The sequence below is a fragment of the Leopardus geoffroyi genome, chromosome C2 (genome assembly GCF_018350155.1).
Source record: "Leopardus geoffroyi isolate Oge1 chromosome C2, O.geoffroyi_Oge1_pat1.0, whole genome shotgun sequence".
NCBI lineage: Eukaryota > Metazoa > Chordata > Mammalia > Carnivora > Felidae > Leopardus > Leopardus geoffroyi.
In genome coordinates, this window is record NC_059333.1 from 12,672,727 (window position 1) to 12,956,479 (window position 283,753).

At 49.2% G+C, this 283,753-nt stretch overlaps 4 protein-coding genes, 3 long non-coding RNA genes and 1 pseudogene across 22 annotated transcripts; 3 read left to right on the plus strand and 5 right to left on the minus strand.

Moving 5' to 3' along the window:
• Positions 1-21,764: 21,764 nt before the first annotated feature.
• On the minus strand, positions 21,765-100,125 carry EVA1C (eva-1 homolog C). Of its 6 annotated transcripts, XM_045436854.1 has the most exons (9): positions 98,785-99,721; positions 85,677-85,784; positions 62,593-62,789; positions 59,579-59,702; positions 50,579-50,731; positions 39,151-39,294; positions 32,336-32,416; positions 30,886-30,975; positions 21,765-22,333 (listed from the first exon to the last, which is right to left on the minus strand). In XM_045436854.1, exons 1-9 carry the CDS (start codon positions 98,942-98,944, stop codon positions 21,957-21,959), a joined length of 1,434 nt encoding a protein of 477 aa, XP_045292810.1. In that variant the 5' UTR covers positions 98,945-99,721; the 3' UTR covers positions 21,765-21,956. The 6 variants fall into 6 exon arrangements, with proteins under 6 accessions (XP_045292810.1, XP_045292811.1, XP_045292813.1 ...); XM_045436855.1 differs by lacking the exon at positions 32,336-32,416 and having other exon boundaries at positions 98,785-100,107; XM_045436857.1 differs by lacking the exon at positions 85,677-85,784 and having other exon boundaries at positions 98,785-99,418.
• On the plus strand, positions 87,480-89,766 carry LOC123575896. Its single transcript, XR_006701067.1, has 3 exons — positions 87,480-88,086; positions 88,195-88,251; positions 88,470-89,766. It is a non-coding gene; the product is annotated as an uncharacterized LOC123575896 (long non-coding RNA).
• A 7,182-nt stretch (positions 100,126-107,307) lies between the features above and the next one.
• Positions 107,308-111,599, minus strand: LOC123576045 (annotated as a pseudogene).
• Positions 111,600-115,314: 3,715 nt separating this feature from the next.
• URB1 (URB1 ribosome biogenesis homolog) lies at positions 115,315-201,903 on the plus strand. Of its 4 annotated transcripts, XR_006701068.1 has the most exons (43): positions 115,350-115,605; positions 118,584-118,723; positions 119,568-119,719; positions 120,684-120,816; positions 125,872-125,968; positions 128,196-128,281; positions 129,659-129,784; positions 134,058-134,182; positions 138,431-138,626; positions 139,909-140,046; positions 142,060-142,233; positions 142,846-142,975; positions 143,537-143,653; positions 144,745-144,857; positions 146,920-147,039; positions 148,497-148,613; positions 149,086-149,224; positions 150,006-150,176; positions 151,198-151,391; positions 153,196-153,414; positions 154,193-154,372; positions 156,030-156,885; positions 157,692-157,893; positions 158,571-158,757; positions 161,275-161,333; positions 163,630-163,823; positions 164,835-164,945; positions 165,347-165,410; positions 169,160-169,331; positions 169,830-169,932; positions 179,776-179,936; positions 180,487-180,598; positions 181,526-181,632; positions 182,383-182,526; positions 183,547-183,656; positions 184,045-184,242; positions 185,422-185,663; positions 186,090-186,686; positions 187,732-187,954; positions 191,051-191,188; positions 197,414-197,530; positions 199,518-200,341; positions 200,598-201,903. XR_006701068.1 is itself a non-coding variant. In XM_045436861.1 (40 exons), exons 1-39 carry the CDS (start codon positions 115,464-115,466, stop codon positions 187,911-187,913), a joined length of 6,810 nt encoding a protein of 2,269 aa, XP_045292817.1. In that variant the 5' UTR covers positions 115,350-115,463; the 3' UTR covers positions 187,914-187,954; positions 188,032-188,520. The 4 variants fall into 4 exon arrangements, 3 of the variants coding, with proteins under 3 accessions (XP_045292818.1, XP_045292817.1, XP_045292819.1); XM_045436861.1 differs by lacking the exons at positions 191,051-191,188; positions 197,414-197,530; positions 199,518-200,341; positions 200,598-201,903 and adding an exon at positions 188,032-188,520; XM_045436862.1 differs by lacking the exons at positions 191,051-191,188; positions 197,414-197,530; positions 199,518-200,341; positions 200,598-201,903 and having other exon boundaries at positions 115,315-115,605; positions 187,732-188,520.
• On the minus strand, positions 169,897-172,117 carry LOC123575901. The gene is made up of 4 exons (XR_006701069.1): positions 172,012-172,117; positions 171,574-171,703; positions 170,611-170,811; positions 169,897-169,980 (listed from the first exon to the last, which is right to left on the minus strand). It is a non-coding gene; the product is annotated as an uncharacterized LOC123575901 (long non-coding RNA).
• On the minus strand, positions 189,357-214,000 carry LOC123575898 (melanocortin 2 receptor accessory protein). The gene is given in 4 exon segments (XM_045436864.1): positions 189,357-190,015; positions 190,018-190,085; positions 192,429-192,528; positions 213,331-214,000. Coding segments are annotated over 4 exon segments (579 nt in total). The 5' UTR covers positions 213,437-214,000; the 3' UTR covers positions 189,357-189,710.
• Positions 214,001-224,097: 10,097 nt separating this feature from the next.
• LOC123575902 lies at positions 224,098-231,506 on the minus strand. Its single transcript, XR_006701070.1, has 4 exons — positions 231,354-231,506; positions 225,134-225,290; positions 224,636-224,841; positions 224,098-224,225 (listed from the first exon to the last, which is right to left on the minus strand). It is a non-coding gene; the product is annotated as an uncharacterized LOC123575902 (long non-coding RNA).
• Positions 231,507-231,578: 72 nt separating this feature from the next.
• MIS18A (MIS18 kinetochore protein A) lies at positions 231,579-276,777 on the plus strand. Of its 8 annotated transcripts, XR_006701072.1 has the most exons (9): positions 231,580-231,971; positions 234,690-234,756; positions 239,367-239,552; positions 241,759-241,863; positions 242,293-242,389; positions 243,174-243,291; positions 257,407-257,571; positions 272,067-272,151; positions 276,387-276,777. XR_006701072.1 is itself a non-coding variant. In XM_045436866.1 (7 exons), the coding sequence occupies exons 1-6, from the start codon at positions 231,629-231,631 to the stop codon at positions 243,252-243,254; spliced, it is 879 nt and encodes a 292-aa protein (XP_045292822.1). In that variant the 5' UTR covers positions 231,580-231,628; the 3' UTR covers positions 243,255-243,291; positions 243,569-246,360. The 8 variants fall into 8 exon arrangements, 7 of the variants coding, with proteins under 7 accessions (XP_045292825.1, XP_045292827.1, XP_045292824.1 ...); XM_045436866.1 differs by lacking the exons at positions 257,407-257,571; positions 272,067-272,151; positions 276,387-276,777 and adding an exon at positions 243,569-246,360; XM_045436869.1 differs by lacking the exons at positions 241,759-241,863; positions 257,407-257,571; positions 272,067-272,151; positions 276,387-276,777 and adding an exon at positions 243,569-246,360 and having other exon boundaries at positions 231,579-231,971.
• The last annotated feature ends 6,976 nt before the right edge of the window (positions 276,778-283,753 follow it).

Genomic DNA, 283,753 nt, shown 5'->3' on the forward strand with positions numbered 1-283,753 from the left:
ACTTGGGTCAGGTTAGGTGTCTTCGGTCCTCTCTTGTGATGGTGGCAGGCAGGGGAGCGCGGGTGAAGACCAGAGGCTCGTGTTCAAATCCTGACACAACCACCTGGCAACTGTGAAATCCGAGGGAGTTCATTTATCCTTGTGTGCCTCAGTTTCCTCATCTGCAAAATGGGCATGATGATAGTACTTTATTTCACAACGTTGTTGTGTGGTGGATGAAGTGAAATACGCCTTAGGTAGCGTGGCCCAGAGAAAGAGTTCCAGAAGGTCTGGTTATTATTCACAGCTTCCGGAGACCTGATTTGAGGATAGTAAAACCCTCTGGAGGCCAAGTGACAACTGAGTTTTCCTGGATTGGGCATATCATGGCCTCAGTCTCAAGTCCTGGGTCTGGCTGGGGTCTCAGCGTACCTGCCACAAGGTCAAATTTCAATAGAAAGTTGTCGAGGGGCGCCTGGGTGGCTCAGTCGGTTGGGCGTCTGACTTCCGCTCAGGTCATGATCTCATGGTTCACGAGTTCGAGCCCCAGGCAGGGCTCTGTGCTGACAACTCAGAGCCTGGAGCCTGCTTCGGGTTCCTTGCCTCCCTCTCTCTCTGCCCCTCCCCTGCTCACACTCTGTCTCTGTCTCTCTCAAAAATAAATGCACATTAAAAAAAATTTTTTTTAATAAAAAATAAAATAAAAACAACATTCCAGCTTAGCACAGTGGGGTGAACCCCAGCCTCAAGGTCACGGGGCGAGGGCTGGACGCCCCTGGTGCCTGAGTTTTTCCCTCGAACACCAATGTCAAGCCTCCTCTCGCCGGGTCTCCAGTCCTCCCCCCACGCTGCCCGCTTCCGAGCTCAGAGCTCACCGAGAAAGCAGAAGATCCTCTGGGCCCAGAGATGCTGCGTGAGCTGCCCCCCTCTCCCTTCCCCCTCCCTCCCCCCCCTCCCCCGTTTCAGGGAAAAGCCACCCAGGCTCCAGCCAAGGCCGTTCACATGATTCTGTCCCCTGCAAGGACACAGCTCTGGCATTTCCAGCCTTCCCCTTCCACAGCATCACTTTTCTTATGGTGTCGTCCCATTCATAAATACACATGCAGTAGTAGCCGCCGTCGTTTCACATTTATTTTATTAAAACTTGTTAATGTTTATTTTTGAGAGAGACAGAGACAGAGACAGAGTGCATGCAGGGGAGGAGCAGAGAGAGGGAGGGAGACACAGAATCCGAAACAGGCTCCAGGCTCTGAGCTGTCAGCACAGAGCCCGATGCGGGGCTCGAACCGATGAACCGTGAGACCTTGACCTGAGCCGAAGTCGGACGCTTAACCGACTGAATCACGCAACGTGCCCCAGTAGTCCCCATCTTTTTTTTTTTTTTTTAATTTTTTTTTCAATGTTTATTTATTTTTGGGACAGAGAGAGACAGAGCATGAACAGGGGAGGGTCAGAGAGAGAGGGAGACACAGAATCGGAAACAGGCTCCAGGCTCTGAGCCATCAGCCCAGAGCCCGACGCGGGGCTCGAACTCACGGACCGCGAGATCGTGACCTGGCTGAAGTCGGACGCTTAACCGACTGCACCACCCAGGCGCCCCCAGTAGTCCCCATCTTAAAACAAATCCTCTCCATCCACATAACCCGGTTCTCATCAGGATTTATTTATTTATTTATTTATTTTTCCTTCCTCAACTGAAATTGAAAGTTTAAAATTGACAAATCATGTTTAAAGAACTCGCCAATCTATGATTTTGTTCTGATCATTCCTTTGCATCCAACAGCCTATAAACAATACCGTATCCAAGGACACAGGGTTTTTAGGAACATGCGGCTCTTTCGACCTTAGGAGAGATATTAACGTGACACAGTGCCTTGGTAGTTCAAAGGGAAAAAAGCTTATTATTTCCACAAATACTACAATGGTGTTTTACAAATCAATACCCATTCTTCTTTTTTAAATTTTTTAAAGTTTATTTATTTTGAGAAAGAGAGAGAGTGCAAGCAGGGGAGGGGCAGAGAGAGAGAGGGAGAGAGAGAGAGAGAGAGAGAGAGGATCCCAAGCAGGCTCCACACCGTCAGTCCAAAGCCCCACGTAGGGCTGGATCCTACAAACTGTGAGCTGAGCTGAAGCCAAGAGTCGGATGCTTAACTGACGGAGCCCCCCCAGGCTCGGTCCCCCCCCTTGATGCCTATTCTCGGTAAAAGAAACAAAAACGGCTCTTGGTAACCCATGAAACGAGGGATATTTTCTCAACATGGTAAAGAATAGAGAGCAGCTAATGTCATGCTTAACACTGTATATGTGAACAACACTCCCCAAAGCGTGTCCTCAGAAAAATGGATCTGGTGCTTCATACAGAAAGTAATATCACGCCTCACTTCCGTTCACACTCTGCAGGCCTGAGCTAGGCTTAGGAGGTCGCTTGTCCGCAGAATTTCGCGCGAGACCCCCGGGGAGGAAGACGGGCAATCCTGTTCGTAGTGGCAGGAGGGCATGTTAGGACCCCCGGGGTGGGGGACGTCCTGCTAAAAATCTCCCACATTTTAAAATATGGCATATCCTTTGACCTCCTAAACTCACTTGTAGCGATTTGCACCGCAGTTATGTTCGCGAACGTGTAGATTTACACGGTAAGGATGGATGCATCTCACGACGACGTCCCGTGGCCGCTGATTCGAATGACCGCGAACTTGCCGACTTCAACAACAGAAATGTATGATCTCGACGTTCTGGAGGCCAGAAGGCCAAAATCAGCACCACCGGGCTCGAATCAAGATGTCGGCGGGGCCGTGCTCCCTCTGAAGGCTCTGGAGAGATTCCTTCCTTGCCTCCTCCAGCCTCTGGCGGCTGCGGGGACGCCCCCGGCCCCACCTTCAGCTTCACACTCTGGTCTCCACGTGCGTCTTCTCTTCTACATGTGTCGGACCGCCCTCTGCCTCTCTAAGCACATTTTTTTTTTTTTTTTCAACGTTTATTTATTTTTGGGACAGAGAGAGACAGAGCATGAACGGGGGAGGGGCAGAGAGAGAGGGAGACACAGAATCGGAAACAGGCTCCAGGCTCCGAGCCATCAGCCCAGAGCCCGACGCGGGGCTCGAACTCACGGACCGCGAGATTGTGACCTGGCTGAAGTCGGACGCTTAACCGACTGCGCCACCCAGGCGCCCCTCTAAGCACATTTGTAATCTTCTCAGATTAGCTTCTTTCACTTAGTCATGCGTATTAGCGTTGCCTCCGTGTTTTTTCATGACTGGACGGCTCATTTCCTTTTAACCCCCAATAACATTCCACTGTCTGGATGCACCACAGTCCATTTCTCCACTTACCTACCGAAGGGCAATGTGTTTGCTTCCCCGTTTTGGTAATTATGCAGAAAGCGGCACACATCCGTGTGAACGTTCGCCCATGGAGGTGAATTTTCAACCCATTTGGGTAAATACCAAGAAGCCCGATTGCTGGATCGTGTGGTAAGATCGTCTGGGCCAATTCCTACCTACCACGTTGATCCTCCCAATGCCTCCCCGTGTCCCTACACAACCAGCACCCCGGCGCCCCTGTGATTAGTCTGTTTCTCACCGGTGCTCATGCATGTGGCACGCTCCCACCATGTCTCCACACAGGGTGGGAAGGGGCACAGCCTCCATTCCAGCAGGACAGACTCAGGCAGTGAAATGCGGGGCTGAGGGCAGCTGGGGGGCCCGAGTCAACCTCTGGCAGACACACCCCAGTGTTTGGTTTCTGAATTGTGGAAGGATGAATTCTGTAAGTAGTTTTTGAGTTGGGGTAAAATACACATAACGTAAAACTTACCATCTTAACCATTTCTTTTTTATTGTTTTTTTTTTTTTTAAGTGTTTTTACTTATTTTTGAGACAGAGAGAGACAGAGCATGAGCAGGGGAGAGGCAGGGAGGGAGCGAGACACAGAATCCGAAGCAGGCTCCAGGCTCCGAGCTGTCGGCACAGATGCCCGACGCAGGGTTCAAACTCACGGAGGGGGAGATCATGACGTGAGCCGAAGTCGGACGCTTAACCGACTGAGCCAACCAGGCGCCCCGATCTTCACCATTTCTAAGCGCACACTTCAGCCCTGTTAAGTGTATTGAGATTGACAATGGAATCACTTGTCTTCTGTGACTGGGCTATTTCACTCAGCATAATGTCCTCAAGGGTCATCCGTGTTGCAGCACGTGTCAGGATTCCCTTCCTTTTTAGGGCCGAATCATATTCCATCCTGGCGTGTACCACATTTTGTTCATCCATTCGCCTGTCGATGGGCACCTGGGTTACTGCCAGCCTTTGGCTGTTGTGAATCATGCTACTAAGTCAATATTTATATTTTTGTACGTAAGAATTACACATCCCAGCACGTCCTATTAGATGCTTTCCTCTATGCACAAATATGTTACTTTCACTGTTTTTTAGATGACCTTACAATACAGGATTTGATTTTATTTATTTTTAATTTTTTAATGCTTATTTATTTTTGAGAGAGAGACAGAGCACAAGCAGGGGAGGGGCAGAGAGAGAGAGGGAGACACAGAATCAGAAGCAGGTTCCAGGCTCTGAGCTGTCAGCACAGAGCCCGATGTGGGGCTCGAACTCGTGAACCAGGAGGTCATGACCCGAGCCAAAGTCGGACACGTAACCCACTGAGCCGCCCAGGTGCCCAGAATATAGGATTTTAAAAATACTGGGGCGCCTGGGTGGCGCAGTCGGTTAAGCGTCCGACTTCAGCCAGGTCACGATCTCGCGGTCCGTGAGTTGGAGCCCCGCGTCGGGCTCTGGGCTGATGGCTCAGAGCCTGGAGCCTGTTTCCGATTCTGTGTCTCCCTCTCTCTCTGCCCCTCCCCCGTTCATGCTCTGTCTCTCTCTGTCCCAAAAATAAATAAACGTTGAAAAAAAAATACATTATCTGTGATCTCCTCTATGTCAGGTCTCTCTTCCTTGCCCCTGGGGGGCTATGCAGAGCGGGGGGTGATGGGGTGTGGCCTCGGGGATGGGGGGCAGGCTCTGGCACTGACCATGAGGGAACCACTCTGGGGGCACAAGGTGAGATGAGCTGGGTTTTGTTCAGGGAAACACCCAGGTGGCAGGGAGGGCACATGAGCGAGGGTCTGGCCAGGATGCAAGTCAAGGTTCCCTTCCATCTTCTGCCTCCCGCTCTGTTTTCCTTTGTGTCAAAGAAGACAAATTTCTCGGGGCGCCTGGGGGGGCTCCGTCAGGCGTCCAACTTCGGCTCAGGTCATGATCTCGCGGTTCATGAGTTCAAGCCCCGCGTCGTGCTCTGTGCTGACAGCTCAGAGCCTGGCGCCTGCTTCGGATTCTGTCTCCCTCTCTCTCTGCCCCTCCCCAGCTCATACACTGTCCCTCTCTCTCTCAAAAATAAATTAAAAATTTTTTTAATTAAAAAAAAAAAGACAGACAAATTTCCTTTGAACTCCGTGTGCACGGACCACCTGTCTGGTGAACAGAAAGAGTGAGCAGAGAAAGGAAAACATTCCATCTTTTCCACCAAAGAAGCCAGACTTTTCAACAAGCAGGGAGGGGGGCGGGCAGGGGTGCATCTGTCGGGGCTGAAACGGCCCTCAGGTAACGCTGGGGCTGGCTACCGTTTGCTGAACACTATGACATCTGGGCCCGTGAGCTCAGATGAGCACCTCTGCCTTCCCGACCTCATTCACTTCTTGCCACGGCCCTTCTGCAGTGCTCCCACGGTGATGGCCACCTTCTGGAAGCCCAGAGGTGACACCCAATGTTCATACAGCTACCAAGCGGCAGAGACGGGATTTGCACCCCGGGGTCACCCGAAGCCAGCACTCACCCCCCCCCCAGCTGAGCGAGAAGAGCCACGAGGGATCAAATGGAACCCCAGTTTGGCTGCCCAGCCTGTGACGTCCTCAACAGACCCCGAGGAGCCCCCTGGCTCTAGGACCACCACCTTCTTCTTTTTTCTGGGGTCACATTCCTGGGAGCAGTGAATATGTCAAGCTGACATTTGGTGGTTCAGCCATCCAAGAGGAGAAAAGGGCATTATCTGAGACTCAAAAGGTGTATTTTATACTCACACGCTTGACTTTCAAGACCCTGAATGAATTTTGCTGAAATAAATAGTCACCTTTGGGCGTAAGCCAAGTATGTGAAGTTCTAGGCCCCAGAGCCTTTTTCTCTTTCTTTCTTTTAAAAAGAATATTAAAAGTGACTGAAAAGAGGGATTTAGAAATGAATGGCTATTTTTCAACATGTCTTATAAAATGAAAAGGAGCAAATGCTATAATATGTCTCGGGGACACGGATTGAGGGAGAGCGAGATTTAGAGCCCGGTGGCTGTTTAGTGCAACGTGGGATTTCTATCCTCGCCGGCCTCGGTGTTCAATGCTGCGCAGTCATAAGAGGTGGAAACTCAGGTGACCCCCCCCCCCATCCCGGTTGCCAGCCGGCACCCCGATTCTAGCACCGAGGGTCCTGCCTGGCGGAAAACGCCTCGGTCCTTAGCAAGGAAGTGGGGTGGTAGGTCTCCCTCATATCTGCAGTAAAGAGATAGGAGAGGTGCTCCTACAACCCGGCCCAGGTGACCCGATGTCCCTGTCAATTTGATGTCACAGTGCATAGGCATCAAGGACGGTACGTAACACGGGTCGCAGGGATTTTAGAAGGCTCCGGAAATAACGCCTTATGTCCCGGTCTGGTTCTAGCTAACTGAGAATCACCTGTCACCTTCAGGACTGATAGAGCAGAGAGTGGGGACCGGGACAGAGCTGCGTGACAACAAAGGTTTAGATCAACCCCAGAGCTAGACACAGGTGGCCGTGGACAGCCACAGGCCTCTCACTAGACTGTAAACTGCTGGAAGGCAGGGGCTCTGCCTTCGTCATGTTAATATGCCTAGTGCTGGCCTGCTTCCTGATACAACGAGCCCCTAACTGGGGACAACTGTCACGGGGACAGTTGTACTGGGGACAACTGTCATGGTGGAGATGTGCGTGTGCACGCCTGGGGGGAGAAAGAGAGAGAGATGTCAGGAGGCGAGGCCCGGGCTCGACACAATCAGCCTTCACTGTACTCCCCACCCCCCCAACCCCTCCCCCCCACCCTGTCTGCAATGACAACAAACGCCTTGGTGGAATCCTTCCCCAGGGGACAGCTACCTTGGAGACCGCCCAACCCCCACCTTCCCCCGCCCCCCTGTGCCAGCTCCAGGGACCCGTGGATCAGTGGGGGTCCCGAGAGCTCACAGACACAAGCTGATGTGGCTGGGTAGCTACCAGAACATTCTTCACTGACTCTGCTGCCCTGGTCTAGTTGAGAGCTGAATTCCGAGATCCCTCTGTGGACCTCACTTCCTCCGGGCGGCTCCGCAGCCATCAGAGGTGGAGGTCCTCCCGGGAAATCTTCCCAAGAGTCCACTGGAGCCAGATCACCACGTGACAAGCCCCACGAGGTGGTGGCTGCGTTCACGGAGCCTGTCTCCTCCGCTGTCGGACGCCCTCCAGACAGTTCCGCGCCAGCTTAAACATTCAGGGATTTTGTAAACCGGTTGTTAAACACGGCCACTGCAAAACATCAAATCATAGGAGCTATTAGATAGATTATCTTAGACACAAAGGTAGTGACTTCTCAAAACTGATCACTTCCTGATTATTTCACTTCCTGTTACTATTACCCATGAAGTCATTTACACCTGCTGAGCCTGGGAGGCGGGACACTATAATGGGGTGTTATGGGGTGTCTCTTCCCAGATCCGAGGCACTGATATCACGCTGGCCGCTTGCGTTGGCCATAGAAGGAGTATTCACACCACAGAAATCGACAAATACTATGTTTATTTTTGAGAGAGAGACAAGAGCGTGAGAGGGGGAGGGGCAGAGAGAGAGGGAGTCACAGAATCCGAAGCAGGCTCCAGGCTCCGAGCTGTCAGCACCTAGCCTGACGCGGGGCTCGAACTCACAAACCGCAAGATCATGACCTGAGCCAAAGTCGGACGCTTACCCGACGGAGCCACCCAGGCGCCCCCATGAGTACTATGAATCAGGACTTTTTCTCCCCCGATTACTGGTAGTTCATATTTACCAGCACCACCGTCCCCCCCCCCCCCGCCACACCCCCACCACCAGCCCAGCGTGGTGGCTGACACAGAACAGGGCTCAACTGTTCACCCGTGGTGAGTAAACTGCCTGGCATGATCCCACGTGGCACATGCCGCCTGCTTCCTGCCGGGATTCTTGGGACTGGTCGATGCCTCGGCTCCTTCGGTTCCCGGGAGCTGCTGTGGAATCAATCTGTATCAGCCTCCCGCGCTGCTATAACAAATGAACACAAACTGGATGGCTTGACACAGCAGAAATTCCTTCTGCCACTGTCCTAGGGGCCAGAAGTCCCAAATCAGGTGCTGGCCGGGCCATGCTCCCTCCGAAGTCTGACGGGGTGGACCCTTCCTTGCCTCTTGGCTGTTTCTTGGCTCGTAACTGCAGCGTTCAATGTCTGCCTCTGTCTTCATGTGGCCTTTGTCCCTCTGAGTGCTTCTGTGTGCCTTCTCCTCTTCTTAGACGGACGCCAATCCCTGGATTTAGAGCCCACCCTCATCCAGCACGACCGCACCTCAACTGATTGTATCCGCAAGGCCCCCATTTCCAAATGAGGTCACGTTCTGAGGTTCCGGGGGGCCTTTTCTCCCACCCCCACCCAGGTACACTCTCTCTTCCAGTAAGCATTCTCTGAGCACACTCACACCTTCTAGGGATGGCCTGTTCCGTGTGGCCTCCCAGGAGCTAGAGTTCAGCCTTCTCCCAACAACTACAGCCACAGCCCAGTGCTCCCTTACGTGCCGGACCAGCCTCAGGGCTCGCTCTAAGAGGCGTTCCACAAACACCGCGGACACAGAAAGACACACGTTAACTTCTCCCAACCTGCTGCAATCACAACATCTCATCGCTGTGGAGCATTTCGCACATGTCACGGCCGTTGTCTGGGCCGAAAGATGCCATTTCTATGCTCTCCTTCGGTCCTTATTTCAACCAAGCTGACGAGAAAGTCAGAAAGATGCACGCTCTCCTATCCACTAACTTTTGCTTGGAGTTTCAGTGGTTTGTGGACTTCTAGAAGAACATCACTGGTCTCCTAAGAGTTCAGAAACCCCAGGATAAGAAGTTCAGGAAAGGAACACATCCCATTAAGCTGGTGGCACGAACACGCAGCCACAGATGGCTGGAGACACAGATGCTTGGGACGGGGCCTCAAGAGATCCAGGCATCACATAGATGAGCCTGTCAGTCTGCAGGAACTGGGGGGAGGGCCGTGGGCAGGCAGGACAGAGAGGGAAAACAAGGCTAAGGCCAGGGTAAGACCCAGGGTGCAGAATTTAAGGAGCTGTTCACTCCCTCTGAGGGTAACCCCCCTCCTGGTCTTGAAGGAGGATCCCAGCAAAACCCTAGTAGTGCAAAGTGGGCGCCGGGCAGGGATGGGTCCCCAGGCACTGTGACAGTGGGGCCCCCACAGGAAGCTGATGGCATAGTCACTTTGGGACACTTCAGAAGGGCTTATTTACAAAGGAGTGAAGAGCAGAGAGGGGACCTCGGGGCACAGCGTGCTGCCTGGGCTTTACCAACGGGAGCCGGTACCGGGCCTGACAGATGAACATGACTGATGGGCCCAGAAGGAAAGTGAGGCTCAGAGGCGGCTGCCTTGACCGGGGCAGGGACCCGTGGTTGGGGGCCACGGTCAGTCAAGGTGACCTGGTGGGGAGAATTAACACCTGACCTCCCTCTCCTTCCCCTCCCCCATCTTCTGTTGGGGGCCCCCACTCCCTGAGCCCAACAGGAAGTCAGAGGGCAGGGGAGACGGCTGATGACGGCCTGGGTACACGGCAGGGTAGGGGAGCCTGGAGGAGAACAGAGAACAATGGGTTGGGGCAAAACGAAGCGATCCCGTACAGAGCAAACCCAAACCAGATGTGGGAGCTGGGTTCGGAGAGATGAGCAGGTGGTTGATGGGGCCCAGGAAGCCCAGGCCGAGCGAGCCCCAGGCCCTCAGCCACCTGCCAGAGGAAGCTCTTGTAAAGAATGCAGATTCCTCGGGGTGCCTGGGTGGCTCAGTCAGTTAAGCGTCCGACTTTAGCTCAGGTGGTGATCTCATCGTTCGTGAGTTCGAGCCCCGCGTCGGGTTCTGTGCTGACGGCTCGGAGCCTGGAGCCTGCTTCGGATTCTGTGTCTCCCTCTCTCTCTGTCCCACCCCTGCTCACGCTTTCTCTCTTTCTCTCTCAAAAGTAAATAAACGTTAAAAAAAAAAAAATTTTTTTTTTAAAGAATGTGAATTCCTGGGCCCTGAACCCTGATTCGGATTCAGTGACTCGTGGAGTGATGGAATCTGTCCTGCTAGACCCCTTGAACCGGCATCGTTGAGCCTTGAGCAGGGGCTACAGATGGCCTCTGCCGAGGGCCAGGCCTGGTCCCTGGGCTCTGGGGGGTCCTTGGCCTGGGAAAGGCAGGGGGTGGGAAGCCAAAGAGATACTGATGGCTCAGCCTCACACCTCCGGAGACCCCAGACCCTCCCCCAAGCCTTTATCTCCTTCCCCTCTTCCCTGTCACCCTCGAGGGGCTGTGCATGCAAGGTGACCCACAGTGGGTGGCCTCGGGGCCTGCACACCGGACTGGGGAGAAGCTGAGGTGGGGTATGGGTGGAGGGTGCTGCGGATGGGGAGGCCACACTGGGGAGCCACTTCTGAGTGGCTGTGCACAGGAGTATTTGGGGGACACAAGGACCCTGCCTGTCTCCATTCCCGGGCTGGCATCTGGTCCACTGCCCAGGGCTGGCTCGCCTGGCCCATGACAGCCTTCCACAGTCCTATCCCCTGGCTCCGCTATGACCTTCGCAGCCCGTGGGGGACCCGAGGCCACTCCTTCCCTTCTGGGTGTGTCTCTGCGGGACAGCTTATGGGGAGCGAGCCCCCAGATGGGCCAACGGGATCCGGGACCAGCTGACCCTGGGCCAGCTCTCCTCTGGAAGAAGGGCATGGCTTTGAGGTCTCAGCCACTCCTGGCTTGAACCCGCACCGGAGCCCAACTCAGGGCTGGCCACGGAAGTGCCAGGCTGCCCTCGAATGCACCAGGGGTAGACGGCCAACCCGCAACCCCTTCCTAAGTTGACCTGATGAGAAACAAAGCCAAGCGCTGCGAGTGAGGGGACCACCTCCCCGGATGACATCCCGAGGCCCCAGTGTGAAAAGACCCTGGGCCACTCGGCTTGCTGGGCTGCTGGCAGAGCTGGGGTCCCACCTCCACTCCCCAGGCCGCCTCCCCTGGCTGCGGGCGAATCTCCAGCTCTAATCCCACTGTACTGCCGGCCCCGGCCCCGTCCTGCCAGGATCGGGAGTAATTAGTGCTGTCGTGCTGGGCTTGTAGAAGGGCGGGCTGTCCCCAGGGGCACCTGCGGCAAGAGTGTGGACTCCGTGACACGACAGCCACCTTCTTTGGGAGGAAATCCCCCCCCCCCCCGGACCAGAACCTCAGGACTCTGACCTCTGTACGAGCCGGGCCTTCCCTCCTGCGGAAGGGTGGAGGGTCAGAGCGGGTGGTGGGCCAGGCTCCCTTAACCAACGCCCAGGGCTTTCCACGGTGCCCCGCACAAAGTGCCACTCCCTGGAGATTTGTAGAACGAATTGACAGAAGGCTGGACGGACACAGCCTCAGACAAAGGAAGAAGGAAAGAAAGAGGCCACCCCTGTCCCGGGTCTGGGAGAGCAGAGGGAACAAACAACACCTGCTGTGGAGCGGGGAGGTGGTCACGGAATCTGGGAAGGCGGGTGCTTCCCGATCCAAGGTTGGTCATGACGAAACCTCTTGTTGGCATAAACTGACGCGAAGCGCCCTTCGATCCCAAGGCCGAGAGGTGAGAGGTGGTCATGGAGGGGATACAGAGGTGGGGTGCAGGGGGATGATTTATCCACACCAGTCAGGGGCACACCACTTCTCTACCACCGAGACCCTTCCTATTACTTTCCCCTCTTGTCTGCCGACCCCCATGTCTTGAAGGTGTTGGTTTGTCAAACAGGGTTAGGAATGATCTATTTATTTGCAGTTTTCTTTTTTTTTTATTCATTGAAGACATCCGTAACTCTTTGATCGCCTTTCTTACCAATATGAGATAATGAAGCCACTTCCCGCCCAAAGCCAAGTCACGTGATATCTTCATTAACCATTGTGGCCGGATGGTGGGTCCATGTATGGTTTCCATGACACTATCTGGAAATGGTTCCAGATCATCCACGGACAACTCCCTTCCGAGCAAGCAGCCGTATTCTTGGTCTTTTCCGTCTCTCTCTTTGCTAGGCTCCTCAGGACTCACTATGTGAGAAACACTGTAAATGCTTCGTCATCTTACTGTTGGCAAGAACTCCCCGTTTAAAAACTTCCCACTCACCCTCTATCCCTTTTGTCTTTGACCATGGCCTTTGCTTCTTTGAAGACCCACTTTCCTTCCCTGACTTCTGCTGAATTTCACCAGCTCCCCACTGACAGCTACTTCCCGATCACCCTAAGAGGCATGCGTATGCAGTGTCTCCACTTTACAGATGGGGAAACTGAGGGCCGGCGAGGTCAATAAATTGCCCAAGGTCCATAGCTGCTGAGTGGCGGTGGTGGGATTTGAACTCTGGGTTCTGCTTCCCGACTGGCAGACTTTGAGGAGCTTCGGCGGTGATACAACCGACCTCTGCCTTGGATTTTCCTTCTGGTTCTATTTGCTCCCCCTCTTTGGGGAAAGAATAAGCCAAGTGTGAGACAATTTAAGATGATTACAAGTTGGTTTGATTGTGTAAAAGGAAGATGATGAACCACCTTTCCTGGACACAACACCGCTTCCAAGGCCGGCACGGCTATCTCACAAGGTCTGTCCTTGAGGCTGGTGCGTGCATCCCTGGTCCCATGCCACGTCAAGGAGGTGGTGGCTGTTTGGGGGGATCGACGGGATGGAGTACGGATACATGAACTGTGTCGTCCACTGTGAGTATGTGAGGCCCCTCACAGAGAAGGACAGACGCGGGGTCTGAAGAGAACGGTGGGCCAGGGGCTGTGCCCTCCCCCCACCTCACCCCACACTACGCAGCCGCATGTCTGCACCCACAGAAAAAGTTTTATTTTGAGTCTTTTTCTTTCACCTGAACGGAATCACGACGCACATATTATTTTCTGATTTGCACCTCTCCCTTCATAACAGGACTTCCAGAATTTTTCAGGTCAGTACATGGAGATCTATCGACTTCACTTGAAAACACGATACAAGGCGTCTCTATTATTATTACTATTATTTTTTCCAGAACAGCTGGAATTCTTCCCAAGACATCTTCGATAAGAACAGAAGTTTGCCTCGTGCGCGAACGGAGGGGTGTGGGCAAGACGGATGTCACCGGAGGCTCCGTGGAGACAAGCCTGGCCTGTTCCTAAGACGCCCCCCTCCACTGACAGCACATGCCTCGCTCTCCCAGGGTCCGGAGGCTTTCCAGCCAGAGGTCAGGTTCTAAGGAAGGAAGTTCGGAGGCTCAGAGCTGGGAGGCTGCTCACTGGGTCTGCACATTCTTCACAGATTAGTAACACATTCTCTTCCAGTTCATTGTTAGCCAATTGGGAGCGCTTTCCTTTTGCTCCCTTAGTGAGGTAATGTCACGATTTTACACATGCCTTTAATTGCAGCTCCCTCCCTTCCTCAGAAACTAATCGAGCATTTTCCAGGTCAGGTTGCTGTTTAGTCATCTGGACACGAGGCCCTTTCCTCTTGCCTTAATCTTTCCCAGGCTGGAGTCTGTCTTTGAAACAATAGGAAATGACAAGGTCTATTTTTCTTTTCTTGAAAGGACTCAATCCATGGAGTCATGAGTTGGAACGGAGAAAGTAGGGGGAATGAATATGTACCCCCCAATCGGAAGTGACCAGCTTTCCTCTCTTTGTTCTGCCCGGTGCTGCGGGCTCAGCTCACGATATCCCAGAGAGTTTGCTTAAAAGCAGGAAGGCGGCATTTTCACCTCAAGATAAATTCCCAGTTGGATTTTCTGTTGGCCCAGTCTGAAATGCAATCAGGCTGTGAGCAAATCTCGAAGCAAAGGCTGGGAACCTTTCAAAGACAGGCTTTGCCAGAATAACTTGTGGGGCCCTGGATGAGATTGATTACAGCTTAAAGCGCCCACGTGAGTGAGTCGCTAGAATAGCTTCCTGAGCGTGATGATTTTAATTTCTCCAACAGAATTAAGCTGTAATCTGGTACTTTCCAAGATACTAAGTAATTGGATAGTGAGCGGTAAAATCGGGAGCGATTACTATTCCAAGAGTCGGAAGGCCAAGGTTTGAGGCCAGGCCCTGCTGGCCGAGGGTAGAAGACGTGAGTCCCTTACTTGCTCTGGGGGGTGGAAGGATGTTGCCCAGAGAGGGTGATTCCATACTTTACTGCCAGGTGCCAGACAAGTCCCATGGCCCGGAGCACTGACCCGCCTCCTGGTGTCCTGCGCCATTGTCCCGTTTTCCCGTGGTGCACCCCACCCCGCCTCTGGCTCTTCCCCATCCCTAAACACGCCCTTCCCACTCCCGCCTCCTGGTCTATCACTGCTACTCATTTCTGCACGTCAGGTTTCCACACCTTGATTCACCTTTTAAAATTCTGCTCATTCTGGGCCGCCTGGGTGGCTCAGTCGGTTGAGTGTCTGACTTCAGCTCGGGTCATGATCTCAGCGTTCATGAGTTCGAGTCCCACGTGGGGCTGGCTGCTGTCAGCACAAAGCCTGCTTCAGATCCTCTGTCTCCCTCTCGGCCGGCCCCTCCCCTGCTCTCTCTCTCTCTCTAAAATAAATAAACATTAAAAAAAAAAAAAATACTGTCAGGGGCGCCTGGGTGGCTCAGTCGGTTGAGCATCGACTTTCAACTCAGGTCATGATCTCGAGCTTTGTCGGTTTGGGCCCCGCGTCGGGCTCTGTGCTGACAGCTGGGAGCCTGGAGCCTGCTTCGCATTCTGTGTCTCCTTCTCTCTCTCTCTCTCCTCCCGTGCTCTCTCTCTCTCTCTCAAAAATAAACAAACATTGAAAACAAAACTTTAAAAATTAAAATTTTATTAAATAAATAAATAAATAAATACAGTTCTGCTCATTCCTTGAGGACCAGGCTGAACGCCTCCCCCCTTCTTTCTGTGCTCCGGGCCACCTGGTTTGACCACATACTGTCATTCTCACAGCCTGCCTTGTGAAATCAGAATAAAAGGGAAGGGCCGGCTCTGCGCCCGGGTTCAGGGGCCATGTGAGATACTGAAGGAGAAGAGGGGGAGGAGGGAGGGAAGGGGGCTCGGTCGTGGTGACCCAGCAGAGCGGCCTGGGGACGGGGGACAGGCTCCCGGGGTGCGAAAGGCCTGGCCCGAGGTTCTCTGGACTGTTCCCGGGGGTGCCGACTGTCTCTGGATCAGGAGGAAGGATACGTGGCCAGGGCAGGGCAGGTAGATAGGGCTCCCATGGCTCTGCAGCGGGTCGGAGCCCACGAAAGTTGGGGTGCAGCTGTGGCTGTGGGCCCGTGCACCCACCGAGGCGCACCAGGGCGACAGAGGCCTCGGGACTGGAGAGCAGGGACGCTTGGGGGCATCCCCTTGAAGGTGAGCCGAGGTGGGGTACGTGGTACCTGGGTCCCACATTTCTGTGCCTGGGATTTCACCTGATCGCACCCCTGGTTGGCGAGGCCCCGGGGTGGATACCCGCTCCATTCACTGCAGTGAGTTGGGCTCACGCCTGTGCGTCTAAAATTTTTTTAATTTAGTGTTTGAGAGAGAGACAGACCACGAGCAGGGGAGGAGCCGAGAGAGAGGGAGACGCGGAATCCGAAGCAGGCTCCAGGCCCTGAGCAGTCAGTACCTCATGAGCCGTGAGATCATGACCTGAGCCGAAGTCGGACACTCGACCGACGGAGCCACGCAGGTGCCCCTACGTGTCTGATTTAACCCACTAGCCCAGCGTCGCTCAGCAGAAACGTCCACACTAGGAGAGTAGCCACCGGCCACGTGGCTGGTGAACCCTTGCCATGTGACCGGTGTGACTGAAATCTGACGTTGAAATTGCGTCAACTGATTTAAATTTAGGTTTAGATAACCACGTGTGGCACTGGACAGCACAGCCTTGGGTTGTCCACGTCGGCGATTAGACGTCGTCTCATTCATTCCCCGGGGAGCCCGCACAGCACCCCACAGGGGGGGTGCCCGTGGATTTGAAATTCCTAAAAAGGAGGTAGTGACCTCGGGTTATTAACCAGCTTCCTGAGTTCTCCCTTATGTGGTTGGTGTTATCATGGCCCTTTCTTGCCTTATTTCCAGCTATAGGCCAGCATGGCTCCCAGTTGACAAGGCATTTGGAATGAGTATTTGTTTAGGATTTAATCTCCCGGGCTCCCGTCCAGTCTTGGGATGGACTTTGGCCAGCTCTGGTCAGGCTTACAATGGGCTTCTTAAAAAAAAAAAAAAAAAAAAGACCACAGTTCCGGGTTCGTAACTACCCCCCCCCCCCCGCCCAGAACTGGGCATAGCCTTTTAAGTCCATGCGGGGGAGACTCCACAATGGACTTGGCTGAAGAATCCAAGGAACGTCCAACCTTGACACTTTCCCCTGAGCCCTGCAGACAGTTGCCCGTCCTCTACGAAGTCTTCGGGGCAGCAGGGCAGAAACGGGGCTGCCTCGTCCCCTCCCTCAGCTTGTTCTTGCTTTGCCCTTGAATTCTGTCAGATCTCCTGTAGAAGGGACACGGCCTTGGCCATGCTGGATGCTGCCCCTCAGGGGGGAGGAATAACTGATGATAAAACTTGCCTTCCCTGTTGTTCGTACTGGATGTGAAGCACCACGACCCTCAACACCACCAGGAAGGATGTATTGTTATTATGCCCCTCTTACAGATGGGGAAACGGAGACGCAGGGAGATCAACCCGAGATCAAACTGGGACCGAGTCAGAGTAGAAGCTGGGAGGCAACAGGGCAGTGAAGGGAGCCTGAGTCGGGGACAGAACCACGCTCACTGTGGTTGGCCTCCGTGTTTCAGCGTCTGGGGTGGGGGCAGGGAGCGGGGTGAACCAGACACGAGGCTGACTCTTTCCTGGCACCACTCGACGGTGGGAGGGGTACCTGATGATCCTTTGGGTCTGGCCTCCACTGAGGTTTCGAGCGACGTTGTGCCAGCAGTGTGGGCCGACAGGGACCGGCACACGCCCCCCCCCCCCCCCCACCAGGTCCACAGCCCCTCACCCCGGGGGGCAGGTCAGTTTCCTGAGATGGGGACCCTTGCATGAGTGATTTCCTGAAGGAGTGCTCTCAGGAGGAATTCGTGTAAGAAAATGGCTCCGTTCAGAATGATCGTGTCCCCCCTCCCCCAAGATTCACGTGCGGAAATCCTAACCCTCAGATACCCTGGTATTAGGAGGTGAGGCGTCTGGGTGGTGATCGGGCCATGAGGACAGAGCTCCCGTAAGTGGGACTAGCGCCCTTATGAAAGAGGCTGCATAGAGCCCTGTCCCGTCCCTTCTACCACATGAGAAGGCGCGGGCAGGGAACCGGGACGAGGGCCCTCCCCCGACATTGCTGACTCCCAGAGCCTGGGCCGCAGCCTCTAGAACTTCGAGAAATAGGTTCGTGTTGTTTACAAGCTGCCCAGTCTGGGGCCCTTTGTGGTAGCAGTCTGGGAAGACCAAGACAAAGAGGATGGGAGCCGGTTCTCTGCAGAAAAGGGCAGCCGGGGGCCGTCGGGAGGCACCCCCTCCCCTCCCCCGGTCCGGGGATCCGGGCATCACCCGCTCCACATCTGTGGAAGCTTCTGGGTCCCCGGGGGTGTGCCGCTCCTCCCCGAGGCGGCCCCGGACGCTCGGCGTCTACGAGGCCCCAGCGGCCCCCGCCAACGTCCAGCCCCGGGGCTGCAGAAGGGCCGACTTTTCCAGCGGGCAGCTCGCGTCTGGCGAGGCGGTGTTTGCAGCAGGGGCCTGAGGTGCTGACCGGGGCAAACCTCCCACCGAGGGCTGGCTTCTTCTCGCAGGGCTTCCGGGACCCCACCGCTCGGAAACAGAGGGGTGTCTGTTGCCCAGAGACGCACAAAGCGGAGGAGCAGCCGCGTGGGCCCCGCGCTCCCCGGGGAGCCTTCCACCCGGGAGCTTTCTCCGGCCGCCACGCTCCAGCGGCAGCCCTTCATCCGAATCTGGTTCGGTCCTCTCCCTCCTGGGCTTCGTGCCCGTGCAAACACATTCTCAGCAGGACCCCTCGGGCTCTGTGCATGAGAAGAACGTGGCATTCTTCTTTGAGGCTCAGAAAATGCAAATAAACAGCTCACTACGTTCGCAGGGGCCAAACAAGGGCCCTCGCCCGTGGCGGGCCTGTCCTCCGTGTGGCCTCCTCGGGGGTCCTGGGAGGGGTGTGCACATGCGTGGGGCTTGGGGGTTGGGGACGGCTCAGAGAAGGGAAGACCCGTTGGGACACTCCACAAAAGCTTTACGACGGAGGTCCACGTGGGCCGGACTCTTTCTCCAACTGGTAAAGGGAAGACCTCCAGCTGCCATGTTCCCTTCAGCCCCACGAAGACAGCAGAGGGACAGTATTTATGCTCGTGGATGTGCCGCTTGGGAGCTAGATATGGAGACAATGGGGACAGGCGGCTCCAGGAGCTGGGACAATACCCAAGTGCTCCTTGCTGGGCTCCCAGAAATGAAAGGACAAGCCTTCTCTTTGATTAGAACGGAATCCTCCGGAGAAAGACAATGGAGCTGTGTGTTCATGTCACTGTCTGCCATGACCCAGAAGAAATTTCTCTCTCATGACAGGTTTAAAACATGGCATCTCCAGCCCCGCCAACCTCTCCCAGGACCCTGCATTACGGAGGACTCAGTTACCTGGAGGTCCTGAGGCGTTTCAGCCTCTGCCCAAACCACCCCAACCAAGCTTGTCCATATAGACACCTCTCTCGACCGATCCCTACCCTCCCACCATCTCAGGGGTCAGAGTAAGGGAAGTTCATTCTGAAATTGGCAGGAGGACGGGGTGAAAGAGGGGATGTCACTCTGACTCATCTTCAGCGCCCCCCCCCCTTCCCTCTGTTGAGTGGAAAACATAAAATTTCTCAACAAACCTGCAGTCGCCATTTTGGGCGACGGCACTGTTGTTAAAATACCGCACACGAATGTTTACAGCAGCATAACTCACAGTAGCCAAAGGTGGAAACAACCCGGGTGTCCACCAACAGACGAATGAGTGAGCAGAATGTGTTCTACCCATGCAATGGGATAGTATTCGTCCACAAAAAAGGAACGAAGTCCTAACACGTGTTACCACACGGTGGAACCAGAAGACGTTACGCTAAGCGAAAGAAGCCAGGCACGAAAAGACTACCCACGGTGTGATTCCATTTATAGGAACCGTCCAGATGGCACCTTGATCTTGGACTCCAACCCTCCCAAGCTGTGAGAAATAAATTTTGACTGTTCCTAAGCCACTCAGTCTGTGGCATTTTTGTTGTAGCAGCTCAAATGAACTAAGACAAATGGAATGACACAAAAACAAACAAACGGGACTGCAGACCCCTTCTCAAGGCAGGATGCTGGGCCGGTTGATGAGAGACTCCACACCCACCCTTTCCTGCATGCCTCGGATGGGCCCTTCACTCTTAGGTCCTGGGTGGGGGGTGGGGGTGGGGGGGACTGAGAGAAAAATGCCTTCTCTGTATCCAGCATCGTTTGAGTCCCTGAGGGAACAGCTAGTTATTCCCGATCACCTCACAACTAAGTCCCCTCCATCCCGTTCTGCCATGTGAATTGGGCCCCCATACTTAACCTGTCAGCCTTCCGCTTCCTCAACTACATGTGCCTGCTTGCCGGGTTGGTGGCAGAAAGCTTGTCCATCCACAGCAGACATACGAGATGGATATCACACCATCATTTTTGTACTCTAAGTACCACTGGAACAAAAAAAAAAAATGGGGGGCGCCTGGGTGGTTGAGTCAGTTGAGCATCCTATTCTTGACTTTGGCTCGGGTCATGACCCTAGGGGAAGTGGGATCGAACCCTGCCTCGGGCTCCATGCTGGGTGTGGAGCCTGCTTGGGATCCTTGCTCTCTCTCCTTCTGCTCCTCTCCCCCGTTCACACACACACACACTCTCTCTCTCAAATAAGTAATAAATAAATAAATAAATAAATAATAACATCTTATTCTACCCCATAGCTATAAGCCTCCTGTCCAGCAGGGGGAGCTGTCTAAAGGAACCTCTCACCAGTTCTCCCATTAGGAATCGGTTTCCTTACCTTTTTTTTTTTCCTCCGCTCCCCTGCAATGATTTGAAAGGTAACTCCCCGCCTTGATCCTTGCCCAAAGGACTGTTGGGTAATCTGGATGATCCCTTTTACCACTGGAAGCTTTGCACTTTTACATTCTGAATCAGGAGTGGGCAAACTTTTTCTCTAAAGGGCAGGAGAGAGCAGGGGCGCCTGGGTGGCTCAGTCGGTTAAGCGTCAGACTTTGGCTCGGGTCATGATCTGGCGGTCCATGGGTTCTGAGCCCCACGTGGGGACTCTGTGCTGACAGCTCAGAGCCTGGAGCCTGCCTGGGATTCTGTTGTTTTCCTCTCTCTCTGTGTCCCTCCACCGTTCATTCTCTCTCTCTCTCTCTCTCTCCCCCCGCGTCTCTCAAAAATAAATAAACATCAAAACAAAATAAAGGGCAAGAGAGTAAATATTTTAGGTCTTGTGGCCCACACATTATTTACAAAATCAGGTAAATGCTTGCTGTTTTTGTACACCTGTGAGCTAAGAAAGGTTTTTACATTTTAAAGTGATAAAAAAAAAAAAAGAATAATATGTGACATGTGAAAATGAAATCAAATTCAAAATTTCAGCGTCTGTAAATAAAGTTTTATTGGGACACAGCTACATTCACTCATTACGTATTAGCTATGTATAGCTACCTGTGAGCTACAATGGCAGAGTTGAGCAGTCATGGCATGACCCACATGCCTAAAATATTATCTTGCCCTTTAAGAAAACCTTTGCTGAGGGGCACCTGGGTGGCTCAGTCGGTTGAGTGTCTGACTTCGGCTCAGGTCACGATCTCGCGGTCCATGGGTTCGAGCCCCATGCCGGGTTCTGTGCTGACAGCTCAGAGCCTGGAACCTGCTTCGGATTCTGTGTCTCCACCCCCCCCCCCCCCCGCCCCTCTCTGCACCTTCCCTGCTTGCACTCTCAGAAATAAGTAAACATTTAAAATTAAAAAAAAAAAAAGAAAAAAAATGTTGCTGATCTCTGTTCTAAACAAATAATTTTAGTGATTAAAATCCGCCACATAGTGGATGGATTCAAGCTTGCTGTCCTGTATATCAGTACAATTTTTTTTTTTTTTTGGATACAAGGAATCTCCTGTTTACTCATTTGTAAAAGGGATGATAGCCCTACCTCATGAGGTTGTTGTGAGGAATTAATGACTTAACATAAGAAAAGCAGCTACCACAGAGCCTGGAATTATAAGCATGCAATAAATGTGCATTCTATGTTAATGTATAAAATGAATTTAAGGGGCACCTGGGTGGCTCAGTCGGTGAGCGTCCAACTTCAGCTCAGGTCACGATCTCACGGTTCATGAGTTCGAGCCCCGCGTCGGGCTCTGTGCTGACAGCTCAGAGCCTGGAGCCTCCTTTGGATCCTGTATCTCCCGCCCTCTCTGCCCCTCCCCTGCTCATGCTCTCTCTCTGTGTCTCAAAAATAAATAAACATTAAAAAAATTTTTTTCAAGAATTTAAATAAATAAAGAAAACAAAGACTTCCCTCCTAATTTATTTTGAATGTGCTGTAAACAGTTTGAAAGGTCCCTTTAACAGCTTCTGGCTTCACCGGTATTGGATGACATAACAAATACTCCTTCATGGAAGGTACGAGTGAAATAGAACCGGAGGGGCATTCTGGATCCTTCCCTCTTCAGAAAGTGTGATCGCATAAGACGTGTCTCTTTTTCAGTAGAACTGGCTCATATTTCTCGGGAGTGAGGTGTCCAAACCACTGTTCATCCATATTTCCTGGATGATTTGCTCCCTGCGCTCAATCCTTTCGGCCAGCTCTGCAGCTTCTATGGAACTGTAGACAGGATACGCAGTCCTACAAAACCCAGACAGTTCCCCTGGGAAATCAGAGTCTGAAGAGTCCTCCTCCCCCTCTTCATCCTCACTGTCTTCCTCAGCCTTGTCACTTCCTGGCACGAGGTGCTCCTTCACCAGCTGCAGCTCCCGGAAGTCCTTGGTGCAGGACACCCTGATGACCAGGGCGCACAATGTGAGTGCAAGACCGATGCAGACACTGGACACGAACAGCAGGGCTGCTCTCTCTGGGTGGGCTGTGGGGGGGAAAGGACAAGTCAGGAGCTGGCCGGGACTGTCAGCCTTCACCAATCCACAGAAACAGACGTCTGCCCAAACCAACAGCTCATGCAGGACGCCAATGCTGAACAGCATCTTTTTCTTTAAATATTTTTTTTAATGTTTATTGATGTTTGAGAGGGGGAGAAACAGAGCACGAGCGGGGTAAGGGCAGAGAGAGAGAGAGGCAGGCACAGAATCCGAAGCAGGCTCCAGGCTCCGAGCTGTCATCAAAGAGCCCGACGCGGGGCTCGAACTCCCGAACCACGAGCTCACGACCTGAGCCGGAGTCAGAGGCTTAAGCGACTGAGCCACCCAGGTGCCCCTTGAACAGCATCTTTGAAACCAGCCTCACCTAACTGGTCGTACACTCCCGTTGGTTTAAAACAAGAAAAGGTTTTGAGCCTGCATGGTCAATCCATATAGGTACACGAGAGGACACACAGCAGAGCGACTCAGAAGCTGGGCCCCCCCCCTCCCCCGAGTGCAAACTATGATCTGCTACTTATTAGCTGCGTGACTGTTGGCTGGTTACATAACCCCTCTGTGCCTCAGTTTCCTCATATGTAAAATGGGGCTAATAGCACCTTCCTGCCAAAGAGTGCATTCCTGTAACACTCTCGGAACATTCGCTGACACATAGTAAGCGCTCGAGAAAGTGTTCACTAGTATTAGTGGTAGCAGCAAATTATGAAAAATTAATTTATATATAAAGTATACGTACATGAATGTACTACGAATACAGTAGATGCTAGCAAAGCTTGATGTCTTTTAGATTAAAAAATAAATGTACGCAGAAGTTTCTAGTACTTCCCACATCCAAATGATTGTGTACGAATAACAGAAACAATGCTAATTTGTACCACGTATTCTGGCCTAAGTCCCGACATAAGATGAATCCTTACCTTACCCCTGCGCGGAAAGGGCCATTATTGTCCCCATTTTGTAGTTATGTATCCCTTGAGGTCCTAGCACTCCCGCTTTGGGAAATAACGATGCAGCAAACTCCCTCAAAACAGAAATCAGACGCTGGCAGACTTTCTCCTTCAAGGGCAGATAGTGAGGATCTCAGCCTTTGTGGGCCGTGAGTCTGTGCTGCCTTTGTGCACAAAGGCAGCCCCAGACCTACAGGCGTGGCTACTAAAACTGGATTTACAAAACCGGCCCGAGGGCCACAGTTTGCTGACCCCTGAAACAAAGGCTCAAGCTGAGCCAGCAAAGGGAAGCCACCGCCTGTGGATGACTGGCCTCTGTAAGGCTTAGCCAGACCTGGATTCGGGATCTCGGGCTGTGAGCTCCTTGTGGGGTGGGCACTTGGAACCCCTGGCATTGGCTCAGTGTATCTCAGTGATCCTTCTCTAGGCACAGGCGACCCCCCCCCCACCGCCGCCGCCCCCCATTTAACACACGGAAGTATCATGAATAATGACTATTGCCTTTGCTGCCTCTGTCCTTCCCCAGAGGTCCAGACTGGTGTCAAAACTCCAGGGTTGTTAAGTTTCCTATATCATCAAGGGATCTAGCCCACTGTGGTCTGATGGGAAGAGATCTAACTAAGCAGGACGCATCCCCTGGAAACTCGAAACCTCTCCGTTCGGCTTCCTTCACTTGCAGCTCAAGTCGCGGGTGCAGCTCCTAGACCCAGATATGTTGTTCTTTGTTGCCATCACCCCTACTAGTAAAATCTGATCGCTCTCCTTATGACACGGAAGTCTTAACGCCAATTGATCCAGCTCAGGGAAGGACAGCTGGGTGTGTTCTTAAGTGCTATTAACAGTAATATATTTTTCCTGAGGGTCAAGGCATTTTGAAGATTTGATCAAACACAGCCATGCATCCTTTGCAAGAAAAGAAAAGGCTATTTTCATTTCTGGGAGTGGAGGTAGAATGGGGATTGGGCTGCCATTTGGGACAAAGTCATTAAACAACAACAGACAGAATGATGGAAAGACCAGAGGCTCTAAGACAACAGGGCAGATGTTTCTTTCTCCCTCCCGCACATCACAGCCTCTGCTGAGAGCTGACTCCTCACCCCTGACTCCTCTCCCCTCCTGTCCCTTTGAATGTCCCTTTCCTCTCCCTGCTGCCCTCACCCCACTCCACCCCACCCGCCCCAAACCTCCCAGCCAATGTCCCCTCCAACCCCCCCATTCTCGGGGCACCCCGATGTGGGCTTTGGATGCAGCCACTACCCATCTCCTCCTTCCCTCAGCATAAACCGTGAGTCCCGCTGGCGGCCACGCCTGTCGCCATCACCCCCGTGGCACCTGTAAGGACTGTGGGTGGGGCAACGGAGTCCCGCCTGTTCCTTTTCCAGCCACCCACAGGTCAGGACAGGGCCACTTCCAGGGAGAAAGAGTCCCATGATGGTCGCGCTTCCAGGAAACCACGATCACCGGTTTCTCTCCTCTCCTCTGAGAGGTCAGTCATTCCCAGCAGTGGTGTGGTGGGCGAACCTGGGCCTCACCCTCCCTGGACAGAGTTTGAGATCTGGCTCTGCCCCAGGCAGGCAGGTTAACTCTGGGCTAGTTACCATACCTTTTTCTCCCCCCTCCTCTCCCTTCTTCCCTTCCTTTCTTTTTTTTTTTTTTTTAATTTTTTTTTTTTTAATGTTTTATTCATTTTTGAGACAGAGAGAGACAGAGCATGAACGGGGCAGGGGCAGAGAGAGAGGGAGACACAGAATCGGAAACAGGCTCCAGGCTCCGAGCCATCAGCCCAGAGCCCGACGCGGGGCTCGAACTCACGGACCGCGAGATCGTGACCTGGCTGAAGTCGGACGCTTAACCGACTGCGCCACCCAGGCGCCCCCCCCTTCCTTTCTTTTTAAGGAGCCCAGGTGGACAGAATTAAATTAGGAATTAAATTAGGCTAGGACACATTCTCTTTGCTGGTCAGGGCACGGCCCTCCTTGATGTTTATTCATTTCATTCCTTTTATTTTTTTAAGTTTATTTATTTGAGAGAGACAGAAAGAGAGAGCATGCGCAAGGGAGGAGCAGAGAGAGAGAGAGAGAGAGAGAGAGAGAGAGAGATTGAGAATCCCAGGCAGGCTCCGCACTGTCAGCACAGAGCCCGATGTGGGGCTCAAACTCACGAACCGCGAGATCATGACCTGAGCAGAAATCAAGAGTCAAATGCCTAACAGACTGAGCCACCCTGGGAGTTTTTAACTGAATATTATGCTGCCTCCTACTGCTCCGTTATCTTGACTACACGGTGGCTTATTCACGCTCTCTCCTGCTGGTCGCTGTCTCCGTCAGGCTCTTGCCACGTGGGCGCTGTAGCCTCAAACAGTCCTGTAAATGTCCCTGATGTCCACGTGCAAGTGTTCCTCTTGGGGACGGACCTATGAGGGAGCTGATACATGTATGCAGTTTCTATATATTCTTGGTAATAACCATTTGACAGTATATGTTGTGACTATCTCTTGGTGAGTGGCTGGGACTTCCACTTTCATTAAGGCGTCTTTTGATCTAGTGAATTTATCTGAAAACCAGGAACACCACCGCCCTTCTCCGTCTTCCTCTCTCTTCTCTTGCCCTGTCACCCACCTTCCCACTGTGGCCACTGCAAGCTTTTTAAAATTACACACGGGATCACATCACTGCCCTACTTAGCACCGGTAAACAGTTTCCCTCTTCTCACTAAGTTGGAAATCAAATCCTGACCATAGCCTGCGAAGCCTTGGCCTTGCTAGGCCTTGGCCCCAGCTACCCTCCCCAAGTTCAGCTCCAAGGACTCATTCATGCCTCAGTTTCTGTTTTCTTGCCGCATTGGCCTCCTTCCATTCCCACGGGGCTGGGGCGAGGGGCAGATGGCCTCACACCTTGGTGCTTTTGCACGGAATGTTCTTTCCTCCTCCTTCATCTAGACCTTTCTGCCCCCACCCCCACCCCCAGGCTGGGCCAGGTCCCCCCCCCCCCCGCTGAAGGTGTTTTATCCTGTCTCACCCCAGAGAACACAAGCTCCATGAGGGCAGGGGCCGAACTCTCTTGTTCTTCACGAATCCCCGTGGCCAGGGCAGAGCAGGGATTACGCAAACACCTGCTGAGTCCGTGAGAAGAGGGGTGCCCTGTGGGCGGGGCTCCATTACGTAGCTGCCTCTCTTCCTCTCTCCCTCTGCTTCTGGGAGGTGACGGTCAACTGCAAGGAGAGCTTCTCACTTATCAGGCCCTACGTGCCTCCTGCCCAGTGGTCACTCTTTAGGCCATGTCTATACCAAGTCTGCTGAGATCCCGTGATCAAAGTTGGTGAACACAGCAAAGCCTCATGGGAGCCAGGCTTCCTCATCATCTACGCTGACTGGTTTGAGGTCACAGAATCACCAGGTGTTAGTTAGAGGGGACCTGGAGGTGGGCCGGCCCAAGTCCTCCTGAGGCAGCCTCCTCCATTGTCCACAGCCACCGCGTGGCTGGGACCCCGAGCTCCGGCCAGGCTCTCTCTCCACAGGACTTTACATTGAGGGCACATCGTCAGTTTTCAACTGGACCACTCGCAGCTTTTACGACCCCTTTCCTATTATGTGTTCCAGAAAGATAAAGGCATTAGTCTCCCTGCAGTTAAAGAGAATCTTCACATCGTGTTATTGTTCTCAGTTCAGCGTCAGTTCGTCACAGGCTTACGTGAAGGGCTTTAATGTCATCGGCTGCGGTAAGCCCGCAGGAATCTCACAACGGTGGCCTGTGGCCTTTAAGGCCCCCCGACCCTTAGATCTCTGGTCTGGAGCCAACACGAGCTCCAGTTCCAACCTATTGTGTCCCAGTAAGACGCCGAGAAGCCGGGGCCAGGGTCCCGCCTCCTGGGCCCTGCTACTGGTGGGTGAAGGCACAGAGCTTCCTGAGCCCTTGGTCTGACAGCACTTACGGATGCGATAATAACCTTGTCACGGAACCGAAGATTAGAGACCGTGGGAACACATCGGAAGCCACACCTCAGTGGCAAGGTGGCGCCGATCCCCAATCGTCCTCCCTCTCATGTAACTCTGACTTTGGAATGTGTTATCATACTTCTATTTCAATGCGAGGCCGTCTCGTAGCCTAGAATTCCTTTCATATAAAACACGATGCCTCCGCATCTCAGGACAAGCTCTGCTTTCTGACCGTGACCCCCAGCTACCCGAGTTACCCCAGGTACCCCGGGCGCCCGGACCGTCCACAGCATGCTCTGCCAGAGGGCTGGAGGCCCAAGCAGAGGCAAGTGACAGAAATATTAGGACACGAGAGGCATGCCTGTGGGTATATGTGGGGGAAACACACCAAGCTGCTGTCACGAAACTTACATAGGTGGAGCGGGTGGGGCGTCTGGGTGGCTCAGTTGGTTAAACGTCCGACTTTGACTCAGGTCACGATCTCGCAGGTCACAAGTTCAAGCCCCACATCAGGCTCTCTGCTGTCACGCAGATCCTGTCTCCCTCTCTCTCTGCCCCTCCCCCACTGACGTACATGCACGCGCACGCACCCCCTCTCTCTTTCTCTCTCTCAAAAATAAAATAAACATTAACAAAAAATAGGTGCAGGGGGAGAGTCAGGTTCTGAGCAAGACTGTCCAAATAAGGCTCCTTGGGTACAGTCTGCTGGGGTCTGATGGCTGAGCCAGCAAATAAACCGCTTTCCAAAAACCACACACACACACACACACACACCTCTCCATTCCTCTGATTTCAGACTTTTTCCACAGGCTTCTTCAAACTGATGATCTGGTTCTAGAATGAATTAGGTGTGCACAGTTAAGGGTACGTTCGAACGTACTAAATGTACTAAACGTACTAAAATGATGCCTCACTGTTGGGGAAAGCTTCACAGGTCACTTACATGGCCCAAAGAGAAACTGTTCATCGGGGACCCCTGGACATTCTCACGTCCGTTCTGCCGACCCCTGTGTTGCAGTATCCCAGGACATGCCCCTCAGTTTTGGCTTCCAGTCGACTTGTCCCCTGTGTGTATGTGACTGCACCAATGTGTCAAAACCACGTGCAGCCTGACCTGGGGAAACGTCCTTTGGGATCCACCCAATCTCCAGAGCATACGAAGCTGATTTTTCCAGAAGCTGACCCGGCTCACTCTCAGCTCCGGCTGCTCCTGCTGGTGGTTCCCCCACCCTCTCAGACAGGCCTCCTCCCCACGGCTTTCGGGGACAGAGGCGCCCAAGCAACCCTCAATAAAACCAAGTCACCGGGCATGAAGTCCTTACATTTCTTCAAAACGGACTACCTATAAATAGCAAATACACGGTGACAGGAAGGTGCAGGACAGCTCATGACGCCAGATGAAGATTCATCATCTGCTCATTGGTTAACCACTTACCGAGCATCTGTCCCATGCCAGCCTGTCCTGGTCCCTGGGCCGTGACAACAACTAAGAGAGCAACCACTGGTCCTCAAGTCAGGCAATGTGTAGCAGTGAGATGGGTGCTAATGGGAAAATCTCTCATTTGATTTCTGGGAGGCACGTGTGTGTAAAAGGACAGACACGGAGGGAGGGAGTAATTCGGGTACATCCACCCCTCAAACTTCTGAAGGGCACACTTGATGCTCAGAGGAAACCAGAGCACAGGTTTTCTATCTGCTGAGTCTGAATCGTGGCCCTGGTGATGTCCCTGCTGTGGCCTCAGGCAAATGGCTCAACTCCTCCGACCCTGAGCTTCCCTATGTGCAGAATGGGGGATCAGAATCCTCTCTCTCTCGGGGTCTTCGCTATGGACTAAATTGTGCCCCCCCCAAATTCGTGTGTCGAAGGGTTAATCCCCAATGCGGCTGTATTTGGAGACAGGACCTATAAGGAGGTAATTAAGGTTAAATGAAGTCATTAAGGGTGGGGCCCAAATCCAAGAGGATCAGGGTCCTTACAAGAAGAGATGCCAGGGAGCATTCTCTCTCTCTCTTTCTTTCTCTGCCTTCCTCCTCCTCTCTTTCTCTCTCCCCATCTCCTGTGAGAGCACAGTGAGAAGGCATCCATCTCCAAGCCAGAAAGGGAACTCTCACTCGAAACGGACTCTGTGGGCGCCTTGATCTTGGACTTCCAGCCTCCAGAACGTGAATTTCTGCCGTGGAAGCCGCCAGCCTACAGTGTCTTGTCACGGCGGCCCAAGGCGACCAACACAGTTATCGAGAGGCACTGACAAGGCTCAGCACGGCCACAGCTCCGTGAGCAGAGTCATCGTGGCTCCTGGTTGCTCGTTATTCCCTGAGAGATTTTTCATGACACCTTTCCTCCAGGGGGCTCTCCACGGACTCTGAAAACGTGGGGATATTTCTGACAAAAATCCTTGTGGCGCTTAACTTTGACAAGGGTGACACAGGGCTCTGGGGCCTCCCCTGCTGGGGGATCGGGATATTCATGGGAGCCCTGTTAGAAAGAACAGCAGGGCTGGGAGATCCAAAGCCTGGTGGAGAGCTGGCCGTGGGGGGGAGGGGGGGGGATGGGAACCAGAAGAACACAGAACGTTAACACTCGTTCTCTCCAAGCTTTGAGAGTCGGGGCGAGTCCTAGTTCTTGGTGGGCTCCCGTGTTTGCCACATCAAACATCCTCTACTTTTATGCAGAAGGGGAGCAAAGGCCTCATAAATGTTATCAGAAACAGCAAGAAATGGAAGTCGAAGCATTGTCTGAAGAGAGAAGATTCTCAGAAGAAACCAACAACCCCACAGCACATACTCAGGAGGAATATGGACGCCGGAAGACGATGGAACAGTAGAAGGTCCCAAGACCATCCTTTCCACCTCCTGTGTGGAGCTGTTTCCTTAACACTTTTCTTTTCCTCTGAGGAAGGCTTCCCCCCAAAGAGCCTCAGCCCCGGCCGGCCTTGAGCGGCCATGCCACAACGCTCTGCGGTCACAAGAATTGTACAGAAGGCCTCAGAGGCTTTGGCCTCCCTGAACGGAGTCAGGCAGACATCGCCGAAACCTGCGGAGCTCACATGACAAAATACGGTCTACCCTGAGGTGAGCGGACAGGGTGGTGACGAACGAAGGCAAGGCACGCACCGTCCCCTCACTGATGCCGACGAGCAGCTTTGGCTCCGCCGGGTAGGGAGGGCTGAGTCTGATGGATCCTCGAGGGGAAGATCATCAAGGGGACCCTTGGCAACCGTGGGAGGTAACACTGGTGAGTCAGGAAGAGACTCAGCCTTCCCAGGGCATGGCCTGTTCTGTTCACGAAGGGGACCTTTTAGCTCCATTTTCTCCCAGCCCAGGGTGGGATTTAAGAACCCGGTGTCCTTCCCAAATTTGAGTACTGGGAAATGTACTCCTCGGGTTCCTACTTCTCTCAGAGGAAACTACTCATGGAACCCAACTCCTAAGCAGTGTGACTTGATCTGTTTGCCTCCTCCCCATGTCGCTCTCTGGTGGGTGTTAACCCAGCTGGAGCGGCCCCTGAATTTAGGCCCCTGTGTTTCCAGATCTTAGGAGACAGCACGTGCTGAGTCATACTTCCAGTCGTTTCTCGTTAGCCAAGTGTTGTAATTAAACATCGCAGCTGGCAGTAAGGGTTCGGTAAAGCATTCTGGGAAGCTTCGATTCATCGACCTACCTCTGATGTAGGCAAAGGCAGCCAGAGAGTTGCTAACGATAACTCCGTCTTTCCTCAGAACCCTCGTTTCGCTTGGGTCAAAGTTTATACCTGTTTCATAAAAAAGAAATTCGAGGGCGATGAGTCACGGCCGTTCACGGGATGCCTTCTGTTCCCAACCCAGGACTGCCATAATAAATCAAAAGTCACAGAAATCCAATAAATGGGCCTCTGACTGAATTACAGAAGACTACAAGCCAGCAAGAGCACTGAGTAAATAGTCTCTGAAAATATTAAGCCACAAGAGGGATTTAGAAACCCTAAAATGGGTGGGTTCCAACTTTAGATGCCACTCACCCACCGCACTGCGGCAGGGAACGAGCGGATTTTCCCGTCCTACAGGCAACGGCATTCATCATGCCTCTGGGAGGCTTACTCACGGCATACGTACCTAACCACAGAGCTGCTGTCTGCACAGAGAAGAAGGGAGGGAGATTATGGAGGGAGATTGTGCGGGGCCACTTTTTTGGAAATGATAGCAAAATGCAGGGCAGGTCTGATTGCAAATGCCTGGTTACACTTCTGTGATAGAGCTCAGTGAGCTCGCGATGGGCAGCCTGAGAGATCTGGGGACCCCTGGGGATGATAGACAGGGCAGAAGCCTCCGGGGAGGGCGGGGGGGATCGGGATATTCATGGGCTCAGGGTAGGAACCGTGTCAGAAGCAGCAGTGGGGCTGGGAGATGCAAAGCCCGGCGGAGAGCTGGCGCGGGGGTGGAACTCAAACACGGAACGTTAACATTAGTTCTCTCTAAGCTTTGAGAGTAGGGGCGAGTTCTAGTCCTTGGTGCTTTCCCGTTTTCCGCGTCAAGCATACTTCACTTTTCGATTTAGGGACAGAAGACCTCATAAATGTAATAAGAGTAATATAAAACTTTCAACACACAACGTGCAACATCTTCGATGCTCTACAGAAACGTTGTGGTTCCCATCAGGAGTCCCAAAGGGCTGAATTCCATTCTCGATCGGATAAGAAAACTAAAATGTTCACCCCCACCCTCCTATTTACAAGAGCCCAGTGAAAACCGGAGGGAGGAAGGGGGGCTTCTGGAAGTCCTCAGGCCCAGCCTCGGTCTGGCCCACCTGCATTCCCGATGGGTCCTCTTTCCAGGAGGCCCATCATCCAGGAACCCCAAATTTGTTTCCGAGCAGATCTCTTTTGCCAGGTGGTTCTTTGTTTGGGAAATAAGCAGGGAAGGGAAAGAGGTTTTATCCCACTTATAATTTGAAGAACAAAATAAAACGCCAGCCACCGTTTGCAACCGATCGCCACAGCACTGCCATCACCAGAGCTGGTAACTCCAATGACCTCCTGACATCCCCTGTCCAACCAATATCACCCGACTGCAGTCACATGGGGGCTGTTTACCCTTACTTAAAGAAAAATGCTGGTAGTAAGCCAGAAAAATTACCATATTCACCGTCTTTCTGCTTCAAAGAAGGTTTCAGATTAGCAATGGCTGGATCGATCGCTGTGAGTATGTTCTTGGGAACTAAAAACCAAAAAGAAATATCTTAATTCAGGGATGCTTGGGTCGTCAGTTGGCTAAGCATCCGACTTCAGCTCGGGTCATGATCTCACAGTTTATGAGTTCGAGCCCCGCGTCGGGCTCTGTGCTGACAGCTCAGAGCCTGAAGCCTGCTTCCGATTCTGTGTCTCCCTCTCTCTCTGCCTCTCCCCTGCTCGTGCTCTCTCTCTCTCTCTCTCTCTCTCTCAAAAATAAACGAAACATTTTTTTAAAAAGTTTAAAAAAACTGCAGTTTGGTGCTGGTTGCGCATTTCTGTAAATTTCCTAGAACGCACTGAACTGTTTTTACTTAAAACGGGTGAACCTTAAGATATGTAAATGACACCTCAATAACTAACGCTGTTAACTCTGAACGCGAACTTCTCGGAGATTCAGTGAAACAAGATGACTGTAATCAGCCCGGAATCCACCACAGAGCTCTCCCAGCTCCTCGTCTGCTTTTCATCCACGGCTCTCAGTCCTCACTCGCTTCCTTAATAAGCCTGAAAGAGAATTCTAAGACCGCATGCTAGAATGATCCTCTAAGTACTATAAGGACAATAGACAAATGAGAGGGGGCAGCAAAACAGACTGTTTTGGAAGTGGATTAAAGATTCTGCAGAACTGACCCTAAGAATAAACCATCCGATCTCAAGATGCCCTGGGGCAAAGCAGACAGGACTGTAGCGTGAGCGAAAGCAGAGGGCAGAGCAGCCAGCTAGGAGAAGGGAGAGGAAACCAAATATTTTTCCTGCAGAAAATTGCTTATTTTTGTTTGTTCGTTAGCCCAGCTGGTATCTGGGAGAAGTGGCAACAGGAAACAGGAGTGAGCCAACGTAAACCGTCCAAGTTCAACTGCACTGATTTTTAAAAAAGAGCTGGGAAGGCATCTTCAGCAGCAAGAAAAGCTCATTTCCTTTCTCAAAGTGCTTAACTAAATTCTTTTAGGGATGTCCCAGGACCAACAACCAGAAAACATTCCTAAATTGTGGATTTTCCGTGCGCAGGAGACCCTGGTGTCTTCGCGCCCATCGGCAGTGACGGTCACATCTAGGTGACGATGACAGGAGGCGGCGGAAGCCGTCCAGGGCCCCCCAGGAATGCCCTTCGGCTGACCACGGCCATACCGCTGACCCAGGGACCAGGGCAGCGCCCCAGAGAACCGAACCGGGTTGCCACAAAATGCTTTCGGACGAAACAGCCTCTGCAGCCTGAGAAGGACGCCCCTGATTCCCTGGCAGGATTAAGTCCTCCCTGCCAGGAATGACACTTCTTTTACATCTGTCTCTCACCTTGTTCTCAAGATACGGACTGAGCAGGGCTGGGCTTACTGCAAATGCCAGAGGCTTTGCAGTTGGAGACAGATGAAGAGCTCAGGGAGGAAGGACAGTCCAGATGAGCTTTGCAGAATAACCCGGCCCTCCAGACATTAAACTGCTGTGCGTGATACAGGCTCAGGTCAGGAAACTTGCCCACTTACTACATGACGACGGCCCCGCGAGTGGGTTAGGAACCTGAAAATAACAACAGGAGCTGGGATGCGATTTACTACCACCCCGCAAGCCTGGCTCTCTCCATTTTAGATGCATTTGTAAGACCACGAGCAAACTATTATTCGTGGAGCTCCTGATACGCGCTGGACCCCGGGCTCAGCGATCCAACGGTGCATCCCGGGCAGTCTTCACGGAGTGAAGACGCGTCTCATCCCCTTTCCCGCAGATGGGACAACTGAGGCTCAGAGATGCACCGTTCGCCTGCGGAGAGGTAGCGCCTCCGCTCCTGGTCTTGGGCACACATGCCCTCGATCCTTCCGTGATGCTGCGCTGTCCGTGGCACGCTCAGCCTTTGGCAACTGGATAAAGGATTATAAAGACAGCAAGGTGATTCCCATAGTCCCTGTGAGTCTGTCTAGGTGAAACCAGAGAAGACGATTCGCTAAACTTGGGCAGGGCAACCACCTTGAGTTCTTTTTCCCCCTGAATAAATCTTCTGTGTCAAGCTTCGGTCCGTGCAGACCTTAAGAAAGAAGTCTCTCCCCCCCCCCCCCAAAAAAGAAGGAAAGAAGTCTCTCCAGGTTGAACTTAGAGTGCGAAAGGATTCTTCATGTTGGAGAAAAAATGGTATCTCTGCTTAATTTCTCCTTCTAGGTAGGAGCCTAGACTACATGAGCACCTACAAATCCTTGCACTGAATCCTTCCTGTTCCGCAATCCTGGTAACCCCCCTTCCTGCTGCCCTTAAATCCTAGCACTCATTCCTCTTGTCCCCAAATCCTGGCCCCTGTTTCCCTCGCCCCCAAATCCTGGTACCACCATCCCTCCTGTCCCCAAATCCGGGCACCCTCAGCTCCCAGAGCAGAGACAATAACTGCTCACCGCAATTCCCTACCCACCCCCCAACCAAGAAGTGCAATCGTGGTCGCTGTGGGTGAGGCACCTTGTCCCCCTGCCTGAGTCACAGCAGTGATGAGCGGCATGTGTTTCTATAGAAATGAGGGCCCTCAGCTTGACATTCAGTACTTGTCCCTAAAGCACCCCCCCCACAGGGTGGGGTGCCCTGTCTCCTGTGTGGGCACAGCAAGACTGCTGGGTAGAATCCCAAATCTGGATCAGACGCTGCAGTTAGAAGCAGGGTATTGGTGGGTCTTCTCTGGTCCTCTTATGTAAGAGCATCTTTTTTTTTTTTTTTTTTTTAATGTTTATTTTTGAGCGAGCACGAGTGGGCGAGGGGCAGAGAGAGAAGGAGACACAGAATCCGAAGCAGGCTCCGGGCACAGAGCCTGATGCGGGGCTCAAACTCATGAACTGTGAGATCATGACCCAAGCTGAAGTCAGACGCTCAACCAACTGAGCCACCCAGGCGCCCCAGGAGCATCTTGACTTGGGTAGAGTTTGGCTGGGCCCTTCTCTCCAGGCAGCCATGTTTATAATCACATCACATGGCCTCTGGTCAGGGCTGATCAAAGGAGGGAGGCTACCTGACCCCAGCCCAGCCAATTACATATCTTTCTGTTAGAAATTTGGGGGGCACCTGGGTGGCTCAGTCGGTTAAGTGTCCAACTCTTGGTTTCAGCTCAGGTCACGATCTCATGGCTCGTGAGTCTGAGCCCCGCATCCGGCTCTGTGCTGATGGCGTGGAGCCTCCTTGAGATTCTATCTCTCCCTCTTTCTCTGCCCTGCCTGTGTGTCTCTCTCTCCCTCAAAATAAATAAATAAACTTAAAAAAAAAATTTGGAATTACTCCATATTGCTAGAAATGGGACATGAAAACGATTCAGGCGGTGGCGATGGCCATATACGATCCAGCTCAGCTCACAGGCAGGCTGTGTGTGTGCGAGAGAGAGAGAGAGAGAGAGAGAGAGAGAGAGAACAAGGAAGCAGAAGTGCCGTGAGAAGCAGAGAAGAGAGATGCCAGAGATGTTTGCCATGACCTTGGAGCTTCAGCCCCTCCTGAGGCCTTGCTTCCCAGCCCTGTCTTCTGAAGATGGGCTTCTAGCCACATGATGCCCACCTGCCTCAACCCTCTTTTTGGCTTAAACCCGCTCACGTTCGTTCCTTCACTCACACCCGAAGGGTCCTAACTAAGACAGATTCAATTAGAAATCAATGATTGACAATCCTCGGTCTTTGTATCCACGGCCACATCCATTGGGAGAAAATGTTTAAAAATGGAAAACTTTTCATTCCCATTCGGTGACCTATAAAATATTCAGACATTGCAAATCATTTCTTAATGATTCTGGTTGCACAGAGAAGAGCCATCTGGCCGAGGGTGGAGAGGGGGTATTTTTTAAATGCCAGCCACTTAGAAGGTGATGAGAAGGTGTCTTAGGAAGTGTCTGCTTGGTGGGGGATGGGCATTAGCTTGCCTCCCAGCAAGGCAGCCCCTCCCTTTGGAATACATCCTGGGACCGCACTGGCAGACAAGGGGGCATGTCCTAGGGAGACGGAAAGGACACGGTCAACATCCCATTACCTCCGCTGCCCCAGATCTAACACCAAGCTGCAAACCCCGTCTCTGACCTCAGCCTCCGTCCCTCAAGTGGCTCCCTCTGTAGCTCTCAACCTCGTCCAGACCCCTCCACTGACCCTACCTTCCTTTCTTCCTGAAGCCCCCTCCTGTCTGCAGCTGGGATCCCACTACCCACTGCTGTGATCACTCACTTGGGATCACCCCAACTCTCTCCCTCTTTGTCTTTGACCAGTGAGCCTGGTCTCACGTCTGGTCTCAAGCAACTGGTCCCACTGGAAGGAACCATGCCCCCAGGCAGACCAGTGTCTCCCCCGAGAAGTCTGACACGAGCCTCACTTTATACCTTCCCCCATCTTTTCAAACCGTCTTCCCTCCCGTCCTCACAGCCGATGACCTTATACTCAGAGAAGACCGAGGCCGTGCGACAGAACAGCAAGCCCCCCCTCTGCTCCCCGAGCCTCCTGTCCCGTTGTGACATTGACGCCCGTGTAAGGCCACACCCCATCCCTCTGCCTTCTCCAGGCGCCAATCCTTCCACCAGGCAGGCGTCCTCAGCGTCTCTCTCGCCTTCGCACTTTCCAAACCCTTCTCAAATCCACCTGATTTTTTATTTTTGCCATGGCGACCAGGCCTGCTCAGCCCAAGTGGCTCCTGTTCTAGCTGGTTGCCCGCCCCCAGCCCGTTCCCTGGAGCTGCCTGATGCCACCTTGACCTCTGTAGCTCCTTGCCTCCCTCCTACTTGGTGCTTCGCATGAGCCTGGCAGATTCACCTGCTTATTTGCTTAGTTAAGTGCCCCTCTCTCTCCCTCAACCGATAATCCCCAGCACAAGGACCGTGCCTTTTTTTTTTTAAACTACAGAATCCTGGCACCAAAACCACCTTGACCCAGGGAACGTGCCCACGATGCGCTGAATGAACGAACGAGGGACAAGAAGCTCGAGCTGAAGCATGATGTCCAGGCCCTGAAAGCCCACCTTCTCTCAGCTAAGAGCCCCAGCCCGAGGACCTGCGCTCACCTCCTTCTCGAAGGCACACCGGGAGATGCCCCACATCCGCAGGCTAACGTCCCGCAACACTCAGCTGCAGAGGTCCGACGTTACGAGAACCTCAGAGTGATCTGTGTGGCTTCTTGGGGAACCCCAGCCAGAGGGGGTTCAACGCTACAGCATGGGAGCAGGAGTAAAGCTTGAGGGGGGAAGTAAAACCGCGCTTTCCGCAGCGCAAGCGTGGGTGCTATTATTTCGGGAATGCGCTGATGCAGCCACTTCGTTGGACCCATGACGGCTTTGGCGCGGCAGAGGCCAACGTTTTGAGCTCAGGATACAAGAGGCAGGGGACGCATCAGAATAGCACGAGGCCACAAAAAGGAAGGGCGTACTTTCACGTGCTACAACGTGGATGAACCTTGGCGACACGCTACGCAAAGGAGCCGACACAAAGGAAGAACCGCACATTGCATGATTCCATTTATACGGGCCGTCGAAGAGGCAAGTCCATAAAGACAGAAAATAGATGGGTGGTTGTCTGGGGCGGGGCGGTGGGGGTGTATTGGAGGTCGCGGCTAAAGGTGCAGGGTTTCCTTCGGGGACGACGAGAAGGTTCTTAAGTTAATTGTGCTAAGGGTTGCGCGATTCCGTGCCTAGACCAAAACCAACTGCTTCGTGTGCCTTAACGGGTGACCTGGGTGATCTGTGAGTCACCCCTGAATATGCTACAAAGAGAAAAAGGGAGGACTGGCTAGCAGGAGAAGGGGTTGCCACGAGCACAGGGACTGGGCTCCTCAGATGCGGGACTCTGTGCTCTCCCTTTGCTCCTATGAATCATTTCGGGATGAACAGTCCACACGTCAGGATTACAAACCAGAAACCCGCGGCACCCGCAGAGAGTTAATTAGTGCCGGTTCACTTTGAGGTAGCTTTACAAAGTTGGAATCTAATGAACCAAGCATTTCATTTTCTTGCTCGAAGACACTGGAAAAACCGAGACATGCTGCCTTGTAACATTTTTAATGGCTTTAGGGTGAGGATTTGCTCTGTTGACTCACTGCTGTGGGTTTGCAGATAGAATGGCAGCAGAGAGAGTTAGAGCCGAACGCCGAGACGGGGAGGTTAACCAGGACCCAAACAATACTTCCGGGAGCCTGCATGACATATCCATACATTTTAGAGCCTCCTAAGCACTCAGATTAAAATCACTATTCTCAACGACATCAGGTTTACCCCATTCACTTGTTCTTTTCCTATTCTCCCCGTTTGTGGCCAATCTGATTGCTGAAAAGGCTTTTAAAATTGTTTTTTTTTTTAATGTTTATTTCTTTGAGAGAGAGAGAGAGAGGGAGAGAGAGAGTGAACGGGGGAGGGGCAGGGGGCAAGAAGGAGACACAGGATCCGAGGCAGGCTCTAGGCTCCGAGCTGTCAGCACAGAGCCCGATGTGGGGCTCGAACTCACGAACCGCGAGATCGTGACCTGAGCCGAAGCCCAATGCTTAACCAACTGAACCACCCAGGCTCACCCTGAAAATACTCTTAAATTCTGACCCAAGAACTTGGACGGCTCTTCTAACATGAACAGCATTTACAAGAATAAAGGATAGAAAAAGAGACTCTTGAATATCGGGGAAGATAACACACTTCCAGGCGTAGCCTCAGTTTGGCGTGCTGCTGGAAAATGCCTTTCGTTCCCATGATCACCTCCTCCCAAAGAGGCAGGGTCTTCCGCGGAGAAGTTTGTTGAGGGTGCGTTCTTACCACAGGCATAGGTGACGGAGAGGTATTTTTGCACTCCTGGCAGACACGGGCTCCCGAAATGGTGATTGTTGGCGATGATTTTGCATCTCTGCTTCCCGTAGCATCTCCTGGATAACACTTGCAAAGCTGAGTAAGACAGACAGTCTGAAAGGCAGGGAACAACGGGAACGTTACGGTACATTCCGTATCTGGCCACCACGTGGCTCTTGTTATTTTCTGTAAGGAAATACACGGAGCTGACTTTCAAATCTCACGGAGATGGTCTCTCTGATTATTTTCCGTGTCATCAATGCTTTACCCTATAATCGTACGGGCTAAGTACCTTATAGGCAGAGCTGGCCTCCTGACATGTGCTAGAAGGGTCCGGTGCTTACTGTAACGCCCTGCAGTCACCACCTTGAAATTCTTACGTGGTTTTTGAACAGGGGGTCACATATCCTCCTTTTTGCGTCAAGCCCCGCAAATTATGTAACGGGCCCTGCATACAGAACAGGCAAAATATGTAGAAAGTTGAACGAAGGTCCTTATTTCTCTTATGCCCTTTGCCACTCCTTAAAACATTTTATTTGCCTATGAGAAACTTAACAGAAGACCACGGGGGAAGGGAAGGGGGAAAAATAGTTGCAACCAGAGAGGGGGGGCAAACCCGTGAGAGACTCTTAAATACAGAGACCAAACCGAGGATTGATGGGGGGGTTGGGGGATGGGGAAAATGGGGGATGGGCACGGAGGAGGGCACTTGTTGGGAGGAGCACCGGGTGTTGTATGTAAGCGACGAACCCCGGGAATCCACCCCCGAAACCAAGAGCACACTGTATACGCTGCATGTTAGTCAACTTGACGATGAATTATATTTAAAAAAAAAATAAAAATGAAATGTGTAACTCCGAAATATATATTTTATTTGTCTAGTTTGAGAATCCGTCTCCCCTACGTGAACATAAGCTCCACGAGGACAGGGACTCTTCCTGTCTTGCTCGTCCTTGAACTCCAACACGCTGATGAATGAACGAAACGTACTAATAAACGCGAGGCCATGTTTCTCAGCACCTGGCACAACGCCATCGCGATCAGTAAACATTAATTTAACATGCACACAGGATGGGGTGCAGCGACGCTATGTGCCATCAGGAAGACAAGTCGGAAGACATCTACTTTTCACTCACAGGATGGGGTGCAGCTGGAGAGACTAACCCCCTCCCCACCCCCCACCGGGCCCGCCCCGTGAGACCTGATGTCTTAACAATGGAAAACAGAGAGTGAGCGTCAGCAGTGAGTGACCAGGACAAGAGGTGCCGGGGTCAGAGATGGGAGAGATCAGTGTGAACCAGAGTGTGGTCATGACAGGCTGTGTGGAGTAGAGGGGCTTGGTCACGGGAGAAAGAGCATGAATTAGGCAGAGGCAAGTAAGAAAGAAAGGCATGAACGCCAAGGCAAGTGGGCTAGCATCACTCGGGGAGGCTAGGGGGCTCACTGGGAGCTGGAACAGTGGATGCGGGCAGGGAGGCCATACAGAATGATCAGGAAAAGGAAACTGGAGACGGACAAAGGTTGCCTTCGAACGCCTGGCCAGAGACAGACGTTACTCTCCAAGCAACATGGAGCCTAAAGAAGTGGACGGCCTGATGTTATTGTCCTTTAGCGACAGTGTATGGGAGCCCCCGGGAGAGAAATAGAACCAAGCTTGGGGAGACCAGTTCGGAAGCGATTTCAATAACACACACTGGGAGGAATTAAGAGCTTGAAGAGGAGAGAACAGAGGCGAGAATTTTGGAGACCTTACAAAGTTCGGTCCACTTATAACAACAGCTAACATTACGACAAACTCTAAAAACTGAGAAGACTGACAATCCCAAAGATTGAACAAGACACGGATCCGTGGAAACTCCTGAGCACGGCCCGTGGGGGCGTAGACCGTTCCTGGACCATACATCGCCATCTTTCACATTGGCACATTTCACACCCTCAGACTCCATGGATTTACTCTCAAGGGGTCCCATCTGCTGTCCCCAAACCCTGCAGGATTTGCAGTCAAGAGGTCTGAGGATGCGATGTACGGTCTCTGCTTTGGGAAGAAGTCGCTAGCTGTCTGAATTACGAAATTCCTAGAAGTCTGATGTAACTGTTGTTGTTTTTTCTGTCACAAAGGAAATGCCTGTTTGTAGTCGAAAACTAGAAGAGCTCAGAGAAGCCCAAACTAGGAAACCAGAAATTCCCAGCGAATCCAACCATCGAGGAAAAGAACTAGTAACCTTTAAGGAACCTCCTTCTGGTCTCTTCTATGTGTGACCGTCCTTCTCCCTCAATGGTGGCATATACCTATTACTCTGCATGCTCTTTCTTCCTCGTTTGTTAATGTGTCTGTGAAAATTTTAACACGAACATCACTGCGAAGAATTGCACGGTTTTTCATCTTACGGATGCGCCGGCTCTATGTTCAATACTCAATACAATCATCATTCCGATGGTTTCTGGCGTGGAACCTTAGAAGCAGTTGCGTGTGGGGCGCCTGGGTGGCTCAGTCGGCTGAGCGTCTGACTCTTGATTTCTGCTCAGGTCGCGACCTCGTGGTGTGGGACGGAGCTCTGAGTTGGGCTCCGCACTGACAGCGTGGAGTCTGCTTGGGGTTCTCTCTCTCCCTCTCTCTCTGCCCCTCCTCCTCCCTCAAAATACATAAATAAACTTAAAAAAAAAAAAAAAGCAGCAGTCCTGTGTGGGACATCCGTTGAACTAAATATTTGCACACGAGCACGACGCTTGCCGTGGGAATTCTTGGAAGTAGATTGTTTTGTCAAAGGCTATTCAAAATATTAAGGCTTTTGATACTCACCGCCGAACTGTCATCCGGAAAAGTTCTACCCATCCACGCTCCCGCCAGAATGGAACGAGGACCCTAGAAACCTTATATTTTCTTAGGACTTGTGACGAGCGTGATTTACAGAGGCAGGCGTCTGCACCCTTAAATTACCCTGGGACTAAAAGAATTTATCTTGGTCGGAGTGAAACCCACAGTGTGTTTTCAGGAAGCGGCCCAAGGTAATTCAGGTCTGACTCAGGTCTGACCATATCCTTGTTGACACTGAGCTCTGAACTGTTTGCGGGATTTTTTTTCCCAGCGATTATCTCCCTCTCAGGCTGATTTTGTTTGCGCCCTCTCTTCCTGGCAGACTGTCCTCCACCCCCAATGCATCTGATAACACGATATTCAACCATTTAATTCAATTTTTTTTCTCGCGATTGTTTAGCACTGAAACTGAAGGCAATTAATCCTCACAACGTGTGTTTATTTTGATAATTAGGCCGCTCTCAAGTGACTCTGTCTTGGCAGCGGGGGCCCCTGGCACCTTAATCTTTGGCTGGAAAGTTCGAGGCCCACCCACACTTGGCCTTGGGATGGCCTTAGCCCAGCCTCTGAGGCCCACTGGGTGGTTTTTCTCGTTCTCTTATTAAGGAAACAGCAGGATCCCTGGAGCCCACCCAGAAAATGTAACTGCAGCAGGAAATGACATGTCACAGTGGACGCCCAGCCAAGGGAACTTTCTGAAGTTCATGCCCAGGTCTGTGGGAAGGCTCACTCCCTTCTGTGATGAGATGCAGTTTCACTGGTGTTCACTTGGGGCCGACGGTGGTCAAACACTTTCACGCCTTCCCTTCCCTTCTCCTCAGTAAGACCTACAGGTCCTGATGGATTGGACTTGCCCGAAGACCTTTCAGAAGTGACTTCCAAGGGTCAACACCCTCAAGATAAGACACCAGATTAGCTTTGGTTGAACCAGTATGCAGCGGGATCTTCCTTTCGGAAGACGGTCTCACAGCTGGCTTAGTTAGTCACCAGCCTTCTGTGTCTTCCCTTTTATTTCACAGTTTACTTTCATTTCAAAGTATTACTTTGTTAGGACTGCTATAACAAGTACCACAGCTGGGAGCTTGCACAACAGAAATCTATCTCCTCTCAGTTCTGGAGGCTGGGAGTCCAAGATGGCGGCAGGGTCGATTCCTTCCAAGCCCTCTCTCGTTGGCTTGCAGATGGCCGTCTTCTCCTTTTGTCCACACACACGGTCTTCCTCGGTGTGTGTCTGTGTCCTAACTTCCTCATCTTATAAGGACACAAGTTATATTGGGTTAACACCCACAGGACCTTAATTTAACTTCAACATTTCTTTAAAAACCCTCTCTTCGGGGTGACTCGGTCGGTTAAGCTTCTGATTCTTGATTTTGGATCCTGTCATTGTCTCATGGTTCCTGGGAGCCCCTTGTCAGGTTCTGCGCTGACAATGCGGAGCCTGTTTGGGGATTGTGTCTCTCCCTCTCTTTGCCTCCCTCTGTCTCTCTCTCTCAAAAATAAATAAATAAAAGTAAAAAAAAAAAAAAAAAAAAAAAAAAAAGACTCTCTCTTCAAATCTGGTTGCATTCTGAGGTACTGAGGGTTAGGACTCCAGCATATGAATTTTAGGGGCACACAATTCAGCCCACGACAGCCTTCACAATGGCCTCTAGTCATCTTCACCTCCTGGGACTCACACTCCTTTGTGTTCTCTCCTCTCGCAATGAATCAGAGGTGGTTTGTGGGGCCCATATGGTACGGCGGAGGCGACAGTGTGTGGCTTCCATTTGCTTCTCTGTATCACTTGCTCTGGGAGAAGCCACCTGACACATCACAGGACACTCAAGAGACCCACGGGAGGAGAATGAAGGCCTCCCACCCACAACCGCACCAACCCGCCCGCCATGCAAGTAATCCACGTTGGAAGCCCAGCCTTCAGGTCACCGCAGCCCCAGCAGGCCACCCATCTGCCACCTCACCAGAACCCAGGAGACCCTAAGCAACAGCCACCCAACCTAACTACCCCAGAATTCCTGCCCCACAGAAACTTTAACAAAAATAAATGTTTGTTTTTATTTCAAGCCATTAAATTTGGGGGGTATTCTGCTGCACTGAAACAGAAAACTAACACAGTTTTGATACTTAAAAGGGGGTTGCTGGGGTAATAAGAAATTCCTAAAAACGTGGGCGTGGCTTTGGAACTGGACTTTGGGCATAAATTGGGAAGACATCGAGGAAAGTGTTGATGAAGGTCTAAGGTCTTGAAGAGCCTTCCAGCATCTGTAACCTTTGCACCCTGAGGCCAAGTGCATCTCAGAGTAGAGTAGAATTTCCCAACTTCAGAAGTGAATGGGCACAGGTGTGCTGGATATTTCCCTTGGGACCCCAGGCTGCCCCCCAGCCATTGATTTTGGCATTGGGTACTGCCTCCCTTCACCCTACTGTGCCATACAAATAGAATTTTCTATGTCACTGTGGAGAAAAGGCTGGGGAGACCTGTTCAAGGCCAGGGTGTGGTGTGTGACCAATGACTCTCTATGGCCTGGCCTGCCTGATACATTCCAGATGGGGGACCAACTTAGGGCACTGAACACAGAACGGAGGCTTTGTTTGACTTCCCCCAGGCATGGGCTCAGAGGCTTTGCTGAGCCCAGGCATGAGCATCTTTATGTCCTTGGGAACATCCAGTATGAGCTCAGGTCCCACTAGAGCATCCCCTGAAGATGCTCATGGGAGCGTGATGGCGTCACGACATGGGGTCGGAGGTCATGTGCAGACGCCCTGACTTCCACCAGGGGTGTCCTCCTCCCCGCCGCCATGAAGCCCCTTCCTTCTGAACCTATCTGACGTGTAACGTTCACAGAATCGAAAAAGCAACCAGCTGCGCATAACAAACCCAAACTCAAGTCCAGAAAAAAAATATACCGTGGGGTGGGACAGCAGAAAAGCATGTAAAGGATCCACATCTCTACTCTGTTACGTAAAAGTTTATGAAAAAAAATGAAGGGTCCCACCACCAAAAAGAAAAAAAGAAAGAAGAAAAGAATAAAGGCGAGAGAGACAGTGGGCAAAGTGCAAATACAAGAATCACAAAAACATGGGAAACTTTCAAAGTCATTAATATTCAAAGAAAGGCAGACCCAAAGGACCATTTTATAGCCATTAAATTGGAACCACGAAGAACTGTCACACACACCTCTGCCAGAGTCATAAGCAAACCCGGAGTTACACATTGCTGTTTAGGCATTTAAATTGATACAAAAAGGTTTTGGAAAAGAGTTCTGGTGATACGTATAAAGCATTGTCAACATACCCACGCCCCCTTTCAGTATAAAACTTCTGGGAATTCATCCCAAGGAAACAATCCAGAGGAAAGAGAAAGCTACAAGCCCAAGGTTGTTATACATCACTCACAATATTCGAAAATCAGAAGCAGTAAAATAATCCAGCCCCTAGGGAATGGTTAATCAATGATCTGTATCCCTTTTAGAAGATATGAGGAAAGGACTGGCATTGTTAGGATTTTGGTGGCCGCATGGAAGAACACCCATGATGTGAAGTGAAATTTCAGAGCAGAATCAAATGCGTCTGTTCTAGAATCGCCAATACGTAAAAACTGTCCCGTGCTCCCACACCAGGACTTGGAAGAGACCCTGCAAAGGAAAAAGCTGCTCATTTGATGGGTAACATCTGTGGCTGAACTGTTTTCTTATTTCTCTCTCCCTCTCTCTCTCTCAGAGAGAGAGAGGGAGAGAGAGGGAGTGTGTGAGCTGGGGAAAGGGACCGAGGGAGAGAGAGAATCTTAAGCAGGCTCCACACACCTAGTGTGGAGCCCCACGTAGGGCTCGATCTCACAGCTGTGAGCTCAAGACCTGAGCTGAAATCAACAGTCGGGCGCTCAACCCACTGAGCCACCCAGGCGCCCCCGAACCATTTTCTTATTTCTGTTAAATGTAACTTATGGCACTGGTGCAACACAGTAACAATGATCGTAGCAGCCATCTTCCAGAAGGACCTGGAAATGCCCTCCCTCGGTATTTAAGTGCCACATCAGCTGCGTTTCCTGACGTCACTGAGGTCCCGCTGGCCTCCACCACGCATGCTCTGGGAGGCCCCGAGGCCGGAGCTTACGGGGTTCCACAAGAGGAAAGGTGGGCACATCACCTTCCAGAGGCCGCAGGGAGGCCTGACCACCCGGGCCTAGACCTGTCATCCTGCAGAGCTCACGCCAGGCCCCAGAGTTGAGAAGAAACGGCCCTTTCCCCTTCTTCAAAGCCATGTTGCTGAGCTCCAAGTACTAACTGGGAACTTAGAACACAGATCCCTCTGGCAGCCTGTGGACCGGATGTGGCCTGTAGGCATGTTTTCTTTGGCTCAATCACTGTTTGAAAAGTTGGAACATTTCACATTACAAAAAAAAAAAAAAAAGGCCGTATTTCCAGCAACTCATGAGGGTTTGGAAGCCGTGACGACACTAGACCCGCCTTCTGGGCCGGCAACCATGAACCTGCGGGAGCTCCGGGTGGGTGCCTCACTTAGGACAGGCTCGGATTCATTCATGCATGCCAAGAGCCACCTGGGCACCTGCTCCGTGCCAGGCACTGCTCTAGCTGCTGGGAATCCTGCAGGAAGCAGACAGACACCATCTCTACGGTGCTTCCCTTCCCCAGGGAAACAGGCCATAGACCTGTATGCGATGGTTCCCACATTATGAAGACAAACACGGGACCGCGCAGACAAGAGGCCATGCTGGTGGGGAGCCCCAGGAGACCTGTCTCAGAAGGATATTTGACTTGATCCCTGAAGGATGAGACAGGGCCAGCTACACAAAGATGTGGGGTGAGAACGTTCCAGGCCAAAGGAAGAGCTTGTGCACAGGCCCCAGCCTATGAATGAGTGTGCCGAATGGCCCACAGTTCATTCGTTCATTCATCCATTCTCCCCACAGCTGGGGGAATGGATTTATTCTAATTACAGTGGACAAAGCGCTGGGCTTTAAGGGGTGGGAGGGTATGGTGATCTGATTTATTTTAATGATATCTCTCCGGCTGCAAAGTGAAGAAAGGGCCAAGGGAGGGGAGGGAATCAGGGAGGAGAGGGGGCCGAGACACCAGTCAGGAGGTGGTCCGGATGGTCCAGGCGAGAGATGCCCAGAAGCAGGGAGCAAAGTGGCCGGATGAGAGACCCTCACTGCAGGAGAGCCGAGGACGTGTGGACGGAGTCAGTGGGAGGCAGGGCGTCAAAAGGTGTGCTTTCTTTCTTTCTTTTTTTTTTTTTTTCAACGTTTATTTATTTTTGGGACAGAGAGAGACAGAGCATGAACGGGGGAGGGGCAGAGAGAGAGGGAGACACAGAATCGGAAACAGGCTCCAGGCTCTGAGCCATCAGCCCAGAGCCCGACGCGGGGCTCGAACTCACGGACCGTGAGATCGTGACCTGGCTGAAGCCGGACGCTTAATCGACTGCGCCACCCAGGCGCCCCAAAAGGTGTGCTTTCAAAAGTGGGTGATATCGGGCGGGCCTGGGCAGCTCGGTTGGTTCAGCATCTGACTTCGGCTCGGGTCATGATCTCACGGTTCATGAGTTTGAGCCCCGAGTCGGGCTCTGTGCTGACGGTGCGGAGCCTGCTTGGGATTTTCTCTCTCCGCCCCTCCTCCCCTTGGGCGCGCTCTCCCTCCTCCCTCTCAAAGTAAATAAATAAACTTAAAAAAAAAATAAAGTGGGTGATATCAAGGCGTTTACACAAGAGGGATAAATGGATGGTCTGGTGGAGGGGGGATCGTGCCAAGTGCAGTTTATAAGCCTCCCGTGTGGCTTTCCTGGGCCAAGAGGTGAACAGCTTCTCAGCGTTCAGCTAAAGGGAGAAAACACGTCGGCACGGGCAGCCAGTGGTTTGTACCCGCGCACACCAGGGTCTGCCCTTTAGCGCTGACCTGACGGGAGGGAACAGTCCAGGTCTCCATGGGAGCCCTCACGGGGCCTTTCGTGTCCCCTGGGAGCCTCTTCCCACCGCAGAGCATAGGCCCAGACGGTCTCCGGGGCTCGGCAGTGGTTCACGAACGCGGCGAACAGTCTGATCTTCAACCTCACGTGTAGTCAACGGGCAAGGGACAGAAGCCCTTGCCCGTGAGGGGTGGGAGGGCACAGGGGAAGGATGAGCCCGTGGCTTTTGCACGTGTGACTTTGCCAGGGCTCAAACCTTCTCACACGGAACCGCTAAGCGAGGGGCCCGGTCTTGCATTCACGGACCTTTCCTGTATCAACAAGGGTTATTCATGGCATTAGGACAGCTGGTTGACCTGAGGATTCCTCGACGTCTCTATGGAAACCTGTCTTTTAGCCATGATGTCTGCTAACATTCTCTTTGGCTGATTACTTGATGAAGAAGGATGAGGGTCCCTTTGGTGCAGGAGTAGGTCAGATCACCAAGGCTCCCGTATCCAGCCAAGGAGACCGGATCACTTCAGGATGTTCAGAAGAACAGCCGTCAGACTGGCCTTTGGGAAGGATGCCTCTGGCCATCTGGGCAGAAAAGCAGGCTGGGAGTAGGGAGATGGCACAATGACCAGCGCCCAGACCGGACACAGTAGCGGGGGCCAGGGCAGAGGGGCTGGAGACGTTCTGAACGCATGCGGGTGTTGTACGAGAGGGACGCTGGAGTGTCAGGAACTCACAGGTCGCTCACTGGGGGGTGGGGTGGGCCGAGGGGCGTGCAGTGACATACGAGGGGAAGCCACCCTCACAAAGACCTCTCTGCCCCACTTGGCAGCCAAGCCTGTTAAACGGGAGTCCCCTCCCCCAGACCTGGTCAAGAGCAGCTAGATGCCAGCTCTGCCCCTTCAAGAGACCCTCTGCCGTCCTCAACAGAAGGGCCTTCCTTCCCAGAACACCAGGCTGGGGGGCTTTGGTGGCCCGTGTCCCTCCTGAACGGCTTCTTTGCTCTCTCTTCTCGTCTTGCCCGAGAACCTGCCTGCGCGCTGGAGTCACGTCACGCTCTCTCTTTTCAGATCCAAGATAATTGGTTTGGTATGAATTTCTTTTTAAAATTAACGTTTCGGGGCGCCTGGGTGGCTCAGTCGGTTGAGCGGCCGACTTCGGCTCAGGTCATGATCTCACAGTCTGTGAGTTCGAGCCCCGGATCGGACTCCGTGCTGACAGCTCAGAGCCTGGAGCCTGTTTCGGATTCTGTGTCTCCCTCTCTCTCTGACCCTCCCCTGTTCATGCTCTGTCTCTCTCTGTCTCAAAAATAAATAAACGTTAAAAAAAAAATTTAAAAAAAAAATTAACGTTTCATTTCACATGTGATCCATGAAGAAGTCGTAGCGATTTAATACATTTCAGAGCTCATTTTACTTTTGATGAATAAAGTGCAACTCTCTGCGCCGGTTCCCAGTGGGGCCCATTCTCTCTGGTAACATGGCGGGTAAAGATCAGGCCGCTTCCCCCCCACAGACTGGCATGCGTGAGGGTTAATTCTGTGTCTCAACTTGACTAGGCCATGGTGCCCTGCTGTTTGGTCAAACACCGGGGTAGACTGCTGTGAAGACACTTTTAAGATAGGACTGACATTGAACTTAGTGGATTTTGTGTAAAGCAGATTACCCTTCCTCATGTGGGTGGGCCTCAACCAATCAGTTGAAGGCCTGCTTTTCCTCCGGGCTGCAACATAGAAAATCTGCCCGTTTCCAGCCTGCCGTCCTGCAAAATTCAGACTCAAGATTGAACACCAACTCTTATCTGAGTTCCCAGACTGCCGACCTGCCCTGCAGGTGTCAGACTGACCATATTCCACCACTGTGTGAGCCGATTCCTTAAAATCAATCTCTCTTTCCAGATACAGGTCTATATGTCCCGTTAGTTCTGGAGAGCACGGACTAATCATAACCTCAGGTGACTCTGATGGCTCCCCAGGTTCACTCCCTCACCTCCTTCAAGTCTCTGCTCAGCACGACCCTGTGAGACCATGCCTGTCTGTGGTACACCCCAGCCTTCCCTGTCACCCCCACCCCCCGCCCGCCGAATGTGCCCTTCCCCTCAGCACTTGTGTGCACCTGAAATACAACACACGTCGTTCGTTCTCTCATTACCTCTTGGTCCACTGCTGGAAGGTCAGTGCCACGTGAACCCTGTGTTGGTCACCGATGGCTCCCCCACACCTAGAACGGGGCCCTGCATACAGTCGGCGCTCAGTACCTACTCGGTGTGAAGCAACTATACAACGGACAGATTTGGGAATGTGGGTCAGAAGGAGGTGGGACCACGTGGGCGCTTCCTCCCTGCCCTTGACTTTCCCTCTAATCCAGGGACCAGCCCCTGCCAGGCTTCCTTCCTTGGGGAGTCAGGGCCCTAATCCACTCAGCACCCTAACGATAGCCACACGGTAACACATACCAGGGGCGCCTGGGTGGCTCATCGGTTAAGCGTCAGACTCTTGGTTTGGGCTCAGGTCATGATCTCACGGTTCATGGGTTTGAGCCCTCCACTGGGCTCTGTGCTGGCAGCTGTGAGCCTGCTTGGGATTCTCTCTCTCTCTCTCTCTCTCTCTCTCTGCCCCTCCCCACCTCAAAATAAATAAATAAACTTAAAAAAACCACACACACGTACCAAAAGGGGGGAGCCGCTCTGCTTCTGAGAAGCAGATGTCTGGCTCCTGGGTCCTCCTGCCGTAGCTCGCAGAGTAGATGTTGAGAAACTTCGATGGGTGACAGTGCAGCTTCAGCTCTTGGTTTTCACACACGGTTTTGTTTTTTAGTTCATCTGAAGCAGAAACAAAGATCAGCGACACCATCAGCTTCCCCCAGAAGGACTCAGGGAGCCTTACGCGAGCCCTCAGGGGCTGTATGCTGAGAAGGACAGTGGGAACAGCCCCTCCAGCCCATGGCATCTATGACCCTGAGAAACAGCGCCCTCTGCAGGAAGAGAGTGGGAATGACAGTCAGGTGCACAAGGAGGACATTGGGGGGCGGGGGTAGTGTGGGCAGTCAGGGAAGGCAGGACTTCCTGGCTTGGGTTTGCGGATGGGGGCCTGGCCAGAAAGGATGTTTCTCTCCCTCTCTCTCCACCTGAGGTCACATATTCCTTAACTGAAGGGAGCCTTTCCTCAAATGCGGGCTTGGAGCTGCACAGGTAAAGACCAGGGATCGCCTGATTGAGGATTAAACCTCTGGAGAGAGCCCGCTGACACCTCACCACCGGACCTCCTGATGTTCTAGCACACACCCCCATTTATATATTTAAAAAGAAAAATGATACAAAAGCGAGTTATTTCCTTGGGTAGAATACAGGAAAAAACAGGGCATGTGAAGAGTCCCTCTTCAGGGCAGTATGAAGATCTCGGTCCAGGAGCACCTGCGGCTCGGGCCGCGGTTGCGTGCTACCTTCCGACTCCCCGCACCAGGTCACAAATTCCCAAAGAATTTAGGAAAAGGTCTGTGTGTTTGTTTAATCCGCATGCCACTGTAAAATTTCCCTCTGCAATGTCACACAGCGTTGACACTGTAAATGCATTGCTGATGAAAATATAGTTTATTGTTTTTTCTTAAAGAATGTACTGGAGGGGTGCCTGGGTGGCTCAGTCGGTTGAGTGTCCGACTTCAGCGCAGGTCATGATCTTGAGGTCCGTGGGTTCGAGCCCCGCATCCGGGTCTGTGCTGACAGCTCAGAGCCTGGAGCCTGCTTTAGATTCTGTGTCTCCCTCTCTCTCTGCCCCTCCCCTGCTCATGCTCTGTCTATCTCTGTCTCTCAAAAATGAATAAACATTTAAAAAAAAAAAAGGTACTGGAAAAGCATTCAATTAATAAAAAAAAAAAAGAGTTTCATAATGATTTGATTTTTTTTTTAATTTTTTTTTAACGTTTATTTATTTTTGGGACAGAGAGAGACAGAGCATGAATGGGGGAGGGGCAGAGAGAGAGGGAGACACAGAATCGGAAACAGGCTCCAGGCTCTGAGCCATCAGCCCAGAGCCCGACGCGGGGCTCGAACTCACGGACCGCGAGATCGTGACCTGGCTGAAGTCGGACGCTTAACCGACTGCGCCACCCAGGCGCCCCATGATTTGATTTTTAAAAGCAGTAACCGTTAACCCGCCAGACACAAAGAACCACATAGTGTATGATTCTATTTTTTTGAGATATCCAAAAAAGGCAAAGCGAAGAGACAGAATGTGGGTTAGCGGTTCCCTGAGGCTGAGGATCGGGGACAAAGGGAAATGACAATACACGGACACAGGACATTTTTTGAGATGATGGAAATGTTCTAGAGCTGGGTTATGGTGACGGTTACATGACTCAGTACAGTTACTGAAAATCACTGAATTGCACTTAAAACGGATGACATTTATGCTACGCAAATTATATTTCAATAAAGATATTTCAAAAATAATAATAGCCAAATTTATTGAGCACTTCCTTGAATTAAGCCCTGTTCTAAGATCTTTAAATGTATCGGTGAATTTTTTTTTAAGTAGGCTTCATGCCCAGTGCACAGCCCCATGTGGGCTTGAACTCAATGATCCTGAGATCAAGACTTAAGCTGAGATCAGTCATGAGATCAAGACCTAAGCTGAGATCAAGAGTTAGATGCTTAACTGACTGAGCCACCCAGATGTCCCTAAATGGATCAATCAAGTTCATACTCAAAATAGCCCTTCTGGGAACCACCTCTTCATATCCTTGGCATGTTGTGTTTTGGATTTTTAGACACTGTAGCAGTGATTCATATAGTCTGGATGCTAACCTTCCTCTTTTACGTGTTATAAATATCTTTTCCTAGCCTGCCACTTATCTTAAACTTTGCAAAAGCAAAGCAAAGCAAAACATAAAGGGGACTACGGCCATTTATTTGCACATGTGGTTCTCTTCTCCCTACCTCCCCAATGTTTCCTAAAGAAAAAAATCATTCTATTACCCTCGTTCTAGATCTGTTTTTACTTTGAAATGTCAACTGCAGCGCAAACAGGAACATTTTTCAGCCAAACAAGCCAAGAGGAGCTAAATTACAGGAGCTAATGAAGGCTGTTTGGGGCGGGGAGGAAGAACATACCGAGAAGAAGGAAAACTAGCCCCCCACGATGACCCCCCATGACCACCCCTCCTATGACCATCTCCCAAGACCATCTGTGGCCATCCGCCCATGACCACTACCACTGTGACCATTCCCCATAACCATTCCCCATGATTGCCCCCCCATGACCATCCTCCATGGCCATTCCCCATGACCACCTTCCACAACCACCCCCATGACCACCCCCCGCGACCATCCCCCCCAGCTCCCACGTTCACTTCTCTGACTCAGTCATGTTTTTGGATTGGAGGTGCAGGCCATGCCCAGATCCCTCATAGATCTCAAGTTAAAGTTTTCCAAACTGTGACTTAAGGCCTATTCTATTCATGAAATCAATTTAGCAAATTGTGACCAGCAATTTAAAAAAAAAAACAAAGAGTTTAGAAAACATCAAAGCACCTCACTGCAAAAAAGGATAAACACTGTTTTATAATTTTTAAAAATCCTTTCAGTTGTGTGTATGTTATGCCGGGCCAAAATGTAAGATGTTTTCCTTACCCTGCATTGTAATCAAACCAATCTGAAAGCCCCCACTGAAGCCTTACGGGAAGGCGTAAGTGGTAAACACGAGGGCAATGGTGGCCCATGGGACCTTTGAATCCTGGAGTCCCCGATGCTTAAGCTCCAAACTTACAAGATGAAAGAAAATAATTTCCAAATATACATTCCGCCTTTCCATAACTTAGAAATTCCCGTGCCTTTCTATACCAGAGAAGCAGCAGTGAGGAAAGCTTCAGGATCTCAAGATACCATCAGCTCTGGTGCTGCTTAAACCTGACACTGGTCTTTTTTTTTTTTTTTTTTTAATGTTTATTTATTTTTGAGAGAGAGACAGACAAACAGAGCATGAGCCGGGGAGGGGCAGAAAGGGAGACAGAATCGGAAGCACGTTCCAGGCTCTGAGCTGTCAGCACAGAGCCTGATGTGGGGCTCGAACCCACAAACCATGAGATCATGACCTGAGCTGAAGTTGGACATTGATCGACCGAGCCACCCAGGCGCCCCGGCCTTATGCTGTTCTTTAATCCGTGCTGAGGGGAACGCTCAAGATGAGTGAAAGGCGTGAAGCAGAAACCAGGTTACAGATGCTCACCAAATCCCCGTACGGCCTAGTAACACACAAGGAACTATCAGAGGAGGGAAGGTTCTGGGGTGACCAAGCAGTATGTAGAATGCCCTTCATCCACTCATTGGAATCTTAATACAACAAGTTTGAACCTAAAGCCAAGAAGCTTTGTTTTCTTTTTCTGAACAAAAAGAACACGGAGTCTGACCCTGACATCGAGGGTTTGATTTTGGTGAGTCACATCCGCACTGGTATGAGTTTTTCAGTGCTTTTTATGAGTAAACGCTAAATCCCACCAACACCGAAATACTGCCTGACTTCAAAGGCCCGGAGTGAACGATGGCCTTTGATGCAGAACAGGGGGCATATGGGTAGACGCACCAAAAAGAGCTCAAGCAAGCACCCTTCCAACGGGGAGAAGGCTGAAAAATGTCAAGAATGCCTTCCAGTGGCAGAGCTCGCCAGAAAGGATGAAAACCAAGCCTGATCTCAGCAAACTGGAAGCTTTTCTTTTGAACAGGACTGGCTCCTTTCTTCCTTCCTTTCTTTCTTTCATTTTCTTTTCTTTCTTTTCTTTTCTCTTTCTCTTTTTTTCTTTCTTCCTTTTTTTTCTTTCTTTCTCTTTCTCCTTTCTTTCTCTTTCTCTTTCTTTCTCTCTTTTTCTTTCTTTATCAGAATTTTTAAAAATTAGAAAAGACTTTTTAAGGCCTGTCAAGAAGTGCATTTATTAGCCACCATCTTTCTGATGTATTAAGGCCCATTCATTAAAGGAGGCCTCGATGCCGGCCAAACTCACGCAGAGTAAAACAACACCTCCATGTAAGGCCTCCAGTGATCCTGTCCTCAGATTATGGGCAAACCATCTCTCGGAACGGAGAGGCCTGTGAGTGTCACCTTACATACATGGGGTTACTGCTGTGTGATGATGTGTCACTTGGTTCCTTAAGAATGTACTAATTCGCTGTCGCCTAAGAGTGACATTTCTGGGCCCTAAACACAGTGGGGCCACTAACAAAATCGCTACTTTTCTTAGAGAGAGAGAATTTGTTTTAAAGCTGGGTGACACTGCTCAGTGGTCTCAGATTAGAAAAGGCATACACAGCCTTCCCAGTGGGTTTGGACAGGGAGGGTGACAGGAGCCCGGGGAAGTGGGAAAACCAGGACGACAGTAACAAAGTCCCCTTCCTGATTCTGCAAACTAGGGGGCTCTATGTGTCCTCTTTAAAAAAAAAAAATGTTTACTTATTTTTGAGAGAGAGAGAGAGAGAGAGAGAGAGAGACTGCAAGCAGGGGAAGGGCACAGAGAGAGGGAGACACAGAATTTGAAGCAGGCTCCAGGCTCTGAGCTGTCAGTACAGAGCCCGACGCAGGGCTTGAACTCACGAGCCACGAGATCATGACCTGAGCTAAAGTCGGACGCTTAACCGACTGAGCCACCCAGGTGCCCCTCTGTGAGTCCTCTTTAATAACACAGATACACATGTGCATATCAGCAGTGGCCTTCCACAGAAGGGCAGAGAGGGTGATCTGCCAGGATGAGAATGTGTTACTACTGATGTTAGTTACAAGGGCCACGCGGGCGATATTGACATGCAGACAGATACTTACTCACTTTTACTGTGTTTTTAAAATTCTCTATGGTATACCCTGCTCATGCCTGCACCCAGGGAAGACTCCCCTCAGCCTCCCAACATCTGGGTATCACTGCCTTTCGGTCAGTCACATCTTCAGCAAGAATGACCTTAATCTGCCTCCTGGAATAATAGCTACCAATTACTGAGCACAAGTGCACAGCACCGTACTTTTACACACTCTGCCACAGCGTGGAAGGTGCACTGTCTTCCCTCTACCGTTGGGTCACGGAGCCGACCCTGGGAGTTTCCCTATGCTATCCAAGGTCACGCAGCAGCCACACAGCAAACAGGGTTATGAACCCAGAACTGCCAAAATCCAAAGCCTCACGGAAACCAAGATTCTCTGCAAGGATGAGATTTAAGGAGGTGAAGCGGGGTGTCTGCTTGAGAAAAGAAGGCTCTTTCTAGCGAGGTTTGCTGGTAAAATAGTTCTCCCACCATCCACAGGCAAGCCCTGATTTACAGCGTTTGCCCATCTCCCTGGTGTAAATACTCCCGTTGTGGCAGCTTTCACTGCACTCAGGCAGAGCTGGGAAGAAATGCCCACAGTCGGCTCTCACGATGAGGGCTGGCTCCCCGGGCCCCTGGCTGCAGCAGTGGGGGTGCCTTCTGAGGATCAGTGTCAGTGTCATGCTTGGGCTGGCATCAGAAACAGAGAAGAGCCACCGGGGTGAGAGGGCTGCAGAAACAGAGGCTGGAGGGGATAGGAACGACCTCTCTTCTGCCTTCCTCTCACAGTGGTGACAGGGACCGCCTCCCAGCCTGCAGGGCCTCAGGTCACCAATGTCTACATTACCGAGGCGCTCTGGTCTGAAGGATCATGTCCCTGTTAAATTCGGGTTGAAATTCTGATGCCCAACTTGATGGTACTAGGGGGTGGGCCTTTGGAGGGGCTTAGATCATGAGGGTGGAGTCCCCATGCATGGGATTAGGGCCCTGAACGAAAGAGACCCTAGAGAGATTCCTCGCCCCTTCTGCCAAGTGTGGATACAGCAAAAAGACAGCCATTTGTGAAGCAGCGGGCCCTCGGCAGGTGCCAAAGCTGCCATCCCCTTGATCTCGGTCTTCCCAGCCTCCAGAACTACGAGAAATAAACTCCTGTTGACTATAAGCCACCCAGTTGATGGCATTTTGTTAGAGCAGCTCAAACAGCCTAAGATACAGGGCTGTGCCCCGCATCTGTTATACATGGGGCAACCAGAGGGGACGTGAAAACCCCAGCCACGCATCCTCCCTGCTTAATGCCCCTCACAGAAAGAGTCCACCCCCTTCCTTGCCCATCAGGTCCCGGGGATCCTGCTCCAACTCCCCATCCGGTGCTCCTGCTGGCTCCCCAGAGCCCCCTGCTCCCTCCGGCCACAGCCTTGCATATGAAGTGCTCCTTCTGTGCCCGACCCCTAATCTGCAGTCCCCAGCCCCATCACTAGCCAGGAAAGCCTTCCTTGCACCCCTGCCGGGCTCAATTCCCCCGGAGCTCCTGGCACAGTACCAAGAGAGTAGGGTTCTCCTGAGATGTATTCTGGACAGATACGATCTTTCTGGAGAAAGCTGATATTTGCTAGAACCTAAAAGGCAAGAAGGAAGCAGCTATGCGAGGTGAATGCTCGCTGGATGAAAGAACGTGGAAGCTCTCCAAGCTGGAGCCGCCATCCAAGAAAGTTCTGCAGAACAGGAGTTGTCTTCATACGCCAACACCTGGCCCCACACCTGTGCACGGTAGGTGCTTCAGCAGTGTTTTGCTGAAATGACATGAGCAATCAGACCTCATCACTGGCCACAGTAATAAGGCTGTGGCCTGGCACTGACATAGTCGAGGTTCAGCCACTTCCACAGGGGCCTTTTTATGTCTTTTACAGGTTGGTCTTTTGCAACTTCGCATTATGAAAAATTTCCAAGAATATCACAAGAGACAGGCATATTCTCACTGCGCAGATCCTTCAACCGTTAACATTTTGAACACGCTTTAAAATGGGCTGTCTTTGGGGCACCTGGGTGGCTCCGTCAGTTGAGTGTCTGACTCTTGATTTCGGCTCAGGTCACGATCCCGGGGTCGTGAGATCGAGCCCTACATCAGGCTTTATGCTGGCAGCTCAGAGCCTGCTTGGGATTCTCTGTCTCCCTCTCTCTCCGCCCCTCCCCTACTCATGCTCTCTCTCTCTCTCTCAAAATATATAACTTAAAAAAAAAAAGTTTGTCTTTTCCACCATGGAAGGAGGACAGCATTTTTTAAGATTTAGCCATGGGAAGGACACTACTAAGAACACAGAGATGTAGACGGGATCTTCCTGAGTGAGACAGGAGGTGACGAGGATTCCTGGGGAGGGTTTGGCTGGTCTGCAAAGTTCGGGCCTGTGTGTGGGTGTTTGCGATCATGTGCACGTGTGAGTATGTGTGTGACAGTGCATGTGTGTGTGATAGCACGTACGGGGGGGGGGATTGTATGCATGTACGAGTGACTATGTGCAATGTGAGCGTGCAATCGTGGGTATGCGTGCAAATGAGTGTGTGCATGTGAGTGTGAATGTGTGTTTGAACACACAGCATGGGGGGAAGAGCCATAGGGGCCGTTCTGAGGCATCTGGGCCCCAGCAAGGAAAGGGTTTAAGACAGAAGGCTGGGTATTTGCTGGAAGGTTCCAGTGCTTTCTCTGCAAATGTGCACTTGAAACTACTACACACGTATGAGCTAAAGCTTCACCCGCCTCCGGCACCTAGTCTGCCACTGTCTTGGGGGGGGATGCTGGGAACCAGAGGCAGAAACCAAGAGAGAACAAAATTCAGAAAATAAAACCAACGCGTTGGGGTGGCAGTGCAGAATTTTTAAAGTGATCATGCCTTCCTATAATCGTTTGGTTAAATATTGTTGCTATAACTTTGCTTTCTTTTCAACAGGTTATTTCAGGGTCGCCAGAAGCCTCTAAGGCTGCAGTTACCCATGGCTTCTCTCAGGCAGGCTCTCCACACCTGCACGTGTGACCTCCTCGCTGAAAGGCAGTTACTTGTGGTCTTTAACGGGTGAATCACAAAACTGATGTGCGTTACACATGGCACAAGTCAACAGAGAAAAGTGAGAGAATCTGAATAGGAAAGGCTGCTCCAGCCAGAATCTCCTCCTCTTTCTTTCCCCTTAGGGAAAGACACTGTGTGCGGAGCCCCTGCTGTAGGTGAAAGCGGAAGAAGCAAGTTCAGAAAGATCTAGAACCGGGGGCTCCAGCGGCAAATGTGCCCCCCGGCCCTCTCGAGAGAACAACAGCCCAGCGGCTGATGGTGAGCTTCCTTTGAGTAAGGAAAACCCAGTTCCCCATTTTGGGGAAAGGCAACTTTAGCCTCTTGCCACCCCTGATACCTTTAGCATGGGTACAACTGGGTTGTACATATTACGAAGGATTTAAAAAAAAATTTTTTTTAATGTTTATTTATTTTTGAGAGACAGACACACAGAGCACAAGCAGGGGAGGGGCAGAGAGAGAGGGAGACACAGAATCGGAAGCAGGCTCCAGGCTCTGAGCTGTTAGCACAGAGCCTCACATGGGGCTCAAACCCGTGGACCACGAGATCATGACCTGAGCTGAAGTCGGACGCTTAACTGACTGAGCCCCCCAGGCGCCCCTACGAAGGATGTTTTGAATTCAAGGATTTGAAGAATGCACATGGGTATATGGCTGCACACACACGTGCACACACACACCACAAAAGAATAGGTAGGACATCTCTATTAACAAGTTTCCAAGTTGGACAAACACCCGCTGGCGGAGAATTTCCATCAGGGGTGTGAATAAAACAGGAAATGCACACCCCAAACACACTGTCCCCCCGCCCCCCCGCCCCAGAAGTTACTTACTAGGCTGGCATTTAAAGGAGACCAGGAGGTATTTACTGCTTCCTGGACAAAGGTCAGGTCCAAAAACACGGCTATTGACCAGGAGATGGCAGGCACGCTGGTTCTGGCATTCATCCAGCACCTTCTAAAATGAGGGGGGTAGAAAAGGGATAGGCTTGAAAACCACACACGATATCTGTGAGACCCCACACCCGGGCCGCTCTGGGCTCTGACAAGGAAAGGACACCTGTCTGCTTGGCCTGGGGGCCACACAAAGAACCTTCGAGCTGCTATGAGCTGGGTCTGAGACTGCACACCTGTGCATTGACCAGGTCAGCTGCCTGTCTCCCTGTCTGTCCCAGAGCAAGAAACCCGACCCTACGGCGCCAGGCTCCCACCAGAAGCCCAGCCTCAGTCTTCCTCGAGTGGAAGTGTTGCCAATGGTTTTGACCGAAGTGCTGCATCATGGAGGCTTTGGGAAACACGAGCGAGACCCGAGGACCTCAGAGCGTGGGCCAGACGGGACGCGGAGGTCCCTTCCGGGAGGCATCCCCCTGGCTGCAGAGCTGAGAGAGCCCTGTGAGGACCAGGAATCACGGCCGTCGCTCTGCATCCTTAGAAACGGCCCAGCACAGACCACAGAGAGCTCAGCATTTGGGGGAGGCCTTGGGAGACCCAACCCAAAACAGGCCAACCAATAAACATTAGAAAGCTGATTCTTCCCACCCTTGCCAACCTGGAGGGCACAGGGCCTACTTGTTCCCCAGGGGGCAATTTTCCTCGTTGGAAAACTCAGGCCTTCTGTTGCGCATTTGGCTCCAAAGTTCTCCTTCAAATCTCTCTTTCCCTCATTTTTTTCCCAGGCAGTGCACACTCCCTTGTGAATGAATCTGTTCCGTGCAAAAGCCCATGAATCGCCCTGTGGAGGGTCACAAAGGGGCCTCACTGCCGTGCTTCCTGTCTCCAAACACAACAGGCGCTGCCCGTAACACACAGGTCTTACACTTAGCGTCCGCTAACAGGATACCCAGCACACTATACGCTTCCCAAGAATCTACTCACTACTGTTGGACTCAATTTACCTCAGCTTCACGAGCCTGTCCGAATCGCCATGCTCTCATAGTAGATTATGGAATAACTCCATGAAGGCTGCTGGCCTTACCAGGCATCCCTTGTCACCTCAGGGGCCCAGCAGAGGTGGTATGAAATCTGGAAAAACACCCAGGGACCCCCCTCCCCCCCCGAGAGGACGGGACACATCCTCATGGCTGAGGGTCACCGTGCAATGACTCAGCCCTTGTGTGGCTCCACGTGATACAACCACAGAGTGGGACCCGAGGCGGGGCTGTTCCCAAAGGGGGTTAACAGCTGAGAGATGCGTGGGGCGGGGGGACTTCCTGTCGGCATTCAGTCACGGGCCAGACCAGCTGAGGTGCCCCTGGGTGGACATCGACACCTGTTCTCTCCAGCCTTAGGCGACCTCACTCTGCGGAGGGGGAAGCACTTTGCCTCAGTTCCCAAACGCTGCCCAAAAGACACAAAATAAAGGATCTCTTGCCCTCTGGATGAAAGAGCAGTGCACGGGGGATGTTTCTGGCAAACAAACCTTCTGAACAACAATTGGAGTCGTGTTCACAAATGCTAACTTGTCTGCCTGGCTCTGGAAACGCCCGCTTCCCTCAGGCCTGCCTGGCAGAGCCAGGCACCATATTGGAGAGCGAGGGTGGTGCCCATTCTTTGCAGCTCCAAGGTGCCAGGGGTTCATATTTCCACAAAGCAGGGCACCCGTCCTATGGCACCGGCCCGTGTTCTTTTTATGCACCTAGGAGAGCGGCAGCCGGCCTGGGGGGCGGGGAAGGGTGGGCAGGGCAGTTGGGGCAAGGACTGGGGGCAGGCCAACCGGGATACAGCTCCTGGAGTGGCACCCCAGGGACAGGACTGGGGGCTGGGTGGGGCACCCACAGGAAGTAGCTGCTGGTCTCCAGAAGCAACAGGTGGCCTCTCCTCGGGGGTGTGGAAGCCACGTCCAGGGATTTCACTCAAACACATCCTTTTGGCTACTCAGCTGGCATCTCTACCTATCACATGGCCATTCTAGATACTAAGACGCTTGGAATGGAAGCAGTAAGTGGTGTAAGAAATAGAAAAATCCTTATATTATCACATGAGTTTGGCTTCTCCGCTTTGGACCTCAGAGAGAGCTACACGGCATGAACAACAATTTCATCAGTCCTTGGTCTTCCTAGAAAGTTTATCTTTCCCCCCATTTCCTGCGGCTGAAAAACAGTCGAAGAGCCATGAGTAGTCTAAAATCACCACTGAAATACTAGTCCTGACCTCTTCCTATACCAAATCTTTTGCTAATCCCAACCCTCCCCCCCAAAAGAAAGTCTTAGCTGCCCCCCTCCCCAAATTCCTGGTACTATCTGACAGAAAAGCAAATCAGCAGAGGCCGCCCAAAGAAGCTCCAAAGAAGAATAATGTCATTATCTACAACTGGAGAAGAAAACCATTTTTTTTTTTTTTTTTAAAAAAAGACCATGATTGCTATTTCCCTTCCGCGAGAGCATTCTCTGAGAAGTTGGTCAAGATCTCGACTGTCTGCCTCACACAGCCCCCCGTGGTTTCCACTAAAGGAGTCACGTTCCCTCTCTACTGGGGTATCGACGGGACAGGTGGTCCTGGAGGGTGAAGGCCAGCACGACTGTACTTTGCCTTACGGCAGTGAGGGGTACGTCTCTGAATAAATTCGTAAGGCCAGCGTATTAAGGGAGCTCCCCAGCAGGCAGGAATCCCATTTAGTCTTTGGTGAAGACAGCAGGCAGGAATCCCATTTAGTCTTTGGTGAAGAACCTTTTCCAGAAGCAAATAATAGCTCACTTGTGAAACCGGTGATTTGTAGAAGTTGGGGTTTTCGTGGATCAGGTTTGCTTTGAGCAAACTATATAATCACAAGCATATATACAGAGAGAGAGAGAAGGAGAGAGAGAGAGAGGACCATTTTATCATCCTAAAACATCTACAAAAGATAATACCTGCAGTGTTGTGGGTGCCACGCAGGTTAAGCTGTCTTCCCTCTGGGAGGCAGGCGGCTGGGTGCTACACATTTGGTAATCTTGCCCATAGAAGGCCGACTGGACACTTATCGTAGAATGCCGAGGGCACTGTAGATTCAAATGGTCCCCATCGCAGGCATAGGCGGTGTGGTTCTGCAGGAGTTTGGTTAGGTAACCTGGAAAATATTCAGCTGGGTTACAAGAGGCCCAGGAACTCACCACTCCTTCACAGATGTCCAAGCAAGAGGACCTCAGCTCCCCAGGGGAAGGGTTGGTCGGTCCGGAAGACGCCGGGTGGAGCTTCCCTAGCAGCTGCCACGGAGAAGACCCCAAACGAGGCTGGTAGCTGAGACTAATGGAGCCAGGTGCCAGTTTTCCCATCTGGGTTGTAAACTTTGGTCTGGAGTGGCCCATGGGAAGGCTGGGAGGGCTCTTTCCCTTTGGGATTGGCCAAGGGCCAAGAAATCCTGAAGCATCTCCATAAAACGGGAAAAAATTCCAAGTGGGGGTCCCTTGGGCATGTAGTTGCCTGTCCCTGGAGAGATTCGGGCTCTGTGATCTCCCACTTGCTAGGCCAGGCCTTCCTGGAGTGAGGGGATGCCATTTTACTTCGGGGTAACCACTCCTGGGCCCTGGACAGGAAAGCAGGGCAGCCTATGTGGGGTAAGGGCCTGCTCTGGGGCCAGGGGAAAGGGAGGGATGGTGGGGCTCTGTTGCAGGTTGAACGATGTCCCACCTCAAATTCATGTTCACCAGGAACCTCAGATGTCACTTAATTGGAGACAGGCTCCTCGAAGATGTAATTAGTTAAGATAAGGCCATACTGGAGGAGGCTGGCCCTCGATCGGTGTGACCGATGTCCTTATAAGAAGAGACAGAGGGAAGACAGCCTTGTAGAGACTGGAGTGATACATCCACAAATCAAGGAACCCCCAAGGATTGCCTGCAACCACCACAAGCTGGAAGAGGCAAGGAAAAGATTCTGCCTTAGAACCTTCAGAGGCACCAATGGCCCCATGACACCTTGGCCTCCGCCTTCCAGCCTCCAGAGGGAATGAATCTCTGCCATTTTCAGCCACCTCAGCCTCCGGTCCTTTGTTACAGCAGCCCCAACAAACTCATACAGGCTCCGGGTCCCAGCCTCCCTGGCTCCTTCTCCAAGCAGACTGGACGAGCCACGGGGCCCCGGGCTCTGAGGAGCTGTGTGCGTGACCTGGCAGGCACGGGCGGCCTGGACCACTTCTCAGAAAGGAGGAAGGAAGCTTCATCTGAAATGTAGATTCCTTTCCTCCTTCTCACACCTCATGAGGTCAGTCGCAAGGCAGCTGGGAGGGAAGCCAGGGACTTTCTGGTGAGGTGTGTGGGAGACGGCTTTGGCAGGCCTCAGCCTCGGAGGGGGCGGAGGGGGTGTGGAGGAAGGCAGTTTCAGAACTCCCCAATTCCCACGCAGATGGCCCGTGCTTAAGTTATTCCTGTTTAAGTTTCATAATCCTCTCAGGCCACAGTTCTCTGCAAAGGGCACCCACTCCAGCTCCCCGGCCTTCCCTGAAAGTCACAGTGAAAAGGGACCCTGACATCTGCCACAGGATGGTCACACTCACCAACCGGAAGGTGAAGAGGGGGACTGTTCGACATGTAACCCAGACCTGAGGCCTCTCACCGCCATCCCCTTTTTCCTTCCCACCCTTGAAAGCGGCCATAAATAGGCCAAGAAGTCCACTTGGAGAAGCAGACCCTAGCTTGAGCCGCAAAACTGACATCAGGCACGGGGAGGGGGTGAAGGGGGGGGTGGAGTCAGGGTCCTGCTGGTTAGAACAATGTCATCACTCTCACTGCGCTCCCCTCCAGGCACGGAGAGAGGAGAGGCAGAGACCCCCTCGGTGGTCCCACGGCCACAAGTTGGCCTCTTCCTGCGGGACACAGGTGGGCCGTGGTAAAGCCATGACTTGGGAAAGTTCCAGCCCCTCTGTGGGATCTCAGCTCCCCATGATGAGCCACACCAGGGAACTCAGAGTCGCCCTCATGCTGCCCCAGGCTAGCACCCACCCCGAAGCTCCCCAGGCTGCTACGCCCTCCCTTGTGTCTCTTGAAACTCATCATTAAAACTTCCTTGCCCATCACCACGCCATTCCCCAGGACCACACTGGATGACCAGCTGACTAAAATGTTACATCAATCCTGGGAGCAAGACTTCGGCTTAATGGTTTGTCCCAACCGTCCATGTGTGACTCTAGCTAGATGAAGGAAACGACAGGTCCATGGGGGTGTTGGAGGCACAGGCCAGAAGGGGCCTGGGTCCCAGATTCATGGAGAAGATTCATGGAGGCTTCTCCACAAACGGTTACATGAGTGGGAAAGAAACTTCCGCTGTTTGGACCATTCTTCTATTTGTCATGCAGTCTGTCCCCAGTAAACAGAACTTGATCTCCGTGGGAGCATTTACATCAAAACATGACGTGAGTGGGGTGTGGTGGCCAGAGCCCCCACGCATGCCATATTTGTATTCTGACGGTGCTCTGGAGGCAGAAGCTCAAGGCAGAGGATGGCCTCTCAAGGCCTTCCGGGCCCTTCTGCACTTTGAGCGGGGAGAGGAATGTGTCAGTCCTAACAGCATGAGATACATAGAAGACACTTCAGCAGTAACATCTGCCCTATGCTCAGTCCAGTTCCTTCTTCAAAAACCTATGCCTGTGTCCGCCCATGATTCGGCACTAAAATGAAGTGAGCGAGGAAACTGCAAACAGACACGGAGGGAACTTAAATGCACATGAGTAGCGAGAGAAGCCAGGCTGAGGAGGCTACAGGCTGTATGATGCCAACGACATGACGTTCTGGAAAAGGTACAACTGCAGAGATGGTAAAAAGATCGGTGGTTATCAGAGGCTTGGGCGAGGGAGGGCTGAACGGGGGGAGCTCAGAGGATTTCAGGGAGATAGAGCTACCCTGCAGGACACGAGCATGATGGACATTTGTCAAAACCTCCAGAACACTTGTCATTATACACAGTCAAAACCTACAGCACACAACACCCAGAGTGAACCCAGAGGTAAACTATGGACTGTGGTCCATACTGTGATGTGTCAATGTGGGTTCGTCAATTGTAACACATGTGCCACCCTGATGGGGAACATGGACAGTGCGGGGGGGGGGGGGGGTGGCGCGCAGGGCGTTGTCTGTGTGGGCACAAGAGGTATCTGGGAACTCTCTGTAGCTTCCACTCAACTTTGTCCTGAACCCGAAACTGTTCTACAAATAAATGTCTATTTAGGGGCGCCTGGGTAGCTCAGGAGAGTAAGCATCCAACTCTAGGTATCAGCTCGGGTCGTGATCTCACGGGACCGTGAGTTTGAGCCCTGCCTCAGGCTCTGTGCTAACAGTTCAGCGTCTGCTTGAGAATCTCTCTCTCCCTCCCTCTCTCTGCTCCTCTGTGCTTGTGCTCCTCTCTGTCTCTCTCTTTCTCTCTCTCAAAAATAAAAAAGTAAACATTAAAAAAGAAGAAAGTCTACTTAAAAGAAAATAATTAAAACCACTTGGGCTTCCCCAGAATAGTGTTACCTTTGGGAGACGAGGGGTTGGGAACAGGGAGGGGTCATGAGGGTGAGCTGGCCAAGCTCTTTTCTGGATCTGAAAGGTGGATACATGTTTTACTTTGTGAAAGGTCACCCAGCTATGCACTAGGGATAGGTGCATTTTTTTGTAGGTAGGTAAATAAAACTGCTTAAAAAAACCTCTCTCTGACCAATGCTTTTAAGTAAATGAAGGACATCTAGACTCCATGGAGCCTACGGAGGATCAACAGGACAAGGGCAGTGGAGAGATACCATGTTCTACAGCCAACCACAACCACACCAGATGCTACTCGAGAGTGACGGCAGGAGATGCCCCCGAGGACAGACCACTGGCCCTCAAACCTTGGGGTCAGGATCCCTCCACATTTGCATCCCACACCTCCTTCTGACTGGCCCACTGTGTCAGAAGAGGTCAGGAAGAAGGACAAGTTACAAGTATCTAGTGTTTTCAGCAACAAAGAGGACATCACGGACCTTCTTGAGAGGCATTTGGGATGGTGGGTGGGGACAGAAGCCACTGAGCGGCAAGTTGAGGAAAGTTGAGGAAATCCAAGATGGTTCATGTGGTAGGAAGCATAGTGGCCTCCCAATGATGTTCACAGGTCCCCTCCTGGGAGCCTATGAACATGTATGGAAAAAGGACTTTGAGGTTGTGATTAACTTAGAAATCTGGAGATAGGGAGGTGATCCTGCAGGACCTGAGAGGCCCAATAGAATCGCCAAGGTCCTTATAAGACGGCCAAAGTGGATAAAAGATGTGGCAATGGAACCAGATTTTGAAGTGATGGAGTCATGAGCCGAAGAATATAGGTGGTTTCTAGAAACTGGAAAAGGCAAGAAAACAGACCGTGCCCTGAAGCCTCTGGAAGAATGCAGCACTGTTCACACCTTGATTTTAGACCTCCAATTTCCAGAACTGTAAGAAAATACATCCGTGCTGTTTTCAGCCACCAAGTGTGTGACGATTTGTTATAACAGCCATAGGGAACAACACAGTTTATACGGATGACTCTTGCAACAACTTGGTAAAGGGGAGGAGAGACACAGGGCTAAAGTTATAAGAACTGATGTCCGGGGACAGATTTTTAAACAACTGTGACTGAGTTAAAGCTGGGAGAGACCTCTGCACGTACGTGTGTGTGTGTGTGTGTGTGTGTGTGTGTGTGTGTGTAAATACATATGTAGACGAGCCCTAGGTCATGTGCAAATTATATTTCTCGCTGTGGGTTGAGGTGGAACACATTTGAAAGTGGGTACTAGCAGGAGGGCGCTTGAAATGTTGGAGCGTGGGCTCCAAGCTAAATATAGGGCAGGAAATGAGCACAGGAGAGGCCCGAGGGAATAGAGGTCTGCTCAGATCCAGCAAGCTCAAGGTGGGTGCAACCACACCAGCAGGCTGCAGAGGCAGGAGGTTGTGCCCCATGTGATTTTGAGGCGGCGCGCTTGGAGACCATGGCGATGTCCAAGAAGTGGCCATGGAAGAGGGTGTGAGAAGCGGGTGGAGGGGAAGGTTGCTAGAAACGAGGATGCCCCCTGGACCAGGCATCTCCCAGGATACAAGTAGGAACTGGTGACGGAGCAAGAGCCTGCTGCCAAGGTTGCTCTTAAACCAAGGGCAGATGACAGATGACCCACTCCCAGTCCAATGCCCCTTCCAGTGTGCTGTCCAGCTTCCCCAGTGAGCACGTGCACTCTTTCCATTGCGTTGGGCAGAGTCAACACATTGGTGTTTCGGTCCATTCGGGCCTGCTATGAAAAAACACCACAGATGGGGTGGCTTATAAACAACACAAATTCATTTCTCCCAGGTCTGGAGGCTGGAAAGCCCCAAATCAAGGCACCAGCATGATTGCATTCTAGTTAGGTCCCCCTTCCTGGTTCAGAGCGAGCCCCATCTTGCTGTGCCTTCACATGGTGGAAGGGGCCATGGAACTCGGCGGCATCTCTTTTATAAGACATTAATGGGGTTAGGGAATCTCATTCATAAAGACTCTACCCTAATGACCTAATCACCTTCCAAAGGCCCTACCTCCTAATACCATCACCTTCGGGGGCTAGGATTTCAACATATGAGTTTTGGAGGGACACACACATTCAGACCATAGCACTTCGCTTCTCTATACCTTGGTTTCTTGGCTGGTTCAAATGAGATCCCTTTTAAAGAATGACTACTGGGGCACCTGGGTGGCTCAGTCAGTTAAGCGTCCTACTTCGGCTCAGGTCATGATCTCACAGTTCCTGAGTTCGAGCCCTGCTTCGGGCTCTGTGCCGACAGCTCAGAGCCTGGAGCCTGCTTCAGATTCTGTGTCTCCCTCTCTCTCTGCCTCCCCCCTGCTCGCACTCTGTCTCTCTCTCCAAAATAATAAATAAACATTAAAAAATTAAAAAAAAAAAAAAGAATGACTACTAACGCAACTTTTTGTTGGCAGTTCTCTCTGAGTTGAATGCCCCATCATTCCGGATCAATCAAAAATGCTTTATTTCTTAATACGCTCACCCAGAGCTCTTGGTCTAGCTCTATGTGTGTGGGCAAATATTTACTATCCTGAAAGAAAGCAGAAGAGCAAACTGTTAGGAAATCAGTCTTTGGAGCCTGGCCCGGCCTGGAAATACTCTGTTGTTCCTTGTTCATTTCACATAGTTCAGGGGCCAAGGTACAGCTTCTGTTTAACTCCAAGATCCTCTCCTGATGAATCTTTCCACTGTGTCACCAGCAGAAGCTTCCACAGCCATGGCCTTGGCTAGAACTTTCCTTAAGGGATCATCTTGCAAGGCCTGGCTGGGTTGGGCAAATCTTAGAGTAGTTTAGATAAAGGCTTTTATGTGTTCCTTATTTTAAAGGCAGATGGATAATTCACAGGGAAGGAACCCCCAAAGAGTGCCAGGAGCTCTCCTCTGTCTTCAGAAAGACAAGGGGAAGTCACTCCTGAAGATTCTCATTCCCGTCACTTTTACGAGGAAAAGCCATTTCCACAGAAAAACTCCAGTGACCAGAGAATGACCAGAATGCAAATGACCAATTTTCAAGGAATCGTGGGTGTGCCCCAAAGTGTCCCGTGAGAGGAACAAACATTACGCGGGGGAGAAAGGAGGTTAAGTTATAGCAAAATGAGGCTGGGATGTACGGGTTAAAACAAGGCAAACACAGGTCTTGCCCTGAAGCATTTCCCAGGGCCACAGACAGGCCCATGTGCACTGCAACTGGCAAGCATCGGAAAGAGGAGATAGAATCCCTCGCACACAATTGACCAGCCCTCCATTTTTTTTTTTTTTTTTTTTTATATTAAGCATCTGAAGGTTATTGTTAAACGCATCACTCTAAAGGAAACGGTTAGAGTTCCGTAAAACACAGTGCAGATGGCTACATCTAACTTGGATGATTTCAGAAGGTAGTTCAGAATCCCATACGCCTGCGGAAACCTCCATGCGGCATCTGTGGGTGGGGAGGAGGAGCCGGAGCCGAGGGTTAAAAGCCTGAGAGCAGGGTTCAAAGCGGAATTAAGCTGCGTGACTGTGGCCATCACCTCTCAGCCTCGGTGTCCTCGTGTTTTGCGGTGAGGATCAGATGAGGTGAAGGGCATAGCATCTTTATCGGCCATAATCCACGGCACCTGTCCGGGGTATCACTATTGGATTGTCAACCTTGAAGAACACGAATTTACACAGAGCTCTTTGGCGGCTTGCAAATCAAACCGCACTTCCGCAAGCCCCGTCTGCTCTGAGCGCCGATGGTAGGACGGTCAACTCACAGACAAGCGCATAGCCCAGTAGCCACCCTCATGGTCCAGAAATGTCACTGCTGTGCTTGAAGGGAAAGGGAAATTTTCCTTCTTTCCTGCCTGCCTTCCTTTCCATCTTTCCTTCATCCCTCCCTCCCTTCTTTCTCTCTTCTCTCTCTCTCTCTTTCCTTTTTTTTTTTTTTTTTTTTAATAATTAAGGTTTACAGCATTACAATATTTAGAACGGGCCAAACGAGCTGCAAATCCTTCCTCCTTTCTTTTCTGAAGTCAGAGCCCTCCGCAAGAGTCCAGGTTTCCCAAGGGCTAATGGCTGCCTGAGTCACTCTAAGCACAGGATATAAGTACATTAGTTGCCGGCCCCACATCCGTGTGCTAAAGTCCCCCAATCACCAGGGGCCAATTTCCCAATCTTCCTTCTGGGAAGAGAGTAGAATTCAATTATATTGCCCTTGCTATCCCCCCCCCCCCGCCCTTCCCCACTTATTTAATAAAGCAGCACCTTCCAATCCATTAATGCCTTAGATAAGCGACTACACCCTTTTATTCACAAATACTCAAAGGTGTTTCTACATGCTTGAAGTTCTTTTCCAGAAAAGGGTTTTTTTTTTTTTTTTTTCTTTTGTGTTTGTGAGTGTGTTTGGAGAATTGGCAAAAGCAGGAGCAGGGGGCAGTCCACGTGGCTTTAGGGCAATGAGTCAGTGTTTCTAAGAGCGCAGGAAAGGCCCCACAACAGATAAAGGGCTCATGACTGGGCCCCACACACCCCAGAGCATTATGGTCAAAAAGTAAAGTCAGTTTCAGTGATTTCTCTAGGCCTGGGTCTGGCACGAGAAAGTTGAACCTGGAGGTTTATGATGAAGAGAACGACAGCCTTCAGTATATATCTTCGATGTTTGAGGAGGAATCACAAAGGTGAGGGACCACCAAGGGTGGCCCTCTGATCTAACGGTGAGCTCAGATCCTGGCCCCAAAACAGACCAGGGGAGGACAGAAGGGGAACTGAGGGTCTACATGGGGTAGCAACCATACATTTTCTTCTGAGCATATGAGAAGAGCACATTTCCCAGTCCTGCTGTGTGGGCCAGTGGAAAGCTCTGGCCAATGGAAACAGGGCAGAAGGGATGTCGGCCACTTGCAGATATGGCCCTTGAGACTCCATGTGACCCTCCACTCCCTCTCTCTCCCCACTGCTGTCACATGTGGAAGACAGAAGGGACAGGGACAGCTCTGAGGACCCAGAAGATGGGGGAGGCACAAGACGGAAGGAATCTGGGTCCCTGAATGACCGCATGAACACAACCTCCCCCCTTTTCTAATTACACTGGATCACAGCATGAGCAAGCACTAATCCTTTATTCTGTCATTCCCCTGGGGTTTGGGAGTTGTGCGTTTCAGCAGCTAGCCCTACCCTGTCTAGTACTCCAGCATTCTGTCAACTGGTACCTGTGTTAAGTAGAAAGCTGGCAGGACTTTGAGTAGTACCGAAAACTTTCGCCAAACACACCCCCCGTTGGTTTGTGACGGTGGTGCTGACACCATTTCACATGACCTTCAATTTCACCAGAGGAGTCACTTCTTTGAGTCAAGACCTTGCAACCGAAAATCTACAGTTGAAGTGAGTTAAATTACTAAGGAGTTCAAAGGGATTAGCAGCCTCATTAATCAGTCACCGCTCTTCCTAATAAGACCGACTTTTAAAAAGTGCATTAGCAAAAGTGGAAAGCAGAGGCCAGTGGGCTTCGATGGAATGCTCCCGAGGCAGGCGTTATGGCCATGTACTTGTTTCTACACACTGACGGATGTGAGAGAGGGCGTGGGGCCATGACCATGCTGGGCGATGCCCTTGCATCCGAAGTGCCACAGCACAGAGGTGGCGGCCATGGCCTATGAATACGGGGAATTCATGCTCTGGGCCCTCTCAGATCAGATGCGTCTTTGGGCATACTGAGAACAACCTCTTTAGACCTCTGTTTCATCATCCGTAAAACCAAAGACTTATGCCTGCTTTATACTGCTGATGGGCAAGGGATAAGAAATAGTAGGGCACCTTATAGGGTGGCTGGCACGTCATTTTTTCTTCCCTGAGGAGAGCATGAGTGTACCAGAAGGAAACTAGATTGGCAGTCCAATCTCTGGAAGAGGGAGCCCCAAAGAAGGCAAGGATGAAGAACATGCCAAATCCACATCTTCCCAGCTTAATCTTGGTTTGGTCGTGGGACAAAGACTTCTGTAAAAACGTAGATGATGTTTGCTTTCATATTTTATGAACTTGTCCCCCAAACAGGGGCTCATCTCCATGATGGGGGGATTATGCCATTAATCATTTACCCTCAGGTTTCAGGGGCTGTGGAAGCATTTTTCATAGAAAGAGCACAATGTTCCCTAAAAAGAACCAGCTAAGTGCTAATTTGGGTAAGTTTGCTGGCCTCTGATAAGCCACTTTTCAGCCTACAAATTCCTGAAGTCCAGTTTTTGACCACTTTTTCTCAAGACTCACCTATTCTCTTTGAGAACAAAACTGCTTGGTTTTCCTAAAGCCAAATAAAAATACTACTTCCAAAGGCATAAACCCTACAAACTTTCCATGTTTGCTTGTGCTTCCAAGAGCATTTAAAGGAATCCCAAAGTGGATTGATTAAAATACTCTCCAATTTCTAATCAGACATGGAGTAAATAACCCTGGAAATTGACTGCTGACCTTTCTCGAGGAAAGTGACAAGCCGATCCCTGCCCCACCACCACAGGCTCTCTCTGTGACTTTTCTGCCTTGAGAAATAAACATCCTGGGGTGCCTGGGTGGCTCAGCCAGTTAAGCATCCGACTTCGGCTCAGGTCACGATCTCACGGTTTGTGGGTTCGAGCCTGGCGTTGGGCGCTGTGCTGACAGCTCAGAGCCTGGAGCCTGCTTCGGATTCTGTGTCTCCCTCTCTCTTTGCCCCTTCCCCACTCATGTTCTCTCTCTCTCTCTCTCTCTCTCTCTCTCAAAAATAAAATAAAAACATCAAAAAAAATGAAATGAACATCCTGTATCTTTCAAGAGTGCCACACGGCACCCCATCACCCTTTTCCAGGCACACAGAGACTTTCCCATTGTCCCTGGACTTTGAATCCTTGTAGCCAACGCTAGGTTCTGAGAGTCACTTACCCAGTTCTCTTTTACCTTGTTACTTTTTCTCCCAACACCTCCCTGTTTTCTCTTCCTACACACCCACCTTCTGATTCATCAAGCCCCACACTTTCCCCTTTAGAATAGAATTATGTATGTTCTTAAGTGGATTTTTCTGTGTGGCTGCCCACGTGTAAATTCACGTGTATGGATTTCAGATCCCCGGGCCTGGCTAAGCACTTGTCTACACATGTCAATCCACTGTATGACTTTCCAACTCACCCAAACAAAAAAAATCTAAAGTCCTTATGTGACTGGGCGCCCTTCTACCGTTGTGACCTCCGTTGTGGTTGTGACCGTTCTCCCGTAGGCTCTGGCCGCAGTGGTCTTGTTTCTTAAAAACGCCACCCAAGCTCCCACCTCAGGATTTTGCTTTGGCTGCTCTTTTTGCCTGAAACCGTCTTCCCTCCAAATATATGCTCCCCCCGCCCCCCCGCCCATCCCACCCTTTGTTCAGATGTAACCTTGGGAGATAGGCCTTCCCCAGCTGCTGTGCAAAACAGCACACCCCCTGCCCCATCATCACCCCTGATTCTGCTTATGTCACAGCACAGACACCTGTCGTGGTGTCTCCCCTTTCAACCCGTAAGTCGGGATTTTGTTTCATTTATTGCTCTGTCTCTAGCACCCGGAAGGAATCTGACATATAGCAGGAGGGCGAGGAATCGCGTTTTTAAACGAGTGAGCGAGTGAGGGAGACCAGCAGAGCAAAAGGCCAGAGGAGCATGAGAGAGTAGCAGATTCTGATGAACCCTTACAGCACCCGGCATGGCCCAGGACTTACACGTCTCCCTGTGCAGCTTCAAAGTCGCCCATCACTAAAACTTCTATCTTTCTGATGCCTCGACATCCCACAAACCGTGCGCAGTGACCAGGGTCATAAGGCTGGCCCCCGTTACCAGTTCCCCTGCCTGACCATGAGCTAGTCACATTCAATAAAACCCCTCATGCCTTTGCTTGTATACTCCATCTAACCTCCCCAAAGGCGTATTTGCCTATCCGTCCGCTCTCTCTCTGCTCCCCACCTGGTTCAGCTGCTCCCTGGGCACTCCTCCCATGTGGCCCCCTGCATGGCCTCTGTGCCTCTGTCCTCTAGGACCTGTGTGTTTCATAACGTCTTTAATTTCATGTGCCTCGCAGGTATAGTTTCCATGGCCAAGATGGAGTGATCCTTAAAGACTCTACAAGAACTTACTCCCCAATTTGCAACACAGTAAAATACTATATTACATATATATGTATGTATTTATAATAATATGCTACTTATAGTAACATACTATACCATATATATTTACATATATAACATGTATACAATTATACTTAAATTTATATATGAATATACAGAGGAGGAAGGGTACCCATCAACTGATTAAAAATTACTCCAAGCATGCTCTGTTGGCCTTGAATTACAATCTTATGATTACACGCACTATTTTATTTTGAACAAATCTGGTAGGAGCTCCTTCGTGCTTTTCAACCAAAGATTTCCAATCCTATCGAAATGAACACGGGGCGCCTGGGAGGCTCAGTCGGTTGAGCATCCGGCTTCAGCTCAGGTCATGATCTCACGGTTTGTGAGTTCGAGCCCCGTGTCGGGCTCTGTGCTGACAGCTCAGAGCCTGGAGCCTGTTTCCGATTCTGTGCCTCCCTCTCTCTCTGCTCCTCCCCTGCTCATGCTCTCTCTCTCTCTCTCTCAAAAATAAACATTAAAAAAAATTAAAAAAAAAGAAATGAATACCTTGTTCAGTAACCAGGTACTAAACCCAGAAAGTTATTCAGTGGACACCATCTGGACTAGATTAGCGTAAAAGTAACTGGATCAATCCCCATTTGCCTCAAGCACCTAAACGGAACACTTTTCCTTTTCTTTGGAATGCCGAGTAACCCCCAAACTACAGGGCCACTTGGCGATGAAGGCGGGGGACTGCAGTGCATTTGATAACTTAATGCAACTTTTTACCAGCACTTGAAACTCACATATGAAATCTACACTTGATCTTTTTCTGTTCGGAATTGGCCAAATTAGCAGCTCTATCCCCATGGACAACAAAAGGCTCTCAGAAATACTCAGGGAAGCTGACCAACCAGAAGGCCCAACGCAGCCCAGCGCACGGACGTGGGGGCAGACAGGTGCCGCCTTCCCCCCCCCCCCGCCCTGTAAACAGCCTTTCAACTTCAGATTGCTTATTTCACGTCTGCCTGCTGCCGAAATGTGTAGGATGATCAAGGTACGTGGGATATGTTCAAGGTCCAAATGAAGACTTCAGGGCACATATTCAGTTAATTGGGAAATTATATAGTGATTTCACTGCTCATTATAATGAAACTTTTTTTTTTTTTTTTTTTTTTACTTTAGAAATGATACTGTTTGGTGAGTAGCACCAAAACCTCATAAGGCTATTTGGAAGGTTACAACGACTAGATTTAGGGGCAGGACAGGTTTGCTGTACTTTCAATGGAACATGTTTCGTTCCTCCAAGCGGTGAACAAAATCAGAGCAGGGGAAGTTTCTAAAAGTTGAAACCAACCTAAACAGCCTATCCAAACGGCTGCATTTGGGAACAGGCTGGGTGACCCCTTGTATCTATTACAGCCACCTCACTGGGTCAGTGGAGGATTTCGGACAGGCCCTTTGGCTTTCCCCTTCTTTGGTTTCGCCTTAGACTTAGGGGAAGTAACAGTATTTCTCCCTTTGTATTTCACAGACACAGGGGCAGCCGGACAAATGTAAAGAAATACGGGCGCCCACACAGTAATTGGGCTGGCCCCACCTCGCCCTTTATATTCATCCTTAATTGAGTCCCTGGCACGCTCCCCCCAGGGCTGGGTTTAAAACTTCCCGAGCAGGTCCCGGGGGGCCCCTACTTCCTTAATTCTCCTAGAAGCTGCTTAGTTACTCTTCTGTATCCTTCCTTTGTGGACAGTGGTTTTTTCTGACTGTCCTCACTCTTCATGATCGATCACCTTATTTTACATTCAACAGCTTAGGTCCAGCTGAGTGATTACACCTCTCACTTTTGAGCCCTGTTTGGTCTACTTTATTCTCCACCACCCCGGAGTTTTCCAGTTATTGGCTCCCGGCCATCTTCTGGATGGCTAAGTTGGGGAAAAGTCTGACCCTGGTCATTGGTATACACAGCCCACCCTCATTATTCACAGATTCCGTATTTGCAAATTCGCCTACTCGCGAACGTTGATTCGTAACTCCCGGGTCAAGAGTTGCAGGGCTTGCTAAGCTCAAAAAATTCTCATTGGCAATGTGCACGGCCCCAGCGGAGGTGGTGCAGGGCAACAGATGCTCTGCCTTCTTGATCCAGCTCTCCTACCGAAAACAAGTGTCCTTTCCACGGTCTATTTAATGCCAGTGTTTTTCACGCTCTTGTGAAGTGTTGGTGACTTCGAGGTGTAAAATGGGTCCAAGCACAGTGCTGAAGGACCATCAGGTATTCCTAAGTGCAAGAAGGCTGGGTGAGGCCTTGGGAGGAATATGCGTGTGCCAGACAAGTTTCCTCCAGGCATCAGTTACAGTGCTGTTGACCATGAGTTCAATATTAACAAGGGGTCATGAAACAGAAACACGCATAAAACGAGGTCACGTATTCCCCTACGGATGACTGTTCAGTATTTGCTAATTCAGTGTTGTAAAGCAATGGTCTTATAGGCTATAAGTACCTCAAATAACAAAAATCAAGTGTATTTGTATATGAGATAGAGTAGGATTTATGTAGCCACGTGATCACTAGCCTTCCGATTGGACACCTTTCTTATATAACTCAAACGTCAGAACTGCTGTCTGGGATTGCCTTCAGAACAAGGTTCAGTGTGGCAGAACTTTGCCTTTGATTTTTAAAAAAAATACAATTATTCATTCCTACTGTTTTTATAAAATCTTCAACCTTTAAAAAAAATCCTTGCCAGGGCGCCTGAGTGTTTCAGTCAGTTCGGTGTCCGACCTCGGCTCAGGTCATGATCTCACGGTTAGTGAGTTCGAGCCCCACGTTGGGCTCTCCACTGTCAGCACAGAGCCGGCTTCAGATCCTCTGTCGCCCAATCTCTCTGTCCCTCCCCCACTCGTTCTCTCTTTTTCTTTCTCAAATAAATAAATACTTTAAAAAATCCTTGCCATCTCCCTGCTCATTATGAAGCTCACAACAGCTACCAGTGATGCCAAGGAAGTCTTTCACTCTGGGCTGCACGGAAGGTGGCACAGCCAGCTCGTGACGGGGACAGGACAAGGCCCCGCTCTGGCTTCTGGTCTGGAGTCTCTCCTCCAGGTTCAAGGGGCTCCTCATGAACCTTGAATCCAGGGCTCCGAATGGAGGACGAACTGCTCACCACTTCTCCTTCTACACTTTGTTACAAGGCTATTGCTATATATATATATTATATATAATATTGGGGTGGCCTTAAATACTATGGTAGAGGAAGCACAGGGAGTGTTCAAAACACGGTGGAGGAGGGGAGGGAAAGGCCAATAAAACAAGCATGTGACACACCCAAGAGGCCAGGAGGGCTTCCAAGTGGGAGGTAACTCCTGAAGAAAGAGCAGGAGCCAACCAAATGAAAATAAGCCTCGGGCATCAGGGACAGAAGTGCCAAGGCTCAGCGGGTGTGGGGAGACAGTCAGCCTGGCCAGCATGTAGGGTAGGAGGTCAGGTGCAAAGGCTGAAGTAAGCTGTACCTTGCTAAGGAGTCTGGATTTCCTCCTAAAGGCAGAGGGGAGCTACTGCAGGTTTGTTGGGGGCAGGCGATACTGGTCAGATTTACATTTCAGAGAAATCCTTCTACTGGTCTGCGTTGGATGGACTGGAGAAACCCGTAATGAAATGAGGGTGGTTGCAATCCTGCCGGGGAGGCTGGCTGCAGGGGATGGGGTAGGAGGGGCTGAGACCAGAGTCAACAGCACGAGTGTATGACCTGAGCATTGCACACAGCCCCACACTCAGAAGGGCCCCCGCGCTTGGTTTAACGCTCTGCTCTCACCATCTTGGAAGTTCTTCATAATTTAAACCCTGAACTCCTGTTTTGTAAGTGAAGCCCGCCAGGACGATTGCCTGCGTGGGCACAGGAGGCACCCGTAGTATGAGTCACTGCTGTTCCTTGTCACCCCATTCCCATGATGCATTCCAGATGCCCTGAGCATAGAATTCTGGCCGACCCACAAGGGCAACGCGTCCTGGAAAACTCAAAGGGAGCACGAGAAAGGCGGGTTCTGTCCAGGACCGAGGAAACAGAGATGCTGACAGCGAGCCCCGGGCAGCCACAGCTTCCGTTAGAATCAGAATTGGTTTGGGGAGGAGCGAGGCCATAGCAGTGTGAGAAAGAGGGACGATCAAGGAGCCCCATCACATCCTTCCTTACCAGTGTCTCTTCGGGATGAGCCGCCACTTGTCCGAAAATGAGGACACAGAAGGAACAGGAAGGAAGGGGGAGCTTTCGGTCCCTCCTCACACGTCAGGAAGCCAAAGGCAGAGAGCGGTGACAGAGTGTGTGGTGCACGCGGGAAATAGGCGTTGTGCCACTTCTGTAATTCCCTATATGTGTTAGATGCCCTCATAGTCGCACTGAAAACTGGCATCGCCCAACGTGAAGAGGAACAGTGAAATCCATGCTGGTAACTCACAATGCTCATTTGCTCATCGTCTTTGCTCAGAATGACACGGAGAGCAAATACAAGCACCATACCAGGTTGGGAGAGAGGCCACAGGAGGAAAGGGGAAACGTTGTATTTTACTGCCTTTAACAGCACGTTGCCCCTGATTTCTGAACAAGGGGCTCCCATTTTCACCTTGCACCAGGCCCTGCAAATTATGCACTGGGTCCAGACTCAAATTACAGAGATTTGTCTCCAGGATCAGTGGGGACAGGGGACAGGGGCGGGGGGGGGGGGGAGGAGAAGAACGTGGCAGGAGGGACAAGGGAAGACACAGTCATGACTCCAGGTTTTGAACCGGTGGCACGTCCACTTGGGAAGTCTGGCATCCCACTGAGCGCCCTGGGTCAGAAGCTCCAAGAGAGGCCCTGGAGGAGGACCAGCAAGTGGTGGCTGAGGTCAGGGGTGGCTGGGGGCAGGACTGTGGGCAGGTCTGCAGAGATGTAGACGGTCCAGAAACGGGGCAACAAAGAAGGTCCCAGAAGGGAGCCTAGAGGGAGGGCCACAGGAGCAAGGGAAGGGCGTGGGGTGGCTGTGGAGGAGAGGCGGGAAATAAGATGGCGGGCAGAGGCGGATGTGAGAGAGTTGACCAAAGAGAGGTGTGGTTAGCTCGAGTGGCCTTGAGCCAAGTGTCCTGTCTCCCCGTGGGTCATCTATCTGTAAGATGAGGGTACTGATAACACCGTTTGCCACAAGGGGTTGCTGTGGCCTTCCACAGTTCTCAAGGCCGGAAGGCACAGACCAAGGTGCCCACAGGACCACGCTCCCTCCGAAGTCTCTAGGAAGGCTCTGTTCCAGGCCTCTCTCTCAGCTTCCGGCAGCTCCTTGGCTTGGGGCAACGTCACCGTGACCTTCACATGGCAATCTCCCCGTGCGTGCCTCTGCGCCCAAATTTCCTCTTTTCGGAGACACCAGTCATCCTGGGCCGGGGGCCACCCAGATAACCTCGTCTTAACTTGATTACTGCCATAAAGACGCTCTCTACGAGGGAGGTCCCATTCTGAGGTAGCAGGGGCTAGGACTCCAACCTGTGGTTCTGGCATCGGGGGCAGCGGGACGCGATTCAACCCATAACTGCTCTGCCCAGAGTCAAGCTGCTATATAAACATTCTTCTTCACCTTGACTCCCTCCATTTATTCTTGTTTTCTTCAAAGGTATGAGGAAGAGGCCAGCAAGAGCTTGAGTTTGGGGAACCCAAACATGTTGTGGTCACAATCTCCATGGCAACGTGACGCTTCTCCAGCCGCGCTCAGCTGCCCAGGTGAAGGTAAATACGTGGAGGAAGCAGAGGGAACAAAGAAAAGGGAATGGCACGTTCTGATAAGAAGCCAAAGCCAGCCACGGGCAGAAATACCGACAGCGAGGCAGAGAGGGAAGGCGGCTCGCTGCCCCGTCTCCCCGCGGCGGCCCCAGAGCCCACGGGGGACCTGGGATACAGGCGGACAGAAATCAACGGCAACCCCTTCTCGACCTCAGCCAACACACTGTTCCCTACACGCGTGCAGAAGGAAAAGCAAGTTTGGATGATCTGTGAAGACGACAGATTTCACCTGTGGAGCAGAAAGGCCTTCTGAGCCCGCGGCAAAGTGGAGGCCTTCGACGAACTGAACTTCTGATGTTCTTTGAAGTGGTGAGAATCGCACCTGATCCGGAGATAAGCAACAGGTGGGAAACTGGGTGAGTTACCGGAAGGGTCAAGCCGGGCATCGCCTTAACTGAAAGTATTTCTGGGGCTAATTTGGAAGGCATCAACCCCCAAGGAAAAAAACAGACGGAGCTGGGAGGGGGGTCAGAGCCTAGACAGCGAGAGGCGCTCCGATGGGGTCTTATCTGCACCTCTCTCCTTAATCCACAGCCCCTCCTGCGCTCATGCTCTCCTCTCTTCATCCCAACACCAGGACTAACACTGATGGTGCCTTCTCTGGAGCAGTTCCCCTTGCCAAAGCTCCAGGTCCCAGAACCTTTCCCTCCCCACTCTCTCCCGCTCTAAGGCCTGCTTATCCTGAGTAGAAGACCCTCCCAGCTTTGCTAGACACATTACCAACTAAAAGGCTCAATGCATCTATGTGAGCATGGTGGGCAAGGGCACCTGCAATCTAAGAGGCCCGCACCCACCTTCACCGAACATCAAAGCTCACTTCGGAACCGCGAGTGACGGAACACCACATTCCTCCCCGTGTGACGCACAGAGAACGCAAGGTCGCTGCTGTGACGGTCCTGCCCAAATGCATGGGGATATAATCACGACACATGAGATGGATCCAAACTCAGGGACATCCTCTAACATAACCGTCCTGTAATCTTCACAAACGCCAGCGTCATGAAAGATAAAGGCTGGGGGACTGTCCCAGGCCACAAGGACACTAAAGAGACGTGAAACCTGAAAAATCCCAGTGAGTAGGGGTTTTCTTTTGCTCTAAAGTAGATTATGGGGACAACTAGTGAAATCTGAATGAGGGCTGTAGATTAGAAAACAGTACCACGGCAGGTTAATTCTGATCATTGTTCTTGGTTCTGTGATTCCCCATTCTTGAGAACACGCAGAAGCATTTAGGAGTAAAGACATCTTGCCTGTGACTTGGAAAAGAATGAAGCAAATGTGATACAATGGTAACATTTGGGGAATCTGAGCAAAAGGTATAAAGGAAGTCTCTATATTAGTCTTGCAAATTTTCCGAGTCTGGAAAAATAATAGTAATTTTTTAACATTTAATAAACATACAGATGAATGGCACAAAAACAGACACTCGGATCAGTGGAACAGAATAGAGAACCCAGAAACGGACCCACAAACGTATGGCCAACTAATCTTTGACAAAGCGGGAAAGAATATCCAATGGAATAAAGACAGTCTCTTCAGCAAATGGTGCTGGGAAAACTGGACAGCGACATGCAGAAGAATGAACCTGGGCCACTTTCCTACCCCATACACAAAAATAAACACAAAATGGATGAAAGACCTAAATGTAAGACAGGAAGCCATCAAAATCCTCAAGGAGAAAGCAGGCAAGAGCCTCTTGGACCTTGGCCTCAGCAACTTCTTACTCAACATGTCTCCAGAGGCAAGGAAAGCAAAAGCAAAAATGAACAATTGGGACCTCATCAAAATAAAAAGCTTCTGGGGGCACCTGGGTGGCTCAGTTGGTTAAGCGACCGACTTCGGCTCAGGTCATGATCTCGCAGTTTGTAAGTTTGAGCCCCGCGTCAGGCTCTGTGCTGACAGCTCAGAGCCTGGAGCCTGCTTCAGATTCTGTGTCTCCCTCTCTCTCTGCCCCTCCCCTGCTCACACTCTGTGTCTCTCTGTCTCTCAATAATAAATAAATGTTAAAAAAAAATTTTTTTTAATAAAATTAAAAAAACCAAAAAGCTTCTGCACAGCAAAGGAAACAATCAGCAAAACTAAAAGGCAACCGATGGAATGAGAGAAGATATTTGCAAACGACATGTCAGATAAAGGGTTAGTATCCAAAATCTATAAAGAACTTACCAAACTCAACACCCAAAAAACAAATAATCCAGTGAAGAAATGGGCAAAAGACATGAATAGACACTTCTCCAAAGAAGACATCCAGCTGGCTAACAGACACATGAAAAAATGCTCAACATCACTCATCATCAGGGAAATACAAATCAAAACCACACTGAGATACCACCTCACGCCTGTCAGAATGGCTCACATGAACAACTCGGGCAACAACAGATGTCGGCGAGGATGCGGAGAAAGAGGATCTCTTTTGCATTGTGGGTGGCAATGCAAGCTGGTGCAGCCACTCTGGAAAACAGTATGAAGGTTCCTCAAAAAACTAAAAATAGAACTACCCTACGACCCAGCAATTGCACCACTAGGCATTTATCCACGGGATACCGGTGTGCTGTTTCAAAGGGACACATGTACCCCCATGTTTATAGCAGCACTATCGACAATAGCCAAAGTATGGAAAGCGCCCAACGATCTGGCTGCAACATCTGTCACCCCATTGATCGCCAGGGTTGATTCGGCTGATCTGGCTGGATAGGCGGGTGTCCCCTTCCTCCCTCACCGCTCCATGTGCGTCCCTCCCGAAGCTGCGCGCTTGGTCGAAGGGGATGACCTTCCCCGATAGAGGAGGACCGTTCTTCGGTCAAGGGTATACGAGTAGCTGCACTCCCCTGCTAGAACCTCCAAACAAGCTCTCAAGGAAAGCGCCCAAATGTCCATGGATGGATGAATGGATAAAAAAGATGTGGTATATATATATATATATATATATATATATATATATATATATATATATACACACACACAATGGAGTATTACTTGGCAATCCAAAAGGACGAAATCTTGCCGTTTGCAACTACGTGGATGGAACTGGAGGGGATTATGCTAAGTGAAATTAGTCAGTCAGAGAAAGACAAATATCATATGACTTCACTCATATGAGGACTTTTAAGAGACCAAACAGATGAACGTAAGGGAAGGGAAGCAAAAATAATATAAAAACAAGGAGGGGAACGAAACAGAAGAGACTCTTAAATGCAGAGAACCAACTGAGGGTTGGTGGGGGGGGGGGTTGTATGTGGGGGAGGGATGGGATAAATGGGCAAGGAGCATTAAGGAAGACACGTGCTGGGATGAGCAATGGGTGTTATAACCTAGGGATGAATCACGGGAATCTACTCCTGAAATCATTATTGCACTGTATGCTAACTAATTTGGATGTACATAAATAAATAAATAAATAAATAAATAAATGAAATGAAATGGAATGAAAAACTCATTTCCTCATGGTATAGTGTTTTTTTTTAAACCTTTTGGGGGCCACGGACACCTATCTGGCACTGTGTTGATGTTTACGAACCCTTCTCACAACGACGTTTTTTTTTTTTTTTTTTAATTTTTTTTTTTTTCAACGTTTATTTATTTTTGGGACAGAGAGAGACAGAGCATGAACGGGGGAGGGGCAGAGAGAGAGGGAGACACAGAATCGGAAACAGGCTCCAGGCTCCGAGCCATCAGCCCAGAGCCTGACGCGGGGCTCGAACCCACGGACCGCGAGATCGTGACCTGGCTGAAGTTGGACGCTTAACCGACTGCGCCACCCAGGCGCCCCCACAACGACGTTTTTAATGCACAAATAAAATACATGAGGCTAAAAGAAAAAGAAAAAGAAAAAAATAAACATACAGATGGATTACAAGCGTGCAGTGCTTTCCAGTAGGGTCCCAACTTTGGCACCACAGAGTCACCTCAGGGGATTTATTATTATTATTATTTTTTTTTTTTTTTAATTTTTTTTTTCCAACGTTTATTTTATTTTTGGGACAGAGAGAGACAGAGCATGAACGGGGGAGGGGCAGAGAGAGAGGGAGACACAGAATCAGAAACAGGCTCCAGGCTCCGAGCCATCAGCCCAGAGCCCGACGCGGGGCTCGAACTCACGGACCGCGAGATCGTGACCTGGCTGAAGTCGGACGCTTAACCGACTGCGCCACCCAGGCGCCCCACCTCAGGGGATTTAAAAAACGCCAATGCCCAGGCCCCAGCCCAGAGATACAGATTCACTCAGCCTGGGGTGAAGCTTCAGACATCACTACATTGGAAAAGCAGCCCCCCACCCCCGCCCCGAGGCGATTCTAGCATAAAACCCAGAGGAATGACAAACAGCCTGGGGTATTGTGAAGTGAGGGGGGAGCTCTGAGCCGGGGATCTTTCTGAGCCCCTCAGCTCTGCTTCCTGTGAGGGCTGATCCTGGGAGCAACACAGTGACTCAAGCCAGGCGCCGAGTCCCGGGTCCAGTCTTGGTCCCGCCACCATTAAGCTGGGAAACGTCCTGGTCAGTCCCTTCCCTGTGCCCAGCCTGGGTTCTCTCCCCCGTGGATGAGACCAAACGAGGGCAGCCTCAAGGCACAATGATTCACCAGCACTTGCTTCTGGGGGCCCCAGGGCTCCAGGGTGGGTTGACACACGATGACAGCCTCAAAGCCTTGTGACATCCAGGTGGCAGAAAAAGAACCAGGTGAGTCGGGCTGGCCGACTTCTGGTATTGCTGGCAGGTCCTGTCACAGTCTGGGTGACTCCCTAGAGGCCCCTCCCTTCCCAAGGACTGAAGTCTGGGGAAGTTCTTGGAAAAGGTGCTGGAGGAGGAAGGGGACACGAGTCCTTCTCCAAGCAACAGAGGGGCAAGCTGGGGAGGCCAAGCTCCCGAGGGGCAGCTGGGCACCTGCCACTGGCCCTTTCACGAGGCAGGCCTGACAGAGGCTCTGTGGGAAGAAGGTGCTAAGAAACGTGCTCCGTCCCGATCCCAGAACTCCACTTCTGCCCCGCTCTAGACTCCCCTTCTAGAACAGCACTGCTCAGGGGGCGCCTGGGTGGCTCAGCTGGTTGAGTGTCCGACTTCGGCTGACAGCTCAGAGCCTGGAGCCTGTTTCAGATTCTGTCTCTCTCTCTGTCTACCCCTCCCCCATTCTCACATTTTCTCTCTCTCTCTCTCAAAAATAAATTAATATTAAAAAACAAAATTAAAACTGCACTGTCTCAGGTTGGTGGCCCCGGCCATGCATGGCTATCGGGCCCTTGAGACGCGGCCGGTCAGACCTGAGATGTCATGTGGTAAATACACACGAGATTCCCAAGTCTTTGTGAGCCGAAAAGAAACGTAAACATCTCATTAGTAATTTTTAACGTATTCATGTCGAAATGAGGACGCTTTGGGTGAAAAAAAATTTAACTATGGAAATTCATCTCACCTCTTGCTTTCACTTTTGCCAACGGGGCTACCAAACTAGCTGGCATTACATCACATTTGTCCTGCACAGCTCTGTTCTAACGTGTGCGTATTGTCCTGTGCACCATACTGCCCTGGTAGAATTGTTTTATGGTCCGATGGAGAAAGGGTTTCGTATGCAACGGCATCAGTCCTGGACCCCTAAAAGCCCGTCAGTGAGAAGTGCTTACCACTTCCCCCGGTGGTTCGCAGACTTCTGTGATCCCGGCAAATCCACTCCTCCCCACAGCCCACAGAAGGGCCGATACTGTCAGGGAACGTCCATTCCTCGCAGCTTTCTTGAATAACAAAACGATAATTACGTTAATTTACAACCTAACCCTCAGCACCGTGATTTTAACCCCATCTGTGCGGCTGAACCACACACGTTTGACCTTCGTAAAGTAAAGCTTTCAATGAATATACCGGACCTTGCATACGCCACCTAATGCTTTACCTTCCCACAGAAAGAGAAGACGTGGGTAATGCAAATAAACGGTGCAGAGTAGACTCAAGTCTACATTCCAGAAGGTTCCACAGGATTCCCCGGAAATCTTTGGTTTGGGTTTGGTTTGCATGTGACTGTCTGACTGCCTTCTAAGGAGAAGAGTCCCTTTGCTTTTGTGCGTGTGTGTGTTTTAGCTACATAGACAGGAGTAATTAATTAAGACGTGCCCTCTGGTCGGGCCTTCTTCACATTAACTGATCTGGGACCACGGAGAGCTGAGACGGGTTTATGTGTGTTCTGTTTCCAGACACTGATCTTCTCCATGGTCTGATTTTATCTCGGACCCAACCTGGTATAATCCATGCTGTGTGTAGAGTCTCCACGTTAAGTTTCCCATTATGGAAACAAACAAACAAACAAACAAACAAACAAACTTAAATTCAGGGACTGTCTAGGTCTTTAAGGGACTTTTCCAGAAACCAGCAAGAAAGAAACAGAGGCTGTTCTGCTGAGGTCTGGTGATTCCGGATGTAGGACCCAAGTGACTGGTTTGGGTACAAAGCTACTTCCATAACACGGATCAGTGCTTGGCAACCACCTACTACAACTTATTCATAGTTCAGTTGAACCCAGGGGTTGAATATGATGCTTCGATTCTTTTTCTTTCTTTCTTTCTTTCTTTCTTTCTTTCTTTCTTTCTTTCTTTCTTTCTTTCTTTCTTTCTCTCTTTTTCTTTCTTCCTTCCTTCCTTCCTTCCTTCCTTCCTTCCTTCCTTCCTCTTTCTTTCTTCCTTCCTTTCTTCCTCTTTTCTTTCTTTCTTTCTTTCTTTCTTTCTTTCTTTCTTTCTTTCTTTCTTTCTTTCATGTAGTACCTGATCTCTATGCCCAAGAGAAGGCAGAGACACAGAGGACAAAATGGGTATACATTAAAATAAACATATATGTGATAAAGAAAAATCACTGTTCACTGTTTAATGTTCTGGAAAGGAAACAACTAGGAAAGAGAATTTTCATAATAAATTTTTCCTGCTTATTTTTATAGCATCAATACTCAGAAGTAAATACCGAATGCATGAGGCATTTGGGAAAATCAATAACGTCTTTAGGCCTGCATTTTCAAAATTGCATTGCAACAAAGAAAAGTATGATCTTGCAAGAGGATCGTCTGAAAAAAAATACATATATGCACAAAATACATATATACACAAAATCTTTTGCATATATAGGTATGTACATATATACGTGTATGTATATATAAACACAAATAGGTTTTTACTTTCATTGCAGGAAACCATTTCATTTTACTTTATTTTTTGTTTACATTTTTGAGAGAGTGAGCGTGAGTAAGGGAGGGGAAGAGACAGAGGGAGACAGAGGATCTGAAGCAGGTTCCAGGCTCCATGCTGTCAGGACAGAGCCCAACCCGGGGCTCGAACTCACAAACCCTGAGATCATGACCTGAGCTGAAGTTGGACGTTCAACCTACTGAGCCACCCAGGTGCCCCTGGAAGCCATGTTCATTTCCAAAACATACTAGTCTTTGCTTAAGAACATGATGCCTCTTTGTAAAACGGGCATCAAGGGAAGGTGCTTTGATTTCTCATATGAACGGATTCTTGAAAACCCAGGTTCTAGCACACCAAATAGGCAGGGACGAGAAAAAGGGCAAAGCCCTCCTGTTGGACGGCATTCTTACATCACCCACTTTAAAATTAAATCTGAAACAGAGTTCTGACAGGCCTGCTATTTTCTTCAGTGCCAACAGCCACACAATAGACCTTTTTTTTTTTTTTTTTTTTTTTGGACAAAGCTCTTAAAATGCTTGGAGATTCAGATGTACTGAGTCACCAGGGTTCACAAATACTGCGCACCCGTTCTTGCGGGTGCCCCGTCCCCTCCTTTGGAAACGGTACTATATTTTCTCTGTGTTTGGCCGAAGGAAAGAAATATTTTCATTAGACTTGCAAGCTGTTTGAAAGAGGGTGACTGGGGAGGGGCAGGTCTGAAAGTGGGTGGCTGTCCTTTGATCTGGTGGCCTCTGAGCAGGGGTGGCAAGGTTACCATTTTAGAGGGACCTGTTGGTTTTCCTTCCACGGGCGTGCGCGCCGCAACGGTGCTCAACCCCACGGCCACATCGGCTTCAAGCGCGCCCTGGTAAGTGCGTAACATTCAGCACCAGGTGTGGTGAACAGTGTCGCTCTGGAAGAACACTCTTCCCGCAATTAGCCCTCTTAGAAACATCTCGAACTTGTCTCTCTGCAGAGTGTATAACACGCAGCACGGACAGGTGGACGCAACGCTTCACAGACACAACCGTGGGTATGATGTGCCAGGAGCCGTGTGAATGCGGGTGTGCAGGGGTGGGTGGGGGTGGGGGTGGGGGTCGTAGAGCGCAGGTGCAAGGGGGACCGGGAGGAAAGGAGGAGGAGGCGGGGAGAGCCGCTGCCGAGGGGAAAGAAAATCTAGGCACAGTTTTTGTGACTTACACTCTCTCTCTTTAAAATGCAAACCAAATTGCACCCCCCTCCCCGTCACAGGACTGCTTCGCCCAGTTGTGAAATAATTGAGAGGTGTTGCAAATGCATCCACGCGCCGCGAGTGAGCAACCGACTTCAAGTCTGAACACGTCTCCCGAGGGATATTTTAGCTTGACGATAATGATGGCGAGTGTGCGCGCTTGAAATCAGGAGGGCAAAAGGGCCCGAGGCAGAGCCAAGTTCCGTGGAGGGAAGGGGTGGGACTGGGAGCCACGGGGCGCGCGAGCGCGTGTAGACGCGGGAGGTACTGGCTGCATCTCCGTTTCCTGGGCTTTAAAGACACTGCTCTTGGCGGCTGCAGAAGGCAAGCCGGCCTTGAAGAAGGGCGCCAAGGAGCCGTGTCTAGGTCTTCCAGCACCCCCCCCCCTTGGTTATTACAAATTTTCCACACCCTCCTCTTATGCTGAACGTGTAGCAAATAAAACAGGGACACGCCAACTGGTCTAGCCCAGTGTTCCTCAAGCCCAGGGATGGGGGTCATTCCTCGTGGCGGGGGCAGGGGGCTGTCTGTGCGTTGTGGGTGGCTTAGCAGCATCCCGGGCTCCCACTCACTAGGTTCCAGGAGCGCGGCTAGTTGTGACAAATAAAATTGCCTCCAGACATTGCCAAATATCCCCGGGGGCGAGGGGATGGTATCTCCCTGGATTGGGAACCACGGGTTCAGTCTAACCACTAGGCCAAGCAAAGTTTTCATCAGGTAAAGATAAGTCATCTAGTAGAAGGACCATATGGCATTTTTGGTGAAAATTGACAACCCCAAATAACATGCCTGGACCAACCAGAGATGAGGACAGAAGTCTGAGACAAAGTGCTTCAAAGCACTGGCTTATGGCTTTAGGGAGCCATAACACCATTTCAAAAGAATTCTGGAGAAAAAAAAAAAAAATCCTGGGGCATCTAACTTAAAAAAAAAAAAAAAAAAAAAGGTAAATTGGAAGAGTGGAACCTTTACACTTGAACTCCAGGGCTTAGAGAGGCAGAACAGACAAGACCTCAAGACCCGCTCAGTGGAATTCTCCACAGCCTGCTGTGACCACTCCCACAGAGTGGGTCCCACAGCTCTGGGTCTTCGAGATCCCTTTTCATCCTGAGGCTGTGGACGGGACCATCTTTGCATTCTGTCTAACCTGTGCAAAAAGCATTTGGCATTATTAATTTTGGAAGGCACGTTTAGTGGTTCAGGCCTCAGAGAATGGGGGAAGGTGTTTAAAAATGCTATCCAGGGGCGCCTGGGTGGCTCAGTCGGTTGAGCGTCCGACTTCAGCTCAGGTCGCGATCTCACGGTCCGTGAGTTCGAGCCCCGCGTCGGGCTCTGGGCTGATGGCTTAGGGCCTGGAGCCTGCTTCCGATTCTGTGTCTCCCTCTCTCTCTGCCCCTCCCCCATTCATGCTCTGTCTCTCTCTGTCTCAAAAATAAAATAAACGTTAAAAAAAAAATTTAAAAAAAATGCTATCTCTTGGATACCTGGGTGGCTCAGTTAATTAAGCGTCCGACTTCAGCTCAGGTCATGAACTTGAGGTTCATGAGTTCGAGCCCAACATCGGGCTCTGTGCTGATAGCTCAGAGCCCGGAACCTGCTTCAGATTCTGTCTCCCTCTCTCTCTGCCCCTCCTCTGCTCGTGCTCTCTCTCTTTCTCTCTCAAAAATAAATAAACATTAAAAAAAAGAAGGCTATCCATGGGACACCTGGGTGGCTTAGTCAGTTCAGCGTCAGACTTCAGCTCAGGTCATGATCTCACGGCTTGTGAGTTCGAGTCCCACGTCGAGTTCTGTGCTGACAGCTCTGAGCCTGGAGCCTGCTTCAGATTCTGTGTGTGTGTGTGTGTGTGTGTGTGTGTGTGTGTGTGTGTGTGTCTGCCCCTCCCCTGCTCTCTGTCTCTCAAAAATAATAAACATTAAAAAAAATGCCCTTCCCTTAATTTTACAACCAAATTGACAAAAAAAATCAGACAGGTGTGTAAGTCTGATTTGGGGTTCAAGTACATTTTTTTCCAGCAGAAAAGGGGCTATAAAATTGTATGCATTCCTTGAAGTGTATCCCTCAAAAGCTGTACAAATTGGGCCTTTTCTGGATAAGGTCAAGTATGCTCATTTCCACCTGTCTCCCATCGCATGGGCGGAGAGACACAGGGCTTGGTGACCCAGGTCTCTCTTGTTCCAGAGTACAGTACGATGATTTATGATTTCTGAGCCTGAGAACTTCAGAAGCTGCTGAACATAAAAAGAGTGAAAAAATCTCCTAAGTCAAGAGGAAGAAAGGAAGAACGTGGAGTGCTCTTCTCAGACCCTGAAACACTACTCTGAAAGCTGTCACGAGTACGCATCACACTGGCCCTGGCAGACAAAAAGGGTTATTTTATCCAGATTATTCCCCCACATTGCAGGGGAAAAGGGACTCATTTGTAATCATCAAAAGAATGCTGACAGACTTGAAATGGGATTACATTCTATTATACTCATCCGAATTAAAGATTTGTTTTGGAGATCATTCTTAGGTTTCCTCCTCCCTGTTCCTCCGACCCCAAATGAGGCGATTTGTATTCACGAGACATCTGAGGCAGACATGAAATCAGACAGTTTGCAAACATACATTTCAGATTCAGTGGCCTGGGTTTCGAATTTTAATGTTGCCTGGTTCTCTGTGTGTGGAAAACTTGGCTCTCGGGTCAAAACGAACCCCAAGCATCACTTCATTCCCTAGCTTATTAATGCAAGAGAAATTTCATTTCAGGGGCCTGAGAGAGCAAGTGACACAGGTGTCCAGAATGCAGGTATGACAATGTAAAATCTCTGCATGGGCAGAGTCGTCTGGGAGGTCTGTGAGCACGCTACTAAACCCTCAATTGCACGCTCTGCGGTACCGTTCGGAGAATGCGACCTGCCAAATCGAGTACTGACCCCTCAAGTCTCTTTGTGTCTGTGTGTCCATGAATCGACTGAGACGGAAGTTTCCCCAGGACAGGACTGGCTCTTTAGGGCAGCCCTGTATCATACCACACGCAGCATCTGGTACCTGAAGGAACTGAACATTTCCCGTTGTTTCATACAGAACACCCATTGTGTAGTCACCACAGAACTGCTGGCCACCTGGGGAGCAGGCGTGGGTACCTCAGGCTGGAAGTCATAAGGCAGTAGAAGAGCTCAATTCGGTCAAAAATCTGTCTCTTGACTTCAGCTGCCAAAAGGACAAGATAGCTTCAAGAAACCTCCTGCAGGCAAGGAGACGGTAGTCTCTAAGGAGGAGGACAGAGCAAGAAATGTAGGCAAAGTGCCATTCTTTGTACCATTACTTTGCTCGCCATTTCTTTTCTTTATAACTCAGTCCTTCCCTCTAGGCTCAGTGTCCTTCTCCATGAAGGACACCCTTTAGTAGTCCTTTCAGTCAGCATTTATCGGTGGTGAGCATGTCTTCATTTCACACGCTGTCTAGAAGATAGTTTAGCTGGGTATACAGTTCTGCTCTGACAGGTTGTTCTGTTTTGTTCCATCTTTCCAGAACCTGGAAAAATATTTCACTGGCCTCTGGCTTTCACTGTTGTGGTGGCAAAGACTTTATAGAAGACATTTTTTCCTCTCTTTTTTTAAAGACTGTCACTTTGGTTTTAGTATTTTATGCTTTAAATACAATAGGTATAAATTTATTTTTATTTATCTTCCTTGGGATACATGAATCTGAATTTTTCATTAATTCTTGAAAATGGATTCCAAGATAGTATCACTTCGAGCATTACCACTCCCTCATTTTCCATATTCTCTCTTTTCGGAATACAGATCCGATGTATGTTAAACCTTCATTCCATCCTCCATATCTTACAAACTTTGTTCCATATTTTCCATGCCTTTACCTTTTTTGCTGCATTCTAGATAATTTCTCCAGCTTTATGTTCCAGTTCATTGATTCTCTTCAGCTGTATATGATTGATCTATTAAGCTTTAATTTCAATGAATATATTTTTCATTAGTATAGTAGTATTAGTATAGTTAGCAGATATATTTTGCTCGTTTTCAAATCTTTGTCGCCTTTCATTCCTTAGTCACATTTTAGCTTTGCTCTTTTATTTGCTTTTCTGTTTTTAGTTTTCCTCTGTTATTAAGAACTCTGTTGTTTTTACCACTGGCTGTTGCTCATATAATGTAGTTTGGACTGTGTGTTCATAACCAGGATTTCATCAGTAGGGGTCTTATAGAGTCTGTGATGATGTCTCTATGTAGGGAGCATTTGTGTGTGTGTGTGTGTGTGTGTGTGTGTGTGTGTGTTGCCAACTATCTTGGGGCACAATCAGTTTTGGACAATTTTGCTAGGGTCTCTTTCTCTGCTCCTCCCCCCACTCTCTCTCATGCTCTGTCTCTCTTCCTCAAAATATATAAATAAACTAAAAAAAAAAAAAAAAGAATGTATCTGACCAGTTTTAACATTTATTTATTTTTGAGACAGAGAGAGACAGAGTGTGAACAGGGGAGGGGCAGAGAGAGAGGGAGACACAGAATCGGAAGCAGGCTCCAGGCTCTGGGCCATCAGCCAGAGCCTGACGCGGGGCTCGAACTCACGGACCGCAAGATCGTGACCTGAGCCAAAGTCGGACGCTCAACCGACTGAGCCACCCAGGTGCCCCTGTATCTGACCAGTTTTAAAAAATCAACATACAGTTTTTAGAAGAATGTCTGTCTGGGGCGCCTCATTAAAATAGTGACTGAGTATCATAAAACTTCAGAGAGCCCTCATCTCTACCTTCTCAGTTCATTACTTAGCTTGAATGACAAGAGTATGGACTTTTGAAACCAGACAGTTCTTGGGTTCAAATCCTGTCTCTACACTTAACCAGCAGGTGTAGAGCCAAGGTAGGCAGCGAGATTGGGGGCAGAGGCAGGTAACTTGGGAGTAGGTGTTCATTCTGCATGCATCACCCCCAAAGTGGCATCTTTGCAAGCATTTTAAAGATGTTGACCGGTGGCTGAGACCGGTGACCTCCAAATCTTTAAAATCAGGAACGTCAGGGGTGCCTGGGTGGCTCCATCGGTTAAGCGTCCGACTCTTGGTTTCGGCTCGGGTCACGCGGTTGGTGAGTTCGAGCCCCATGCTGGGCTCCACACTGACAGCATGGAGCCTGCTCAGGATTCACTCTCTCCCTCTCTCTCTCTCTCTCTCTGCCCCTCCCCTGCTCTCTCGCTCGCTCGCCCTCAAAATAAATAAACCTTTTAAGGTTGAAACCTTTCTTTTTAAGGTTCTTTTTAAGATTGAAACCTTAAAGAAACCGATATGAAAAGACAGAAGTTCTAACGTTTTCCTCCTTACATCTGTTGGATCGCCTCGTGTGCGCACCCAGTTTGGATGGCCGGGGGCAGAAAGATGCTGAAGGAAGGAACAGAGAAAGGGCGGTGTATTCAGCAGGCACCTGGCATAGCGGTGGTGGCTCCGTGAGCTGGTTAGGCCGATGGTGGCCCGTTTCTTCTCTAGCCTTGCCTCCCCCACCACCCCCCCAGCACCCACACGGGCCAAGTGCCCCAGCCGCCCCCACCCCCGCCCTGAGCAGGTCAGAGCCTGAGTCCGCTCTGCCTCATAGCTGGGTGGTCTTGGACAAGTGAGTTAACCTCTCTGAGCCTGGACGAGTACTTACTTCACAGGGTTGTCAGGAAGAGGAAATGAGATAACACAGTGCTCTATGAACTCTTTCTCCCTGTCTTTCTGTCCCTTCCCCGAAACTGCTGCTAGGCTGCCCTTTCCAAAAAAGTGCCTGGGAGAGCAAAGCCATTAATAATGGAGTCACTCGCTGGCCCCGACTCCTCTTCTCTGCCGCAGAAAGAGCCAGCAGAACACTTTTCAAATGTAGTTACTTTCCATGGAAACAGACTAGCAGTCTCAGAGCTTCTCTTCATCTCTCCTCTTCTGTGACAGCTGCACAATCCTTCAGACGTTTGGTTTGTTTTTCTTTGGTTATGAGCTGGCTTTTCATCCCATAAAATTTCTGAAAGGGAAGACAACCCCCGAATAAAAGGGCGGTGTGACTAGGGCGTCAGAAAATGCAGAACTCTGGGGCGCCCGGGTGGCTCAGTCGGTGAGGCGTCCGACTCTTGATCTCAGCTCAGGTCACGAGCTCACCGTTCATGAGTTCGAGCCCCGGGTCGGGCTCCGCGCTGACAGCGTGGAGCCCGCTTGGGATTCTCTCTCTCTCTCTGCCCCTCACGTCCTCGCGTGCTCTCTCGCTCACAAAATAAGTGGATAAACGTTAGGAAAGAAGGGAATAGAAAATGTAGAACTTTGTGTGCGTGTGCTGGCATGCAGGGACAAACTGGTAGCTGGGAAAATACAGTCCTGGTCTCCCTGGTGGGGAGCCCTGACCCCGACCGGGGGTGGGGGGCGGGATGAAGGGGCAGCCAGTCGTGCCCGTGTGCCCCTGAACGAGCTGATGCACACAGGAGGTAGTCCAGCCCTCTGATTACCCTGAGCAGTGGTTCTCAACTCTGGCTGTACCAGAATTGCCTGGGGGGCTTCCAAAAATGAGACCCAGGCCTGGCTCTCCCCACACCAGTTACACGAGAAGTCGGGGAGTGCTGCTTGAGCACCCACACATTGTTCCATGTCCAGCGATTCTAATGCCCAGCCAGGGTTGAGACCCACTGCTTACCTGAGCAGAACGGGAAGGTTCGGCTTCCCCTAAATGGACACCTGTGTTCCCTCCATCAGGACCCGAGACTTCAAGATCGATCGAATGACCATTTTTCAATATTCTGAAATTCCTGGCCAGTGAAACCAGGAGCTAGGGTCGGGTTTATTTGCTGAGCTGCAAATGATGTGGTTAACGCGCATCACTTCCTGTTTGCTTGGGCAGGGAGCAGGACATCTGCCCAGAGAAGCCCTTCCATCTTTGAGGCCTGGGGACAATTTGGTGCCAGGAAGGCCTTTAAAGGCTGCCCCCACTCCCCTTGGGTTTCATCTTCCTCCCCTTCTGCTTCCCACAGTCATCACTATATGCCCTGGGGTAAAACCAAATGTGCGAACACATGCTCACGACCTTTTTCTAGGACTCCAAGTGGGAACTAGAACAACAAACCAACTAAATCAATCAATCAATCAATCAATCCATCAATAAATAAATAAAAACAGAACTCCATCCCAAGGAGGAAAAAGGAAAACTGAGTGCATCTAGGTGTGGGATTAAGGATCACAGGCACTAATTTTGCATGAACTGCTCTTGTCTTCCTGAGATATGTTTTTAATGCAGTGATGATAGCCTTCCAGTGGCCACTGGCAGCATCTCAACATCTTCGGGGATGAGCGCGAAGGGGGTGTGTGGGGAGGCTGTTTCCCAGCAGGCTTGGAGGTGATTAGCACAAATCACGAGCAAGCAGGGGGAGGAGGCGGCCAGGACACAGCCCCTGGCTTATTAAGAGTGAGATCCGATGCTGGAATCCTCAGGGCAAAAAAAACCCAATGACCCAGGAAAACTACACCAGCTGACAGCCTCAGGAAAAGGCTGAAGGAAGAGTTGCAAAGAAGAGAAAGGCTTAAGTAACTTTCCAAAACTCTGCACTGTTAATCTCCTGGGAGGCCCTATACTGTACACACAATGGCTGGGACCCCTGATATTCTGGTACTTTCTTTCATGTGGAAACACCATCCTTTCTCCATCGCCTTCTTCCCAGGGCAGAGGGCTCCCAAGTTCCCTCCACCCTCCCTCAGCTTCAGTTTTTGATGTTCCCCTCGTTTAGAAAAACAAGCAAGTATCTGCATTGTGGATTGCTGCTCTCTAGCACTGGGCTATTGTTGTAAGGCTCCGTGGGGGACGGGGCAGGGGTGGGGACTATCTCCTTACAGGCCTCTGGTTTCTAAACACCCCTCGAAGTGCACAAAAAAGAACAAGACCACCTGTCCCCAGGAAAGCAGGCATCCGGTTTGCCCCCCCGCCCAGGGGTTTTGGAATTAAGTGATCAGTCTCCACGGCTTTGACTAAAGCCTTCAACTGAACCCTCAGACCCATCTTTAGAGCTGGGGAATTGTCCTCAACGCTGTGTATCACACAGTTAGGGGGTCCCTAAAGGTTTCAAGTCAAATTGATCAACTTTGAAAGACCCCTGAGCCTTCTCTAACGTTTCCCCAGTGCCGCACATACAGCGTTTAGATTTAAACCTGAATGTGTCTGTGCTTTGAGAAGACGGCGTTTTTTCTTTTCTTCTCCCAAAAAGGTTCCCTTGACCCTTTAAAAAAATTTTTTTAATGTGTATTTACTTTTGAGAGAAAGTGGGGGGAAGGGCAGAGAGAGAGAGGGAGACACAGAATCCGAAGCAGGCTCCAAGCTCTGAGACGTCAGCACAGAGCCCGATGTGGGGCTCAAACTCACGGACCATGAGATCATGAATGACCTGAGCTGACGTTGGACGCTTAACTGACTGAGCCACCCAGGCACCCCCCCCCCCCCTTGACACTGTCTCCCTAGTCCTCAGGTCTCTGGTGAGCAAAGGTGATTAGAGGAAAGAATGGGGGCTACTTGTGGATGGACCTGGCATTATCACCACCTACTGCGGACTCAACGAGTTTTCAACCCTGGAATTCAAGTTCACACCGAAAGCAGAAGGAAATATTTTCCATCATTTGTATCATTTAGAAGAACATGTATCAAAATATCCATTTCCCTCGGGATATAGTCCCTCTGTGACAGCCAAAGCACTATAATGTACAATGTAATATACAGAATATAGACAATTCCTAATGTGGGTGATAACCTGCAGGCTGCCGGGAGTATTGCAACTGCTTCACTAAAGACAGTGTCTATAATCTGTGAAAACAATATAATGGTCACACCGCGATTTACCTAAAGCGCTATTTTTTCAGTTGCAATGATGTCACACACGCAAAAAGGGCTTGTCAGCTTTCAATTCTTTCCTTACTAGTCAGAGCTACAGGGTGGCTGAATCAGAATTGCTCTCCATAGCTGAAATCAGCAAATACAAAACTTTTCTAGCAGCCAAGAAAGTTCTATTACCACCAAAAAAAAAAAAAAAAAAAAAAGTCAATAGCACTTGAAAAGCATTTCCCTTGCATATTTACCACAGCATTCTGACCCTGTGGTGCTCGATTTTAAGGACCACGGTTTGCTTGCCAAATAGGCATATCTTGGCTTCCTTCACTAGGTAGAAACACTGCCTTGATATTAAATATTCAAAGCAAAGAACCTCTGACCCAAGGGCTCTCAGCTAACAATGACATTCTCTGTAAGTAAACTAGAAACCCAACTCAGCTTCTGGTTTGCCAGTGTTCTCTGCCATGTATTAGTCTACTGCAGGACAGGGTGAGCAGTGACTCCGTTTACCATGATTGGATTGCAAAAGTCCCTGCAGGCAAAAGCCTAAACTTGGCAGAAGATCCCTGGAGAAGGGCGGGGGGGGGGGGTGGAGTGGGGTTCAGAGCTGCCTCCTGGGGTGGGCAGGGGCTGGGAAAGGGTGAAGGCATCCAGCCTCACCAGAGGGAGACCCAGGTCTGTTACAACTGTAAGGACTTTGTTACTCTAAGCAAGTGCAGCGGTAACATAAGAATGTGGCTCCTACAACCATCATCAACACAGAAACTTCTCTCACTTTGTGGTGCCACACCTACAGCCCCAGAACTGAGATAAGCTGTGGGAGCTTTGGTCTGAGTCTCCCAGAAGAAAAGCCTCACCGTTTACTGGGAGGAGAAAAGCATTTTTGTTAAGAAGCCTGGGACTGGAGGGTGGAGGGCAGGTACCATCTGGCAGTAAAGACCCAGAGTCTCCGTTCTGTACATTTCTCCTCATCCCGCACACAGACCTCCTGCCCGGCTGGCTTCCCATCCCTGCCTGCCGGCGCAGACTTCAGGTCAGATGTCCCCAGGACTAGTGTCCTTACATGGGCACCCTGGAGGCTGGCTGGGGCGCACCCGGGCTACCCGGGTTTGCGAGTGGCAAACCAAGTGAAACTCCTCCGATCACAACACGTGTATTTCACAGCGCTGGGTGCGGCACAGGGCACAGCTTAAGGGGCCTCCAGGGGACACACATCCTTCAGAGGCGGGAACCTGATGCTGGGACCCGATGCAGGGAGTTTGACGAGATAAACACCGGGGCGAGAAACTCGAAATGTTACCCATCCTTCCTTGGGGAGGGGAGGGACTCCTCTGCCATCGCTCCACACGGAGCCACCTCTGCCAAGGGCTCACACCAGGCAAGAAAACTGGCTATGAGCGTGCCTCCACTTCAATCCAACCCGTCTGTGCTCCCTCGGGAGGCTGCCCCCAGCCGAGGTATCACCTGAGCGCACCGCAGCGCGGCGCCGGGGGCGCAGGACGAGGGAGGGCGCTTCTTACCAGAGAAGTCCGTGAGCGCTGAGATCTCTTTGGAACAGACCAGGACAGTGCAGTAGAAGAGGCGCAGGAGCTGCCCGGGAGGCTCTACCTGCCTGCGGAGTCCAGGATGCTGCGCGGGCTGCGGCGCGGGCGGCGGGCGCGCATGGCCCGGCAGAAGCATGGTGCCCGGCGCGATCCAGCGCGGGCGCGGGCCGGGGGCTCGATGGGGGTCCCTGGGCGGAGGGCAGCGTCACATGGCGAAGCGAGTCAGTGGCCAGCGGCTCCGTGGCCCCCCGCCACCTCCCGCTCAGGCTGCCAGAGCCTCTTCCCGGCGCAGGCCGGTACCGGCTCCCCAGCAAAGGGGAGGGGGCGGAGAAGTGGGGCGGGGCGAGGAGCCCCGGGAAGGATCCGCGTAGTTTCCCCGAGAGGAAATCTCCGCTGCCGCCCCGCGGGAGGAAACCGGTGGGGGTGGGTGGGGGTGGGGGGGTGTTGGCGAAGGGAAAGTGCAGCCTTAGCGCGCCCGGCGGGCTGCGGAGGCCGGTCCCTGGCGAGCTGCCCGCCGCGGAGGGCGCCCCCAACAGCGCGCCGAGGGCCGCGCAACTTGAGCGCCTTCCACGCCTGGGTCCCCGCCCCGGAGACGGCCCGGCACCCCTGGCCCGGCCCGCGCTGGCCAGGTGCCAGCCTCGCCCTGGCTGCCGGAGGAGCGCGGCCGGTGCCCGTGACGCACTTCGGAGCCAGCGCCGCGGGTTGAGCCCAGGAGCCCCCGGGGCGGGGCCGAGGCAGGGGCCGCGAGAAGGTGGGGTCTTGGAGGTGTGTGACTACAGCACCGACGTCCCTGCGACCTGCTGCGCGCCTCGCAGTAGAATCACCAAGCACGCACAGTTCTCCCCATTTCTTGGAAGAGGAGACTGAGACTCCGCGCTTTGCCGGAGCTAACGCAGCCAGGACGCGAACGAGTGGGCGAGCGCGGGGTTGGGGGAGGGGGGGTTCAAAATGGGTCAGAAGACTCCAGAGCCGGTTTCTTTCTTCTGGTTGGGACTGTGCGCTTCCTTTGGGTACTGGTTGTCCGCAGCGCTCAGAGGATCTGACACTGGCCGGGCATAAATAGCCACCGAGCGCTAATAATTGGGCTTTGTTTTAAAATGGGCCACCGCATCTTTCTGAACCTCTCGATTACGCGCAGTGTGACCCAGGCCCAGCCCGTGGGCGAGGAACGGGTTGTGTGGCCGGGACTCGGGTACATAGAGGACAAGTGCGTGGGAAGGCATGTGGACTCGTGGCTTCGCGCGGGGTACGGGTACCTGGGGCTCCAGCGACCCAAACCCCCTCGGACAGGCCAGTAGACGCGGGAGGCAGGGAGGAGGGCTGGGCGGGCGGGCGCTCGGCACAAAGTGTTCCCGAACACCGCGGGGAGGCCCTGCCAAGTTCTCGGCGGGCCTGACGCGGAAACGTAGATAATGAGGCCCAAGGGCGGGACCAGGCGCACTGCCCCAGCGGGCTCCCAGATGCGCTGTGAGGGCCGCACGGTACGGCGGCGGGGAGGCCTGGAGAGAGAAAACCAAGACGCGCTGATCTACCCGTGGGACCCTCGTAGAGATACGCGAAAGGATCCGGGGGCGGGGCTGGGTGACTGGAGTCCCACAGTGCTCCAGCAGGAGCAAGGTCAGAGGACTTGGTATTTATTTCCCTCCCCTTCCTGCCTGCCCGGAGGCGGGGTGGCAAATGCTAAACCTCCGTATACGTTCAGGGGGACCCACTCTACTAGGCACGATGAGTTTCAAATTCTACATTAAAATACTCAGCCTTCTTGGGGTGCCTGCCTGGCTCAGTCGGTAGAGCATGTAACTCCTGGTCTCCGGGTTGTGAGTTTGAGCCCCACGATGGGTGTGGCGACTACTTAAATTTTTTTTTTTTTTTTAATATTTTCAAAAAAGGACTCAACCTTCTCAATAACTTTTGGCCGTAACTATTAGTGTGCACGTTCTAGGTTGGGGAAACTGAGGTGGGAAGGTAGGTAGGGATGCATAGCACTTAGCAGCCACCCTGTAAGTCACGTTTGCTCAATACCCAGGTCCCTCATATAGTTTCCATACCATCTGTTCACCCATCTGGTTGGGTATGAGCTGGTGTGTGCTGGGGAAGCTGGCACAGGAAGAGAACCTGGCTCCCACAGAGCTGGGGGGCTGCCCCCACTGTCTTGTAGGCATAAACTGGCTTTCCAGATGCCAGTGTGCGCTCTCTTACTAACTGTGCACCCCCAGGTTTCCTTCTCTGTAAAGTCTCAGACTTGTGATGCTTTAATTAGTTGGTACAGGTGACATGGGTAAGACAGGGCCTGGAACGAGTAAATGCTCAGTCCATATTAGTCATTATTGCAGACAGGAAGACAGTGATTGGACAATCAGGAGCTAAAAGAGGCCAGGGAACAAAAGAGGCGGAGCCGAGTGGGAGGGAGGGAGGTGTTAGGGGCTTTTTAAATTAAAAAAAAAAAAAAAGTTTTATTGAAGTATAGTTGACATAGCATGTTTTGTTAGTTTCAGGGGCACAACATAGTGATTGGACAATAAAAGGGGCCAGGATGTGTGAAATCCAAAAGGAGCATGGCTCCGTAGAAGAATGGAGAAAAGTTTAGAGGGAACCGGGCAGAGATGAGAGGGCGGACATGGTGAGGCGGACAGGTTGTTGGCAGCCAGAGCTCAGGGATCCAGAGACTTTGGTGAGCACTTCCATTTTTCCCCCAAGCCCTTGTGAGCATTGCCATCGGTACCGTAAGCCACCAAAAAGTTGTTAGCCGGTGAGGGAGGTGACCAGGTGTGCGTTGGGAAAACATTGGGCCGGCTGCTGAGTGCCCCTGGACTGGAGGAGTCAAAAGTGGGTCCGTGGATTTTTATACCCCAAAGAAGTGAAAACAGGACTCAAACAGGTTCTTGTAAGCCACCATTCACTGCAGCATTATTCACAATAGCCCAGAGGCGGAGGCAACCCTAGTGTCCATCATCAGATGAATGGATAAAGAAAATGTGGAATAGTATTCAACCATAAAGTGGAATGAGCTCTGGCACCTGCTACAACATGGATGAACCTTGAAAACATTATGCCAGGTGAACTAAGCCAGACGCAAGATGATAAACATTGTATGATTCCACTTACGGGAAATAGCTAGAAAAGGCAAATTCACAGAGACAAAGTAGAGGTTCCTAGGAACTGGGAGAAGGCAGAATGGAGAGTTAGTGCTTCATGGGTACAGAGCTGTTGTTTGTCGTGATGAAAGAGCTCTGGAAATACATAGTGGTGATGGTTGCACAACATTGTGAATGTAATTAACGCCACTGAATGGTACACTTCAAATGGCAAATTCTATAGGTTTTTCCAACTTCAAAAAACTAACAACGTATTCCAAAAACCATCAAAACTGTGTGCTTTAAATGGGTGAGTTGTATGGTGTGTGAATTATATCTCCGTAAGGCTGTTGTTGTTGTTGTTGTTTTCAAATCTAACAAGAACATCAGAGTTGGTCCGAGAGGGATGGCCGGGGGGAAGTGTCGCCAGGAGGCTATGGCTGTGCTTTGGGCTGGGGCTTTGAGGGCGCAGAGAGAAGGGGCAAGTGGCCAAATTGGAAAGGCATTGGGAGGGGGTGGATAGTGTTGGATGACCAGGCGGCTGTGGGACACGGGATGAGGGACCCTGAAGAGAAACTCCAGCTGCCCTCGGCTTTGCCCTTAAGCTGCTTGCTGTTAAGCCAGACTGTAGTCCTAATCTGATCTCTTTAAGGATTTTGGAAGCTTGGATGCCTGGGTGGCTCAGTCGGCTAAGTAGCCAACTCTTTATTTTAGCTCAGGTCATGACCTCACAGTTTGTGGGTTCGAGCCCTCCATCGGGCTCTGTGCTGACACCGTGGAGCCTGCTTGGGATGCTGTCTCTCCCTCTCTCTCTCTTTCCCTCCCCCTTCTCAAAATAGATAAATAAACTTGAAAAAGAAGAATTTTGGAATCTCGCAAGAAAATCAAAGAATTCCATTTATCTTCCTCTCTGGACTCCACACTTCCAAGTCCCTTTATGCCCCGAACCAAATGGAAACCAGTTACTGCCTATGCCCATTCCCTCTCTGTAAATATCGTACAAACACCTCAACCCTGGGGCACCGTATAAACTCTAAGGACAGGAAGATGGGAAGAAAGCACGCACTTCAAAGACAAGGCAACTCTTGTAAAAATCAACCTGGGGCATGAAGAGCAACCTTTCCACCAAGATAATTTTCCCCTGAACTCTTTCTCCTATGATGGAATTTTAAAAATCACAAGTAATTACAGCCACTTGGGTAATTCAGCACTACTGAGGGAGCTGGAATCAAAGCAAATGTAGTCCAAGGAGAATGAGCCAAACAACAGTGCTCCTTAAATGTCAATACTCACAGCAGCCCTTTGAGATACGTACTAACCAGGACCAACTGCGTCATTTACTGGTCTAATGCAAAATGAAAGCGAGGGCTTCGTATTCAAAAATAATTAAGAGTTTCAAGATAGTGATAGCAGAGCATTAAGACAAACATGGGTGGGGGGCACGTGGGTGACTCAGTCTGTTAAGCATCTGACTCTTGGTTTTGGCTCAGGTCGTGACCTCACGGTCTGTGGGTTCAAGCCCTGCGTCAGGCTCTGCGCTGACAGTGCGGTCAGTGCGGAGCCCGCTTGGGAGTCTCTCTCTCTTTCAAAATAAATAAATAAACATTAAAAGAAACCTACAAAGACACAGAAAGCAGGGATGGATGCTGGTATGGAGTAAGAGTGTTCCTTTCTATGCCATGGCACCATTGGATAGTCTTGACCCTCCTTGCATGCATGTGAGAACTGCCTCTGCACCTGCCACATTTATTCTGGGTGAAAGCACCTGTGCAGGACATTGTAAGTTCCGTGCCTTTTTTCTTCTTCTTCTTGTGAAGCAATCCTGCCCCTTCTTTCCAGCTCTAAGGAACATTCCTATTTTCCTTCCTTTGGAGGCCCTGGCTACTTCCCTCTCCACGGAGGCAAGCCTATTTTGGAGGCTGTTTGTGTGCTGTGTGCTCAGACTCCAGTCCTGAGCCTGACCTCTCTCCTGGGCCATCAAGGTAAGGCTTTGGGCTTTCAACAAAGACAGGCTGTAGCCGTCCTCAGAAGACATAAGCCACCATTTGTCAGCCTCAAAGAAACCAACCTTTCAGCTCAGCAGAGTCAGGCCGAATGTTGTCCAGAGCTAAAAAGCCTTATTTTTAGAAAGCAACAAATGGTGGTTTGTTTATAGAGCTGGCACCAAAGAGCCACATCAATAGCAAAGAGCCTGCTCACTAAAACTGAAAGCTTGGGGGTGCACTAGGAAGGTTGTGTAGGGAATGTTTGGGCCCAGAAGCCTGTGGAAGGAGGCCTTTAAGAATATGTGCGCAGAACTGATGTCTGTATGACAGTCCATTCAAAGTCAAAGGCATCAAGGGCAATAATGTCTACATTGCCATGCCTGGAGGCATTTAACCTCCCTGCCTTCATTGTTCCACATCTGCAAAATGAAAAGCTTGGACCATAAAGTCCATTGTGGCTCCATTGAAAGCCACATAGCCTATTTAAATTAGATGTGGAATTTCAGAAAATTGGGCTAAGTCTATACTGATTCCTTGACATTCCTTGATGTTTTCTCAAATACATATTTTCGTTCATTTTTTTTTTTTTTGTATATGCTGTTTGTTTCTATGTGAATCATATTTTTTCTCTTTCTTAAGAAAAGCAGCACAAGCAAACTTCTGGGGGTTCTTGGAGCATTGTGGATGATTGGTTGGAATCTGATCCGTGGGAGTTTTCAGGGTGAAAATTCCCAAACATGCAAAGCGGTAAACTCAGTTCCTGAAGGGGAGCAGACCCTTCCCCCGCAAGATGTGAAGGTGCTGGGTTCCCCAGGAAGCTCTAACTTTCCTGCTGCCTTTTAGCAAGCCCTACAGGAAGCCAGATCTGCCTGAGAGAGACCCTAGTCTGCTCCAGGGACCCCTAACCGCCTCTCCACCTTCTTGTCTCCTCCTCCCTTCCCTGTTGGGGACCAGGCACCCTCCCTCCCCAGCTCTCTGCCATCAGAAAGGAAAGTGTACTGATAGAAGGAAACTGTAGTATGCTGGAAAGAAGCACATAAACTAAGCTTGCCCTGCAGGCTGGCACAACCTAAGGCAATGGTGAATTGTATGGGTTTTGTGTTCGGAGTTTGCGCACACAGGTTCGAATCCTAGCTCTGCCAGTATGGACTCTAGCGGAAGGTGGTGCCGTTTAGAGCTAATGTAGCTGAAAGACTAATCAGAGTAGAGGCCTCATAGGTGGTAGCCGTGATAATAAGTGTAACCGTTTCAGGGACTTAGTGAATTATTATTTATTGAGCAGAAGACAGTGTTTGATTCCCATTTGAACCCCTGGGAATGTCTTCGTGATCAAATATACTTTTCCTTCTTAGACTATAATTAAAACGTTTTCCAACTTGTTCCTTTCAATAACAGTGCCCCTGGTCCCCTGGTGGGACCCCGGGATGGGTTTAATTAGCAGAATTTAGTTTTCCTTTTCTTGTGAACTGACTAGGACACTCTCCCCAATCCTGGTTTTTGACTATGCCCTTCTTCCCCCCACCTCTGATCCACTCTGTCAGTCTCCTCAGGCTTGGCTCACCTCCTCACCCTCTTCCTCTGCCTGGAAGTGTCCCTGTTCCCAACCCTCTGTGATACACCCGAGTTCTTGGGACCGGGCTTTCCTTCAAAATGGCAGCCAAATCTGACACCAGCTCTTCAAAGCGTCAAAGGTCTGACACCGTAGATATAGATATAAATATACTTAGATAGATATTACTTTCGTGGCGATAAAACGCACATGACATAAAATTTAACGTCTTAACCATTTTGTAAGTGCAAAGTTCAGTGACATCAAGTACGTTCACAAGGTTGTGAAACCGTCTCTCCCTCCATCTCCAGAACTCTCCATCTTGCAACCCTGAGACTCCGTTCCCATTAAATACTAACTCCCCATCCCCCCCGCCCCCCTCTCCAGGGCCTGACAACCACGATTCTACTTTCTGTCTTTAGGAGTTTGACTAATTCAGATGCTCGTATAAGTAGAATCATACAGCATTTGTCCCTTTTGTGACTGGTCTATTTCACGTAGCAGTATGTCCTCAAGATTCATCCGTGCCTTAGCATGTGTCAGCATTTCCTTCTTTCTCATGGCTGAGGAACATTCCATCGTATGTATGTACCACATTACCACCTCTAGTGACATCGTCTCTCCCCTAAAGGAGAAAAGGGGATGGTCGGTTTCCCCCTTGGTCAACAGCAGTAAAAACCCTTCAGCAAAAGTCTCAGGGAGGTGAGGGATTGGCCGGGAGGCCCAGGACTGTTGCACAGGCTCCGGGAAAGGAGAAAGCTGGAGCTTCGGGAGGTTCAATTACCGCTTGCCAAAGAAATGCCACCAGGAACTGTCAATGACGCCCTCTGTAGGCGAGAATCTTAATTTTTTCTTAGTAATGGTGACAAGAGCCCATGAACTCCAAAAATAAATTTTTTTATTGTGGCAAAATACACATCACACAACATTTACATTTTAGCCATTTTTAAAGGTATAGTTTAGTGGTATTAAGCACTATGACTTCTATCCACCTCCAGAACTTTTTCATTCTCCAAAACTGTGAGATACTATACACGTTAAACACGAACTCCCCATTTTCCCTCCCCTCAGTCCTTGGCAATTCCCATTCTACTTTCTGTGCCTAATGCTTTGACGACTCTAGGTAGCCCATATGAGTGGAATCATACGATATTTGCCCTTTTGTGACTCGCTTATTTCACTTAGTATAGTGTCTTCAACGTTCATCCATGTTGTAGCAAATGTCGGAACTTCTCTCCTTTTTGATGTGGACTAATATTCCATTATATGGACATATCACATTTTGTTTATCCAGTCATCTATCCATGGAACTTAGGTGGCTTACACCACATTGGTTACTGTGAATAATGAACATGGGTATAAAAAAAAAATGGTTTTAATTTAAATTATCATTCCCAAGAAAAAGGGTAAAGCTACCAAAAGGAAAACAAACACAAGTCCATTGACAGGAATTCAGAATCAACAAAAGTGATTTCCAATTAAGGGTATAGAGCAGAGATTCCAGAACTTTTTCAGTTCATGGTGTCCTGAGTGTCTCAGTGATTTTGCATAGAGCCTCTAGGTCAAAACAAACAAAAATCTGAACTGCTCTGTTTGTTAAGTAGCTAGATCCAAACTTAATAAGTATTTATGTTCCAACAATTAAGCAGTTGTTTGAAAAAACACACATTTATTGAAAGAAAATGTTTTGTTTTTGTTTTTGAGAGAAAGAAGTGTGAGCAGGGGAGAGGGGCAGAGGGAGAGAGGGAGAATCTTAAGCAGGCTCCACGCTCAGCACAGAGTTCGACGTGGGGCTTGATCCCACGATTGTGAGATCATGACCTGAGCTGAAATCAAGAGTCTTCTGCTTAACCGACTGAGCCACCCAGGTGCCCCCCCCCCCAAAAAAATCCATTTTTATTTTGTTCTTATCTAACCACCATTATTTACTAGTGAGGTATGTTCACCTGTTGGGTATGTCACTAACTCTCCAACCTTGAAATCAGATTGGACACTGCCATCTTTATTTTCTGCCCTATGTTGTTTTTTCTCAGTACTTGCTTTTTATCAAAATTGGGCGCTTCACTGACTGAGCCACGCAGGTACCCCTAGCACCAAATTTAAATGGCTAAGTGGGACAAACAGTTCTGAGACTGTTCTCCCATCGCTGATTAATTTAGGGGTGGTATGTATTCAGGTTTGTATTCATTTAGCCTTCTGAATGTTCTGGGCAGACTTGGTGACCTTGCCAGTTCCGGCAGCCTTCTTGGCCACTGCTTTGATGGCACCCACATCACCGTCTCTCTCATGTCAGGAACAGCAAAATAACGCAGAGGAGGGTAGTCAGAGAAGCTCTCAACACACATGCATTTGTCAGCAATCATATCAACAACGGCTGCATCACCAGATTTCAAGATTTTGGAGCCATCTTCCAGCTTTTTCCCTGAACAGCCATCAATCGCCTTCAGCTCAGCACATTCACAAAGCAGTGGGAGCTATGTGACCATCCAGCACAGGTGTGTAGCCAGCACTGATTTGGCCTCGATGGTTCAGGATAGTCACCTGGGTCACACCACCAGCTGCTTAGATTGGTGGGTCATTTTTGCTGTCATCAGTGAGGTTGCCATGATGAACATTTTTGACAGACACGTCCTTGGCATTGAAGTCCCTGTTGTCCCTGGGAAGAGCTCCTGGCAAAGCTTCATGGCGCATTTCAACACACTTGACTTCAGCTGTAATGTTGACTGGAGCAAAGGTGACCGACCTCCATCTCAGGTTCGAGAACACCAGACTCCACTAGGTCCACGGGGACAGTACCAGCACCTCCAATTTTGTGGACATCCTGGAGGGGCAGACAAAAGAGCTTGCCAGTTGGATGAGTTGTGGCAGACGCAATACAGAATTTCCGGCAGCGTGTTTCCACGGTCATTGCCATCTTTGGGGGTGACTTTCCACCCCTCGAACCGAGGCATGTTAGCACTTGCCTCCAGCACATTGTCACCATTCCAACCAGAAATTGGCACCGAGGCTACCGTGTCGGGGTTATAGCCAACTTTTTAAATGTAGGTGCTGACTTCCTTAGCGATTTCCACATGCCTCTTCTGGCTGAAGAAATTCACCTTGTTAACACGGACAATTAGTTGCATCACGCCCAGTGTGTAAGCCCGAGGGCACGCTCTCAGATCTGCCCGTTCTTGGAGATAACTGCTTCAAATTCACCGACACAGCAACAATCGGGACCCCACAGTCAGCTCGAGATGTGCTGCGATCACGTTTTTGATAAAGTCTCTGTGTCCTGGGACATCAACGCTGGTCACGTAATACTTGTCTCCAGTTTCTGTGGAGAGCTATCAGTGGTGATACCAACTCAGGTTCAGCTTTCAGTTTATCCAAGACCCAGGCACCTTGAAGGGCCTCTTTCCCATCTCAGCAACCTCCTTTTCAATTCTTCAACGATTCTTTGGTTGATCCCACCACATGTGTAGATCAGATGGCCAGTAGTGGTGGACTTGCCTGAATCTACACGTCCAATGATGACCCTGCTGATAGGAATCTTTCCCTTCCCACTTGGCTGAGATTCAGCGGTGGTTTCCACCACACCTCTGTTCTGGTGGCCAACCCGTGACAAAAAAGGGGTGTCATCGTCACCATGCACCAAGTTGCTATATATGCATAGGCATAGGTCTTTGTTTTGGATAAACTTTCTATGTTGGAATATTCTCGATTTACAGAAAAGTTGAAAAGAGAAGGATTCTGTATACTCTCACCCAGTTCCCTCTAATATCTGTATTTTTCACACTTCTACGATACGTTCGATAAAACTAAGAACCCACATGCATACACTGCTATTAACTAAACTCCCGCCTTTATTTGTAGTTCACCAGCTTTTCTCTCAGGGTCTTTTCTCTGTTCCAGAGCCAGCCCAGGGTATCACGTGCTTTTAGTTATCGTATCTCCTGAATCTCATCTGATCTCTGACAATTTCCAAATCTTTCCTTGTTTCTCATGGCCTTGACAGTTTGAAAGAGCACAGGTGATGTATTTTTTAGACTGTCCTTCAATTTAGATTTATTTGACATCTTTCATGTGACAGGGCTGGGTTATGGGTTTGGGGAAAGAGACTGTGAAGGTGATGTCCTTCTCATCATATCACAGCAAGGGGACAAGATAGCAACAGAACTTATCACTGGTGATGTTAGCCTTGATCACGCAGTTAAGGTAGTGTTTACCATGTTTCTCCACAATAAAGCACCAATTTCCCTCTTTCCTAATCTAATCTTTGGAAGTTACTCAGTACGTCTACACTGGTGGAGGTGGAGGGAGAGTGTGAATTAAGCTCCATTTCTTGGAACAGGGAGTATCTACGTATATTATTTGGATTACTTGTATAAGAAAGATGTGTAAGGAAACTTGGTTTGTAAGGAAGATTTTCTCCCCAATTAGTTTATTTTTGCAATCATTTTTATATCATTTTATATTATTATTTTTTTTAATTTTTTTTTTCAACGTTTATTTATTTTTGGGACAGAGAGAGACAGAGCATGAACGGGGGAGGGGCAGAGAGAGAGGGAGACACAGAATCGGAAACAGGCTCCAGGCTCTGAGCCATCAGCCCAGAGCCCGACGCGGGGCTCGAACTCGCGGACCGCGAAATCGTGACCTGGCTGAAGTCGGACGCTTAACCGACTGCGCCACCCAGGCGCCCCTATATCATTTTATATTATATAGACTTATGTACATTTATTTTATACCTTAGGTGATAATCGAATACTATATTCATTATTTAGTCACTCATATTATTTTATTGGGAATTATTTCCAACTGGTTCCTGTGTCCCTCTGACGTATTCCCTCTCCCTTGCTATTTTTTATTCTCCAGCATTTTGTACTTTATGGTACTACAAGATGCTCCAGGCTTATTTTGTGTGTGCTCTGTCCCAGCCTTAGAATCAGCCACTTCTCCAAGGAGTCATGGTTCCTTTTATTTGATAATGGTATTCAAACCCAAGTTCCGGGCACTGGGTATGCTAATTACTACCGGCCCCTTCAGTGAACAGAACTAAAAAATATGCGTATGTACCAACCCAGGTAGAATGCACCCATATACTTATTTCAGTATCTATCCATCTCTGTTTACAGTAAGCTAAACATGAGATCATACTGATGTCTCTAACTCTAATCCAGTCCTACAGGGTTCATTAGCCCAACCTTCTCGATTATAGGTAACTTTCCTTTCCAGTAGTTGGAAGCGTGGCCCACATCTTCTCCCATCCATTTACTGATTTCCTCAACCCCAGGATACATGAAAAGCAGTTTCAGAGTTGTTAACCCATATCGCCGTAACACGGGTCTGTTTTTGAGTCTATATTCTGTTCCACTGGGCTATTTGTCTAGTCTTTTACCATTCCCTGTAGAATTTGATTATTAAAACTTTGACATATGTCTTCATACATGATAAGGAAGATCTCCTTATTCTTTTTGGCTTAGCCATTCACAGACCTTTATCTTCCCGTACAAAGTAATCATGATTTTTTGAGTTTCCTAATTTTGATTGAAATGGCAATGGCTTTATAGTTTGATTTAGGAAGAGTTAACAAATTTGCAACATGAAGACTTTCTTCTACAGACACAGCATGTCTCTTTATTTAGTCAAATCTTTTACAATGTTCTCCTTAAACATGCTGTGCACTCTTTTTTATTTTTATTTTTTTAATTTTTATTTATTTATTTATTTTTTTAAATTTTTTTTCAACGTTTATTTATTTTTGGGACAGAGAGAGACAGAGCATGAACGGGGGAGGGGCAGAGAGAGAGGGAGACACAGAATCGGAAACGGGCTCCAGGCTCTGAGCCATCAGCCCAGAGCCCGACGCGGGGCTCGAACTCGCGGACCGCGAAATCGTGACCTGGCTGAAGTCGGACGCTTAACCGACTGCGCCACCCAGGCGCCCCTGTGCACTCTTTTTTAGTTTAATTCTGAGATAATTTACTGGTTTCCCCCACTCCCCTTCGTGAATGGGGTCTTGTTTTCTATTACATTTTTAAATTAGCTACTGCTAAAGTAGAGGGGACGATACTGACTTGGTAATTTAATCTCATATCTGACAACCTTGTGAAACTCTAGTTACTATTTCTGTTGAATATTCTAACTAGATGACAGTTTTATGTCTTTTCATTCTTTCATCTCTTTTTTGTCTTACGTCATCTCATCACCCAAGACCTTTAGTAATAGACAGTAGCATAAACAGTGGGTATCCCTATCTTTCCTATTGTCCCCCGTCACAATTCAAGTGCATCTACAGTTTTTCCATTACGCCTGATGATTGCTGCAGGCTTTGGGACATAGAGCCTTTATCAAGTTTTTTCTATTCCTAGTTTTATGTGAATTTAATAAATCATAGATTTTTTTCAAAAAATAGATTTCAAAAAACCTTTTTTTTTCCCAAAACAATATGCCTTTTCCCATCTATTGAGATAATAACTTGTTTTTCTGCTTTATTTTTTTTTTTATTTTTTTTTTTTACTTTTTTTTTTTTTTTTTTTTTTTTTTCAGCGTTTATTTATTTTTTGGACAGAGAGAGACAGAGCATGAACGGGGGAGGGGCAGAGAGAGAGGGAGACACAGAATCGGAAACAGGCTCCAGGCTCTGAGCCATCAGCCCAGAGCCTGACGCGGGGCTCGAACTCACGGACCGCGAGATCGTGACCTGGCTGAAGTCGGACGCTTAACCGACTGCGCCACCCAGGCGCCCCTTGTTTTTCTGCTTTAATCCATTAATGTGGTTAATGACAGACATGATATTAAACCATCCTTGTATTTCTTTTTTTTTTTCAATTTAAAAAAATGTTTATTCATTTTTGAGAGACAGAGAGACAGAGTGTGAGCGGGGGAGGGGCAGAGAGAGAGAGGGAGACACAGAATCTGAAGCAGGCTCTGAGCTGTCAGCACAGAGCCTGAAGCAGGGCTCGAACTCACAAACCGTGAGATCATGACCTGAGCAGAAGGCAGATGCTTAACTGATTGAGCCACCCAGGTGTCCCTTGTTTTTTTAAGTACAGTGTTGGTTCAGGTTGGCTAATATGTTACTTACGCGTATGTATGTCCACAAGTGAGATTAGCCCATCATTTTCTCACTTTGTGTTACCCTTAGCTAGTTTTGTATTTAAGTTCTATTAGCCTCAAAAAAGATACTGGGATACTTTCCTTTTCTTTTGTTTTATGGAGCAAACTGAATAAGATAAAGATTATCTGTTTCCTAAAAGATTGGTAGAATTTACCTAAAAATTATCTGTACCTCGAGAAAGGCTTGATTCTCATGTCATTTTATTTAATGATTGTTGGTCTATTCAAAATTTCTGGTGCCTTTTGTGCCAGTTTTGGTACATTTGCTTTTTCTAGAAATGTATCCATTTTTTTTTTAGTTGTGAAAGTTTTGGGGATAGGTGTTTCTAATATTCTTTATTATTTAAAATCCTGCCAGTTTTGCTTACTTAATCTAAAAAACAAAAACAAATAGCTTTTGGTTTCTGGATATTCTTTAGTTTAGTGTTTGTTTTTTTAAATTCTCTTTGTAATTGATTTCTCTCATCTTTGCTTCTTTTCCCTTCTTCTATCTTTGGGTTGTTTCTGTTGTACTTTTTCCAATTCTTCATTTGAACGTGTATTATTAGCTCATTTGTTTTCAATTTTTCTTGACTTCTGACAAAAATATTTTAAGCTATAAATTTTCCTCTAAGAACTGTGTCCCGCAGATTTTGCTGTATAAAGTGTTCCTTTTGTTGCATTCCAAATCTTTCATGATTTTCCAGATGCTTTCCAAGGATTACTTAGTAGATTTTTTCTCCCTCCCAGCCTTATGGGATTTAAAAACAACAACAACAACAAAAAAAAACTATCTTCTTATTATCAAGGTTAAATTTTATTGCTTGGTGGCTAGAGAACATGGCCTGTAAATGTTGATTTTTTAAAAAATTTATGGGGGCCTCTTTTGTGGCCTAGAACATGGTCAATTTTATGTCTTTCAATGTTATTTCAAAAGAACATATATTCTCTATTCATGGGTATAAAGTTCTATTACTATCAACATGAATATATTGTTGTTACTCAAATTTTCTATATTTTCTAAAATTTCTGTGTAATGAGAAGACGGTAGGTAGACCAGTCTCCATAATACCCTTGAAATTATCATTTGATATTTTATTCTCTAAGTTGGGTGTGGATTTTGCTACATTTTGCTGTTCAAAGAATAGGGCCGTCAGTTCAATAACCCTGTATTTTGATTGGTCTAGTCTAAGATTCTGGTCATTGACATAACACATGTTTATTGAGAACATGGCTCTTGTACCAGGATCAGTGCAGACTTCCTGAGTGGATTTGGAAGTATATTTTTAAAAATTGAGGGGCACCTGGATGTCTCAGTTGGTTAAGTGTCTGACTCTTGATCTTGACTCAGGTCATGATCTCACCGGTCATGAGATCAACTCCTGCACTGGGCTCTGTGCTGACAGTGCAGAGCTTGCTTGAGATTATCTCTCTCCGTTCTCTCTGCCCCTCCTCCCATTGGCGCCCACTCTCTCTCCAAATAAATAAATAAATAAACTTTTAAAAAAAGGCAATAAAGGAAAATAGAGGAGGGTGAGAAGAAGGGGAGTGAAAGATGGATAGGAAGAGCCCACATGAAAGGAAAGTATGAGTCATGTGAGGTCTGGGCAGAGTTTCAGAAGAAACAGCAAGTGCAATAGCCCCATAAAGGATACCAGCTTAGAATGTCATGGGGGCAGTGGTGTTTATCTTTAACAGAGTAGAGTGTTCTTCGGGACAAATAAAGCCCTTTCTCTCCATGAAGCCCTTTAATATAGAAAGCCATGTCCCTACTTGGAAGTGTACTACTTGAAAGTTTGGTAAGCCTGATACATGAACGAGTGGGCTTAGGGATCTGGCATCAGTGACTCATGGCACTAGGCTGACTGAGCCTGAAGCATCCATCCACACACTTCTGAGCCACTTTAAGTTTTTACTTACTCATTTAAACCTCTACTTTACTGCAAAGCATTTAATTCGGCTCTCAAGTCATTGACATCTCACAAGAACGCAGAACTTTTTGTCCCTCGTCAAAGCAGTTTTTCATACACAATGTATCACTTTCTCAGCTCAGGACAGCCCCAAAGATTAGGTAGGGCTGGCTCTGCTGGCTCCATTGCAAGGACGGGAACTTGGATGTGGAAGCCGCTGCACTGTTCACGAAGGGTTTTCACAGAAGTTACGTCTCTCCTCGCACCTGCTTGGCCAGAAGGGCTCACGTCCTCCCATTAGTTTGGGGAAGCCTGGGATGGAGGCCAGTGTGGGGCGACATCCCACCAGACAAGCCGGTCTGGTTCGGGCTGTGAGACAAGGTGAGGTCAGAGTTAAGGGCACCTGCACGATCCTCGGCCCCGGTGCCAGAGGAAGACCTCCCGCTCAAGCCCGCCTGGCATTTAGCCAGGGGCAGTCACCCTCCCGGCCAACCCGAAGGCCCTTAAATAGGGAAAGCATCGAAGCCCGTTGTTTGACAAGAGAGTTCTTCTACCGGCAGGGTCAGGGCGCCCCAGGTCGAGAACTGATCGGACTGTGCAGCCGCTTAGCACCGGAGCTCGTGCCCCCAGGGAATGGAGAACCCGGGGGCTCCACCCGCCAAGACCCTCGAGAGAGCCGCTGGGGGCAGGAGGCCTCCTCCTCACTGTGGCAGGGCGGTGTCGGTTCGTCCTAAGAAGCGAGCGAGCCAGCGTGAACAACAGAAACAGGAGAAACCTCGGGGTTCGGCGCCTGCAGCACCTCCCCGAACGGGGTCTAGCTTCCCGGCCGCCCGCCCCGGTTCAGGCCCCGCCCCGCCCCAGGGCACGCCCCTTCCGCCGGCCCTGTTCGCACAGGCCCGCCCCGACCTCCCACTGAGGCCCCGCCCCTTCCGCCGGTCCCGCCCCTTCCTGCGCACGTGTGGGCACCTGGCACGCAGAGGTGGTACCCCGCTGTCCGCGCGTCCTCTTGCCGGGTTTCCTGGTGTGTAGATCCCGGCGCGCCCCTGCCCTCTCGGCCATGGGGGTCCCCAAGAGGAAGGCCGCGGGCGGCCAGGACAGCACGGCTCTCCGCGCGGGCGCAGCCAAGCGGGCCCGCTCCGAAGAGCTCACGGGCGTGCGCTTCAAGGCTGAGCTGCGGGGTCCGCAGGGCGCGGAGCCGGGTGAGTGCGGGGCTGGCCGGGGCGGGGAGCACGTGCGGGCGAGGCGGGTCGCGGCCGCGTGCCAGGCTCAGCCCTCCTCTGTGCATTGTTCGGTCCCGGAGTCTCAGAGCCGGGCCTTCCGGTTAGCAGACGGGAAACCGTGGCCCCGGTGCTCGGGCGACCAGGGTCCCGGGCGGCCGGGGCCGCTGTAGGGCCGCGCGCTGCACTGTCTTGCCCTGGGCTGTCAGCTGGTGGAATCTGCCTTGCTCGGTCGTGACAGTTCTACGCGACTGCACTCCTCCTTTGGCCGGGCGGCATTCCTTAGCAACCTCTAAAACCTCTATTGCAATTGTCAGAGAAGCATATATGTATACTTGCTGAGTCCCAACTGTGAGTCAGTTCGGGGCCGTTCATTGAGACAGTTTGCTGGTTCTGTGGCCTTCAGCGCTATTTTCAAGAGCTTTGAGCCCCCAACACTCACGCTGATCCGATGACATGTAATAAACTACCGCATGAAGCATCCCAGGGACTGGTCAGTTGACCAATATGGAACTGGTCTAGTCACTGGACTAGTGACCAATACGGAACAGATTCTGTAATTTCACTTTCTGAAAAGTGTGATCATGCTTCACAACCTCGTGTAATCCATTGGAAAAGTATGTAGGTTAGGAGGAAAAAAATGCAATTGAATTTTTAAAAGAAATTTAAGGTTTTTATTTATTTTTGAGGGACAGAGAAACAGTGCGAGCACGGGAGAGGCAGAAAGAGAGGAAGACACAGAATCTGAAACAGGCTCCAGGCTCCGAGCTGTCAGCACAGAGCCCATCTCGGAGCTCAAACCCACTAACTGTGAGATCATGACCTGAGCCGAAGTCGGACGCTTAAGTGACTGAGCCACTCCTGAGCCACCCAGGAGCCCCAACAATTGAGTATGCTAGTATGTGAGAGCACTGGTAGTGTGTCAAAATAGAAGTGACAGCATTTCTCCCTGGTTAAAGAGATTATTAAGTTGATGGCCAGGATAGCCCCACTTAACAATTTGTCCTCCCATAAATTGTGTTTTTAAACATTTGATGCCTGCAACTGCCAGCCAGTGCTTTGAAGATGAGACCTGCTTTAGCTCAGAGTGCTACATTTCAGTCATTCGTTCATTTCTGCGTTATTTACTAGGGGCTGTGATGTGCTAGAGAGAAAATGGTGAGTAAAAAATCAGACCTGGGCCTTGCCATTCTGGAGCACATGAATAGTGAGGTGGAGAAGGCAGGTGTCAATGAATATAATTACATATGAAGAGTTCCAAGTACCGGTCCTCCAAAGGAGAGGTACATAGGGCCTTCAGTCCTCAGACCTAATCTGGGGGATCAAAGAGGTCTCCCCAGAGGGAGTGGCTTTTCAGCGGAGTTGTAGGTTGGGGTAGGGACAGGGACAGGAACCATTCTGGCAGAAGAAAGAGCATGCTTAATGATTTGAAAGATTGTATTCATGTACGTGTTCACGGTTTTGCCCAGGCAGCTCCTTGGCATTCAGGTGCTGCATTTGAACAGGTCTCAGAAGGAAACTCGGGTTGACGGACAGTGGGTACAGATGAGGTAGTTGGAAGACGCGGTGAAGCTGAAGTCAGTGGGTGAAAGTGTGAATCCGTTGTATGAGATTGTGTTGAATTTGTGTTTGAATCTGGTCTCTCTCTTGGATTCTGTCTCCCTTTCGATGTGTTCTCATAGCTTCCTGTGATGCGATCTCCTGACAGATCAGAGAAGTAGAATTGACAGATGTTGGGGGTTTTGATTTCATCCAGGCATTAGGAAAGGTTTTTTGTTGTTATTTTTGTGTTGTCTTTTTACGTAGCTTTATTGACATACGATTGACATAACTGATGTAAGTTTAACATGTACGATGACAGGTGCCTGGGTGGCTCAGTCAGTTAAACATCCCACTCGTGGTTTTGGCTCAAGTCATGACCTCACGGTTCGTGAAATTGAGCCCTGTGTCGGGCTCTGCGCTGACAGCGTGGAGCCTGCTGGGGATTCTCTCTCCCCCTCTTTATCTGCTCCTCCATCGCGCGTGCTCTCTCCTTCTCTCTCAAAATAGAAAAACTTGAAAAGATGTACAGTGAGATGATGACACACATATACTGTGAAATGATTACCACAGTAAGCTTCAAGTATATACTACAGTACTGTTAATTACAGTCACCATGCTGTACATTAGATCCCCAGAACTTACTCATCTTTCTCATTATTTTTTTTCTCTTAAGCAAACTCTGGCCGCAGTGTGGGGCTCAGACTCTCCACCCCCAGATCAAGGGTCGCATGCGCTACCTACTGAGCCAGCCGGGTGCCCCAGAATGTACTCATGTTTATAGCTGAAAGTCTGTACGCTTTGACTGACATCTCCCCATTTCTCCCACCCCCCCAATCCCTGGCCACCATTCTGCTCTCTGTTTGTATGAGTTTGGCTCTTTTAGGTTCCACCTATAAGTAGAACATACAGCGTTTGTCTTTCTCTGACTTACTTCACTCTGTGCCCTCAAAGGTCCATACGTGTTGCAAAAGGCAGAGTTCCTTCTCTCTTCTGGCTGAATAATATATATACACTTAGATACAGATCAGCTGCGCCACATTTTCGTTATCTGTTCTCTGATTTTACCCCCTTCATGGAGGTGAGTGTATGGCTTCAGGGTTAGATTGGTCTAGACCCAGAGGGTGCCCAGGAGTGGATCGATGTCAGCGGTGGGGAGGATCCCTGCCCCTAGAAGGCTTGGCTCTAAAGCTCTTCCTTTGAAAGTTGTTCCCCTTTACCTCAGTGGAGATAGAGAAGAGGCCATGTCAGAACTCTGGATGGCCCCGTCTCCGCATTGCTGCCGTGTTCTCCCTCCGGGTGAGCGACACCTCCAGCCGCCTGGATGCTTCTGCTGGAAATCTTCCTCTGTTGCAGCCGCGGCTGTGATTGTTGCTAAGGAGACCATCCCTGTTAACATTTGAACGTGACTCTTATTTCAGCCTTGGAAGCATTTGTCGCTGCTGCCAAGAAGCTACCGAGGGAAGACGTGTATGATGTTGTGGAAGGGTACATAAAGATTTCGGTTGAATGTGCAGAGATTTTCCAGCTCCTGAGCGGGGAGAAGCGGCCGGAAAGTGAAGTATGTCATTCCTCACCTGGCTTGCTGAAGAGAAGACAAAGTTCACACCACTATGGTGTTGAGCTTGAGGGAGAGAAATGTGATAGAAATTTCCAGAACATTATCACCTTTCTATAGAAGACTATGTTTTGTTCCTGTGTCATAGGAATACATCCGATTTTGCATCATGACTTTTTAAAGCATGTGAATGGAAAGTGCTAACTTCATGTTAGTGAATGATACCAGAGAGAAGGACCATAGACCCTTAATCGCAATGCACTTGGTTTTGCCATGGTTTGTTTTTAAGCAATCTCTGCACCCAACCTGGGGCTCAGACTTGTAACCCCAAGATCAAGAGTCGCATGCTCCACCAACTGAGCCAGCCAGGCGCCCCCTTGACATGGTTGGTTTGTTTTGACAAAAGGGAAATAGGTAGAAACCGCATGTCATAGTTGCACACACATATTGAGTTGAGACTTGTGGTTCCAGAGAAGTTCAGAATTCGGGATATTTATGAACCTGTTGAAATCTCAGGGTTATTGCTGTAAGACTGTCGACCTGAATATCCCCAGAGCAGGGAGGTCCAGTCATGAGTAGAGATCGCTCTTTTCATTTCATTTTGTGTAATTATAAGCAGGGAAGAGTTCTCCACTTAGCTGGACCGTGGGAGCAGGACTAATTCCAGAATTGGGGGTCTGCCGAGCAGCCTGTGAAGCTGTCACCTTCCTGCCTTTGGCTCAGGATCTGAGCAGGCCTGTCATGCACGTTGAAGGTTTTAAATGACTGGCTAGGACAGGAGGAGCGTATGTATAGGGGAAAAACAGAAATGAGCTGATTCATAAGCATTTTAATTCTGTCTTTGCAGACGCTATTAATATTTCAAGTTTTTGAGGCCATACTGTTGCGGACAGCGAGCGACCTTTCCCATTTTCATGTTGTGGGAACCAACATCGTGAAAAAGCTGCTGAACAGCCACATGAAGCTCATCTGTGAGTCCCTGTATGCCTCGGGCTACAGGTAAGTTGCCCGCTGTTATGTGGCAAGACCAGCCGTGGGCTCGGTCTGCGTTCAGCTCTCTGGGAGTGCTCTTGACCTTCCTTCCCTCGTAAAGCCATGGCTCTGCCTCTGCTTCCCCTGGGGCCAGCCCCTCACGCCGTAGACTCCTACCACGCGTCCTTGTCACGCCTGTGCTGCTGTTCTTTTTGCTGTTACGGGAACACTCTGGACATTCTTTACATTTCCTGCCCTTCTGCCCTAGCGGCTCTTTGTGGTCACCGCAGTCTCCCTCCCTCTCTCCTTCAGGACCCTGTGGTCCAGAAGTGTCATCTCAGGGAGGCCTTGCTCCACTGTCCTCCATTTGCTGTCACTTTCTGTCCTTTTAGCTGGCAGGCGGAAGTATCCATTTGCAGGTCTATTCGTGCAGCCAGACATTTGACGTAACGTCCTAGGTCCGTCTGTTGGCTGTCCACTTCCCTTTGCTGGAATGCAAGGTGCGTGCAGGCGGGGGCCTTGAGTGTCGTATGAGATGCTGTCTTCCAGCACCTCGAACGGGGCCTGGGGTGTGGTAGGCACGCAGTCAACCACGGGTTTTGGGGGGCAGTGGAACCGAAAGGCAGCTGAGAGCTTGCTTTTGGAGACGCCCGCTCCGAAGACATCTTCTGTGCCCTCAGTGGCGGGGACGAGCCGCGGGTCTCCCAGTTACGTGACGAGCTAGTGGGGAGAGACCTTGCCATCTTCTTTGTGTCTCACATTTTGTATTCTTGGATCCTCTTCAGACTCCGTTTTTAAGCTTTATTTGGAGATTGTGTCAAGTTTTGGTTTTGGGTGTTTTTGTTTTTGTTTTTTTAAGCATGCCTGCCTATCTGTTTCCTTCCTTTTTCTGACTTGGGGACAGCAGACCGCACAGCCCGGAGCGCACTTGGCTTTGCAGTGAAGTGGCTTTGTGCTTCTGCTCTTCCTCACGTGCCTGATGTTCCCACAGGATGGCTCGAGCCTGTCTCAACCTGATGGCCGCCATGGTGACCCAGGGTCCTGAGGCCGCCAGGGACGTCTGCAGCCATTTTGATTTGAATAAAAAGACCTTGTACACCCTGGCGACCAAGAGGGATTCAAAGGTGAGGAGCTCCCAGCGTCTTGTACCTCCCGTGTGTTTCCTTGCTCTCTGGAGGGCCGTAGCAGTTTGTTTCTTGTCCTTTCTTGGACCTTGGTCTTCATGTGGGCGGAGTAGAAGGCCTGTATGTGTGGCAGAGCCTGGATGACAGGGACATCTGAGGACGGCTTCTCTGGGGGCTCAGCATCGCCGTGCCCTCCTGGCCCGTGAGGATGACATAGCTCGTGAGCGTCTTCACAGAGTAGATGGAATAACCTCCCACGTACCTCGTAGGGTGTCCCGGTCCTGGTCCTATTCTGTCCATTTTGGAGAAAACCCTTGGAAGTTTCAACTAGGAAGTGGCATCATCAAGGGAGATATTTATGGCTTTTTAATGTTTCTTGTGCCTCCTGTTTGTACGTCTTATAAGGAGTAGGTGCTGGACTGTGCCAAAGAGAATTGAAGTGTGAATGGTTTTCAGGAGAGCTTTTTTTTTTTTAAATGTTTATTTAGTTTTGAGAGAGAGGGAGACCGAGGAACTGAAGCGGGCTCTGTGCTGACAGCAGTGGGCCCAATGCGGGACTCGAACTCACAATCCATGAGGTCATGGCCTGAGCCGAGGTCGGACATGTCCCTCAGGAGAGCTGTGTTTTTTAAAAAAAAAAAAAAAAAAAAAAGTTCCCAGGCGCCTGGGTGGCCCAGTCGGTTAAGCGTCTGACTTCAGCTCAGGTCACAACAGTTTGTGAGTTTGAGTCCCACGTCGGGCTCTGTGCTGACAGCTCGGAGCCTGGAACCTGCTTCGGATTCTGTGTCTCCCTCTCTCTCTGCCCCTCCCCCGCTCACGTTCTGTCTGTCTGTCTCTCTCTCATAAACATTAAAAAAAAAAAGTTCCCTGGTGGCCCTAGAAGTTTCACTTGGGTTGAGAGAGGTTCTTGAGGAGAAAGCACGAGTTTGAGGACTCAGAAGCTGCAAAGAGTTGTGTGAGCCCTCCCTGCTGGCACGGCTGTGCCATTGACAGCTGGGGCTCCGTTCTCCACACCCCCATCCCGAGCACAGACGGCAGACCGACGGTCAGCAACCTGCTGCCCAGGTGGAGGGCCACGTGAGCGTGATTTACTTCCGCACCCCGTTCTCTAACTCTTCAGGGATTCGGAGTTTCCGCACCTCCAGGTAATAGACTGAAGGTTAATCATAGTAACACCCAGTAACTTGTATGGCTTGGGGAGGTTGGGCCCTGTGTTGAGGGTTTTCCTGGAATTACAAACAAGGTGTTCCCTGAGGGAAAAAAAAAAAATCCCAGGTCTTAGTGTCTCCCGGATGCTCTTTTTTTAGTACCGTGAATTATTCACATACTCTGTGTCAACAAATTCTGTTCATTGAGTGATGGCTCCTGACGTTTAAATGCATCTCTAAAAAGAATCTGCGTGCCGTTTGCACATTAGGGCAGATGTCATGCTTCTTTGGTCTTACCTGGCAGTCAGCCTGCCAGTAATTACCCATCAGATTCCCTCCCTGCTTCCACTCCCTCTCTCTTGACCTCAACTATCTCAGCCTCCTAAGTAAAATATGTCAGTGCCCAGACCACCCACCAAGACACGACTGGGGCGTCCCTGCCTGAACCCCGGCTGTAGGCGGTGCCCGCTTCACCTCGGGGTGAGAATTATCGTCAAGATGAAAGTGTTTTTACTTTGTGGCATACCTTAAATGTTTTGTTTTAGGAAATGGTTTTAGACATTAATTTTTTTTCCCCCCATATAGGGATGTCAGGGACATTAAACAAGAGAGCAGCACAGAGAATCCCCACCTACCTGTCCTCCAGCTGCAGGCGCGGCCCCCTCTCCCACATGTTTGGTTGTTTCGGGACGGTCTAGTGCCGCAGATCCCACCTGGGAACCGCATTTCCCCGTAAAAATTTCAGCGTGTACCTTTAACAAAAAGTGAGCTTTTAAAACAAAACCACACTACCATCACCACACCTAATACTGCTCACAATTCTTATTATCAGTGAATGCCCAGTTCGGTCTCCGTTTTTCCCACTGTCTCAGAAATGTCTTTACGCTTTGTGATTCAGATCAGGATCCAGACAAGGGCCACCCATTGTGTTCGGTGGGTATGTTTCTTAAATTTTTCCCTGGCTTTGAGTTTTCTCAAAGCCCCACCCCCCAACCTTTTTCTCATGCCCTTCGGTTATTGAAGAAGCTGATAGATCTACAGATCTATTTTTTCTTAATGGGTGTGTTTTAGCATCTTGGAGGGAATTCTTAAAGCTTTGTGAAAAGAGTTATTTTTCATCCAGCCAAAGAAAGCGCTGTTCAAATCCTTTGCCAGAGAGCAGTTTTACCAAATATGTTTTGGTCTATTTTAGACAGCGTTTTGCGGAACGAGCCGTAAAGAGCCCAGGATGCTTTCTTCCTAGGATAATAATGCTGTGAAGTCAGAGAGTAGGAATGGGGCATGTGGCCCTCTTGCCTTCGATGGAGCTTGCTGGGACAGAGGGCAGAGGCCCCGGGGACGGTGAGGGGCTGTCTGGCCGGGGGCGTGAGCGGGAGGCAGGGCAGTGGCTGCTTGGAGAGGGTGCGCGCTGTGTCTGGGGTGATCTTGGTGTGTTCACAGTCAGGCGTCTGAAATTGGGGGCTGGCTGGGATATGCGAGATGGAGGCCAGGAGGTGAGGACCCACTTGCATATCAGTTCAAAATTCATTGCTGGGGGGACCCTTGAGGGGATCTAGTCCAGCTGCTCTGTATAAGCAGGATGGAAGGATCCAGAGTGGCACATAACTGCAACCGACCTTCCAGGGCCCTGACTCCCAGTACTTAAGTGGGCACCCCCCCACCCCCCCAAACTTGTAGAACCTTTCCAGCCAGCCAGCTAGCAGTACCTCACTGAACCTTACCAGGCAAGTTTTGGCATCTCACCAGCATTCTTGCGGAACACGAGGCACACGTGGGTCGAGATAACAAGTTACCTGTGCTTGAGTTAGTTGATGTGTTTCTTTTAACGAGGCATCTAGATAATTCGGGAGCGGTGGCTCCTTTAAGCTTCCTGAGGACAGGGACGGTATCTTAGTCGTCTTTGAGTCGTCTCTCAGCCTGAGATTATGGCGTCTTGAATATAACTGCTGTTTGCACACCACTGAATTGTTGTGTTTTGAAGGCACTAAAGCGTTGCAGGTACGCTGAGGAAAAGCAGCTCACTTTCAAGACCTTAGTGACCGTGGTACCCAAACTCTGTCTTGTGAGGAGGCCCACAGAGTCGTCCCTGGAATGGGGAGCATAGTTTTGAGCGCTTAGTGTATTTGGAATAAACCAGGATCGGTCTGAGAGGGTCTTGCTGAAATGCCGTGGGGCACGGATGGAAGTGTAGACCCAGTGAGGACAGCGAATGTGCAAGGCCTCCGTCTGGATGTTGCAGGGTAGGGGTCTGATGGCCTTTCTTTTCTCCCCAAGAAACACACACCCGACAAAACAAGACAGAATTAATTTAGTTCTCATGTAGAGGCCTAGGTGGTTCCAAGTGCGATCCTTGCAGATTGAGAAAAAGCAAGATGAAAATGCCGTGGCAGCTCGGAGAAGAAAGCGCTTGTCCAGTCAGATGTAAAGTCGAGCACGAGGCAGTATGTTTGTACAATTATTTCTTGTTTTCCAGTTCCAGTACGTACTCACTTAGTAGCTGCATGTCCTTGAGTGAGTTCTTAAAGCCTGTTTCCTCATCTGTAAAATGGGTGTAGAAGGCATCTCCACCTCAAGTTGTTCAGAGGAGTAAATGAAGTAACAGATGTACAGCCTTTGACTTAGTGTCTGGTGTAGTGAATGCTCAGTAAATGACATTGGCCGCCTCCTCCTCCTCCTCCTCCTCCTCCTTCTTCTCCTCCTCCTCCTCACCACCACCCTGCCGCTACTAAATGGAATGGAACCATCTGGAAGGCCCACTTCTTAATCTTTCCAGGCATTCAGGGAACTAATTCTCCGTGGCATTAACTTATTTCCTGGCAACCAATTAGGGTATCTTTGGAATAACTCAAGTAGGGAGGAGGTGACAGTTGAGGGAGTGGAGGATCCCAGCGTATGAGCTGCTGCTGGTACAGCCAGTGAGCGTCCCACATGACTCCTGGCGTGTGAACCCGATGAGGAGACACGCGTGTGTCTTAAAATTACTGGGAGGGAAAGCTGATCAGATGGCCCCCACGACGTCCCCTGAAGTGTTGGCTACTGGTCATGGCCTGTGGGCCTCCTCGGGGACGCCCTCTGTCTTGGGTCGCGGCTGACACTGTCTTGGGTCGTGGCAGAATAGTGCAGACGTTAGTCCCAGGAAGGCCACGCAGGGTTGGTAACAGGACAGCGTCTGGGCCGCGGTGTCTGGTGTGAATTTATAATACCTGATAAAACCCAGACAGCACCTCATTGGTGTCAGCAAAAGCAGAACCAGTCTTTCCATTGGCTCTGGATTTTCAAAAATGCGTATATTATCTCATTGGCAAGTGAAGTAGATGGTGTCTGGACAGGCTGGGAATCTTCTGCTCCATACCAAAGTGGTCCAGACACCCAAAATGTTTACTTTATGACTGGGAAGGGGACTCAGCCAAACTTTACCCATGATTCTCTATTTTTTTAAAAATTTTTTTTATTAAAAAATATTTTTTTTTTGATCTTTATTTTTTGAGAGAGAGACAGCGTGTGAGCTGGGGAGGAGCAGAGAGAGATGGGAGACGCAGAATTCAAAGCAGGCTCCAGTCTCTAAGCTGTCAGCACAGAGCCTGACGTGGGGCTCAAACTCACAACCTTTGAGATCACGACCTGAGCTGAAATCAGACGCTTAACCGACTGAGCCACCCAGGTGTCCCTACCCATTCTTTTCTATTTAGAAACAGCTTGAAAGAGAAGGAAAAGTAGAGCAGAAGATTGAGGGAGAAGAGCAGAGCAAAGGTTCCACGTTCCCATAGAGACATGACCATTGTTTTAGACTTTGAGCCTTCTGACGGCACAAGCCCCAAGGCCTCTGTGCCATTGGGACGGGAGGGGCCTGCGTGCCGCCAAGTCCCTGCTTCCTGCACGTGACACGTGGTCTCCTTCGCCCCCCCAGGGTGTGCACGACGTCCGGCTGGCCTACATTCAGTTCGCCCTCTCCTTTCTGATCGCCGGCGATGACAGCACGATAGCACAGGTGCTGGAGTTGAAAGGTAGGTGTGCCTCTTTGTCTCGTAGCAAAGCCTGGTGGCGATTGTGTTTTGGAAAATCTGTCGCAAAACATTTTTCCAGGTTGAGCAGTCTGCAGCCTTTACGGCCGCTGCACACACTAGAATGGAGGACGCGTGTGCGGCGAAGCTGCGGTCGGTGCGGTTTTGATGTCGCTCGTGAGCACCGACAGAGGCATTCCTGAAATGCTACCTGGAATGCTGGGCGACGTGCTGACAAAGGAGAGATGCAAACTTGAGAGACCTGTACGAACAAAGGAGGCTCTGTGGCTCCAGAACATGCACAGATACGTAGCCCTGGCTGCCCGGCCCTCCTTAGTAATTGACTTCGGAAAACTAAAGTTTAGTTATTTCGGTGGCTTTGCCGAGTGTTACCAGAATATCGGTAATGGAGCTTCAGAGAAGTCTAGCTGGACCACCTTCTGGTGGCTGTGGCCCGAGAGCCTGTTCGGGCCGCTTGCTTCAAATCGAGAGATTCAGTAAGACGGAGAACGATGGCGCTAGAAGGAAGGCACTTTGCACGTAGCAGGTGTTCGGTGTGATACCAGGCTCTGTGCGCAGGTTCCACGTCCTTGCCAGAGCTCTGGGAGTCGGAGGAACAGCACGGTGCCTGTGGCCCGGGGTGGCCGGGTCTCCAGTCCTTCTCTCACCTCCCCCAGGGTGGGAGCCCTGAGCTCTCTCCGGACGACTGCCAGCGACCGTTTAAGAACAGGGAGGTGGGTGCCGGTCATTCCATGTGGTGTCAGCCCTGGTCCACGAAGGTAGCCCCATTGACGGGGGAGGCGGTGCCACGGAGGAGACCCTTTCGTTACACGGTGCAGCAGACAGGCCTTAACCGCTTGTGGCCACTCCTGTGTGAGGTCTGCTGCTGCTGCTGCCAGGGCTAGGGTTCTTCCGAATTCCTGTGGTCGTCTGCGCCGTCCGGCCTTTATTAAAGGACGGCGGTTTGGGGTTACTCATGTGCGCTGCTGATGGGGCAGGGTTGTACTTCAGTTAATGTTTTTGCAGGGCACTTTGCAAAACTTGAAAAATGCGTCGAAACTTTAAAAATGTGTGATCCAGCAGCCATTCCACGTCTAGCCATTTATCCTAAGGGTAGAATTAAGGATGTGAGTAGAGGTTTTCTTAGTGGATAATTTTTTCATGTTTGCTGAAAATTGGACTCCTCCTAACTGTTGACCGTCAAGGGATTGATTGCACAAACAGGACTAATCGTAAGGTGGAACGCAGCTGTTAGAAATGACGTAGAAATATGCTTCCCGATGTCAGCCTTTTAAACAACATATGATTGGGTGTAGACTCAGTTATAAAACTCGAGTATCCCATTTTACTGAAAGATACATTTAACGAAATATTAGAAGGTTAGCGGTTAACTAGTTACCTCTGGGTAGTGGAATTATGTTTGCTTTCAGATTTCATCCTTTTGGTTTGTTTGGTATTTTCTGATTTTTCTTCTTTTGAGAATGAATTTCCTTTGTAGAAAATATGTGTGTGCCCTTTGAGCACCTCTGGAGCAAGCAAAATTCTAATTGCTTTGATGTTTCTGCCCAGTGTCATCATTACGTTAGTCATGATACGGCATCGAGCTGTGGTAGCTGATTCCTTGGAGATCAAAAGTATGAAAAGAAAGCAGACAAACACATCATCCCGAATTCTACCACAGTCAATAAAATGATTTAAAATACAAATCTGGGGGCGCCTGGGTGGCTCAGTCGGTTGAGTGTCCAACTCTGGATTTCGTCTCCGTTGAAGACGGATCGAGTTCTACATCTGGCTCCGTGCTGAGCATGGGGTCTGCTTAAGATTCTCTTTCCCTCATTCCCTCTGCCCCTCTCCCTGCTAGCCCTCTCACCAAAAAAACATATATAGATAAAGATATAGGTATCAGCAAATCTAAGCAAAGAGAGAAATTCAGCAAAATTGTACGTACATTCTCTGTCAAATAGTCAGTATGAAGGACAGTAAAACAGAACTACTGAACCTCTTTAATGGCTCTGTCATTGTTTTACCTTTAGATAGTGATTTCCCATGTCGTGAAGCGGTTTATTCCTACTGTGAACATGTATAATCGAAAACGACAAAACCTTCAAAAAAAAAAAAAGGGAGCGAATGGCATTGTTTGCTGTGCCACTTTCTGAAGTAATTTGTTCTCTCATCTGCTCTCGTGTTCAAAATATTTTTGAGTTTAATGCTTTGAACCTTTTCCTTTCAGAATTTATTCCTTGCATTTTTAGCTCGGGCATAAAGGAAGACAGGATTTCTACCGTCAATATTTTGTTATCCACGCTGAAAACAAAGGTACGTGTTTGGTACTCAGTGTTGTTCTGTGGTTTGTTTTCTCCAGGGTGTGACAGGACCCTAGAGCTACAATGTCTTAGGGCACACAGGCTGTGGGATGGCAAACTGTTCCTTCGGGCTGCAGTTTTATCACCCCAGGAGACACGCTGTTGCTCGCCCTTTCACGAGAAGCCACAGGGATAATTGGGAGCTGTAAGTTATGGCTGTTTTCATTTACACACCCGGCAGAATGTGACTTCGTATCGCCTTATATATTCTGCCTTTTACAAGCATCTTGTAGAAACTTTAAAACTGGCTGAACGAATCACTGACTTTAATACAGAAGCAACTTAAACGCTCAGTTAGAAAAACTCTATGACTCTGCCAACACAAAAAGTCGTTAAAAGCCATGAACTGGCAATCCATATAAAAATGGCTAATTAGCATAGTATTTAAAACTGTGGTTCTCAGCTGGGGGTGGTTTTGCCCCCTCCACTGTAGACATTTGGCAGCGTTGGAAACATTTCTGGTTGTCATAACCGGGGAAGTAACAACTGGCACCCAGTGGGTAGAGACCAGGCCCAGCGTCCTGCCCGCACAGGTCCGTCCCCTGCAGCAGTTATTTGGGCCAGAATGTCAACGGTGCTGAGAAGCCCTGATTTAAAGTAACACAGGTCATGAGGTACAGGTTTTTTTCGCCAACCAAATTAGCACTGACCTTTTCAAACAATGCCGTTCAGTGCTGGCCAAAGTACCTTTGAGTCGGGTGCTTTTGTGGAGGCAGTGTTCTAGCAGGTCTGGCGGTGTGCGTTAGAGGTCTTCAACATGTTCCCAGACTTGGGAACCTCAGAACCACCCAGGACACCCTGGGAGGCACCAGGAGTGGGTTTGAGGGGAGCTGAGGCCTTGTGTCACATTTCCAAGTGCATAATCAGGGACGCAGGCAGGACTCGGCACAAGGAAGCAGACGATAGAGTGCAAACAACCTCACTTTGCACCCCCCGGGGAACGGTGACATAAATTATGGTCGCTAGAATGATAGCCTTCCAAAATGGTGTTCTAAAGGAGTTTTTAATAATGTGGGAAAAGTTCATACTATTTAAAAGTAGGCAGAAAACTGTATATAATCTCACAGAGACAAAAACAAAACAAAACACAACAGTGATACACATACATCTTCTGTGTTGCGGGGTGGAGGGATGAAAGGAAGTATACCAGATGCTACCTGTATCCTAGGACGGTTCAGATACCGATGAATTTTGTTTTTCTCTTTATGTTTTTCCTTTTTCTGGTGAAATATTTTGCCGTGGGCCCACAGGATTTTGGTAATGATGAAAAACAATACACACTGTTGTGAAAATCGAGCTCCTTGAAATTCACGTGTTTTATTGTTTTCAGGTAGTTCACAATAAAAATATCACAAAAACCCAGAAGGTGCGTTTCTTTACGGGGCAGTTGTTGAACCATATAGCAGCTCTCTACAGCTGGAATGGGATTGTTGACGTGAACCTGGAACATGGCAAGGTATAGTCCTGTTGGGTTTGAGTTGACCTCACTGTTAGTGTGTGAGCCTCACAGCTGGAGACTGGGGAGCGTACCCCCTTAAAGTCCCTCCATTCGATCTGTTTCTCTTGGCTCGTGGTTGTATTGATTCTCCGCTTAGATGAAATATGATCTTTTTAAAGTTTTGGTTTTTTTTTTTTTTTTTTTTTTTTATAAGATTGTTTCTATTCTCTGAGGTATTTTGATATTAGACTTGTTTTTCCTCCCTTGAAGGGAAAACCGTTACTCCTTTTAGCTGAGCGACATGCTGGTTTTCCCTGCTGGGCTTGCCCAGTAGACGCATAGTATTGACCCAGGCTCTCTCCTCCTCTCATTACCTCTTCTTTTCCTTCTTTCCATCCTGTTCATACCAGCTCTTAGAGTTTCAAGGCCCGTTGCTTTTACTTCCAAGTGTCTAGGAAAACCCCAATTTCCTCACCTACTGACATGTGTAATTTATTTTGTAATAGTTCCTCAAACGTTGAATTAGAACAGTTGCTTTCAAGTTGACCCAAGGCCAGTGTACATTTTCATCCTCATTTTGATTTTCTTCAGGGTGTTTGGAAACATGGACTTGGCCAGAGTCGTGAAGGCTCAGACTTCCTGTGAACTTTATAGTAATTTACCTCTCAAGAGCCCTGTGTTTTACGTCCTTTAATCTTTGTGACTGGCCTATGTCCTCTTGTTTTGAACATGTTTTGTATGCCCTATTATCAGGAAGCCTCGGGGGCTTAATAAAAACACTCCCAAATGTGGAATTTTATTCAAAAGACCAAGAGAAATTAAGTCATTCTTAAGCTTGTTTAAAACTACAGGTTTAAACTTGCCCCTCTTAAGAGTATTTTTTAATCTTTTTTTTTTAATGTGTCTGCTTTATAGGTGAGGACATTCAAATTCAGGGAGGTCAGTAATGCTCTCACTAGTGGTTACATTCTGGTGTCCAGCCAGAAGCTGTCCAGGAGCCTGTTAAGAGTTGCCTCATTAGAATAAAAAATGTTCCTACCACGTAGAACATTCCAGGGGATTTTGGAGCACCGTGTGAGAATTGGTGTTACCCCCATCACACAAGAAATTACCGGGGTTCTAGGGGCTCTCCGCCAGGAGCTGGGGTTGAAGACCAAATACAGTTGACCCCTGAACTATGCAGGGGCTGGGAGGGCCGACCCCCATGCAGTCAAAATCCGTGTATAACTTTTAACTTCCCAGAATCTTAACTACTGGGGCACCTGGGTGGCTCAGTAGTTAAGCACCCAACTCTTGATTTCAGCTTGGTTATGATCTGGTGTTCATGAGTTCGAGCCCTGCTTCGGACTCTGTGCTGATAGTGCAGAGGCTGCTTGGGATATTCAGTCTCCCCCTCTCTCTGTCTTTCTCTCTCTCAAAAAATAAATAAATACACATTAAAAAAGAAAAAAACACTTGGGGTGCCTGGGTGACTCAGTTAAGCATTCGACTTCAGCTTAGGTCATGATCTCACAGTTGGTGGGTTTGAGCCCGGTGTCGGGCTCTGTGCTGATAGTTCAGAAACCTGGAGCCTGCTTTGGAGCCTGTGCCTCCCTCTCTCTCTCTGCCACTCCCCTGCTCACTATCTGTCTTTCTGTCTCAAAATAAATAAACATTAAGAAAAAAAAATTTTTTTAACTCTACTAATAGCCTACTGTTGACTGGAAGACTTATGCATAGCAAAAACAGTCAATGAACACATATTTTGTATGTCATACGTATTGTAAACTGTATCCTTACAATAACGTAAGCTGGAGAAAAGTAAATGTTATTAAGGAAATCATAAGAGAACACATTTATAGTACTGTACTGCATTCATGGGAAAAAAAAGTACACATAAGCAGATCTGTGCAGTTCAAACCTGTGTTGCTCAAAGGTCAGCTGTATTTCTTTCTTTTTTTTTTTTTTAATATATGAAATTTATCGTCAAATTGGTTTCCATACAACACCCAGTGCTCATCCCAAAAGATGCCCTCTTCAATGCCCATCACCTACCCTTCCCTCCCTCCCACCCTCCCATCAACCCTCAGTTTGTTCTCAGTTTTTAAGAGTCTCTTATGCTTTGGCTCTCTCCCACTCTAACCTCTTTTTTTTTTTTTTCCTTCCCCTCCCCCATGGGTTTCTGTTAAGTTTCTCAGGATCCACATAAGAGTGAAAACATATGGTATCTGTCTTTCTCTGTATGGCTTATTTCACTTAGCATCACACTCTCCAGTTCCATCCACTTTGCTACAAAGGGCCATATTTCATTCTTTCTCATTGCCACATAGTACTCCATTGTGTATATAAACCACAATTTCTTTATCCATTCATCAGTTAATGGACATTTAGGCTCTTTCCATCATTTGGCTATTGTTGAAAGGCCTGCTATAACCATTGGGGTACAAGTGCCCCTATGCATCAGTACTCCTGTATCCCTTGGGTAAATTCCTAGCAGTGCTACTGCTGGGTCATAGGGTAAGTCTATTTTTAATTTTTTGAGGAACCTCCACACTGTTTTCCAGAGTGGCTGCACCAGTTTGCATTCCCACCTTCAGTGCAAGAGGGTTCCCGTGTCTCCACATCCTCACCAGCATCTATAGTCTCCTGAGTTGTTTATTTTGGCCACTCTGACTGGCGTGAGGTGATATCTGAGTGTGGTTTTGATTTGTATTTCCCTGATGAGGCGTGATGTTGAGCATCTTTTCATGTGCCTGTTGGCCATCTGGATGTCTTCTTTACAGAAGTGTCTATTCATGTTTTCTGCCCATTTCTTCACTGGATTATTTGTTTTTTGGGTGTGGAGTTTGGTGAGCTCTTTATAGATTTTGGATACTAGCCCTTTGTCCGATATGCCATTTGCAAATATCTTTTCCCATTCCATTGGTTGCCTTTTAGTTTTGTTGAGTTTCCTTGGTTGTGCAGAAGCTTTTTATCTTCACGAGGTCCCAATAGTTCATTTTTGCTTTTAATTCCCTTGCCTTTGGGGATGTGTCAAGTAAGAAATTGCTACGGCTGAGGTCAGAGAGGTCTTTTCCTGCTTTCTCCTCTAGTGTTTTGATGGTTTCCTGTCTCACATTCAGGTCCTTTATCCGTTTTGAGTTTATTTTTGTGAATGGTGTAAGAAAATGGTCTAGTTTCATTCTTCTGCATGTTGCTGTCCAGTTCTCCCAGCACCATTTGTTAAAGAAACTGTCTTTTTTCCATTGGATATTCTTTCCTGCTTTGTTAAAGATGAGTTGGCCATACTTTTGTGGGTCTAGTTCTGGGGTTTCTATTCTACTCCATTGGTCTGTGTGTCTGTTTTTGTGCCATGTATTTATTTCTTATATCACAATATCAATCACAATGCAAAAGCAAATAGAAGCTTAGGAAAATGATTTTCTAATTGAAGTGTATGCTGTAAAGAGAGACTCTATTTTTTTTTTTAATTTATTTCTGAGAGACAGTGAGAGAGCACGTGCACTTGCTTGCGTAAGTGGAGGAAGGGGCAGAGAGAGAGGGAGACACAGAATCCAAAGCAGGCTCCAGGCTCTGAGCTGTCAGCACAGAGCCCGATGTGGGGCTCACACCCACAAACCGTGAGATCTTGACCTGAGCCAAAGTCAGATGCTTACCCGACTGAACCACCCAGGTGCCCCAAGAGAGATTCTTTAATGATGGGGGTACGGATACTGATCTGCTCCGTATTTGCTAACGCAGTGGGGAGTTCCACTATGTGATCCGTGGTTTGCCCTTACATAAAATGGTGTAATCATCTCTACCCTGCCAGACTCATAGGCCTGCCATAAAAATTAAATGAGAACCTTTACTGTGGAGTGCTTGGAAACAATGAGACATGACTTAAAGTGTCCCCTTATCTGTTGTTTCTTGTTCCAGCAGCTCCCTGTTTGTTCAATGTTAAAAATAAATATTTTCTTTTTAAATTCAGCTTATTTAAACTAAAACAAAACAGTTCACCCATTTTTTTTCACTCCCCCCAACCTGTACCTCTGGCAACCACCAGTCTCTTCTCTCTATCTGTGAGCTTTTTTTTTTTTTTTTTTTAAATTTATTACTCAGTTTATTCTTTTTATATTCCACATATGAGAGCATTTTTGTCTTGTCTTGATTGGTGTTTCTGTTCTTTGGGGTTTTTTTTGAATGATACCAAGCATGTAAGATGTTTTCTAAGTCATCATCAGGCACGTGGTATCGCCCAGTTTTTACTCTGTAGATGTTACCGAGGCTCATGAACTTGAGATTTTCATTGACTTTTAAAAAACTCTTGTAGACTTCTCCTGAGGACGCAGGGAAGATCCTGGTGAGGGAGCTTGTTCACACCTTCCTGCTGGATCTTTGCTGTTCGCTCAAGCATGGGATTAATTTTTACGACGCATCTTTCGGTACCATCGGCAGGTAAAGTGGCACATTTGAGAAGCGCGGGCCTGTGTTCCATCACGTACACGACTTCCAGCGGAAGTCTGTAGAATAACGGAATTGTGGTGGTTTACAACTAGAATTTTAGACATGACCTCACTCATTACAGGGACGAACATTTGGAAGCCCAGAGACTCCCTGCTCATCACGTGCCCTTAGGGCACAGGGCTCAGGGTAGCCGCTGACTTAGGCCCCCAGTAGGAGGTGTCTCACCCGGGGGGGGGGGGGGGTGCTGCGGGTTTCACTCGAGACTGTGGCATCGGCTGGGTCCGAGGAAAGTCTTACGGCCACCTTGCCAGAGAGGGTAGGCCGCTTCGCAGACCTCCACACAGGCCGGAGGCGGGAGCCACCGCTCTCCCAGTTTTGCAGATGAGGGAAATGGGCACAGAGAAGTTGGGTCACTCAGCGTGTGTCAGAGTTAGGGTTTACACCCAGGGAATCTGGGGGCCCCTGGCTGACTGACACTTGATTTCAGCTCAGTCATGATCTCACAGGGGACCGAGCCCCATGTTGTGCACTGAGCTAACAGTGCTGAGCCTGCTTGGGATTCCCTCCCTCCCTCCCTCTCTCTCTGCCTTCCTCCTCCTCCTCCTCCTCCTCCTCCTCCTCCTCCTCCTTCTCCTTCTCCACCACCTTCTTCTTCTCTCTCTCTCTCTTTCTTTCTCTCCCAAAATAAACTTTAAACCCAGGGAATTTGGTTCCAAGTCTATCCTCATAACAGCTAAATCGTCCTTCCTCTCCTCAAAGCTGCTGATGTACTGGGTTTTCAAAATTTTGTTTCATGTTGCACACTTATGGCAATGTTTCATCAGTAAGGAAACATAAAGTCCCTACCTGATGGTTTAGATGATATTCTTTTAGATTTTCTCTTTTAGTCTAACGGTAAACACATATCCATGTTACTATTTTTAATAACCAAAATACTCTAATGTTAGATTTATCAACCTGCTTTTCTTCCCCCCTGACGGTAAAAATATTAGGTATATTTTCTGTTCATTGTGAATACCTCATTTTTTAAAATTCTTTTATTTTACCTCTGTGGCGCTTTTATCATAAGGATCTGGATGGTTTGGTTTAGTTTCTACCAGTTAGGAAATGACTGATTCCTTCAGAATGGGATAACACCTGTGGAAATTTTTCTCCCTGCTTGTGACTTGTTTTGATTCTGAGATTATTTTGACTTAATTTGCCACATTATTTCTTTTTCTTTCAACTTTGTTTCAGCGATAGTGTAACTTTTCTCTCATCAGGGAAAACAAGCTCACCTTCCTGGTAACACGTAACAGCAGACTTTTATCGTCTAGTATGATGTAACACCATGCTTAAAACACATTTTTTCCCCCTAAGTAAGTAAGACCCATAAAATAGGTCATTTGATGAGTGTATTTGAATCAGCTTGTGGGTGTGGGTCTGTTCGAATAAGCTGTGGTTTTTTGTCAGTTTTTGAAGCCAGGGACAAAAGACAAATGTTTGCACTTAGGGGAGAGGAAGGGAATTTTGTTTGTGGGGGCGTTAATGGAAAGTTTTGAGAAAATCGACACGTGTGGTTCCCCAGCGGAGGTGAAGCTTGCTCCCTCCCTCCCTCCATTCAGGTGTCTGTGCACATGTCACCATATCCAGGAGGCCTTCCCCAGCAGCCCTTTTCTGAAATAGCCCTTCCACTGTCCCTGTCCTTTTGCCTTGCTCTTGACTATGACTTATCACCACCTTGCACATTTATCTATTTGCTTGGTCATTATGTGATAGATGAGAACCAATGTGAACAGAGGCTGGTCTGTTTGGGATCCCCAGTGTCTAGGACAGTGCCGGGCACCCAGTGGGTGTGTGAAAGCCAGGCATTACAGTTGGTAAACTTCTTCTCTAAGGGAAGAAGTAAGTTTTGGAGGCGTGGTGTGCGGTCTGTATTGTGACCTCTCAGCTGTGACGTTGTAGTGCCGGAGCAGACATGGACATAAACAAATGGGTGTAACTGTGTTCCGATAAAGCTTTATTTACGAAGATAGATAGTGGGCCACAGTTTGCCAACCCCTGGTGTGGAGGCTGAGAGAACAAATTCTGGGGTCAGCTCTGAGACCTTGACAAGTCCTACTGCTCTCTGCCTCTGTTGCCTCATCTGTAAAATGGAAATAAAGTTGGCATCCACTTCAGGGGGAAGTAGAGCGTGGGAACAGCCTAGAGCAGTGCCCGGCCCACGTTGTACGCTGTGGAAATACGTTACTTTATTGCATTCTCCGTTAAAATAACGTGGATGTTTATAGTATTTTTAGTGTACTTTGTAGTATTCAGCGTGTTTGTTTGACAGCAAAAACTGTTTTGTTCGTGAAATTTTCATATTAGGAATTTTAAACTTTTTTTTTAAGTTTATTTATTTTGAATAGAGACAGAGCACGAGCAGAGGAGGGGCAGAGAGAGAGAGAGAGAGAGAGAGAGAGAGAGAGAGAGAGACTCCTAAGCAGGCTCCACACCGTCAGTACAGAGCCCAGTCGGGCCTCAAACCCACGAGACCAGGAGATAATGACCTGAGCTGAAACCAAGAGTTGATTGCTCAACCGACTGAGTCACCCCAGGTGCCCCAAGAATTTTAAGTTTTTGAAAAGACAGCTTTCTGATCAAAATTCCACTCTAATTCAATTTTTGAAAAATGTTTTATTATAGGTAAAGCTGTCATAATGCATCTTAATTTTAGTCAGTTCATAAGGGGACACAGAACAGTGAGGATTCTGGAAGCCGTCCATGTGGCATGCTAGTGATACATTCTGAGATGTTTTGGATTTGGTGACTTCCCGGGAACAGGCAGCTCTGAAAAGTCATCCTCCCTTAGAAGGATCTGGGGGTAACCTAGAGTACCGTGGGCTTGGCTGTGTAGATCCTGGGCTAGCTCCTTCCTTTACGCAAGGTTTAATGTCTACAGGTTTTCCTGATTCTTATTTTTATGATCTTTTGAAAACTGCTCACTTAGGGACAAGTTTTGAGTATTTTCATACAGTAGATTTTTTTTTTTTCTACATTAGCTTCTTGCAACAGCTGAGTGAAGGCATAGGAATTTGAAATACGTTAGAAACGGAGGAGGCAGAAAACCTGTGGAAAGACTTGGAGCCATTTTGTCGAGTTTTATTTATTTTTTTATTTAAAAAAAATTTTTTTTTCAACGTTTATTTATTTTTGGGACAGAGAGAGACAGAGCATGAACGGGGGAGGGGCAGAGAGGGAGGGAGAACAGAACCGGAAACAGGCTCCAGGCTCTGAGCCATCAGCCCAGAGCCCGACGCGGGGCTCGAACTCACGGACCGCGAGATGGTGACCTGGCTGAAGTCGGACGCTTAACCGACTGCGCCACCCAGGCGCCCCTGTCGAGTTTTAGAAATAATTTATGGCACTGTGGACTGTGGGGCAGTTCATTTGCCCTTCATGTAAAAGTCTTTTCAAAAGTTAAATGCATTCTCTGTTTTTTTATACCTAATGCTTACACGTCTATTTATTTACATACATGCCTTTTCGTGTGCAGTTGGAGGAAAGAGGTCAGGAAAATCCCACGGGGAAATTAGGGGAGTGGATTCCTCCCTACGGGTCTGGCCCTTTCTTTACATTAGCCTTGACTTCTGGGTAGACTGGTAGGTGGCCAGGGTGGAGACAGAGAGTGGGTTTCTTCCTTCTCTTTAAAAGTCAAATGGAGGAGTGCCTGGGTGGCTCAGTGTGTTGAGTGTCAGACCCTTGATTTCAGCTCAGGTCATGATCTCAGGGTCGTGGGATCAAGCCCCGTGTTAGCCCCGTGCTCAGCATAGAGCCTGCTTGGGACTCTCTCTCTCTCCCTCTGCCCCTACCCCCCGCCCCCCAAATAAATAAAATAAAAGTCAGATGGAACTCAAGGGAGGGAAGGAGAGGCTGGAGACAGGAAAGGAGAGACTTTTTCAGCTACTCGGAAATAGAGGAGAGAGATTCAAGCCCTTTCTTGGGGAGCTGGAACCCCGCAGACCATGAAAACACCCCACTTAGTGTCAGGAGGGAAATTCAAAGGTGAAATTTGCTGGTCGCCGTGTTTCAACTGTGTTTCCTGAGGGCGATTTCGAGGGGCTGCCGTTCTGACCCTGAGCTGTCAGTTTAAGTTTATTTATTTTGAATAGAGGCTTGTTTTTATTCTGAGATTACTGTGAATGAATCATGAATTACGAATTATCTCAGTGTGCTGTGGAAATTCCCTGCCGACCCTTGTCTCTCTCTCAATGGCAGAGGCGGGAACCTGACCCTCCTGCACTTCCTGTTGGGTTTGAAAACTGCAGCAGACGACGAGCTGGTGGCCGAGCTGGTGGTGAACATCCTCAAAGTGTGCCCGGACTTGCTGAACAAGTACTTCAAGGAAGTAACATTTTCCTTTCTGCCAAGAGCGAAGTCCACTTGGTCAAATAACATCAAACTACTGAACAAGGTGAAACCCCCGGGGCTCTGGCCTGTGTCAGGGGCCGGGAGAGGGGGAGGGGGAGTGACGAGCTGACGGACTGCAGGAAGGACGGAGAACTCGTCCAGCCATTCTGCAGGGGCGACGTCAGCTCACGTGGGGCTGGCGTCCCGGTCCTCTGAGGACATCCCGCTCTTCGCTGAGCAGAACTTCGAGGTGGACGCCTTTTGCATCTGTTAAGACAAATGCGTCTCCTTCGTCCAGATTTTGCTTAGAGGGAGATCTCGGTGAATTTTGGCACATTGAGGCTGACGTGAGCGAAAGGTGTGAAATGGAGAACCGTGTTTAAAGACCGCCGTCTTAAGTACTTAGAACGACGTAGGACACGCTATGAAACGATGCTGTGTCTGTCTGGGTGCCGGCGTGCGAATGTCCTGATCAGAGTCCGCCGTCCTTCACCCGCCGCCGCGGATGTGCCTGCTGCACGTTCTTTCGCAGCGCTGCCTGGCTCGGGGCGCGCTGTCCGACTCGCGGTCTGGTGGTGAAATAGCGAGGGTTGCGGTCTCGTGCCTCCGCTAGGCAGGCGCGGGTTATGTGCCAGACAAACTCTCACCCACGCTGCCTTCGTTCTCCTTGAGCGCGTGCGGTCCCCACGTGGATCTTGGGGTGAGAAGGAAGCCGTTTGCCCCTTACGTTGGGGGGGGCGGCCCGTGGCCACCCCCACCCCCGCTGGGGGCTGCTCTGGTTCCGCCCTCCCCAGGGAGGGGTGGGGGGGGGCAGGTGCGCAGCCTTTGCTGGCCTGGGTGCGAGCCCTCGCGTCACTGCTTCCTAGCCGGGTGCCCCCGGGGGAAGTTACGGGATCTTACTGAGATCCAGCTTTGTCATCCATGAACGCGTTTTACTGTTAGTGTCCAAGGTCCCTACCCTAAAGGGTCGTCATGAAGTGTTAAAAAGATGACACAGTGTGTCAGGTGCCACAGCCGGTGAGTAGCAGCACTTAGATTGGATTGTAGCGCTGGATTGTTACTTCCAGCGGTGACTTCCTCGCCATCAGAGGTTTTAAGAGGCTCCCCAGGCCGCAGGCAGAGCTCTGCTTTGAAGGTCACGGCCCTGCTAGCAGGCAGGCTCGTGAGCTGACTTTTCTCTGACTAGTAGAGTTGGGGGTTGACCGTCCGGAGCCTGTTCCTTGGCAGTCCCTGGACGTCCGTCACTAGGACTGCTGCATTGGACTGGCTTCGCTGTGGGGTGCCTGCAGTTGGCCTGGTTTGCAACGTAACCTGTAGCAGCTCATGCTCTTGTCTCTTTGTCGTAGATCTATGAAGCCCAGCCAGACGTTTCCCGGGCCTTTCAGACCAGAGAGTTCATCCCCTTGCCTCGGCTCCTGGCAATGGTGATGGTGACCACCGTGCCCCTGGTGTGCAATAAGACGATGTTCACCCAGGCATTAAATGTAAGTGGTTACCTTTCTTCTAGAACTTTCTGTTCACTGCACTGGCCATGCTGGGGATTGTTCCGAGAACGCCTGCATGGATTCAGTGGATGGTATTTTGTCAGTGAGCCTCAGGCTTCCCATGTTTCTACTCACCTGCACAAGGGCCCCTGGAGCCCAAGGCACGTTCCGGCCAGGGGATCTTCCTGCTCCAACACAGCCAGGACCACGGATCCCTGCATGGCTCTGCGCTCGCCTGAGGGTGAGAGCCTGTTAGACTCAGAGGAAGGGAAGTGTGTTCAGCTACAGCCCAGTGTCAAGTATGAAAGCATTAGCTCAGGATTTGTGGAAGAGGTAGGACTGAAATTTGCCTGGCAAATCCTGTCTCTTGTGGTTTAAGTGAAGAAGCGTTAAGATTTCTGGGGAACATTTACTTTGAGGATGAGCTGTGTCGGGCATTTTGACAGGACATGTGCACGGAGAAGTGAAATTCCGTATCATTCGTGATGGCGGTCCCTGAGTCCCTCCAGAAGCCACCTTCTCAGGGACTCATGTGTCTCCCACCACAGCACCGTGGCCTCAAGCGAACAGCTGTGAGCTGTCGGCACACGTGGGTCCCGTGCCCTGCCAGCCCCTCCTAAACCCAGCTTCCTCAGCACTCAGCTGGGAAGGCCGAGTGTCCCCACGCTTCTAGCAGGCTGGGTTGTTGTGTGGACACAGCGGGACCAGGGTCAGCCAGAGTGGGCTGCACAGGCAGGAGGTGGCCCCGGCAGTGAGGGGGCGGTCAGCACAGAGTGGTGAGGACCCCCTAGGATATGCAGCTGGGCTCAGCATTGTTTTTAAAAATGTTTATTTTGAGAGAGAGAGGGAGAGCGTGTGAGCAGGGGAGGGCAGAGAGAGAGGGAGAGAGAGTCCCAAGCAGGCTCCACACTCAGCATGAAGCCCATTGTGGGGCTCGATCCCATGACCGTGAGGTCGGGACCTGAGCTGAAATCAGAAGTCAGATGCTTAACCAGCTGAGCTACCCAGGTGCCCTGGGGCTCAGCATTTTCGATGCCTGTCCAGGGTTTGTGCTGGCAGTGGGCTGTGGGCGAGGAGCAGGGAGGCCAGAACGAAAGGCCTTTTGTTCTGGTTGCCAAATCATAACAGTCAAAATTGGGACCCTGCTCGCTTGCCCATCTGTCTGGTGGGGGAGACAAAGTGTTTTATCTCAAGGGGCTTTCAGGGAAACAGCTGAAAGGCATGTGTCTAATGCAGTGCTACTTTAGCATACCGCACACGTACGAAATGAACCCCCAGCTCGCTGGAACGCCGAGGGAATGGGGCGTTGTAGTTGTTAAACTGAAAGCCCATCGGGTAGCCGTTTTGTGTCTCCCTGCCCCTCACTCTGCTGTGGCCCAGCTGGCTCGCCCCAGCCCGCCCTGCCCCTGGGGTGCCCCTGGGCCTGAGTTGGTCGGGGCCGGGCCTGAGACGGCATCTCCCGGGGGTACCCTCGTTCTGGTGATCGCTCCGGTTCTTGAATTCTGTTCAACCTCTGCAGCAAGGGAGGATTCGGAAGTCTCCTGGCTGTCCTTATGAAGGTCCCTGAGCCCATGTTTGGGGGCTGCACGCTTCCCAAGCCTGGAGGTGGTTTTTCCTACTAAGTGGGTGGTGCCTTTTCTTGTCACCTGTGTGCCTGACAACGAGTGCTAGTTGGGGCTGGGTAGGTGCTGGTGAGATCGTGGCTGTTCTTGATGTGGATAATCCACATGAGGTCAGTGGCTGTCGGAAAAGACTTACCAAACACAGTGAAACAAAATTGAGAATAACTCTCAGACTCTAGTAGCCACCTCTTCAGCAGGTGCTGAGGTCAGATCTGTGGCAGGTCAAGGGGGCAGGGTCCCCAGGCCACCTCTTCTCACGGCGTCCCAACTCACGCAGCCTTCCCTGGGAGTGACCCCCGGAGAGGCCAGAGCCAGCCACACCCGGGGCTTGGGAGGTCTGTGTCCACAGTGCAGCCTACAGATGTGTGGATTTAGCTCTTTTTCTTCCCAGTTGGACAGCATATCAGTGAAGCACGCAGCCTTGTCCCTTGTTTCCGTCATTTTGAAAAGAGCATTAAAAACGATCGAGCACTGCCTGAATAAAGAGACGTGGCAGGAATCAGGCGTGTACACGGCCGCGGCGATAGAAGAGTTCGTGCGCCTCTTCAGAGAAGCCCTGAGCAAGGTAGGCGCGGGAGCTGGGTTTGGCCTTTCCGGGGAAGTTTCCGGGGCTTTCCTCACAGCTGTCACAGGTAAGCACGCCAGGTGGAAGAGGCAGCTCCGGGAGCACAGAGGGCGGGTGCGAAACGAAACGTAGCGTAGGGGTCGGGGTGCTCCTCGCTAGAAGCTGATGTGCTCTCCCACTGCCGCACACACGAGGGCCAGGGCCACGGCGAGGGGGTGGCTTGGGAGGCCTGTTCTGGTGAGTAAGGAAGGGCAGTCATCTGCAGACGGGGTACCTGCCCCAAAGGAGCCGAGGTCATGATGGACGCGGCCCCCGGCCCGTCGTCAGACATGTGTCTTCATTTCTAGTGTTTGGCTCAGGTGAAGGAGGCCTCGGAGCTTTGTTACAATTATCAGTGCTTGTGTTTTCAACCAAGTCCTTGTTGTACACAGTCGTGGGGATTACAGCGCGAAGCAGAGCTCACAGAGGGCGCCGGCCCGTTCTCCCCCCACGTCCCGTCTCGTACACACACCACGTGTGCTCGTGTCCTCCCTTTGTGTTTAGCTTCTCCTTAGTGGATTCATTTCATCCGCGTCTCTCTCTTGTTTAACATGACTGTCTTTTCCCTTTCAGGTCTTACCAGACCTGAACACCATCGTGTGGGTCTGGCAGTCACTTCGAAAGCAGGAGACAAAACAGGATGATGAGAAAGGAAAGAAAAGGGGCATCCAGACTCCTGCTGCCTGCGTGGCTCCCCAGTGCGGTGAGGGCTGCGTGGGGCCCTGCTCTTTGCAGACAGAGGTGACACAGGCAGCCAGGGACCCCTCCAGCCTACAGGGGCTTTGGAGGCATCTGTTGCAAATGTGCCCAGGCTTTACACAAGCACCGTGACTCTCTAAAGATTTGAGCGATGGGCACCGTGTGCTCTGGCCTTTCCATGGGGGCCTCTCTTTGGCTGTGCAGGCAGAGGTGGGCTTCACGGTCCTCCTCCCCCGCCCCCAGTAACGAGACACATTGACTCAGACCTTGCTGTTGGCCTGCCGGGCAGTGGGCTTTGTACCTTCTGTCTATATCCTATTTAGTCCCCGTTGTTCACACGAAGGCGCTGACACACAGAGAGACAGTCGCTTTAATCTGTCCAAGGTTACAGCCCCGAAATGAGGACTTACACCCAGTCTGTTTGAACAGTCTTGACTCTTCCCACGTAGACTCTGTAGGGATCCGTCCGCAGCCTCTGCCTGTGGCCGTTGACCGCATACCACCTGCTGACTAAGGACAGAGACCGACTGTGTTTCCTAATTTAAGGTGTTTTATCTTGGTTCAGATGATGCGGAAACCATTCTTCTGAAGGCTGTTCTGCTCCAGGTCATATGCCTGTACCAGAAGGTGGTCCCACACGTGGTCCTGCAGTACAACTTCGACTTCAGCAAGCTCCTGAAAGGTGCGTCTCAGGAGACGGCGGGGGCCCTTTCTGCCAGCGGGGATGAAGGAAACGCTCGTGAACCGGAGCTGAGCCCCCGGAGCTGAGGCCTGGGGAGGCCAGTGGGCAGTTTGGCTGGTGCGCACGATCCACCTGACGGGTTATTTTTATTTGCACTAATGTGTTTTAAATCGCCAGTTGTCCTTAAGTAAATATCAGATGAACGTTTAGCAGCAGTGGGCACAGCAGGGAGAAGCCAGGCTGCCAGAGGTTTCTGCCTTAGATAAGTGACAAATCAGATTGTGTGCATTAATGCTAAAGCCCCTCTTCAAAGGAGCAGGGGTGCAGAAATGAGAGCCCCTTAGAAGGGATGTCCCGTTCCCGCAGAGGCACTTTGGACATAGTTACTCATGGTTTACCCAGTGAGTCAGGTTCAAACCACATCTTGTAAAAGTAACATTACGCTTGTCTGGTCACGTTTCCTTGATGGAAAAGTGTGTCTAATAACTTCATAATTGGGCCCACGGAGGAAAACTTGCAGAAGCGTCATTCCTGGGGTTTATATAAGCTATTGGGATGGTTCCACTGAAAAGCTGTAATTAACTTCTTAATCGTTGGAAGGCGAAAGGTTCTTTTTGCTGTGAGAATACGAAATTTACTAGCACTGTGTCATTCCCAAGCAAAGGGAAATCCAGAAATCAGGCCAGCGGATGAGGACGCGGTCTTGGGCTCGCGTGGCCACAGTCTGTTCACAAAACGTCTGCGGTCTGGGGAGCAAGGCGGCGCCTCTTGCCCGAGACAACGTTAATGAGAGACTGCACCCAGGAGGCAGCGAGAGGTGTGGGCCTCACACTGTAGGGAGAGGTCACTTCAGGCCAGGGGGCTGTTCTGGGCAAGTGGAGTTATGGCTTATTGCTGAAGATTTGGATAGACCACAGGAGGGGAGGTTGTGCCAGGTGGGGCGCGTCTGGGCAGAGGAGAGGAGAGAGCCCCCAAGCCCCCTTCTTATTTCTACAGCTGGAGCTCCTTATCTGGCCCCCGTGGCCAGGGGTGGCCATCCTGGGTGCCCCCCTGCACATGACTTCTGGTCTGTTTCCCTCTTTGTGCCACAGGAGTCATCTCCGAGCAGGGCCTTCGAGAGGAGGTGCCTCCCATTCTGCAGCACCACATCCTGAAGGTGGCTCTGGAGCTACCCGCCAGCAAGTTCTTGTGGTTAAGGGCACAGGTAGGAAGCGGACAGCTTCTGCGTCTGTTAACTAACTCCCGGGCATGTTTTGGCCTGGAAGTTTCTAACTGGATCAGAACCTGACAGTTGGTTATACAGAAGACATGCACGGTTCCCCTCTTAGACACATCTAGAGCAGAGGCCAGGTTCCGATTCATGAACCAGGAGGCCTGTGAGTCTGTTTGCTTTTGCAAAATGGGATGTTGAGTGTGTCCTTACTGAAACAATATTGTTGGTGGGTATTGGGAGGGGTTTTGTTTTGTTTGTTTTACCTTGATTACTTTATATTTTGTTTGTCATTTTAAAACCTTTTCGGAAATAGGTACATTTTGAAATACAAAATAACTCCTCTTCCTTTGTCCTCATCCTGGAAGAACTTAAGACAGAGATGGAAATACATACCAAGCTGGGAGAGGACCGAGGCTGGTGCAAAAACCAGTAAAGATTGCTGGAATTTTTTTCTGCCTGTCATAATGTCTTCTAGGACCTTCTGGAGAATATGATGCTGACTCATAAAGGCAACTCAGGCTGCAGCAGACACTTACCTGTGTGTTTAGACACAGGACGCTCTATCATTTCTATCCAAGGAGGAAAAATGACCAGGCAAAATTAAGCACTGTCTAAGTGTGTTTCTTAGTAGCTCTGATGGTGATTTTTTTCAGTGACTTAGATCTTATTTAAAATTTTATGGAACCACGGTGCCTGGGTGGCTCAGTCGGTTAAGTGTCTGACTTCGGCTCAGGTTATGATCTCACGGTGTGTGGGTTCAAGCCCCACACGGGGCTCTGTGCTGACAGCTCAGAGCCTGGAGCCAGCTTCGGATTCTGTGTCTCCCTCTCTCTCTGCCCTTCCCCCACTCATCCTCTCTCTCTTTTTCTGTCTCTCTGAAAACTAAATTAAAAAAAGTTTTTTTTTAAATTTTATAGAGCCAGTAGCATGGAAACGTATGTAGGTATTTTTACATGGCACATTTCCAGAAAAGCGTGAGAATGTGGGAGCACCGGCATCTGTGCATGTTCCCCCAGGTCCTCTCCTGAGGTTCACCTGCATCGTAGTTGAGGGTTGACACGTGTGCCCTGTGCATCCATGCCTTTACCACCACTTAAAGAGGCAGCCGGGTCACAGAGTAGTACAGACACCCTTGCAGTGTGCCGGCCGTAACTGGAGGATCCAGAGTTGGCCGTGGGCAGTGTTGCCCACGGCCCTGCTCTCAACCTCTGCACCCACCATGAGGCTATTGCCACAGACCCCAGAGAGATGACCAGCCCGGGGAGCCGTTGAGTTTTTTACCGCAGCTGAACAGGGCCAGTGGGATCCTGGTGATTCATTTGGGAAGTGAACAGAGGGAGGCCTCTTAACTTTGAAAGAACTGGTATAAAAAATATTAATTTAGGGGCGCCTGGGTGGCGCAGTCGGTTAAGCGTCCGACTTCAGCCAGGTCACGATCTCGCGGTCCGTGAGTTCGAGCCCCGCGTCGGGCTCTGGGCTGATGGCTCAGAGCCTGGAGCCTGTTTCCGATTCTGTGTCTCCCTCTCTCTCTGCCCCTCCCCCGTTCATGCTCTGTCTCTCTCTGTCACAAAAAAATAAATAAACGTTGAAAAAAAAAATTAATTTATATTCTGTGCCCCACCTTCTGCTTATAAGATGACGTCTGCTGGGCTTTATGAACACCAGCACTTCCCATGTTCAGGGTCACCCTCATTGCCAGGGGCTGCAGAGACGCCAGCCAAACACAGCCTCGGTGGCATTTGGGCGGGGGATCTGGAGCTCCATGAACTCTGAGACGTGTGTTCAAAGCTCACAAGCCTTTGTGAGAAGCTAAATTACGTATAAGGGATCGACTCTGTTGGCACCCGCATCTTGCTGAAATGCAGCAAATACAATTACCCAGCTGCTGTTGGGGCTTTGGTTGAGCACCTGGCCTCTGAGCCTCCTCGTGTAAAATCCCAGCCGTGTTGCCAAGTTGTAGTTAAAACGAGGTAAGAGGCCTGGAGCCATACTGGGCTCCGTGTATATCCGTGACCTGTGTGATGTTTATCATCTGTTACTGTTCAAACTCCAGGAAGGCCCAGAGGCAGAAATTATTGGAGGAGAACGATCTGTGTTTTACTTGCTGATGAAAATGTTCGTGACCAGTAGCCATCTACAGCTCAAGTCATCCACCAAACTTCTGATCACAAAGGTGAACGTTCCCTACCCATTCCTAGTTCTGGGAAGCGTTTTCACAGTCTTCATTACAGAAGGTGCTTAGTAAACAGCTGTCGAATTCAGGAAGCGTCAGGGCTTCTGTAAATTTAAAGCTCGGAGGTTTTAAGGCAGTTTTAATTTATCATGTCTAAACTTAGCTACGTTCCCGAGGCAGCACGGTGAAGTGGAGAACATGGGCTCTGAAGTCTTGTTCCTGGATTTGAGTCCCCGTCCTACTTCTTCCTGGATGGCATTAGGCAGATGACCCAACCTCTCTGAACGTTGTTTTCCCAGGTGAACGGGAAGGATGAAACAGTAGGGTTGCAAAGGAGGGCGCACGTGAGATCAAGCAGTAGATCAGGCCCGGCACATGGTAGGCTCAGTAACGTGTCCGGTTTCCGGCCCTCCGGGGAACTGTTGAATGGGCGGTGCCTTTCCGCACCTGTCCAGACTCCGCCTTCTCCAGGGGCTCAGCCTTTCTGACCTCCTTCGTCACCCGCAGCACAGGTATCCTCACAGTCGCTGGAAGGGAACGGGGAGTTGGGCTGTTAGCTTCTCTTTCTCACACGCGATCCTCACTCTATAGGGCTACTGCCCCCCGGTCTGGACGTCACCGTAGGAAATCTCGTTTCTGCCACCCAGCAAATGTCTTGGGTGCTACAGAAGCAACAGACTGCACGTTCATTGTTTGGGGGGTGCAGAGATTTTATCTTTGCAGCGTTGATATAACCGCCTCTCCTGAGCTGCTTGAAGAGCATGAACATCTCAGCCTTGACCTTTACAAGCTGCCGTTTCCCTGTAGGCGTGCACTTGACACAGGCCTGATTTCGTGTTCGCTTAGTGCACGTAGGCGGGCTTGGCACAGTCGGGTCACTCTTCGGTGCGCTGTTGGGGCTCGTGCCGTGGGAGTCTGTGCCACCAGGCCATTTGGGGACATCATTTAATGGTGTTGGCTCAAGGTCCTGCCCCTTAACACATTCCATTCTCTTAGAAACACCGCTGCTTCTTGTCCCGGGTCTGAGGCTCGGGGGGCCGCACTGAGGTGACGTGACGTGACTGGTTTGTTACCTTGGAGAACATCACGCAAGCTGACGGTTGGGGGCTGTGAGGGGCCGAGTCATGCTCGTTTACCTGGTTGTGAAAATCCAGCTATAAAAATCAGCCTCTGAAGCAGCAGCTGGGTTTTTGTTTTTTTTTTTTTTTTAATCTTTTTATTGTTTAGGAGTTGAAGGAAAGGAGTAAGCAGCAAGACCAAGGATTATGTGGTCTTTAATAGAGCTCAGAATGGTCTCTTTTCCTCGTTTCCCGCAAGTCTGGGAGCGCTGTTGTGAAAGAGTGGCTTTTGGAGTAAAACTGCAGATGAGACTTTGACCCCCTCTGTGCTGTGCTGCTTTGTCTCCACGGGGCGCTGGCTCCGTCCTGACGCCCTGCCCCGGGTCTGCTTCCTGACAGGTTCTTCGGGACACGGGGGTGTTTGAGCACACCTGGAAGGAGCTGGAGCTGTGGCTGGAGCACTTACATGACACCGTGGAAGAGAAGAGAGAAACCGTGATTCAGTTTTTGGAACGCGTAAGCACCTATTTCCGGTGTGAAGGAGCCTGTTAGTAAATGTGCCATGTGGTCTTTAGCGTGACGAAGGCATTCTTGGTGCACCGGTGCCAGTGCCAGAAGCCTTGTGTTTCTGGCTTCCTTCCTAATTCCTGCTGAGATGTCAGAATCTGCTCAGTTTTAGAATCTGTAAAATGGGACTCTATTACTGTGTACCGTGTGATTTCCTTTTGGGGATTTGTTTTTGCACCAAGAGAATAGTGGTGTGCTTAGAGCAATATTCAAAGCAGTGATTTAAACCAAAAGGAAATTTTTTTTAATTCTGTAACAAAAAGTTAAACTTTGCAGAAAAATTGTTCTTATTGGGGACTGTTAACATTTTAGCTCTTCCCTTTGTATTACTGGTGACTTTTTTTTTGGCTTTTTTTTTTTTTTTTTTTCCATTTCATTTGTGACCACCTAAGTGTTTTCTGCTTGGCTCTTCAACACCCAGGTTTTACTGACGTTGGTGGCGAATCCCTATTCCTACACAGACAAAGCATCTGACTTTGTCCAGGAAGCCAGCACACTGCAGGCCGCGGGGACAAAGCAGGAGGCTGATGATGTCAGCATTCCGGTCTCCCACATCGATGGTAGGCGCCACTGCCTCTTTGCTCCTCGGGCTTCTGAAGCTCCAGCCGCCGTGGCAGATCAGTGATGAAAATGAGAATTGCGTTAATGTCTTAGGCCAAGTGCAGGTGTCCGTTTCTTTGAGTTAAAGATCAGCCTACTCCGGAAATGAAAATTGCCTTCTTTGCTCATCAAAGGGGGAGTAGGCACAGAGCCTATTTGCTGGGTTATTTTTGTTTGTGTAGTGTTCACTCTGTGCCAGGTGCTGATCCTAGCTCTTTACAGATCTAACTCCTGGAACCACATAAGCCACCCTAAGCGGCAGATGTCATCATCCTCATTTTATACAGTGATAATGCAGCCGAGGCCCAGAAAGATTAGGGAATTAACTCAAGCTCACACAGCTAGTACATAGCAGACTCAGGATTTGAAATCCAGACCTGGGCTCTGGTCTGTGCTGCAGCCCCTGACCCTATTTTGCTTCTCCGATTTTGACTCGTTCACCTGAATATCCAGGTTAAGGTTTTGGGGCTTCTTAGGGTCACTTGAGAAAACTTCAGATTATTATTACACGAGCTAAACATCCTGTATTTCGTCTGGCAGAGATCTTAAGATTTGTTAGATGATGTCCTTGTGTGTTTAGAATCAAACTTCATATTAAATCTTCTCCCCCCAGAGGTGTTTGGCTTTTATGCCTCCTTTTTTTCTCAGACATTCCCTTATGTATCCCTTCCTGTGGAACTCTTTGCAGTGGGGTCCTTCGGTGTCTCTGGCCTTAGTTGGACTGTCCTTTTTCTGTCTCAGATGTTCTTGACATGGTAGACGTCCTGGTGGAGGACAGCGAAGGCTTAGATGAGGAAATTGGATTCTTACTGAACGAAGACATGATCCTGCTCACGTTCCCCTTCAGTGCGGTGGTCCCTGCGGCCCTGGAAGCCAGGAATAAGTTGCTCCTTGGGACGGAAAGTGAAACAGGTACCCCTGTATAGTTGGGATATTCTGGGTGCATCCAGCTGGGTCTTTGTGGGGTAGGAGGTGTGATTCCAGAGGCTCTGGGAATAATTGCTGAGAACCCAAGGTAGCAAGGTTCAGACCCACTGAGTGATAGCCACCTGGCCTTTAGAGCTAAGCATGTTGGGATAAGAATCTAGAGGCTAGTGGACTTCTGGGAAATTGGCCATTTAAGGGATAAGTCCATAATCGTTTTTTGTATGGCTACACAGACACCTGTTGTAACACTGATGTTTTCTCTTCAAAGTTTATTCTTGCCCTCACCATGCTAGGGTGTGAGTCCTTCATACTTGTTGGAAGTTACTGGAACTTAGAGCCAAGGAAATACTCACAGATCACAACGGTATAATTAGTCAGGGTTGCTCAGGCTTTGCTGTGGTTAACAAATGAGGCCCAACTTACAGTGGTTTAATGGGCAAAGGTCTCTCTTTGGACCTTGTCATAGTTCAGTACAGGTGTGGTTGCTCTCTTGGGTGACTGTCCTCAAGGAGGCAGCTCAGGGATCCAGGCCACTCCCATCTTGTAGCTGCACCATCTCAACATACAGCTTCCAAGGTCACTGTGGAAGAGGAAGACAGAGCGCGCAGCCAAGCAGAGGCTGTTCTGGCCAGGCCTGGAAGTGGCTGAATCAGCCACATGGTCCCAGCCTGACCACAGGGGAAAGCCCATGTGCCAAGGACCAAGAGATGGATTAGTGAGCACCAAGCAAGTCTTGGCCCCAGATGGCTTTTGTGTCACTTCTTCTGTGCCTGGGTCTCCACTCCCAGGCCTTGGGAACTGAAGCCTGACTGTGCGTCACACGTTTAGTGAGACGGAGCCTGGTGTGCCGTGCGGTGATAGCATCTGCCCTCCAGTGTGTTTGTGTGACCCCTTGTGCAATTGGCGCGTGTTTTTCTGGATCTTGAATACCTGTGGGAGTTGGTGATATCGACGGGTCATGGAAGGGTCCCGGCGGGCCACCCACACAAGTCTCATTTCTTTGCAGGAGAGAGCATCGTGGCTTATATGACAGCGGTGCTGACAGACCTCCTCCACACCCAGAGGGACCCGCTGGCTCTGTGTCTGCTGCTTCAGGCTTATGACAAGTTGGAGCCTCCGGTGCCACCCTGCTGCCACCAGCTCTCTCGGTTCCACACGTACTACAGCCGCTGGATCCCAGAGCCAGTCCGCGAGGCCTTGGTGAGCCACGGCGTGACCGCCCCCGTGGAAACCCGGCCTTTCCCTGGAAAACCCCGCAACAGCTTCCGTGGGCCGCACCTGCTGTGCCCCAATGGCGTAGTCTTACCGCTGTGCAGCCTGCAGGGAGAAACCTGTTAGCCTTGTGCTTTCCCGGGGCGGGAGAGGAAGCCCCGTGGCCTCACTGCTGCTTAGCTGGTGTGACGGCGGCACAGATGGCTCAGTGGTGCAGCAGAATTGCAGTTTCCGCTGGCTGCGGGATTGCCTAGTCACCGTGCCAGCTTTGGGGCGGGAGGGAGGTTGCTTTTTCTGGTCTCGTCACTGAGTGATGTGGCGTGCCTGGGTCCTAGCCTCCTTTAGCGGGCCTCAGCCTGCCCCTGGGCTCCGCGTGCTCCGCTGGGCGAGGGGGCCGCTGGTGGCCCCCGGCAGTCTCCAGTCTGTGAAGACTGGGAAAATGGAAGCAAAGAAAGAATGTTCTTTACGTGGGGGCTACATACCTGTAACGGGGTCCTGCTCATCTGGCTCCAGCACCAGAGTATTTACAAATGTTGGGGGCTGGGGGTGGGAGAGGTTAACTTTGTGGTGTGCCTTTTGTGTATTCATTCACAAGTGTTAGCTGTTCGTGAAAAAGCAGGCCGCTGGGGACCTCTTTGTCTTGTGATAACTTGTGGCAGACGCTTCTGTTGAGGGCACATTTCCCATTCGTCAGGGCCTGGTACCAAGGGTACTATGTGTAATTCAAGGCATTTAATCCTTACGGCACCTCTGGGAGGAAGGTTAGGACCTGCTGTGCTCGTTACACATATGGGGAAACTGAGGCATAGGCATTCCACCACTAGGCAGCAGTGGTGGGGGAGGGGGGGTGGTCAGGATTCGGCTCAGGCAGTCCTGCCCGGCCGCTGCTACCTTCCCCTGCAGGCTCAGCTGTGGTTCAAAATTGGATGTAGCCGTTCAGAGCTTAGCAGGTCAGTGCTGTGTCTCACGGGTACTCGAAGGAAGGTGTCGACTCTCTGGTGGGTAGGTCACAGTGGTGCTTCTCACCCTGGAGGGGACGTCAGTCCCCTGGCGGCTTGTTCAGACATGGTCACTGAGCCCCACCCCGAGTGGGTTTGGCTAAGCGTGTCCGCAGCGGGCCTGGAGATTGGCCTTTCTCACCCGGTCCCGGGTGACCCTGCTGATTGGTCCACCCGGAGACCTGCTGTGTCTCCAGGCCTTGTGACCTGGTTTTGTTGGCTTTAGAAAGTGGAGTGTTTGTGGAGATACGGTAATAAAAGGCACGTGGGGTCAGTAAAGAAGGCAGTTTGGCAGTTATTGTAGAAGAAATTAACAACTTCAGTGTGAGGTAGAGTTCCAGAAATTTCTTTTCATTCTGTCCACTGTCTTGTTTTTCTCCCAACAAGATAGTCCGACCGAGGCTCCTGGCAAGGGCCTTTGGAAGGCAAAGAGCTTGCTGAGCTGGCTCCTTTACAGGATTGGCAGTGATTAGTCACAGTGACTCCTCAGAGTCAAGTGAGCGCCCCTCATGGCTCCAGCCTGCGGCGTCTGTTCTCGGCGTGCGAGCACCTTCCTGATCCAGTGCCTTCGTGTTCACGCGCTCTGGGAACGGATGTGTGACTGATAACGTTGGGCTTAACTTCTTCCTTAAATAAAATGCCAGGCAGTCACATATTTTTTAGTTTGAGGACACAATTGTGAAACGTCCCCTTGTCACGAACGCCACCCTGTACCTTTTTTAGCAGACTGTGCACCCTGTTCATCTGTGGTGGTTTTTCTTTCCTTCTGTCCGGGCTTTTGCTGCCTTCCCCAGCCCTTTCAGACGCCGGGCAGTCTCGCCCCCCAGGGTCCTCCGGCCTCCTCCTTCTCCGCCCTGTTGCAGACAGCCTACGAGACCAAGGGCGCGCTCCTGGACGAGCAGGTTCAGGCGCGGCTGCGGGCCGCCCTCCCACACCTCCCGATGCACCAGGTCCTGCGCTCGGCGAAGCACCTGCTGCTCTACATCAGGGGCACCGTGGAGACCTTCGGCCAGGTGAGCGCTGCTCCCCCCCCCCCCCCCCCCCCGGGCCCACAGCCCCTGCGTGCTCCCACGTCTCTGCCTACAGAGTGGCCACCTCTCATTCGAGTCCAGACCCAGCGACCGTGTCGACAGAGTCTTGGAGTCTCGCTGTCACCCCATTGCACACAAGGGGACTTAGTGATGTGACACACGCAGGGCCACGGAGGTTCCTCCCCGCCCCCACCGCTTCCCCACTGCTGGGAGCCTGGGCTGCTGGTTCACCGCCCCTCTGTGCCAGGCTGCTCCCCCTCCCGGAGCAGACGTGCAGAGGTGGCTGCGGCACCCGTTTTCTGCGGGCCTCACTTGCAGATTCTGGACCTTCAGCAGGCGCAGACAGCATGGCCGACCTCTGTGGCTGGGGCAGCTGTCAGTCGGGCCAGGGCCCCTCCCACGGCAGACTGGACCGGTGCGCGGCCAGATGCTGCCTCTCTCAGAAGCGTTAGTTTAGTAGTGCATTGGTGAGCTTTCTGTCTCCAGTGTGGTTTACAGAGTTTTAGTTGGCGTTTTCCTCATCTTGGTCAAAATAAAACGGTTCCTTCGTGAAGGTTGAGGGCGCACATCTTCCTGAGAAAGGACCTTGAGGTTGTTGGGGTTTTGTAAGGACCGGCCGTGCTGGCCTGCCTCCCTCCTCAGTCCTTGTTTCTGGGAACATGGCACCTTCTGGTCGCGGAGGGACTCGGTCACTGTCGCGGTGACTGGGAGCCCTTCCCTGGCCTGAGCTCTCGTGTGTGTGTGGCTCTCATCCTCACAGCTGGGCCGAAGCGCAGGGCCCCCCGTCCTGCAGCTCCTCCTGGACCTCCTCAGGCTTCTGGTCGTCCACTGTGCGCAGCTGGACGCGCAGAACCAGCAGAAACGCGAGGCCGCCCAGGCCGAATCCGACCTCTTTTTGGACGTGGAGTCCGTGGCCTCTCTGGAGCTGGCCAGTGACAAGGTACCGCTGCCCTCCTTCCGTGGGTCTCCTTCCTGTTAGCCTTCTCCTGTAGAGTCTCGGACCCTGGCTTTCCCTCTGCTTCTGGCCCTAGACAAGTACGTGTTCATCGCAGGTAAACGAGGAAATGCAGCATAGAGGAGATGCTGCAAGCCATCCGTGACCCTCACACCCACAGATGAGCATGGGGCCATCGGGCGTTTCTCTTTCCAGTCGGTTCCCTGCAACTTGTTTCCCCTCTCCTTACACCGGGAGACGTGAACATCTTGCGAAACCCAGGAGGAATGTTTTTCTTTTGAACAGTTGCAGCCTGTGTCGAATAAAGGCTGGGCAGTGGGTGCGGCTCGTCCCAGCAAATACACGCAGGGAACTTGCAGCTCGGAGAAGGGGCCTTTGTCCTGCTGTTGACCTTGTGCGGCCTCTGTGGGGCTGGGGCCAGGGTGAACCCTTCTCTCTCAGTCTGCGTCTCACCTGCAAACAAGTTCCTCATCTCACAGTCTAACGACGGCCTCCTTCCTTTGATCTCCAGGTTGACTTCCTGGGAGGTGGCTGGGGCGGCAGGACCACCTATGAGCCGTTTGACAGGGGCAGGGCGGTGCTAACATGAAATCACGCTTTTCTGTTTTTTTGTGTGTTTTTTTTTTTTTTTTTTTAACATTTATTTTATTTTTGAGACAGGGAGAGACAGCATGAACGGGGGAGGGTCAGAGAGAGAGGGAGACACAGAATCTGAAACAGGCTCCAGGCCGAGCTGTCAGTACAGAGCCTGACGCGGGGCTCGAACTCACGAACTGTGAGATCATGACCTGAGCCGAAGTCGGATGCTTAACCGACTGAGCCACCCAGGCGCCCCACACTTTTCTGTTTTTAACGGGCGCAGCTCTGTTGGAAGGTGTGATGGATTCCTCTTTCCTTCCTTGACGAGTGAAGGAGGAAGGACAGCGTCTTCCCATCCTCGGGGACTGTTGTTGGGACTTTGTTGGCTAGGAACCCTGTTCCGCGAGGCTGCTTACAAAGATCATTCCCTAACCCGGCCAGGCTGCTCACTGCTTTGTGCTTGGTGGTTTAAACCCAGTGCTGGGTCCGAGCGAGTTCCCCAGGGGTCACTCAAGGCTCAGCCTCCTGGAACGTGACCTTTAGTTCCAGACCGTGGTCTTGCAGCTGTGTCCCCATGTGCTGTTCCAGGTGCGGGGTCTCTCCCAAACCGTGATCACGGTGCTCCGGTTGACGGGAGATCCCCACGTCCCCCCGGTCAGATTGATGCTGGAGGGCAGGGCTGCTGAGCGGAGTCCAGATGACTGGCCTTCATCACATTTCGGCTTTCCTACACAGCCCGTCCCCTGTCCAGAGGGACTGGAGAGCAGTTTCACTGTGCAGTAAATTCACTCAAGCTGAACTCCTCAGACACGTGCCGGTGTGGGTGGGGCCCCCACCGAGTCACGGTCGAGCCGTCACAGTCGCCCCAGGGAGGGGGTGTGCTGTAGTCGGGTTACAGCTGTGATGGGCTCAGATTGGGGTGCTGCGGGGCACCCCCGAGAAGGGCATCAGAACTCGGGCCGGGGGATGGGGTGGCTTAGGAATGCTCCTTCCTGCCCTTCATCCTAACTCCCCGCTGGCCCTGGGCCGTGAGTGAGGTCTGTGCCTTGTTGCCGTATTTCAGACGCTGGAGGAGGTGCTGGTGGCCATCCTCAGACATCCCACGCTGGAGGGCTGGTACCTGGCCCTGGAGCGACGGGCCCTCCCTCCGCACGCCCTCAGCCCCATCCTCGTGAAGCTCCTGGCGGCCCAGCTCAGTGCGGGGGTCCTGCAGCTGCTGCTGGCGAGCGCCCCGATCCTCCGGAGCATCCGTCAGCTGGGCCTCCTGGCTGGGTACTCGGAGGCCATCACCCGGAGCGTGTTGAACGAGCTGCGGAACAGGAGGGCGGGCCGGGCCACGTCTCGGGCAGAGACCCTCCCGCAGCTGGAGGCCCTGCAGGAGCTGCATCCGTACATGGAGGGTGCCCAGCTCCGTGAGGTCACCCTGGCTTTGCTGAGCCTGCCCGAGGCCCAGCTGGTGGCCCCAGGACCCCTGAAGTCCCCCGGGAAGGAGAGACACCTGAACGCTCTCGGCAAGACCCTGGTCCAGCTGTTGACCCGCAGCCCCCAGGATCAGCTGCAGAGCAGCGAGCTCCTTTGGGCCTCTGAGTTTGTGAAAGGCCTGGGGGCCTTGCTCCCCACGTTGGCCGTGGACGAGCTGGACGCCGTGTTTCTCCACACTCTACAGAGAGAGCCCGTGCTGGTCCCCGTGGTCGGGGTCGACGTGCTGGACTACTGCCTGGCCCGGCGGACGCAGGCGGCCCTGAGCACCGCTGCCCTACTCGTGCGGCTGAGCTCCACCCACCTGCTGCGGTTTGAGCTGTGGTGTGGGCGGCCCGGCTCGGGACTCTGCCTCCAGGAAGGCCTCGATGACTTCCTCCCCCTCGTCCACGTGTACCTCCGGTGCAGGACGTGGGGACGCTTCACACGCCCAGCGGGAGGTACGGGAACCGGTGACGTCGGGCAGCTGGAGGCGTTAAGTCCGAGGATGGGGAGGTGGGAGCCGCAGGTCCGTTGCTGCGCCTGGAACGTCCACGTTTAGGCTGTGGTGTAGTTCTGTTGCTCCTTCAGCCGCTGACTGACCCACCTCTGGACACTGAGAAAGCGGGGAGATTCTCACTCGCCACCCCTCCCCTGTCTGGGCCTGTGGCTTGAGGTGCCGCCCCCACGCTCCTGCCCACCCTGAGCTCCCCACAGGAAGGGGGCAGGGGTGGGTCAAGGAGGGAGCCACACCGGGGCCAGAGGAGGCGTTCGGGATGGCCGTCCTTGTCTCACCCCGTTGTCCCCCCCAAAACATCCATGAGTTTACCCGGAGTCCGGGCAGCTCGGGCTCAGCCCTTTCGCTCCACCCGTAGAGTTTTCGGGCGAGTCAGGGGTTCTTGGTGCACCGCTGCTCACGTGCCTCTCCAGCTCCCGTGTCCTTGAGGCACGAACCCCGAGCGAGTTCAGGGCTTTGGTACTCACGCGCTCGTTACCAGCATCGAGCCAGGCGCTGTGCTCGGGACCCAGCGTCAGAGCGTTGACTGACCAGGTGACCTGTGTGTTGTGCCGGTCAGCGTCTAACCTGCCGACCCTTGTGTTCGCCACTTTGCACGGCATCAGCACTCCCGCCCTGGCCAACATCAAGGTGCGAGCGTGACCTCTCCCCGTCACAAGATGCCTCAGGGTTAGCCACGGGCTCTGTGAGCTGCTGCACGCTAACTCCAGCACAGCGTGGTGTGTGACTGTCCTTTTGGTCTCTGCCTAGTGTCCTCTGCTGTCATTCCCGTCTTGAGGAAAGCTCTGTGGAGGCAGCTACAGACCAGGCTTCTCAGTGCGGATGGGCCCCCAGGGTCTGGGCTGCATCACGAGGTCCTGGCCCAGCTGGTCCCGTTTGCAAGAGCCAAGGACCTTGGTATCCTCATGGACCGTTTGCCTAGCCTGCTTCAGACCCCAGGCAGGCACGAGAGGTATGAAGGCTTAGATTGTCTGACGGCCGTTCCTCTCCCCGCTCCACTTTTCCCTGTAGTTTTTACATAAACTAGTGAGAAATTGCTTCCCTGCTCGTTCGGAGAGAAGGCGCTTCCTACAGGAAGTCTGCCTCCAGCCATCCTGCCTGGAGCGAGCGTATCTCCATAAGCGGATAGTTGGTTCTGATTCCCTGAGAGCGGCGGTTCTTATCTAGGGCTGATTTTGCCACCTCCAGAGGACCGTTGCCAACATCTGACGTTTTTTTACCATCGTGATGTGAGTGAGGGGTAGTTGCTTCCAGCATCTAGAGGGTGGAGGCCAGGGGTACTGTTAACTACCTTACGCACAGGACTGTCCCGTCTTCTCCCCCACGAGAAAGAAGTCTGGCTCAGGATGTCAGTAGTGCTGACTTGGAGATAGTCTCATTTAGGCGAAGCCCGGACAATGTTATCTTTTTTTCTGGTGCACTAACATTGTTTCTCCTAATTGTAAAAATGCCGGTACCTCTGTGACGCTGGAGCAAGGAGGCAGGGGCGGCCTGCGATTCCTGTCCTTGGGTGTTGTAGGGGCAGGGGACTCGGGGCACCAGTCCCAGGTGCCCAGTGTAATGGTGGTAACACTTAAGCTGGAGGGATTTAGGCCATCCCTCTGACTTGGTGCCTTTTGTCTGTTGCAGCTGGAGCGTGGCCGACTCTGTGTCTGCAGTCCTGGACGGGTCAGCAGAAGAGCTGCGTGCCTGGAGAAGGACTCTGTTGGCGTCCTGTGTAAAATGGCTGGTCGTGTCTTTCAGTGGTGACCAGCAAGGCCAGGACGGCACCCAGGATCAGGAGAGGCAGATGCTGCTGAGATTTAGTGAGCTGTTGGTAGGCGTCTTTCCTTTTCTTAGGGACCCTGGCTACATTTTTAAGGGAAGGAGTGAAATAGACCAAGGTGGACAGACGGACCCCAGGCTAGGTGGCTTGAATGGAAACTAGAGGGAGACGAGCCGGGCCGGGCCGTGTCTGGGAGGCAGAGCGGCAGGTGACAGGCAGCCCTGAAACGGTGGGCCTCCTTGTACCAGCCATGGATGTTGGATCTTTTCAGGCACTTTTTTGCTTCTACTGAGATGGTCGTGTGGTCTTATTTTTCGTTTACTCTGTTAAGATGACTTTCATAAATTGATTTCAGTCATGAATCCAACTTTACCAGGATATACGTATATGGTTATAACGTATTATGGCTTTTCCATATTATTGGATTTGACATACTCATGTTTTATTAACAATTTTTTCGTGCATGTTGGGTATTTGTAATTTTATCTTCTAGCAGTGTCTTTCTTTGGTTTTAGGAACAGGTAACACAGCTCTCAGAATGAGTTGGGAAGAATTTCAGTGGGCATAAAAATCTAGATTTTATATATTTTTTAGGCTTTTTGAAAGAGTGGCTTTAGTGTTTTCTGGTATGCATAGGTTTTGATAAGAAATCTGTCATTCTTATCTTTGTTTCCTCCCCCTTAGGATTTTTTTTATTAGGATTTTTTTCTTAAAGCAATTTGATCATGGTATACCTTAGTGTAGTTTTCTTTAAGACTCTGTGAGCCCAGGGCTATCATAAAATTTGGAAATATTCAGCTCTTATTTTTGGCCATTATTCCCTCCTGTTGAAGTGTACTTTTTTAAAAAAAATTATTTTTTGGTACAGAAATAATATCCTGAAGCGAAGGCATTATTTCTCAATGCATGATGTCAAATTGTGTTAAAACTCCTAGAGTCTGTGACTAGTGTTAAAACCCTGCACCCAAAACTTAAAAAGTAATCCTCAGGAAAATAACCCCAAGTGACAGTTGTGTGATAAATGTTTATAGGTCATAGATCAAGCAGTGTGCTTATGTTGTATTAAGAGATCTTGTAACCTGTGTCTCAGTCTTAATTCATTGTTACAGGTTTATGCATTCGAGGCTCACAGGAGCCCAAATATGGCAGTGCAAGGAGGGAGGAAGGGACATCCCTGATATCTAGAGAGAGCTGAGCGTAGAGGAGGGTGCTGGGCTCCCCCACCACAGGTGACAGTGGACCCTCCTGTGCGGCCCCACGGTCAGCCCCCCACCCAGCAGGCCGGCTTGATAGCCGATGAAGATTTGTGTTCTTCAGGCATGCCTTCTTCCTCCCCCACCTTTCTTTCTCTCTTCTTTTTCCCTCTTTAATAGATGTAACATTTTTAGAATGGTTTTAGGTTCCCAGCAGTGTTAAGCAGCCAGTACAGAGTTCCCCTGTGTTCCCTGCCCCTAGGCACACACAGCCTGCCCCACTGTCAGCACGCCTCACCAGCCCCCCCCTTTTAAAAAACAATTTTTTTTTTAACGTTTATTTGTTTTTGAGAGAGTGCGAGCTGGGGACGGGCAGAGAGAGAGGGAGACACAGAATCCGAAGCAGGCTCCAGTTCCAGGCTGTCAGCACAGAGCCAGATGTGGGCTCTCATGAACCGTGAGATCATCACCTGAGCCAAAGGTGGGTGCTTAACCGACTGAGCCACCCAGACCAGCCCTTTTTGTTTTTGTTTTTTTTAACTGGGGAATAATTTTCATGTTGGGAAATACAGGCTCTTAAGTAGAGTTTAATGTTGACAAACGTACCTACGATTGTGCCCACACTCCTGCCGAAGATTTTCATCGTCCCAGAAAGTTCCTTCCCTCGAGAGCATGCACCCCTCTGATTTAACACTGTGCCATATTTGGAGATGTTCTCTACGTCAGCGACTGCGGACCTGCATTGGCTCGACTAGCGGTACAAAGGTCTCCCCTGCAGATACGTGCTGTCTTGTGTTTAAGGAGCCATGTGTGGCCGGACCGGTGTGTGGTGCCGTCATCTAGTACCTTCTGAAATGGAGGACAAAGGGAAAAATAACACGACTGTTAAGAAATTTTTTTCTACTCGTTTCATGATCATAGACAAGTAGCTCTTGACAGAACTACTAGCAGAAATAATAAAACAATTAAAAAAATTAAAGTCAGAAGCAACCACATGCTTTTGTAGATTGCTTGGGTGTATTCCATATTTGCCGAATGACTCTAATTTAAGTTCCGTATTCTTTATTTTAAGTTAATTGAAGGGGCGCCTGGGTGGCTCAGTCAGTTAAGCGTCTGACTCTTGTTTCAGTTCATGTCATGATCTCGTCGTGAGTTCAAGCCCTGCGTCGGGCTTTGCACTGACAACACAGAGCCTGCTTGGAATTCTCTCTCTCTCTCTCTCTCTCTCTGCCCCCCCCCCCACCCTCGCTTTCACACGTGTGTGCACTTGCACGTGCGTGCTCTCCCTCTTTCAAAATAAACTTAAAAAATATATATGTAAACAAAAACGAAAGGACAGTCTCCCCTGTATATCTCTTGCTTGTTTTATTCACAGAATTTCCTTAATGAAGTGGATCCTGGAGATTGGCAGAAATTTGTGAAGACCGGACTCAAGTAAGACGATTTCATTTTCTCGGTGCGATCTGGTAAGGGTGTGAGTGCACGCCGCAGGGCCAGCCTGGGAGCTTGTTGGCACTGTGTCTGTGACGGAACAGGCCCTGTTCCGTTGGCAGAGATAACGAGGTGTACTGTGGAGAGGCTGAAAGCTTTGCCCGTTGACGTGGAGTCTGCTTCTGTAGATGATGAGAGAAGCGGCCTTGAGCAAATGAAATCCTCAGGGCACCTGGGTGGCTCAGCCGGTCAAGCGTCAGACTTTGGCTCAGGTCACGATCTCACGGTCCAGTTCGTGAGTTCGAGCGCCACGTCGGGCTCTGTGCTGACAGCTCAGAGGCCGGAGCCTGCTTCGGATTCTGTGTCATCCTCTCTCTGTCTGCCTCACTCCCGCTGGTGCTTTGTCTTCCTCTCTAAAATAAAGTAAACATTAAAAAAAAAATTTTTTTTTAAATGAAATGTTTTTTTAGAAACCAGAAATGTGCAGAGGATAACACAGCAGCACCCGGATTTAATAAGCACCGACCACTTCCTGTATTTGTCCCGATTCATTCTCTTCCCTCCCCTGAGAGCGTACTTCTGAGGTCAGGCTCTGTCATGGCCGTGACGGTTTTGGTACTTTGGTTGCACGCCGGCAGGTCTCTAAACAGTAATGGTATTACTTAGTTTGCTTAGCGTTCTGTACACGTTCACGTTGTGTGTCCTTTGTCTTTTTGGCACCCGAGTGTTTTTGAGTTACCCTTGCTGCTACACAGAGTCCTAAGCCCATTTGCTTATACTGCGGGGTGGGGTACAGAATTCTGTCTTAAGACCACACCACAGTCGATGTAGCCAGTCCCCGGCTGGCAGACGTCTTCCTCCCTCCCTCCCTCCCTCCCGTTCCTGCCCCGAAGGATGCCTTTCTTAGCGCCCTGTGCCGGCTTGTCTCAGGGTGGGGCACTCGCTGTCTGTTAGTGTGGGCACAGCTTCAGGTTCACCAGAATTTTAACGTGCTCTCCAAAGTTTCTGAGCCACCCTAGCGTGGTGTTTCCTCACATCCTCACTAGCACTTGATATGGTCAGACTCTAGTTTTTAGCAAGCGGATGACCATGAAACAGTGCTTTGTTGTACCTGTAATTTTCATTTCCCTGGTTATTCACCAACTTGGAGCAGAGGAAAATACAATACCTGAGAGGAGAGAAAGATGTGAAGGTGGGTTACAGGTTAATGACAGCCATGGATTACCATCACAACATGGTGACATTTTGTTCAGTCTTCAGTTAATTTGTATATCTAGAATGCCCACTATATGCTAAGTGATTCTCAACATCATTCACATATGACTAAAAAGCTGCCCTTTTTTAGAGCACGATGCTTTCATTCCTTCAGGGGGTTCTGAGGGATTTAAAACAGAGAGGGCCTCTGAGCCACTGGACGGGCATATTTTTTTTTTTTTTTTTTAATTTTTTTTTTTCAACGTTTATTTATTTTTGGGACAGAGAGAGAGCATGAACGGGGGAGGGGCAGAGAGAGAGGGAGACACAGAATTGGAAACAGGCTCTAGGCTCTGAGCCATCGCCCAGAGCCCAACGCGGGGCTCGAACTCACGGACCGCGAGATCGTGACCTGGCTGAAGTCGGACGCTTATCCGACTGCGCCACCCAGGCGCCCCTTGGACGGGCATATTGAGTAGCTGGAAGGATGGAAGGAACAGGGGGAGGCTGACCTGGCAAGGTGGGCTGGGCAGCGAGCGTCATCTCTATTCAGGGTTGGCTGTTCCTGGGTCTCCTGACTTTTGAACTAAACAGGAAGTTCGTGTGGTGTTTGCACTATCAGGAAAATAAATGCACCCCAGCCCTGATTCAGAAGTACCCCCTATGATGGGTGGGTGGCTGGGGGGGGGGGTGATAAAGCAAGTGTAATGGAGCGACAGCAGTAGAATCGAGATGGGGATATGGATGTGCCACTGTAGACTTCTCATCTTTGTGGTGTGCTAGAGATTTTTAAAAAAATGTTTTAATGTTTATTCATTTTTGAGAGAGAGACAGAGCAGGAGAAGGGGAGGGGCAGAGAGAGAGGGAGACACAGAATGACAAGCAGGCTCCAGGCTCTGAGCTGTCAGCACAGAGCCCGACGTGGGGCTCAAAGCCACAATCTGTGAGATCATGACCTGAGCCGAAGTTGGATGCTTAACCGACTGAGCCACCCAGGCGTCCCTAGAGATGTTTCTTAATAAAACATCAAAAGTTTTTTCTTGTCTCTTGTGAAATGAAACTCCCCTTTATGAAGCTCTTTCCCCCTTTGATTCTTGCCTCCTAGATTTCGGTATCAGGACCACATGTTTTTAAAGGCCCTCCATGCTGCCATACAACGCCTGTACCTTCCGGAAAACTCCGTGTGCACGCAGCTCACCCAGCTTCCGGCGATCCACATGATGCTCACGCAGCATTCTCTGTTTTTGCCGACTCTACTCAAGTCTGAAGAAGAGGAAAACCCAGACAGTCAAGTAAAAGGTGACCCCTCACCCCAGCCTCTCATCTCACATAGATTTTATTTCCTAATTTCGTGGAGCTCGCTGTGCACCAGAGTTTAGCACTTGTGTGTTTCCGGAGCTGAGGAGCATTACCAAAATGGCATTGGGCTATTTTGTTTCTATCAAACCCAAGCTGAAGCAGTGTTCCCTCTGACTTCGGGTCAAGCAGCAAGCGCAGACCTTTCTTCAAAGTCTGTTATTACAGAAGTCACGTTTAAGGTCTTACTGCCGTATCGCAGGCCCATGTTATAATCTGGGAAGTAGGGGAAGTTAGATGGGTGTCTGCCCTGGGAGGAATTGTTTGCTTGTATGAGATGCTTTCATGAAAAGATTGAAACTTTCATTGAGGGTGAAGGGTTCAAACGTCCCTGTTAACAGTTCCCTGCCAGGAAGGTCTCTGAAAGCCCGGGTTCTGAAGTTTTGCCCCTAGTTCAGTGGCATTTATTTTAGCCCCTGTGACCCTGAGTTTCGTGTAGGCTGTGGGAGAGGTCAGACGAGATGGTCTGAAGGGCTCTGTCCTCTTGAAGCCACACTGCTTAGAGACAACATGCCCAACCGGGAGAAATCACCGTGGGGTCGGTCTGTAATAAACTGCTAAGCTGACGAAACCGTCACCCAGGTTACTGGTGTGGGTAGTAGGAAAAGCAGAAGGGCCCCACCCTTTAGTTAGGCAGGAGTAGGGATGTGTTAAGAGATTTTGCTAATGTAACCATGGAGGAAAGTGCTTAGGTTTTAAAATCTTTGGCGGGATGGGGAGTGAAGAGGGTGATGGCGGCTTGTCAAAGACCTGGGAAGAGAGACCATTGTGAAGACGTGTTTTTTTATCTTAAAAAAAAGCAAAAGATGATCGAGGCACAGTCCAAAGACCAGTATTGTTCTGAGAAGGATATTTGAATCACTTAAATGTTCCCTGAAATGCTTCCTCCTCTGCTTTTATTCTGTGTGCACATCCCCCCGCACTGTTGTGCATTTCAGTGTTCTTTTCTTCCAGAAGCGCTGGTGGATCTGATGTCAGTGGTGGTAAAGCTGTGTCCCTCTGTCTGTGAAAGCAGTCACTTTTCAGTGCTCCTTGGGGCCTATGGCGCCACTCTCAGCGTCCTGGGTAAGGGTGTGAGGAGTGGGTGGTATGGCCAGAGAGTGTGTGGGGACCGGGCGATATGATCGTGCGGTGTGTGGGACCAGGTAGGGAGTGTGTGAGGGGACCAGGCAGGCGATATGACCAGGGAGTGTGTGGGGACTGGGCCATGTGACAAGGAGTGTGAGGTGACCAGGGATTGTGAGGAGACCAGGTGGAATGACCAGGGAGTGAGAGGGGACCAGGTGGTGTGACCAGAGTGTGTGGGGACCAGGGAGTGTGAGGGGACAGGACAGGTGGTATAACCAGGGAGAATGAGGGTACCAGGCCATGTGAGCAGGGAGTGCGTGGGGACCAGGCAGTGTTCTAAAGTGGAAGGAGCATGTGAGGGTTTCAGTTTTCTAAATGGGCTTTGATTTGACTTCTAGACCAGAAGATTCTGCTTCTCCTCCGGGCGTATGAACAGAACGACCTCAGCCTTGTGAACTTCAGGTGAGCATTGGGCCTGGGGGTGTGAGCAGCAGGCTTTGAAGGGGCCACCCCAAAACTGGGGCTCGTTGCGGACAGCAGGCTCCCTGGATCTTCTCTCATGTGTTTGGTTTTTTTTTTTTTAATTTTTTTTTTATGTTTATTCATATTTTTTGAAAAACAGCGAGAGACCCAGCACAAGCAGGGGTGGGGCGGAGAGAGAGGGGGACACAGAATCCGAAGCAGGCTCCGGGCTCTGAGCTGTCAGCACAGAGCCCGACGCGGGGCTCGAACCCATGAACCGTGAGCTCATGACCTAAGCCAAAGTCGGACGGACGGTCATCCGACTGAGCCACCCAGGCGCCCCTCATACGTTTTTGATTCTTGGGGGAAGGGTGGGATGGATGGGGCTCCCCTAACACTCCGGTTCTCATGAAAACTCGGCCTCACGCTCCAAGGATCGCCTGTTGGCGGGGCTGCATTGGCGGGGCCACCCTCCTGACTGTCACAGACCTGCCCCCAAACTTACTTTGAGCTGGAGTGTCTAGTTTGGCTGATTTTTCTCACGCTTTACTTCAGATGGGAGTGACTTTGACAAGGCGCTGCTGGGGAGAGGAGTGGGGGGCTGACTGGATGTTAATCCACTCTCTCTGTGTCTCTCGGTGCACACGGGTGCTGGTCTGTCTCTGGACTTGTCTCTGTCCCTGTGTGTTTGTCTCATTCTGTGTCTGCCTCTCTGTCTGTTCCTCCCGAGTCCCCAGGGGCTGCGTCCTTGGGTGGCACAGCTTTGGCCTGAGGGGCCAAGTTTGGTGCCTTCCCCTGAGAGCCATGCCCCCCCCCCCCCCCCCAGGGTCAAGGTTAACAGGGGACTTTTGTCCAATGAGCTGCTCATGGAAAGCATCTTAGATTCTCTGTGCTGCCCTCGCATAGTCTTTTCTCCTTACCATTTAGGGCCCGCTCCCTAACATCTGCCCAGTATGTACATGAAGAAGAGCCTGGTGTGTTAAGGCAGGAAGTGAGTGAACTGGGCCAAGATAAATAGTTCAGGAGGAACTCTGCGGAAGGGAGAAAAAGATAATTTTCATGGTGGAATACTTTTTTTTAAAGTATTCCATGGCATATTTTATATATATATATGTATAATATATATATATTAAATATAAATATATATATATATATTTATTCTCTTTTGAAAGATAGAGGGAGATAGAGGGCGAGCAGGGGAGGGGCAGAGAGAGGGGGAGACACAAAATCCAAAGCAGCTTCCACGCTCTGAGCTGTCAGCACAAAGCCTGACACAGGGCTTGAACCCATGAACCTCAAGATCATGACCTGAGCCAAAGTTAGACTCAGCCGACTGAGCCACCCAGGTGCCCTCCCCCGCTGCCCCCCCCCCCCCGCTCCTTTTTGATTTAAAGATAAAAGCAGTATTAGCTGAGAAGCCACCCAACCCCCACAGGAGAAAAAAAACCAAAAAATAAACGTTTCTATCTCTTAAGAATGCCCAGGTCATGGGGCGCCTGGGTGGCGCAGTCGGTTAAGCGTCCGACTTCAGCCAGGTCACGATCTCGCGGTCCGTGAGTTCGAGCCCCGCATCAGGCTCTGGGCTGATGGCTCAGAGCCTGGAGCCTGTTTCCGATTCTGTGTCTCCCTCTCTCTCTGCCCCTCCCCCGTTCATGCTCTGTCTCTCTCTGTCCCAAAAATAAATAAACGTTGGAAAAAAAAAAAAAAAAAAAGAATGCCCAGGTCATGAATAAACATTCTTTTCCTTCCCCTAATGAACTGGCCTCACCTACTGCTTTGGAATTGGTGCCGCTTCAGCTGTACCCTCTCTGGAATAAATAAATGGTCCTCGTGTACGTAAGGGAGAGGAGAGCAAAGGGGAGAAAGAGCCGTTTTAGTTTCACTTGGGCCTCAGAACACCTTCTGTCTGCGAGAGTGAAGGAAGTTGAATGGGCTGCCCAAGGAGGGCGGGTCAGAGCTGGTTATGGGAGCAGCCGGCTCTCAGCCCAGGAGAGGGGAGGTGGTGCTCTCACAACTCTGTGCGGCGAAGTGACAGAAGAGTCTCCTCAGAGCCAACGTGAATGTCACGTCCATCCCTGGAGGAGCAGGCCCGAGCTAGGGAGCCACATAGGAGCCCTGCGGACATTCAGCGGACGGATCTCATGCCAGTAAATGGTGCCCGTTCGACGTGCGTATCCAGTCTGTTAGCTGCTTGCCTGTTTACTCACCAGGGAACAGCCTCGCAAAGGTTATTTATTTATGTGTTAAATGTTTGTTTATTTTGAGAGAGAGAGAAAGAGCATGAACAGGGGAGAGGCAGAGGGAGAGAGAGAATCCCAAGCAGGCTCCACACTGTCACTGCAGAGCCCGACTTGGGGCTCAAACTCATGAGGGACCATGAGAACAAGACCTGAGCCAAAATAAAGAGTCAAGACACTCAACCAATGAAGTCACCCAGGCGCCCCAGACTATTTATTTTTTAACTTGAATGGCTGTCGTTGATCTGCACAGAAATGAGCGTGTATCGAGAATTCGAAGATAGGTTCATTGAGCCCTTGCCAGGGCTGGGTGCTGGGTCAGCGCTGTTGAGAATACCTAGAGGAATAAGACACAGTCTTGCTGTCTGTTGAGGGGGTCAGATTGTTGTAAGTGTAACTCCTTTTGTTTGGCCTTTGGTGGTGAAGGCCAGCGGTTATGGCACGTGAGGGCACCCTCTCCCTAGGGGAACCAGGGAATGCTTCGTGACAGGGTTGGCACTGGAGGGATTTGATGGAGCTGAAGTTGGTGGCGGAGCCTGGGGACACCATGTGGAGGGAACAGTGTCTCAATGGCTGTGAGTCGGGAAAGTCATACATTTCTGGGCACGGTGAGGTCAGCTTCTGTGCATCACAGGATACGTGTAGGGACAAGGTGGTGGAAAGCTAGACAGGCTGGTTGGTAAGGGTTTTAAATATCAGACTGAAATAATATCATTTCCATCCAGACAACGAGATAGCTGATAGACATTTTGGGACAGAGACATGGCCCTCCTCTGAGCTCGGCTTTCAGGGAGCATCCTCTAGCAGTGGGGAGGTGGGGAGGAGGTAGTGGGGAGGGAGGTAGGAGGAAGGCAAGGTGGTTTCTTGGGGACAGCTGTAATGGGTGTTGGTGGCATAAAAGGTCGAGGTGTTTATATAAAAGACTCGAGGCAGGGACGACCAGAAGGCTGTTCGTGCAGACCTGCTCTACTCGCGGCCGCCTGTGAACAGGAGAGGGTTTGAATCGGTAAAGCATCATCAGGCAGCCAGGATTCTGCTGCTGTGACCCACGACGGACTCGAGCCAGACCCCCCCCCAGTTTTGCCTTCCAGCTGTGCCACTAACCCGCTGGGCAATTGACTAGCTGAGCAACTTTCTTAACCCTCTTGGTGTCTCTTCCCCCGTTTGCAAAATGGGAGTAGCAACAGTACCTACCTTATGGGGTTGTTACACAGATAAGCAAATTAATGGGTGTGGGAGGTTTAGAGTAAGTGGCACATCATAAGCTCCATACAGGTGTCATTGTCCCCCCCCCCCCCCCCCCAACACACACACATGCCCTCTTCATTGCTGGCATCTCCACCACCCCTCTTCCCCCTGTGTCATGATGGAAATGAAATGATACATGCTCCGGACGATGACTGGAGTGTGCTGGCTGCTCGACCAAGCTACCCATGACGGTCATTGTCATCAGCATCGATTCTGCTCCTGTGGGGCCCTGTGACCAGTGTGCTCTCCCTTGTGCCACTCCAGAGTGCTGCTGTGGGGCCCAGTGGCTGTGGAGCATCACAAGACGTGCCGGAGTCTGGGCAAGTCGCTGTGGCAGCAGCCGAGCGTCGGGGACATCCTCCGCCTGCTGGATCGGGACCGGATGATGAAGACCATCCTCCACTTTCCCCAGAACCGGAGGCTGCTGCCCCCTGAGGTGCAGGGGGGGCCCCAGGGCAGAGCTGTTGGGGAACGCTCCCGGCAGCCATGGGTGCCGTTGTGCTTGCCTGGCAGCTGTGAGTGCCGTTGTGCTTGCTCCTTTGAGGGTTCTGTTTGCACCCTCTACTTTGGCACACTACATGCTGTGACATGCCAGCTCTGTTTCTCTTAGGGTTTGTTAACATCAAGTTAAGTAAAATCCCAACTGTATGCAAAGCTACCAAGACAGGACCCCCATTGGCCCGTCACTCAGCTTCGACAGTTATGAGCGCCGGCTGTGCGTATTTCATTTGTAACTTCCCCCGTAAGAAAGGCTAACTCGAAGCAGAGCCAACGGTATCCATTTCACGCAGAAGCAGTTTTTTTACGGAGCCATTTTATTTTATGCTTTTGAATATTCACAATAATTGGAACTCTAGATACAGTGGGTGAGCATTCACATGTTATTACGTTTAAGAGGCCAAACCACACATTTTTTTGTTTCGGGCTATTTCAGGATGGACAGGAACTGATCTTCAAAGACAGGAGCACAGTGGATCTAGATGGCCTTTATGACCCCTGCTTTCTCCTGCATCTCTTCAGTGAATTGACCAGGCCAGGTAACTGCAGCCTTCTCTGGTGCGCGGCCGGAGGAGCGGGCTTCTTTTCTAAACAAAAAATTTTTTTAACGTGTATTTATTTTTGAGAGTGAGAGAGCGAGCAAGCATGAGCAGGGGAGGGGCAGAGAGAGTGGGAGACACAGAATCCGAAGCAGGCTCCAGGCTCTGAGCCATCAGCACAGAGCCCGATGCGGGGCTGGAACTCACAGATTGTGAGATCATGGCCTGAGCTGAAGTCAGACACTCAATCTACTGAGCCACCCAGGTGCCCCCGGAGGAGCGGGTCTCTCATGGTAGTCCCCACTGTGATAATTGAGGATTGTAATTAATCCCAGGAGGATCCTCATCTGCCTTCTCACCTTTTCAGGAAAGTAACAGTGAATGTTTTGAATATAGTGATTTGAAAAAAAAAAATTAGAATTTTAAAATCTGGGAGCGTCCCTTCACGCTTGATCTTTTTCTAACTCTGTAGCAAGAGGCTTTTCTGAATTCTCACTAGGTAGTGATCCAGTACCACCAGATTTTATCCTTGAGAATGAGTGAGAGCCTGCCGAGGTTGGCTTTTTCTTGGCTTAAGTATGTTTTTGAAATTGTATTTTGTGTCTAGTAGCCTGAGGGTGGGAGTCTTCGTGAGTGAACGGGAGGGAGGAGGCAGAACGCAGACATACGCACACGTACCCACTAGGGCGGACGGGTCTGATTCCCAGGTCAGGCAGCTCTGTTGGTTTGGGACATTTCATCAGCGACAAGCGTGTCATATCCCATTGTGGTTTTAATGTGCATTTTCCTAGTGGCTGATGATGTCCGGCGTCTTGTGGTTCATTTGCCATCTGTACGTCCTCTTTGTTGAAATGTCAGGTCATGTCTTTTGCTCATTTTCTTTTTTAAGAAAAAAAATTTTTTTTAATGTTTTTATTTATTTTTGAGACAGAGAGAGAGACAGAGCATGAGCAGGGGAGGGGCAGAGAGAGAGGGAGACACAGAATCCGAAGCAGGCTCCAGGCTCTGAGCTGTCAGCCCAGAGCCCAACGCGGGGCTTGAACTCACAGACTGTGAGATCATGACCTGAGCCAAAGTCAGACGCATAACTGACTGAGTCACGCAGGTGCCCCTCTTTTGCCCATTTTCTAATAGGATTTTTTTTTTTTTTTACTGTTGACTTTTGAGGGTTCTTTACATATTCTAGATACTCATCCTTCGTTGCATATGCAGTTTACAAATATTTTCTCCCAATCCGTAGCTTACCTTTTCATCCTCTTCACAAAGTCTTTGACAGAGCCAAAGTTTTTTGTTCTGGCCAAGTCCAGTTTAGCGGTTTTCCTATTTGTGGATCACACTTGTATTGGTATTCCTGGCTGGAGAGGCTAGAGTGGCCCATGACTGCTCTTCACTGGGCCTCCCCCTGACTAGCCTCTGATGCCCAGTGGGGGGCAGGAGGGGCCTCTGGTTACTGCCTCCCTCCCCCTACTTCCATCTAGGCCTCCTCCGACAGACGCCAATCCGGCAGGGGACTCGGGGCTCTGTGTCACAGCCTGGCAGGCTGAAGACCGGGCACCGCACTTGCCTTCACTGGCGCGGGTGGGAGCCAGCCCCGCGGCTTTCTGTGAGGTGTTTGGCTGAAGCAGGGCAGTTATTTATTACCTGAGTTTTCTGTCTGGCTAGGCTGCTTCTTTTCTAGTCTTTTGTCTAGAGACTAGAAAAAGTAGGCTTTTGTTCAGGTATTGTCTGTGCCTGTTGATTTTCAGAGTTGCTGGCTTCTTCAGCTCGAAGTCTGGGACACCAGAAGCAGAAAGAAAACACAGGGAACTCACCTGAGGTCCCCCAGCCGGTCAGCTTCCTTTCCACCTTTTAGAGTCGTCTTAACATCTGTCCAGTATATTTGGGTTGTACTTACTAGTAAAAGTAGAGAAAATATCGTCAACTCCATCGTCCCAGAATTATACATCTAATTTAAGTAATTTTTACCATTAGATGTCATATTCATAGTTCAAAAGTCAGGTGGTACCAAAGGGTGTGCGGTGAAACTCTCCTTCCCCCCCGACCTCTCACCATTGTTTCCTCCTAGTGGGGACACGTTACCTGTTCCTTGCATGCATTCCTGGGCCCAGCTTGCTTCTTTGAGACCTGTCATGACTCTAGCCGGGCCTGCGCAGACGGCCGCCCAGGGACAGGCGTGGTATGCGGGTAGAGGTGCGCGGTCCACGTCTCTGCTCTTTGCCGTGGCCGGCGTGATGCCGGCAGGGACCCCAGGCTCCTTCCTGCTGAACTTAACATCCACGTGGATTTAGGTACACTAGGAGACCATGTGTCCTTATTCGTGCCGTTCTGTTCGTTTTTCAGCTTGAAGTTGTCTTTTTATGGGGCACCTGGGTGGCTCAGTTGGTTAAATGACTTCGGCTCAGGTCGCGATCTCCCAGGTCGTGGGTTTGAGCCCCGTGTCAGGCTCTGTGCCGACAGCTCAGAGCCTGGAGCCTGCTTCGGATTCTGTGTCTTCCTCTCTCTCTCTGCCCCTCCCCTGTTTGCGCTCTGTTTTTCTCTCTTTCTCTCTCAAAAAATAAACATTAAAAAAAAAAAAGATTTAAAGATGTCTTTTTATGCTCCAGCGTGAACAGATTGGTGCTGCCTTTCTTAACAACAGGATGACAGGGCTGGGTCTCCTCAGGGCTTTCCCACTGGTGGCCCCTGGGGTTGCTGTAGCGCCCTGGCCTCCGGAGGCGTGGTGTTCTGTGGCTGAGCTAGATTTCATCTGCTGGAGAGCCAGGCATTTCAGGCCCACCGCAGATCGCCGTAATGGCAAGCGGGTATCTTAACTGTCCCGGTGACTTCACAGCAGATTAACCTAGGCACGTGGACCAGCGTGCGGCCCGGAAGCTCTCCTTCCCCCACCCCTGCCCTGGCAGCACTGGTGAGGTCTGTTTCTCATCAAATGTGAAAATAGATTTTCCAGTCTGCAAATATGAGGTAACTTGAGTGGATTACAACAAATCATTTAGTCGGTTGCTTGGTCTCTTAATAGAGCTTTTAAGAGACAGAAGGCAGAGGCTTGGACGACACTAATAGAAAAGTACTAAAAATAGGACACAGTGTTTTTCTCGGAATCTTGAAGATTGCCCTTTTTGGGTCGGGAGGACAGTGTCTGGGAGGCCTTTTGTGAAGAGAGCTAATTAGGAAGTGGGCTTTTAAGTTAGGGAAATCTCCAAACACAGCCTATTTTAAGTTCTATTGGCATGATACAGGTAGGAAGATTTGCAAAACATGCCTGCCCTAAAAAGGATTTGTGGTAGCTTAAAATACCAGTTACACTAAAGTCATTCATAGTAAAGCAGAAAATTTTGAAAAGTATAGAGGTGGATAGAGATATGAAAGTAATGAAAATATTAAAAGAAAAATAGACAAAAATTAGGTCATTAAATTTTACTTAGGAATACTTATCGTCCAGAACAAAAAGTAGAAACGTAATGTTTTAAATAAATTTTGTCGTCTGATAAAAGGAAGCATACCACTTTGTAGGGAAATTTCTAGCAGTAAAATGGTGAGTTGAACAGAACAGAAATCTATGAACAGCATATGGCCAATGTAGGCTAGGTTTATTGTTGTTGAATTAAATCATGAATCTGTTTTTCATATTCTTTTTTTTTTTTTTTAATTTTTTTTCAACGTTTATTTATTTTTGGGACAGAGAGAGACAGAGCATGAACGGGGGAGGGGCAGAGAGAGAGGGAGACACAGAATCGGAAGCAGGCTCCAGGCTCTGAGCCATCAGCCCAGAGCCCGACGCGGGGCTCGAACTCACGGACCGCGAGATCATGACCTGGCTGAAGTCGGACGCTTAACCGACTGCGCCACCCAGGCGCCCCTTTCATATTCTTTTTAACACGTGTTTTTCTCTTTGCTTTTGCTCTGGAAGCAAGCATGAAGAATGTTTTGTTTTTTAACTTTTTTTTTAATGTTTATTTATATCTGAGAGAGAGAGCACGCGAACAGGGGAGGGGTGGAGAGAGAGAGAGGGAGACACAGAATCCGAGGCAGGCTCCAGGCTCGGAGCTGTCAGCACAGAGCCCGACGTGGGGCTCGAACCCACAAACTGTGAGATCTTGACCTGAGCCAAAGTCGGACGCTTAACCGACTGAGCCACCCAGGCGCCCCATCACAAAGAATGTTTTAAATGAACTTTAATTGAAGTGTGATGTAGAGAAACGACCACAAATCCTATGTGTGTGGTGGGAGTTTTGGTGAAATCACCAGCTGGATCAAGGAGCAGAACATAGTGGGCAGCTCTCCCTAGTCAGTATCCCTTCCTCCCCAACAGGAGCCAGGGCCCTGTATTTGAACTTTATGCATTATGTGTTCTCTTGTCTCAGCTCCGTTTACTGCACATTATGCTCGTGAGTCCTTCATACCGTGTGTAGCACAGAAAGCTCTCAACAAAATGTTGTTACTTCCTGCAGTGACACCTGGGTCCAAGTGTTGCTAACGTCTTGCGATCCTAAATTGGGCATGTGATTAGTTTTTAAGCGTGACTGCCAGACTTCAGAGAAACTACAGTCTCACTTCTCCCGTTCAGCCTTTTGCTGTAAAGGGGAACCTGTTTTCTTAACCTTACTGCTTCCCTGCTTTGAGTCCTTGGCTGAGAAACAGGGTCAGCCAGGGCTGTTAGCAATGACAGTGACAGATGCTTTTTCCACAGTGAATTCTTGTCCTCAACAGAACTGGGCTGAGATCTTCAGCTCCTAAATCACGTGTGCCGCCAAACAGGGAGGCCGGTGTGCAGCTCTCTGAGCCTCGTCACCAGACCACGGGGACACAGGCCCCGTGGACTCCTCTCTCACCTGCCAGGCTGCCTCGGAGGGAAGTGGTGTAGAAGGAGGCGTCAAGAGGAGCCTGGCAGCTCCATAATACCACCACTGAAGCCCACAAAAGAGGCGCTGCTTTTTATTTTAATCCTTGAGAACCATGCTGGTTGAGCCTGGTTGAATCTTTAATCTTCAGGTAGCATCTGAAGATCTGTTATCGCAAGGCCAAATTGCTGTTTGCGAGGGCCCTGAAACAGAGAGTGGTGTTTATAACCATTTTTTTAATAGCGTATTATACTTTCTGCACCCCCATGGCAGCTCTTTTCCTTAAATGTTACAAAGCCAGGACTTCATGAAACAGCAGATGACCGCAGACGTGAAATTGGCTTTTCCTCATGGACACGTGGAAAGTCCATTTGTCTTAGAGAATGTCGCTGATTACTAAAAATACCCTAGCCAGCTGAGTACTAGCTGTTTTAGTGAGCGTGATATTAAATGTTTAGACTATTCTCGGTCTCAAATATATTCCATTTACGTGTGTTGGTTATGGAGGTGTGTAGCTGTATCTTAACACATCTCGTCTTTCCCGAAACAGTATGCTATCCCACAGTTGGATGTTTTTTTAAAGCTTTTTGAGTTTTCCCTCCTCATCAAAACTAGTCACTTGTTAGAAATGATAAATTTAGTCTGTACACTCTTGGAGCCCAAGAGGCTTCCCATTATTCTTTTTTCATCCTTTTACTTGTAATCTGCATGTTGGTATTAAAAGTGGTTTCCTGTTGACACATGGATTTGGGCTCTGCCTTTTTGAAATCCAGTCTGACCATCTCTGCCTTTTAGTTGGAATGTGTACACCCTTTACATTTAGTGTGATTATTGGTCCAATTCTGTGTTGTTTTCTTTGTTGGCTTTTAACTACAGTGCACATGTGTGTGTGTGTGTGTGTGTGTGTTACTTTAGGATGTGTAGTACTCCCCTTCAGTTTATTGCAGTTCACTTTCAAGTGGGATTATATACCACTCTGTGGATAGTAGAAGCACCGTACAACAGTATTAATCCATCCCTGCCCCTCCTGGTTTTCCGTGCTGTTCTTACCATACATTTTACTCCTGTGTGCTGTGACACCCACAATATGTTGTTGTTTTTGCTTCAGATTGTTGGTTACCTTTTAAAGAGATTTAAATGTCTTATATTTACCATTTTACAGTTGCCCTTTCTGGTTCTCTTCATTCCTCTGTGTAGACTCAGATTCCTATCTCCTTCCTTCTGCCTGAAGTACTTCCTTTAAGAATTCTTGTAGTTTCAGGGGCACCTGGGTGGCTCAGTCGGAGTCAGTTGGAGTCGAAGCGTCCAACTTCGGCTCAGGTCATGATCTCGCAGTCTGTAAATTAAGGCCTCACATCAGACTCTGTGTTGATACTGGAGACTGCTTCAGATTTTGTGTCTCCCTCTCTTTCTGCCCCTCCCCCCTCACAAAAAGTTAAAAAAAGAGCTCTTGTAGTTCAGGGGTGCCTGGGTGACTCAGTCAATTGGGTGTCTGACTCTTAATCTCGGCTCAAGTCATGATCTCATGGTTTGTGAAATTAAATCCCTGATAGCACAGAGCCCGCTTGGGATTCTCTCTCCCTCTCTTTCTGCCCTTCCCCTGCTTTTACTCTTTCTCTCTCTCACACAGTAAATAAAATTAATAAAACAGAAGGGCACCTGGATGACTCAGTCAGTTGAGTGTCTGACTCTTTGATTTTTGGCTTAGGTCATGATCCCAACATTGTGGAATCAGGCTCTCTCTACAATGAGCATGGGACCTGTTTAAGATTCTCTCTGTCTCTCCTGCCCCAATCGCGCAGTCTGTCTGTCTGTCTACCTGTCTGTCTCTCTCAAAAAAGAATTCTGGTCATTCATGTCTGCTAATCAGTTCTTTCAGGTTTTTCATGGGAAAAAAACCTTAACTTTTAAAAGGTTTTCATGAGGTATAAAATTCTAGACTGACAGGTTTTTTTTCTTACCGTACTTGAAAGATGATGCCACCTGATTTTTGGATTGCATTGTTTCTAACAAGCAACCAACCGTCGTTCCTTTTGTTTCTGTATATGTTGTGCGACTGCTTTGAAGATTTTCTTATTATTGGTTTCAAGCAGTTTAATTATGTGCTTTCGTGTGACTTTATGTTTCTTGTAGTTGGGGTGTTCAGTGAGCTTGGCTCTGTAGGCTTATAGTTCTTGCCAAATTTGGAAAAACTTTGGCCATTGTTTCTTCAAACTTTTCAGGACTTCAACTACACATATATTAGCCCACTTGAAAATGATCCCACAGCTCACTGATGTTCTGTTCCTGGTTTAAAATTTTTTTTCTCTGTGTGTTTCAATTTGGATCATTTCTGTTGCTGTCTTAGAGTTCATTAATCTCTTTTTCTGTAATGTCTAATCTGTTAATAATTTCCTTCAGTGCATTTTTCATCTCTGACATTTTAATTTTCATCTTTGGAACCTTGGTTTGGGTTTTTATAGCTTCCATGTGTCTAGTTAACATTTTCAGTATTGTCTCTAGCTCCTTGTACATGTAGAATATAGTTATATTAGTTACACTAGAATTCTAGTTTTGTTACCTTTGTCCTATCTGAGTCATCTTCAAATGGTGGATTTTTCTAATGGGCTATATTCCTTCTTGTTTGAATGTCTGATAATTTTTTAGTATAAAGCAGACACTATGAATTTTACCTTATTTGGTGCTGGATATTTTTTATTTTTTTAAGTTTATTGATTTATTTTGAGAATACGCACACACACATGCATGGAAGCTGGGGAGGCACAGAGAGAGAGAGGGAAAGAGGAATTCCAAGCGGGGCTCAAACTCATAAACTGAGATCTTGACGCGAGCTGAAATCAAGAATCAAATGCTTAACCAACTGAGCCGCTCAGGCGCCCTGCTGCTGGATATGTTCGTATTCCTGTGAATGTTCTTGAGCTTTGTTCTAGGACACATTTGAGCTGCTTAGACATGATTTGATCCTTCCAGCCTTGCTTTGAATCTCTGTTAGGTAGGACCAAAGCAGCATTTTAGTCCAGGACAGACAGACTTCACCTCACCACTGAAGAAACACCCTGCTAAGCAGTGTGCCCTCTCCCGGTGAATGTGAGGGTTTCACCCTGGCTGGTGGGACAGGACCCATGTCCAGGCAGGTGTGAGCCTGGGGTTGTCTTTGGTCCTCAGCCCCGGTAGGTTCCTCGTACACTCTTGCAGGGGCGGGGCACTCGCCAAAGAGCCTGGTGCTCTCTCCGTGGAACTCTCTTCTCTGGGACTCTCCCTTGTGACATCTGGCCACCTTGGCCTCCCAGGCCTCCTGCTCCATCTCGCACAACTCCGAGCTCTCCAGTCTCAGCCTAGAAGCCTCCAGGCTGCGAGCTGGGACTCTCGGAAGGTTCATCCTGTTCATTTTCACTCTTGGAGATTGCTCTCCTTTATTGCCTCATGTCCAGTGTCTTGAAAATCCTTGTTTTATTTGTTCAGTCTGGTTTTTTAGTTGCTTCAGGTGGACAGGGGAATCCGGTTTCTGCCACTTTCGGCTGGAAGTGGAAATCCTGGTTCTCCCTTGAGGCGGTGTAAACATTGAGAAAGAGGAAGGGGGCCATGTGGAAGCATCCACGCAGCCATTGGTTGCCCTTCGAGGGGCGGCAGTGGGGGTGGGGGGAAGTGCTGGTGGAAGTTACAAGGAGCTGTGCTACTTCCGAGGGACAAGGACACTTTATGGTTTAAAGTGATTTCAGCACCTTTGGGCAGCCACTCATTGGGGACCATCGCATGCCTATGCGTGTAGCTGTTTGGATTACAGTAGAGAGGAGTAGCTGATTGGTAGTTTTTCTCTTACTGTTCATGCTTAACATTTTTAAATTGCCAAAATTACCCTTTTAAAAGTCTCACTTCGGGAAAAGAAGAAAAAAAAAAGCTTGGCTTTTTAAAAACATCATTAGTGGTGTATCTTTTATCAATAGACAGTATGTTCCAAGATTGCACATTTCACTTGGTTTCTGGGTATTCTTTTCACTTGGTTTGTATTTAGTGCCTCATTTAACTGTGTCACCGGTGCCTCAGCCTAAAGAACATCTGCATGGGTGATGATCATGACCAAACCCTGCGTCATCATTTTTAAACACGGTGACCCATCTCTGTCCCATGGTTTTTCTTCACAGGTTTTATCTTCTAACTTATGACAGTATTTATGTTGTAAAAGGGCCTGTGTCTTTGTTAAAGAGGGTTTAAAGCGTCCTGAGTTTTGTTATTGGTGACCAAGCCCTTTAAGTTGTGGTCCTTGGGGTCCCCTTGTATATCTGACCTTCCCGCTTGGTCACATTTCCTGACGTGATTATGGGTTTTTACAAGGCCTCACATCTAACAGATGGATATCAGCTAGCAAACTCTTTAGACTCTAACTTTTGCTCAGGGTGGTGAGCCTCTCTTCTATGAGATTTTCGTGGTTTGCTTAAAGAAAGGACTAGGGTTGCAGAATGCATATAAGTTAATCCTTCATAGAATTGTTGGGCCGGGTCAGACTGGTTTGCACTGGCTGAATTTCCCAGCTTCCCTGCCTTTGGTATTTTCCTTAGCGATGTTTGTAGCTAGGAACTCAGATGCTGCAGACTGAACAAGGTGGAAACAGGGAGCTGGTTTTCTCTGCTGGCCCCGCAGTCGTGTCCCCCAGGTCACCGGCATGCTCGGATCTCATGTCTTGGGTCTGAATGGCGCCTCCGTTCTTCTCTGGCTCGTTGAATGTTGTGAGAAGTAATGAAATAGTCCTGATTGGGATTTATAAGCATTTTAGAAGTTGAAAGTATAGCTTCTTGTCATAAAAGGGAAGACAGGCTTTTGTCCAACTTCAGCAGAAGCTAAGGGGCGCTGGAGAGACCTGTATTTCTTGTATCTAGCTAGCACTTGTTGCTGATGTCGGCAAAATGCAAAAGGAAATTTAATTGTGCATGTTGCACAAGCATTGTGATCGTGTGTGTGTGTGTGTGTGTGTGTGTGTGTATTGAATGCTCTATTTTATTTCCCATAGAATTTGTGGTAGATTGTCGAAAATTTTTGGACTCCAATTCTCTGGGCCTAACCGTCGCGGCCCTCAGCAGCTATGACCCTCAGATGCGAGCTGCGGCCTACTACGTCCTGGCGGCCTACTACTCGCAGCTGGAGGGGGCACGGTTCCGAGAGCAGCCCCAGGTGAGTGCGCTTCAGGGAGCCAGTTCTCCGCCGCATCTGGTAGAAGGCCTTCTGTGTAACACAGAAGCGTGTTGTCTGATAAGGAACTGAGGTCCGTTCCCCTTCAGGGAGTGATGATGCTGGGGTTGCCTCTGGTCCTCAACTCCGGGAGATTGAGAAAGCTCTCCCCTTTCAACAGTCTTCTTGTGCGGAGGTGGGCAGAGCAGTTTGGTTTCTTTGGCCTGGGCTGTGGCTGAGGCAGCTGTTACCCAGGACACGCTGAGGCTCAAAAGCGTGTGCCCCAAGGTGGCGGGGAACAGGAGCAGACTGGGTTGTCGGGGTGTGAAGCCAGGGTTCTCTCCCCCCGTGTGCACCTGCCTGGCTCCCCAAGGGACAGCAGAAGCACTCTTAAGATGGCAGTGAGCAGGGACGTTGCCTTTATGTGCATCCCGGGATGTGAGGAGCAGGCCACCCGGCAAAGCTGTGGTTTAAGCTGCACGAGTCGAGGCTGATCACAGCTGTTCTGAAAATTCTTTTTTTTTTTTTCCCCTTCTTCTTTCCTGGTTTTAAGCTACTTTACCTGTTGGATGTAGTCCGGAATGGGATCCGAACTCAGAACATGAGACTCACCTTTACCTTGACTCTCTTCATTGCCAAAGCAGCCCTGCAGATTTTGAAACCAGGTACTGCTGGTAGGACTAGGTTGGGGTGAAGTTGAAATGTCGAGACTGAGCACGTCCACTTGTCGGCGTCAGTCCTGCAGGCGTGGTCTGTCACACGTGTGAGAAGGGACGTGTCTGGGTCATCCAGTGGCACAGTCATATTCAAATGGGGAAGCAGTCCCCCGCCTGAGGCCCCCATGGTCACATAGCTTGTCCGAGGCCCCACAATTCATCTGTAGTCAATTCAGCTGTTAGAATTCAGATCTAGTGTTCGCTTACTCCTGCGTATTTTTTCTTCTCCTTAGAAATTACTGGAGGAAAGCGAGTAATTGGTCATTTGTAGACTCTAAAGAAAAAGACTATTCCGAGAAAATATCTTAGCAGAGGCCATGATGGTAGGTCTTGGCCTCCTGTCCAGTGCAGCCTCTCAGACCTCATGTCAGGGTCAGGGGCATAAGCAGCAGTGGGCACGGGGTGGGCTCCGAGGACCCAGGCGTCTGGACAGGTTGGAGGTGGCGATCGAGGGGGAGGAAGCATCTGTCCCCATCGGCCTCGTTGCGTTCCAGAGCCAAGTGCCCCGGGGGTGTCTGAGCCTCCTGTGCTGTGACAGTGACCTTCAGTTGGAGGCCGACGGGGCTGGGTGTCAGCCATCTGTGTAACCAGGTTCCACTCTGCGGACCAGCTGGTTGGAGCTTGCGCAGTGGGCCGCTGGCTGGGGAGGGGCAGCTCGCGGTCTCGGAACCGTGAGCCAAAGTCTGCACGCAGCACAGAACTAAGGTGCCTTATTGCAGCCTGATTCTCGGGAGCTGCTAACCTGGATAAGGATGCAAAAGCTCCCCAGGGGGAAGGGATTGATGTCTGCCCCCCCAGATCCCGTTCCCCAACTCCAGCAGAGCACGAGGGTCCCACTGGTGCCTGCTGGAAGCCACTGTCTGCCTTTGTCCTCAGAGGAACACATGTACCTGAAGATCAGCAAGTTCCTGCTGTCACACGAGTACTTGAATATGAACAAGGTTCCAGGCTTCTACCAGTTCTTCTTCAGCTCAGACTTTGAGGTAATGCTTCTCAAGTCCCCGGGGGCCCCCGGAAGACTCCTCTTTTGGACTTGCAACCACTGCTGTCCTTCTGGCATCCTCGCCTTGCTTGGCACGGTTGGCGGCATGGCTGCGCGAGCCGTGTTGGAGCAAGAAGATCACGTGGTCTTGCTCGTAGAAATGCTTTTCACTCCACGCATTAAGTTTTAGGTGGCTTCTCACACCTTAAAAAACGTACTTCCGAGGCCTAAGTTGTGTGGCGTTCTCGTTGTATTTTCTTGGCGAATGGCCAGGTTAAGCATTAAATGTGCTTTTGTAGGACACCTGCTCGAGACACAGTGCGGTGTGTGAACTTGACCCGCTCCTTTCCTTCTGATCTGAAGGAACCGAATCGGGTGTTGAGGGATTCTGATCACATAATCAGAAATAGACAGACTGTTTGCTGCCATGGCTGCTTACGTTGCCACCACTTGAAAATAGTGGGGTCGGTCGGGGCACCTGGGTGGCGCAGTCGGTTAAGCGTCTGACTTCAGCCAGGTCACGATCTTGCGGTCCGGGAGTTCGAGCCCCGCGTCGGGCTCTGGGCTGATGGCTCAGAGCCTGGAGCCTGTTTCCGATTCTGTGTCTCCCTCTCTCTCTGCCCCTCCCCCGTTCATGCTCTGTCTCTCTCTGTCCCAAAAATAAACATTGAAAAGAAAAAAGAAAGAGTGGGGTCGGAAGAGCCGTCTTTCACTTGCGTAACAGTAGTTTCCTGTTTCTCCTGGGTCACAGCAAAAGACGGAACAGGAATGGGTGTTCGGGATCCTGCGGCAGGGGATGCGGGACAAACACTGCTACGAGCTCTACGCCCGGCGAGGGGTCTTCCACACCATCCTGGCCTTCTTCAGCAGCCCCCTGTGTGACGACGAGGCACAGGTAGGCGGGCACCGCGGTCTGAGAATGAAAGGTCCGTGCTTTTGCTCACACTTTTATTTGGAAGTCAGACCCGTGTGAATTCTAATCCCAGCCTGGATGTGACCAGCCGACTCATGTGACATTAAGCTGACTTCCCACGAGGGAAAAAGGCTGGCACTCACTGCTGCTGTTCCCTGTTGAAATGCTGTTCCTTGTGGCTCCTCTCCCGTGCCCTCGCCTGGTGGTGAGGTCTGTGCAGAGGGCAGAGCCAAAACAGTGATCATGAACCTTTGGAGCTGGCTACGAAGCCTAGCAACAAATTACCCCCATAAATGACTGACGTGCTTTTGCGGAGACCTTCTTGAGCCACCAATATTTCACTAAATGCACAGAAGCTGTAGGTTCTCGAAACTCAGCTAGGAAACAAGAGTCGGGAGTTGAAGTCGACAGTCTTGCAACCGGGGAGGGAATCCCTTCAACCGAGAGCTTGTGTGTGTGTGTGTGTCCGTCCCCTCAATGCCCTGGGTGGCTGGAAGGAGTAAGTAGGTAGAGTTTTCAGTATCTGGATTAACTTCCAGCCCCGTCAGCTTTTGTGTCTGACCGGATATAAAACCTGTATATCCGGGTGAATGAGAAGATACCCACTTCACAGCTCCAGGGGCGGCCGCATTCTTATGTCCTCCCTTCCAGATGCTAAAACTGAAGGGACAAAATGGGCCGCCAGCTGTCTGGGCTAGAAATGGGTCCACATCCCCTGCCAGGCTCACATTGGGCCATGTGCTTTCCGAGCCGTGTCTTTGTGCCTGTGGGTTGGTTCCTTACGATGGGTTAGCAGGGGCGGTCAGCCCCAGCGCCTGGCACTTGCTGTGGATGTCTGTGTCCTCTGGCCGGCCACGGCCACCACTCTTACGCGGCAGAGCCAGCCTCTTGTGCGGCCAGCACCCGGAAATGGATACGACATACCGTTACGTTAAGTTGTTCCTTTTACCAAGTAAGTTCAGTTTCCCTACTGAGAAATAACTCTTCATTTTGGGTTTTCAGATTTGGATTCTGGAAATTCTACAGAACGCTGCCCGGGATGCCCAGTCTGCCTACGAGATCCTACGGGACTATAGCCTTTTAACGTGGGTTTTACACGTCCTTGAGAGCAAGTAAGCGCCTCATGTGTGAGCGGCGTGTCAAGTGGGGAGAGGGTGGGGTGGAGACCATGGAGTTTACTGCTGGCTTTAGTGGTGACTGGAAACGTGCCGAACAGTCCGTCCCGTCTAGTGGTCGCCCACTAGGAAGGAGAATTGGGGCCCCACCCTGGGTTGCAGCATTTGGAGGGCAGGCTCCCCGTTTTCACGTGGATGCTGTGACTTTGGGGGCTGCGGTGGGGGTGAGCAGAAGGAATCGCTGCGAGAAGGGATAGCCTGCCACCCACCACCAGGCGCTGCCACTGTGGGCCTAAGTGTGTCCCGAGGTGCCCCCCACCCCTGCTCCAGCCGAGGTCGCTGAGAGGAGAGGACGTGGCAGTGAGCGTTCCGTATTTGGTTTCAGGTTTCTGGAGACCCAGCTCCTGTCCAGCATAATCTCCTTGCTGCACACACTGTGGGTGACCAACCTGGGGGACAAGGGAGTGGAGTCTGAGGGCCCGCCTCCTCGCAAGCCAGGGTCCCAGGAGCCCCCGAAGCTGCTTGCCCTGCACCTGGTCAATGAGTTCCTGTATGTTCTCATTGTGCTCACAAAGCACCTGAGGTAAGCCCCCTGCCCACCAGGTGCGACCGTGTCACCTGTGGACATCACCGCTCAGCAGTCCCCTTGGTCACAGTTTCACAGGGCTGAGCCACACGGCTGCTGTCAGTTGTGGGTGACGTCAGGAAACCTCTTAGCTGTTTCTGCTTTTCTCCTTCAACTTTATGAGGCTCCTTTCAAGACGCCGAGAACTTAACACTCTAAACACCTAAAACCTGTCATACCAGATGGCTTTTAGCAGACAAACAACTCCCTTGATATTTTGATTCAAGCACTCGTGTATTTTGTAGAAAGAACATATTTTCCATCACCTTAAGAAAGCATGTTCCCAGACTTGCTTCTGCCTTCGTTAGCCTGCACAGATTCACTTATCCCAGAATCTTCTTGAAAATTTCAGTATTTTCATATGACCTCTTAAAAGAATCCTCCTGATTTCCTCAGAGAGCTACACTCTCCTCACATCCCACCGTCTAGAGAAAATAGAGTCTGTGCACTCAGAGTTCTGACTTAGGAACAGAGGTGTGCTAATTGGAACCAGAAGATTGATCACAAATGGATTATAATCTCAGAGTGAAAACTTTTCTTGATAGAGGACAGGGCATTTGGTCTTAGGTTGTTTTGAATTAAGTTGTTAAGTCAGTGCCGACAGACTTGTTTCTTATTTCGGGGTCGTTGAAAGACAGGTTGGTTTTTGAGAACTGATGGCAATTTGAAATAATTCTAAAATTGTGTGGATTTTAGAATCGTGTGGCAATTTGAAAAAATTCTAAAATCGTATCTTAAATTCCCTGGGGTTCAGAACGTATTTCTTACCGGTGCCCATCGTCGGGTTGGACCACGGGTGGGGCTGAGTCTGAGAGGCCGTGAGGCACAGGGAGCCCACTGTCCCACAGTGTTGTGTTAGGTGGCTGGTGCCCAGACGCTCACACTCTCTCCACCTCACTCTCCCTGGTCAGCCATGGTTTCCCAGAGATTTCTGTTCCTCCAGCATGGAGGTCGGACTCCAGTCTCCACTGTGCCTCCCCTGCCGTGGATTGCTCTCTCCTGTTCGTTGTGCTGTAAAGGCACACTCCGGCGGTGGGTGGGCCATTTGACCCTCTGGGCATTGCCCAGCCACCCCCGTCCTGGGCTATGGGACGAGGAGGCAGCTTGGGCTCAGTCTGCGACGTTGGCTCCCGACAGGCCGACCTTGGCCCCCGCCCAGCTGACCGGCTTCTTCGGGGCGCTTGAGTCCGTGCTGAGGTACCGGGCCACCGTCGTGCAGGCCTTCAAGGACATGAACCGCTTCACAGTGAACGAGACAGTGCTGTCCACCAAGGATGTCCTCGTCCTCCTGCACAAGTGGAGCCTCATCGAGAGAGATGCCAAGCTCCAGGACGACCTGAGAGCAACCATTGAGCAATACCAAGTCAAGGAGCTGCTGAGTGAGTGTCGGGACCCGACTGTCTGGCGTTCCCCAGACTGTGCCCAGCTCCTCACACAGCACCCAGCAGTTTGCCTCTCCGAGCAGCATTTCCGAAGCTGTTGGGGCTTAGGAACAGGGCACACCCGTCCTCGGAGCCCTGCAGAGGTTGCTGGGGAGACCTGGCTTTGAGCTCTGGCTCTGCCACGGCCGGTGCTCGCCATGAGGGGGAGGGGCGGTGGTGAGGATGAAGTGGGTTCATCATGACGGCAGCGGGGACCGTCACAGGCCCACGTGGAGCACTCGCTGCGCTCCAGGCGTAGGAACGTGTCCTGTTGGGGCCGAGCCCTCGGGGCCTGTAGGCCACCCTTGTGGCACCCGCCCGCCACCTGGAGCTGCGTGGGGACGGGGGCGTCGGTCTCACTGCCTTCCTCTCCGTGTACAACAGAAATGTGCAAGGATAAGAACAAGCCCGCTGTGCCAGCCCGAGCTAAAGGCCCGCGGGGCCGAAAGAGGAGGCCTGGGGAGGAGGAGGAGGTGGCCGACCCTGAGCCGCAGGCGTCCACCTTGGAGACGTGCAAGGGCCTCCTGAGGTCCATACTGACCCACTGGGGGCCCGCGTTCCCCGGCCCTGACTGCGCTCGGGGCCCCGTGGACGGGGCTGCCCCTGAGAGCGAGGCCCCGGGCCTCGCGTGCGCCGCCGCCTCCCTGGCGGTCGGCTGGGTGCTGCGGTCGGTGGCCGAGCACCCGCCCGGCAGGGCAGAGGCTTTGGGACTGCTTGGCTGGCTGAAGAGCCACATCTTGCCACAGCCGGTGGTCGTGGCAGAGCTTCTCGGGGACCGTGCTGTGAGGAGTAGCATCTTCAGGCTGTACAGCCAGTCCTGCAGCGCCGAGCAGCTGGCGGGCCCCGCGCAGAGCGTGGCCTGCCTCTTCAACACGGTCATGCTGCAGCTGGCGGCCCAGGGCCCGGCGGGGAGCGCCTTCCGCCCGGCGGTCGAGACCCTCTGCCTCTCGTCTCTGAAGGAGAAGGACGAAGCCACCCGAGGTGAGGCTGGTTCGCTCATCAGAGGCTGAAGGAATGCACCAATGGGTGCGGGGTCTGGAGCAACTCCCGGTCCTTAGAGCCTGTCGGGGATCCTTGATGAAGTATGGATGGGGCCCAACCCAAACCCAGTTTGCCATGGGGCCGTGATCGGGCAGGGAGGAAGCCTCTGCTCTCTGGTCAAGCACCAGTGACGATTGTGTTTGCAGTTGGAGAAGCGAGCGCCCCTCAGAACCGCTGCACAGCAGCGGCTTTGCTACATTTCAGCCATTACTCAAGTGAAGATTACGCTTCACAGCAGTGCGGATGGATGTGTGTGTGTGTGTGTGTGTGTGTGTGTGTGTGTGTGTGTGTGGATTTGCATATATGTGCACAAGCACGAAAATACACACACAGTTTATGTGCTTGGCACTTAGCAGGTGCTTAGTGAGGGATTAAGTGCAGGAATGAATGAATGAACCAGCAGCAAAGGCTTAAAAGGCTAAGTAGAACAGAGGGAGGCTGACCATGTGCACATGGCCTCCTCCATCTGAGAGGGTTGTTCCTTTCACGGAGGGATGTAAGGGGACCAGGAAAGAGAGATGGGCCAGCAGCCGAGGCAGGTGAACTCACCCTGGGAGTGACCTCTTCTCTCATCTGGATGCCGTCAGGGAGTGGAGTCTGTGCCTGGGAAACCCTGTCTTCTGGCCCATGCCACTGACGAAATGGTGTGAAGGGATTGGAACCTCTTCTCAAACCACGGTTCTGGTTCTCAGCACAGGTGGTCAGGACCAAGAAGAAACTTGGCTTGTAGTAACTTTTTTTTCACGTTGCACACACATTGATCAAATAGAAAGATGAATTTTTTTAAAAGAAAAAAGGTTAACCCCAAATTTAAGCAAAATTAATTTGTTTTGAACACGTGCTCACCTCCTGTTGCCAGAGGCATGTGGCACCGTTTAGTTGGGTACCCAGCAAAGCTTCCATGTCCCCAGGCGTGTGGGTGGGGTGACTTGTTTTCCAGCGGAGTAGCTTTGTGTCCTGATGGCCTTGTTGCCCTCTTCCTCAGCCACCGCAGCGTTCCTGGTGTCTCTGTACATTAAGGACGTCTGGCTGGGGGCTCAGCGGCCAGACACCCTCCTAACCCACATCCAGATGATCCGTGACGCCACAGAGGACGCGCCAACGGGTGACGAGGAGGCTGTTGTCATGCTCTGCAAGGACATCCCCGCCTTGGTCCCCAACGCTTGACACCCTGCCCTCCGGCGCCTTCTGGCACCAGGTTCTAGAAGGTTAGTTGAGTCGAGGGTTTCCGTGGAAAGCACGTATAATGACAAGTTCCGTCAACGTTAACTCCGTTTCCTGACAGGCGAAGTTGGCTTTGTTTAACTCAACGATGAATAAGCTCCGGGGACTGCGCGCACAAAGCGGTCAAAGCTGAAGCAGGCCTGGGTGCTTCCGGCCCACAGGCCCATTCCGTGCTCACACGTGGAGGACCCTTCCTCTTGGCTTCAGTGCTCTTCAAAGAAAATACCTCAAGTTGAGGTAACGCTTCTGAGCACTGGAGGGATCTGTGGATATTAAAGCTAAAGGGTCCAAGAGTAGAAGGCGTCACATAAAGGAGCATGAGGAGAGGTGCTTCAGCTTTTCTTTTCGGTGAAGTCTTACACACATGTGTACAACTTCTTGAGTGTTAATTATTTTAGTAAATAAAAGGGTATTCTGTTAAATCCTTCCAGTATAAAAGCGATTTGATCTCTGTCTTGGGAAGAAAGCCTGTATTTTTTTTTTTTTTTCAATTGTTTCAAAGGGAGGATTTGGGATTCTATAACTTGTTAATAAATGTCTATTTTCGTTACGCTTTTGTGTTTTGCTTATGGATGGTAATAGGCCGTTTCACTTCACAGCAGCCTGCGTCGTAGAGGGTCAGCACCTGACTCTTAACCTTCCTATAGCAATTGGCACAGCGGCTGGCAAACCCAGTGGAGTTGTGGAGCCTGGGCGCTTGGAGCTTGGCATGTGCCCGCATCCCTCCCGCACGCCATGGCCCCCGGTTGTTCTTAACGACCTCACGTTTTAACCAAGATACGAGTGACACCTGTCTGCCTCCAGTCCCTTTACCACGTATGGGCTCATTGTCTAGAAAGCACGGGCTGGATCCTCCCCTCTGCCCACCCCCCCGCCCCCTGACACAACACTCGCAACAGCGTTTTCTGAGAACATTCCCATGTCAGAATCCTGCTTTTAGGTTCAAGTTAGAAGAGCCCCATGTTCTTTCTCGCCCCTTTTCTGCGTCTCTGGAGCTTGTGAGCCTCCCCTCCCTCGTCTCCCTTTCTAGCCCACCACCCCCGAGTAAGTCGAGGCTGAGTCTGCCGTCAACTTGAGGAATTAACCGTCAGCCCGCCTCGGTGGGAGTGGGCTGTATGGGCTTTGTACTTGGGCGCCGTCTCCCTGCCAGGGCCAGGCTGTCGGGCGCTGGAGGACTGAGTCCGTCAGAGGGCTCACACCAGAGGTCCCATAAAGTCACCTAGATGGGACCCATCCTCCCAGCCCAAAGACTTTCTTTCTGCGGCAGCATTCTGATGCAGACCCCCTCCCCTTGGGCTTTGTCTTTTAAAGGCTTCGGGGCGGGGGGTGTGGGGGTCGGGAGTGTGACCGCAGTCAGCTGGCCTGGCAGGTGTGCGCCACCCTGTCTGGGAAAGAGTGGGAGTCGGGGGGATGAGAAGGAACTTCCCAGGCCCTCCCTGGGTGTCCTGAAGAAGGTTCCAAACAGCTTAGAACTCAGGGTTGCTAAATACTACGGCAGTTAGTAGTTGAAGCTAAAAAGTGGCCCAGTGAAGATGAGCGAGCAAATGTTTTTTTAATTTATATGTGTTTTATTTTTTTGCCCTTCCCAAAGTGCATAAGGAGTAAGTATGCTGGTGAAATGCACTAGAAATCCGCAACATCTGGGGCTACTTCCCCGTGCTAGCTGGGCTGCTGCAGGCCCTGGATGATGCATGCCAGTGCCCCCTTGTATAGCGTATCTTGACCCAGTCACGCTTCCTGCTACACGTAAGCAGGCTTTTCGAAGGCACTTGTGGGTCCAGGTTGGTTTGAGTTCACCAGGCGTTTGCTGGCGTCCAGGCTACAGTTGAGAGGTTCTGTCTCCCAGGAGGGGTCCCCCCTCCTCGTCCCTGTTGTCAGCTGCTGCTGTGGGGGGTCCCCATCGAGACCCGGCTCCCATAAGAGAGCAGGGTGGGTCTGCGGGGCAGGTGGGGCAGGGCGGAGGGGCTCCCAGCCGCAGCCGCTGCTCAGGGCGGGATGCTCTGCTGCCTGGCTCCTTGCCCGAGCCCGGGGGAGCCTGTGGGGTGCCTCCGGACGCAGAGCGGGAGGTTGAGGCCGCGACTCCAGGGGCGTGTTGGGTGGTGCTGGGCGTTGTTCCTGTGGACAGAGCAGATGGGAGGCAGGCATGACAGCTGGCGAGAGAACTTACTGGATGCTTTCCTGTTACACCCCGCTGCCGGCCCAAAGCCCGTAGAGAAGGCACGCGGGGCAAGGGCACCTCGGCCAGGGGAGCAGACCCTGGGGGCGGGTCACCCGGCTCACAAAGGTCACCCCTGTGCAGAAATGGAAGATGACAGGCAGTGCTTGACAGTGAGCCAGACCCTACGTTGACGACTAGTTCTCTCCGAGGCCACGTCTCCCTCATGTGTCCGTTCACGACGGGGGGCGGGCAGGCTGGCCTTCCGTCCGTCCACAGGTTTGAGTGTAGAGCTCAGGTACCTGTGCCTCCAGCCAACTTGTATCTCAGCCAGGAATCTGCTCTCTGGATGCCTCTCCTGAGCGCCAGGGGCAGTGGGCACGGCCGCCTGACGTGAGCCGGCCTGCCCCGTCCCGCCTGCCCTCTGTCTCATCAGTGACGGGGGACCGTGATCACCTCTTAGGTGTCATCAGGGTGACGTGAGGTGATGCGTGGCTGGAGAACTAGTTTCAACTAGTTGCAATCCTGACATGAATGCGGAGGCTCAGAGAGGGGGCCTGAAGGATCAGAGCCCTCCTTTCACATGATGCCGGCAGACTTTTTTTTTTTTTTTTTTTTGAGGCTTGAAAGAGCACCTCCTCAGGGAGCAACCCTGCGTCTGTCTCCCAGATCTTACTGAAGACCCAGGTGGCTCCCCTGAGCCCTTCCTGCCTGTTACAGTGTCTGGAGGGTGCTTTCTCTGGTGCCGGGGAACAGCATCATCCATTTGCCCTGTAAAATTGCAGCGCTGAAGACACGCGGGACCCCTCAGCCTCGGCCGCCTGTGTGCCCACTGGGCCGGGAAGCTTCCTCTTGCAAACCGTCCCTGGCACAGGGCTGGCCACGAGCCACCTCAGAAAGCTCGTTTCGTTCATTTATCCCCCAGGTACCTCTTGGGGCTATAAATCTGCCCAAATTTCACGTGAGTGGTAAAAACTAGAAGAAAAGGACGGAGGTCTGCATTTGCTCAGAAGCTGGCCCGGCCTCCCCCTGTGACCAAAGGGAACCGGAAGTGACTTGGTGAGTCACCCCTGGCAGGGCAGGGTGGAGGAGGGAGACGGAGCCCCCTTGAAGCTGGTCCGGGCCTGCACAGATGGGCAGGTCCTCCCTGAGCCAGCGGCAGGACGCCCCCAGGTGGCGAGGCTGCCCTCTCGTCTTTCAGGGCCTTCCCGCTCCCTGCCCCCTCCTCTCAGAGCAGCTCTGCTCATCTGTCTGCTGCTCAGCATCCTGTGCCGGCTCCCGGTCTCCACTCCCCGAGACTGCCTGGCCCATGATGGTGTCCGGCCCCAGTCTTCGCCTGGGATCGCTCTGCTACCTGGCCCCACGTTTCAGGGGAGTTTGGGCAGCCCTGGTCCCATCAGCTAAGGCAGAGACAGGCAGTCCCTTGTTATAGGGTCCCTTGTTAGGACAGTCATTTTAGACCGCAGTAGCCGTGGGGGGCAGGTTAAGCCAGAAGAGGAAATCGGATGTGGTAAGCCAGTTTTCTAGCACAGGAATTAACATCTAATGAGCTAGGGTCGTCTGGGCAGCTCAGTCCGTTGAGCGTCCGATTTCAGCTCAGGTCATGATCTCAACGTTCGTGAGTTCGAGCCGCACGTTGGGCTCCCTGCTCTCAGCACAGAGCTGGCTTTGGATCCTCTGTCTCCCTCTCTCTGCCCCTCCCCCGCTCGCTCCCTTGCTCGCTCTCAAATATAAATAAACATTTTCAAAAAATGTGTAACGAGCTAGGTTAACGACTAGCTAATTCTTGGGGCTCCTAGATTTTACCGAATTTAACCCCTAAGGCACATAGTAGGTATTCAATAGCACATGGTGGTCATAGATGCCTAAGTTTGGGTCCCATTTTCCTGGTGAGTTGTTTGGCAAGACCTAACTGGCGTGTGGGGTCATTTAGGCTCTATTTTCTCTAACAACTTCATTGAGATACATACAGTAAAGTTTACCCATTTAAAACCTAAAACTCCAGATCCTCAGTATATTCCCAGAGTTATACAACCATCAACACAATCTGCTTTAGAATATTCTAGATGTTTCATAGCAATGGAATCAGTCATACAATACAGGCCCTTTTGTGTCTAGCTTCTATCCCTCAGGACAGTGACTCTGAAGTTCATGCGTGTTGCAGAAGGAATCGGTGATTTATTCCTTTTTGTGGCCACATAACATTCCGCTGCGTGGACATGCGGCCGCTCGCTGTTTAGCCACGTGACTTACCTGTACACGCGCCACCACCCCCCCCCCCCCCCCCCGCCACCCTTACTCACCTCACCTGCGAGGACCCTGACCAGGACATGTAGAGCAGGATGAGGAAGAGAAGCAGGACGAAAAATGCCAGGCTCACCCAGAAGGCAATGACAATCAGATCTGCAGGAGGGAGAGTGCATCTCAACGTCACTGTGACACCACCAGAAGCCCACGGCGAGGGGACGTGAGGGCCCCCGAGCAGCGTGGAAATAGGGCCCCGAGTGTTGGCATTCTCTCGTCTTCCGGCCTCTCAGCAGTGGCCACCGGGAAGGTTTTTCCACTGACAAGAACCTTGGGAAGGAACAGGCCGGCAGGGAAGCGGCCTTTTCCCAGAGCAACTAGCTTCAAGGTCCGTTAGGGTGACCGTTGAGGGAAAAGCAGTGAATGAAGGTGGGTGGCACCCCGTGGATTTGCTTTTTCAGCTGCTGCTGCTGTTCCCCTCCTTCCCTTGCTCCCTCAGAGGGAGAAGCAGGGGCGGTGGGCCACTCATGTGACAGCCAACCTCCCCTCTGCTGTGAGGGCCGCAGGGGACTGTGGGGACCACTCCATTAGAGGCCGCTTCAGAGACCCCTTCGGAGTCTAGATTGTGGTGCTGGAGTGCTCCTGTGGCGGGCAAGGCAGAGTTTTTCCCCCCGGGCCTCCCTGGCCCCTTTCTTTCATGGGAACAGGTGCAGCTGGGGGGCAGTGCAGCCAGCACTGGGCTGTGTTTGTGGGCAGGGGGAACTAGGAAACCTAGTTAGCCTCTTCTGGGCCCTGAGTAGAATCCGGCAGGCCCGGAGATGCTCTTCTCCCAGGCTCCAAATAGGCAACATTCTACAAATTTCTAGGCACTGGTGCAATATGGTAGTGTTTCTTGGGGACTGGCTATGACTACCGGCACAGGGCATCAGGCTCGTAATTAGTGTGTTCAGTAGCTTATCCCACACACACTTCGTGACCCCAGGCCAAGATGCCCCAAACTGGGCCTGCTAGACACCCATACGTGTGAGCAAGGGAGGCTACTGAAGGACAGTCGTGCCACGAGTATTTATTAAGCACCCACTCAAGCCAGGCTCTGCCAGGGGCTGATGAGGGTTCAAAAGGGACCAAGCACACTGGAAATCGCTGCTGATGTGGGAAACTAAGGCAAAAGAAAAGCTAAATTCCCTTACTGCCTACAGCCCATTGATAAGTCCTTGAGGCAGACAGACTGACCTTCCTCTCAGAACTCAGTTGCCTGGATGATGACCCTTTGCTAAGGGGCAGAAGGTAACTTAGCTTAACATTATCCTGACCCCCAGGATCCTGTAAGTGTCCTTTCACATAGAAAAATTCCTTTGGAAACTTCTTTTATCTCAACTCCTCCCCCCCCCCCCAAGATGTATGTTGGCAATCATACTCCAAGCTTATGGCCCCCTGATACACATCTGAAGGGTCCCAGGACTGAGTTTCTACTAAACAGTAATGACCTTTTCCTAACAACAGCTAACGCCTCAAGGTCCTGAAAACCTTGTTTCCAAAATACCTTAGAGACTTACGTTATCCCTAACGCCCTCCCAACCTGAGGGTATATAATCAGTCACTGGCCACAACCCCACTGCAGCTCTTTCTGCCCCAAAGCCCTGGCCCCGTGGTCAAATAAAACCACCCTTTTGTGGGGCACGTGGGTGGCCCAGTAGGTTAAGCATCCGACCCTGGATCTCGGCTCAGGTCATAATGTCACGGTTCAGTTTGTGGCATCGAGACCCGCATTGGGCTCTGAGCTGACAGCATGGAGCCTGCTTGGGATTCTCTCTCTCTGCCCCTTCTCCACTCACACCTTTCTTTCTCTCTCTCTCTCTCTCTCAAAATAAATAAACGTTAAAAAACACCCTTTTTGCACCCAAGACATCTAACGAATTCTTTCCTGGCCGTTGACTCTGAACCCCAACGCTTCAAACCACATCAGCAGCCGCCTCTGTCCTGCTCGCCCCTCCCCCAACACGCTCCTCTGAACTCCAGTAGTACTTCCGATGATACACCTGCCTGCTCCATGTTGTATTCTGTTAAACAAAAAGATGTTTATGAATGGGTAAACAAATGAGGAAATGAACAAACTGAATGAATGAATGAACGAACGAACGAACAAACGAACGAATAATGGGGTATTAGAGATTTGTGCATCACCTCCATGAATATGGAAGTAGAGGCCCCAGGGGTAAGTAATGGTACCTTGAGTAAGGGGTGTCCCCTGTCCTCTCCACGGCCCAAGACAGGTAGAAGGAGAAACTGAAGGCCTGTTGATCTTGGACCTTAACAGCATCAAAAAAACAGTCCCAAGGAAAAGATGCCATACTTGCCAAAGGAATCGAGCTCCCACTGCCTTGTAACAAGGCATCAGTAGCTTGGCCTTCACGCTCCAGAAAGGCCAGGACAGCAAAGACCCCCCAGGCTCCCACATCCTCTCTCCTGTCTGTCCTTGAGCTGAGAAACTGACGGTGGTGCCCCTGAGCACCGACCAGGCTAAGGAGGTGTGTGGGCTCCTGGGAACTCGGGAGCGAGGTTGTTACTGACTGTCCTAAACTGAAGGACTTTTGGGAGGAGCCTCTGAGTTTCTCAGCATTCTGTGACTGCTCACCGCACGTTATTCTATAACACCTGCTTCAGCCCCACTGGCCAGTCAACATTTATTTTATAACTACCGCAAAGTATGACAGTATAAATGCTTTCAGAAGTTTGGGGTTTATTCCGTAAGGGTGTTTTATTTTTTTATTTATTATTTTTTTTTTACATTTATTTATTTATTTATTTATTTATTTATTTATTTTTTTAATTTTTTTCAACGTTTATTTATTTTTGGGACAGAGAGAGACAGAGCATGAACGGGGGAGGGTCAGAGAGAGAGAGGGAGACACAGAATCGGAAACAGGCTCCAGGCTCTGAGCCATCATGAGCCATCAGCCCAGAGCCCGACGCGGGGCTCGAACTCACGGACCGTGAGATCGTGACCTGGCTGAAGTCGGACGCTTAACCGACTGCGCCACCCAGGCGCCCCTATTTATTTATTTTTGAGAGACAGAGCTCAAACGGGGGATGGGCCGAGAGAGAAGGAGACACAGAATCCGAAGCAGGCTCCAGGCTCTGAGCTGTCAGCACAGAGCCCGACGCGGGGCTTGAACTCACAAACCGCAAGATCATGACCTGAGCCGAGTCGGATGCTCAACTGACTGAGCCACCCAGCCACCCCAGGGGTGTTTTAGATTTAGGCAGACCCCACTGCTCTTTCTCCTTCATAAAGAGAACATAAGGTTGGAGATCTTCAGCGCCTATATGAGTGCCGTCGGGGCCTCTAAGAAAACAGCTTCAGAAGTTTGGCAGCTGAGACCCACCCCCACCCGCCTCCCCTTCTCCTGGGCTCACACTTGTCTGCTTGGCCTTGGTCATTATCCCTACATACTGAGCAGAAAATGAAGCGACACCTTTCACAGAGCACAGTATCTTCAGAGAAGTGAAATTGGAATTTTTTTCAGACCAAAAAGGCGATCAGTAGCTACTCGCCACTTCCTGTACTAAATTCTCTTTCGTTATGATCCTGTTGGAAAGGGTGGCCAAAAAAATAGAGTTCTTGTTCCTCTTCCTGCTGAAGGTTCAGCCTTAGTGCTCGGACAGAACATGTTGTTCCCGGACAAGAGCTGTCATTCCCCAGTGTTGGAATTGTTTAAACATCACTGAGCTTGTTTTTACAACAAGGAGCACCAGGCTGGCTTGACAACAATACTAGTCCAGCCGTGGAAAACTTCCCTTCCCTTTCCTTCCCCTCCCCTTCTCTTTCCCTTCCCTTTTTCTCCCTCCCCCTTTTCTCCCCTTCCCTCATTTACTTCCTTTTTCTCCTCTCCCTGTCCCTTCCTTCCTTCCCTCCTTCCCTTCTCTTTCTTTCTTTCTCTTTCTCTTTCTTTCTTTCTTTCTCTCTTTCTATCTTTTCTTTCTTTCCTTTCTTTCTTTCCTTTCTTTTCTTTCTTTCTTTCTTTCTTTTTTCTTTTTTCTTTTCTTTCTTTTCTTTCTTTCCTTTCTTTCTTTCTCTCTCTCTCTCTCTCTCTCTCTCTTTCTTTCTCTCTCTCTCCCTCCCTCTCTCCCTTCCTTTCTTCCTTCCACCACACTGGCAGAATGAGGGGACTTAGGCATCCACAATTAACTGACAAGAAGAGGCTCTGATGGCATGGTGGAGCATCACACTGGGGAATTTCTCGTCCCACCTTGGAGCTGACAGCTTAACCTGATCCAAGTACTTCCTACTCAGAGCAGGCACCTCAGTCTCGTTAGATTTTGTTAACTGCTAAATCTCAGCTTTAACATTCCTTCAAACACTACTAACATTTGGGCCCCAGAGTCCTGGTTAGAGATTAACTCCAAGATCTTTCCCTTCTTTGGAAAAACAATGGGGTTAAGGGCCTGAGCTCTGGAAGTGGGTAGTTTTGAATTCAAAATCTGACTTGGCCATTTTCTAACCATGGGGTGTCAGGCAGTCCGGGATTTATACATCTCTAAATCTGTCTTCTCATCTGTTAAAGGGGGATGTTAGTGTGTGTTATGTAGACTGTTAGGTGAATTAAGTAACGTACCATGTGTATGTAATGCACATAGCACAGTTCCTTGTTTAATGGTTTTGAAATGATAGGTAAATAGAACTAAAATTATTATTTCTGTTAAGAGGGTAGTGTGGCAAGTGATATCTCTGTGATTCAAGCTCCACTAAAATCAAGTGGATACCAGTAAAGGTAATTGTGATGTATAGACTGCTAGTTGTCAATCCTAATGTTTGCTCTCAGGTGCTTTCATAGTCCTAGAAGCCCTACCTTTCGCTGCCTGGGATAAAGACTACATTTCCCAGATGCCCTTTCAGCTAGGTATGGTCATGTGACAAGGTTCTGGCCAATGAGCTGTGAGTAGGGAGTTACTAGGGAGTTACTAGGAGTCCTCCTGCAGAGACTTCTAGATTTCTCATGACCTTGTATCCCTTTGCATTTCCTTACTCCATTTTGCTGGCCAGACATGGATGTGATGATGAGGGACACGTCCGGGGGATGGCAGAGCAATGAGCTGGAAGGAAGCTGCTTTCTGAGGATCTCATGGGCCAGACCCACCACGCTGTCCTGCAGACTTTTAGGTGAAAGAGAAATTAACCTGTTTTGTCCAGTACTCCATTAATTGTAACCAGTTTTCCTTATTGAGTCAGTAGAAGGAGCCAGCTTTTTAAACGAGCATATCAAAACTTACAAATCCAAATGAATGCTGACGTTCAAAATAATCATCCTCTCTCTATCATAGAGTCATATCAATTTTTCTAAAATACATGTCTTGGGGCACCTGGGTGGCTCAGTGGGTTGAGCAACCGACTTCAGCTCAGGTCATGATTTCGCAGTTTGTGAGTTCAAGCCCCGCGTCGGGCTCTGTGCTGACAGCTCAGAGCCTGGAGCCTACTTCAGATTCTGTGTCTCCCCCTCTTTCTACCCCTGCCCTGCTCACGCTCTGTGTCTCTCTGTCTCTCAATAATAAACATTAAAAAAATAAAAAAAAATAAAATGTCTTGATTAAACATTTACAAACATTTATCAAACATTCATAAACACTTCTAAATTATTCTTTTGGAATTACCATCAAGGACACACACACACACACACACACACACACACACACCAGTTTTGCTACTTTGTAAAATCATATTTCCTTTTCAACACCCCGGTGGTATCAGTCAGCTCGATCCATTCACCTGATTAGTTTATGGGTGATTCCTAACTATTTCCCAAAAGCAAATCCACCCTCGAAAGATATACATAGTTTCACTGTGGACGTTCCATAGAATATACTGTCACTACCAAAGTCAGTTCCAAAAGAAGAGTCCCAGCAGTTTTTGAACAATAATAGTATCATTCGTGTGTAGCGCCTTCGGTTGGGGCTACCTTGATGGGAAAATCGTTACACAAACAATCTCATGTCTCTGTTTAAAAATCACTTTTTAAAAAATGTTTAATGTTTATTTTTGAAAGAGAGAGAGGCACACAGAGTGTGCTCAGGGAAGGGGCAGAGGGAGAGGGAGACACAGAATCTGAAGCAGGCTCCAGGCTCTGAGCTGTCAGCACAGAACCCACTGTGGGGCTTGAACTCACGAACCCTGAGATCATGACCTGAGCCAAAGTCGGACGCTTAATCAACTAAGCCACCCAGGCACCCCTAAAAATCACTTTCACTGCTTATATCATGCCCATAACTGACCATTTGAAGAAGATTTAGAAGTCTCGGTGAAAGTTGTAACATGAAATTGATTGCTCCGAATGCCAGAAGAGAGTTCTATGTAAGTTGTTTGCTCAGTCTTTTCCCTGAGCTCTCTGCCTTGCATTCACAAGAGATTGGTTGGTGGCCTGTTTCTGTTCTTCCTCTCCCAGCTGACAGGGCAACAGGTGAACAGACTGCCTGATTATCGAAGGTGCCGGAGCTGGCACATCAGTGGAAGTCCATACAGGCTATGACAAATTTTTCCCAAGCCATAATTAAAGGAAGAAGACATATTGACCCAAGAAGTAAATAACACAGCGTGAAAGCCAGACCCTACCCAAGGGAAATCAATCCATCTTGCTGCTCCGTGCAAGGGAGCATTAGAGCGGTATCTGGAGATTCATCGCATTAGAATAATGTGTGTGGTCGCTGTGAGGTTGCTATATGGGACTGGTTTTCTCCTAAGCTTAGCCTCTGAAAAGGGGACAGATAGAAAAGCAAACATATAATTAATTCAAGCAGAGGCCCAGGAAACAGATTTGCATGCCCCACCTTTCTGACAGCATTGGAGAGATTCTTAACCTTTCCCCGAAACAGAAGTCACATCTGTAAAATCACAAGGGTGAAAATCCTTGTGAAGTCCCTGTAACAAAATCACACCAGATTTCAAGCTAACCCTGGGAAAGAGGAACCCAGATTCCTCAAGTCAGCGCTGAATTCGCCATTATATATATAATCTATCTCCCTAGGTATTTCCAATGATCTGTCCATCCATGATGGAATAAACTCCAGTATATGGGCATGAACACAAAAGTCTTAAAATCCCTCCTGCTTATTAGGTATTTTCCCTCCTGTGTCGCCTCCTTCCCTACTTGGCACAGGAGTGAAACTCAGCCTTCCAAGGTTCAAGCGGCTGCCCCAGGAGATCTTCCAGAAGCTTTGCCTTTGTCTCACCTTAAAGCATCCCTGGCTCCTGGCTCCAGTCCCAGCACCTTTCTGTCTTTGATGTGAACCTCTGCACAAGTGAAGCTTTCTGATCTGTTTGACTGGGTTGGAGATCCAGCCCAGAGGAACTGGCGAGGAGAGAAAGGTGCATTTGTCAGCAAAGAGGCTCACCTGCTCTCTGCGGTGTGACCTCTGTCCTTCCTCACCCGGACTCACGCTTACCTTGCCCCACCTTCAAAGCCAGGTCAACAGAGCCTCCCTGAGACACCCTGACACCGCCTTCTGCTGACCATTACAGATCACAAGAGTGACATCATCATAGCAGCAGCACAGCGTGCGGGTGATGGAGATTTCTACTTTTGCATTTTGGGGATTTTTTTTTTTTTTTTAAGTGAACTTTGAATTCAAATACTGTGGACACACAACAGGGCAAGAAGTTTTTTTTTCTTCCCAAGTCCACTGCTTGTAATAGCAAAATCCTGGAACCACTCTCAGTGTTCAAACCCGCACATTTTTAGAACGCCGTGCAGTTATTTACAAAACTTTGTGAGAGAATATTTCACAACACAGGAAAACAACATATTGTGAAGTCAATAAGGGCAAAGTATAAAAGAGCAGACACAGCCAGATCCTCCCTGAAATCTACAGGGGAGACGGGATGTTCACAGTGGACTCTGTAGAAAGGCGGTGCTATGGATCGAATGTGTCCCCCCACCTCCCGATTCGGAAGCCCTGATCTCCAGACTAGTGGTAGTCGGAGGTGAAGCCTTTGACAGGTGATTAGGTTTAGAGGAGATCATGAGGGTGGGACACCATGGTGGGATTAGTGTCCTTATAATAAAAGGAAGAATCTCTCTCTCCCTCTTCCTCCCTCTTTCTCTCTCTCTTTCCCTCTCTCTCTCCCACTTCCCCCACTCTCACCCCCTCCCACTTCCCCCCCTCCCTCCCCCACTCTCTCCCTCCTCTCTATCTCTCCCTCTCTCTCTCTCCCATTTCCTCCTCCTCCTCTCCCCCAGCCCCTCTCCATTCACATGCACCAAGGAAAGGCCATGTGAGCCCAACAGCAAGAAAGGACGTCCTCACCAGACAGTGACTCTTCTGCCACCTTGACCTTGGACTCCCAGCCTCCAGCACGGTGAGAAATGAATATCTGTTGCAGCTCCGCAGTCTATGAAACTTTGTTATAGCTGCCTGAGTAGACTAAAATAGGCATTGACTACTTGAAATCTGGTTTGGGTTTGCTTACCTCCGAGGGATTTCCTTTAGAGATGGTAGATGGTCCCCCACAGCCCTCACTCTGTCTAGGAGGGCAGCTGGTGCCCTGCCCTCCAGTGGAACTGCGAAGAGGCCGCTCAAGGGCACTCTGCACGTGTCCTTTGCAGTTAGTGGGACACAGTGGACTGGAGTCTGATGATGTGTGCTCGAGAACATCTTAAAAGCAAGAGACTGGGCCATCAGTGTCAGCAGAGTGGAAGGAGCCAGCCTCCGGCCGTTGAGGGGCCAAGCTGTGTCCCCGAGGGCCTCAGGGGAGGGTGCGGGCTGAGTGCCAGCCCAGAGCTGGCCCAAAGGGTCACGTGCATGAGCACAGCCTGAAGGGGAGTCGGGCCTCTCACAGAGCGGGTCCAGGCGGAAGTTGGCCTCAGAGCACAGGGTCCCGAGGATCGTCCTACGAGGCCAGCAAGAGAGAGCACTGCCTGTGGTGGGAGATCTCTTGCAAAGCCGCCGCGAGGAGTGAAGGAGCCAGCTTGCATCAAGGACGTCCCCGCCTGGATCAGTGCCAGTCAAGCTGGAGGGCGGGGAGGCCAGTGGGGAGGCCAGTGCAAGAGTTCGGCCAAAAAGTAATGACGGCTACAGAGGAGAATCGCTTCCCCACCCTCAGGTCATGGGGCTGGTGACCGTCATCCCAGGGAATGCACAAAGGACACCCGTCACACGGGCTCGTATGAGGAGGGGCGGCGAAATCGACAGGAGCAGAGGCCCCGAGCCAAGTAGCGGGCCCCCCTTTGTGGACACGGCTGACGTACATCGATGTCCTCCTCACCCTCCAGGGCCGCCTGTGCGGGTGTGTCTGTTGTGCTGACCGGCTGCCGTCCGAATCAGGATCCGAGCCGCCTCACTGGCAAACCCCCTCGTCCTTTCTGCCTCTCACCCCACACCATCCCTGACGCTCCAGCGAAGATGTGTCGCCAAACAGGATGGGGCAGGTGGCTGGGGAGGAGGAGCTTGCTGAGGAAGGAAGGAGGAAGCAAGCGCTCCTGCCCCCAAGCCAGGGAAAGAGGAAGTTCTCGCTTTGAATGAAGTTCGAAGGCGGTTTGGTTTTAAGTATTTTTGAAATTGATTTCATCGGCTTAGACATTTGCTCGGGTAACTAGACTGGCCGGTAGACATTTTTTGGTTTAAGTTTGTTTATTCATTTTGAGAGAGAGCGAGAATGACAACGAGCCGGGGAGGGGCAGAGACAGGGGGACAGAGGATCTGAAGCAGCCCTACACTGACAGCAGAGAGCCCGATGCTGGGCTGGAACTCACGAACCCTGAGATCCTGGCCTGAGCGGAAGTCAGCCAAGCGAGCCACCCAGGTGCCCTGATAGACACATTTTTTAAAATTTGAGAGTAAGGGGCACTCAGTTGGTTAAGCGTCCAACTTCCGCTCAGGTCACGATCTCACGGTTCCTGAGTTCAAGCCCCACGTCGGGCTCTGTGCCGACAGCTCGGAGCCTGGAGCCTGCTTCGGATTCTGTGTCTCCCTCTCTCTCTGCCCCTCCCCCACTCAAGCTCTGTCTCTGTCTCTCTCTCTTTCTCAAAAATTAAAAAAAAAACAAAAACAGAAAAACAAAAACAACAACAAAAAAGAGTGAGCATGAGACCTACTCCAGGGAAAGAACCAGCACCACTAAGTAGGTTTGCACGAGCGGTCGGAGAAAGATGAGAGCGGCATTCTGGCTGCGCGCCATGAACTTGCTTTTTCCGAGCCGCAGCGTGATGGGTGCGTTTACGCAGATGCGGGAGAAAAAAGACATTGCGACTGGAAGGACATTGTGACAGGCCAGGCCCAGTCAGGAGGTAGAAATCACACAGAAGGTGAAACGGGAAGTCTAATATGAAAAATTATTCAGAAGGATTAAAGAGTGTAAGATACGAGGAGACTCTACAAGGTGTGCTGGGGCTGAGGAGGGAGGGAGGGGGGACCCAGGTACGTTTGCTCAGGCTGTGCTATGGTCAGAATGCTTGTGTTCCCTTAAACTCCTACGTCAAATCTTCATGCCCCAAGGGATGGTATTTGATGGTGGGGCCTCTGGGAGGTGCTTGAGTCATAAGGGCGGAGCCCCCATGAATGAGGTTAGTGGCTGTATAAAGAAGGCTCCCGACAGATTGCCTCACCCCTTCCATCATGTGAGGACCCGGCAAGAAGATGCCAGCTATGAACCAGGAAGGGGCCCCTCACCCCAATGCGACCATGCTGGTGCCTTCATGTTGGACTTCCCAGCCTGCGGAACCATGAGAAATAGATGTTTCTGGTTTATAGGCCACCCGGTCTGAGGTGTTTTGTTATATTAGCCTGAACAGACAGACTAAGACAGTGGCTTAAGGAACAGAAACTTATTTTCTCACTTTAAAGGCCCCATCTCCAAATATAGTCACATCCTTTTAAAAAAATGTTTAATGTTTATGTTTGAGAGAGAGAGAGAGAGAGAGAGAGAGAGATGAATCATGAGCAGGGGAGGGGCAGAGAGAGGGAGACACAGAATCTGAAGCAGGCTCCAAGCCCTGAGCTGTCAGCACAGAGCCCGACATGGGGCTCAAATCCATGAACCATGAGATCATGACCTGAGCCGAAGTCAGACACTTAACCAACTGAGCCAGCCAGGCGCCCCTACAGTCACATTCTTAAGTACGGGAGGTTAGGACTTCAACATAGGAATTTGGTGGGGGAGGCTGGGGGGACCCAGTCCAGCCCATAACCCCAAGGAAGGACATACTTGAGAGAGGTTCAGACCTCCCCGGGGATGTGGTTTGGTTACCGGATAGCAGAGATGTTGGCTGGTTTAGCCAGGCCTAACTGGTTTGGAGCTGCTGGATGAACCATAGACAACCCAGATGGTCCCCCCCCATCTGGGCTTGCAACTCTTCCCCCGACCCACCGGCCCCAGATTGCCCCGGGGCGTTGGTTTTTCCATCAAGATGGCTGCTGAGAGGTTCTTGCCACCGCGAGGCTGCAGGATCTCAGCGGGACCACGTTCTGGGCCAGTGACCGAGGCTGTTGGCCCTGCATGTCCTCACACCCTCACTGCCGACCTCCCAGCCCCAGCACGGCCGTCCTGCTGCGCCCCTGCCAGGGCCCCCTCCTGCGAAAGCTTCACTCCCGGCTCACTGTTAAGGAATTCCATCGTTGATCATGGAATTCCAGTAAACTGATAACTGACACAGGTACGCATCATGAAAATGACCAGTATGTACAAGAGCTGCGTACCTCACAGCAGGTGATCTGTTCATTCTGCAGAGACTTCTCGTGTGCCTGAGATGTGCCAGGCACTGTCTGGGAGCTGGGGGTGGGGAGCAAGACAGGGAAGGGTTCCTGCTCCGCTGGAACAGTCTGGTGGGAATCTGCCCACTAATCGTGTCAAGTGTCCTGGGACGAGTCCTAAGGGATCAGAGCCTGGAATTTAAGTCCCAGCTCTGCAAATATTTTACTAGATGACCTTGAGCAAATCACTTGGCTCCTCTGGGCCCCGGGACCCCCACATACTTTTATTCCCATGTCTGGGATACCATAGCACGCTCATTTATTTAGGCAGGCCCCTCCTTCCTAGACTGTCACCTCCTAAGGGTAGAGATCTATCCAATGTTATGCTTCCAGATCTTTCCCAGCATATGGCTGTTTCCTGCCTATGTATCACCTGCCTCCCACCCAAACCTCAAATTTATATATTCGCCAGAGGGATATTTTTAGCCAGCAAATTGGACCTTGTCTCTTCTCTGCTTACAATTTTATTAATTTTTTTAATGTTTATTTATTTTGAGAGAGAGAGAGAGAGAGAGCAGGGGAGGGGCAGAGAGAGGGAGAGAGAGGATCCCAAGCAGGGCTCCACGCTGTCAGCATAGAGCCCTTCGTGGGGCTCAAACTCATGGACCGTGAGATCAACGACCTGAGCAGAAATCAAGAGTCAGCACTTAACCAACTGAGCCACCCAGGCACCCCTCTGCTTACGGTTTTGAATGACTCCCCACAGCTCCCAGGAATCTTCTGAGACTGACCTGCAAGAACCCGACCCCCGCGTGGTCCGGAGCACATCCTCCATCACTCACTCTTCCCAAAAGCACCTCTGGCCTAAGCAGGAGTGTAACCGTTCTGCCCCCACCCCCAACCCCGCCCCGCCGGACCGGCCCCTGTGGATCAGACGGGCAAAGTCCCCCTGGGTCTTCTGACTCAGCTCAGCCCGCCTTCCCTGTGAAGCCTTCCTTACGTCTTACTTCGCCCCAAGGGTGTCCTTCTCTGTGCTCTGCTGGCCACTTCTGCACATTCTCCAGCACAACACCGTCCGTCAAATAGCAGCATATTCATGATCAGTCGCGGCCACCTCACTAAACAGTCGAGGATGGAAAGAGCGACCTGCTTGATTCCTCCCTCGAGTCAGTGTCTTCTACAAAAAGTTCTAGACCAAGATCGACCAAAGAGATGTCACCAGATCCAGTACATCAACATGGAACAGACAAAGTAGCTTATAAGCACCTTTTAGGGAAATGTGGGACGATGAAGGTAGACTGTTGGAGGACACTAAGACGTAATTATTGAAATGTCTGGGTATCGTGTTACGTTCTTTCCTGTTACGATTTTCCTAAATCCGGTGGAGGGATGCCCTGATGTCCGTAACCTACTTGGAAATACACCACCATAAAACAGATAATAGTGGCCACAAAATAAAATCATTCTCGTAAAATATCAAGGACGGGGACTTGGTCTTTTTGCATTTGTGCCTCCAACTCTCGGTGCAACGCCTGGCCTGTCACGGATAGTTGCAAAATTTGGTTGTTGAGTTAATCGCGAGCAAAAGCAAGAAGGTGGGTCAGGAATGGTGTGTTTCTAGTATGGTGTGGAAGTGGGGCTAGTTGAGATGAATGAAACACAGAATGGACAGCACCGAGTTTCAGAGGACTACTAAGACAAAAAGGGGAGATTAGACTCTGAGAGGGCAGGGGCAGGGAACAGTGCAATGGGCACATGGTTGTGCCTGGAGTCCCTCCTACACAGTAACACCATGGAGAGTTGCACAGGTTGTGCACTGCTCAAGGAATTCCACCTGGATAGGTGTGATTAACTGTGTCCCCAGAGTAGGAGCCTTTTTCTGATTTCCCTATGATCTGGGGGTAGTGGCAGTGTTGTTCCTGTCTGTGGGACTGGAGGGAGAAGAGGGGATTTAAGGTGACCATCCCGATGTGCCTCAGTTCCCCAAGATGCATCCATGTGACAATCCTGTGCCAACCTAGGGGCTTGGTCACCCTAAGGAGAGTGAAACTAGGGAAAGAAGGAAAGAGGTTGAGAGAGATGACAGTGGAGCTGGAGAGACACAGAAACCAGGGGGAGGAAGGAGGCGAGCGAGCAGGGTGACTTTTCCGAAGCAGCTGTTTCGGATGACGGTGGATGCCGGGAATCAGAGAAGGGGAAAGTGCTCATGAGTTTGAGAAGTTTGGCAACCGGAGGTGAGAGAGAGGGACTTTTGGCCCATGGTCCAAGAGGGCAGCGGGGATGCAGATCCGTGTGTGTTTCAGACACGGATGAGGAAGCCGGTGGAAAGAAGCTGGAGGAGAAGTTCCCCCAGACTCTGCTGAGGGGCCGTGGGGACACGTGACAGCATTTTGACCAAGTAACGAGTGGACACCCCGCGCGGGACTCCCGGGCCGGTTCACCTGTGCACATCCATCACCCCTGTGACCAGGTCTCTGCAACGTCCTGCTGTGGCGACTGCTCTGACTCCACACCACACACTCCCAGTCCTCATCTGGTGACCCTCTTGGTTTACGCTGCGTGATGGTTAATTTCGTGCATCAGCTTGACTAGGCGAAGGGATGCCCAGACGGCTGGTAAGACACGATTTTTGGATGTGTCCGTGAGGGTGTTTCTAGAAAAGATTAGCATCGATTCGGTAGGTTGAATAAGGAGATCTGCCCTCACCAGTGTGGGTGGGCATCGGCCGAGCCGTTGGGGGCTCGAATGGAACAAAAAGGCAAAGGAAGGGCAAATTCTTGCGCTGTCTCCTTGCACTGGGCCGTCTATTTTCTCCTGCCTCTGGACACTGGTTCTTGGGCCTTTGGACTCCAGGACTCAAACCATCAGCTCCTGTAGTTCTCAATCACCACCGGCTTTCCTGGGTTCCCAGGCTTCCAGCAGGCAGATGGTGGGACTCGTCAGCCTCCCTAACTGCATGAGCCAGTCCCTATAACCAGGCTCCTCTTATCCGCATCGACGTACCTCCTATTGGTTCTGTTTTTCTGGAGAACGCTGACTGATACGATCGCCATGCCGTGGGAGTTTACATCTCTGGTGTCAGGAGACTATCAACCTCCGGGTTGTTTTTGTAGTCTTAGCTACCTGCCGTACATTTCTTTCTGCCACAGAAAGCTCTGTAAACTGGCCAAGGGGCCTGCCTCCCAAGAGGGTCCTTGTCAGAGTGAAGACTCCGTGAAATAAGCCACACGAAAGGGCAAACGGCGTATGATTCCCCTTCGGTGACGTACTGTCTTCCTCCGTTCAGGCTGCTGTAACAAATCACATACACTGGGTGGTTTAAATCACGGGCATTTATTCTCTCACGGTTCTAGGGGCCGGAAGTCCAAGATCAGGGTGTTGGTGGGTTCCGTTCCAGGCGAGAGCTCGCTTCCTGCTTATGTCCTCACGTGAACGAGGGAGAGAGGACAAGCACTCTTGTTTCTTCTCAAAAAGGTACGAATTCCACGGTGGGCCCCCGGCTTGATGACTTGGTCTAACCCTCATCACCTCCCAAAGGCCCTGCCTCCAAATGTTATCCCACTGGGGATTCACGTTTCACGTGAGTTTGGTGGGGTGGGACCCCGGACTCAGTCCGTGGCAGATGGTCAGAACAGTCAGATTCACAGGGACAGAGAGCAGGAAGGTGGTTATCGGAGGCAGAGGGGGGGCAGAGGGAAAGGGGGAGCTGGTGTGTAACGGGTACTGAGTTCAGTTTGGGGAAGATGGAAAAAGTTCCGGAGATGGGTGGTGGCATGATGTGAAGGCACTTACTGCCGCCAAACTGTGCCCTTAAAATGGCTTAAATGGTCACTTTTGTGTTGTGCACGTTTTCCCTCAATTAGTAATAATATAAAAAAGAGGGTCCTTGTCAACATGAGCGAAATGTTTAAAATCCTGCCAAACGGCCCAGAGCGTGGGGTTGTTGTCCCCAGCCTCCCAGCAGGCTCAGGGTCCTTGTCCTTCCCAGCCGCGCTCGTCCATCCACTGGAGAGGGTGGCCCCTGGCCGCCCGCTGGGCTCTGCCTGGCAGTCACAGGCCCGGGGAGGAGAGAGGTCACTCAAGGCAGGTGTCAGTTTCCCCTCAGGAGTCATCACAGACGGCATGTGTGTATATGTGCGTGCAGGCACATTCTGTGTCTTGAAGACACAGAAAAACCCTAAGGCGGCCAGGCACCAAAATGCTAATGCTGATTTTTTTTTTTTCTGAATGGTAAAGTGCAGTAATTTACTGTCTGAGTCTTTTACGATGAGCATATTAACCTTTACAACTTACATTTTATTTATTTATTTATTTTTTTTTTTCAACGTTTATTTATTTTTGGGACAGAGAGAGACAGAGCATGAACGGGGAAGGGGCAGAGAGAGAGGGAGACACAGAATCGGAAACAGGCTCCAGGCTCTGAGCCATCAGCCCAGAGCCCGACGCGGGGCTCGAACTCCCGGACCGCGAGATCGTGACCTGGCTGAAGTCGGACGCCTAACCGACTGCGCCACCCAGGCGCCCCACAACTTACATTTTAGAAATTCGAGGGGCACCTGTGTGACTCGGTCAGTTAAGCATCCGATTCTTGATCTCAGCTCAGGTCACGATCTCATGGTCACGGGATGGAGTCCCTCGTCGGGCTCTGCACTGACAGCGCGGAGCCTGCTGGGGATTCTCTCTCTGCCTCTCTCTCTCTCTCTCTCCGCCCCTCCCCCTCCCAGGCACGCGTGCCCTCTCTCCTTCTCTCAGAATAGATAAACGTTCTTGAAAAGTTTGAATTATAAAATGTTCCAAATTCATGGAAATACACAGAGTAGTTCCTCCAGATCCTTTTTTTAAAAAAGGATATTAAAAGGGGTGCCTGGGTGGCTCAGTCGGTTGAGCGGCCGACTTCGGCTCAGGTCACGATCTCGCGGTCCATGAGTTGGAGCCCCGCGTCGGGCTCTGTGCTGACAGCTCACAGCCTGGAGCCTGTTTCGGATTCTGTGTCTCCCTCTCTCTGACCCTCCCTGTTCATGCTCTGTCTCTCTCTGTCTCAAAAATAAATAAGCGTTAAAACAAAAATTTAAAAAAAAAAGGATATTAAAATGTTAAGGTCATCATCCACGTGTGGCAATACAAATTTCTCCACTTCCTACCCCGACACACTGAGTATCAGTGTTTCCATGTTTGTGCATTGAGTGAGTGTGAAATGGAACCTCAGTGTCCTTCCCGGGGCGCTCCCTGAGTACTTGTGAAGGTGAGCGTTTTCTCACGTTCCTCGGCCCTTTGAGTTTCCTCTTCTGTTAACTGTGCTCTCGTATCATTTGCCCATATTTCCATTGTTTTTTTTTTTTTTCTTGTTGATTGATGGGTTGTGTTGACTTCTGAAATAAGAAAATGGCTTCCGTTTCAAGGGGCAAAAAGGATATTTCCCAGGTAGTTTCCAAAATACAAGGGAATAGTCACTGCCATCGCTTTTCGTTCCTGGAACACACCAGATATCCCCCTGCCTCAGAGCCTTTGTCTTCGGAGTTCCTGTGGCCTGGAAGGCTCCTCCCAGAGACCGCTTCAGGGCTTGGTCTCTCACCTGCTCCCAGGACATCCTTGGGGGGCCTTTACCAACCGCCCGATTCCTCTTAGGGCCCCACCTCTCCCTGGCTACCCTTCCTGTTTTATTTTGCCGCCTGCCATACTTTTTCTTGTTTGTGGTGGGTGGAAGGCTGCTTTGAGTTTTCAACACTTTTCTCACTGCAAGATAGGTTCTAGTTCCCTCCTCTTGAATCTGGCCTGGCCTTAGTAACTTGTTTGCCCCAAGTCACAGAGCTAGAAAGTGGCAGAGCTCAGATGTGAACTCCTGCCAGGTGGCGCAGGGCTCCACGCGCCCGGCCTCTGCTCCGTGTGTCACTGCCTCCCGGCCGGTCCCCAAACACAAGCTAGACAACTACCCATCCGGGACAGAAACACCCTGGGAGAGTATTTTTGTCTAGCCTCAAACTCCTTTTCCAGAGAAGGTGGAGATTAAATTCAGAGAACACATGAAGACTGAGATACAAACAGAAATCAAGGAAGCCAGAAGGAGTACCTCTCTCCGTGGGTGTCAAAGACTCCTGACATCTAGGCTGTCTGGGGGACCCAGTGGCTGGCCTCCCCCTGGGACAGCTTCCTCACTGAGATGGTCTATATAGCATTTGGGAGTTTGGGAAGGCGTTGCTTTTTTAAAAGTTTATTTGTTTATTATTTTGAGAGAGAGAGAGAGAGAGGGGTAGAGAACAAGTGAGGGAGGGGCAGAGAGAGAGAGAGAGGAAGAGAGAGAGTATCCCAGGCAGGCTCTGCACTGTCAGCAAGGAGCCCAACGGGGGGCTCGAATTCACAAACCATGAGATCAAGACCTGAGCCAAAGTCGGACGCTCAACTGACTGAGCCACCCAGGCGCCCCGGGAAGGAGTTTCCTCATTTGTATGCCCAGCAGGCTATGAACTTTTTATCTCTAGCCCATGTGTGCAAGAAAAAGTATTTCTTTTAAAACCTCACACGCGGGGCGCCTGGGTGGCGCAGTCGGTTAAGCGTCCGACTTCAGCCAGGTCACGATCTCGCGGTCCGTGAGTTCGAGCCCCGCGTCGGGCTCTGGGCTGATGGCTCAGAGCCTGGAGCCTGTTTCCGATTCTGTGTCTCCCTCTCTCTCTGCCCCTCCCCCGTTCATGCTTTGTCTCTCTCTGTCCCAAAAAGTAAATAAACGTTGAAAAAAAAATAAAAAAAATAAAACCTCACATGCAACTTAGAGAACATCAACCACATGTTTTCCAGAACATGGACGTTGTTCGTGGGTAATTATACAGGGCAGGAGGTTGAGACTGTAGGTTCGAAGACTTTGAATAAGCAAAGAGAGCTCCCACTCAGAGCAGGGGAGAGAGCTTTGGAGCCCAGGTGGTGACCAAGCGAGATGTCTGGTGTACAAAAGGATGGGGGTGTCTGAAGCTAACAGCATTTTATTTAATTCAGGTTAAAAAATTTTTTGAGAGAGAGAAAGAGAGCACACGCGTGCGTGCACATCCTAAGGAGTGGGGGAGGAGCAGAGAGGGAGAGAGAGAGAATCTCTCCAGGCTCCAGGCCCAGTGCAGAGTTGAGGGGCTCGATCTCACAAACCACTGAGATCACGACCAGAGCCTAAATCAAGAGTCTGACGCCTAACTGACTGAGCCACCCCGGCGCCCCTAATTCGTGTTAATTTAAAAACAACCTTCCCGAATGCAGATTTACATTTTGTCCAGACCTATATGTATCCTGAAGGTCTGAACTTCTGACCATACGTATCAGTGGGCTTCTATTTCAACCCTGCCACTCTCTCCCTGTTACTGTGAGCTGTCTGTGCAAAATTCTGCTTTTTGATTCGTGAGTATATACCCCGCATCAGGAAACACACACCAAACCTATCGTCCCTCGCAAAAGCTTTGCTACCAGGCTGGGGACGCAGCAAACGTGGATGGGTACCCAGACTCCTGGAAGCTGTAAATGAAAATGGAAACAGGTACACTTCCTAACAAGACATTCTAGACAACTTTCTCCAAGGGCTCTGCCGGGGATCTGCTACCTTTTATTACCGATAACATCCAAATGGATTTCAGTTTTGAGCTGATGCGTGAACAAGTGATCTTGCTTTTCATAGGGAAAGCATCCTGTTCCTTCTAGCGACCGCACTTACTTCTTGACAGATTATGTGATCATAGGGCATGAAATAGCCAAGGAGGGGCTAGGCGTCCGACTTCGGCTCGGGTCATGATCTCATAGTCCGTGAGTTCGAGCCCCGCGTCGGGCTCTATGCTGACAGCTCGGAGCCCGGAGCCTGCTTCTGATTCTATGTCTCCCTCTCTCTCTCTGCCCCTCCCCTGCTCATGCTCTGTCTCTCTCTGTCTCAAAAATAAAAATAAAAATAAAATAAAGAAATAGCCAAGGAGCCCGAGACTTGAGGATGGCAGAGAGCCCTGAGACTTTTTTTGGTTTGGTTTGCTTTTTCGTACTCATTCCCTCAGCTAACTTGTTATCTTGACCGAGTAGCTGGAATATTCAGAGAAGATTGTTCACAAAGCACCAACTTACCCAAGGGATAGAGACTGGGAGAGAGAGGAGCAAAAAAAAGCATGTTGGTTTGCTCTGGTGGTCCTTCCTGAGACCATGAAGAGTAAAATCACTTGGTATTTAAAAAATTTTTTAACGTTTATTTATTTTTGAGAGACAGAGAGAGCGCGAGCAGGGGAGGGGCAGAGAGAGAGGGAGACACAGAATCGGAAGCAGGCTCCAGGCTCCGAGCTGTCCGCACAGAGCCCGACACAGGGCTTGAACTGACGAACTGCGAGATCACGACCTGAGCAGAAGTCAGTCGCTTAACTGACTGAGCCACCCGGGCGCCCCAATCAGTTGGTGTTTTCATGGAAACCAGTAAATCATATATCTTAGGGGTGGACACAGTAACCTCCCCCAAATCTGCATAGAGTGAGAGAAAATGCGAAATCTGCAATTTGAAGAAATTTCACCTAGCTTACAGGAACCCAGGCAAATCACACTCTAACAAAAAAAAAAAAAAGTCTGTCTTAAAAGCATATTCTGGGGTGCCTGGGTGGCTCACTTGGTTAAGCATCAGACTCTTGATTTTGGCTCGGGTCACGATCTCACGGTTTGTGAGACTGAGCCCCAAGTCAGGCTCTGAGCTAACATCACAGATGGAGTCTGCTTGGGATTCTCTCTCTCTTTCTCTTTCTCTGCCCCTCCCTGCTTGTGCTCTGTCTCTCTCTCAAAATAAATAAATAAACTTAAAAAAAAAAAAAAAAAAGAAAACATATTCTAGGGGCGCCTGGGTGGCTCAGTTGGTTAAGTATCCAACTTCAGCTCAGGTCGTGATCACGGTTCATGGGTTCGAGCCCCGCATCGGGCTCTGGGCTGACAGCTCAGAGCCTGGAGCCTGCTTGGGCATTCTGTGTCTTCCTCCCTCTCTTTCCTTCTCTCCTGCTCTCACTGTCTCTCTCTCTCTCTGTCAAAACTAAGTAAACATTAAAAATAAAAAATTAAAAAAATAAAAGCATATTCTGCTCCCAAATCATCCTAGTTTCTTAGGAGGTTAGTTCCAAACCTCTTACAGAAGACGACAGATAAGATTCTGCTCCCGTTTACTTCTATCTCTGAGGGTTAGGGTTAGGGTCGTGTTTGGGCTCATCTGTGACATCTGTTGGGAGTAGGAAGTGGCCAGAGAAAGTCTTTCGGGCCAACCCCCAGCCTCTGCCTGGCTGGCTCCCCCAGTCGAGGACTCACATTTGTTGGCTTTCAGCTTCCTCTCATCCACGGGAATGAGGTCCACATAGTCCAAGTAGTATTCGTAGCTGTCGTACAGGGTGGAGGCGTTGGTCTGGTTGGCCATGTCCGCGGTGCTGGGAGGGGGCGCATCCGGAGCTGGTCAGAGCCCTCGGAGAGCCCGGCCGACTGATTTCTGTAAAGTCATCCAAGTGTGTCTGTGGGTCTCGGGGCTCAAGGCCTGCCCACTTACTTATCGGAGCCGTTTAGCTGGGAGAAAGGCCAGGGGGCTGTGCTTGACATCTCCGCCCGCACGTAGAACTTTCCGCCCTGCTCCTCCTTGATAAAAGTCCAAGACAAACAGAGCCACAAGGCAGGAAACCGGGTTTCCAGCGCGGCTCTGGCTCGCCCCTCTGGGTGAGAACGGGAAAAGGGATACCTGGGCCCCTTGGAAGACAAGATGCCGAACAGGGGCTAGGAAGGCCACTCGCTGTTTGCTTTCCTGCTTAAAAAATTAATAAAACCCAAATGAAAGGCTGGCGGTGCCCTTGACGTACATTAGGGCGGTTCTTGGTGCTGTTGAGCAATCAGCAAGTCACTGGTTCAGATTTAGTATCTGAGGGCAGGAATTGAGTGATGGCAGCCCTTGAACTCGTAGCCTCTCTCATGCACACAGAGCCAATTAATTGCACCCAAAGAGCCCTCTTGTCCAATTGAGTACACCTTCCAGCTTTTGTTTGCTTGTTTTTTAATGTTTATTTGTTTTTGAGAGGGAGGGAGAGAGAGAGAGAGAGAGAGAGAGAGAGAGAGCAGGGTAGGGGCAGAGAGAGGGGGAGACACAGAATCCAAAGCAGGCTCCAGGCTCTGAGCTGTCCGCACAGAGCCCGACGTGGGGCTCGAACTCACAGACCGCAAGATCATGACTTGAGCCAAAGTCAGAAGCTCAACTGACTGAGTCACCCAGGCGCTGCACCCCCCCCCCCACTTCCGGCTTTTATTGAAGTCCCAAAGAACCAACCAGTCAGCTGCATTTGTTCTGACTGCCTAGGTCGTTTGCCTGGGCCAGAATCGATCCCACACGGATCCAGCTCTTAGGCAATAGGGCCTGAGGGTTCACCCAGCCCTTGGCTAACAAGTGTGAGGGGGTTTCTTCTGGGTTTCTGAAGGGAAGGGCTCTAAGTTACAACTCATGTTTCTAAGAGCCCCGGACACAATCAAGAGGAATACTCCAAATATTTGGAATGAGCAAGACTGAGCGTGACAGGAGCCAGAGAGTGTAGCCTCACAGAGAATCAGTGAGGAAGTCCAAATTCCCAGAATGACGGGGCCTTTCCCTCCAAGATTCCAACTGTTGGTTGTTTCCGGTCTACATTCCAGAGTCAAGCTGGGCATCGATAGTGTGCAGCTATCCATCTGTGTTTGCTGAGGACTTTACCGTTCCCCCAGCACGCTACCCCCGACACGACACTAAAAACTTCTGCAGGGACGATAGGGTTGGTGTGTCCGGCTTTTAAGGGTGTGTCGAAACAGAAAAACAGTTATGCCACCAGCTCTTCCTCAGCTTGGGTTGTACGTGTTTTGATACTTTTTTGAGCAGTTTGGCGTGTATCTGTTCAAGTCACTGTCGTTTTTTAATTTTCTCATTCTAGAAGGTCGGAAGGTTGGAGTCAAGAGGGTTGGCAAGATTGGCAGGTGGAGTGGACGCAGAGCGTGAGGGTAGCCGAGTCGGGTGGGAGTGGTTGCCCTTCTCTCTGCCAGTCCCCAAAGCCTGCTACCTCCTGGTTCCTTCAAGTGTAGCTCCCCAGGGCCCCAAACGACCTCTGGACGTGCCGGGCCCCAGTGCCCCTCCCTGCTCTCTACTCCAATCACATGTATTTGTCATTGCCACCACCCTCTAAAAAATTGTTTTAAATTGAGGTATAACTTACAGTAAATTGAATGCATAAATCTTACAGACAGAGCCTGACGAATATCACATACACCCCCCCCACACACACATACACTAACACTCACACACGACCATCACTCACATCAAGATATAGAGCATTCCTGGGGCGCCTGGGTGGCTCAGTCAGTGAAATGTCCAACTCTCGATTTCGGCTCAGGTCATGATCTCACATTCATGAGTTCAAGCCCCGTGCTGGGCCCTGTGCTGGCAGTGCAGAGCCTCCTTGGGATTCTCTCCCTCTCTCTCTGCCCCTCCCCTGCTTGTGCTCTCCTTCTCTCTCTCTCTCAAAATAAATAAATAAACATTAAAAACCCTCCACTACCCCCCGCCCAGACCAAGGAAACCACTGTACTGACTTCGATGGTCACAGATAGTTTTGCCCAATTTCGAACCTCAACTAAATCTAATCATACAATAATACAGTATGTCTCCTTTTGTGTCTGGTTCTTTTTATTCAACAAATGGTTGCCTGTGCAGTCATTTGTTATTTCTTTTCCATATGGTATTCCATTGTATGAATATTCCATAATTTATTTCTCCATTTTTCTACTGATGAGCATTTACATTGCTTCCTGGTTTTGGCTATTATGAATAAAAATGGACTGAGAACATTTTTTTCCCATGTATTTGGTGGACATAAGCACTAATTTGTCTTGAGTGTATATCAGAAATGGAATTGATAGCTTTACTAGGTACAGCTAATAGTCTTCAAAAGCATCAGTACCGGGGCACCTGGAGGGCCCAGTTGGTTGAGCATCCGACTTCAGCTCAGGTCACGATCTCACCCTTGGTGAGTTTGAGCCCCGCGTCGGGCTCTGTGCTAACAGCTCGGAGCCTGGAGCCTGCTTCGAATTCTGTGTCTCCCTCTCTCTCTGCCCTTCTCCTGCTCACACTCTGTATGTCTCTCTCTGAAAAATAAATAAACACTAAAAAAAAAAAAAAAAAGCATCAGTACCAATTTACATCCCCACAAGTGATAAATATATGTCATCTTGCAAGAAAAGCTACAATTCTTTTCCTTGTATACACTGACACTTTGTATCTCCTCCCATCAAAAACACAAAGCATATTTCTCCATCCTTCAAATGTGGGCTGACCTTGTGACTTGTTTTGGCTTTGACTAATACAACTATTAAGAAATTGTATGAGACGCTCCAGGCCAGGGCCTTCGGAAGCCTTCCGCGTGTCCACTTTCCCATGCCCCTGCCCAGTTACTGTGTGAATAAGCTCAAGTGAGCATGCTGGACGATCAGAGACACGTCGCCCAGTCAATAGCCAATTGACCCTTCGGAGCAGAGCACCCTCTCTGACCAGCAGCTAACTGCGGACCCATGACAGAGCACAGCAAAAACCCAATGACCACCTTGCTGAGCTAATCTTCAGAACTGTGAGATTTTGAGCTAATTGAGTTGTTGTTTCTTTAAGCCACTCATTTTGGAGTGATTTGTTACACAGAAAAACGTAATTGATAAAACACGAGAGTTTCCGTGTTCCACCTCATCACCAACATTAACATTGTCAATCCTTTTCATGCTTAGCTATTTTAGTAAGGTCTACCGCATTTTAAAATTCACTTCTGGACACATCCTAGCTTCCCTAGCTATCTTTTAAAGTTTTTGAAGACAGAGCCCATGCTTTATTCAGTAGCTGTGATATCAGTATTTGTTGATAGTCTCAATCATACTAAAAGCTTTCCATGAGATAAACAAAAACTTATTCCTAATAACCAGAAATCTTAAGGCTGCAAAGAATGATGCAGTCGTCAACTAATCCAGGTCCTTGGCATGCAACATTATGAAATTAAAGCCCAGTCAAATGGTTCTCAATAATTGTGGCATGGGATGCATCACACTGGCCCACAGATAGCAGTTACAGAATCTGGAAAGGACATGTCATCCACAATGTTCACTATACCTTAAAAAAACCACTGGAATTACAAAGACACGGGAAAGCCATGACTTCCGGTCTGGAGAAGAGGAAGTCAATTGAAACCAGCTCCAAGGTCATCTAGATCCTGGAATTAGCAGACAAGGACCTTAAAGCAGCTGTTATAAATATGTCCGCCAAAGACCTAAATAGAAAATATGACCCAAATTAATGAACAAATGGGGGAATCTGAGCAAAGAAAGGGAACCTAACCACAAGGACAAGAAAACAAATGGAAAATCCAGACCTGAAAAGTATAGATTCTATATAATGAAAAATTTACGGTGATGAAGACGACAGCAGTCGGTATGGTGGGGGAACAGAGGAACAGTAATTAGAACTTCTCCAACCCAAGAAACCAAGGGAAAGATTTAGAAAATGGGTGCTCTTGTGATACATGAGATAGTAGAAAGTTGCCTTATATATATGTAAATGGTATCCCAAAGGGCAGGAAAGAGAAAACGGGGCAGAAAAAAAATTTGAAGAAAAAATGGCTGGAAATTCCCTAAATTGGTTGAAAAACAAATTTGGGGACTTAAGATGCTTGACAAACCCCAAAGGGAATAAATAGAAAATCACACCTAAGCATAGCATACCATGCAGGGATAAAATTTAACTCGAAGAAAGCATAACAGTAAAAACATCTTGTGTTCCTAATGAGAGAGTATAACATATATGAAACAAAAACGCATAGAACTAAATGGAGTAAGGAAAATCTACAAAGTTGGGTTTTAAACATCACAATGTCAATCTTTGGTAGAATAACTAGACAAAAATCCCCAAATTCATATAGAACATAAACAGCTCTGTTGCTGTGGGTTGAATTGTGTAACCTCTCAATTATATGTTGAGGCCCTAACCCCTAATACCTCAGAATGTGACTATATTTGGGGATAGGGTCTTTAAAGAGGAAATTAAAATGGGGCTGTTAGGGGGGCCCTACTCCAATACACTGGTGTCCTTATAAAAAGAGGAGATTACTGAGGCCCCTGGGTGGCTCAGTTGGTTAAGAGTCCAACTTGGGCTCAGGTCATGATCTCATGGTTCATGGGTTCGAGTCCCACATCAGGCTCTGTGCTGACAGCTCCAGAACCTGGAGCCTGCTTCGGATTCTGTGTCTCCCTCTCTCTGCCCTTACCCCACGTGCACTCTCTCTCTGTCTCTCGAAAATAAATAATAAAAAATGTTAAATTTTTAAAAAATATTTAACATCATTAGTCATCAGGGAAATGCAGATAAAATCAGGAGATCCCTCTATACGTAACAGAATGGGTAAAATGAAAAAATACCGACAGCGCTAAATGTTGGTGAATATACAGAACAACTGGAAATCTCAAACACTGCTCATGGAAATGCAAAATGGTACAACCACTCTGAAGGAAAGAAGTCAGGCACATACAGCCTCGTATAGTATGATTCCATATATGTGTGATTCTGCAAAGGGCAGAACTGCAGAAACCATTTGTTTAATTGGTTGTGTCTGGGGGTGGCAGTCGTGGAGAGACCAGAGGGAACTTTCTGGGTGCAATGGCAGTTTTCTTTTTCAACACAGATGCGAGTTGTTTAAGTATATGCATTTTTCAAAACTCACCGAATTGTACATTAAGAGTTGTGTTCTTTGCTGTATGTAAATTTACCTGATCTGTAAACAAAGTAAATGCTGTTTTAAAAAGGGCCAATTCCAAAACAAAAGCAAAACAAGTCAAGTCAATTGCCTCTATCTACAGAATGGTATCTGTTAGTGTTGGGATTGTACACTCGGTTTGAAGGAGTTCTTCATGAGTGCAGTTTGTCAGCAAGGTATGGCGGGCGGGGTTCTGCTTGACCGTGTCCCAAGCGCGTCGCGGGGCCTGCCTGCTGGGTGATCCGGAGCCTGGTTTCGTTCCTGGGTCGGGTCCACCTCCTGGGAAGTGAGGCTGGGACATGGCTTGCGGAAGCTTATAGACTTTCCTAAATGTCGTCAAATTTGTAGAAGTAAATCTATGGATCGAAGTTAGGAGGTTGGTTGGGGTTTAGGGGAGGGCTTTCTATCTTCATGTAGCCTTTTGTAAATAAAGGAATTGTAGATAACTTTACCCTTTTCTTTTCTTTCTTTCCTTCTGTGTTATTTCCTTCTGTCAGAGTTCTCTAGAGAAACAGAGCCAATAGGAGGATCCATCTATCTATCTATCATCTATCATCTATTTCCTAAAGATACCTGTCTATCTATCTATCTATCTATCTATCTATCTATCTATCTATCATTTCCTAAGGAGATCTATCTACCTATCCATCCATCCATCCATCCATCCATCCATCCATCCATCTACCTATCATCTATCTATCATCTATCTATCTATCTCTCTATCTATCTATGTATCTATCTATCTCCTAAGGAGATCTATCTGTTTCCTAAGGAGATCTATCTATCTATCTATCTATCTATCTATCTATCTATCTATCCATCTCTCCGAATAGCTGCCTGTGACTTCCCTTTGCCTTCCAGTATCCTGTTAGAACCTAACTAACTGCCTCTAGCCCTTGCTTCCTTCCTCTTTCTCCTTTCCTCTTCCTTTCCCTCCTTCCTTCATACATTTTCAAGTTGATCATAATTGAATTCCATTCGTTTGGAATTTTCACTTCTACCTGACAAAATACTGATTATTAAAAGGAGTTTCTTGGTCTGGTAATAGTCGTGACTTTAAAATACCCATGAAAGTGATACGGTTTGAAGTGTTGGGGTTCAGAGCCGAAGGCCAAGAAAGAATTCCTGAAACGTTTTGGTGCAAAAAGGTGGTTTTATAAAGCACGGGGACTGGACGGGTGGGCAGAAGGAGCTGCACTTGGGTTGTGAGGAGTGACTGACGATACAAGGTTTTCTGTCCAGTGAAGGGGAAGGCGATCTTAGGACTCCGGGAAATTGAGTCTGTAGGTTTCTGGAGATAGCCCTTTTCCTTGTAAATCATTAAGACAGCTGCAAACTGATGGAGACTCCTGTTCTGCATGACCGCGATCTCTATCAGTTAACCATTTGTTTTTTCCATGGGAAAACCAGAAAGCGCCTGGGTGGCTCAGTTGGTTAAGCTGTGCTGACAGTGGGGAGCCTACTTGGGATTCTCACTCTCTCCTTCTCTCTGCCCACTTCCCCACTCTCTCTCATTCTCTCTCACAAAATAAATAAACATAAAAAAATGTTTCCCCCCTTTGACATGTGTAAGAACTAATACTCCCATCAAGGTCAACTCTCCGAGATAATAGCAACATAGTTATATCAGCAACTACCTCAAAGACCTTGTCTGTTGGCATTGTTTTTCTTCTCATTTTAATTTATAACCCAAAGCTTGGAGGTGAAGTTGTTTTTCCAACGGTGTTTTCTTTTGTAAATGTTTATTTATTTTGAAAAAGAGAGAGAAAGAGTGTGGGCAAGTGGGAGAGTAGCAGAGGGAGAGAGAGAATCCCAAAGAGGCTCCACACTCAGGGAGGAGCTGGGCTTGGGGCTCGATCCCATGACCCTGGTATCATGACTTGAGCCAAAATCAAGTGTCTGATGCTCAACGAACTGAGCCACCCAGGTGCCCCAACGGTGTTTTCTTTTGTAGGAAATGTGCACACTTGTTAGCTGTCACTGTGACTAGAGATTGAGCGAAAGGGAGAAGGTAAGAGGAAGAAACGTTAAGAAGGGAGAACAGACATTTGTTGATCGATGACCTGAGCACTTTGTGTGATTCTCACAACTTTCCACCTCAGCTGCTGGGAGCCCCATTTCCCAGGCAGACAGGTGGGACAGCCTTCCTGCCCTGCCCAGTACCTGTGGGACTTGCAAACTGGGGTGTATTCATGCCCTACAGCTGGCACAACCAATTACCACACGCTTGGTGGCTTCAAACGACACAAATTTATTATCTTATGGTCCTGGGAGTCAGAAAATGAGTCTCGGGGTGCTACAAATCAAGGTGTTGCTAGGGCTGGTTCCTTCCGGTGACCCTGGAGGGGGAGTGGGGGAGAATTTGTTTTCTTGGTTTTTCCAGCTTCTGGAGGCTGCCCTCATTCCTTGGCTTGTGGCCCCTCCTGTGTCACATCGTCTTTTACCACTTGATTCTTTTGTCACACCACCGTCTTCTGTGGCCAAACATCTCTCTTCCTCTTTCTTATAAAGATATTTAGGATTACATTGGGCCCACGCAGATAGGCCAGGATAATCTCCCCATCTCAAAATCCTTAATTTAGTCACATCTGCAAAATCCCTTTTGCCATATGAAGTCACATTCACAGGGTTCTGGGGTTAGGACATGGATATCTTGGGGGGCTCTTCTTCAACCTAACACATGTGAGCAAACAATGCTACGTTGTGGGTACACAAACCCTTAAAATAAGCACAGCACTTTTCTCTAGAGTGTCCATTTTCCTCAAAGATTTTTAGTAAAGAGTTACATGTAAGCATAGGAATTGAACAGAGTGATTTTCGGTAAAGAGTTACATTTTAATATGAGGCAAACATGGGGATATAACAGAGTAAATACAAACTTTACATGACTTAAAAAATTTATTTTTGTTATAGGCAATTTCAAACATTTCCAAAAACAGCAAAAACAGAGTAATAAAACTCCATGTAACCATCACTCAGCTTCAACAACGATCAAGATGTGGCTAATTGAGTTTCATCTGTATCCCCATCCACTCCCCCGCCCCCCATTCTGGACTACTGTGAAGCAAATTCTAAATATTTCACTTCATCTGTAAATATTTTGGTATGCAAAAATTTTAGACATATTTTGGCATGCAAATAGTTTGGAGGATTCTTTTTTTTTTTTTTTTTTTAAGTTTATTTATTTTGAGAGAGAAAGAGAGCGTGTGCACAAGCTGGGAAGGGCAAAGGGAGCAGAGAGGGAGAGAGAAAGAACCCCGAGCTGGCTTTGTGCTATCAGTGCAGAGCCCGACACAGGGCTGGATCCCACCAACCACTAGATCAAGACCCGAGCCCAAATCTAGACTTGGATGCTTAACCAACTGAGCCACCCAAGCAATCCCAGAGGATTCTTTTTTTTTTTTTTAATAAAGCCATAAAACTCTTATCCCACCTATAATTTAATAATAATTATCTAATTGCATCCATAATCCAGTCAATGTTCAAATTTTCCCTGTTTGTCTCATAATTTCTTTTACAGTTAATATGCTCAAATCAGGAACAAATAAATAAGGTGCATATGTTGCTGTTGGTTGCTATGACTCTGAAGTCTAGTTAAATTTACAGGTTCTTTCTCCCTCATCCTTCTCTCTCTCTCTTCCTCTCTCTCTCTCTTTTTAAACTTGCAATTTATCTGTTGAGGAAATTGGTTCTATGTCCTGAAGAGCTTGCCAGTTGGGTGCCATGGTGGAGTTAGTCATGTTCCCCATGCCCCGTATTTGCTGGAAAGTAAAGTTAGAGCTAGAGGCTGGACCAGACTTTGGTTTGATTTTTTTTTTTTTTTTTTTTTTTTTTTTTTTGGCAAGAGTACCTCACAGGTGGTGTGGTGTCCTTCCTTTGAGAGGCACGTAATGTCTGGTTGTCTCTTTTTTTTGTGATATTACCAATCAGTGATTAACCCTTGATGCAATTCTTTAATGTGTTAAGCGTTGTAAAAATGGTGACCACCTTCGTCTATCTCCTTCTTCATTCATTAGCTACTGTTCTTTAAAAAATAAACAGAAAAGAAAAACCTTCCTTCATGACTATTCACGTACCTGAGGAACAATTCATATCAAGGTGAGATCGATGTTTGATTTACTTGTTTGTTTAATCGCCAGTTTTCCAAATATTGATTGGGTTTTCCATCCTCTCCCAGTGAACAGTGAGAGGACATTTTTTAAGTCATTATGAGCTCATGCCATTAAATCTATTTGATGTTCCAATTCATTATAGCTGTTACTATTACTGATGCAGAAATTACCTATGTGGACAGTGAGAGCCTCTTCATGTTGGTTACATTAGTAGTTGGCTTTGCCTTGGGTTTTATAGTTTCCTTCCTTCTGGAATGACAAGATGGTCCAGGCTCAATTTGTCTCTTTCTTACCCTAGACCATGGATTCAGCTATGTCTCCAAGGACTCCTGGTTTCATTTATAGAAAATGGTGTTTAGCTCTCATAATCTGGGTGCTAGAGGTGCTTATTGCTATTGGGTTGATTATGTGTTCAGGTCTATTCAATGTAGGGAGCTAGGATATATTTGTTTTTTAAGATATAAAAACATCATGAGTTCATAATACTTACAATCCAGAATCACAACTGTAGAGTTCTACTTAACCCTATCGTACTTAGCTGTACCTCTACTCCAAAACTTAATATCCTATTCCAAACAGTACTAACATAATTACTCAGTATATAATATACACACAAATAGTCTTGGAATAACAATTTCAGTATCAACAATAGGAGCGATATGATTACTAGAAACCATTTGAGACTTTTTATGAAGGGGGCCATTTTGTTGTTGTTGTTATTTGAGTATCTCCTATAAGATATGTGTAGTCAAATTTATGTTTTAAAGTCACGTGAAACAGTTCTCCCTATGAAGGCTGCCACCCACTGAATATATTAAATATTTCAATATTTAGAGATTGCTTTTTAAAAATTTTGGTTTTACAATTGTGTAAAATAGTCACGATTCCAAAGTCAAAGACACAAAATAAGGTATATTCATAGAACTCTAGCTTCTGTTCCTGTCCTCCCTTCCTGTAACTTTCAATCAAGTAAGTACTTTCTAAAAGTTTTCAGTTTATCCTTCGATTTTTAAAAATATAAGTATTCAGTCTTTCTCTTCCCCCATTTTGAAATGTCAAATAGCAAACTTCATTTCTTTAAACCTTGCCTTTTCCACTTACCAGCTTATTCTGGGGATCTCTCGTGGCATGGAGAGAGATTTTTTTCTTTTTCACAGATGCATAATGCCGCCATTTTATGGGTACAGTACAACTTATTCTTCCAGTTCCCAGTTGGTGGATGTTTGAGTTGTTTTCGATCTTTGCTGTTGCAAATAATGCTGCAATGCCCGTGTTCGTGTTTTTATCATATTCTTGGAATCGATTCCTGAAAGCAAGAATTCTGTCAAAGGCTACATACTAATGTAATTGTGTTAGATATCACCAAATTCCTTTCCGTAGATGTTATAATTACTTGTGTCTCTATCAGCAATGTATCAAACTACCTGTTTTCCTGGACAATAGCCTGGACAAAAAATTATTTTGTCAACCTTCTAGATTTTATCAAACTGATAGGTGAGCTACTGGTTTTCAGCATAGTTTAAAAATAAATGTAGAGAATCTTTTCGTATATTAAATATTTGCTTTTCTTTTAGTGAGACCTCGCATCTCACATTTCTTGTTGCAGCACATTTTTGAATAAGAAAGGATGTGGTGAGGATATGTTTTCTAAGTTTAGTTATGTCTGAAAATGTTAACTGTATCTGGTCATGATTTGAGTGGGTATGTAATACTTACCTGAAACTTATTTGCCCTCTGAACTTTGACCTTTCTAGCTGCTGAAGTTGAGTTGCTGATGAGACATCTAATGCTACTCTGATTTTTCTCTTTTTGAAACTTTGTAATCTTCTCTGAAGCACTGGAGTTTTGATTGTTCACAATGCTAAGTCTTAGTGTGAGATTAATTCATTCCTTGGGCTGGGCAGTCGGTATATCCTTTCCATCTGAAATGTTCATACATTTTAGCTCTGAGAATTTATATTGTATTATTTCTTTATTTGTTCTTCTTTATTTTGTCTTTCCTGTCCACTTGATCTGGCTTTAGTCAGATGTTGGACCTCCTGGACTGATTGCTTATGGGTTTGATCTTTTTCTCTCCCTTTTATATTTCTTAGTTATTTAATTTTGTTTTCTGTGAATTTTCTTAAACTTGATCTTCCAATTCTTTTACTATGCATGCAACAACATTGCATCAAATCTGTCTAAAGATCCATAATTTGTGTCTTTGATACTTACGGTCTCTCTAGTATTACTCCAGATCTTGGAGTTAGTCTTCACTTTTTGATCAGTCTCTGTTGAGTCTGGAGAACTTCCTCTTAGTTAAAAGGGAGATTTATAGGTGTTTGATACGGGCATTAAAGACTCATATTCGCTGAGTCCTTCCTCTGGTTGTCTGTTTAAAACATGGAAAGAACCAGGGGAAACAAAGGAAAGAATGTGAGGGACTGACTTACGAATTTTATACTGGAAATGCATTCTTCTCTTACAGGATATTGTAATTCTCCAGAATTAGCCCCCTTGAAAGACTGTATTTTGAAAACCACAAGGCACTACCAAATATATGGTGTCATATTTCAACAATTTGGTATAGGGCTGTGACTGCTGTACTTGGGGTCCAGAGACCTAGGTTCTGGACCTGACTAAATCTGTGTATTAGTCAAGGCTCTTGGTAGACAGAAACCCAATTCTAACTAGCTTAAACACCAGCGGGTCTTTTATTTATTTTTATTTTTTTAATGTTTATTTTTGAGAGAGACAGAGACAGAGCGCGAGCGGGGGAGGGGCAGAGAGAGAGAGGGAGACACAGAATCTGAAGCAGGCTCCAGGCTCCGAGCTGTCAGCACAGAGCCCGACGCGGGGCTCGAACTCACGGACCGCAAGATCATGACCTGAGCTGAAGTTGGACGCTCAACCGACGGAGCCATCCAGGCACCCGAACACCAGGGGGTCTTAATGGGAACATGTTGTGAGGGGTGCCCACAAATCTGGAGGGAGACCCTTGGGAATGGGGATTCGGCCGCTACCCTTGACCCACACCTCATATCTTGTGTCTCTCTGAGGGTCAGTGTCATGCCAGGATGTTCCACATCGCTGGGGACATGGCTGATGACAGCTCTGGGATCATGATTCAAGAGGAAAGGTGAGCAGAAGACTCTCCCTCCAAACTTTGGCATGAAACGTCCCAGGGACGGACTGAGATTGGCTCTAGTTCTGACAGCTGTTCACCTCGAACCAATCTCTGTGGTCGGGAAGGTCGTGGTCTGGGATGGGACGTGCGTGGAGTGAGACCTTCAGGATGGAAAGCCCACCAGAGCAGCATTGTAGGAGTGAGGGAGGAGGTGGCGTAGTTTTCCCAAGAAGAGGGGAAGCGTGCTGGGCATATAACAGCCCAGATGTCCACTTATCTCTGCCGCTAATTAGATCCAGGACTCCTAAACCACACTGGGCCTCAGCCTTTCTATTTGTGGAGTGAGACATGGAGATGAGGCGCTTCTCTGATTCGCCCCCAGCTCAAATATATTATGAATTTACTGAAAATCAGATGCTTTTCTCCTTATTCTTTTTTAACTTGCGTGAGAATTAAATATATCTGCTAAAGAACGGAAAAGCGTGATTCCACACATTAAATAGGAGAGGGAAACAGAACTATTTAAAGAACATCCTGCATCAGGATTGTGAAGAAGGTGAAGCATATTCCTGTAGTTATTGTTTCGCCCCTGCAGCACAGATAGAAATAGCTAACCAAATTTTTCCCACAGCACATTTTATCCCCCTGAGAAGGGCTCTGATTGTGCCAGGAGGTCCCTGGGGACTGAGTGCCCAGCATGGCCTTCTCTTGGTTGCCAGCTGGTCAGGGCAGGCAGCTGTGGATGCCATTTGGCTCCCAGTGTCTCTACCAGTAAGAGTTGGACCAAGAGGTCCTCAAATTCAACTGCGGCTAGCTCTCTACTTACTAGTGGGACCAACTGATGGACCCTGGGACCTGCAAACACTCCTCACTGTCATTCTTGTGTAAGGGTCAGGAAGTGTAGCAGTTACAATCTAGGTCATGATGGTAACCAGCAGCCATTAATTTCTGATTTCCCTCGATTGCCGGTGCGCTTTTAAAAAGGCACAAATTCTTCCAGCAAAATTGTCAAGGTCTCATTTGTTTCTTCTCCCCCTTTTTTTTCCTGTTCCTTCTCTCTCCTAGTTATATTTTCTTGCTTTGTCTCTTTCTCTTTCTACTAGGGCTTGCCACATATATTTATTAGACTAGAATTTGTTTGTTAAACACACCATGGCTTTTTAAATTTTTTTTAACGTATATTTATTTTTGAGACAGAGAGGGACAGAGCATGAGCAGGGGAGGGGCAGAGAGAGAGAGGGAGACACAGCATCCGAAGCAGGCTCCAGGCTCTGAGCTGTCAGCACAGAGCCCGACACGAGGCTCGGACTCACAAACTGTGAGATCATGACCTGAGCTGAAGCCGGGCACTCAGCCGACTGAGCCACCCAGGCGCCCCTTACGTGCATGGTTTTTGAACCCAGCCAGAAATGATAGTTGAATCAGGTAGTCTGAGTAATGGTATGTCGAGCAAGAAGGATGGAAGGATAGAATCGAAATGAAATCTTGCTTTGAATTGTGCTTCCCACTATGTTCTTAGAGCTTACTTGGTAAGGGGAGCCTGTTCTTTGCCCCTGGACGAGGACAAGGGCAGCCTGTGTGCGGGGTTACCTCCATTGGCCACTCCAGACCCACTCACCAAGCAGACTTGTATGGGCCACATCAATATGCTGTGTGCCCTCTGGATTCTGGTTGCACTTGGGCAATGGAGAGCTCCAGCAGGAAACTGGAGGAAGGGAAGAGAACAAGGTCAGGAATTTAATCTCCTGCCTCTCTCCAGGTCAACTCATCTGGCTGCGTCCCTTGATGGAAGGGTGATCCTCCCTCCGTGGTCTGCTTTTCACAGCTCTCTTTCCCTTGAGAAAATGCCCTCCCTGCATCCCTGTGGGTCAAGGCTATGGATATGGGTTCCTGGGCCCTTGAGGATCTCTGCTACATGCTGTCTTTACCTTTCTCATTTGACACTTTGTAAAGAAACCCTCCCATATTGCAGTTTGAGTGTAACTCTCTTAGGGACTAAATAATTATGCAGCTACTTCAGTTATAAACGGAATCTGTGACAGAAAATGGTAGTATTCAGTCCAAGATATTAATCTACACTGTAGTCTTTGCTTGAGGGTAAGAGTTATTATCTTCCTCCCCGAGGTGGGATTTGTTGGCGGACACCTGCCCCTAGTGTGGCTGGTTCTGCGTTCTTTCTCACCTTACCTGCTCCCTATTTCCATTCCTAGGCTGAAATGGGGGACAGAGGGGGCAAAACAGTTTTCACTTGAATGGGTTCCATCATAACCTGGTTTTGCACCCTCTGGCCCAGCATGGTTAGAAGCAACTCCCCCTGGCCCCCCAGAAACCCCCTGCACCCCCACCTGCAGCTGCCCACCCACGACCCAGGAAGGTCTCCCCTCGGGCTGGTCCTCCAGGGGCCCTTCACGCTGGGATGCTCACTGCTGGAGAGTCTTCAACCTTACAGGTTATCTTGGGCAGAATTTAAGACTCTAGGTGGCCTTCCCACCAGCAAAGTCCATATCTGCTTGACAACCTGTCTGGCTCATCTCTGTTGTGCCACCAAAACAGCTCGACAGCCCGACTCTCCCGCCCGCCACCGGATCCCCAAACACCTGGGAGCCCGCGGGCCCTGCAAATGGTTCGTCAGTGTCTCCTCTCAGCCAGATGGAGGCAACGGGGGCAGACACCCTCCACCTTCCCTAGTGGGGAGAAGTGGAGCTCGCAGCCCAGCCCGTGTCCAAAGAAATCCTTCTTAGGACGTCATCTTGGTCACTATTTTCTCTAGTCCTTAATCTCGATGAAATGTGGGAAGAGGCGTAAGGGCAGGAGGGAATTAATTTTCCAACATCCACTCTGAAGGATCCTTCCAGGGAGAGAGGCAATTTCTTCTCTCACACCTCTTGGGACGTCATTTTTACTGCATCTTGGGGTCTCAGTCAAAGTCTTCACCTTGACGTACTGTGTCAGACTGTGACGTACATTTGGAATTGCTGGATAGAACAAAACAGTTCCAACTGGCTTCTACAATAAGGAGAATTTGTTGGTTCGTGTAATGGAAAGAGTTCGGAGGTTGGGGGCTCAGTTTCTCGTTGATTCTCTCAGTTCCCCCCTTCTCTGTGTTTTCAAGATGACTGCCTGAAGCGCTCTGGGTATGTGCTTCTTTGTCCACATCCAGGCAACAAGGAGGACATCCCTTCCCTTAACCACTGAACAAGAGTCTTGAGGTTTACTCTGGTTCAGTTGTTAACCTGAGCCAGTCCTTATCACCAGGGGCGCCTAATGTGCTGACTGGCTTAAGTCTTGGGTGGGAGCCATCACTGCACCAAGACTGGAAGAGAGGTGGCTTACCCTCATTGGGTTAAACCTCTGGGGATCCATTCCTGGAACTGGGGGTGACAGTAGGGGACGTGAAACTTGGACTCAACACCTTATGCACATCTCCTGGCTGTGTAAGTAAGAGGAAGGTTTGGAATGGTTGTTCAGGAAGCCTCTGCCCCACCCAGTCCAAGGTCATCTTATTCGAGCGTCTGATTTTGTCCCCATGTAAGATATGGTTTTGTGGGAATCTAAATATTGTGTACTCATAATACAGACATACTTGTGACTACGAGAGGGGTTCATTTTGCATTGGGGCTGACTTCTCCATTAGGCACAGGGCCCAAGGCCCATGATATTTGTACCGCCCCATAGAAATGTTTTACTTTCTTTTAAAATCAGAAGAAAAAAAGGAACTTTTAGGTTAAAGAAAATGTTTTAATATACAATATTTATATATTCACCTTAGTAGCAATACAGCTGTAAAATGTAATTTGATTATTATTATTATTATTATTATTATTATTATTATTAGGGGATTGGGCCTAAAAGTGCACTGGTAAGAACCTAATCAGGCAGCCACGCTGTGCATTCCTTCTTTACTGGGCTCTCCCACCATAGAATTTAAGTGTTGCCAATAAGAACCGAAAACCTGACGCAAGAGGATCATTCCTTTGAATTCCAAGGTTACTACCCATTTGCTTAAAGAACAGATGTGGGTTGTATCACTGTTGTACCAGATATATTATTGTGCTTGAAAACAGCAGTCCAGGGAGGTCAGGCTTGCTTGCACAAAAAAAAAAAAAAAAAAAAAAAAAAAAAAGAAAAGAAAAAGAAAAAAAAAATAGAAGGAGGGAGGGCAATTTTCCTCCCATTGGAGGCTAATTAACATGGCCATGGTACACTAGGGTTAAAGCATTTTCAAGCCTATCATATCACTTGATTTCCCCCCCCCCCCCACCCCTGGTTTAACAATCCCCAGGGGGTACTGACCCATTTAACCCATGAAGAATCAGACTCAGGGAAGGAAAATTGCCTTTCCATAGTTTGCTACATGGTTACTATTTAATGGAGGGTTAGGTCAGCCTGCCATTTCTGACTCCAAAGCTTTTGCTTTTGCTCCTGCCCAGAGGCAACTACATTGGAAGTAAAATTTATGTAAACAGTTTAGCAGACCAAGTGAAGTGGGCAGTGTCTTAGGGTATAGGAGAGTCCCAGGAGCTGATCTAGTCTTTGGTGGGAACCGTTTCTCCTACATGCTGCAAAGTTGTCCATGATGCAGCTGTCCCTTCGCCACCAACCTTTCCTGCCCTGACGTGGTTCTTTCAGGTCTGGCTTTTGGTGGATAGCTGAGGAAGTCTGTCCTTACCATCCATAAGGGATGCCCCCTCCATGCAAGGGGCTAATGGCTGGCTCCCGGAACCGGTCAACAATCACTTCCAAACTTTCCATTAACACTGCTGCTGTTCACACTCGCTTCTCCAGCTTTTTCCTTGCATTGCTAGCCTGAGTGATCCAGAGCCCTTTCCAGGGTCTCATTCCAGCAAAAACAATGCACAAAAGAAACCTGAGAAGGTGGCTTCCCAATAACTCCTCTTTCTCCACTTCGAGGAAACGAGACAAACTAGAGCAGTGGCAATCAAAAGTGGAGCTGGCAATACTGACAGCACTGTCATCGCCTAGGAGCTTGTTACAAAGGCAAATTCTTGGGCCCAACGGACCTTCTGAACTAGATCCTGAACTAGATCCGAGAAGACAGGGCCTGGAAAGTTGTGTTTTAATCAGCTCCCAGGTAACTCTTAGGCACGCTAAAATTTAAAAGGCTGTAGCACGGAGGGTGGGGGAATGAGGCCGTACAAAGCAAGAGTGTGTCCCAACTCTCTCTCTCTCTGGGTGGAGTGTGTGGGGAGGCATATTCACTTTAGTAACCACTGTGAAAGTCTCAGTGAAGGGTTGGTAATTTAGTTTGGGACCTGTAAATTTCTCAAAGACACCGCCCCTCCTATTTAAGGGGCTCAACACCCTTACCCAAGTAGACCAGCCGCCAGATCTCTAGCAGCCTCAATTTCCTAAAAGCTGGAAAAGCAACCTCAACTTCCTCAAGCTGTTCTGCAGCTAAGAACAGCCGCCTTGGAGCAGTCCGACAAAGAGCAGGCGCACCAGCAGGTTGCCAGCCGTTTATTCTCCTTTAGGCTCTGCCCCTCAGCCACGGCCCCCTTCCGGTCTCCGCGGCCTGGCCCCGCCCCGCGCAGGCGCTTGGGCGCTTTTCCCGTGGCGCTCAGCGGCGCGGGCGATTTGGAAGAATGGCGGGCAGTTGGTCGCCGGGTTGCAAAGGTTGCTCTTCTACTAGCTGTACGTGTGGCGGCGACAAGGGCAAGTGGGGCGACTCCTCTCTGTTAGGCAGGCGGCTCTCGGAGGACTCGGACCGTCACCAGCTGCTGCAGAAGTGGGCAAGCATTTGGACCTCCTTGAGCGGGGACCCGTCGGTGGCCTGTGCAGAGAGGACGCGGCGCGAGGAGGCTGTGGAGCCGGCCGAGGAGGAGGACAGGCCGCTGGTGTTTCTGTGCTCCGGCTGCCGGCGACCGCTGGGCGACTCCTTGAGCTGGGTGACGAGCCAGGAGGACACCAACTGCATCTTGCTACGCTGTCAGTTGCCGCGCCGGGGGGGTGGGGGGGGGAGGAGGTTGGGCAGTGGGGTGGCGGGGGGGAAGCTTGGGGCCACCTTCTTTCCTAGCGTGCCGCCCCTGGACGGCCCGGGAGGAGAAGGAGAGAGGGGTGTTTTGGAGCTGTCTAGGGTTTTTAAAAGCAGAAAAATCTGGGAAGGTGAGCTGTCCCAGGAAAAGGAGAGAAGGAGGGTCACCCCTGCGTCTTGGGCTCATGAGACCGGTCCTTTTCTGGGGTCCCCCAGCCCAGAAGAGCAGCGATTGAACCAGCATCTTGTGGTTTTACATTGCTCAGTAAAAAAATGACCAACTAAATTTGGATAATACATACACGAGGTAGTTAGGAGGATTAAATGAGTTAATGTGTATCATGAGCTCAAAATGGCTAGTAAGGGCCACTTGAAGTGATTTTTGTAACGGAGATACCGTTAATCCTCCCAATCTGTCATTGTTGATCCTGGATTGCTTCCAGAGTTGCCTTCGTTAGAACAGCATGTACTTGGGTTGAGATTTTTGATACAGTAGGAGAATTTTTTTTTTTTTTTTTTGGTAGGCAAGACATAACATGTATGGTGTTAAATCTTTCATTTTGCTTGTAGTTTCTGTTTTTATAGAAAGTAGAACTATCTTTTTCCACATGCTTTTTTGTTCTGTTTTATGTATAAAACCCCTTCTGTTACTTTTTCTATAACAGTTTTTAAATTTTAAAAACTGTCAGCTTTAGACAGTTCAATTTACCCCACCCCCCACCCTGTGCCTTTCCCCATTGCTGCCATGAAAGATAAAGAAATGAACTCTTGGATTAATTTCCATTTCCTTCCGCCTCAGTTTGAGTTAGTTATTTTTACTTTGTCAAGGTTTATAACATCTATGTTCTGTTCTGTAGCCATAGCCTGGGCATTGAAGCTTAATATAATGTTTGTATGAATTTGTTTCTCAACTCCAGGACTCTTATTAATACAAGAAAGCTTAATAGCTTTCTCATTTCTGAGTTGTTTATTTCATTAATCATCATCAGTAGTCCCTTCCCACCCCCACACCAATCCCCAAGAAAACTTCAAATTTGAGTGGTTGAAAATGCCTTTCTGTTCTCTTTCACATAAACGTCCTCTTGACTGCATGTACAATTCTGGGATCATGCTCCTTGCTTTTTCTAGGCAGGGACCAGCTAGTGCAAAGGCCCTGAGGCTGGTGTGACTGAAGAGCAGAATGAAGAAGGCGGCAATAAAAGAGAGGAAGGAAGGGGTCAGAAAATTCAGGGCCTTCGAGGCTGTTCTTCAGAATTGGAATCTATTCTAGTGAGTGAATAGAATAGAATTCTATTCTAGTGAATATTAGAATATTCTAATCTATTCAGCAAGGGAGTGGTATGGCCCAGATTTTTCTTTGGAGGAAGCTCTGAAGGGAAGGTTAAGTGTGGAAGTGGGAGGTCAGTAGGAGCTAGTGCAATAGTCTAGGCAAGAGGACGTAGTGATGGTTTGGGAGCAAGTGTGAGTTTCGTGAGGTGGAATTGCCAGGACTGATCGGTGGAGTGGATATGGGGGTTACGGAGGATGAGATGAATCAAGGGTGACACCTTGCGTTCTGATATGAGCAACTTGGTGGATGGAGGTGGAATTTACCCAGTTCAGGTAGACCATAGGAGGTGAAACCTATTGCTTTGGACATTTTAAGTGTGAGGTCTTTTTCATTTCCCTCTGTCCCCCATCCCTTCCTTAGTGTATCCTGGACCTAGATCCTCTGGGAATGTTTCCTGCTTCTGGGGTCAGCTGTGACACCATCCAAGTCATGGCCTAAATAAAAGATTTTTGTCCAAGTCCCTGAGAGCTCTGCATTTGAAACCTGGGGGTGTATGCATTGCCTTTTAACATCTTTCTTGGTTTTATTTTATTCATTTTTAGACTAATTAAAAAAAATGTTTCTTTATTTTGAGAGAGAGCGCATGCACACGTGCTATCGGGGGCAGAAAGAAAGGGAGAGAGAATCAGTGCTGACAGTGCAGAGCCAATGTGGGGCGTGTGTGTGGCGGGGGGGTGGGGTGGGGGGGCTTGATCCCACGAACCCCGAAATCATGACCTGAGGTGAAATCAAGAGTTGAACCTTAACTGACTGAACCACCCAGGCGCCCCATCTTTCTTGTGTTTAATCCCAATTTTACTGTACCTTGCAGGTATTCTTGGTAATCTGTGACTGAGGTTCTAGGTGTTCCGTCTTTACTGGTGATTGTATTTTCCCCTCTAGTTTTACTTGTTAATGTCAGTGGTTTTCACGGATGAGAAAGAACTCTCATTCTGCCACCTTTTTTCCAGGAGATGTACAGAGGTACATTTTGTTTTCAGCCACCCTTGTATGCCTGTGGGACTTTGGGCTCTTATCTTTCCTGGTTCTCTGAGTTCTAAAAGGATAATTGAATTAGAAGTTCTCTAGGGGCGCCTGGGTGGCTCAGTGGGTTAAGTGTCCGACGTCGGCTCAGGTCATGATCTCACGGTTGGTAAGTTCAAGCCCCACGTTGGGCTCTGTGCTGACAGATAGAGCCTGGAGCCTGCTTTGGATTCTGTGTCTCCCTCTTTCTACCCTTCCCCATTCACGCTCTGTGTCTCTCAAAAATGAATAAATGTTTAAAAAAAAAAAAAAGTTCTCTAAATACCTGCATGTGTAATATAGCAAACCACATTAATAAATTATTGTTACTTTGCTCTAGGTGTTTCCTGTAATGTTTCTGTGGATAAGGAACAGATACTGTCCAAACGTAAAAATGAAAATGGTTGGTGAGTAAGGCTATTATTATCTATTGGAATATGTGTATTTGAGAAAATGTTTATTTTTCAGCTAAAAAGCTTTAAAAAGATCATTACCAGTAAGATTAGTTGGGATAAAAGTTTCTTTCTGGTGGTCAGTATAGAATCAGCCAATTTAATGTATTAACTCTTGAGCATGGGTGATCTTTTTAGATATTGCAATGGAAGAGTTTCTAAATTTATTTTTTTAATTTTTTTTTTTTTTTTAACGTTTATTCATTACTGAGAGATAGAAACTGAGCATGAACAGGGGAGGGGCAGAGAGAGAGGGAGACACAGAATCCGAAGCAGTCTCCAGGCTGTGAGTCATCAGCACAGAGCCCGACACGGGGCTCGAACTCATGGACCGTGAGATCATGACCTGAGCTGAAGTCGGATGCCCAACCTACTGAGCCACCCAGGCGCCCCAAAAGAGTTTCTAAATTTCTAAAGTCACATTCTGACACTGTCTTTTGGGTGTTTGGGCTTAGTGCTAAAACAAGTTGAAAATTAAAAAAAAAAAAAGTCTATATCATAAAATCTTAGCCAAAGGATGCCTTAGACCAACACTACCTATGTTTTCTTAATGTCATGCTACCCATAGAGAATGCTAGTCTCCCACTTACACACATGTACATGTGGTCTGTCGAGGTAAACAGACAAGGCTGCATGAGGCTGCAGGCAGCCAGCACGGGGGCTCCAGCAAGCCCCAGGCCCCGTGCTCCCGCTCCCAGGGCTGAAGGCGTCACTCTCTTGGCATCCCCGTCATCCACTGCTACAAGTGGCATCTTCAGTAAACTGAATGGGAGGCTCTGCCTGTATAATTGTTGCCCAGGGTGTGCTTTACCGATATATATGAAGTAACTGTAGGCGGTACACAAACAGCTCAACAGAAATTAATAATCACGTATGTTTTTTCACGTGTACTTAAAACTTCTGGTTTTTCCTTTTAAAGTAATGCTAGCTAGAGTGTCCAATTCAAATAAAGTGCATTTCAATTAGGAGATTACTCTTTTTAAGGAGAATTACATTAATGGTAGTACAGGTAGTATGTGTAGGTGGCAGAAATGGTGCTGCTGGCAACGCAGGTGACCTCAGTTTGGAAAAGCCAGACTTAGCTTGTTTTTCATTGTAGATGAAGAAAGGAAGGCCTGGGGAGATAGGCCACAGGACGGTGCAGCGGTTAGAGCTAGCACAGTGCTGTGTCTCCCCTCCCTTCTTGCAAAGTCTTTCTTCTTTCCTTGCCGAGTTTACTTTTTTTGTTTTTAAGATATTCATTTATTTTGAGAGAGAGTGTGCGTGCATGCGTGTTCAAGCACGTGTTGGGGAGGGGCCAGGAGGGAGAGAATCCCAAGCAGTCTCCACATGCAATGCAGAGCCCAACACGGGCCCGAACCCACGAGCCGTGAGATCACGACCTGAGCTGAGATCAAGAGTCGGAGGCTTAACTGACTGAGCCATCCAGATGACCCCAATTTTACTTATTTGGATGCCACTTTCACCATTTTTGCCATATTCATATACCAGCTATCATGTACTCACTATCTTTCCTTACATTGACTCAGGATTTTATTTAAATTGATTTAAAAAGGAATCTAATGTATTACTGCCATACATATATCATTTGCCATTGATTAGATGTTTACTACAATGAAAACAGATGTTACTAAACTCTAGCAGGGATGCTGTCACCTCACTTGTTCTGAGCCCAAAGTCTGTTCTCTCGCTGTAGAAAGATTTGCACCTATGAGATTCGTGTTCGAGACTTCCTAGCACCAGACTGAGACTTTCCTCTTCTTATATTCAGGATTGATAGAGAACTAAAGGGGAATTGACTCATCCTCTGTCAGCCAGTGTTATTTAGTCCTGTTTACTTGTATCACCTGAACCCATCATTCATGCCACATCACACTGTCCTAAATTTCATCAGGGTCCCATATTCCACACTTGGGGAAATATCGTATCGCTTTAGAATGCTCGTATGTTTTTGATAGGCCTGTCCTACTGAATAGCTGCTTGCATCATTCTGCAGCTGGTCAACAAGAACACTTGTGGGTGTTAGAAATGTGTCGTTAAGGTAGGAGTGTTTCCTGGGTCCGTTCTGTCGCGTGTTAAGTTTCTTACATGCTAACTCATTTCTTGTCGAAAATCACCCTGTGATTTCTGGTACTGCTTTCTCAGTATTGTTGTCCAAATTTAAGGGTAGGTTCTGGCCAAATCCTTGCCAGCTGTGAAAACAAAGACACTACAAAACTGGGGCGCCTGGGTGGCTCCGTCAGATCGGCGGCCGACTTCAGCTCAGGTCATGATCTCGCAGTCTGAGTTTGAGCCCTGCATCGGGCTCTGTGCTGACAGCTCAGAACCTGGGGCCTCCTTCGGATTCTGTGTCTCCCTCTCTCTCTGCCCCTTCCTTACTTGCTCTCTGTCTCTCTCTCTCTCAAAAATAATAAACATTAAAAAAAAAAATTAAAAAAGAAAAAGAAAAACCCTACAATAATTATAGCTACTATCTCTTCATTGCTTCTCAAGATCACTCTGGAAGTGAATGGGTTTGCATGTGTTCTTCAGTGGTGTTTACTTTGATTTTGATAATTTGGGATAAAACAATGTTACCCACTGATCAGTGTGTTTTGTATTTTACCTTTATTTAAGTATCCTTTTTTGGCTGATTACACCTGCATCATATGTTACTTCACTGTCTTGGTAATTGTGTATGGCAGCCTCATAAAGATTATGAGGTTCGATATGTAGTGTGGACATTTTCCTCTTCACCGTTGGTAGCATAGGTAGGGTTCCTTCCTGGGCTTTATGGAGAAATATAAAATGAATAGAAATGTAAGATATTAAAATATCCAAAAAACATAAAATATATTTAAAAATATAAAGTAAAAAATATAAAAGCCTATAGAAGCTTAATATATGATCAATGGCATATTATGTAGCTAATTATATTACCAGTGAGAACTTATAATTTACTGGGCAGTGATTCATTTTGTTCTTGGCTCCCTATGGAGCTGCAGTAGTTAAAAAAGTCTCTCCGTATCTATAGGTAAACAATAATGCAGTCTAATAGATTGTTTGAGTCTTGGTTGGCTCCATTTTTTTGATGACAGGAATAGCTAGTTATTAGAAGGCATGATATAATTCTTTTGAAATAATAGCCATCTTTTGTGATGTATATTATATTATCATCACGAAATTTAAATCTTCAGTTATCAATTTGCTATGCGACAGGACTGTAATTTTCGTATAGATATTTATAGCATGGCAAATTTGGGTAGGTCAATTTGATGAGGCATTTGGGTGACTGGATTCTAAGATATTTTTTTTAAGTTTACTTATTTTGAGGGAGAGCTAGTGAGCAGGGGAGGGGCAGAGAGAGAGAGAGAGAGAATCTCAAGCAGTCCCTGCACTGACAGCATGGAGCCTGACACGGGGCTTGAATCCATGAACCATGAGATCATGACCTGAGCCAAAATCAAGAGCCGACGCTTAACCGACTGAGCCACCCAAGTGCCCCTGGATTCTAAGATTTAAAGAAGACATGAATCGACATTGGTGGGGCAAATTATATTCAAATATGCAGATCCTGAGTTGGGAAATAACTAGAATGAAGGAGCAATTAATTATGTGGAGAACTTGGATCATTAAGTAGAATATTTGTGAGTTGCCTATGTGGAGCATGTCTGGAGTGAGTAGAAGAGAGTTAGGTCGAAGTCTAATTAAAAAAGAGAAAGCTTCTCTAACAGATGCACGATGAGCACATGTCCAAGATTTATGTCACTCATTTCCTGAGGGAATCGGAACATGGCAAAGCTGGTTTAGAGAAGGACACTCTCTGGAGAACAAATCTAGTTCGTGTCCCCCAGGACAATAAAGCCTCCGCCTTTGAGGTTATCTTTTGTACTAGCAGAGAACATTTGCCTCTCCAGCAGACTAAAGTCATTTGTGGTGTTACAGATTGTTAATCTTACTAATCTGCTTTCTGTAAGTCCTCATCGAACTTCAGAGTCTGGGCCCTGATCCGGAGTAAGTAGTAAGTGCCCAATGTCACCTTTCAAGTAGAGCGAAGTGTGGCCCATGGGTCAGGCACTTCTTTTTGTAAATATATTTTTATTGGAACATAGTGCCTATCTGGTTATGTATTGTCCGTGGCTGCTTCTGTGCTACATTAGTAGGGGCGAGTCATTGCAACAGACACCATGTGGCCTACAAACCTAAAATATTTGTTCCCTGGATCATTACAGAAAAAATGTGTCCACCCCTGTCCCAGAGCGTTAATGATTCTCAGTGGGCTTGGTGGACAATATGAGATTAAAAGAGCCTGTGGAATCCTTTCCTTCTTTTCAAGTTTTAGATCATTCTTCTTAATACCAGATTGAGGCATTTACATTCTAGAAAAACTCCACATCAATATCCTCTCGTCACTTTTCTGTGTCCCCCATTCACTAGGTGCTTAAGTCATTGTGGCCTGGAGGCAACCGTCCACACTTCTAATATATGTTACTACCATTTCTTTCCTTCCTTATTCATATGACTTAGTAAGGTTGAAATAACATATTTTAGCCACTTAGATGTTAAATGTTTCTGGATTTTAACAGTGGGATCTTTGTTAGAACAAGTTGTACCCTGTTTGCTGAAGCACCGGCCTTTCGCTGTTGCAGTGTTCTGGAGACGTTGTACTGCTCTGGGTGCTCGCTCCACCTCGGTCACATCTACAGATGCACACCCAAGAGCCTCGATTACAAAAGAGACTTGTTTTGCCTCAGGGTTGAAGCCATTGAAAGGTAAGTCTGATAAATAAATGGTTATCTCCCGATTCCTCAGTTTTCTGCAGAAAAATTAGTATAAAAACAGCAGAACGAAATCAACACTATTTGGTTAAAATACATTTTCAAGTAATAATTTCTGACAAAAAGCCAATGATTTTTTTGTTTTGACCTGATATATTTGGCATGGGAAAATCAGACATACTAAATTATAAGGAGAAAGCACTCGAGAACATTTTACAGAGTAAAGATATGTTCAGTTTTTCCTAAAAAGGTTTTTAAGCGATATGTGTTGTCCATTTTATTTTCTCCCCCATTTTTTAGCCTAGAATATCATGAAGAATTAGGAATTTCAAAACCAGTTGGGAAAGAAGTACCTTTGGTGTTCTGGAAAAACAAATACAAAGTCTGACCATTTTCTTGAGTCTAGTGAAGAATCGCCTGCTTTCTCTGAGGATGCAAGGAAGTGCCTTCATTCTTCATGATTTCTAAAAAGTAAACATTTGGAAACAAGGCAAATGGGAGGCTGATGACAGACGTCAGTTAAAGAATTTCAGAGATCTTAATGGCCTTCTAATTAGCCTTTTTTTTTTTTTTTTAATGTTTTTATTTATTTTTGAGACAGAGAGAGACAGAGCATGAGCAGGGGAGGGGCAGAGAGAGAGAGGGAGACACAGAATCTGAAGCAGGCTCCAGGCTCTGAGCTGTCAGCACAGAGCCCGACGTGGGGCTCGAACTCATGGACCGTGAGATCGTGACCTGAGCCGAAGTCAGATACTCAACCGACTGAGCCACCCAGGCACCCCATAATTAGCCTTTTTTACTAGGAAACACAAAATTAAATAACTCATTTGACTCCTGCGTATTTTCACTTATCCTAGAAAAGATGTAATCCTCAAGACTTTAAAGATGCCTAAAAATCTTATATATCAGGAAAGAAGAAAAATTTAAGAAGAAATTAAAGAGCTTATACTTTCATTACTTGAGGTATTTTGTCACTCGTGCTGAGTTCCTCAGCTTTTCTCTTCAAAAGATTTAAAACAGTATTCTTTTTATCAGAATTGTGATTTCTCATCAAATTATTCTTTGATAACTTTAGTCTGCCACCTTGTTTGAAACTAGACAGGTTCAGACCAGAATTTTAAACTCCGCAAACTTCTTACAGCCCTCACACAAAAGAAGGATGAACAGGTACTGTTCACTGTTGTGTGGATGGAGGCCTGTCTGGAGAGATAGCAGATCTGTTTTGGTTTTAAGATAGGAATAGAAGACCCAGGCCCAAACAGTTGCTCCTTTAATCTCCATGAGAATTTTACTAAGATCTGTGAAAATTGAGGGAGAGGACAAGTGTGAAAGGACATGAAATCTCAGCTTGGTCGGCTTGGTACAAAACTTTCAAAAGTGGTACATATCTGTATAAAAGGAAACGTGGAAAACTTTGCCACAGGAGATTATAGTATTGAAGTTGTTTTTTCCTCTTAGGGTGGAATTTTAATGCCAAGGAAACTGCTTGGTTTTAGAAGTGTTTATTTACAGGTTTTTTTTTTGTTTGTTTTTTTGTTTTTTGTTTTTTTTTAAAGATTTTATTTTTGGGGCACCTGGGTGGCTCAGTCGGTTGGTCGTCTGACTTTAGCTCAGGTCATGATCTTGTACTCCGTGAGTTTGAGCCCCACATCGGGCCCTGTGCTGAGAGCTCAGAGCCTGGAGCCTGCTTCGGATTCTGTGTTTCCCTCTCTCTCTGCCCCTCCCCTGCTCATGGTCTGTCTCTCTCACTCTCAAAAATGAATAAATGTTTAAAAAAAAAAAAAAAATTAAAAAAAAAAAAGATTTTATTTTTAACTGATCTCTACACCCAGTACAGGACTTGAACTCATGACCCTGAGATCGAGAGTCACATGCTCCACCCACTGAGCCAGCCAGGAGCCCCTATTTACAGTTTTGTAAATTACTTAGTGCCACTTCATCTCCCACCTCCTCTCATTTTTTTGCCTTCTGCAATTTTGTCTCCCATGCCATTTTTCAGAAATACAGTCAATGAGGTTTCCACGAGAAGATAGTTCTTATTTGACAAAAGAAGTGACATACTGGAGTTACTACATGTGATAAAAGACTTCAAAAGAAATGTAAATTAATCAAGTTTTCTTTGGAGAAATACTGGCACCTTCTTGTTTGCTGTTTTGATCTCTTGGGTTACCAACACTGGGCCTGTTTTCCTTGTTTCCAGGCCAGTTTTTCTCTTCCTGCGTATTGTCTGCACCACAGCATCCCCTAACCTCAGAGAGCCGGGCACAATAACTTGGACGATTACTGTTGAAGTTGCCACATTGGGGTGACCAGAACTGACTCCATAGATTATTTACTACAAGTCCAATTTGAAATTATACGTGTTCCCCGAAGTTATAGAAACCAAAAAAGCAGTGGCTTCCTCAGGATCTTTTCAAATTTTTTAATCATAGAATTTTGAACTATGACTGTTAATGTTTTGGCACTCATAACTAAAGAGCAAGTTCGTTCCAGTAATGAAATACTTAGAGTGTTGGAAAATATGTAGGAATATCGGCACAAAGCTGTTACGGAAAAAAATACGATTTTCTGTAATACAACTTCCTACATAGGTTGCTAGTAACAAAAATAGTTATTTTGTGTTTACTTGGTACAAACAGATAGTGTAATATACTTAGAGTTTTAATACTAACTAAAGTGAATTTAATATTTGCGTCCTTTTCCTATTTTAACCTCGTACTGCACTGTACTTCAGTTATATTTTAGGGTCCTCGGAAAAGCAAATCGTGTCAGAAGAGAAAGAACTTTTTAATCTTGAAAGCAGAGTTGAAATAGAAAAGTCTCTAAAGCAGGTAATTTTGTTCTGTACTTCGTATATCTTTGTATGAACCACTTCCCTGTTAGTGAACAAGGGCTCCTCCACAAATACTCCTCACAAAGGCATCTGTTTTGATCTTAGTACTTTCATGGTAAGAGAGTGCTTATTTTATTTCAGTTGTTAGTAAAATTGATTTTGGGGGCGAGCCAAACTACAATTTAAGCTAAAGCTTTATCAAAAAAAATAATAAGTCATTTCATGCCTCAATCAAAATAGTGTATAATCTAAAACTAGTAAACTGTATTTCATTTGATTCAGTTCTCATGGTATAAATGACCCGATTTTTAAAAGCTCTTTATTTATTTATTATTTGAGAGAGAGAGTGCGAGAGTGAGCATGAGTGGGGAGGGGGGACAGAGGGAGAGAGAGAAAAAATCCCAATGGGACTTGATCCCACGAACCTTGAGATCATGACTTGATCTGAAATCAAGAGTCAGACCTCAACCAACTGAGCCACTCAGGCGCCCCAACAGCCTAATTTTTGAACGTTAACATCTTTTCATGGCCAGATAGGCAACATTCTGATGTGTGTATAAGAGAACTCCAGGTTAGAGACTGAGAACTACTGTTAATATAATGATGCCTTATTTATATAAAATTTAGTTTATGCCTCTAAATAATTTCATTGAACACTGAATATGTGTAATGCATATCATAGTCATACATTTTATTAATGATAAGTGATATTTTAATCACTTAATGGTGCGATTTTAATCATGATCATATGTGTATCTTAAAGTATTTTTTCAATTCGATAGATGGAAGATGTTTTGAAAGCATTACAAGCGAAGCTGTGGGAGGTTGAATCAAAGTTGTCCTTTACCAGCTGCAAAAGCTGAAATGTCTTCCACGTGCCCCATTCTGGACTCCCTGCAGGTAGATGCTTTCTTTTGTAGCAATTCTAGTCATTCGATTTCGCTCGGAATGGAAAGAATTCTAAATGGCCGTATGAATACAGCGCACCCTCTTGTATTGATCAGATGAGAAGGATTGTAGCATTACTTTTAGGATACATTCTTTCCCAAAGTCAAGCCGTTTAATGATACTTGCTGAAATTGGAATTTTGGAGTTTTTATTTTGATAAACTGCTATGATTTTCTGTACTGTTTTCTCCTTTGTATCAAATTCATCATTGTTCATTTCCTTTCTTAAGAAAAACATATTCACCTTGAATACTTTGGGAAATATTTGATATTGAAGGACAAGAAAATCTTGGAGGTTTTTCCACCCACTGTGTGAGTGAATCTGTGAAGACTAATGCATAAAGCTCTGAAGAAACTGGTCAGTTGAGTTATTTCTCAGAACTGTTTGGAAACTTGCACAAGAGCAGACGAGCATGTTCCAGTGGTAGCAGAGTTCCACTTGATCTGTTTGTTTACTACCATACGCCCCAAAAAATCTGGAATAATATTCACCAAAGAGATTAGTAGTCATCTCTGAGGGTGGGATTCTAGGGGATTCTCAGTTTTCTATAATGTGGGACTTAGAGTAAACATGGGCTATTTTTAAAATCAGAGAGAGAATAAAGATTAAAACAAAGCATTTTAAAGTTGATTTTTACGAAACTGAGTTGTGGTATTTAACTGAACTCGGAAGTCCTGACGCCATGAGTTGTACATGTTTACCGGACCGGTTGCACTGGGGAAGGCTGCTCAGGAATATAAGGGTAACCCCAGATTTCTCCAGGCCCCTTTCTGTTTTTGGGTTCAGATGAGGCCGCATGACACTAGTACTCAGAACATAGGAGTAATTCAACTCGGTTTCTGCTCAGAAGTTCCCTAATTCTTTCCCAGAAAACTCAAAGTACCCTAACCAAAGGTCCTAAGTCAGATCAACTGAGTCATTTAAAGCTATTGAGTAATTTTTGACCAGTTGGCAATAGCCTCTAATAACTAGAAATCCGTGAACCCTCTAGGGTAGAATGCGGGGGAGAGAAAGCACACACCCGTACCCGCTGGCGACGAGAGAGTCCTCTTGCCTCCATGAGCTTGATGCAGTCCCGAGTGTCTGTTGCCTTAGGTGCTTCAGGGGCACATTCAGAAGAGAGGGGAGAGGATGTCAGCAGCAGGATTCAGCTGACTTTCTGGTTGCGCAGGTAACAGTACGCCAACAGTCACTTTGGGGGCTATTCCAAAGACAGGTGGTTTGGCTCCCTAATTCCATGATATCCTGCTCATACCGGGACATGCCAATCCATGCGCCTTGAAAAGTGCTCATTTCACCAAGGAAAACTCATTTCTAGTCGCCACAGTGCTGACACCTCCCTGTTGTGGGTCAGGAGAGAAGCATGGCTCCCGTGCCCTAGGCTGCCTCTAGGGCGGGCCTTTGGTCAGCCGTCCCCGGAGCTGTATGTCCAGGGAGGGTCCTTCACATGAAGTTAGCTCACCGGTCCTGGGTGCGGATGGAAAGCTCACACACATTTTGTCACGTGGTCTTCACTGAAGCATCTGACCGGAAATGCCAGGAAACCATCGTGTTCTTCATCTTTGGCCTCTGCCTGTGATGTCACTGAAGGGGTGTCCTTGCCACTGCCGTGGGACAGCGATGCCGAGGTTCCCAAGCTGCTCACCCCGAGGGGTCCAAGTGGGACTGCTTGGTGTCCCCTGCATGCTGCACTGTGACACTTGCAGAAGGAGGGGGTCTGCCCGACTCCGGGACAGCCTCTCCTTGGGCCACGTGTCTCCCGAAAGCCTGGTAAACCTGGCTTTTCCGGCTTTGCGTGAAGTCTCGTCAGAATGCTGCTTTGTAAGCTTCACCCTGTCTTTCCACCCTAAAACCTACAAGATTTGAGGCAATGGGGTCTTGTTTCTATTCCTTGCAACTGAAAAACACAGCGTGCCATTGTTTCTGGTTGCCAAGCTCTGGTAAGTGGCTGCTTGTGAGCAGGAACGAGGGCGCCGAAGCAAGAAATGGTCGTTCCCCCCAAATTGCATAAGACCCGGCAAGGCGCCTTCAGGCAGATCTGCCCTGAAATTGTTCTTCCAGCCATCCCCATAAAGGGTGCGCCCCAGTGCTTCAGGGAGAAGATACAGAAACCGGCACCAGAACCCATTATGTGGCCTTGACAGACTCCTAACTATGTCTGTGTAGAACGAGTTTCATCCCAGAATGTGGGTTCTGTCCTCAGCAAATTCTCCCATCGTGTTTATAAATTTCCGAGCTCAAGAGCCCCCTGAGGTCATTGTTCTGTGCAGCATCGATGCCTGGATGGATGATTCTAGTCAAGCTCTGGACATTTAAATTGGGCAAAATCGGGAGAATTCATCCTTGAAGAATGGGGTCTAGGCATTTAGCGGGAACTTCTTGAACGAAGAAGCCGTGAGTGATGGTTCCCTCAGCTTATTTTTGAGAAAAGATCTCATGGGTAGCAGAAATTCCAGGTCAGGGTTAACTGAGTTTAACTGCTTTATGAGCCGTGTGACCCTGAGCAAATTATTTAATCATTTTGAGCCTCTGTTTTCTCATCTGTAAAATGAGGACATAATAGCCTTTCCTTGAATCACAGATCATCAAATTAGATAATGCTTAAGAGCGAGTACTCTGAAAACAGTAAAGCATCACAAAAATAAACAACGATTTAACCTTGTTTAAAATGGGTTGATCTGATTCACTCTTCTAGCTGGTATACCCATGGGAGTCTATGGATGGAAAGGGAAACCTCTGAAACACTGTAATACAGATACAAATATTACCGTTTATTGAATTTCTTTCTCCAGTTACAAACATATGAACATTGTAGAAGATTCAAAAAATAGAAGCATGACACAAAGAAAATAAAACCTACACGTCCTCTCACAACTAAAAGACAATTATTATTCACTTTTTGGGGTATATCTTTGTAGTCATTTTTGTATGCTAATTTGGAATCCTACTGAACATACTGTTTTCACATAAACTACTTCATTGCTATGTTTCTGCAATTATTAAATATCTTCTATAACCTGATTTCTTGTGACTGTATTTTTAACAAAACACTGATTTTAGAGCCTGTTGAAGTGTAATCATACGGGATGACATTCCTCACATCTTTTCATTTAATAAATGGAAACACTGTATCTTAAGACTACAGTGATTACAGCCACACTCTTCACCTCTTCTGGAGAAAAAGTGAAAATGCCTGAAAGCTGATGACTTAAAATTTTGTATCGATAGTCAGTGCTGTAGATCTTTTCTGTTCTTCCTGATTGAGATAAATAAGCGGGGAGCCGCGTGCCTGTAAAGAAACAGAAAGCTCGTTTGCAGTTACTGCGAACTGAGGGAAGATCATTTGATCTAACCCAGACTCGTTTTGGGGACTGGTGATTAATTTTGTTTGTAAGAGCTGAGTTCCGTCTGTCGGGAGGGGGTTTTATCCAGGCAGGTGATCATGGTGGCCCGCCGTCAGGGTCAATCCGTGTAATTGTAGTCTCTTCAGAATGTTTACACTTGCCTAAATTCTTGTGATGATAACTGGAAGGCAGCGTGAAGTGAGGGGGTCAGAGGAGTGATAGGCTGGACAGGAGTCTTACTGGCCCAAATGTGATTTGAACTAGAATCAGCCTCCTTTCGTTCCAGTCCGCTCCTATTGACTTTTGCTGGCCTGACAACATTAAGCCTAACTCCCCCTCCCCCCCCCCCCCCCCGCCCAAACAATTGCCACGTGGCTTTAGATATCCTCCATCTAATTGTAGGCAGAGAGATGGACAAGGTCCCACCCCCCCCCCCCCCCCAGGGTCCTTTCAACCTTCCAGCCCATTTGAGCTGAAGGAGATGAGAAATAATTCAAAGAGAAACAAGAATCCATTAACCGACTGCAGACTTGGATTCTCTTCCCCATGCATGCTGTCACCTCTGTGTGCCTCCCCCTGACCACCGTACCGTCATCCGGAGCTGCGGGTTTAGGATTCTGGAGGCTTCCTGAGAATAGCAAATTACGAATAAGCAGGGTGTGTGTTTGATGGAATACCATTTTCCAAACCGAATATAAGAGTAGGTAACCATTTTGAAGAGAAAGGTTCTGGAGCCTTCAAAGGATTTTCCCTAGGGGACAGACACACGGCTGCTTTTTACTCCTAGCTGCTTCCCAGGGATGACTTCTGCTCTTAGGTAGCGTTTAACGATCATTTCCTACGTACTCAGCACTGTGCTTGGAGCTGGGGGCTCACCCCAGTCTTCACAAAACCCCCTTTCACGGGAATCCTTACTCCCATTTTGTAGATGCAGAAACAGATTCAGAGAAGTTAACGGCCTGACTCCCCAGGGCTCTGCCTCACTTCTGCCTCCTCTGTCTATTCTGAGCTGCAGTTGGGACGCCCCCTTGGTTCTTAGCAATCAAATATGTTAAGGGAAGGTGAGTCACCGCCATGTTAGCAGCTTTGGTATCTAGAAGGGTTTAGAACCCTTTTCTGTAAAATGAAGCTGTTTGGGGCTCTTTGACGCAAGTTCTCTCCACCTCCTTTATTTCTCCCTTGAGGTTCCCCGTCCTGGCCGCTTGCAAGCCCTGCCCTCTTCCCGTGTTTCAGATCTCCCCTGCACCCCCTCCTTTCTGTCCTTTGTTTTCCTTTAGTGCACTTACCACCACGGAAGTCACAGATTACACTTGTTTGTTAGCTTATTGTCTCTCTGTTGGAGGGTGATCTCCACGAGGACGTGGCTGGAAGGGGATGCGGCCGCATAGTCAGTGCTCGTTTACGATTCAGCGGGATGACTTCTGCCGAGTCACCTGTCTAATTTCTCACATCTCCAGCCGCAGTCCACTCTGCAGACTCTACTCTTGCCCCGCAGGCGCGCTCAGGCGTCCTTTTGGTGGCGAGCGCACCTGCGGCCCGGCTAGGTCGCTGCATGGCTCTCCCACCTATAGCCAGACCCGCTCGTGACAAGCTGTGGCCTTTCGATCGTTCACTCCGGGCATTCTCCTGAAACCACTCTCCTTAAGGCTAGCAACGAAGGTTCCCACAAAGTGTTCCTATCTGTCTGAAATCCCTCCAACTTGCAACAGTTTGCTTTTTTATTTTTAATTTAAGGTTTTATTTTGTTAAGTCATCTCCACACCCAGCGTGGCGCTCGAACTTACGACTCCGAGATAAGCGTCGTGCACTCTGCTGACAAATTTTCAGTTGTCCTCCCCTTTAGAATTCTCTTCCCAGTTGTCCATATTTCCTAGCCATGCGTGATGAAATATGCAGGGCCAAAATGGCACAGTGCCTGGGATCTGCTGTGAGATACTTCACTGAAGTCACCACACGGCAGGGATGGTCAACACCATCGATCGTGGCCAGTCATCACTGACGAGGTGTGGAGGCTTCGTTATGACTTGGGTTTTTGCGAGTGTTTGCAAGATTTTGTCAAGCCAAACCACGAGTGCACGCTCATGCTCCATCGTTAATGACCTCTGACTTGCCCCTCCTGCCCTCCCCCCCCTTGCCACCCTCACCCGCTGCCCTCCCCTCGTTCTCTCTCTCCAGTCTTCCCTGGACACTTCCCGCCCTGTCCTGACTTCAGTGACCATCCCGGGTCTCCAAATCCCCACAGCCCGGTCGGTCTCCCTCAGGCCCTGGTTCTGAATCCCCAGTGACCTGCACCCGCCCCCGGGTGCCCTCTGTGTGACATTGTCCTCTCTCGTGGGCCCTGGACCTGAAACCCTGGTCACACGAACTCTTCGTTCCCTGCCCCTCCTCCAACCCACCGTTGGGTCCGCCCTCCTTTCCCAAAGTCACGTGTTCCCCCGCCCATTTCTCCCTTAGGCGTCCTTACTTCTTGCTTGAATTACAGCAAAACCTTGGATGGCGAGTAACTTGTTCCACAAGGTGAACATTTTTAATAAATTTTAACTTGATAAACGAGCAATGTCTTGCAATACAAGTAGAACGTGCCACCGAATGTCACATGATCACAACTGAGGCAATGGTTCTTCTCTCTCTCTCTCTCTCTCTCTGCGGGATTGTGGATGATCATCTCCCATTCTTGGATGCTCCGTCTCAGGCCATGGCGTTTGGCAGAGATCAGTGATTTTTCAGGACGTTGGAAGGTGCCCACAACTGGCACTAGTATTTTTTTGTCACTTCAAAGCACATGGGCAGTCTTTTGCTTTTCCAGACAAGAGAAGCCTAGGAATGCTCGCTTCATTCTAGGTCAGCTGCCTGCAGATAGAGACCCTTTCCTCTGCTGTCTTATTGCCAGTGACATTCAACACAGTATATGACAAGAGTTTATTAATACCGTCCTGTAGTCAAAATCCGTTAGTGAGAGTGAAAATCATCCTGTGCAATAACCCTCCTCTCTCTTGTCTCCCTCACACCAGCCCTGTAAGTGCAGGCTAATTTATTTTTCTTCATAGTTTGTATTTTCTGTATTATTTTTTATTATATTGCAGTATTGTAATCATTTTTATATGAATACTTTTGGGTTGTGGAGCAAATCATCTGAGTTTCCGTTATTTCTTATGGGGAAATTTGCTTTGATATTCAAGTGCTTTGGATTACAAGCATGTTTCCGGAGCGAGTTATACCCGCAAACCAAGGTTTTTTTGTTTTTTAATGTTTATTTATTTTTGAGAGAGAGAGAGAGACAGACAGTCCAGGGGAAGGGGCAAAGAGAGAGGGAGACAGAATCTGAAACAGGCTCCAGGCTCTGAGCTGTCAGCACAGGGCCCGATGCAGGGCTTGAACTCGTGAACAGAGATCATCACCTGAGCTGAAGTTGGGCGCTTAACCAACTGAGCCACCGAGGCGTCCCAACCAGGGTTTTACTGTATTTAGTTGGTCTTCATGCTTTAATTCCCTACCCCTGATCCAGTGAACACGCCATTGTCAAATGCATGTTCCCATGCTCGACATTACCACGTAGCACCCAGAATGTAGGTCTCTTGATCTGACTCCTGGCCCTTGTTCTGGCTCCAGATGGCTTCCTGGCTCTGTCTCCCAATTTGTTTACCTGGGACTCTGAACTTTTGCCAACCAGAACACTCTGTGTCTCAATATGCCGTTTTTAAATATGTATACAGTTTTTACTTGTCCTTCAAAGTCCTACTTGGATGTCACTTCCTCCAGGAAGCCCTTGTTGATTTCTCAGTCAGAAGTAATTTCTCCCACTTCATTCCTAAGTTCCCTCAGGATGTTTTTCTTGCCTCATTTGATTTCATATTATAGTTATGTGGGAAACTTTCCTGCAAGACTAACAAGTTTTTTTCCAGAGGCCCAACATGTAGGGACTCATATGTTGGAGGCAATTAATACTTGTTAAATGAAGAGAGAATTTTCATCTCCTGTCTACTTTGTACAGTCACGATGGTAAATGGAAAACTCCGAAAAGCAAAACAAAAATGTTTATACTAAAGCATTCTAGATCACTTTTAATATTTCAGAATTGACATATAAGGATGAAAGAAACTATCCCAATATGCATTGGTGGTGTGGGGTTAGAATTCCATGTTAACCATGTAAATAGGAGCTCATGGGAAAAAAATACCAAACTGAACTCATTTACATGTGTAATTACCCACCTGTGATCATTCTGTTTTATCTATTTCCTTGTTCTCCTCCCACATCAAGGTAAAAAGTACTAACCAACTACAATGAATTCTTGGCATTGGGTGTGCGTGCACATGCAACCCTGTGGCTTGAAACAAGGTGCAGAATCACCGTGGGCCTCACACGCCACAGTGTGGGTGAGAAGCCTAGCAGATAGACGTCATAAGCCGCCTTCAAACGTGCAATGCACGAGAGGAGATTTGGAAGTAAATGGCCTTGGGGATATCCTGCCAGTGGATCTTCTGTGATCGGGAAAGCCATGAAAGAAACCCACCGCCTTTATTAGCATGGAAATCCAACAGGCACAGTCCTGTGGCCACCGGAAATAGTTGCTTTTTTTTTTAATTTTTTAAAAATGTTTTTTATTTATTTTTGAGACAGAGAGAGACAGAGCATGAGCAGGGGAGGGGCAGAGATAGAGGGAGACACAGAATTGGAAGCAGGCTCCAGGCTCCGAGCTGTCAGCACAGAGCCTGACGCGGGGCTCGAACTCACGGACTGTGAGATCATGACCTGAGCTGAAGTCGGACGCTTAACCGACTGAGCCACCCAGGCGCCCTGGAAATAGCTGCTTTTAAAACAATTTTTTTTAATGTTTATTTTTGAGAGAGAGAGCAGAGGGGCGAGAGCAGGGGAGAGGCAGAGACACAGAATCCGAAGTAGGCTCCAGGCTGCGAGCTGTCAGCACAGAGCCCGACGCGGGGCTCAACCCCACGAACCGTGAGATCATGACCTGAGCCAAAGTCAGAAGCTCAACTGACTGAGCCATCCAGGCGCCCCTGAACAAGTTGCTTCTGATGAGGTCTTGATAGGATAGGAAGGAGTCAGGGAGTGGGCTTTGTCTCAGGACCCTCTTTCCTTGTTGGGGGAAAGGATAATCCTAGAACTGGGGTAGACAGGCCCTTGAGCTTGAAGAGGCAAAAGAAAAGTGGTTACCCAGGCATCTTGGTGTTGGGGCGGTGGGGGATTGTAACCCCTCGGGATGCTCTCCAGGGGCCCGTGGTCCCTGCACGGAGGGAGTCTGATGGGGCAGCCCTGGCCCACCCAAGGGCAGGGGACTTCTCTCGAGCCACTGGAGACTCACGGTGGGGGGGGGGGGGGGGAGGCGTCCCCTGGGAGCTTATTAGTCTGCTGTGATCCCGGACCTGAGTTCGACAAGACCCCGGGGTGGTCCCTATGCATGTTCGAAATTGAGATGGACTGTCTGGAGGACAGTGAATACATATCCGTTAGTACCCTCATCTTTTGGGTCACAATTAACGTTCTCTGAATATCCTAGTTGTTTCCTCTGCGCCTCGTTGAACACCCCATGAAGCAGGTGAGGATTATGCTCCGGCTTGGAGTTGGATTTTTTTTCTCCCTAATCTGACCACAAGGGGCCGCATTTTACCACATAAATATTCATCGAGTCTGGCGGTCACCAGCTGGGGAGCTGCAGGAGGGCCCTTCCCGTGGATGGGTTGCCTCATCTCAACCTGGAGTTTATCCCTCTCCCTCGTAAGCGAGCCCCTTAATTAAAATCACGTTCAAGGCCTCTCCCCACTAACCCCCACCAGATTGCCAGCAGCTTAGATTACTCAGTATTCATTCCTGAAATTGTCTACACCTACACTCCCACGAGCATTTCCCCAAGAGACTTAGGTTTTACACTGAGAAGTTAATTATGTTTTCTCTTGCAGTCACTTCTTAAGTTTCCATGACTCAGGTTCATTACTAACTCCCCTCCCCCAGTGCTTTCCGAGGGCTTAATCCAGTGTTTGCCAGAGCACTTTGAAATGTTTTTTTTTTTAACATTATTTTTAATACATGAAATTTATTGTCAAATTGGTTTCCATACAATACCCAGTGCTCATCCCAAAAGATGCCCTCTTCAATGCCCATCACCTGCCCTCCCCTCCCTCCCACCAACATTTTTAAAATTTATTTTTGAAGGGGAGAGAGACTGGGTGGGGGAGGGGCAGAGAGAGAGGGAGACACAGAATCTGAAGCAGGCTCCAAGCTCAGAGCTGTCAGCACAGAGCCTGATGTGGGGCTCGAACTCACAAACCGTGAGATCATGACTGAAGCCAAAACCAAGAGTCGGATGCTCAACCACCTGAGCCACCCAGGCACCCCTGCCTGAGCCCTTTGGAATTGCCAATCAAGAGAGAGGACAGCCTTCCTGACCTGAAGAAAAGCACATTTCTGATCACCTTGCTAATATGCTTGACTCACGGGACTTCCCAGGAATCCTAGCCTGTGTTGGTGCCTTTCGTTCCTCTGGAAACATGAAGGAACACTATTATCTTTTTTTTATGGGACAAGCCTTCAAAAGCATTTTATTCAGTTTAATACATTTTCCAAAACCTTAAAGTAAATTCAACAATCCTATTTTAAGTCAGGCTCGAAATGGAAGTTTTTATGTATGGGTATATCTACTTAAGCATTAAATTATTTTACTCAACAGAATGTAGCCCAGGCAAAGAGGTGCTGTGAGGCCAGACCGGACTGGGAAGCCTGGAGCCTCGGGGTCTGTGTCCTGCATGCCTCTGACTTGCAGAGCAAGTCTTGTCCTTGGCTCCCAGCCTCGGTTTCCTCATTTGTATAATGAAGAGGCTTGACCAGAACGATCGATCACGTTCTTCCTTATCAGCGTACGTGTTTTGCTATTCCAATTAAGCGTTGATTTGGAATGGCAAACTTGACCAATAGCTGATAGGTCAGACAAAGCATCTGGAAGCAGATGGCCATTGACAATACTCCCCCTTTTGGAGAACCGAGACCACAGAAGAGCCTTCGAATGGAAGTACCACCCACATTTGCTGCCGCCGCTCCTGGCAGTGAGTCGTAGGTGGCTGCAGGTGGTGCGTCTTGAGGATATTCTTGAATCAGCTCATGGAATTCTGAATAGAATTAACACGTGGGCACGTGAACACTTTATTTAACAGCATCTCCGGTCACCACTGTTTCATCACGAATATTAATCCTTTTTTAAAATCTTTTATTTATTTTTAAGAGAGAGAGAGAGAGCGTGAGCGGAGGAGCAGCACAGAGAGAGGGAGACAGAGGCTCTAAAACGGGCTCTGCACTGACAGCAGAAAGCCTGATGCAGGGCTTGAACTCACGAACCGTGGGATCATGGCCTGAGCCGATGTCAGACGCTCAACGCACTGAGCCACGCGGGTGCCCCAAGCATATTAATCTTTAAAGTACGTTAGTGATTTCTTTGGTCGTTGCTTGAGTTTCTTTCAGGGGAAGAGATGTGAGCCCCGCTGTAGTCATCTTACTGTTGTCGGTTGTCGTGCTGGTGTCTGTTCCTGGCTCCCCACCCCCATCACTGTAGCCCCTCAGCAAAGCCATAGCCAACCAGAACTTAAAGTCGTCAGGGCTGGGTGTCAGCCACAGAGCAGGGCCAGCAGAACCCCGTGATGCCAGCCCAGCCGGCAGTTTCCACGGCAACCGCTGTTGTCCGTCTCCCCAGTCTGGAGGGGACCCTGGGAGACTCCATCCTGACGTGGCTCTGAAGCGAACCAGCGCGGGGCGAGGCAATCTGTGAATGAGGACACTTTGGTTCCAGCCCCGTTTTTGATTTTTCTCCATAAGGTTACGTCTTATTCACATGTATTTGCTCTAGTCCTGAAATGAGGATTTGAATTGAACTCTTCTGCGGTGGGCAGTTAACAGCGTATTTAAAATAGACGCAGAGCCGTGGTCTGAGAATCACTGGACAGCCTTCCAACGATTAAGAAGTAACAGTCAGAATGCTCGCAGGAAAAAGAAAGACTTTTTGTCACTTAATGGAGGAAGCGTGAGCAGGAGCCAAGATGAGGGAGAAAGGGTAAGGGATAGCCCCCAACCAGAGCAGCTCAGGTCTTGGAATGTTCTTCTCGTAGTGAGACTAACATTTATTGTCCAAACCAGGGCTCAGGAGAGAGGGACAGGGGCAGATTTAACAATGAAGCCGAGAGGACAGACGTAAACCATCCGAGGCAAGCCAGCCTAGGTCACCCCACCTTTTGTGCTGCGTGGCAAGAAAGTCCTTGCAACAAAGATCCCTTCAGCTAATGGAGAGTGAAAATCACGAGGCTCAAGTGATCAAGATTCCTGGTCCTCTGATGAGATGAGTTGAGTGGGAGCAGCATACAAGAACGGAGAAGGGGGTGGGGGGGGGGGCGGTTGGCCAGCAGCCTGGGGAAATGCAACAGAGTCAAACAGAAGTGAACAAAAAGACAGTGAGGTTGTCTCCGAGGAAGCACAACTTGGGGGTGGCCTCGGCCAGTGGTTTTGTGACTTCGTCCAGTAAAGAGTATAATAATTATGATTTACGTTTGAACGGAAATACATTCACGTTTCTGGGGGAAAAAAATCCCAACACAATTCGTGTGAGAGCGTTTGTGGTTTATGATTAATCCTGTTACCTAAAGAAATTCACTAAGAGTGAGCCTCAATACGCTTATGAAATACGTTTATTATTATCCTTGAAAAAGTAAACTGAGTTTCCCATACATAGGAAGCTAACGATAAGATAAACCGAAAAGGCTGTTTTTTTATGATATTAAATATACTCACCTCGGGGGCAAGCATACATGGTCTTTGATCAAACGAGCTTTCTTGATGAAATAATCTTAAAACTTTAAAAAGTATGTTTTAGTCTGCTCTCACAAAATACCATAGACTGGGTGGCTTATCAGTACTGGAAATTTACTTCTCACGGTTCCGTTACACAGGCTGGACGTGAAGTCCAAGAGCAGGATGCTGGCAGGTCAGGTTCTGGGGCACCCTTCTTCCTGGGCTACAGGTGGCTGTTTCCTCACTGTATCTGCCTGTGGTAGAGATAAGACAAGGGGGGTCTCTGGGCTCCCCCTTTTATTTTTAAGTTTATTTATTTTGAGAGAGAGAGAGAGAGAGAGAGCAGGAGGGGCAGAGAGAGAGAGAGAGAGAGAGAGAGAGAGAGAGAATCCCAAGCAGGCTCTGCCCTGTTTGCACAGAGCCCGATGCGGGGCTCAAACCCACAAACTGTGAGATCATGACCTGAGCCAGTCAGATGCTTAACCAACTGAGCTGCCCAGGTGCCCCTGGGGTCCCTTTTTTAAATAAAGGGCGCTGATCCCAATCATGAGGGCTCCATTTTCATGAACTATTCACCTCCCAAAGGCCCCACCTCCTGATACACCCCATCACACTTGGGGGGTAGGATTTCAACATCAATTTTGGGAGGGTCACAACATTCGGTCCATTGCAAAGTACTCAAGAAATGTATTTTTGCTGTAGAAAAAGTAGAGGACCCAGATAACCGAAAGAAGAAATAAAATCATCTGTAATCCAAGCACTATAAATATTTTAGTATATATCCTTGCACACCATTTCTCATACATTTTACTTATACCTATAATTATTAAAATGATAGCTGTAATAATAATTATTATTACCGTATTAGGAAGAGTTGTCAGCAAATGTCAGCAATTATACTCATAGAACATTGTTTTAGTAACTATATAATATTTTACAGTTTTGAAGAGTTCATTTAAGCAAATTCTTGGCATTAGGCATGAGGCTGTTTCCAGACGTTTTGTATTACAAACAATGAGGAATTGAACATCTTCTAGAGGAATCTCTGTGCACGCAGAGTGAGTGCATCTGGAATGTGTGACTTCAGTGGGCCACCTGAGACCCGTTAACACTGGGCTCTACTTGTGATCTGATTGTGCAAAGCACACACAACACGAATGGAAGAGGGGACATAGTTTCTAGTTCCGGCCCAGACATATAACCCTGAGCACGTACTGTTTTTTTCTTTTTAATTTTTTTTAATGTTTATTTATTTTTGAGAGAGCAGGAGAGACGGAGTGTGAGCAGGGGAGGGGCAGAGAGAGAGGGAGACACAGCACCCGAAGCAGACTCCGGGCTCTGAGCTGTCAGCACAGAGCCCGACACGGGGCTCAAACCCACAAACCACGAGATCATGATCTGAGCAAAAGCTGGATGGTTAACCAACTGAGCCACCCAGGTTCCCCCTGAGTGCATACCTTAACTTCTCTATGTTTTAATTTTCTGATTCCTAACATCACAAAACTTAGACATAATTAACACACCTTGTCCTTTGAATGGGGCTACTGTAAGGGTTTGTTGGGTAATGTGTGGAAAACCATTTAACATTATAAAGCAGTTTACCCTTATAGGGACTTCTTATTTTCTTTTCAAAATGCCATTAAAAAAATTTTTTTTTTAACATTTATTCACTTTTTTTGAAAGAGGGAGACACAGCACAAGCAGGGGTGGGGCAGAGAGAGAGGGAGACACAGAATCCGAAGCAGGCTCCAAGCTCTGAGCTGTCAGCACAGAGCCTGACGTGGGGCTTGCACTCATGGACTGTGAGATCATGACCTGAGCCCAAGTTGGACGCAAAACCGACTGAGTCACCCAGGTGCCCCTCAAAATGCCATTTTAAAAAATTCTATTACATCGACTAAAACTGCCTCCAATTTTTTTTGTCTACATTCTCCAGGAACACTGATTTTAATGAACCAACCCACAAGCATTGCGTAATTTGGAAGTTGTGACCCCTGAATGAGCGCTTCCGGGGAGAAGCTACTAGAAGCCCTGGCTAATCAGACACCTGCCTGCCTGCATTCCAGCTAATGATAGCAAACCAAAGGCAGAGGGAGAACAGGTTTGCAAAGGAAGTAACCCTTGATGTGCGACCTGGGGGGTGGGGGGTAGCTAGCTACCCAGAGTGATCTGGGGCTGATCCCGACCAGCCTGAGAGAGACAGAGGCCAGCCCGCTGTCAGAGATAACCACGGCTGTTGGAAGGGAAGGCTGGGGAAAATATTTTCGTAAAGAATCCTGGGAATCCCAGCTCCAGTTGGGGGCAAGTCGGGAGCAGGAATGGAAATTGGCAGGCGGAATTAACCCCAAGGAGACAATCCTGTGGCTGGAAACTGCGCGTGCCTCCCTCACACCTGCCGTTCACCCACAGGATGGAAAAGCGAGGGGGAGAATTCCATCGGGCAAACACGCAGGGGTCCAGAGCCTCTCCTCCCTCTGCCCCTCGCCCACAGTCCATTGGTGCACAATTCTGGGGGGGGGTTGTGACGGGGGGGTGAACGGTGCTCTGTGAGGCCTCTGATGGTCTTTGCGCTCTCTGAACGGATGAGTGAACAGCACAGGACACAGAGAGGGGGCCGAGGGTCTCCCGCCCAGCCTGGCCGAGAATGCAGCTTGTAGGAACCCCGCAGTAATTCTCGGGGTCCCTAAAAAAACAACGTTTATTCCCACCCACAGGGGAAGACGTCTTGCAATTAGAAGGAAACGGTAACCCCCCAACTGTAACGACAACATTTCTGAGTTCCCCGAAAGGGGTGTTGTAAAGCCAGCGTATTTCTTTTTCCCCCGGAGATGACCCGAAAACATGAGTTCCCTGTAGGCGGAACCTTCCACGGAAGGTGAACTGAGCTCAGAAAGGGAGCAGGAAGGGAAGGGTGTTTCTGGAAGTGGGAGCGCTGGGGCGGAGGGACAGGAGGACGCCCACTCTGCTCGTGCAGAGACGGACAGGTGCTAGCCTGGAGCCCTTTCTTGGCTTAGCTGTGGCTGTCTCCACTGCAATTATTTTAGGTTCTCCCAGCTATTTTAAATATGCCATATAATGCTGACCAAGTAAATGTAGCAGCACATTCCCCCAGGTTTTAAGATTGATGAAAACGGGGACGACGCGGCATCATACTGGTACAACGGACTTTTGATTGTAGTTGTTGTTTAAGCGCAAAGGAAGACTGGTGGTACCTGATAAATAGAAAAGGCAAGAGTCTACTACGGACCATGAGCGGAAAACCACGACGCTTCTGAGAGTAATTAATCCCCACTGCACAGTCTCCTGCCTTCAGCAGAGTTTGGAGGAAAAGCCTTCATTTGGAGCAAATAGGTAACTTTTCGGCTTGCCTTCAAAGATCAAGTTCCTAGTTTTGTTGGACGGCTTCATTTTTCAACTGCTGGCAAATCGGAAGGGGAGGGACGGCTTTTATTTGGGTTTCTTCTCTTACATGTTGAGGTTGAGAACAGATGTGCAGAAGGTTCCATTTGGGGGTTGAGAGGTTAAAGGTCATGTTTTGAGCTTCCTGGACTCAGCATAAGGTGCCTTGAGGGGGCTTGTGGTGGTTAGTGATCTGAGGGTTTGGGGTCAGCCAACTTGAAGGGAGGGGGTGTGCGAGAAGGGAAGAGATAGGAGAGGATGCCAGAGTGCGGAGAGAGAGAGAAAGACTGTGAGTTGACTTAGTACATTTAGGAGCCACAAGTCACCCTGGAAAATTGTTTCCTCAAGACTGTTTTCACACAGGTAAGAAATAGGCTCACTGAGGGGTGCCTGGGTGGCTCAGTCGGTTAAGCGTCTGGGACTTTGGCTCAGGTCATGATCTCACGGTTTGTGGGTTTGAGCCCCAGGTCGGGCTCTGTGCTGACAGCTCGGAGCCTGGAGCCTGCTTCAGATTCTGTGTCTCCCTCTCTCTCTGTCCCTCCCCCACTCGTGCTCTGTCTCTCTCTCTCTCTCTCTCAAAAATAAATAAACATTAAAAAAAAAAAAAAGAAATAGGCTCACTGAAACTTCGTTGTTACCTCTTAGGGGGCAGCCTTGGAGGAATCTGTGTAAAACCCTTCTTTGGGGAGCCACATCCAGGGCTGTTAATGTTAGGGGGCTTTCTCAACTAAGAAAGAAGGGTGAGGAAAGGGGCTGTCCAAGGGTTGTGCCAGAGTGGCCCGGCCAAGGGGGGTTGGGGGGAGCTAGAGAGAAATAAGATTGTACACCATCCAGTCAACCTACGAGAAGCTCAGTCCTGCCTTCTGGAAGGCCCGAGGGCTCCTCTGGACGCCAGCTGGGCGGCAGCGAGAGCTTGGGAGGAGAGACAGGAACTGCCCAAGGGGTCTGGTGGGGGTGCGGCCTGTGTGTGCATCCTCTGGGGAGCTCCGGGAAGTAACTGGGGGGCAGGAGAGACGTGAGGTCCTGCCTCAAGTGGGTGGATTTAGGGATTTGCTGCTGGGGGTGGGGAGGCTTGGTGGGTACAGAACATCTATATTATTCAAAAAACATTTTTTTTTTACAAGTGTGTATTTTATAATTACGAAAACAAAAACCCAGTACAGGTATTCATTTGGGGGGGGGGGCGGGAATCAGGGCAAGAATCGAGGCTTAGTTTGGTTCAAATGTTAGGGGCTGGTGGGACCCACACTGTTGGTCCGCTTATCTCAGGGTTTGGGGGCAGACAACGTGAAAGGGGGGGGGTGTGGAAGAAAGGAAGAGATAGCAAGAGAGAGGGAGGGGGAGAGACTGTGCGTTGACCTAGCACATTGAGGAGCCTCAAAAGTCATCCTGGAAAATGGTTTCCTTAAGACCGTTTTCACGCTGGTAAGAAGTAGGCTCACTGAAACTTCTTTGTTACCTCTTACGGGACAGCCTTGGAGGAATTGGTTTAAAACCCTTCTTTTGGGGGGGCACCTGGGTGGCTCAGTGGGTTAAGTGTCCGGCTCTTGATTTCAGCTCGGGTCATGATCTCGCGGTTCGTGGGTTCGAGCCCCGCACTGGGCTTTGTGCTGACAGTGTGGAGCCTGCTTGGGATTCTCTCTCTCCCCCTCTCTCTCTGCCCCTCTGCTGCTTATGTGGGCTGTCTCTTTCTCTGTCTCTCAAGAATAAATAAATTAATTAAACAAAACCAAAACCAAAATACCCTCCTTTGGGGACCCACATCCAGGGCTCTTAATTCTAGGGGGCTTTCTCAACTGAGGAAGAAGGGTGAGGAAGGGGGCTGGCCATGAGGCAGGGAGAAGGGGGGGCGGGGAGGGGCGGGTTTGTTTCTGCCCTGCTCCTTTGTGTCAGGAAGCAGCTGGCTCCCGAGCCTCAGTCTTCTCCTCTGTGAAATGGGACTGTCGAGAGGCTCACGTGGTACCTTATAGAGTGGCTGAGGGGCGATAATGAAGCCTCTCCATGAACACTGGTTTGTGAACTGCCACATAAATGCGGAGCTCTGGCCAGCAAGTTTGTGCGGTTTTCTTCCCTGCGAGGATGGAGTGTCCATGGTGCCTCCCCTTCACCTCTAACCCGTTAATCATGGCTTCTGGAGAACGGAAACACAAACATTGCCAATGAGCCCCCTGCTCAGCATTTTCCTGCATTCCTGCTGTGTCTCTCCCTGCTGGGGCCCTGCGTTAGAGGGTGGGGAGCTAGGGGGCCCAGGCAGCAGGTCTGGGGGGCCCTGGATAGAGTGCCACGCGGTGGAGGAAAAGACCCCCGTGCTCAGCCTTTCTCCCCTGATCTGCAACGGGTCAGAGATTAATGAACCGCTCTCTCGTGGCTCCGTGAGGCTGCGTGAGAGGCCAGGCCGCCCCTCCCGAATTCCAGGCATCCCCCCCGCCTTGAAATACAAGATGGCAAGGCCGTATCAACCATCCTTCCGTCTGCCAGCAGACTCTGGAGTCTTGGTCAGCCAGGGAAGTTTAATGACAGCTATATAAGTGATCCCGGATTTGTTTTGTGGGTTTTCCAAAGCAAGAGGGGGAAAGTAATTTTATTTTTATAAAGACGAGAAAACTACCCAGAAATACTTGCCAGCTGAGCCCTTTCTTCATGTTTTTATTTCCTAGCTTCTTGATCCCATAACTTCCCGGGCCTCGTGTGAGGCAAGTTTACTGTTCTAGACAAAGGGTAGTTTATATCCTTTTGCTGCGTGCCCAATGGGAGAAGGGGAGGACGTAAGAGAGACTCAGGGTGCAGCTGTTTCTTCTAGAAAATGCGAAGTCCTACTGGGGGAGTAGCTGCCTGCATCCATAGATTAGAGAAACATCACACGCGGGGGAAGAGTTAGGACTTGTGAGGTCAGTGGGGCCCAAACCGTGTCTTCGTCTGCCCTAGCTTGCCAGATTTCCACTGCAAACCCAGTTTACGATCTCTCGCGTCGTTAGGTCTGAACAGAGAAGGAGGGTAGAAAGATGAACGAAATTCTCGCATGAGTTTTATTTCCTTTGGCTCCAGTTGTTTGGACGTGCCACACACTCATCTATCCCTTGGTCTATAAACAGCATGCAAGTCCATATATTCAATTCGATTAACAAGCTTTTATTGAGCACCTACGACATACCTGCAGGGGGACGCCGAAGAGATGTGCCATCAAGGACAGTGCGGAGAGTGGAAGGGACGTGAGTACCAACCCCAGCCCCACCATCTTGTGACCTTGGCCGGCTACCCCCATCTTGCGACCTTTGCTGGCTACCCCCATCTTGCGACCTTGGCCAGCTACCCCATCTTGTGACCTTGGCCGGCTACCCCCATCTTGTGACCTTGGCCAGCTACCCCCATCTTGCGACCTTGGCTGGCTACCCCATTTACTGACCTTGGCCATCTACCCCTATCTTATGACCTTGGCCAGCTACCCCCATCTTGTGACCTTAGCCGGCTACCCCCATCTTGTGACCTTGGCCGGCTACCCCTATCTTATGACCTTGGCCAGCTACCCCCATCTTGCGACCTTGGCTGGCTACCCCCATCTTGCGACCTTGGCCGGCTACCCCCATCTTGCAACCTTGGCCGGCTACCTCCATCTTGTGACCTCAGCCATCTACCCCCATCTTGTGACCTTGGCTGGCTACCCCCATCTTGTGACCTTGGCCATCTACCCCTATCTTGTGACCTTGGCCAGCTACCACCATCTTATGACCTTGGCCAGCTACCCCTATCTTGTGACCTTGGCCGGCTACCCCCATCTCGTGACCTTCATCAGCTACTTTCTGGTGCTGGGCCTCAGTTTTCTTATCTGTAAGGTGGAGCAGGAACACATAGGGGAGAAACTAACCCACATGAGATAACATACGTAAATATCATGGTTAAGGTCATTTGGGTGGCAGGCAACACAACCCACTTAGGACAAGTTTAACCAAGAAAGGGAGCCAGGTGTTAGGAAGGTGTTGGGGTCTCTCCTGGAATTCGCTGAAAAGGAAAGCCTGGGGCCTCAGGGAAAACGGGGACCCAGGATGTTCTGGGGGTTTCAGCAACCAGAGTCTATTCACCTCAAAGTCTCCCCAGACAAGGTTCTGCTCCAAATGCTGCGCTCTGTGACTCTCTCAGTCCTCACTCTGACATAAAGAGTCTGTGTGGCTCGGTTAGCAACAGACGGAGGGCAGGTCCCAGTCTAGAAGCATGGGTGGGACGGGAAGTGGATGCCTATATTAGCCCGCTATAGCTGCCCTGACGAAATACTAAAGACTGGGTGAGTTAAGCAACAGAATTTTATTTTATTTAATTTTTTCACAATTCTGGACGACGCTACAAGTCCAGGATCAAGATGTCAGTGGATTTGTTTCTTTCTGAGGACTCTCTCCTTGGCTTGTGGATGGCTGTATTCTTCCTGTGTCTTCACAGTGTGTGTCTGTGTCTTATAAGGACATAGTCATATGGGATTAGGGCCCATGATAATGGCTTCATTCTGACTTGATGACCCCTTTAAAGACGCTTTGTCCAAACACACTCACGTTCTGAGGTACCGGGGTTAGGACTTCAGAGTGTGAACTTTTTGAGGTATACAGTTCAGCCCACAACGATGCCGTCCAACAAAGAGGCCTGGCTGAGGGCTGGGGAGACGTGCCCAAAGTTGGGCATCAGTAATGCCCCTACCCCAGGGATGGGAACATAGTAGGTTCTTTTCAAATGCTGGTCCTCTCCTCTTCTCGGGGTAAAATACTAGGTCTCTGTGATCAAGGGACTCATCCTCCTCCAGGGGACCATGAAATCTCAAGCCATGGGAAGGACACGGACTTGGGACTCAGGGGCTCGGGGTCTTGGTCTGGGCTATGCCGCTGCTCACCAAGTGGGCAAGAGATGTCTGTTCCTCAAGTGTAAAATGGGGAGAGTAGATAGCGGTGAGTGGACTCAATGATCCGACGACTTAATGACTCTGAGCCTTGCAGTGGTTAAGGGCAGGGTGCCAAAGTGAGGGGTAATAATTGGTGTTGGCTGGGGTGACCGAGAAAGCATTTGTGCTTGTGCTCGTGCTTGCTCAGGACAGGGTGTTTCCCATAATCTTTGTTTGGGCTGGAGCCAGCCATCCTCCGTGACTGACTGACCTTCTTTTGGTCAAAAGGAACTCATCTCTTTTTCTTCTGTGCTCCTCCCTCGCCCCCCTCCCCTTTCCTCCCCTCCCTCCTCTGACTTTCTCAGAGAAAGTCACTTTCTGCGTGTTCCCCTCAGTCATCACCCTGTCTGCCAGGCTCCGGCTGTGGTCAGCACTGCTGAGATGTCTTTGCACAGCTCCCTATGCGGCCCTGGAAACTCTGAAGGCCGGTTACTGAGAGAGAAGGCTCTGGAAAGGGTCTGCCAGGACTCTGGTGACGGAGTCAGACAGAGATAACCACTAGAAGGTTTCCTCATCTCTCTGCTCTGGAATGTTCCCACAGGGAGCCCGCCCTCGGTTTACTGTTTCCTTGGATGACTGTCGAGGCTTTTACTTTACACAGAACCCTTTGCTGGAGTTTGAGGCGCTCAAGGAAGCATACCCTCCCCTCTTTGCCTGAATCCAGAAATAACTGAGCAGAAGAAAAAAAGGGGCACAGTGATGAGTTCCCTCACAGAAACCACCGAATCATACCCCCTCCTGTACGACTGAGGAGGGACACACTAAATGCCCTGTGTCCCAGATCTCAATCTGGATCCAGCCGGATCCGAAGGATGAGGGAGGGAGCCAGGGGCTAAGTGATGACCAGGTGACTCTTTCCAACAAATGATAGAGTCACTGACGTTCTTTCCAGAGGCCGGAGCCTTATGCGAAGGGTCTTGCCTCATGAAGGGAAATGCCAGGAATGGGGAATCCGAAAAAAAAGCATTTCCACCCTGCTGCTGTCCCCAAGACCACCCAGCCCAGACATTCAGGGTGAGAACTCTTTACGGACGCTTGACGTGACAGAGGGGGAGGTCACAGAGCAGGACGACAGCCGCTTAACGCTGCATGTCAGCCCTTAGCCCTCTCGCTCTTTGGGTGTCCTTCGGGGAGCCCGCCACCAAGAATTCTTCCCTGCCTTCCTCCTGCCCGAGCTATAGCTTCTCTTGTGTTGCAAGATCCTGCGCTCTTAGAAGAGACTTCTCGCACAAAGTTCCTCTGGTTAGGCAGAGACAGAATTTTAGCCGTTCCCCCCCCCCCACCCCACCCCCGCCTCCTCCGCTGGACGTCCAAGGATCATGAAAGCGCCCCGTGATCGTCTGTCTCCTTTGGATTTCACCCTTCAGCATCTCGGAAGAGCTTGCAGACTCCACCATTTCTCTGTCCTTTATGCAGGTGGCAGGGAACAACTTGGACAGTGACTTTCCCCGCTGTGATGAATGAGGCCGCCTCCCATCAGAAGGCAGAAGTGCCTACCGCTAGTGTGGGTGTTGGCTAGAATCCGTTTCATCTACGGGGAGACCTCACCATAGCGTGCGAAGCGGTCTCCTCAGCACTTAACGGGGTAATGAGATCAATGGAGTGAGCCTTCACGCTAGGTCGATGACCAATTAACCAGTGACGGTTTCATTTTTGAGAATGGTGTGAATTACGGAGCTGGCGTGATTCTTTTTCCAGATCAAACCCAGATGTCAACTCTCCTCATTCGATAGCCCATTTTTTCCCCACTAACTTAAATGGCTTCCTAAATTATTTACTAAAAATCTACACTGATCTGGACCCTGTAGGTTTCAGGCTCTGTCAATTGATTATTGGTCTGCTGCTGCGACACTGACACGCTTTGAAAATTACGATAACCTTAGGGTATATTTTGGTATCCTGGAGCCAATCCTTCCACTGTCGTGCCTTTTCCAAATTTCTTGGCTTCCCCTATGGGTTTTCACCTCCGCTCGATATTTTAAAAGGATCAGTTTTATTGAGGCATCGCTTACATACAACAAAATTAGTGGGAAATAAAGTTATTGTACAATTCGATGGGGTGTGACAAATGGATAGTCATGTGACCACCTTTACAGTTATGATATCGGACAGTGTATCACCCCAAAACTTCCCTCGTGCCCTTTTGCAACCTGTCCCCTCCTCACCTCTGGGCCCCGGCCTGTAGTTCTGTCTTGTGTCATGGTGGGTTTTTGTTTTTTGTTTTTTGTTTTTTCTGGAATTTTATACTAAGGGAATCCTACAGGATGTAGTCTTTAGAGTCTGGCTTTTTTCACTGAGCGTGATGTTTTTGGGGTCATCCACGGTCAGTACAGGAAGCAGTAGATTTTTTCCTCTTTGTTGCTGGTGATGACCCAATGTGTGACTCTACTGACGCTTTGTTTCCCATTCACCCAGCAGAGGGACCTTTGGGCTGTCTGCCGCTTCTGGCTATCATGAGTAAAAATTTCGAATTCACATCTGCATACAAATCTGTGAGCAGTGCTTACCCTTCTTTAGGGTAAATACCGGAGAGCAGCATTGCTGTGGTCACGTGCGAAGTTCATGGTTCCCTTTATAAGAACTGTTTATGTGTTCTGCTTTCTTTACATGCTCACCAGCACCCGCTCTTATTAGATTTTTAATTTTAGCTACTTTAATAGGTGTGCCTTGTGGGCGTTTTTATTTGCTTTTGCCTAAGGACTAATGGTGAACACCTGTTCATGTGTTTATCTGTCACCTGTAATTCTTTTTGGGAAAGTGTCTGTTTAAGCTTTTTGATTTTTTTTTTTTTCAAAGTGGGGTTGTTTCTTTCCTTAATGGCTTTTAGCAGTTCTCAGTATATTTTAGATACAAGTCCCCTTGGTCAGCTATGTGATTTTCAAATACGCAGCCTGCCTTTTCATTCTCTTAACTGCTTTCCCAGACCAAAGCTTTTTAATTTTGATGAAACCCAATTTAACAATTTTATCTTCTTTGGTGTCCTAAGAACTCTTCGCTAAACTGCAGATGCCAAAGGTTTTTGGCCATGTTTTCTTCTTAGAAGTTTGAAGTTTTGTATGTTTCATTTAGGGCTATCATCTACTTGAATTTCTTTCTTTCTTCTTTTTTTTTTTTTGGAGAAAGCGTGAGGTTTGTGTTCACGTTATGAATGATTTTTCTCTTTCTTTCTTTCTTTTTTTTTTTCCATTGGCCTATGGACATCCAGTTTCTCCAGTGATATGTGTTCAGAAAGCTCATCCTTCCCTTGAATTGCTTTTGCGCCTTTGTAAAAAATCACTCGGTCTTATTTGTGTGGGTCTCTTTCTAGATCCTGTTTTGTTGCACGATTACCACACTGTCTTGGTGAGACAGATTAACAAAGAGTTCGCTCATTTGTTAGGACGTAGCTCACACGTCTATAGGAAGAATTATCTTAAAAAAATTTTTTTAATGTTTATTTATTTGAGAGAGAGAGAGAGACAGAGTGTGACCGGGGGAGGGGCAGAGAGAGAGGGAGACACAGAATCGGAAGCAGGCTCCAGGCTCCGAGATGTCAGCACAGAGCCCCATGCAGGGCTCGAACTCACTGACCGTGAGATCATGACCTGAGCTGAAATTGGACGCTTAACCGACTGAGCCCCCGGCGCCTCAGAAGAATTCTCTTGCAACATTCCTGGGTAGTACCGTCCTCTCCACATTCGCCTCTTCGCCGGCCTGGTCCCTCTGCCTTAGCCCCACAGCCCTGTGAGTTTCTTGAAGGCAGGGACAGTGGCTTTCCTGATATGAGCCCAGTACGGGGCCTGTCACACAGCAGTGCTCGATGACACTTGTTCAATAAAATGACTAATGGTGGATTAGCGGAGTGCTGTCTGTGTTCAAGAAGACAGACAGGAGGTCACCTTCAGAGGGAGGCTGCTGCCAAATAACTGTCACCAGTGAGGAACAGACAGAGGCATTTTGCTGGGCTGCAGTCATGAGAAATATCTTTGGTTTTGTTTCGATGTAGCCTAATTCAGGTAAAGAAATATATTTATGGCCTACGTTTTTTTGTTTTTTGTTTTCAATCCAAATGAAACAGTTCTATTCGATCCCAAGGGGGGGGGAACAATATATCTTTCATATCTAAGATTACCTATTTTATTCAATAAAAGAACGTGAACAAGGAGACCAGGACAACTTTGCCTCTTCTCAAATGTCCCCGTCCAGGTGTGTCTGAGGAGTGTCAGTCCACGGAAGCCTTATCGTCCTTCGTCCCGGCGTGGACTGGGGCTCGTAGTGGGAAACTCGGCAGTGTCAGTCTGATTCTTGCTGCCGTAAAGAGTTTTTCTAGGAAGGAATTGATTGTCAAGAGATCAACAAAGCAAGACTGCTTTCAGCCTTCGGTGGGACACGGGAAGAGCTTGGTTAGGCGGTTTGCCTACCCGTATTCTTTATAATGAAATTCCGTCTCTGAGCTACTGAGGGTTGACATGGGTGTCGGGTGGGGGAGGGTCAGAAACTCAGCCTGAGACAGAAACCCCTGTCACTGCTCCGATGCTCAGCTCTTCACATCTCTGCTTCGGTCTGCTCCACGTTTCCCTCAAAATGGAAAATCCTCGGGGCGCCTGGGTGGCTCGGTCGGTTAAGCGTCTGACTTTAGCTCAAGTCATGATCTCACGGTTCATGGGTTCGAGCCCCGCGTCGGGCTCTGCGCTGACAGCTCAGAGCCTGGAGCCTGCTTCGGATTCTGTGTCTCCCTCTCTCTCTGCCCCTCCCCCACTGACGCTTTTTCTCTCTCTCTCAAAAATAAATAAACATAAAAAAAAAAAAAGGAACCTTCAGGATCTAAGGCATCTTCCTAGTGCACTGCCTTCACTGATCGGAAACTGTTAGTGAGTGGTCATTTTTTTAATTTAAAAGTATTTAAATGTTTGTTTTTGAGAGAGAGGGAGGGGGAGGGGCAGAAAGAGAGGGAGACAGAGGATCTGAGGCGGGCTCTGTGTTGACAGGGCAGAGCCCCATGCGGGTCTCAAACTCACGAACCATGAGATCATGGCCTGAGCTGAAGCTGGCTGCTTAAGCAAAGGAACCACCCAGGCGCCCCGTGAGTGATCGAGTGATCATTTTTAAGTCACCACTGCGGTGTCCCATCTAAGGGAACTCGTCCTTTTCCATTCGTGAGTGTTTCTGACTGTCAATTAAACACTTGGCTTCTTCAAATAAAGCAGCTCTCTCCTGGAATGTTGCTGGATTTCAATTGTGTTTTCTTTGGTTGGTGAAGAATTTGAAGTTCTCCTTTCATAATAACCGCACCCAATGATTTCCTTAAACCCAAACGTGAACAGTTAGTTATATGTTTAATTTTCAGAGCCATGAGATTGTACATGAAGGTTATGAACAGGTAATATCATCATTCTGACTTTGAAACAAAACAACAACAACCATAAATATAAATTCACTATGGCCCCTCCAAAAGCACTGAAAGCGAAATACAACCTTGACATTTAAATGTGACTTTGAGGGGTAGGACCACACTTTAGCAGCTTGAGCAACCTCATTTTTCGCTCCTTTCTTTAAAGAGGAATTTCTAAAATATTTAACCAGCATCTGTCAAGTCTCCAGAAGTGAGCCATGAATGAAACTTCCCGTGTTCTGGGACTGCAGTGGCTGCTAGGAAAATAAAGCACAAGTCAATGAATCCAGGGAGGAGGCGTGTGAATGGACTCGGCAGTAATGTTTCACTGGGAAGTGACTGCTGGAGACATTTTCTTGAGCACATAGAGAAAACAGCCACTTGGGTGGCTCAGTCGGTTCCTCATCTGACTTCGGCTCAGGTCGTGATCTCGTGATCCATGGGTTCCAGCCTCGCATCCAACTGTGTGCTGACAGCTCGGAGCCTGGAGCCTGCTTCAGATTCTGTGTCTCCCTCTCTCTCTGCCCCTCTCCTGCTCACACTCGTGTGCACGCGCTCTCTCTCAAAATAAATAAAAAGCGTTTTAAAAAATCTTAAAAAAAAAAAAAAAAGGAAAACCCAAACGAACCAAATGCTCAAAGACGGCAATGAAACGGTGACGTTAATAACAAATAATAATAATAAATGTAATAATAAACCTCGGGGGCATTGACACTTGTGGCCGCCTCTAAGCCCCCATGGGGAGAGATGGGTGTGCCCCTGTAGAAAGCGGAAAGGGAGCCAACTTGTACGCATACATACCCAAGCCTTAATCCTGACGACAGTGTCATGGGCTGTTATTATCCCCATCTTACAGATGCAGAAACTGAGTCCGGCTCTATCCCTTGATTTTGCCCAGCGCCACATGAGTCCTGCTTGTCTCCAGAACCTCCCGGCGTGCTGACACTAATGTTACCGAGTGTCTCCCCCCCCCCGACCCCCTGCCAGACACGGGCCTATTGTTCCTACACGATTCCCAGCAATTAAGATTCACTTCCAACATCAAAGGTCCCTGTTTCTTTAGTTAGACCTGCCTTCGTTTCCGCAGAATCAAACAGAGGCAGAAGCCTGTGGTTCGGGAAATGTGACTGGGAACAGCCCAGGAACCCCTTCCATTCAAACTGCACTGTATTTTCCCTTCAAGCTACTAAAGGTTTCCTTAGGAAGATGCCCCCGGCGTGTAATTAATGTGCCAACCCCGTGGCCCTTTTCCTCCAGGGAGGGCCAGACAGAGTTTGAGCTTTCTTTGTTTGAGAAGCTGCAAACACCAAACCGGAGGGTGGAACTCAGCTGAGGCTTCCTCCCATTCTGGTTTTATTTATTTATTTTTTTCTCGTGGCTTCTCTGCGGCCAGCTATTATGAAAGCACCACCCCCCCCAACCCCCACCCCGCGGCCTACAGTTGCTCAAGGATCTCATCTCCTTTCTGCGGCTGCTCCCACCTGCCTGCCTGTGATCCCCCCTTCACAGGGACATTTTCCTGGTGAGAGTTTTACAAAGAACAGAGAGGACAGCTCAAGGCCACCTGTGGGGAGCGAGCTCCTTCACCCTCTTCAGCCCTCTTGCCGACATTTGGGGCAACAGTGACGGGAGGCAGGTTGGAAGGTAGTGTCCGGAAACTGCAAATCGCGTAGATGGTTTCAACTTTAAGTTCAGGTAAAATATCCGTTCCCCTGTCCCTGGCTCCTGTCTCCCCAGCAGAAAACGAATCCCTGGTAACTATACTGCTTGACCACTGTGCTGGGAATTAACTTCCCACGGTCACCCTCAGCACAAATGTAGGGAAGAGACACCTGGAGCTGAAATGAAGCCCAACTTTAAAAAAAGTCCCTCCCCTGTGCCGTCATTAAAGGGTTACGTTTGTATGTTACGAAGAAAATTAAAATGATTCATAACCCCATTGCACAGGCAGACGCACTATCAACATTGTGCTAAGATTTCTCTTCAGTGCCCATATAAGATCGTTAACAACATTTTTTTAAATGTTTATTTTTGAGACAGAGAGAGAGAGAGAGACAGAGTGCACAGGGGAGGGGCAGAGCGAGAGAGGGGGAGACACAGAATCCGAAGCAGGCTCCAGACTCTGAGCCATCAGCACAGAGCTCGATGCGGGGCTCGAACTCACGAGCCATGAAATCATGACCTGGGCTAAAGTCAGATGCTTACCCAACTGAGCCACCCAGGCACCCCTGTTTTTTGTTTGTTTGTTTGTTTGTTTGTTTGTTTGTTTTTTGCACAACTAAAATTATAAAGTTGATATTATGTCAACAGGAGGGGTCTGTGTCTCTTTCGTAGAGCTAAGGTTTTTTTTTTTTTTTTTTTTTTTTTTTCCAGGAAATGAACCCTCGTGGTGTAAGGTTGGAATGATCATTTAAACATTTTCGGAGAAAGCAAACTGCACCTTGAAATGGGAGACTCCTGATGTCCTTCTTTGTCTACCTATAGCCCCCCAAACTCATCCCTCCCTTTTCTCCACAGCAGCAACAACTTCTACTGAGTCAGTAGAAGTAGTCAGAAGCCATTAAGATTGTAGAAGTCATTAAGTAGTAGAAGTCATAAGATTCAGGGAGGACTCGGACCCATGGATATCTGAGGAAGGGAGAGATAACACGGGCCAGAGAAACAAGGGCGCAGTGGTGATGGTATTGGGGTTGATTGAGGAAGGGGCAAGAGTAACAGAGGGAGAGGTGTTATGAGAAAAAGCCAATATGGCGGAGATGGGGTTTCATCCATGTCTGTACACATTCAGGCTTGCTTGAATGGGAAGGCAAGGTCATGGGGCAAGGTATGATTAAAGAAGGTGGGAGTAGCATACATGACTCCCAGCCTGAAGTGCAGAACTCTCCACCTTCTTCTTCCTCTGCTGCAGGGACCGAGGAGGCCTCACATATAAATGGCGCACCTGGACCCCTAACAGACTTCAGGGAATTTTGGAATAAGCATCTGAAACAAAGGTGAGTTGCATTAAGCTATTGAGATTTGGGGCGTGTTTGTCACAGCAGCACAACCTATCCTATCCTGACTATCTCACCATGCAGGTTCCCACGATGGAGGCCCACAGTGACAGAACTTTGCTCTCCTGGTCTTGCTCGCCGCTTGGCGTGGGCAAAGTGCCTGTGTGGCACAGGTGGGGATCTACTGTGGGGCTTCAGAAAAGTGGCTTTCCTGCCTTAGGAGAGGAGACAAGGGAGGCGACACTATCTTTCTCCCCACTTCTTTTGCCAGATGCTGTCGTAAGTGGGTATGGCGCTTGGGGGTGTGGCAGCCTCCTTGGGACCATGAGGGGGAGATCTCACTGACATTCTGGGGATGGCAGAGCAGAAAGACGGCAGGCATCTGGGGGTCCTCGGTGATCCCACAGAGCCAGCGAACCATCCCGAAACTTCCCTCCCTCTCTGCTTTTGATGGAATTAGTTAGGAGCCCCCATTTCATGTTAACCACTTTTAGTTGGTTCTTCCCTTACTTGCAGTCCCAATGTCCTAGGCACCCATTGAATGGTCAGTAGTACATCAACATTAAAATCATTGATATCATTTCCCCTAAATTATTGGGAATGTAATTTTATAGTTTTGCCATTTGTGAAAAGCTGAACGCAGAAAACGTATTTAGAGGTAGGGCTTATTCCCCAAAGATTCTTGTTTTATACAAGGATCTATCCCGTAGAGTTGTTTCCAGTAGCAGTGACCTGCATGGAGTTGAGTGATGAATTATAAAGTGAAAGCATTAGGCGACATCTGTTAAATTGATTATCACCCCCAATGCCAATCATGTCATTGGGCTTAGTCCATCGTAAGTGTTCGATACAAGGCAGCCCTTGGTGCTATTATGCTTATGTTGACGGGCTGTACTTTTTGAACAAAGATTCCACCGCAGATCCGCTGGCAGGAAGGCACGGGGGCTGAATCTGTCTGGCTAGGCTGGACTACACTGCCATAATACACCAGCCACATGGCAATCCCACCGGCTCGCGGCAACGTCAAGATTTATTTCTCCCTCACGCTACAAGCCCATCTCGGGGAAGCTGGGGCTCTGCTCACATCATTGGCAGCCTCTGTCTAGAACATCGCCGTCTCATGGCAGAGGGAAGAGAGACACCATGAGCCAGGTGCTGGCCGTTAAAGCTTCTGCCCGAAAGCGACACACATCACTGCTGCCTGCATTTCACTGGCCAAAGCAACTTGATGGTGGGGGGGAGGGTCACCATGAGAGAAGAGCAGAATTTGGTGACCAGAGGCACTGACTTGGAGAATTTGACTCCATCAACCAGCCTACTTTCCCTGAGATGATACCATTCTTCTCAGGTCCTTGCCTGTGCTCCTGCCATTGAACTGGCTGTCCCCTAACATCCATTGTCTTTTCTCCCACAGTAACAGAATGCTCAGTTTCTAGCTGGACTCCCAGATTAAACCCTTCCTTCCACAGGCTCCCCTGGAGGTAGCTGTGGCTGTGTGTCAAACTCTTGGGTCAACGGAACGCAAGCCACCATGATCCGTGATCCGGATCATTCTCTCAAAAGGATGAGATAGATCCCCTCTCCGCCACCCTTTGCCACTTCCAGGTGTCTAAAATTTAGAACTGTGTTGGGCCATCGGTGGACAAGAGTGACACCCTAGGGATGACAACTTGGCAAGGTACTAGGAGTTTGTACCTCCTCAAAATCTGTGCTGTTGAGCCACCCTTCCAGCCTGGTCTTTTACATGAGAGATAAATAGATTTTGATTTATTTTTTGCCACTGTTATTTTGGGTTTGTATTTCAGCAGTCTTCCATTTCCTACCCAATACATTCCATTTTTGTAAAACTCAGCTGGCATTAAACAATAGCAGGGGGAAAAAAGCAAGGTTATATTTAGTAACAAAGATGCCCAACTGTGATAGTTCCCCGATGCCACTTGTAAGGATGCTCTTAAGACAGCATCCTGCTCCTTAACGAGAACACTCAGCCAAAGAGTGAGAAATGCCTTCCACTATTAGACATGACAGCTTCTTGGAGCAAGGATGTACCTCTTTAACTTCACCTTTTCCCACTTTGTCTTGCAGACATCTTCCCTATAGAAAAACTTGTCCTGAATGGTGGACTGAAGAAGAAATACAGGTGGACAGGTCTCCAAACCCTGTGTCTCCACCAAGAAGTCACAGGCTGTTTACTCTATAGGCTGTAGGCTCTCCTCTGTCTTTGCAGAGATCAGCGGTTAAACTGACAGTTCATCTAGGCTTCTGGCTTCTTTGTCGATGTTCCATTTTGTGCTGGTATATTCTCGGTTAGTGTTCTTCCAGTAGAGATGCCAAATAGGTCTCACCTCTCTTCCAGTAGAGTTGCCAAATAGTGTCAACTCTTGGTAGTGGCAGCATGGTCACCATGTTGAGAATTCTGCCTCATATGTCTCAGGTGGGTTCCCTGAAGCAGACCCTGAGACAGGGATTCAGATGCTCTGGGCTTACTGAGGGAGGACTTTCTGGAGAAAGCGATCAAAGGAAGCCAGAGAGGGTAGGGAAGTAGCTACAGGAAGATAAGGTCTCAGCTGCAGCCCGACTTCAGTCCAGGGGCCCCGGAGCACGTATCACACCTCAGAGTCGGTCCCACCTTGAGACAAGAGGGCTGGACTTTTGTAGCCCCTTATTTGTCAGTTGGTGGCTGTAGGCTATCTTGGGTGAGGCGCCTCCCATTTAGTTGAGGGCAATTCTCTGCAGATGAGGACAGCTGGGCACCTGTCGCAGCTGACGTTTGTAGCAGCTGGGAGACGGGCAAGTGTAAATGCTGACAAAGAGGATCCGGGCGGGACACCCCCAGCATCTATCACTCCGCATTCAAGCTCAGGGGATGAGTGCCGTGATCAATTAGCCATGTCTGCCACGGGCACGGGCACCATCTCTGTAGAGAAGTGCGTAGAGATCTGGTGCGATGAGGAGAGGAAGGGCTGAAATAGGTGCCCTTCCATGTCCCACTGCTAAAAATGTTCAGCTAGGAAGGGCGTGGAGATGATAGAAGGTGATTTGTGTTACGGCCCGACCGTTGCCTTATAAACTGACAGCTGGCACCGCTTCTTTCCTGAGGACTCAGAAGCAGGAACTGAGGGCAAGACCCTCTGACTGCAAGCAACAGAATCAGTCCATCCCGGGTAACTTCAGCACATGAGGACCGTGGGAAGGAAACTGGAAGAACTTACGGAATCAGAGGGAGCTTCTACGGCTGTCCAGGAATACAGACGGCTTCCTGGGGTGGTGCCATAATGCTCAGCTCCAACCACTTGTGGCCTCTGCGTTTCTGTCTCTCTGCCTTTTTAATCAACTTTTGATTTTAGAGGATTTTCGGATTTGCTAAAAAGCCGTGAGACTATTAGAAAGGGTCCCCATCTCAAATTTCCTTATTGTCGACACTATTATAGTGCATTTGTCACAAGTAAGGAACCGATGTTGACACCTTACTGCTAACGAAACTCCATAGTTTATTCAAATGTCCTTATTTTTTTACCTAACCTAATTTTTTAACCTAATGACACTTTTCTGTCCCAGGATCCTACCCAGGGCCCTGCATTACATTCAGTGATGTGATTTTCAGACTCTCCTTGTTTTTGATGACTCATCAAAGTCATCAGTTTTGAGGGATACTGGTCAAGGATTCTGTAGAACATCTTCCGCTTTGTGTTCGGCCCAGTTTGAGTCCAGCGTCTCCCTCCTTGGATCAAGTGGCCATAGCTGGGGGCAAGGCGGAACAACAGCCCGTGGGGGTGCGGTGCAGGTGCGGTAGAGGGGGATCTTCGTGAGTCCCAGCCACCCAAGCTTTTGCCTCCAACCTGGTGATCTAATTAGGGCCCCGTCCCTGCAAAATCAGATGACCTGAATTACAACTCCCCGCAAGACAATTGCGTGTGCCCAAAATAGTAAAAAAAGAAGCAGCACAGAACCGATGGCCAAGGTCAAGCAATTATAGAGAAGAAACGTGAGTGATTCTGACCAGAACCAAATATGTGGCTGTTGCCCACTTTATCCTCTGTGCCTAAGCTTAAAAAAAGCCAGTATGCCTGCAATTCCTTCTCCGCGTCCAGTCATTTCGATTACAGTGTCACTGCACATAGCAATCTTTTCCCGTAAACAAAATAGCAAACCTCCACATGGTAGTTTCCTCCCGATTCCAAGACATAATTAATTTGTTATTTCTTTTGTTTCTCTCCCCCACCTCCACCCTGCAGATTACAGAACAATTGATGTGCAAGACCCTTGGTTAAAACAACTGAAGAAAATTCGGAAAAGCGATTATCTCTAAATAGGTCATTTGCACAGCAAAGAAGCGTACTGCTCACTGAACTGAGCTGAACTCATTGAATTCATTGACTCTTGCCTTTATTTCGAGAAACAAAGAATTTATCCAGGAAAGCAATTAAACTCTGGCCTATTTAAAGAAATCTGTTGCTCTTTTGTAAACCGGACTAGAATTTCTTTGCATAGGATGTAAATGTTAAGGGAGCTTGGACAATTGCCTCTTTGTGGCTACGTCACGTTGTCACGTAAAAACAGTCACTTACTGTGACTACTGTGTACGTCAGAGCTGGACAAGAAGGATAAAACGATGATTTCTAAGTTCCCGATGATTCTTCTCATCTCTAACAGCCTGCAGAGAGAGAGAGGGAGGAAAGGGAAATTTTGAGGTCACTGTCTTTGTGCTTGGCTTCTGTCACTTAGTGTAACGTTCTCAAGGTTGATCCCTGTGATAGCTGGATATAGAGTGTGTCCGGACTTCATTCCTTGTATTGCCAAGTAATCTTTCCTACTATTCATACACTACCTTGTATTTATCCTTTTATCCACTGATGGGCATTTGGGTTGGTTTTTTGGTTTTTGTTTTTGCCATTATGAGTGGGCTGCTAGGAACATATGTGTACGTGTTTTTATGTTTGTTTTTTTTTTAATTTTATTTCATTTTTAAAAATTTTATTTATTTCCTTTGAGTGAGACAGAGACAGCGCAGGCAGGGGAGGGGCAGAGAGAGAGAGGAAGAGACAGAATCCCAAGCAGGCTCCATGCTGCCAGCGCAGAGCCAGACTCAGGGCTCGAACTCACAAAACTGCAAGATCACGACCCGAGCAAAAACCAAGAGTCGGACGCTTAACCGATTGAGCCACGCAGGCGCCCCTTTTCACGTGTTTTTAAGTGAACTTGATGTTTATTTCCCTTGAATATATACCTGAGAGTTGAATTGCTAGGTCATAGGTCACACTGGATCTTTTAAATAATATAATGTGGCAACTCCGGAAATCAGATTCTTGCCCCTCTCCAGGGTTTATTGTGTTGTTATCGTTTTAGTGGCTTTTCTGGATTAATCCTGTAAAGTCTGTGTTCTTTGTCATGGATGGCCACGAAGTGTCTGCTCACCTAGGTTAGTGATAGGCTAATGATTGAACAGAGAGGTTCCTTCACTGCCTGGAACCAGTGACTCTCCCAAACTTTGACAGGTAGTTTACAACATTGCCTTAGCCTTCACTTCCTGGTTGCACAGAGCCTCAAGGTCAGTCAGAGGTGAGAGCTTAAGGCCTTCTCAGTCTTTCCTGAGCGTGACACAACACAGGGCATGCCTACGATCCTACACGTGTGTGTGGCTTTCTAGAATCCTGGGAATGTGCCCGAGCTTTTCAAAACCCCCTGTGAATAACTCATTTCCTAGCTTCTCGGTTGGCCCGTTGTTTAGGGCACTGTTAGTCTACCTTATTCCATCATTTTTGCTGACATCCTCCCCAACCCCAGGGCATTTTTATGGTGATGACACCACAGAGTCTTAGAACTTCATCTTCAAATGTTAGATTTTTCGTCATGGTCTAAATTTTGGTATTGTATCTTGCTGCCTTCTTGTTTACATGGAGCTACAAATGATGGGACAACCTACCATCAAAACAACTTATACTAAACTGCATCTCTCAGCTCTTGGTTCAGATATCAGATCACTCTAATTATGGGGCAAAATCATCACATGCCAGAGAAACAGGGGAGTGAATGGCTACTCCAAAGAAGCTGGGAGACTCTTCTAGATCTTCTATAGGACAAAGGCATGAGTAACAGGGCAAAGAAGAAAGACAGCAGTTAATTTTGTGTCCCAACAAAAAAGCTCTGAATTAGGGGCACCTGGGTGGCTCAGTTGGTTAACCATATGACTTGGGCTCAGGTCGTGATCTCACGTGGGTTTGAGCCCCTCATCGGGCTCTGTGCTGACAGCTCAGAGCCTGGAGCCTGCGTCGGATTCTATGTCTCTCTCTCTCTCTCTCTCTGCCCCTCCCCTGCTCACACTGTCTCTGTCTCTCTCAAAAATAAATACACATTAAAAAAAACCCAAAAAACTCTAAATTCAGCCTGCTTCTGTCTTCCCCCTTGAGGTCCCACTTAGATGGACATGAGCTTACCCTACGATCTCAGCGAGGGTGACAGAGCCTGCCCTACCTTGGCCTTGTGTAAGTCCTAGACCATTCCCTAGCAGACATTAGCACAGGGCCCAACCCACCACCCACCTCGGACCTCTATCCCTTGCCTCTTGGCAAGGCTCCCATCGTCTGGGAAATCAGCCCTGCTGGGAAGCTGCTATCTTTTCTGTTTGGAAAAAGTTAACGGCAAAGCTTTTAACAGCCAGGCGAGCGCCAGAGATGTCTCTTAAATGTTGCCCCACAATGCTGCCCTTGAAAGTTTGGGTGGAACAATGATTCAGCTCAGACAAGGCGAGTGCAGAGGAAAGAGGCCCCCTTGGGAGGGACAGCGGGGCAAACCCAGCCAGCAGACTGCTGACTGGCCCTGGCCGTGACCCTGATTTGCAATGTCTCCTTCGGGGGCTTTCAAATCACATTAGGCTCCGGCTGTCGCTGACTTGATGAGCTGTGTCAGAGCTGCGAGAGTTCTTCCGCTTGGCCTCACCAGGTGGCCCGGGCCCCTTGGGAGTCCATGTCTGCAGCCTCTAGGCCCTGCTTGGTCTGCTCCGCTCCCTCAGACTGCCCCACCTGCCTTCCCAGCTGCCCTCACTCTCGCATGCAGGGTCCCAGGTGTTCCCCTCTGTGTCCCGGACCAGCCATCAGACACGGGCCCCGGGTGTTCTCTGGGGTGGCTAGATCCTGGCCAACCAGTGGTCTCAGCCCGGGCTTCACATTACAGTCATCTGGGGAACATTTAAAAATACCAAGGCCTGAATCCCACTCTGGGCCGATGAAACCAGAGCCTTGGGGGAGAAGCCTGTGATTGTCAGACGAGGAACCTGAGGCCGTGAGCGGGAAAGCGACTTCCCCACTTTGCACGGCTAGTGAGTGGCACAGCTCTGGGCGTCTCCACCCCTCGGCCCGGTGCTCTTGGCACCGTTACTAACACTGCTGTTGGCTCCGTGTTATTTCTGTGTCTGCGCTTCCCCACACAGCCTCCTTGGACCGTCCAGACTTTTATCCCTGCATATGGTGATGGAGGTCTGTGTGTTTCTATTGGGTATGTTTGAAAGCACAATGGAAATTATGCCTTCGTCTGTGATTAGAACGCATGGGCTGCGCCTTCGTAAATGTAAATTGTTCTGAAGCAAAAAGCTTTTAAAACTCAAGAGCTGATAGAAGGACATGAATCAAGGGGTCACCGGCCAACCTTTTATCCATAAAAAATGGGTTGGGAAGTGTGGCACAAAACCTCCCTGACCGCGACCCTTGGGACTTTGTCTAAATCCTGGCTGTCTCACCCTCCGGGGCTCTGGCCGGTGCATCTGGCATTGTCCTAACTGTCAACGGGCTGGATGCAGTGGACAGTCTGGGTAAGGCCTCCCTGGCTGCCACGATGCGGAGCTTTGAACAAACCGCCAGGGGAATGTAGTCGCGTCTCAGATGTCCTGTCCCAGGGTGGAGGCCTCCAGGCCTTGCAGGTGGACCTGATTACCGTGCTCGTCAGGGAAGAAGAGTGGAGGAGTGCAGGGTCAAGGGCACGGGCACCCAAGGAAGTGTAGGGGCGAGGCCTTTAACACAGTGAACCCTCGCACTGGTGAGCGGTGGGTGGTGAATGACAGGTGCTCACCAGGGTGGTCATCCCCGTTGCTAAGAGAACAGGTGAAAAAAGTAACGAAGAGAGAACAGAAATGTGTTTTTCCCTTGCTCCCTGTGGTCGGCTGCCTCATGGTCCCCAGAGTTCCGTATCCTAATCTCCAGAATCTGTGAAATATTGTGGACTCTTCTGGGCCCAACTTAATTACAAGAGTCCTTCTAGGAGGGAGCCAGGAGGGTCAGAGTCGGAGAGGAGAATGTGACCATGGAAGCGGAGGCCAGAGCGATGTGGCCGCATATCAAGGAAGGCACGTAGCCTCTTGACTCTGGAAAAAGCCAGGAGCTGGATTTTCCTCTAGAGATTCCAGAAAGAACCACTCCGGCTCATACATTAACTTTAACCCAGGTGAGACTGATTCTGGACTTCTGACCTCAACAACATTAGAAGGATTCCTGGTAACAGTCAGGATGCCTTTTATAGTTAAATGTGTATGGGGGGGGGGGGGGTTGTTTAAAAAAATCAATACTTGACTATGGTCCACACTTGAAGGGTGGAAAAAGATACATAATGCAAAGAAACTCTCTTTCCTCTCCTCTCTCCCAGCCGCCAGATTCTTCTCCTTAGAAGGAACTGCAGTTAAGCAGTTTCTTGTGGACACTTTCGGAGTAATTCTGTGCACACACAAGCATGTATGCACACAGACGTACGCCGTGGGCTAATAGTGGCATATCAGACACAGTTTTGTGCCCTTTCTTTTTCCACTGCATAGTATTATGAGCTCATACTGTATCAGGGGTTGATTGTGGCGGGGCGGGGGGCAGGGAGTGATTCTTGTTTGTAACAGCAATGTTGATTTCCTTCGTGTGTATGTCATCATTGAAACAACCGGTCATCTAGTGATAGACATTTGGGTTGTTTCCAATTTCCTTCGGGTTCAAATAATACTGCAGCGAATATCCTAGTAATATGGCACTTTGCATCCGTGGAATGGTTCTACCAAAGGACATGTGCATTTTTTTATTTGGCTAGATATCGCCAAGTTGCCCACCTTTGAGACAGTGTTGCCCAGCAACAGTGTTTGGAAGTGTCTGTCCCCCAGCTCCTGGCGACATAACATGTCATCTGACTTGATGTCCTCTAACAACTTGACACGTGGGAACTGGGAAACCGTGAGTAACTCTGGGAATGGAGTCTGGAGGAGACCTGGGTCCCTGCGTGAGGCCCCAGCGCCCCAGCCTGGAAGCCTCTTGCCCTGTGTCCCCGGCAGCTGCACACCTACCTGGGTCACGGGGCCCCTGGATGGAGGCCAGCACCCTCTCTCCCTCCTTCCCGATTGGCTCTCAGTTCTCCTGGAGAGGCGGATGTGAGAGCCTGACCTCTCCAGCTCTTTCTTGAATAGAAAGCTCTTTCTTTACAGCTTGATAAATTTTAGGGCCTGAAGCTGAGAGGCAAAGTACGGGGTGTTCAGGGACAGGACAGCTGCAGTGAGCTGCTGTGTGTTCCCGCCTATGCTGGAATGTGGAAGGACAAAGGCTTGACTGCATTTTCAGGACGCATTAAAGCTATGCCTTCTGATTGCTCTGCATTTGACACTTATCAAGCCTCTCCTCGTAATCTGAATAACAGCTTTATACAAGGGACAATCATCCAGCTACTCAGAAACCACACCAGGTTTCCTTGATGTTAGCCTTTGCTCTCCGGCTTGCCTTGCTTCTGTCCTGCCCCCTGCAGGTTTATGTCACGAGGAGGAGAGTAATCAGCCCATACCCATGTTCCGGTTATAAGGCGTTGCTAATTTTAGACCCCCTCTCTTACCAAAGACTTCTTATTTACCAAATAGTTCCCCAAATGTGTCTGTTATGCTAAAATCAGAGTGCGTATGGGGGATGCGGAATCTCTTTGTGTGTATTGAGATAGTGAGGACTGGGAGAGGAGAAAATGGAGTCTGAGGGCTTACCAGATACTTAATCTCTGAAAAACATAAAGAGACTGTCAGTGCAGATGGGGGTGAAATCGTGTTTGGGCCACACTCTTTGTACATGGTATTCCAGTCGTCTTTCTTTCCTCCTGCGTGTGCGTGTGTGCACGCGTGTGTGTGTGCTGTTATGAAGTCCATCAGAAAAATGTCTGGCCAAATGGTCAGCACTAGAAACAGGAAGCTCACAAGGAGAAGTTTCAAATCCCCGTCTAATACAGATCCCCTCCTAAGACTTCCTTCACGGGTTGGTTGGATGTTAGGATGTCCCTCAGAGCAAAGCTCAAAGGTAGCGGGGGGGGCTGCTGAGCATATTTCTTTCCCAGGCACCTTGCAAACAGGGTCAGAGCGAGGTGCTAGCCATCTCTGAGAACAGATCCTTTTGTTAGGAGCTGGTGTCTGAGGTGCCAGTTAGAGAATACAGCTGGCAGGGGGCACATTTAATTTCCCGACTGAAACTGATAAAAGAGAAAGAAGAGAGAGGTGTGATTTGCTGGAACAGTTCTACATCTACTCCTTCATTTCTCCAATTAAAAATCCTACCCATTGGTTGGCTTGTGTGGGCCGCAGACTGGTTGGACAAAGAAGGGACAGCAGATTGCATGTGAATTTAAAAGTCATCTTTGAAGAATAACTAGATCTATTTTTAATGCCTCCGTGAAAAATGAGTGGTCGTATTGTCTGCCTTCTCCCCACCTGTGGAGTTGTTAACACTCTGAGTTATCAGAGAAAGCATTTCTCTCCTCACACTTTGTTCCAAGGGAACAATGAAATTAATTTTCAGGAGACCGTTGTGTTCACGACAGACTAGTGTCGCTGTTCAGTGCGCCGAATGAGGGCACGGGCACATTAAAATAAATCAGTCCCATCCAATCAACAACGTCAACCCCCAACCCTTCTTGGCTCCGCATTAAAAATGCATGAGCACACAGTGAGGTCAGGCACAAACTAAATATAAATGGCAAATAAAGAAGAGCTCGTCTCTCTAGGTCTCCCAGTGCGAGCAGCAAAACAACACCAAGATTCTTCTTTTTTTGTCTCCTGATTGTTGTTGTCTCCAAACTGTAGAAGCTTTTTAAAAACGATTTCCAAAAATAAAAAAGTAAAATCGAAATAATTTCCAATACTGGTGACATTTAAGGATAACTCTGATAGTGTTACCGCTAATACGATCAACGAACACCACGGTGCTTACTGTGAGCCAGGACTTTTAAAAAACACTTTTACAAATAAACACTCATTTAATTCTCACAGAAATTCTGTGAGAAGGGTAGCAGTAGGGTTAAAGAGACTGAGGCACGGAGAGGTTAAGTGACCAACCTAAGGCCACACAGCGAGGGAGTGGGCACCAGAGCCTCCCAATAGAGCCTTTGGAACCAACTTCCAACTGCAAAGTCTGAGACTTTGCAGAGAACCCATCTGGGGGAGTGTTGCTGCCCGGATGTCCCTCAAAGCTAGAGAGGTAGGGGAAGGAGAATTTGGTGAGGGGTTAGCGACAGCATGCCTTATTCTATTCCATGCGTTCTAATTTTTTTTTCTAATGTTTATTTATTTTTGAGGGAGACAGAGACAGAATGCGAGTGGGTTGGGGCAGAGAGA

Bases quoted from the DNA above. Each gene is read 5' to 3' on its own strand.
- EVA1C (XM_045436854.1), bottom strand. From the start codon at position 98,944: ATGCTTCTGCCGGGCCATGCGCGCCCGCCGCCCGCGCCGCAGCCCGCG. The intron at 62,790-85,676 runs GTAAGCACTTCT...AATATTTTCCAG, and splicing joins GCGAACCACCGGGGGAAGTG to GTTACCTAACCAAACTCCTG. The intron at 22,334-30,885 runs GTAGGTCGATGA...TCCCCCCCACAG, and splicing joins TGCCTTTGCCTACATCAGAG to CCCACCCAGAGAGAGCAGCC.
- URB1 (XM_045436862.1), top strand. From the start codon at position 115,464: ATGGGGGTCCCCAAGAGGAAGGCCGCGGGCGGCCAGGACAGCACGGCT. The intron at 119,720-120,683 runs GTAAGTTGCCCG...ATGTTCCCACAG, and splicing joins CTGTATGCCTCGGGCTACAG to GATGGCTCGAGCCTGTCTCA. The intron at 151,392-153,195 runs GTGAGCCACGGC...TGCCTTCCCCAG, and splicing joins AGCCAGTCCGCGAGGCCTTG to CCCTTTCAGACGCCGGGCAG.
- MIS18A (XM_045436865.1), top strand. From the start codon at position 231,629: ATGGCGGGCAGTTGGTCGCCGGGTTGCAAAGGTTGCTCTTCTACTAGC. The intron at 234,757-239,366 runs GTGAGTAAGGCT...GGATTTTAACAG, and splicing joins CGTAAAAATGAAAATGGTTG to TGGGATCTTTGTTAGAACAA. The intron at 241,864-242,292 runs GTGACCAGAACT...ACTGTACTTCAG, and splicing joins GTTGAAGTTGCCACATTGGG to TTATATTTTAGGGTCCTCGG.